The 288,358-nt window shown below is 41.4% G+C and overlaps 4 protein-coding genes, 1 long non-coding RNA gene and 1 other non-coding gene across 11 annotated transcripts; 3 read left to right on the top strand and 3 right to left on the bottom strand.

Annotated features, from left to right (window-relative positions):
- Window positions 1–2,929: 2,929 nt before the first annotated feature.
- LOC133965982 (uncharacterized) lies at window positions 2,930–36,377 on the top strand. The gene is made up of 3 exons (XR_009923908.1): window positions 2,930–3,069; window positions 4,763–4,813; window positions 35,954–36,377. It is a non-coding gene; the product is annotated as an uncharacterized LOC133965982 (long non-coding RNA).
- An 11,612-nt stretch (window positions 36,378–47,989) lies between these two features.
- eys (eyes shut homolog) lies at window positions 47,990–201,273 on the top strand. The gene is made up of 49 exons (XM_062400615.1): window positions 47,990–48,815; window positions 49,451–49,567; window positions 53,463–53,653; window positions 54,407–54,534; window positions 56,213–56,327; window positions 58,301–58,460; window positions 63,416–63,520; window positions 67,850–67,989; window positions 69,786–69,949; window positions 70,114–70,367; window positions 71,895–71,999; window positions 75,989–76,111; window positions 79,262–79,375; window positions 81,673–81,795; window positions 83,376–83,492; window positions 85,321–85,443; window positions 85,560–85,673; window positions 88,399–88,512; window positions 91,210–91,323; window positions 93,271–93,468; window positions 95,185–95,306; window positions 99,641–99,762; window positions 101,089–101,348; window positions 117,436–117,532; window positions 117,945–118,052; window positions 119,389–119,534; window positions 127,776–127,947; window positions 128,286–128,364; window positions 128,832–129,031; window positions 133,559–133,683; window positions 134,246–134,370; window positions 134,779–134,965; window positions 140,747–140,937; window positions 141,074–141,165; window positions 143,551–143,701; window positions 144,095–144,207; window positions 144,574–144,830; window positions 152,419–152,583; window positions 162,741–162,891; window positions 174,459–174,567; window positions 178,156–178,379; window positions 189,325–189,497; window positions 193,986–194,168; window positions 195,688–195,854; window positions 196,529–196,673; window positions 198,415–198,589; window positions 198,847–199,019; window positions 199,154–199,315; window positions 199,905–201,273. The coding sequence occupies exons 1-49, from the start codon at window positions 48,074–48,076 to the stop codon at window positions 201,095–201,097; spliced, it is 8,928 nt and encodes a 2,975-aa protein (XP_062256599.1). The 5' UTR covers window positions 47,990–48,073; the 3' UTR covers window positions 201,098–201,273.
- Window positions 201,274–201,412: 139 nt separating this feature from the next.
- phf3 (PHD finger protein 3) lies at window positions 201,413–212,276 on the bottom strand. 4 transcript variants are annotated; one of them, XM_062400616.1, is made up of 16 exons: window positions 212,171–212,276; window positions 210,782–211,032; window positions 210,310–210,426; window positions 208,879–210,208; window positions 208,362–208,644; window positions 208,211–208,262; window positions 206,482–206,641; window positions 206,241–206,397; window positions 206,014–206,130; window positions 205,666–205,788; window positions 205,413–205,557; window positions 205,147–205,333; window positions 204,913–205,060; window positions 204,733–204,822; window positions 203,808–204,003; window positions 201,413–203,721 (listed from the first exon to the last, which is right to left on the bottom strand). In XM_062400616.1, exons 2-16 carry the CDS (start codon window positions 211,014–211,016, stop codon window positions 201,968–201,970), a joined length of 5,094 nt encoding a protein of 1,697 aa, XP_062256600.1. In that variant the 5' UTR covers window positions 211,017–211,032; window positions 212,171–212,276; the 3' UTR covers window positions 201,413–201,967. The 4 variants fall into 4 exon arrangements, with proteins under 4 accessions (XP_062256600.1, XP_062256602.1, XP_062256601.1 ...); XM_062400618.1 differs by having other exon boundaries at window positions 206,482–206,596; XM_062400617.1 differs by having other exon boundaries at window positions 208,371–208,644.
- A 697-nt stretch (window positions 212,277–212,973) lies between these two features.
- On the bottom strand, window positions 212,974–218,271 carry si:dkey-103j14.5 (isoaspartyl peptidase/L-asparaginase). 2 transcript variants are annotated; one of them, XM_062401436.1, is made up of 7 exons: window positions 218,168–218,271; window positions 217,038–217,273; window positions 215,476–215,618; window positions 215,171–215,334; window positions 214,864–214,982; window positions 214,554–214,664; window positions 212,974–214,234 (listed from the first exon to the last, which is right to left on the bottom strand). In XM_062401436.1, exons 2-7 carry the CDS (start codon window positions 217,222–217,224, stop codon window positions 214,026–214,028), a joined length of 933 nt encoding a protein of 310 aa, XP_062257420.1. In that variant the 5' UTR covers window positions 217,225–217,273; window positions 218,168–218,271; the 3' UTR covers window positions 212,974–214,025. The 2 variants fall into 2 exon arrangements, with proteins under 2 accessions (XP_062257420.1, XP_062257419.1); XM_062401435.1 differs by having other exon boundaries at window positions 217,038–217,234.
- A 4,160-nt stretch (window positions 218,272–222,431) lies between these two features.
- On the top strand, window positions 222,432–287,959 carry khdrbs2 (KH domain containing, RNA binding, signal transduction associated 2). Of its 2 annotated transcripts, XM_062400490.1 has the most exons (13): window positions 222,432–222,772; window positions 235,872–235,999; window positions 249,580–249,696; window positions 254,438–254,584; window positions 262,977–263,104; window positions 265,977–266,190; window positions 278,858–278,940; window positions 279,762–279,820; window positions 280,834–280,917; window positions 283,391–283,443; window positions 283,658–283,721; window positions 286,867–286,959; window positions 287,891–287,959. In XM_062400490.1, the coding sequence occupies exons 1-10, from the start codon at window positions 222,682–222,684 to the stop codon at window positions 283,438–283,440; spliced, it is 1,101 nt and encodes a 366-aa protein (XP_062256474.1). In that variant the 5' UTR covers window positions 222,432–222,681; the 3' UTR covers window positions 283,441–283,443; window positions 283,658–283,721; window positions 286,867–286,959; window positions 287,891–287,959. The 2 variants fall into 2 exon arrangements, with proteins under 2 accessions (XP_062256474.1, XP_062256475.1); XM_062400491.1 differs by lacking the exons at window positions 283,391–283,443; window positions 283,658–283,721; window positions 286,867–286,959; window positions 287,891–287,959 and having other exon boundaries at window positions 280,834–282,324.
- Window positions 253,276–253,347, bottom strand: trnae-uuc (transfer RNA glutamic acid (anticodon UUC)). Its single transcript has one exon. It is a non-coding gene; the product is annotated as a tRNA-Glu (tRNA).
- Window positions 287,960–288,358: the final 399 nt, after the last annotated feature.

Below are 288,358 nucleotides of genomic sequence, written 5' to 3'. Positions count from 1 at the left end.
CTCAAATTTAAATCTCAGATAAAACTTCAATGTGGGTATACTTCTTCCGTTGGCTTGCCAATATTGCAGACCCTTTCCTGCCTCTATTGATGCCATTACCACAAAACATCCATTCCGGATCATTAGAACAGCACAATGTTAAGAATACAGCCTCTGCCATTAAGCAAACTTTTACTTCTTCTTTGCTGTTGTGGACAAACACTTTCCAGTCACACTGCAGCGAGATGAAATGAATTACGACTGTATACACAGTACCTGCTCTGTGTGCTGCTGACCCTGGAGTGAATCCCTCTCACCATCTGTTATGAGAGAGAGAGGGAAAAACAGGGAGAGAGAGCAAGAGGATGTAGCACTAGAGTATTAAACATGTTTTGAGTGTGTGTGTGAAGAGAAGTAAACAATATCAGCCATAAAGCAAGCGTGCAATTTTTGTCTTGCATACAAATTGCATGTAGCTAATGATTTTGTTTTGTCAGTTTGTTTTGGGTCATCACAATGCAACAGTGCCTGCACATCTGCTCACATCTTATTAGTTTTCACACTGCTTCAGTTCAGGTGAGTAACTTAATCTCCTGATAGTGCATCCTGTCTCATTTGGGGCCCCTGCTTGTTGAGCTGACTCTAAGTTAATTCTGTCGGTTGGAATGAGCATCTATCTGACATTTAAACCACAGGGCCCCGGCCATATTTTGGCAGCGAGAACACAGTACATGCACCATTAAAATATACGCAGAGACGCTGTACACGTAGCAGGAGAAGCAGCATAATCTGAAGATTGTCTCCGAAAAATCTACAGCTTCGAGAGCCAAGTGATCTTGCGAAGCAGAAGGCTGGCCGGCAACCGCAAAGTGACATATGTCTGATATGTTTGGCATGGATTAGCTAAAACCTTATTTCTGCACCTTCTCCGTCATTGGAGCTCAGACTCTTCAGACAATTCACCTGTTTCCAAATTTCTCCGCAGCCCGCGAAGCATTCAAGTGACAGAAAGGGAAGGTTGTCCAACTTGTGCATCTACCTCTATTGGAAAGAAAAGAAAAGGGCAGATCGCATTTCAAGGTCAAAGAGGGAATGAAAAAATGATTTGCAATGACGGGAGATATTTCTTGAAAATCTCTTTTCGCTAGTCATAAATAGTCGTGTAAAGATATGAAATCCACCTCTCAACGCTGACCAACTCATTCTCCTGTTTGTCTGTCGCTGATATTGATGAACGCAATTATATTTGAATAGTCTAATGGCCCTGTGGTGTCGGACAACAGCATAAATATTCATATCTGACCAATATATATATATTTTCACAACAATGCTTAAAGTGGGCTGATAAATCCCTCTCCACTAATGCAGAGTATAAAGCTCTATCCACCTCACATAATGTTCCATCCAGCATCGCCCACAGTGATGGCCAGTCAAATTGGATTAAGCTGAGGTGGCTCTGGGCTTCTCTGCAGCTGCTGCTGTTTGATATGGGGTTTAGGTGTGCTGCTGGTGTTAACTTGGCCAGACTTAAAAGACTCGCAGAGACACATTAATATTTTATATGAAACTACAGACCAGCATGCCAGTGAGTCGTTGGCCCCTTACAAAAACGGGAACACCATAATATGTTGTGATTATGTAGTCCTACATTGTCAGTCTGACAGTGAGGACATTTATTTTAATGCAGTGTGTGTTTTATGACTCATCTGTGCAGGTGTCAGCGCAGGAATTGTGTTTGCTGTGACAAAAATAAACAGGAACACAAACATTATCAGGCTAAATGAGAATTAATAATGTAGCTGCAGTCTTTCTCACCTTGCTTTAGGGTTTTACACTTTTCTTGATTTTCTTTCTATTGCTGCCTTTATGAATTCATGTTTAGAAACGTTTAGTGGTGAGAGTCGGACAGGGACAGAAATCAGCCATGGCGTATGCTTCATTGTGATGGGGGGGCATACGTTATACTTATACTGGATACCAACAGAAGGCAGCAAACCATGTGGCTACGACCATCGCCAGAACTTGATGTCATTGCCATCTGGAGTGCCATTTATGTCAGCCTAGGATATATAAATAAATGTGCAAATAACTGAATATGCCTATAAAAATAAACAGGACTCATGAATTACATCCTGTAATAATAAATGAGGCAATACATCTCTCTCTAAACTGTGTTTTTTTTTTACTGTTATTCCCCAATGTCTAATTCCTTTTTAACTTTCCAGCTCTCCTTATTTACAACTGGCTTCAAAACATAGCCGGCCCCTTAAAGTCAGTGCTGTTCTGACTGTAGTGAAGATAGACTTTATGTAAAGATGGACAGCATGATGGCTCCCCCCAAAAGTGAAGCCAAAGTGTCTTGATCGCCCCTTGGTGGCCGGCTGCAGTAAATTTGTGCTTTCTCTTAAATACGATTGAACTATCATTTTAAGTACTTCCTTTCACCCTGTTTGTTTAAGTGCTCAGGCTTGGTTCTAATCATTTCATCGTGCTCAGACTCCAAATGCGCAACATGGCGGCGTTCAAATCCAGGATATTTTGGATTCATATCTGAACAGTGGGAGGAAGTGAAGACGTGTCATCCATCTTAATGTCAATGACCTTCTTGACCTGTATATTTTATGCTTTAAGTACGGACCTTATCCTCAAACCTGTATATGTTACCAGCTTTGTGTGTGTATGTGCACAGGCGACACAGACCAAACGTGGTTTGATTCACTTAATGTGAGTCCTGTTGCGCTGTTTGAAGGGTGTGGGTCTTTAATGTCCCCCTCACTGACGGGACTTTAAAATTACTTTGTGTACTGTGAGAACCTCTGTTTGGACTCGCCCTTTGGATTTTGACTTCAAACTCGCCTACTGACTTACTTTTAAATTGAAATTTGTGTGTCTCCTTGTTTTACTTCCTGTCTTTAACTGGTTTCCTGCTTCTGTGATTGCCTGCCCCGCCCCCAACTGTGTTTCACCTGTGCCCTCTCATCCAAGCCTCCATTTTGTTTACAGTCTCCCTGCTGCCTTGGTCTTTCAACTTTCATTTGGAGTCTCGTGTATCTGAGTTCCTTCGTGCCGGCCAACCTGCACACAGAGACTGTAAGTGTCCATTTTGATTGACCTTTCTGCAATACCTGCCTCGTGTGCTGTTTACACCTGGAGCTACACACATTCAGCTAGAGGTCGACCATCATTAGCATGAGGCTACTGTACGACAACACCGGATAACTTGGGTAAAGAGGTAGAAACTGTGGTTTTGTTGGTGTCTTTCTTTTCTGACGCTGTCTTTTACCGTGCTGTATAATTAAAAGGGTTTGTCTACAGTGCAAACATTAAATATGTAAAGCAGCTTGCGCTTGAATTCTTCACATTAAGTCTGGTTGATTTGTGTTAATCAGTGACAAGGTGCACACTGAGGCCGCATTCTGTCAGAAACAACTTGTAGAAAATCATATAATTAATATTCATTTGGTGCACTTTTACCTCCTGACTGAATATCAGCCCTTTCAAAGGGCCTTATGAATGAACTTTCGGTTTGCTGATTCACATTCTAATGCTCAGTTGGAGGTGAGTCTTCTGAACATGAAGCGTGACTTCACTTGAAATCTAATAAAAGCACGCTGGAGTTGTCACAGTGAGGCTGGTAGCTCTGCTTCCAAAGACTCCTTGCATCATGCAAGATTCATCTCCGCTGTTTTGGTGCCATCACATGCGGCGGTTGTATAACAGTACAACTCCAATGAAAATGCCCTCGGGTAAGATTTAAATAATTTCACATGTATTACTATACGTGATAAAATGTTAAGAGACGGGAGTTCTTCTGATCTCAGAGCAGAGATGCTACTCCCTGATGCAGGTCAATTGGGTTAAAAATCACACACTGACATCCGCAGTTACATGCAGCTTGAAGCGTTAACTTTGTGATCACCCACTACTGTAAGGTTAAAATGTTTGATCACACAACAGGGGAAAGAATATGTATTTACATTTAAACACATGAATAATCCATTTTTTATATTATACACTAGAGAGGAACATTTTGAAAAGCAGAGAATTTGATTCATAATAAAGATTGTTTACAACACTTACCGCCCACATACTGATCAATGATACATTTAATGAATTGAGATCCTGATGTTAGAGGTGCTCTCTTTAATGCTAACTAAGCTCCATTAGGAGAGCACTGCATTTTCTGGAACATTAACATAGGTCAGCTTTATAGGGCTCTTTGTCTTGTTTACAGTAAACTAACTGAGTCAGGGGTAGCCCTCGTATATAGAACATCTTACCTTGAAGAAATGGGAACATTTCTTGTTTTGTGAGTTATTTCAAAACACATAGAAATCTTATATGAAACCTCTCTCTCCTGAATCAGTAATCATGTACATGCAGCAAGTGCCCCTATTAAGAAGTTTCAGAATTACTTATTCTTACATTGATTGAAGGTTGAGTTTTTCTCGACTCCCAAAATATTATTTCAGGATATTTACTGTGGTATTATCTGTGGGGTGGTGCTTTGAATTACTCATGAGGCAAAGGTGATGAAGAAAACAAGATGTTCCTAAACTCTTCTTATCATCCAATAAACTATATAACAAATGCTTGAATCTAAAACTAAATTGGATTATTGTAAATTAATTTCTCATTATTGCCCTTTGTGACTTTTAGGACCTCTGACTGGTTTTTTGCAACGCAAGTTTGTGTCATATTTTAATGAAATGACTTGTGATTGTTATCTAAATGTGAATCTTTTTTTGCCTAACTTTTAATGCACATACCTGTTTGGCCTTAGGACAGGTGAAACAGACGATTGTACGGTCAAGAAAACCTGCAAATAATACAGGTAAAGCTATCTATTAAATAAGAGTAGTGTACTACACAATGGACACACAATTGCCCACCTCATGAGTCAAAACCAGCAGCAGCCGTGAAACAGAAAACAGCTGTGCATTATTTTCTAGAAAAGGTATTTGAAGGGATTTAGAGGTTTGAGGCAGTCGTCTTTGTTACAGTAGCCGTGTTGTGGTTTTGAGTTTTCACAATACAAAAGTTGTGACGAGCTGCGATAACAACTCTGAGAAATTCACTCCACCAGGATATATTGAAGATGACTGAACATGAGGGTTGCCACAGGTTTTAATTGAACGGTTTGAGCCGAGTGCACTGGCCTTATAGGGGCTTTATTGACTTTCTATAAAGTCTCCTGTTAAGTCTGCTGACTGGTGTGCAAGCACTCAGTGCATTGGCCTTAATAAACCCATTCCTGCTCTGGTGCATATCACAGTTTATTTCACCACCGTAAATTTGTCAGGTAGTTAAAAGCACAATGTTTCTTTAGAAAATATTCAGATGTTTATATGTGCAATCTGCAGTCTGCAGTCAACTGCTGTCCATGCTGAAGGCAGTTAAATGCAGAGAAACTGGGATGTTGAGTTAACATCAATTTTACATATTATTATTTCCATGTTTTAATATGCTGTGATTCTGTGTTCCCGCTTTAAAGATTAGTTCCCTATCTTTTCGGGCAGTCATGCATTAAACTTCAGTGGAGACTATATAAGCATCACAGGGAAATCTCTGCATGTAACTGATAAGGCCTCACTGTGATATGGATCAGAGGCATTTGAGTCTGTTGGATCAATAACTGCGGATGTTCTGCCGGCACACAACCACCAATCTTTAAGACGGGGGGCTTACCCTGGCACCATTGACAAATTAGGTCTGTGGGGCCTAATGACTAAAAGATAAAGGGATAAAATATGAGCAGGGGCTAAGTTAATCTAGAGTTAGAACATGTATTATTCACTGTAAATTCCTCAATCAAAAATAAAAACAACATTCAATAAGATAAAGTTTTTTGGCGATTTAAAATGTCTGTATATCTGGGCAAATGTAGATGCTGTGGCCTTTTTAGCATGACTGATGAGTTTATCTTGAATTAAGCAATCATCAGTGTCAGACTCTGCCTTCCTATGACAGCAGCCATTCTGCAACTATCCTACGGATTAATGCAGATTGAAATCAGGGCAGAGGTCACTTCTAGACCAACAGTGGACAGAAGAACAAAATACAGCTTGGTTACTGGACAATGACAGGTTTATAACAGTCTGTACAGTTTACATGTGGGAATTAAATTGTATCTGATGCTAGTCAGAATTTACGAATAATTGAAAGTTATCTAAATTATAACCATTCAAAGCAATTATTATACACAAAGAACTATAACAATGCCCACGAGTTTAATCTCAAGAACGTTACATTAAATACATGTAGATCCAAGTAGAGAAAAAGCAGTGAAGGACAGTTCCTATGTTTTAATGGATTAATCGTTATTCTTTCATAAACATGTATTCTATACATCTATACTATACTATAAGACTCAAGGGATATACTGTAAATAAACATTCATCTGCATTGGATCAAATTAGGATCTGCACTTACCTATGATGTACCCTTTACAGTGCTACATAAATAATATAACATCATTTAAATAATTAAGATTAAATGGACAAGCTAACTGTGTAGTTCATATGCTCGTATAGGGGATTAGGTTTATAAAGGGAAGTTTTAGTTTGAATGTCTCTTTTCCAGCATTGGTCTGCTTTGTTTTCACCCAGTATATTTACATTCAGTATCTAGCCAGTTTCATGAGCCGCGGGGGGTCAGCTGTTTCGCTCAAAGGCACCTGTATTTTCCAGGTTCTCATTAGTGTTGCACTTACAAGCTATTAAAATGTGCACAAAGGTGGTTTTGAAAGGCAAAAGTCTCCATCTTAGCCATCTGGCACGAACAACAGCAGAGGAAACTGTGACCCATATGAACATTTTTTTTGCTGGAGAAGTGCTGAGTAGCATCTGCTCACTGTGAAAATGCCTTGGGTCTTTCACATGACATGACAAATTACACTGGGCAGTTTACATTTAATTATCCACCTCAGTGCTCATCCCAATGAAGCAGTACAGGAAACGGGGACAACTCTTTTACACATTTTAAACAAGTTTTTTCCCCCTCTCCATCTTAACCCTTTGCAAATTAACTGAATGTGATTAGAAGTTGTTTGGGCAGGAGCGCTCCCAGAGATCATAGGGAGTTTGTTTGTGTTGCCTTATGATGGAACACATGTTGACATCCTCATCGAAGGAAAAACGGGTCAAATGTCTTTATTGTCATGGCATGGTCATATTAAACCTTTTAACAAACTGCAACACATCTGCATCAAGCCTTTGTCGGTCAGAACATGATTATTCTCATTTCCAGAACAGAAAGGTAAACATTAGCATCAATAGATATGACACATACAAGGTTTTTCTTATGCCTCTTCACCAGCAGCCATGTTTGGAGGAATAATGTTTTCTGGGTTGTTCATCTGTCGCATTCTTGTTAAACTCAACAACACCTTGAGGAAATTCATTCAAATTTGCTGCAAAAATCCAGTTTGATTTAAGGATGAGTTCATTAGATTACGGTGGTCAAAGTTACAGGTTTCTGTGACCTCACAAACAAATTGTTTTGCCTTGTGAACACAGGACCTCCAGAGAACCCTTTTAAATCTAGTACACATTCTCACTTGGACTCTTGGATGAGATGATTTGAATTTTGGTGGTAAAAAGTCAAGTTCACTGTGACCTCAAGTTCTTGTGAATGTGATGTATCAGGAACACCAAGAGAATATTTCAATACATCTGGCACAAACCACTTTTTCTGCCTGCCTTTATAATCTTAAGAACGCATCAAGAGAATCCTTCCAAATTCTGCACAAATCTCCCTTTGACTGACAGATTAACTGATGAGATTTGGGAGGTCAAAGGTCAAGGTCACAGTGGCCTAAAAAAACAACATGTTTTTGTCTTCTTGACCATTTCTCGATATCTCAAGTCTTCCTTTGGGGAATTGGGTCTTAAAAGACATTTACCAATTGGCAGAGGCATACGTATGTGAGGCGGCTATTAAGAAAACCTTTGAACCTGTTTGATGGTGATAACTCATGAACATTGTCTGGTTAGTTTTCTGCCACATTGAGGATTACTGTACATTTCCTTTGAGTTGCAGCTTGCAGCGTTTGCAGAAAAGAACAGATTTACTCTGTTGTTGTTGGCCGCCATGACAGAGATCAGATGAATGAGGATCTTTTTTGTATAAAAAATGGCTGCTCACATTATCTAACTTCTAAAACACAGATAATGTTTTATTTTTCAGCAAGAAATGTGATTGTATCTCAGTATCACAGATGAGACACAGTTTAAGCAGCTATCAGGGATATCTCAATAGCTCCCTGGTCATTGTATCTTTTTGAAACATACATTTTAATGTGCTGCTGTCTATTTTCTTTAAAAAACAAAGCCAGGTTAGTTTCAAATTTCTATTACTAATCTCCATTTACATTGCAGCATGCTGAGAAACCAGGACAATGCAATCTAGAGCATTGGAGTTTATTAAAAGTATTACAGCAATATAAATAAAAATGTCATCTTTGTTACTAGTGACCCTCCATTCAGCAGCCAAGTGCGTCCTTCTCATTGCAAGTGGTTATTTTGAAGCAATTCATCAAGACCTTGTTAACCAACACCGATTAAAACTGAGGTCTGACGATGTTTAACTCCTTTTAATCAGTAGATCATCTTATTATAATTGTGGTGAGTCACAAGGTAAGCTAACCACAGATATTTTCACTTTTTGTTATCATCCAGGTGACATTCAGCTCTTTTGTTCGCATCTTACCACTGAAGTGCCTCAGCAGAATGTAAACTGACAACATTTACTCAAGTAGTTTACAGCTCTGTGGCACTGCTTTGGTTAATTCCACTTGATGCTGCTTATTATTTCTACTGCAGCACCATTCACAGAGAAACCTTTCAAATCTCTGCATTTATTAAATAGCAACAGTTGCTAGTATTTTGTTCCAGTTTAAATGCATATATATTCTGAGTGTATGATATATGTCATAAATTACAGTGCATTGCTTGATTTATTCAACAGTACATGGAGCATTTAAAATGAACTCTGTCTCTGCCAACTACAATGGTATCAATCGGCTTGCATTTGAAGCCGTTTAATATTTAGATCAAAATGCATGTGTGAAGTAGTATTACTAACTTATAAATATAACACATACTACACATATTCTGTACTATATTCAAATTAAATTGCTGCAAAGTTAGTAAATTTGAAATAGGGGTGATTTGTTTGAGCCTTATCACACTATGTACAGTATCTCATATCTTTCTTACACCTTGGGGAACAAAAAACTACCAAAGTTTTTGTAGGCACAGTGTCACTTCAAAAAGCCTCCATCAGCTATATTTGCAGACAGTCTGGGACAGTCTCTTCCCTCCATTTACTTTTGTGAAATCAGGCTTTTCTGAAGGTAAAACATACATCTGGGTCAGCACATACAGCTCATTACTTTTCATACTATAGCCACAATAGGCTGCACAAAAGGACTCAAAGACCATACACAATAGGTGGTGTCTGCTATACGCTGAGACAGAAGGTGAGTCACAGCAGGCGCTACCTCTGTTGCCCGGGATTTAGGTCAGCCGAGTATCTCCAGGTGGCGCGGGTCCTTCCCCGAGGGCGCGGCGCTACAAGTATCTGGACCAAGGTTAGCAACAATGGGTTAGTTTAATGTAAACTAACCCATCTATTGTTGTGGGCAGGAGGTGATGGTTGGTGAGCTTGACTCTACATGCAGTCGTGTAAACGTTGTAGCTGCCGGTTTAGTTTTTTTTGTGTTTTTATTCCTTGTTTGGAAGTCATTTGTGGAGATCTATTGGTAGTAAGGAGACAAACGCGATTAGCTTTTATCCATTGACAACTGAAGCTTGTTGAGCGGCTCAGCGGCTGCAGTGTTAAAGTAACAATATTTACCAGGTCCCAGGAGTGAGAGGCGGAAACAGATAATACCTGTTGAAGGGGGATAAAAAGAATATAGAGTCAGAATGGTGACAATACTGTGGATCACCAGCTTTCTTTAAATACTAAATAAAAATCCCTTTTTTATTGCTCTTTATCAACAGGCCAGTTGAATAAAGAGCAAATAAGTGAAGATAATTAAATAAGTTCACCAACAAGTCTAATCTATTAGTGCTATGCTGGAATTTTCCACTTAATTCATTTCACAGCTGCGACGAGTCAGCAAAGTCTTTCAAGCTGCCGTTTCTTTTTTTACCTCTACTAATGTGCTGACTTCCTGTCGAGGTGACTACAAGGGCCACATGTACCTGCTCAGAGCTTTTTCCTTTTGGAATTCAAAAGCGCACAACACTCACCAATGATTCGTAAAAAAAAATGTAAATCTCCATGCAAGTTTCAACGGAAACATAAGCTGACGAAAAAGCCCACAGTGGTGACAGACTTCCTTTTGAAGTAACTCATTTGTGATAGACACATTTCCAGCGCTTCCGCAAACGTTTATAAAGAACAGGATCTCGCAGCACAGGGTCTGGGGGGGGGGGGGGGGGGGGGGCTGCACCGATTTGTTTACATGGGTGAAAGAAGAAATGATATTTCTGTTTTATCATAACTTTTCCTTCACCTCACAAACCAGGAACTGAAAATGTGCAGAAATAGCTTTTTAGAAGTTAAAACTTCTCCTCGGAAATATAATCTGTACTTGCAGCGATGAAGCTGCCATTTACCCAAGTGAATCATATTGAACTGCAGTCAGTGGAAGCACAAGCACGATGGAGCAAACATGCTTATTGTCATATTCACTTCTTGTTCTACCTTTTGTGATAAAAGCATTTAAACATTTATCTCTGAATCACTAAAACGTAGAGAAACGGCTGACGACAGAATTATGGCGCAAGCAGAAAATAGAGATAGTAGCTGAGCTCAAGAAGTTAGAAAGACATAAACCAATTAGACCAAATATTGCTTACAAAAAAATAAAATAATGACGGATTATTTTTTACAATAAATTAGGCAGTAATAACTAAACTCTACAGCAAATTGATTCGATATCGTACTGGATTGAGGTTAATGGATATACATGAGTTGCTACATTGGTATAAACAAACACACAAAGAAGAGAATGCTCATCACAACGAATGATGTCGTAAAAATTTGTTGCAACAAAAATAAAGAAGACATTAAAACATTCTACAAGCGCTAAAACTGTTGGCCACTGAGATAAATATTCACTTGATGTGCCTCCCTCTGTTCTCAAATAAATGCTTTCAACATGTAGATTATCCTTATAATGCAATGCTTGACAACATCTGCCAAATCCATTGAATACTGCTTGGTCTGTGAATGTTTTCAACAACTGTGCAATTCATCTTATGCCATATTTGCTGCAAGGTTTCATTTGACTTCATATGGATCTGTCATTTGTCGGGAGATTATGTTGTTTCTTTGTCTTTAAGGAAACAGTGGTGATGTCCTCAGCTGCATTTCTGAGGATTAAATGTCTTTTTATTGTAGATAAAAAAAATTATGCTGATTTAGAGAATTTGGGACATTTTCTTGATCGGGGATGTTGTATCTGGACTCATGAATTCTGAAGTCCATATAACAGCCCAGGGAACTGTTATGACTAAATAATAATGAAATGCTGCACGTTGCAGGTGGTGCTTTGTGTGAGTGAAGTACAACGAGACAGCCCTATTGTAAAAATAGTCATGTGCTGCTAAAGTTGTTTATCATTCTGCACAAGATGCCAATTACTTCCAAATGTATTATGTGTATCACATTTCCATATCTTGATCATTCTGTGTAACTCTCGAGTAAATAGGCTGTGACCTAACTAAAACTCGGGCAGCTGTCTACAAACCAGACAGCGATGTTCATAAACTCCGCTTACATTAATGAAATTTGACGAGTTAAATTGACCCATATAGAAAAAAACCTATCTATATTAATGCGTTCAACTCCTTTTTCCAATATATATTAATGTCGGGTATAAATTTCTGTAGGTATGTGGGAGGGCATTTTCATCAGCATTCTTCTTACATTAAATGGAGCTCCCCTTAATTATTCATTAGCCTCTCAGCGACTGATATGCAACAGAAAATGCTGACTACATTTTTTTGTTTTGTTTTTCTCTTTATCTATTCTGGGCATGATTATTTTAAAGTATGAAGTAATACAAATATTCTGTAATCAGTTCACATATGACTGTTGAGGCTATTTTTTTCCCCATCACATGGTGCCTTAGGGATGGAGGCTGCATCTCCTGCAGCGCGCTGGTGCTCATGACTCTTCAGCGCTTCAGAGTAAACATGTCAGTCCAGGCTAGAGCCATGATTCCCCTGTACACATCTGCATGATCTGCATGATGACTTGATCCACTCACTGCTGTCACAAACTGAACGTTCAGATTTAGATTTTTTTTAGATTCAACTTAATTGTCATTGCACAGTACAAGTACTTATACAACGAAATGCAGTTTAGCGTCTAACCAGAAGTGCAAAAAAAAAGGAGTTAAAGTGCAGAGTATTGTGCGTATATGAAATGTAAATGGGGAGAGCATGGCCTAGGGGATAGAGCGGGTGTTCTGCAACAAGAAGGTTGCCGGTTCGAATCCCAGTCTTTCCCATCTGCATGCCTAAGTGTCCTTGGCAAGATACTGAACCCCTAAAATGGCCCCTCATAAATGCTGAGTGTTCTAAAAATGTAAGTTGCTTTGGACAAAAGCGTCAGCTAAATGACATGTAATGTAATGTAAATAAGATATGTACAGTAGCAAATATATATGGAATAATACAGTATTGACAGATATTGTATGATATAAGAACTATGAGCAGTAATAAAGGAAATAGTACAGTATTAACAGCTTTTGTATGATATAAGAACTATGAGCAGTAAGTAATATATCTGAAGTAGTACAGTATTAACAGGTATTGTATGATATAATAACTTTAAGCAAGATACATATATGAAAATATATAAAAAATATATAGATATGAATATACTATAGGCAGAATTATGCAGTATTAAAAAAAAATAAAGCGACAGTGTAGTGCAAGTGTTCAAATGTGTTCAAATTAGGACACCAAGCTCCACAGCAATGTGTTTTTTTTGTTTTTCCTCATCACCATTTGTGCGTTCCCTCTTAATGCAGGGTTCATTCCATAATTAATTTAATTATTTATAAGCACGAATTGCTTTAACTGAAAAGTTTATCTCCGATAAAGATATTAGATGAATTTTCCCCAAGTAAACCACCCTGGATCCAGCATTTGTCTCATTAAGGATTTGCGTTGATTGTCATCATCTCAAATGGATTTAGTTTTATTACACTTAAGACCAGACCCACTGCCAAGCGCTGGGCACAGTCTTACAAACCTTCCAGCTCGAAAGCCTAATTCAGCATTACTTGTGCTCATCTGTAATGCAGCAATTAGATTAGGGTCTTCAGATTTCACTCGGAACTTGGAATCAGCAATATTCAAATACATGTTAAGAAATTGGTAGTCTATATATATTTATTTATATCCAGAACCCTCTCGGGCTCACATCCTGCAGAATCCATTTTCACCATCCCACCAATGATAATAAAGTGACAGGATAATGTTTTTGGCATGATATTAAAATTGAGGCGATTAGAGTGGGAGACGGGAAGATTAGACAGTTGGTGAGATCATGGGAGTCGAATCATCATGGGACGTGTTAAACAGGTGAAACGCAAAGGTTCCACAAAACATTGCAGACAATTTTCAAGGTGCGATATTGACTTGACTTGACATCATGCAAATGGCTGCTGTGGGAGTTCTGGGGGAGCGGGTCCTGCATTTTAATTTGCCGCCTCTTATTTGACTGCCTTTCTCCTCTTAAGTAGAGAAGTTCTCGTGCCCTCATTCTCGCAGTAAATCTGCCAGCGATGCTTCAACTGGAGTCGAGTTTGAATAGAACCTTTATTATATGTGCAATTCCACAAATCCACATTCTCGCGGCAAAGTAATGAATTGAGGAAAGTCGGAACATTTTTTATTATTAATCTTGTTCTCTCTGTTACATCCAGTTTCTGGAAATAATGGCACAAAGTAGTACAACAGAATGTAGGTTAATTATGTATTTAAAATTCATTCATTCCTTTGTTCACTTTGAGAGGGAAGTTTTAGGATCCCCTTCTTTTCTTCTGCATCCTGAATGGGTGTTGAATGACTGCGGCAGGTTGCGCTCTATCATCTTCTTTGGATCTGCGGCGACACAGGAGGCGTGTCCTAGTGCAGGGCGTGGGCCGATATCGTCGCAGATTTCCACCACTAGCTCATTTCCAATGGGCGCTCCGGTAGCCCAGTTTGACCGGCAGCGAGGAAACCGAGCCAGGCCGGGGCCACGCGTTCTAACGCACACCGGCGTTAATGTCATTTACACAGCTGAAGATCAATCGGGACTCCGGCCAAACCTCTGCAGCTGCCTCTCCTCCAGCACCAAACACATTCATTGAACAGAGAGGTCAATATTAGATAATAGAAAGTCTCATTGCAGATTGTTTTTTTGGGGGGGGGGAATTGTACTGGCACCATTGGCACATATAAAACCTTTTAAAACGACCCATTAACTGGGATGTTCTGCACAATAATCAGAGAATTTTATATTTAATGCATCTCATAGCTCTGAAAATTATGTGAATACAATATGAATGGAATATTATACGATCACATTTCAACCATTACTTGCAGTTTGTGTTATTACATTACATCAAGTCCTACATTTGTGTAACAAAGTCATGGCTATAAAAAGTTAATGGAAAAGAAAACACTTAACCCAAACCTCTGAGCAGCAAGAAAATGTGACTCTTCTTTTGTCCCGTTTCTGAATCCAGCTGGAACTTCAGCCTGCAGAAATAAACGACTGGATTCCAAATGCAGCGACTGTCACAGGCTGTTTAATGTGATGCCGGTGGCCCTGTAATAGTATGGACGGCCAACTCATGAGAGACAATGGGTCCCATGATTGCAATGCATTCTGAGTAGCTACCAAGGAATATGAGGACCAGATGCATCCTATGGCGCAAACAGTCCTCCCTCATTATGTCCCAATATTGCCCTGTTCTAATACCTCCCAGCGCACTACTAAACCAACTCAATGCTTTCATAAACACTTGGATGGAGTCAAATACCTCTTAGGCCCTCAAATAATGTGAGCGTCATTAAATTTGTATGCGAGTGTGAAGGAGATTTATTTTCTTGATCAAAAAAAAAATAGAAATGTTCAGTCGCTGGGGTTTCTCTATTATCGGGACAGACACAGTTTTTACAACAGAGCCTGTAGTGACAGCAAAGATCTCCCACAGTCTTTCTTAGATACTTGAGATTCATACATTGTTGGGGATTTCAATTATTTTGTCTTCCCTCTGTGTCAGTCCGTGCCACGGTTAAAAATATTACTCCATCATCTCCTCCATAGTGAGTGTAGAAAACTCATACTAGATCAAAAGGACTGTGAAGAGTGGAGTTGAATATTTCTGAAATGTTATTATAAGAAATCAAGTTTCCGCTACTTGGAGATGTCGATGTGATAGTTCCACTGGAGATAGCCATTTTCAAACTTGAAGAGATACCGCACATCTATTAAGAAATCTAAATTTAAAAAGTGGGTCAATCATCGCTCATTGTGCCACCTAGTGTTTCAAACCATCTTGGATCTTGCAAACCACTAGTGACCGCTTGGGTATGAGTCTGGAAAGCTGTGCTCATTTTCTTGGTGCTGGCCAGCGGTTCAAACAGCGTCGGCCGACTTATCTAGTTGTTTTTATTTGTTGCAAGATTTTTATCGCAAAAGTGTGTTTGTGCTAACTACTAGAGTAGTTATCTTACAAAACCTAGACAACTTAATTGGTGAGTGTGTGTGACACTTTTGGAAAGTGAGAACGTTTGGCTTGTCCTCACTGTTTCATACGGTTGTTTGAGGGTTGACTTGAATTTAGGGCTAGACATTTAGTTGTGATGGTTAAGGTTAGGGTAAGGGGCTGGCAATGCATTATGCCTATGGGTGTTTTCATTAAGATGGGCAAGTGTGTGTTTGTGTGCACGTGCATGCGGGGGGTGGTCAGGGCTAAAAGCATTTGTTGTATTTCCAGGAAGAGACAACTCAGCCAAATCTACACTTACATTTCCTGAGCAATTCATATTCCTGTTCATTTAAGTGTTTGCATCACCATTAGAGCCCACTTGCATTATGTGTGTTTAGGGTTGCAGGTCATCTGATAATGGAACTTTGGAGGTAATAATTCTACTTTCTTCGTTCCTTTTCATGGCGTTCAGTGATAATGGCTCCCAACAGGTACAGGAATTATTGCGGCAAAAACAATTCCATCAGAACCGCAGCACAGCTCAATGAAGCCGAATGATCCCTCTCAAGCTCGGCTGGATAAAGTCAAACATCCTGGTCGCCAACATCAATCCTGTTTATGGCTGTTAGGCCGGAGGATGTTTTCTTGCTCTGCTGTTCAACACAGCCGCTCACAGCGAACGCTGGAAAAAGGACAGTGCATGGAGCAGTTATTCTTCTGCTCGGGGCAATACAGCTGTCTTCTGCAGCCATGTGCTCATCTATGATTGATATACACAATCTATCCAAGTTAATGTAACCCAGTGCATATAAAGGTTAAATATTCAGCGAAATGTGCAATGTCAAATATCTGTTCAGCAAAGTGGAAACAAACATGCATGCCACAAAATATCCTGGGATTAGGGAACGTTAGCCCTCTTTCTTCCGAAAATAAAACTGTAATGCAGGCACACATGTAACCTGGTGTCTCAAATGACTAACGCATTTGATGACATTGTCCATTTGCTGCTTGGACAACCAGAGAAAATGATGCATGTTCCTGCTTGTAAGCTGTTTTAACACGGGTCAGGAAGGAGGATGGCAATGTGCCCTGAATTGAACCCCTCTCTAGAGGTGTGGGCGGATTACTCCAGATGTGTACTGCCAGAGCTCGTCTTTGCACAGAATTGGCCACGGCGCTATCTCACAGGGAAGGCCAGGGTGATAAGCTCCATCAAACCAAATGAGCTCACGTCCCATTTCATGATCCGCACCGAGAGAATAAAAGCCGAGGTTTCTCCTTGTTGGAATCTGCATTAACAAGCTGCAGGAACGTGGGAGCCATGTGGGCAGAGAGCTCCACGTGCACCGCGAGGCTTGTGAGTGTCTTGTAAGAACTGCCGGTGCAATGAGAATGGCCATGTGAAGATTTGATTGACCAGTAATTTTACATTTTGTAGTCACATTTTCTCCTTGAGCTCCAGGATGCGCAGTGTCATGTACAAAGCACTGGAGGAAAATGGGCTCGTGAAAACTTTTTAACTGACCAAAACAAACTGCATTTAATTTGTGTACCGTCAGCACGGCTTGAAATTAACTTCTTGGCTCACTAGGTACTGGAGCAGGTGAATTTGAACTTCAGCACTGCTCAGAATTTGGTCTACCTGAAATTTCTATTTGCCTGCAGGTATAGAGTGCACACAGATAACTTGATTGGCTTTGAGCAGTTAAAGAAAATGTGTATGTTTATAGCCTGATGATACACATAATGGGAAAACGCTTGAATACTTATAAATGTGCACATCTTATTAGTGTGCACATTTATAGGGATAATAATACAATGTTGGCGCAGTAGGCGTATTTTCATATTCATAATTAAGATTTTGAGATGCATTGCCAGAACATCATCAGATCGCATAATGCATGTGTGGCAGTTTTTATTGCATAAAATTGTGGAAAAATATATTGAGCTATAGTCATCTGCACTTTCCTGCATCCAGTTGTCTCTCTTTTTAACTATTTTTATAATATAAAAACTAAATTGCTATTGTCACCTTTATGTATTCAATATTGGAAAACGATCATTACAATTAGAATATCTTTTGTAACCCCGACACTGATTTAACTGATATTTGAACAGTTTTGGTAACAAAATAGGATTTTTTTAGGACTCTTTTCCATCATCAGCTTTCATAGATATTTACATTATCCCTGTACCCTCTCCCAAAACTAAATAGCTACTCCTCAGGGCTTCCATTCCTGTCATTATTTTGGTTACAGTGAGTTCATTAAAGCAAGTCCCACCCCGAGGTTAGTAGTATTGAAGTGACAATATCCAATAACCCTTATCATACAAACAGCTCCTTATAGAGCAGGACTCAAGATGACCCCATCTTTATCTTCACCATAAAGTGCTCAAATAACCAGCAGGCAATTACCACCCAACTTAAACTCTGCCCTAAGGGTTCACGCAGTTTCATCAAGGTGCTATTTCCAGCTGTAGCACCAAAAAACTGCGGTCATGATTTTTACACTTCGTGATGATCTTAAGATGATCTTAACTCCAGGGAAGAGAGAAAAGAAAACAAGATAAAAGGGAAAATTATATATACCACAACAGGGCCAGTGAAAACTCTTTAATGGGTGTCATGGCTCCTGCTGCAAGAAAAGGCCCCACTGAGGTGGATGATTGGTCCTATGACAATGATAGATGGTGCTTCTAGCAGCTCTGCGGGGTCCTTCTGTGCTGCCAGTGACACTTGGGAGTCACACTAAATGCCTCTGCCCATGTCACAGACCTACATTGAAAGCCTGAGGGGAATGTAGGCGAGATAATCCAGTGACACACGACCCATCAAATATTTTACAGCACTGAACAGTGGAGAGTGACGACAGCTTGTGAGGGACGGCATGTTGAGATCATCTACTGTTTTCTAAGTCCTGCTCTACCAAAAAGGTCTCAGAGATAATATCAACCTACTTATTCCACAAATGTCTGTATGTGGAATGCAAATCTCATGAACCATTCATTTAATCGGCTTCTCAATTGTTCCTGCCCAGTTTGGTTTGATTTGGATGTATAGTACCTTTTAATATTAATGACATTCGAATAAACAGGGTAGCAGTCATTGGGGGCAGTTCAGTGTGTCTTCAGTCTGTAGACCAGGTTGGAGATGTCCTAAGATAAAGTCCACAGTAGTCAGCAATTAGCAGCCTGTGGCGTCTTGCCATGACAATCTCATTATTTTTATTACACCACATCAGACTGAAAAAGACATTCGCAGAAATCGTGGGTCCAATATTTTTAGTATCACTTTTGCTGCTGCAATCCTTTACATTGAGCTGAATTACAATGCTTTTATTTTGAGGTGTGAAGATTGAGTCAGTTCCTCTGAAATATGTGAAAAAAGTAACGACGGTTTACTAAATCATTCAAACCTATATATAAGCCACATATGTCAAAAGTAACAAAGCATATTCAGCTTATTTTTTATTAAAACATTGACTATAAAATCTTCATTGCACACAAACCAGGTAGGAAGAGTTTTCACTTCGCTCTACACCACAGACTGTTAATAAAAAGCTCTGCACACAAACAATAACAATGAAAAGTGACATTTCTAGTTTCCAGCATTTTTCATTTCAAGCCTTAGGTAAATTAATTTGAATGTAAATAAAGACAATTATCGGAAAGATAATTGTTTTATGTTTTCCTCAAGCTGCTGATTTGGGGATAAGTTTCCATTTCTTAATACTCATAATCTTAATATACTCCAATATGGCAATCAAGGTGCGTGTTTGTCCATCATCAATAAATTACTGAAAACTAAAAGTCATGTATCTTGGAATAACAGTAATTTTAACCTTTATAATAAACTGCAATAAAATTGTAATTGGTACTTATGTTCCAGGTTAGGTTTGTAATGAGTTTTAATAAAAGTTGCCTATCCTTGTCTAAACCTGTAAAGGGCACAATTAACGAAAAGGGTTTGCCAAAGGGGGATGTTCTAAACTCATTTAGATATCAGGGGGACCTTCAGCACTGGCAGATACAATAGAGCGCTGAGTAATACGAGCGTACAGAGGGAAAGATGGATCTCCCAAGAAGTGAAATCTTACAATAATTGGGCGAGATATCCCTGCTCTCCATTTCAACCAGGGGGCCAATCTTTGGATGGCATTTCATTATAGCGACAGGAATTGTCACCATAATGAATTCATCAATGTTACTATGATAAATGGCCCAACAAGAAATAGATAGGGCCATCTTCTCAGGTCTGATGTAGGAAATTGTCTTTCATCGTCTTATTAGGAAAGGGGACAGCTGTTTGGACGCCGAGACCATATGAACATCTTTTTCCATTTAGCGTATTTTGAAATATTAATGGCAACATGACTTGACCTATTCTGGCAACACGACCCAGTGCAATGATAGATTTTGTGCGCTCAGACAGATGCGACCATTGACCTCAATGTGGTCTCCATATGCTTACATGATAAACACAACTTGGAGTGAGTTTATTTTTCCTTCCCGTGTTTTCACCGTCTGTGAGTTATTATTGTGAAGCAATCTCATGTTGCTGAGAGCATTTCTCTTATCGAGTGGCAGCCAACTGTTGCAGAGTTCTGTTTTTTTTATGGAAAAGGAAAAGCTCAGAAGGGAAGGAAATGTACGCAGACTTTTTATCAAAAAATTTGACATATAAGCTCACCCACTCTAAATAGTTGCTTTTCTTACAGAAATCGAATTGGAATTAAAAAAAAAAGGTTTTCTTCCAGGGAGTCGGATAAAAAGATTCGCAACTATCGAGATTCAGTTTAGCACAAAGACTGGGAACAAGAGCAGAACCAGCAAGGTTGACTCTGTCCAAAATACATCTCATATCATCAGTGTCGTATTGATTTCCCAATCTTATCCCAGCAGTAAATGAATGGTAATTCTTGTATTTCTCCCAATTGTCAAAGTATTCCTTCAACAATCTGGAGATATTAGGCTTGTTTCTGCAAACTCTATCAATCCTGTTTGGGCTACCGTGATAAAGATTTTTTTAAAGTCTAGTTTACTTATTACAAAGACGGGTAGAGACTCATTTCAATGAAACAAAGAACAATGGAGTTGCTGTGGCTGAAAAGTCGATTGTCACGTTGCATAATATCCAAAAAAATGACTAATTCACTGTTTTCCTGTGTAAATGCAAGTTCCACTGAATCTACACAGTTTTACACTTTGCCAGATTTAAGTTTCCAAGTCCAGGGCGAGTTACGAGGGGTTTTACCGTGGCAGGGGAAAGGATGCTCAGAACAAAAATCTATTTTTGTGTCTGTGCACGGGGTTGAGTCGCATTCAAGTAGAACTATATGAAAGTGAAGGACAGAGTTATGAATTATGTAGGAGTAAAAGAAATCCTGCTGACAACAAAAAAACAGACTCCTCAAGCATAGCTATACTGCAGCAGCAGCCGCTTCACACTGGCCCCACAAACTCCTCAGGAGCAAAAGTATGCAGACAAAACTAGTGCTCTTATTTTTATCTTATAAATTTTAGATAGTGTGAATGTAGAGCATCTACGACAAGGTTCAAAATGCTCCTGCTGTTCTCTCTGCTGTGCAGATTTTACAAACAGAGGTGGATTTGAATTCAGCTATGATGCTCCTCCAAGCCTCTTTTCGATTATGAAAGCGTCTGATTGATTGCGATCGGTTTGCATGTGTTGCAGGTTGCAGCTGTGACAACTACTATTTAGGGGCTTGTTTTGTTGTCAGCTTCGTGTTGAGCTAACGCAGGTCTCCAGGATGCTGCAGTCATCTCGGTAATTACATTGTCATTTCCTGCACGTGTAGCGTGCTGCTTAACCTCTGCAGCACGCTCTGCGTCTAATCTGTTTGGAGACAATGACTCTGAATTGGGAAGGTGTCTCTGTATATACTGTACGTGCACACACAGCTATCGTGATCTTGTGCACGCCAAGACCCGGCTTTGAATCATTTGTTTTCCCTCCATCACATTACTGTTTAGGGACAAAGATACTCGCTTGTTATCGTTAATTGTTCTCCCAGTGGTATTCAGTTCAGCCAATTATACTGTCTTGTCAGAGACATTTATATTTGTAAAAGGTCACATTGTTCCAATTCTTGCACATATTTATCAACCAGTCACAGAGACAGTCCTCGTGATAATTAGGGGGTTAAGCTCCGCGCACACAATCTGAGGTAGGATTAAACATTTGACAATTAATATCAAAACATATCATTATAAAGTATAAAATCATGGAATAAATAGGTGTCTAATTTAAGCCATTCTAATGATGGAGATTGTTATTTAATTATTCAACAAACGCTCTTTGCCTGCCTGCTTAAACCATTCTGGTGTGTTTACTGAGAGTAAGTGTCGTTACAGGGGCAGGTCAAAGTCCTAACATAGCTAATCACAGTACATCTTGATTTTATGGTTCAACACCTTTTATTAGAGCGCTTGTTAAATAAAATTACTGGGTCTGGCCCTCTCCGTGTCCCCTGCCCTCTCTGTCTGCGCCATGCAATCGCATATACTTATTATTTAAAGTGAGCAACGCATTAGGCAGCTGTGGTTAAAAGTTTTTCTGAGTTTCTTTTGCAGTGCTGATACTTTTTGTGTTGACTTTGTGTCTTTCACTAGACACATCTTATGAAAAGGTAAATACCAGGGTAAAGGGAAAGTTCTTGTCATACACTCTGGGTTAGATAAAGATGGAGGACATGTCTCCACTTACTCCCAATGTCCGGAAATGAAATGAATGATCACTCATACAAAGACTTCAACCTTGAGCCGATGACATCATTAGGAGACTGCATAGTATATCAATGGGGGGTGAATGCCGAAAACACCCGCTCGACCAATTGCGAATCAGTCTAAGACATAATTTATGATGTTTGGCCCTGTTTTATGGTAAATACTGAGATTAACAGATGAACATACATCAGTGTGATTAAACTATAGTTTTACCTTCTTTGACTTTTTAGTTTGGGCCATGTCCAATCCACTAACATGGAGGAGGCAGAGTCTATTACATTAAGTCACAAGGGGGCAATACAAACACTTTGGCTTAAGCAGTCATGTGGCCCGTCCTTACTTACACTTTTGATTGGGGGTCACAAACAAGCAAAGATTCTATCTAATTTTACCATAATTGCATTTATTCTGTCACATTCTTTTTTTATTAGAAAAAACGTTATTTATTTATTTAATTTTACAAACTACAAAGTTGCAGCTAGGGCACAAGGGAGGTCAATAGTCAGGATCAAAGCATGGACACTGCAGTTACGTGTCATGCACTATGACAGTTCAGCCACCAGAGCACTTAAAGATAGATTACATTTTTGACTTGATTATGGAAATAGATGTAAATTCAGGGGATCACCAGAGTTAATATATTAATTCATTAGAGGGAACGAACCAACAAATCACAAGTGTATAAATCAAAGGGTTTATCATCTAGGAAACAGAAATCTCTCAGAATTTTCAGCCAAATAATGTTGGTGATGTAAAAGTCCTCGAGAAGATTAAAGTAAAAACTCTGGCAGCACTGGATGAAGTATAAGAGTAATATCGGGGATTGGGATTCATCCTCTGCACTCCATAGATGGCTCTTCTAAATATATTGCCAACCCCATATGGCTATTAAGGCAAGAAACTAAAAACCTTATGGTTGTGCTGCAGGTAAAGTCGGGGCATCACCATTCATATAGTGATATTTCTGATATTTCATGCTAGGTCAAATTGATGACCCGGTCGCATACACAGACATTCCTCGAGTCATGCCGTTAGTGTTGCTAAAGCTGTTAGCTAAAGCATGTGACAAACATACATTTGGCAGCAGAACACAAAGAATGTATTCCTGTACCAAGAGCTTCACTACATCACCAATCTGTCACAGGGTTTTGTTTTGAAGTAGCAGCAGCTTTACCATACATCCAGAGACAGGCTACACTTCCACTTCAGTTTACTCAGTGTCTGGACTCGGCCGCGGTGAAGAGAAGGTGAGATGAACCCTTGATTCCTCACGTTCACGCATCATTTAATTAACACTTCATTTAGCTTCTCTGGACTTCTTCCAGTCTTAATCCATTAACTCAGTTTAGTAAGTGATCGGTTCATTGAATCTGGTTCTGTTAATGGTACTCTAAATTAGCATAATGCAGCTGTTTTGGGGGCAGAGGAGTTTCACATCAGCTGGACTAAACTCAAACAAAGGCATCAGTCAGAAGAGTAAGAAAATGTATTATTCTGCTCCTTAAAGGCAAGCAAAGCTGTTTTTAGATGCTAAGTTACTGTCTTGTTGGGTGTAGTAGCCGGAAGGCCTGAGGCAGGACCCAGGCTCAGTGACTATTTGTTGTCCACTCTATGAGGCAAAGACAGCAGCCCAATGGGAGCAGTTCAAACTGGCAGCATGGAATAGGCGGGTATTTTCTGCAGAGCGAGTGGGAGTAGGCAGTCTGTGCATTTCATAAGATGGTGGCTGTGTCTGAGTGCTCATTCTGTCATCGGCGTGGAGGGTTCACATGCTTTCAAAACGCACCCTCATGGTTGAATCACTGTGATCTGACAGGAGTGAAGCAGCCATTAGAACTTGGCCCTGACAAAACGGAGGCGAGCTTCCTCTTTGCAATAAGTAATGTGCTCCGGTGTCCTGCATTTAGCTAAATAAGCAACATTGTTAAAGGTGATGTCAATAACATTTTCACTATAATCAATCATCTTAATCTTGGTGCCAATTTTACAGCCAGCAGCCTTTCTCTTGCACTCAGCTTGACCTTTAAAAGCTTAAATGTAAGGCAGCGGTTTGATTGGATGTAAAGGTTGGGCACCAGGTTGCAAAGGCTACAGTACCTGCATTTCAACCTTTGAAAGCTGGTAAAGGCTTAGTTGAGTGCACTTTTCCTAAAGCTAGCATATACTGAGGAGGACCCCCCCGCCCGCCAATCTGTCTTGTAAACAACAAAGTTCTTATTAACATGCAATTCCATGAACATTTCCCCATGCTGCTACTTCCAGATAACACTTGAACTTTTCGCACTAAAGGGGCTATAATTCAGGGTCAGACTTTAACAGCACGGTGGTTGATACACCACAGTGATTGCTGAGCATTTCTCCGGTTTCAGAGTTGTATAAATTACCTTACACGAAAACTGTGTATCCCATTGAGAACTTATCTCTGACAGTAGCTCCCCGACCTCCCACTCCACCTGCCGGAGTCCAACCAAGACAGATTGCACATAAAGTTAAACCTGAGTAGTCCGAGATGGGTACTTGGGATGCATGTCAAGGCGCCGGCGTTGTTGCTGCATCCGTAATTGACAAAGCCAGCTCACCAGTGAGTTTGAAAGTCTTCTGTTGGAGCTAAGCCAGCACACATGATGAGAAGTGTTTTTTTCGAGAAGGATTAAATGCGCAATCGCAGGACTTGCATTGAAAAGAAAAAATGTCAAATCAAAGGGTACATAAGAACGTTCACTGACGATAATTACTAAACAGAACAAGTTATATTAAACCCAAATCTCTGTGTTGGTCTTTTATTATTCAAGTGCTCTTTCATTTGATTAGATCTGTTGTGGACTAATTTGCTTTGATAACAATTATTATGTCTAGAATTCCTATGTAATTATATGTAAAAATAAAACATTTCTACTGATAGCATTCAAAATGAATTATTAAATAAATAATAATGCAGCCACAGGGTATTTCTCTATCTGTGATGTGTTTTGACACTTTGGTTATGGTTTTAGACAGAGCATGATGATTATTATTCAGCCTCTGAGTTATGAGGTTGTCAGGAAACTCTGCCCGCAGCTTGTGGAATGCTACTGTACATGATATCATTATTGCTGCAATCTGCAATTCAGTGGGAATAAAGAATTAATTAATTTTTCATGCATGTGTTACATGTTTCTGGTGGTGTGCTGGGGAGTAATCCGTGCCCTGGCAGTCTTTATGCAGTGGCTCTGTAAAGAGAAGTGTCATATTTGTAGATAATACAAATATTCAAACATTGATGCACAAATTAGGCATTTGTAATGTAAAACTGAATTAATTTGTCCTTCCCATTGAAAGATTTTTGACTCGATTCCAGTCAGCTCTAATGCCATACATTAATATTTCATAACAATTAATTCTGATTCTAATTCCTTTGTATCTCACATAGATGTATGTAGGATATTCTGGCATCATATAAAACAAAATGTAATTTTAATCATTCACAGTATAAATACCCATCCATTATTTTGCCAAGGGAACAGCCTCAAAGTAACGGCAATAGAAAACATATGATGGTAAACAAAACTGTGTAGGGGGGAGAACACAATCTGGACAAAACATGATTTTATTGCAGTTAATGAAAACACAAGCGCATCCGAAACACAGCCAGATTCAGAAAGTAACCTTCAACATGGGGAACATGGAAAAAGGATCCTGAGTAACACTCTTGCTTTTCCTGTACAAATAATTGCGTCTGTTTGGATTTCCATGCGAGGCACACCTTCCCGACGTTCACAATGCCAGGTCCGTGCACATCAAAGCGTAAAAGTCCTTGGAAAACCATGAGGATGGAGGTGTCTGTGGGCCTCGCTGGTGAGGCATGTCAGCCTGCTTTGCTAAGTATAGCGAGGCAGAGGGAAAGGAGTGATTATGCAATGAGAGGGATAAATCTCCCCCCAAGCACAGATGCAGAGAATGTGGCTGTCTGTGCAAATAAGGTCTGATGGGTAAATGGGTCAAAATGACGGCAGTTCGAAACATTAGAATGTCATAATGTGTTCTATCCCCACAGCTCTGGAATGATTACGGAGTGGGGTACGATATTGACATTGAGATGCATGGCTCTTGATTAACAGTATTAATCCCCAAGGGCATACAAACTAGTTGAACCATGTTATTGATATTACTATTGATAGCATTATGCATATTGTGCTGCATATGGAAATCACAACACGCATTGAATAATTCACTTTTCAGTTGCACAGTTGGCTCGTGCCTTTGATGATGTATGTCTTCTGGGAATTGCACTACCTTGCACATTAGAAATTACAGGCGTACAGGAGAAGGGTATACATTCTTTTTCTTTTATCATGCTTACCTTGGATGCTTATTTGGTATTTAAAGACAGAAACATTCCATGCACAGTGATGTATAGAAGACCCTGAACACCCCTAGTGCTGCACAAGGTTAAGACAAATTAGAAAGAACATTTAAAACTCATTATGCATACAAATAAAGATGTATCATCATAATCCCTGAACCACTGGCCTTTAATTTCATGCAACATTTTGCCGCATATTCTAAGTAAGCAAACCGTTCTTTTGCCGCACAGACAGCAACTTCATCTGAACAACATATTGTATGAAGTGCCAGGGGAAATATAACAAATAATCTGCAGCGCTCAGTATAGAAACAGGATATTACATCTAAGGCAGTGAGTCTGCTGACTAAGGGAACCTCCAAGGTGGACCCTCATCGTGCTGCACAAAGGCACAATTGATCCATTCCAAGCACCTGGTTGAATAACCAAAGGCTAGAAACCAGATAGAACCAGGGACTATGCAGTGCATCTCAGATACAGTTTTTCACAAGGTTATTTCTGTGAATGAACAACATAAACAAACTCTTTTATAGACAAAATACTAAATCTGAGTTACTGTACAGCTCAATTACAAGTAGGGTCATGTGGACCAATTTATAGCATAGTTGTACTCACAGTGGGTCCTTTTAAAACATGTTCATGAACGCAGAATACCTGACAACTGCCAGGAGCAGACTTTTCTGTGACTTGCTTGCTAACTTCAAGCCAGTCATCTTTTCATCAGGTCGGTCGTGTTTTATTAAAGTCCAGCAAGGGCCACAGACACCGCCCTATTTTTTTGTTGCTCCAGCTCTGTTAAAACGTAATAAAAGTTACACTTCAAGATTACTGATTACCAAAACAGCAGCCATTGTAGTCGATATGAAAAACAATGACTTTCTTTTCTAAATATCAGTAAATGTTTGACACCTCTCTCTTTCTCCCTGTTCCTCTTTAATTGTGAACACATTGTGGGAACAGGGTTTTTTTCCCGACCCAACAGTAGAGTGAGATTGCTGCACAGAAAATCTAAGCAGCTGTCATGACAGCATCACTGTAAAATGTAAGTGCTACGCTTGCCCGTCAAATAGAAACAACCATGCTTACGGACTCCAAGAGCGCCGACCTCTTAGGTGTCATCGGGTTCAAAGATACGCTCTGTCCAACTTGATTCATGAACCGGCCACTCTGAGTCATGGCTACGCCCTATCCAATTACCATCCCATAATATATCAAGGGAATTACAGCGAGACTGAGCGTAGTCTCAGAAGCGACTTGAAGACACCTGTGGGTAATGGACAGTGGTGGCGTTTGGTTCGGATCACACCACAGATGTAATGATTCAGTTGGAGGGAGGCCAGGTCCACTGATATCTAGGTCAAAAGGAGGATGTGCTTGATCCTTCTCCCCCGATCCTAGGGCTACAACTTGTCTTCAATAATTGTTTTTTCTCTCTCTCTCTTTTAATAGAAAGGCAGGAAAGAATTCTATTTCATCGCTACGAGAGAGAGAGAGAGAGAGAGAGAAAAAAAACCGTGTTCATCAACTCAAGGCTATCTGAAGCTCTACACTAATGGGTTACGTGAATTAATATTCATGAGGGAATCTGAACATGAATTGGTATATTAGATGTGCAGGTCAGGATAAATGTGTCAGGGATAGTTGCTTATGGGTGGCATTAAATATATATAACACTTCAAAGGTGGACTTCATTTAGTTTTGTTCAATACATCTGAGGAGAGATGTCATGGACAGGTTCAGTGCAGAAAGTGGGATTTCTGTGCAGGTCTGCGTTTCAAGACAAAGCAGCTAACATTGCAGATAATGCTTTTTTTCATGTACCATGGTCATATTTTCTGTATTCAGACTTTGAAAACAACTCAGGGGTGAAACGGTGAAGCTTGTAAATGAAAACCGTTGGATCTCTTGAAGCAAAGGTTTCATCCTATAATAACTATATAAAAACATTAATTGTTCTATTTGTGTTTTAAATCATTGACAGAGCCCAACAATTCTTCAAACACCAATCTGAAAACTATCTCAAGCTAATGTTTACAAGCCATACAGTCCAACGGCCTTTGCACACTTCAAAGTCTTGACCGAGGTCTACATCAATGTGGACGTCTTTGTTAATATTGTTTACATTTCATTTGGTTTTACATAGTAATATTGTCACAATTAGATGAAGGAGATGGACCCAGGAGCAGAGATATTTAACAAAAAGTGTATTTAATCTAAAAAGAGTCTTTAACTAAACAAAAGCACAAGGAAGCTTACACGGCGATCAGGAGCTAAGGACAGGACAGGGCAGGGCAGGAACGCAGAACAGAACAGCAACATGGAACATAACATAATCCACCAGAACGCAGGAAGCAAAACAGACAATCCGACAGAGGACAAGGGGAAGGACAGAGGCTTTAATACACACAGGGAAGGCAGGGGTAATTGGCCACAGGTGCAACACATGAGGAGTTAGAAAAACAATCACCAAGACAGAAAGTGAAGACAGAAACAACCCTCAAGGAACAGAGACTACATAATACAACAGGAAACAGAAACACAGAGTGCACACATGAAAACAACTCAAACACAAAACAGAGATCTAACAGTTTAACAGAAAACACTTTACAAAAAATAAACTGTCAGACCGTTACAAATAAAGGTAGCGCACTCAATAATCGATATGACAAGCATACATCCTGTCAACATCACCTACATGAGCCTCTTACTATGCTTGACATAGATTGTTTTTAAGTAGATTGGATTGGATTTTTCTGTTGGTTGGAGAAAATGAATGAAGTGGTTCATTTCATTGCCGCAGTTAATGTAGTTCCCACTGTAATATCAATATGTCACACCAATATGTTATACGTACCAGTATCACCAACTTCCGGTGCAGTTTTAAACGTATGTTTGAATGTGCAAAATGAAAATCCGTTCAGGCATTCTATCATTGCAGGAGAAGGCTGCAAGCATTCGTGCAAGCAATCTACAACTATTGTTTAATGCTCTCTCAACTTCCTCCATCAGTCGGAACAATCCCAAAAAGTGTTTTTTGGTTTGGACTGTGAAACCTAACCCTACACTTTCACCCCAAGGTCTTGACCAAACAAAGGTAGTTGTGAAGTGTGGTTTTCATATGATCATCAAACCATGAACGTGGAGATAACCGACCTCAGCTGCGTAAGCTGCGTAAGCACATGTTCTTCCTTACAAATCTCCAGCCCCATTCAAGTTCTCTTCAGATGGCCATGAAGTGGTCAGTTGGACATATCTGAACGACTCCACCGCTGAATAAATATCTTCAGAGCATCGCTTAATGCAAAATACTACTCAGTAAAGTTGAACAAACAGTGTTGGCATGACCAACAGCAAGAAAAAAAAAAAAAAAACATCCTATGATAACAATGTGCAGGTTTTGTATGACTACACATTTTGTTGCGTTTTGGCAGGCAAATCAATTCCGGGCTTGCTTGTATGAGTTAGAGTGCAATGCAGAGGGAAATGTGTCAGAGCAAGGGAGACAGAGGGAATGGCCCCTAAAGCAACGGAGGATAAAGCTACTGTTCCAATGTAAATTCAGTCCCAGAGCAGGTTCAGGGTTATGGGTGACTGCTGGCATGTCTCTTTCTGTTGCATTGAATTTCATTACAGAAATGTTTGAGCTGCAAAGCTAAAGCTGCTGCCAACATGGGGAAAAAGAAACCAAAATAAAGTTGTTTCCCTCGGATTTGTCATTGGAATTAAAAGTAGAAGAAGCTCATAAGCAATAAGGTATGTTTTTGTTTATTTTGTTCAATTATAAACCAGAAAATTACATAAAAGATTTAGAAATTTAATTTAATTGCAAAATGAGCAGCTAAAGGTGTCTCCAGATAACTTGAGTTCACAATGAATGGCAGTGGAGCAACGGGCTTATTTTCCATCCCACATTCATGATAAATTACTCTGCAGCCACTGCACATCTTTTTATTATTTATATTATTTTTGTCTTTTACTTATAGGCTTCTTCCTGCAGTATACTCTCATTCCTGGGTCGGTCTTGTCAGATTAGACAGTGTGTCAAGGAAACTAGGGTACAGTTGTGTGTGTGTGTGTGTGTGTGTGTGTGTGTGTGTGTGTGTGTGTGTGTGTGTGTGTGTGTGTGTGTGTGTGCGTGTGCGTGTGCGTGTGTGTGTCATGAAGCTTGGATCCAAACGACTGGGTGGATGAAGCCGTGGAGATTCTTTGAGGATGCTGCCAACCAACACACCAGTATAGACAGGTAGTGACATCTTTTACTTCACTGATTTCCTCAGCATGGACGGAGGCTTTCATCTGGGTGCAGAGCTCGGTAACTCGTACGTCTAGTGCTTTCTGTGATGATTTTTTATTTTGCCAGCTTAGAGGATTTCACACAGCTCTCTTAGGAGAAAACAAAGTTTGATACTTCTAATATGATGCCTCTGACGTCGTGGCTTCCCTTAAACTAGCGTAAAATCAGCCGGCTCGCTGAATAAAGTTTGTGAAAACAAGTTTTTGCTGAAGTGGTTAAGAACATTATATATCTTAGTCTATTTACAGTCAGAGCAGTGGAGTATCTAACTATATCTCCCCATATCCTTTTGTGGAACTAAAGATTTTTTTTCTTTTTAAAAACAGCTCCAGACTCAAAGCTGCTTTGCGGGTACATTTCTGGTCTCAAACACATAAAGAAACAACTTGGAGGAAACATTTCATTCTCCCGAGTGCAGCTGCGAGTTTTACAATATTGAGTGTCACTGTAAATATTCGTTATTCGGTATAAAGAAATATGTCAAATGTAAACGCTGATTGGATTCAATAAGCCCTGGTGTGTCATGTCAGTCTCTGCTGTAATGCAGGACGATGGCAGAAGCAGAATTTTTTTACAATGTTGTCCTGGAAACGGGCTGTTTATAAATAAGATGGTTTGAGCTCTTCCTGGTGGAAATGTACTTTGACGATGTGCCCAAAAAAATTGCAAGAGTTAAAGTGTGGAGGAAATGTGGCTTTTAAAGATGAAATGCTCGATGCTGTTCATCTGCAGCTTTTCTGACAGATTGATTCTCTCGAACTGTGCAGAATCCAGATTTGTGTAAATGCTGTAAACTTCCCCACAATGTGCAGCTACTGTGACCACGGTATTGGTTCTGTATTCCCAGAGCTCACTAGCATGTTTTGCTGGCTCTCAGTAGATTGACTGCAGAGCATTGATTCTATTGTCACCTTCTCTAGGCTCCTGTGGCGGAGCCGTGGTTAGTCAGAAACGTAATTTGTCTGTGTTTCAACATCTGCTGGATTTCCCTCCGTCAGATGAAAACCTTTTATAATCAAACAGAAGGCAGACAAATGCTTTTTTACAGACTTCAGTTGAAGGCCTTAATTACTCGGCAGAACTGTGTTGTTCATATTTCATGTTGGCTGACAAAAGGAGGTTTGGCATCAGTGCTAAGAAGGTGCTTTATTTATTTGTTGTTATACACACATTCCATGGCATGGAGCCTCTGGTGTATTAAGTATTGAGTCTATCATATTGCTGTATTGTCTTTATTGGCCTGTCTAAATGTATCACCACAATAAGAACAATTTAAAAGAAGCAAGGACTGACGGCACTAGAGATATCGAATAATGGGCCCCAACATATTTTTACTGCAGAAGGAAACAATAACAATAATCAGTACAATAACCCTAACCCTAGATATATTTACTTATTTATTGTGTAAGCACGTTACGAGAAATAACACATATTTGTCTTTTATGTGCCCAATAACAAGCTGATAGTCATGACTTTTATCGATAGAGTATAATCAAACCTTTTGTCCTGATCTTGACATAATCATTACATTTGTTCCATATCATCCAGCCCTACTGTAGCATTTCTTTAAGCAGCATGAAAGATACAATATTCCTTGTTGAATATTGTATTAATTTAATAACACTCAACTAAGACAAACTTCAACCTGTAACCAGTGATTATGTGACCGGAGAAACCCTCCCTCCTTGGAGATATGTTTTGTCCCTTAATTCACTCGTCTCATAAACATTTCAGCATCCGGAGCACCTGAAATGGGACTAATATGTGACACAGCAGGTACCGTTGAAACCGAATATCATTGCTTAAGGCAAGGTGACATGGATAATAATCTGCCATCCTTTATGTTTAATATTTAAATCCCGGGGGTAAAGAAAGAGAGATGGCAGTGTCCTTGTTTCGAGCGCCCTCCCTACTCTATCAACTCAGCCCGGAGTAATCAGTCAAGCAGCACAGCACAATCTGTGATCACTTTCATGTTTCCAAATACAACTGTGATGGATTACCATTAAAGGGATGTGGAAAATCGGAAATGCGCAAAGATTATTATACACGGGCAACCATTCTGACGCAATTGCCGTTTATTATGGATATCATCCAGTTATATAGGATGCAGTGCACAGAGGTTTTGTCCTATTTACTAACCCAAGTGTGGCGCTCAAGGCAACATTTCCCATCTCTGTGATTATGTGTTTGCTGTGCCATTAGAATTTTTTTGAACTGTGTAAACATAAACCCATTCCCCCCCTATTTGCAACAATTACTCATTTTCTACGTGTTTCCGTCCCCCAAACCTGATGGGAATAGACTCTTTGTAGGTCAGTTTGGGGGGGAACTGCAGGATAATATATTGCAGAAGCATTAAATGGGTGTACGCCACATGCAGTACTACAACATTTACCCCAGAGCACTGCTGCACGCAGCGGAATCAGTGCAGCAACGTCTAAATGTTAATCTTTACTTCTCTCCGGAAAATCGTATAAAATATATTATTTAATATATTACATCGCCTTAAACATGTAAGTTTTTATTTTTTTTTGACAATTAAAACATGGCATTTGGCCTCTGAATCAGTAATTAATTCATGGGTGTTTTCCTGTGACATTTTAGCAATGCCTGGCTGTATTCATTATTTTCACTTTTCCGGCCCTGTTTTCATATTTGACATTCAGAGTTGGAAGTTCTGAAAATGTCGACAGCCAGTGTATGTTTCTCCAGTCCCACCGCTTGTTAGAGTTAACGGCTGAAAACATCTCCGGAGAAAAATATCGTCTGACGCATGTAAATAAATTGAAGAACATTCCCAGCCACTTGCATAACAAACTAAAGGAATTCATGTGAGACCCCCAGATTGTCAGATATATGTTCTTTACACTCCAGCGCTGTTGTGGAGCCTGCACACTGAACATACACCTTGCGCCAGCGTTCATAGTTCTGCAGGCAAGATCCTGTGCAACAATCTAATTATATCTACTGTATATTCAACAGGGATGTGAGGATTTCTCAGCGGGCTCCGTGCAGCTGACTGTGTGTGCATAAGAGTGTGCTTGATTAACAAGTCGCTGAGTCAGCACAAACTGTAGTGAGGCGTTTCAGGCCTGCACACTCTCCAACCCACAGCGCGGCGTAAAACAGTACCAGAAATTACTGCTTATCAATTTTTGCAGGCTGTCGATCGATGCACTTAGGATTTCACTTAATTATAGTTAATAGTTTCCAACACTTTAAGTCAATCCATGTGAAATAAATTTAACCGCAGTCCCTCGGTTGTTTAGCACTGCATACAAACATTTTCTGGCTTAGCGATGAAACCTATTTTCTGGGTGCAGATGACAAAATATTTGAAAATGTTGAGCCTTTGTGTCACTTATTGTTACCCTTTCATTTCTACTTCCATTAGATTTTAAAGAGAGCGGTAATGGAGAGTGACTAATGCAGTCAAACTGTGCTCATGGCTTCACAATTCTCTCACATCTTTATCATTTACCCACTTCATTGGCTTCATATTCAAAGTAAACTGGAGATTGACCCCTTTAGTGACGCTTTCCATTAAATTTCAGTTATTCTCTCTATCTCAATTTAATACCTTAGACTGTGTAACATAATCATCCTTTTATACTTTTTTTATTTATCCAATTATTAATTAACTTTTTTTTATTTAATACCCACAATTTAATACAGGTTTTACTCCTCTTTAAGTTTATTTTTATTTTATCTTTATTTGTTCTCTGTCCTCTTTTTCCACTTCTTCTTTTATTATTTTATATCTTTTTTTATTATTCATTTATATATTTATTTATGAGAAAATGTATAGCATTACCTTATTTCCAGTTAATACTGCCTCGCTTTGTGCCTGGATGAAGTTGCGTTGCATTGCTTTTTACTGCTTACCTTTACTGCATTTATTGTTATATATTGTATATTTTCTATATTCATGTGGGAGTGCTGATACAAAGAGTGGGAATCAGAGGTAAAACAAACTCCTCACATAAGACCTCAAAGTTTACTACAAAATATACGGGCCATGGCCTTGGAACAGCGCAGGAGAGATATGGAATGATGGGGATAGTTTCGCAGAGCTATATAGATAAATGCTTGCTTTTCTCCGATATATATTCTCATAAAAAGCGCAGAAGGTCAATATTTCTACATCTAATGAAGATACCTAAAGCTGCAGAAAATATGGCCGACGCTACAAGCAAAAGGTCAGCTCGTTAATCTAGTCACAGTGGGGAAGCAAACCAAATTCGAGAGCTTAAATGTCTTTCACCGGGATAAGCATGGGAGATAGAATATGTCAAGTCTTAAGGTCAGGCAGGTGCTTCATTCTGATGTATTTTGATAAGCAGTCCTCTTAAAATTGATCCACAAATTACTTGAAACCGACTACGGTCAGGACCATTATTTGCGGAGCTTCTTGTAGACAGGGAGCTTATTCTGGGAAGACTCAGAATATAGAGCATAATCCACAGAGGAAAGTTGAGTGGTAAAATAAAAAGAAATATGTTGTGAATCCTACTGTGAACAAACAATCCCAAAAAAGGTGTAAGGTGTGACAGAAGCCGATGACCTTTATAAAAACATCTGTCATCTCGCTGTGTGTTTCTCAACTGGAGGGGCTTAAAAGTGGGTCAGAGAATCATGTCAGTGATTCAGACATGAGCCCATACAAATCTGTTTTGTTGTGGTGAAGGATGGAATAATGTTTAAAACAGAATTCAGGTGGGTTTCTAAACCCTGATTAATTGGTATTATTAATAAATCAACTAATGCTGCTTATGTGTGCTTATGAGTTTATTCTTTTTATCATAGAAATTTATGCAAGATGTGTTGTAATTGCCCTTTTTCCACTTCACATTTCCAGATTCCCTTCTCTGATTCGTCTTCATGGATGATGTCATTGAACCCTTGAAGCTACTGCAAATTAAGATGGAAGATGTTCCCCTGACTGACTTTGTCAAGGACACTGGTAGCGTTCCAGAACGGATGGTGGGAGCGGTCAAGCACCAGGCTTATGAATGCACCATCGTCAGGTTGGCTCACCAGCCGGCTGGAGAGAGTCTGGGCTGCGAATGTAAATGGCCAACCATGTCCTCTCCCTCTGCAACTGCTGCCGGATTGCTCTGGAGCAAGGCACTTGACCCCTTACTTAAACTGTGTCTCTGTAACCGCTGGTGCAGCCTGGAGGACTGATGGCAGTGGAGCTCCCTGGTGTGAATGAAGCTGTACAGTGGGTCACTGCAAAAACAATAAAACATTGTCCTGTAAAAATATTATAGATTGTATAAAGTGTGTGTGTGTTTGGAAAGAGGATGTTAAAAAAATAAATCCACTGTGAATTGGCGCCAAATTTGGTTCAGAGGGCAATTATAAAGTAAAAGTTCAACATTTTTGGAAATATGCCTTTCGGCTCTCTTGCCAATATTTGCATAGTTATTTTTGTTTGATTTTCCCAAAGATTATACAAGAGAGATGAACTGTAAAGTGCTTTACAAAGTGTCAGTAGGCAGATTCGGTTACTTTTGAACAGACTTGCTCTTTTCCTCCTGTCTCCAAATCTTTATCATGCCAAACCTACGCAAACCATCTGCTGACTGTGGTTTCGCCATCCAGGCCTTCGTTGTATATTTAGAGGAACAACCAGTCTCCGCTTCCTCCCACTATTCAAAAATGAAGCCAATATATCGCAGATGCGAGCCATCCTGCTAACTTGAACCCGGAGTGTGCTCGGTAGCGATCAAGGGATGTAGCCACAGTAGCAGGTCCCGCTGGTGAGCAAGCTCAAGCAATCACGATTCAGTGCCAGCTGTCTATCATGATGTTTGGCTTAGTGTTTTTATAGCATCAAATTATAAACAAACAAAACACTTGAACATACTGTAAGTCACTATTATGAAAACTACCAAAATTGTACCCATACTATTTTTAAAGGGATAGTTATAAATGATCTCATGATCTGCTCACCACTATGCCGATGGAGGGGTGGGTGAATTGTTTGAGTCCACAAAAAACTTCTGGAGTTTCAGGGGGTAGACAGGGTTTCAGCCAAATACAATACGTTTGAAGTAACTGGGTACCACTTCTTCAAAAGTAGAAAAACAACAGAAAAAAAACATTAAATGCCTCCATACTGCTCCTGTGGTGTCATCCAAGTGCTTATTCCGCCATGCACCCCACGCTTACCCTTGGGCAAGAGTTGGTGTGCGATGTTTCGGGTGTGTGCGTGTGACCTTGAACGTGGTTCCAGAGGATAACAGCGGATATTGAGGCTTAAAACACGGTTTAAACGACGCTGTTCAGAGTGGAATTCGAATTTTGGGGCTATCAGACACTTTGACTACAAAAGCAGTATGGAGGCATGTTGTGTGTTTCTCTGTAGTTTTTTTTTTACATTTGAAGAATCGATCCCCAGTTACTTCAATTGTATTGGATTCGGCTGCAACGCTGTTTACCCCTGAAAACTTAAGTTTAGTCGACTCAAACACTTAATCCCCCCCTCCATCGGTATAGTGGTGAGTAGTACCCATGTCCCATACATGACAATGGAGGTTGAGGGATTAATGATTTATACTGCAGCCAGCCAGCAGGTGGGGATTGAGGCACCTTGAATTCACTTTAGAGGAGCAGTCATGAAGCCCATCTTCACATCCAGCCGTGGTCAGACATGTGCCCCACATTAATCCCCTCATCTAATGTTCATCAATAAATCAAATGGAGGCAGCTTCTGAACATGTTGAACTTTCCTTTAATCCAGTGCAAGGCTCAAGTTTCAGAATGGCTGCATCAGTGATCAAAGTGTAATTCATTGAAACAGCTCATGCATGACAAAGTGTTACGTGCAGCAAGATCAGGTATTACAGTAATGTACATGTATTTGGTAGGCAATGCATCAAATAGCTTCCATTAACTGCTCAAATAGTTTAGGAGTCTTACTTTGAAATCATTTATTTCCCGCCCCCCCTCCCAATATCCGGATCTGCTATGGTCCAATTACGGTGATTAGACAGTCCAGTCAATTTAGTTTTTAATTCTCTTCAGCCCACAGGTAGCCTCCATAAAATCATTTTCATTTACGGAGAGAGAGCTCTAGTTGTTTACGCGGGATAATGACTCTGCTGGGCTAATGAATATTTAGTTAAGGCTAATTAAATAATCAATCAGGCAGGCACTATCCCCGCCCTGCCCTGCCCCACAGGGTCCTCTCCCTCTGCGGGCGGGCACGCCTCCAGCCCCCCTGATCACACTTCCTTATCAGCATGTCTCCTCCCGTGTGCGCGCAGAGGGCTCAGCTGTCACACTCCCCGGGCAGCGCGAGGGACGCATCTTCACTCCAAACGCGCCATTACGCGCCGCGGTGCTAGAGCGGATCACCTTTACAGCTTGATGGTGAGCATGCATCCGACCTGCACACACGCACGACGTGGGCTCGTCCTGACACTGTTGTAGCCGCGCTGTGCGCAGCAGATGGGCCATGTGTGCGCCCTCACTAGTCAGATTACGCGTCCATTAGTAAATCCGGGGCCTTGTGCGGCATAGGCGGATGAATGTAACGTTAAGCTGCTGGTTAATGCAGAGTGACCCCGTGGCTGCTCAGAGTGTGAGAGAGAGGTGTTCAGTCCACTGTGTCCCTGTCACTGAGGTTCACCTTCACTCAGGCCCAGAGCAGGTGGACTCCTGCACCATCACTGAACCTGCTCACACCTTTAGAGGCTGACAGAACAGACGTTTCACACACACACATTAGGTACAGCAGGCTTGCAATATAGCATACAATCTCCTATGAGTCACTATATAGACCCACAAGAAGATGGTTTGGAAGATGAACGGGCCTGAGTGGCCTCATTAACCACCCAGCATCTACACACATGAAATGACATCAATTGAAATGGAACTCAATACTCCCCTTCTCCGAGGCCCAACAGTCCCGTTCAATTCAACCCAATGTCACACACTCAATATGTCTGCTGTGGTTTTCTTCACGATCCATGAATTATTCCCTGAGAAAACTGGAAAAATGCCCAAGAGATCTGCACCTTCACTTTATGGATTTAATGGATTTCTTCCCTGACCCATATACAATATCTTTCCTCCAACTCTTGCGGTAATCCGTTTAGCATAGGTTTGCGTAATCTCGGCTACGAACCAAAAAACAGTCAAGGGTGAAAACAACCTCATCCTTGGCCGAGGAAATACATATTTGTGCCTCTATGTTTATATCTCATTTGGCTCGACAGAGAAACTACGTGTACAAACACATGAAACACATGAAAAAGAGACTTATTCATGTTCATGTAGGTTGAAGGATGTACTGTACTGTTCAACACACGGAGCAAATTACTTCCACAAGGTCACACAGTCCCCGCTTCTTTTGTGTTTTCACAGTTTTGAGAATAGGAAATGTGGCGCTATCGGCTGTGGGTCTGTGGAGACTAAAGCGATCGAGATCTTTATCCAACGATATAGCTAAGAATACCCGTGTCACTTTTTCTATGGAAGTAGAAGTGTTGCTGTAGAGGTGAAAATTGTTCAGAAATGCTCCATCTCTCTTGTGTTAGATTCTTCTCAAAGAAACTCTGGGATCTGGATCGAGGTTGGCTCTCAAAACTAATCACTTGTTCCTTGGCTGAGGGCCAAACCCTCCACCAAATGTAATTGAAATCTGATAACAGGTTTCTTTTTTTTTATATTAGATATCCTCTGAAATAACAGACGAACAGACACATGGGACTGGAAATCTAACCTCCTTGACAGAGGTAATCAGCGGAGACTGTTTTCTGTTTTACTCCACGACATGAACAAATGCCTGTGATGTACAATAACCGTTATAGGTGCGACATTTCCCATGTACTTTTGCGTCTGGTATGTGGGGGGGTCGGATTTTATATCTTTCAACATGACAGCCTTTTTGAAATACTTTTGGGGTGTAATCACGATTATGTTCCTCAATACCCGCGTCAAATTATCCGATTCAGAAGTTAAGTGCCTCTTTTTTCTCGGTGTCACGTGGTCTAACTGCGAAAATAACAAAGGATTGATTATTTTCAGAATAAGGGCACTAGAGCTTTCCAGGGGATGCTTTAGGAGATTTTGACAAGGTGTGTTTGCCTGATTGAAGTGAGCTGGACTTTTATTTAATCCGTCCACCTGCCTACACGGTGAGAAAATCATAGAGCAATTTTCTAGTGGCCTGCTGGATCGTGGTTATATGACCACGCCGCCCCTGAGACCTGCTGTGTCTCCTTTATGCAAGCTGAAAGAATACAGTGCATACACCCCAAGTCCCCTGAGGACAGCAGAAGTGCACCAAACGCAGACCCGCAGCCTTATTGAGCTCCTCCTCCACAGCTCCAGATAAACAGGAAACTCTATAGACTCTTTCTACATGGAGGCCAGTGACTGATGACGGTATTTCTTTAAACTCAAACTGAGAAGTCACGCTGGTGAAGCTGTGCCGCTGCCGGCTCTGACCCAACTCGACCCGTCCTCATATTTTCCAAGAGGTGTAATGGTCTCGGAGACGTCGTGCAGTTGCAATCTTTTTGCAAATGTTCCTTGGGGCTATAGAGGGCAAAGACGCAAAAACAAAAGTAAGAGGTTATAGGCATGTTATCTGCACTACTCTGGATATAATATATTAATAATTATAGTATAATTCCGAGGGATGTGATTTTCCTTTTCGTGATTTTCCAGTTCATTAATGTTCACAGTTCGAGGAAAAACAATCCTGAAATTTGAGAAAAAAATTGGTTTTGCCGTCGGCATCAATTAAGGCATTAGAGAAGGCAAATTGATGCGGGGGCTGGGTTTCAGGGGCTGTGCCGATCCCGGATGCTCATCAGTGTTATAACTGATTAGTGACGATCCAGATAGCCACCCAGGGAGCACAAACGATCTGCCTGACAGCGGCTGTGGTCGGCAGCCGGCTGGTGTTGGTTAATCAGTCCTCCAGTGGCTCTGCGGTGACATCAATGGTTCGGTGCTATTTCAGGGGCGCCCTGCTGCTGATAGAACAATGAAAAATGAGCAGAGTTTTATGGATTTGAAGCTAAGCCGCAGGACGTCAGAGTTATTATGTTTCACTCCTTCAAACCGCGATGACGTGCGAGAGGCAGCAGCACACAGTTGTGGAGCTGAAGTGGTTTCGGTTTTTAGTGTTATGTGCGATTAGAAGCAGGGTGATGATGCCATTTAACCTCTTTCTGCTCTAACCTGCTCAGAAATGGAGTTTTAACAGTGAGTGGAAAGAGAAATTAGTTCTGTGCCGGGTTGATTTATAGCTTCTTAGTTTACGATGAGACTTGGTGAAGTAACTTCAAAAAAGATTCTTATTCTTCACAGCGAAGGGTCGAGACTTTTAGAGTGAATTGGTCTGCTGCGTCAAATGATACTCTCGCTCTACAATCGCACCGAACTATTAAGAAAAATGAGCGAGGACTCTGTAATGTCGGTCATTAGGCCCGATTTACAACACTGCTCAAAGTGGTGCCAAAGTGCTAGACTCTTGTGACCACTTGTCATTTTCTTGTCCAGGGCCTATGCTGTTGAGCAGTAAATGCACTTGTTGCAAGCTCTTATCAGCTGCATATTGTTATCTCGAGGCTGTGGAAAGCGTTTCCTGTTTCGATCAACTGCAACCTTGTCTGAAGTCGGTGCAGCAGCCTGAAGAGGTCGCATCATTCCGCATAGGCGGGAGCACAATATGTGCGCACTCCGCCTGTTACACACACACACACACACACACCCACACACACACAGGTGGTCTGAACATTTGCAAAGTGCGGAAAAGCTCTTCCCACCAAATGCGGCCATATAATAGCGATCTGCCAAAGCGCAGGAGCACCTGGCTTTTAAAGGGAATGAGAGATGGCACTCTGATAGGTTTATTGCATGTTATGTCCGAGACACATCAATGATTAATTAAAAGACTAAGAGCAACCATTCCAAACCATGTGCCAGCAAAAAGTGGAACCCAAAAGGGGACGCACCCTAAATGCACCATTTTGATTTATGCGCTTAGGTTGTTTGTTTAAATCGAGCCCGAAAAGCTCGATCCACTTCATGAGTCACCATCTTTACTGAAAACTGGAGAGAAGATTTAGAATTTATGCTTTTGATTGAGTAATTCTAGCAGCTCCATCGATGGTGAAGGGATTCGTAAAGCCTCTTTTCTTTTGTTGGTGTTCCTGGAAAAAATATGAGACGACAACAAAAAAAAAGCATCAGATTCCATCAGTGTAGGAGGCTTACGATCTGAATCAATATTTTCATTCCACTTTATTTAACATTCAGCAAGACATGACCTTCCAAGAAGTCATCCTGCAGTTTCGAGACTAAAGTTACAGTGCACTGTGCAAAAGTACCCAGCAGCTTTCAGTCGCTGCAGCTGTCAGGCTCTGAGAAGTTCTGAATCGAGCAAATCCTAATGAGAAATTACCATACACAAGGAGGCAGGCGCTATTTGTCTCAACAATGTTTGCCTCAGAATTACACCTGTGCGTCCTCGCTCCTGCACGAGTGCCATTATACCGTAACTAGCAATTGCGCCTCACTCACTAGCCACACGTCCTCATCACGGTTTGTGACGGCTTAATGAGCCAAACTTTGCTACTTCCGCGGAGAAAGAGAAAGTGTGATGTCTCTGATTAGACGGCGAGTTGGTAAAAATGTTTTCAGATGTGGCCTAGTTTCTGTTCGAGCTGTACTCACTGTGCTGTTGTTATGTGGAAAAGCACGTCTAGGGCTTATTTTTAATTTAACGCCTGCCTATAGGGCTGAAAACAATGATTACTCCGGTGCCTTTATTATTGATTAGCCTGTTGCTGAAAATAGCCCTCACAGATTCCCAGGACACACATTGTATTTCAATCTCTTGTTTTGTCACCATAACAGAACTAGAGTGTGAATATGTGTAGCCTCCTATCACAGCAGACCAAGAGAGACAGCAGATATTCACACGAGAGATAATTAACAATTACATTTTGCTTAATAGAAAGAAAATTCTGGATCTTTTTGTGTCGATCAGCTACTTGATTCGTCAACCAAGCGTTTCAGCCACTGGTCCATGTTGTGTGGCAACGACAGACAACGTGTGGGCCCATTGGTTTGATGTGATAATTTGTTGTGTCCCCTCGGTGTCTCTCAGTCATCAGTCAAGCCAGGATTTACACAGTTTCCTTGATCCATTGGCCTCCACACACCTGCGTGACGGGCATTCTAAACTGTGGGTTGAGCTGAGCTGTAATGATAGCAGGAGGCCGAGGGAGACAAATGGTCGACCCCCCCCCCCCCCCCCGCCCCGTGTGCATGACTTTGCTCTTGACCCTGTGGCCCTTATTACTTGGACCGCTTCTCTTTGCCGCCCTCGCAGTTCAATCCCGACGGATCAATACCTTTAAGGTGTCTTAAAAAAACTGAGTAAAAGGTTTTCTGGGATATTAAGTCGAGGCCCAAGGTATAGATCTCCGTAATACTATGAATTAGTATTGAATGTGATTCAGATTAAAGGAAGAGCTTGAACTGCAGCACAATTAGGACGGATGAATGTGATTCGGGGGGTTTTAAATTGCGTTAATCATGCAGACTGTGCAGGGTCGAAACAGCCTCCAGATATCTCACATTGGATTGGACTCAAACAAATAAGCAGTGGTGCATTAGAGGTTATTGTGAAAACTTAGTAGTAGGATAAACTGTATTGACTAACTCATACAAACCAGGAGGCTTTGCACGCTCACACTGACGTTGCTGACTTTCTGTGGAAATTGTGAAAAAGACTTCCAGCTGCATTTCTTTTTTTGCTGCTACTCTGCCATGCTGCTGCCAGTTTGCTATTTTTTTTTTGCATTGTGATATAAGATGGTTTTCTCTTTGCTCAAATTTTTGGAGATACTAGATTGCTGTGCAGTGACCAAGGTCAATTTACGGTTGGTAGATGAGTTGAAAATTAGCACGTTGTAATATTATGCCCGTAATAGTGTCTCATTTCTCAACAAGGAGCATTGAGTCATGATCTCCTGCATTCATTTAATCCCTGGGAATGTCAATAAACACTGTTGCTCCCCATTACTGCAGGACTTGGGTGTAAGTCTCATGAATTTTGCATTGCTGTCATTTTATTTTTTTCATGCATTTTTTCATTGATTTGACTGCTTAAAAGTCGGCTTTTGGTGCCACTACAGGCAGTTTTATGGAAGTTAAAACTGCCTGAGGTTTTGTTTTTGCCCTTTTCCTTTTGTTTGTAAGCAGGATTAAGCAAAAACATTCTGCAAAGGATTCCCATGAGGTTTGGTGGGGAGGTCGGCACATGGGCAAAGAAACCATTGAGTTTTGGCAAGGATCAGTAGTCTTTATTTTTACTATATTCTTTTTTTTTTAACAATTCTAAGACGTGGCATTTTTTTAATGTTTTACTGATTTCCAAGGCAGTAATTCATGGATTTGTTGGGGGGGAGAAATCATGCACGTTTATGTGACTGATATCGAGCAGATTTAAATGTGGTTTCATAGGCTTTTGGCTTTTATCTGCCGAGGCACAGTAGTAAATTTGCTGCGAACCCAGACATATGGGGTGGATCTGGAATTTTCTTTTATCACTCAGAAAGGGCCCTTAGCAGAGGTTTGTGCTCTGCTGAGAGCCATTCTAGTCTTAATATGATTCACAGCAGTTTTATTTATGTGTTATGATATTGTCTCCGTGTCAGTTTGATGTCGTTAACCTGTCACTCGATATTATTGCCGTGTATCTAAATCCGGACACTGATTGATCATTATCCACAGAAAGCACTTTCTCTCTGTTGAATGTGTAAAGTAATTCATTGGAAACAAGTCACCATCACAGGACATATACCTGCATGTAATTGATCTGATAAACAAGTGACCACGTTGTTTGCTCACTCACACATTCAGCACACATGGAGCAACATTAGCATTCATTTGCAGGAGACCAGAAATATTGAATCTACTTGTAACTGTGTTTATGGTCTCCACCCACTCCTGGGGAACATATCTTGAGTTCTTGCTGCTAAATGCTGCACTACAGTGTCTGCACCAGGTAGTTGATTTGTCATTGTGTCTCAATGGATCACTGTGATCTGAAAAACACGGAACTACCACAACTACTACCGAGCGAATCTGCTAGCCTACATAATGTGTTATTGTATCACATCATATTATATTGTCTCTGAGTTAAAGCTGCTCGATTAATCGAAATGTAATCGTGATTACGTTTATGGGGTCAAACGCGAATGCGCAATTCAGTCCTTCCCCCAAAAGCATTCAGCGGCCCAGCTGACTGACACTCACTCTCAAGCAGCAGTAGCGTGAAGGAGGCGAGTTGTGTGTGTGGTGATCTAAAAGTTATTGTTGTTGCTGTAACGCTTTATTCCAGTCGAAATAACAGAGATTGAACATTAAGGGTTTGAATAACCGGGCACCGATATTCTGGTGTCACGGAGGAATAAGACACGCAGCCGTCGTCGACGTTTACCGGAACCGGAAGTGATTAAAAAAATAAAGCATAGACTTCAGAATAAGGGCACATATTAATAATCGTTTGAATAATCGTGATTTTGATATTGTCCAAAATAATCGTGATTATGATTTTTTTCCATAATCGAGCAGCCCTACTCTGAGTGTGATTGTGTTCGTTCAGAAGAAGAAAATTAGTCATCAAAATTACAAACTTGTTTTTGCAGTATTGGACAGATGTTTACAGAGCAGCTGGGTGGCAGATTAATAAAATTATTTAATTAAAATTAAATAATCTGAAGAAATTAACTATGAATTATGGAACTTAAATATAGACGTTTCAGCTCCTCCTACAGGGATTCCATTTTTTTATTTCAATGTACACTCAATAGTGGGCCTACCTCCTCCAAGGCCCAACAGAAACCACAGTTCAAATCACTAGATCCAGATTTTTAGGTGGACCTGCACAAAATATTCAAGAGGTGATAAAGCCACTTTTGGGCTTTTTCAGTTACATTTTCTGATGCATCTTTTTTTCACTGATTCAATTTGATTGACAAAACTGAGGAGAGTCAACAGAATAACTAAACAACGGGTCGATTAACAAACTGTTGCTTTTTCTAGTTGATACCAGGTTTCTCTAATTTTACACTGTAGTGCTTCAGAAAAGTAGCCGATGAGAATGTCTGCCATCTCCGTAAGTAGTATGACCTTGTATAAGCAGAGTCTGCCTGTTGTTTCTCTGGGAGAGAGCAGCTGGTGTACGTTGAGTTTTTCATTGAAAACCTCTGCCTGCAGAACATGACACTGATGAAAAAGCTGGCAGCAAACTAAACCAGTAAAGTTATGAAAACAGGAAGCATTAAAACGCTGTGCAGAGCTGAGGGGGATAATTCTCCTGCCAGGTTTGTCATTACGAAAGACATATTCCACATTAGACGTTGTCATCTAAGTCATTGTTAATATGAAAATATTGATTACAGCAGCCTTGAGTAAAACATTTAGAACTTATTAGGGCTGTTTATTCTTGCACTGCAGCAAACCCTGAATCCCCTGCCGAAAATATAAATATACAAACAATTACACTTTTTTATCTGGAATTTAATTCCATCATTTGACAGCTTCCGGATTTGTGCTGTGAAACACAATAGTCAACCTCTTCTCAGGGAAATGAGGTCTTTCGGGTGCGCACACAACCCCGGTGACAATACTCGCAAGCCCATTCACTTTATCACTCCCCCTTCTATTGTTATTGGTGTTCCATATTCAGCGTTTTATTACTTATCACCCTGCAGTTTTTTCATATCAGCCCTTGTGTGCTGATCAAGGAGCAGAGTTTTCCTTTCGCGTGGACGCTTCTCTACTTTGTTGTTTCTATCTCGGGCACACGTATGAAAAGGGCCTGAGGGAGGGAGGGAGGGAGGGAGGGAGGCAGGGAGGCAGGGGGAGAGGGAGAGGGAGAGAGGGAGAGGGAGAGAGGGAGAGAGGGAGAGGGAGAGAGGGAGAGAGAGAGAGTCAACACTGTCTGCTTCAACTCATCTCGCTGACTGACACTGAGGTATCAGGCAGGGGAGAGAGAGAATAGTTTATCTGACATTGTCACTCTCTGTAGGAACCTCCGGGAGGCCGTGACCCACTTGGTGGTCAGCAGCAGCACTGCACGTGGTTATGAAAGCTCTGCAAGACGCGCTGGGGCCACGAGTCTAGAGTGAAACCAAATCTGCCTTTAACAGCAGTGTGGGCTCTGTATCTGCCTTTTGATCACATTGTAAAAACGAGTGCAGCGGCCGTTCTAGAGATCGAGCTGTTTGGAGTGGGCTGTTTGCTTCGCCTGTGGTGATGCTGTTTGCAGATTTCTTTCATGAAACTGTGAAAGTGAGCCACGGTCGATGGGATTCAGTTTTTTTCGCACTGATTCAGGTGTGCGGTTTATGTTTGAGTTTGAATGATTTACTTATTTTTCAAACATTGCATGTCAGCTACTTCAGAGGTCTGTGAAGCAGTCGACACAATATTCAGACCCAGGTTAACAGCTTTTTCAAACTTCAATCTCTGTTATTTCGACTGGTATAAAGCGTTACAGCAACAACAATAACTTTTATATTCCAAAACATTTCCAAAAAATGTGATTCAATGCTTATTATTACAATTATGTAAATTATCTGGCGGGAGCACACAGCCCCTCCCCTACAACAGAACACTTATCACCAGTTTTATTTAAGATGTATTGATGTTCAATGTATCTCATTCAAATCGCTCCAAATCTGCACTTCTATGGATCACTAACAAATAAAAAGTGTAAAGTTGATAAGATGAACAGTTTGCTAGATCTTTGTGGAACTAGAATGTACATATTAGACTTAAACTTTTGTTTGCAAATCCCTAATCAAAGCGTTTGTTTTCCTCAGGTGTTGTTCCTGTTGGACTGTCGGGAAAAACGACATAATTCATCAGATGATCACAAGAGGCTTTGAAAGTTGTCGACTGGTTTGGATTCAATTACAAAGAGAAGAAAAAGAACATGGGGTCGTCACTGTTTGTCTTGGTTGCCGTCTTGGTCGCGGCCCGCGTTGTCCACTGCCGCCCAGTTTGCAGCCAAGCTTCACTTAAGTGGCACCTCAAGCAGCAAACAGTCCAGATGAACTGGACCCTCGTAGGAGACATCTGCAGAAACATGTCTGAGTGCTGGGACTCTCAGGGGAGAGACGACCCCAGGGGGCACCCGCTCAGCTTCCCGCAGATATGTCCACTCCAGCTGCAGCACGGGGACAAACTGCTGATGTCCGCCGATGAATCGCTCAAGTCGTACGGCATCAGGCTCCTCAACGTGTCGGAGCACGGCTTTGAAAGCTGCTCCGCCAGCGGCCTGAAGGAGGATCAGTTCCTCTTCCCCCGCAACCTAAATGAAAGTGTGCAGGCGGAGGCCAAGTGGCTTGTCCCCGGCCGCCATTTCTTCATCGCGCTGCACGAGGGAGACGCGCAGCTGTGCAGGCTCGGCTTGAGGCTCAACGTGTCCGTTAAAGCGCAGCTCTGTCAGGCCTCTCCTCTGCTGCGACTCTGTTCGGGGAACGGCATTTGTCAAACGGACCTCTGGGAAGGCGCCTACCACTGCCGCTGCCACCAACACTATTCCGGGAGGTTCTGTGAAAAGTTTGACGCGTGCCTGGATAACCCTTGTAGGAACAAAGGCGTCTGTTTGAGCAATGGCTCCGCGGATCCGAGCCACCGAACGTACAAATGTCTGTGTCCGCCACATTTTACAGGTAAGGACAGAAACCCCCTCACCTGCTTTATGGAGCCCTTATGACTTATTTCAATTAGAACCAAATCAAACACTATTACAACGGCCCATTGATTTTTAACTTTGTTGTGCTATCACTTTTAATTTGTAGTAATTTGATCGAGTGAGTTACATCTGCAACCCCTTCTCTCGGGAACCCATCATGTTTGTGTATTTTTTTTTTTAAACTTTGATTGATGATTCTCACAGTTTTACTCTCCTGGGTGTTGCAGGCGGGGGGTGGGGGGGAGGAGAGAGTTGAAAAGTTGTCTTTTTCCACTTTAAAAACTGAATCAAGCTGCCGTCTTAATCATATATTTATCGGACACTTAACGTTTAAGCTATTCAGCAAAAGCCCCGACACTCACACGCTGCACAAACACAATTAATATTAAAGCAGCTCACATTCCAAATGACTCCTTCCTTAATCTCTTTCCTGCCGACATGTACTCTCTCCGCAGCAGCATCATCCACAGCAATAATTTAATTTTCTTTTCTTCGATTAGGGAATTCAGATTAATAGCACCGGAGTTGTGCGCCTGCATAGAATCTCCAAATTCCCTTTTTCTCTCTGTGCCTGTGTGTCAACGGTCAAACTAACTCACCCGTTTGTTTCAGGCCTCAACTGCTCCGAAGTGGTCGGGAAGGAGAACTGCGACAGCATTTGTGAAAGTGGGAGATGCGTTCAGGTGTCGGCGACGTCCTTCAAATGCATCTGTGACTCGGGAGTTTCAGGTGAGTGGCTCTCACTCAGCAGGTTGAATGTAAAACAATGTCATTCGCCCTGGAGGGGGGGGGGGGGGGGGGGGGGCGGCGGTCTCCACGAAAGGTCTGAGATGAAAACTCCAAAAGCCATTTCTCCAGGAAGATCAGCCTTTTCCTCATGGGCTTTAAACCCTGGTTTCCGCTTGATGTTATATTGTCATCGTAATAAATGAAGCGGGCCCTTCAAATCAAAGACCACGTGTTACGAGCGGTGACATGTGGCCGTTAAAAGCCGGGGCCAAACTGCTGGCTAACTGAGCATGACACAGTTGATAAAAAAAAAAAAAAGGGTTTTACAGCAATCAATTAAAGTTAAATTTATTGTTTATTGTTTTTGCAGAGCTTATAAAATCAAGAACTTTGATACTGGACGACTTCCGTGAGCCTGGAAGCATGGCTCAAACATTAACCACACTTTCATTGTTTAATATGAGATGGAGCAGGCAAAAAAATCTGTTCATCTGATTTCTACTTTTTCTAATTTCTACAAATTTAAACCACTGCGTGTTAAGCTGATAGTTTCTATGGTTCGCTCAGGTAGCAACATCAGCCTTCAGGACATATTTTCCTTGGGCAGCCACTCTCTGTTCCCTGCTCTGTGCGTGAGACAAATTACTGAAGGCTCACGTACATGCACTGGCACTCGCGGTGAGCTTGTTAATGAGACATTATCGCTTCACCCAATATTTAGGTAATGAGTCTCCGCAACATACAGTTAGGTTAATGAGTATCACCCACAAATGGGTTACAGGACCTGGATACTCCTCGGGCTGCCCTGGATCTGAGCGGCTGCTGCGAAAACAAGCCTGCGAGGAACTTTTTCCTGGGAGTAAGAACTCCAGGTGGCTCCTCACACTGATTCATTGTGTTGTTTGGAGCACATTTTGTCCTGGCAGCATGCTTGAAGTGTCAAAGCTTTGCCTCTTCCGGTCCAGCCCGTGCTTTCAGCTTATTATTTTGGAAATGTGGTTTCAAGGTTACTTCCAGTGCTGTCTGGCATCCGTTCTTGTAAGAGCAGATTAAGGCCATGCAGGAGAAGAGCATCGGGAGTGAAGGGTATAGACACTTCACAGGACGTATTTACAATTTAAATGAGAAGATAAGAAGATAAATTATGATGCCGTAGAAAAGGAATAATATTGCTTTGCCTTTTATCTAGAACCAAACCAATATGGATTTTCTGGGGGGTGGCTGATCCTGATATTCATATAAGAGTATGATGATAATCAGAGTTCATGTGTGTTGATTTACATTGAATTACTGGCAAATATGTTTTTAAGAACTTGCATGTGAACTTGACATTTTTTTACTCTTTTAAATCGATCACTACACTTGTATGCTTCAAATTACATTTATCGTGCCTGAAAATGCCCAAAACATATGTGTTCGCTTTAGAATTGTATTGTTTATCCGATAAAACATACATAATGTTTCAATAAAATGATATGACCCTTAAGGCAAGTTGACCTATTAAATACCGTAAGTAATGACTGAACCACTAACATGACCTTTGGTGAAAAAACAAATGAAACAGTGGGCAATGTAAAACAAAATCTGCGCCTCTGAACTTTTGAGATGGATAACTCGTACGATTCACATCAAAACACAAATCGGTAAATTAAATGCAACCTGTGCCTCAGCGGCTTTTATCTAATTGGCTGTAATTGCTGCCGCTCTCCTAAGTAAGCGGACTGTGCAGGGTGCTTTCGCACAGTCATGGTGTCCTCCTGTCCCAACAGCTTCTTGGGAGTTCTGTGGAGCTTGTGCTTCCTCCACCTCCCTGCTGCAGTCGCCTCATTAATCAACTGGAAGTTAGTGGCTGCTCCAGCGCCGGCTGCCCTCATAGGCCAAAGTCCATGCGCAGAGAATAATGAGCCAAACTCATGGGACGTTTCAAATGAGATTTTCTTTTGATTTGACTCGCCTCTGCGGTACCTCTCGGGTGTTTGTTGCCAAGTATTACCATCTTTATGGGGCCATTTCCATTTGGTGTAAGGTGTTAATTGGTTTCGCAATCTTGATGGAGGTTATATCAATTTTTTAAGTTTAATTTGGACTCTGTATATTCAGCCATTACCATTGTTAAGCTATTTAATTATGTACTGACAAAATGTTGTGTCTCGATGTATATAAGATCGCTGCACTTCATAATCACTGCAATAATGTGGGTGTTGGAGCTGGAGATCTTGGGTAGAGATAAATACCTGCACAAATATGAATGATCATAAAAATTGAAATATCGAATACCTAAACCAAAATGATTACACACTAGGACATTTTCTCCTGAGTGCATAAAGTGCTACAGTCGTTATCTGTGTCATAAATACACACGGCAGATGGAGCTTTTCCCCTAAAACATATATTAGTTTGTGTAGATGCAACTTCTTGTGGACCAGTTATGAAAAGTCAATTTCTGTTGGAAAATGAGCTGAGGCAAAAGCAAGCCCTGCATTCGTACACCGTAAGATTGATGCCCACAGAGGAGGCTATGGGGGAGCCTCTGGGACATGAGCACTTGTATCAGCAGGGGGATTAAAGAAAATATGCAAAGAAAGACTCACCAGAAAGATAAATGTGTAGGCACCTTGTGAAGAACACAAAAAAAAGGAAAACCCTCACTAGGGAATAACATCAAATTTTATCCACCTTGAACCTGCAGTGAATTTGGTCTAATTTTATCCTTTGCATACAATGTCAGTGCAGCGATGGCCTGTCTCTGCTGGTGTTGAGCTACTGCAGGGTTTAGAAAACAACGAGCTACTGCTTAATTTAGAATTAGTTATTTTTGTAAAAATGTTTAGAGCACCGACTACTTTATAATCCTCCATGAAAACAATTTCTATCACATTATGATAATTTTCTATTTATTACTATACATGTTATTGCTTTAAAATACTCCTTCATTAATCAGTTAAAGTTACAAATAATCGAGATGTTGTTCTGAAGTCGTATCGCCCTGCCCTAGTTTGAACCGAATTTTACGACACGTGACAGTGGATGCAGTTTCACTTTTGTCCACAGAGGCGCCAAAATCAACAGAAAAGTCCCTTGTCGGAGCTTTAAAGACTTAACTTTTGGAGATGGGAGAAACTTCCAAGAGGACATCCATTAGTGCAATGCTCCCCTGATCTTGGATTAAAGGCAGAATCAAAAGTCTCTCCTCAATGGAAGTTTGCAAAAAAAAACATCTAGAGGACTCAGACTGTGAGAAACAAGATTCTCTGGTCTGATGAAACCAAATTTAAACAGTTTGGTTTCAATTCCAAGCATCATGCGAGGAGGGAACCAGACAGGAACCTCAAAGTAGGTTCTTCTGCTGGTTGTTTCTTCCATTGCCACACAGGATCTCGGGTCAGATAAGCAAGCTCCTGAATAATTAGCCATGTTAGTCTTTCCTGCGTCAATGTCAATGTTATTTCCATCAGATGAATCAAACTCTTCATATGTTAATTATTAAATGGTTCGGTTGTTGGCCGATGATGTGATGGAATCCAAAAGCCTCTGACAGTAATGACACTGCATGTACAGTTGCCTTTAGTGTGATGGACAAAGTATTTGCTTAAATTGTACACATGCATAATAAGTGGGGATGGCACACGCCTCTGTCCTGCGTAATTATGAATGCACCACGTCAATCACCCCGTCCTCCGCGGATTACAAGTCACGTCAGTCATTTCTTTTCAGCCTTTGAAGCTTTTTCATACATGTCCAACGTTACTTTCCATTCCAGCCACTTGTGTGTACATGATGGCTTTCAGCAGATTCCGTGACCATGTGATTGGCAGCTCCTGCTCATCATAGCTCCTGTAAGTAAAACCCATTTCCCCCAATCTGATGAAAAGTGTCACATTGTCCTGTCGTCCAGGCCCACCTTGCGAGACGAGGACCTGTCGTCCAAATCCATGCAGAAACGGTGGCCGGTGTGAGGAGACCCCCGATGGGATTGTGTGCCGTTGTCCAGAGGGATTCTCTGGCCTCTACTGCGACTCCGGGGCCGACTTGGATTGCACGTCATACGCATGTCAGGAGGAGCACATTTGCGCTGCAGGGGAGCGTGTGAGGACTCATTTTCCCTTATTTGTTTTTTATCTCGCGGGATATAAACACGAAATGGCACATGGAAATTTAATATAGTGTCTTAAATCGAGATCAATTTGCTTCATTCCGACGGCTGCGTTAGCAATTAATATTTCCCCCTGAAGATGAGCTCGGGGAAAGAGTGCTTGCCTCCTCTAGCATTTTTGATTGAATGTCCCAGCGCATATTTAAGTGCCAGTTTGAAACGGCTCTCATCAAAAGCATTTGTAATTGGATGCATTCTGCAATTTTCACCTTTCTCGGGGAACGTTATTGTTGTCATGCGGTCGGCAGAGGAGCGAGTAGGTCCCGACGTTCAAGAGGTTACACTGGAGAAAATGCAGTAATGGTCTAATTGCCTTGCCGTGACCTTTGTTTTGTTCATTACAGTTTGCCAAGTGCTACACATTTTCACAAGCCGCCAAAGAATAGAATCGAGCGCACTTAAAGGCACACTCATCAAAAATAATGCCTCATATCGCTGCTGCTTAACATAAATATCTATCTAGAAATTTAATTTGAAATGAAAACCCTTGTCTGACGTTGAATTACATGGAGATTAGCATTTATTAGCCTGGGTGTCTGACTCGTATATGTTAGTGTGGATATCACAACAAATAATGCTTATAGATAATATTCCTGCAGTTACTGAGGTAATTTGTGTGTGTGTAATCTGACCCCGTTTCCCCGGGGCTGACGGGCGACCTTGTTTGTTTCTGCCCGTGCATGCAGGCCTCTGGATGTGTGTGTGCAGATGGTAATGTGGACGCAGCGTGCAGGAGGCAGCGGAGGCCGTGCAGCCCGTCACCATGTCGCAACAATGCCACCTGCGTGTCCAGAGGAAGTCATTATGTCTGCAGGTGAAAAACACACAGAGGCCACTCCCACGCGTCCCTTTCTACATGATTGCGAGGTCTAGTGAATGCGTAGTCTACTGACAGTGAAAAGAGAGAGTTCTTCTTTGTCCATCTTTTCAATGTGATTAGGATATCAAAATGTTCTCAAAAGCACTAATACATACCTGTCAATCAAACCTCCAGCTGCATTGCTGGCTGGTAATACGCTATGTTTTTGTATTTATTGTAAACCCCTTCCAGGTAAAGGGCTCATACATTGATCGTATTTATGTATTGTGTGTGAATCATGGGCCTCATGTTACTTCGTCTCGGCCAAACACCTCCATAAACCATTATTATAAACCTCACTAAGCCATAGCACTGTTACACTGGGTGACTTGATACCCTGCACTGTTTTGACTTAAAGGTCCAGTGTGAAAGATGTCGGTGAAAGGCATCTAATGGCAGAGATTGAATATGTAATAATCCTAGGGATGTTTTTACTTATGTGTTTCCTCTCAATTATACAAATTGTTGTTTACTTTTATATTTTAATACTTTATATTTACATCAGGAGCGGTTCCTTACTATTTAGGCCGCTATGTATTTTTTTACAGTAGTCCAAAGTGAACAAACTAAACACCTTTTTAAGTTTTATTACAACTGAAGTCTGCCACAGGTTCTCTTTCATGTTTGGAAGGGGAGGGTGAGGTGAAGGGTATTCAGCTGCAACATGCAACTTCACCACTAGATGTCACTAAACTCCACACACTGAACCTTTAATCTGAATAAACAGAATTGCACACCGTATGTGTATTAATCCGTATAAGCGTAAAATAGTCCCCAACATCTATAGTAGTGGCTCCCGTTTTGGTAAGTTTTGCTAAAACTACACTGCCCCTGTCATAACTTCATCAAATTAAATTGTAGTTTCTGGTTTGTACGTGTGACTTGTTGGCAAGACCAAACTCCCTCTGGCTTCAAATAGCTAGTTTATGCTGAAGAAGAAAAGACTTGAAATGATGTGATAATTTAATTTTTAGACATTACTGTCTAACGGCTTTTTAACAGACCGGACATGAATGATATTGTTGAGTCACTCTTTGTTTTTTGTGAACAAAATCTGCTTTAAATTCAATGTCTTTTAAATCCCGTTATTAAACTGGACCAGATCAAAAGACTAATGAGTTTTATATCCGCACATAAATTCTGGTCAAGGCTCTCAGACTCAATAATATACAATACATCCTCAGCAGAAACTTGTTTTGGGGGCTTTTAAAAAAATATTGGTCAGAGAGTAACTGAATATTTATTTTTATCAATTTCTTTATTTCTCATTTTCGGCCCTTGTACAAACTTTTTAATGGTGAGAACTTTAGATAGAAGATAATTAGGTGAAGGGCTTATTATCTGAATTAGGCATCAGCGAACTAAAGAGTGATTTTTCACATTTGTAGGAAATTATAATCTATGGCTTGTAATGGGCCTTAATTTGTCCAGATATTCTATCTCGGCCCATTTGGCATTTGAAGCTCTAATTTGTACACCCTGCTTCTCCGAAGGTCCGTATCGCTAACAGGTCATGTAGAAAACTAAATTATAACCCATCGTGTATCTTGTAAAAGAAAAAGAAAATATGGCTTGTTAGCACCCACTGCTCCGGGGGGAATTGATTTTGATGACACCAACCTCCTCCCAACAGATGCCCGAGAGGATTCTCTGGGAAGAATTGTGAGGAAGTAATTGACTACTGCGGGCTGCTCAATATCAACTGCCAAAATGAGGGATTGTGCTTGAGTGTAATTGACGGATATCAGGTAAGTAATTCGATGTTTCAGTCTTAATTAAATACTCTGAAGCCTACAAAATATGACTCACAGGGCTCCTTAATGGGGGTCAGGGTATGAGCAGGAGGAGAACACGGTCAGAGGCAGAGCTATGATCCACACCGCACATACAATACATCTTTCGTTTGAGTAGAAACACTGTAAAAAGTGTTTTGCAAAAGCTAAAGGTTATAATTTGACTCATGATAACATAATTAAATATTAATGTCATTTGATTGTTTGCAATACAACAATTTGTGTATTTGTTTAATATTGTTTATCCTACTGTTTAAATTAAATGTTTTCCTTTTCCCTTAAGTAAATATTATGATCACATCATACATTTAATATTGTAATAATCTCTATTTTAATATTTAAAATATAAATCTTATCAATTGTATTCTATTTTCATCAACTCTTTTTATTTTATTGTTCAATATTCTGTGCTCGTGTCCTATTGTTTAATTATAATTGCTTGTTCATTGTAAAGCCATTTGTAACATAAATATATAGAAATGTGATACATTCATATGTTATATAATATATTTATGAAAAGTTTAATCTATATTAATGTGTTTTAAAAGTCAAATTGTGATAGTGAGCCTGTGGGCTACTTTGAACTTCCCATTAGAAACATTACAGTGTAAATAGATAAGGGGATCACCCCTGGGTTTTAATATACAATATGCTTTTGTATTTAACAGCATTAGCCCTTTAGTCTGTGACGCTCTATACATTGGGACAATTATCATTAACTTAAATATTTTTTTTCCCAATGAAGGAAAACACACACCAGTGTTAGACAATGTCAACACACAGCTGTAATCCAATTCTAACCCATTAATCATGGTGGGTATGTGGACGCTTTGCTCAGACGTACAGGTTCTGGTTTAATTTGCCTCTCTATTGCTCACTCGCCTCAAAAGTCTATTATTTTTTTAACAACACCTGAGACTGCTCCGTAATGCCCAATAGCTCCTAATTATTCTCCATCAATCTTATTCCATTAGTGTGTTATTAATCTCAAATCCACTTTCAGATGCTTCAAGTTGATGTGCCTCCTACCAGGGTCAGTCATCATCAGAGAGTGTTGCTCTTTTCCAATTGGCAGTTTCTGTTTTTCTTTTTCTTTGTAGTTGGATGTGACTTCACTTTGAGTGTGAAAACCATTGGGTTGTTCATGTAAGGACGGTCGGCCCTTTGTCACGAGGAGGAACAAAACTAAAGATCACATTAAGCTGATTTTATTGGTCGATACACAGAGCGTCCATTACATTGGATTTGATATTAAAAAAATGACTGAGGTTAATTAATCAGTTTAGCTTAAAAGGGTCAGTTCACCCATGCAGATACTCTAGGTCTGGATTTATGTTAGGTTTTTTATTATATCGAACCATGAGACTATTACCTTCACCGTAATATGATTTTATGTTTGATGATGTCAACATTTGGAAATTATTTCAATTTTTTGTATTTTTTTATAATGCATATCTAATGGAAAACCATTACTTGGTATCACCCACTGCTGAGTTTATGTTCAAAGATATAATGTGTAACATTTAAAATGTCTAAAAACGCCTAGATGTATATTTTGATACTTTACATATCTAAAAAGTTAATAATTTTCGTGGGTCTGTGTGGGTGTTGGAGAGAACGTGAGGAGATTCGTAGTGTGGGCGAACTGACCCTTTAATGTGAGGACTTTTGCAGCTAGATCAGATGAACAGTGTGCATATTGTTGCCATTTTTATCTTAGCTCCCCAGGCTAAAAAAGGATACGCTCCCTCTTCACTGTTTACACAAGTGTGGAGGAAATAACTACAATCACCCTGAAAACTGCATGTCAACAACTTAACCCTCACATTTGAAATCCAATGTGCAAGGTTAGATCTAGGACAATAATAACATGAAGGCTGCTGTAATACAGACTCACTATAAGACAATCTTGCTCTGTTTTCCTGCAGTGTGTTTGTGCCGCGGGATGGATCGGGGAGTTTTGTCAGTATGTGGGCGATGCCTGTCTGATACGACCGAACAGCTGTTTGAATGGAGCCACGTGCATCACAACAAGTCAGCCGTCATCTCCCCCAGAGTACACGTGCAAATGCCCCCCCGGCTTCACTGGTAAGATAACTTTTCTTTGTTTTTGACTACTTTCCATACATCTGTGTGTTTGTCTGTTGGCAGGGGGCGCCGATCAATTTGCACAAACCCTCGTGGGCAGGTTGCTGGAATGACTGATGAATGTTTGGGAAAAATCTGACATGCCACTGACATGGCTTGACAGTTAAATGATATTGGCAGAGCGGTCTCTTCTGTTTTGACATTTACAGACTCAGTTTTATGTTAACGTCGTGTAAATGCACTGTATGCACGATGAACTGCAGGGATGTGAAGCAGACAGGTAGTGAGAGCAGTCGTTCTCTGAATATTTTACTCGTGTAGGACAGTGACTGTGCACTCTGCATCCAAGACAGTTGACACACACACAGCTCTCATGCTGAGAGCATATCCATAAATTATAAATGCTTCTATTTTGCCTTTTGTTGGTGTGTTAGGGCAGATGGCATAAAATATTGCTTAAAATCCAGGAACAAGTCTTGAGAAGCTCATGTTTTCCATCAAACATGCATAATTCGTATCTGCTAGAATGAATACACATTTACTTTGGTCACCAAAAAACATGGGCTTCTGATTGGCTGGTAGGTGGGCATTAAAAATGTATGTTGTATAAAAAGATCAGCAAAGTAAATACGATCTGTACTGTGACCTTATTTAAGATACACCTTACTGAGGATATAGCCCACATACAACACAAACAGGTATTCTGATGCTTCAGATGATCTGTTAATTGACTGGTAGTTGAATCTGGTGTTTTTCTGCTGAAAACAAACATGTAGGCTGTGTAAAGCCATTTTGATAGTTAGGGGGCAGGAATACATCTTTGCTGTAGCTAAAATCAATATTACCTTCTGCACTGGCTTGGCATGTGTTGGATCCTGCATTGTTCTTTCAGCTGACGATATTTCATTTTTGACAAACGGCAAACTAAAGTGTGCAGCAGTTGATTTTCATCGGAATTGCTATGTCATGTATCCAGCTAGTTTATTTTTAAATTGAACTGCATGTTTATACCCAAACCTGAGTCATTTGATTTAATATTTAAATGCGATATTCATTCATGAGGCTTCAAAACTATTCACACATTCTACACCCGTACTGTATCATTTACAATTTAAAACAGGACAATTAAAAAAAGATCATGGACTCTGCGATATCCCTGTATAGACGAATATATAGTGACTACAAAATGTAAAGCATACAACATAAATGTTACCACTTGATGTATTGTGCTTACAATGTATTTTCATATTGATGTTTGTACTTAATATTTAATTTGCTGTGCAAGTTTTTGCTAATATCCACCTATCTGCTAGAAAACATGCCACGTTTAAGAGCGTGTGTGTTCGGGCTTCACACTAGTGCTCAGTCCCAGACGTCTGATGCTGTACCTGCAGTGCACATGGGTCAGCAGGTCGACGTCGTAAGAGGGGAGGCCGCTCTTTAATCGTCAGGTTTAGGATCAGGCTGTCATGTCTGCAAGCTTCTGCCTTGATTTATGTTCCCAAAGACTCGAATCACAGCTGACTCGAGGGCTCCTGTTCCACAACTGACCTGTGACCGCCCCTGAAGAGGTGGCAGTGGACAAGGGAATAACAGTTGTTAAGGCTGATGCTTGCTTCTGCGTTTTCACGGGCCCGTAAGCGCAAGAGCCCTTCCGGGTCCCCTAGTGCTTATGTTTCCCTTCTTACGTGCTTATGTGCGTCGCCCAATTTTTCTAAACTTTACGGCAAAGCTCCGCAAGCTCACTCAGCCCGCAAGGCTGTGATTGGTCTGCTAACTACATCCTTTCTGGAGCTGCATTTCCTGTTTCATGCCCGATAATACCGGCAGAAAAAATGGAAGATTTAGAAGAACGAATATGGACCAAATAGAAGAGCGTTTGGCAGAAGATATCCGAAAGTATGACCACCTGTATAACCCGTCACTGACTGGCGGATTTGTCCGCCAGAAAAAGGCTACGAGGAGCCGCAGTGGCTATGTAAATAAAGAATCGACGAAGAAGAAAGAAGGTCTAAGGTCATCTTCGACAAAAAACATTACTCCGCCTAGTGTTCTGGCGCGGAATTGCTTTGTAAGACGCGCAACGGTTGGGGAAGCATGAATGACAACGAGTCCTGCGCCACAGCGGCGTGAAAAGCCGCAGAAGCATGCACCAGCTTTAGGAGCAGCAGTGTTTGCAGTAGTTCCTAATGACTGCACACGCAGTCTCAAGAAAGTGTTTGATGCAGCCTACAGGCAAATTCCGTTTTGACGTCTGAACTCTAAAGAGAAAAACACAAAAAGTAGCATCTATAGTTTATTACGTAACTGGAAGTGTATGAAGTGACAATGACAATTACAGGCCAGATTTTAAGCAAAAGGCCAGTTCTCTGGATGTAGCAATCTTATTTGTTATCCTTGAAGCTTATATACCAGTAGGCTCGCCTGCTTGACATTTCGAAGGCCTGCTGTTGATTGCATTTAATTCAAGTGCTCTGGCAAACGGCTTCCTAATTAGCTGCCAGCTCAGGACATGGCCAGAAACGTGTTAAAGTATCAGTGACAACTGTTCTAAAGAAACAAGGAAACAAGGGAACAAAACAGAACCCCCAAACTAAGGGGCTTGTTATGTCTTATCAAATTTAAGAAGAAAAAAACACTTATGTGCCATGCCTGAAAAGGTTTTCATGTGTGTTTTTCTTAAATGTGTCATTGAGGAAACAAGGAAAGTTATATTTACAGTTAAATGTTCTGATTGTGTAGTCCTCACTGAAAATTCTGTGTATACAGTGTGTTTTTATAAGGCTCAGTGCTGTCTGGGACAGACCATATATGAGAGCGGGATGTTTTTATTCCATAAAAGAAAAACGTTTGAAGCCTTTCTTCTGTAAAATGTAAATTTAAAAAAGTTTTTCTTTTTATGATAATATTATAGTTGTATCATAACAAAATTATCAATAGGTCTGTATTTGCATGGTTAATGTTCTGTATTTATTAAGCACTTGTATTGTCTTCATGACCACTCAAACCACTTTACAGTCCATTTCTTTTGCTAATTACAATACAATCTAAAACTTTACATAATATAACAATCGATTATTGTAAAATTAGTTTTTCCTCCCCCAGTGCAGTCAGGCTTTGGCCTGTAGCGTATTTCCCCATCTCGCCTTAAGTCCTGACACACTCACCTGTCAGTCAGATAAGCCCTTACATAGCGCTACATGAACACAATTTTTTCCCTCTGTTCAAAGGTGAAATCTGTTGCCACTTCAGTAATGGAAAATTGTCTCTTGCACCATGGCAGGTCTTAGTGACTGATAGAATTCATCATATTCTGGCATCTTGTGATTTTTGCTTTGGAATTTTCGCGAGCAATGCAGCTTGCAAAGGCCAATTTAATTCCGAGCTTTGCCCGGAGACCTCACAGTGCTCTATCACAGATCATAAGTCAGGATACATTACCCAAGCACTGGCGTTTGGTGTTAGTTTTTGAAGGCTTTATTTTTCATGGAACAACAAACTCTTGGCAAACGTAACGCTGGTCTCATTTACACACATTCTCATTAGCTTTTAATTGGGTGCATAATATACCACGTGGGGGCTCTGTATACAGTACACTGATTAGTGGAGTAAAATGAATGGACTGTGCTAAATAGACAAATTGTATTAAACATTTAAAAATGCTCACCTGAAATGGAGAGAATAAGGTCTTTGCATGAATAACTTTATCTGGAAAATTAGCATCCCCGGGCCTAAAGGAACCTAGGGGTAAATAATGATTGTGCTCAAGAGCCAGAAGTGTGTTGCCCAAATAAAAAATCTTATATTCCTATTGACCTCAAGATATATAGTTATTTATTCTTTTAGACTTTCTAGACATTGCTACTCAAACATTTTGCAACTTAATTCACCATATTTGCATCATTAAAGATTTATAAAAAGAGGCTGCAGTGCTACATAATTGATTTTATCCACAGCCATAAAGAAGGGGCACAAGCATTTCTCAGATTTTAGCAGGATGAATTTGTATAATTTGCTGCTGCGCGGCGTGGCATGCTTTGCATATAATGACCTGTAGCAACTCCCGTGCAGATGATATCAATCACAGTGTTTGTGCTGTAGCATGAGGTTGCTGCTGCCAAGAAGGGACTTTCACTACGTGTCATTGCTGCTCTGTTATTGATGATGGGACATTTGAAATTAATAACCTGCGCTGGAAGACACCCACTCCCCCATCCACAGACCAGTCTCCCATCAAGCCCCCCCCCCATAGCTCATTATTAAGTGCCTGTATTTTTTTCAACAAGAATGTTCAACCAGGACTCTTGCTCTGGCTTTCCCAGGGGCTCACCTCCATTCAGCCTCTTAGTAAAGGACAGTTTATGCCTCATTTTGGTTACTGGGGAATAGGCAACTCTTCATGGACTGTTTTTGGAATGTTCTTAATCAAAGAATTTATAGAAGGATACCACTTATACTACACATACTACTTGTATGCTAAATGTTAGAATATATAGGATAGACAAGATAATATAATCCTTTAGTAGTCCCACGATGGGTATTCCATGTTATAGCAGCAAAGGGGATTGTAAAAAATTGTATAAAAATAATATATAGAATGTGAACAGAATCAATAAGAGGATATATAAATTTGTACGTCAATTAGTTCACTTTACAAATGTTGGACGACAGATTTCTATTCATCTTTTACACCTGAGCCGATCCCCTTGCCGTGTTTTCAGTCTGCACTCAAAGTTATCTATTTGACACATGAGCCGCGTGATGACATCTGACTCTCGACAAGAAAGAAAATAAGTGTATTTCCCCCAAAACAACTGTGGTTGCGTTTTAACAATGCAATGCACAGGTAATGAAATATGTAAAATGTTATGACTCATAAAGAGCTTTACTGTCTGAGGATTCTGATGCAACTCCAATGCAACTAATTGCAGCAGGTTGTTTTTTTCTCTCCTCAGGAACAATGTGTGAGACAGAGTTCAACGCGTGTGACTCCAGCCCCTGTCAGCACAACGGCACATGCTCCCACTTGCTGGGACACTACGAATGCCAATGTCCAACAGGTATGTTGGACTATGTTCAAAACCAGAGCTTTGTAATAACATCTAAGTGGTATCTGTTAAAGCAGGCGGCTGTGCTGACCTTTTAAACTTGTGTAAAGTGAATGTTTCCTCATATCCTCAGCCAGGGCTCCTCCAGCCATCACACTGTCCACTGAAAACCAACAGTGATTTAGATTTTACCACTAGAGTCCCTGGACTGTGACAAATCCTGCCTGCAGACAGTGGGCTAGAGAAGTCAGCTTGTTTTAAATGCAAAATATCTTGTAACTTTGTTGTCTCTTATTCAAAACAATAACAATGAGAACTAGTTTGATGACATATGAAGCAGCTTGGCATCGTGGGAATTGTTGTCGTCTCCAATATGGTGGATGAAAATCTACCTGACACAGCTCAGGTGCTCATCATGTTCGAGGATGACGTAATGTGTTCAAGTTTTATTCACATTACTCTTCAAACAACAATGACTAATCAAGATCAATTACAAGTGATCAATAAAAACAGTCAAAGGACAAACCCTGGCTTGCTAACTGGCTATAGTGGGATTTTCCTCGTTCATACATAATTTGCCCAAGAGGAAGAGACGGGGACAAAAGGGGATATGTCTGAATTAAAAGGAGATGATTCCCTGAATATTACAAATTGTGGCTATCTCTGGGTTTCAACATTGTTGGAAACATTTTGGCTAATTTAAGTACACAAGTCGGCAAAATAGGGAACATACAGTAGGTTGTCTAGTGATATCTTTAAATCATCACATGGATCATATTTTCTTGTACTCGATATCTTTTCCTTTCTCATTAAATTATTATATCTTAAACCATGTTTACTTCTTTCCCAAATGCTTAAGAAAAGCCCTAGAATGAAAAGCCTGCTTCCAAAAAAGCTCACAGTATCCACAGTATCAGCTTGCAGTGTTGGCCTGTGATTGACAGCCGAGAAAAAACACCAAGCTCTTTGCCAGGGCTCAATAATGGCACCCAAATTGTGCAAATATTACATTATGAAACTCCCATTATTATAATTTCCCCATAATTGCTCATTATGCCTCACCGGCTGAGTCTGAATTTAGATTCAGCGACTGTAAACTGATGGACCACTTGCAGGAGCACTCTGTTTTTTTAGGCACAGCTCGGTTAGTGAGTCTGGCAACTGCTCTTCCCACTTTACGGAACGGTTTCACAGCACATTCACACAACAGGCTCCATAGACTTAGCATCTCAGTTGCCAGGTGATGATTTTTTATTGTTCTCAGTAAATTATTTTGTCTCTTTAGGACAAATGCTATATTGATGGTAATGAAACATTGTGTATATGCACTTAATTCAATTTAACATGAAAGATACCGGGGTCAATGATACAGGTACTGCATCAGCCGCTGAAAGGAAGGCACAATAGAGTTACAATTGGGGGGGACATTCAGAGGTGGCATTGTACTTTCATCAAATCATGAATTTGGCACTTCTTAAAGTGTATAGAGGCTCATGTATGCTCAACATTGGATACGGAACAGAGCTCTCTGTTGCTTATTCTGTTCGCATTTGTGCAAGTCTTCTGAAAGCTTATGTTTATGGACGAAAAGGACTAAAAAAACAGAAGTACCATTTGACATCACAGGGGGCAGTGTAGCCATTAGTTCAATCAAGACAGCCATAGGACACGAGGAAGGAATGTCGACTGGCATTACGAGAGAATTTGCAAGTTGGAGATTTTTTACCCACCTGCCATTTACAAAGCGGACTCTTTTTACTGTTATTTTAGACGTACATTAACGCATTCTCCTCCACTGTTTGTTGTTCTACTCTGAGCTGCCCTCTAGTGGATGCTTTGATAAACATCATTCCAACGTAGAGAATGCCTGGAAGCATGTGGGCAATGATCGTTGCATCACTTGAAACGGATGTATCTCTTATTTTTCTAATGGTAAAGTCTGCATAAATGAGCCTTACAATTATTTTCAACTAGCCAACTCATCAACTAGCCGACCGACTAACCAACAAACAAACACACACCCACACATATCCTGTACAACTTGTTTTGTTCAGTGCTGTGCGAGGCTGGGTACTCCTCCAGCGTGCATTGGGTGAAACAAGGGGTCACTCCTTGGACAGGTTGCCAGTCCCTCTCATGGCTATAACACATTGACTGAAAAACAAAGTTATACCTTCAGGGAATTTCCAGTTTCCAGTTCACTTAACTGGCATTTCTTTGAAGTCAGGGAGGAAGCTGTAGAGAATCTTTGGAGACACACTGAGATCTTTTCAGGAAGGTTCAAACCCAGGATCTTTCTGAATAACAATTCATAATGAACTAATAAGAAATTCAATCCTTCTTTTTGAGAATAGAAAACATGTAATTGAGAGCATTGTATTGAGGTCAGTCCAAACTACTTTTTTATTTGAAGATGACCTTTGATACCACAGAAATGTCCTTTCCCCCCTTTTTTTTTCTTGAAATGTTTCTCCCTGATGTGATGTAACTGTCCCTTTGGCCTTTTGATTTGGTGGGCATTGTTGTGGAAATGAGGGAGTGGGCTGATGGCTGTGTTTATGGGGTTATCGAGGGGGAGCCTGGTATCGCAGATGTCAAGTTGAATTAGACCCACCACACCCCAGAAGCCTGTACAGTGACTGTGTGCCGCCCCCGTCACACCAGCTCAGAGCATGGGTCAGCACTGGACCCTCTTGCACTGGCTTGTGTGTGAGTTTAAGGTATGAAATGTAAAAATACTTATTAAAATGTCTAATAACTACTAAATCTTAGTTATATATTTTGTTAACTAGAGTACTTGCGCGATTCAAAATCTTTCCAGCAATGTTAAAACCCAGAGAAATCCGCAGTTTAATTCAAGGTAACTGGACGTTACATTTAGTTTGCATTTTAATCGGCTTTACCTGTGGCTTTTCTTTTCTTTGCCTTTTTAATATTTGTATTGGTCACTCGTAATGTATTACAATGATTCATTGCCGTTTGCTGCATATTGTGAACGAAACTTAAAGACATTACATCATCCGTGAACATGATTTGCGCCTTAGTCCCATCAGGGAGATTTTCATCAGCGATGGTGGTAGCTCCCATGATCCCACTCTGCTTTATGAGGTCATCACTCCAGGTCTTTTGTTATTGTTTTGACTGAGTGACCCTCGGTGGTGGAAGTTGCATATAAGAAAAATACATGTTTCACATATTTACTTGTGATGGGTAGAGTTTATTTCTGCTGTCACTGTTAATACCAAAGAGTAAGACTAAGTTGCACTTTGTGGACATGTGCTGGAAAGCTCTTATACATGTAAGAAGGTTACAAATAATGCTTTTTGACTGCTGGCTTGACACTAATATTTGCTGTATCTCCCATGTTAACACAAGATGGATATCCATACTCTGCACACAAGCTGGTTGACTCTTTCTTTTCAGCGAGGGCCATTGCTTGCTCTTTTCTCAGCTTCCTCTGAAACACCCTCTGCAGCCTGCCCTAATCCTTGATAGTGAATCCCTAACTCCCTGAGTAAACTGCTACTAGATGTGGCCAAAGATCCATGGTAACGAAATTCCACAGGGTGAGCACTGGCTTCTCAGGCTCGCTGCTAGATCTCATCCGTTATCTCAGTAAATCTGAGCCTCTTCCGCTCATATGCCTGATCGGCTGCATCCGTCTCATCGTGAAGTGATTTTGTGCAATATAGGAAAATAGTGTTTGACCACAGTTCTTGACAGGAATACTGAACACAGACTTATGACATGATTGATATACAAGCTGTTGGCTAAGCCCTACCTGACACTCAATATAATACAACAATAGAAGTGTCCTCATCAACAACACATATATAAAGCCATATGATGTTTCTTAACATCTGTAGAGCATTCAGGATTAAGTTATGTTAGTTTATGTTTCAGTTAGTCATACCAAATCATTTCTTTGAAAATAATATTAGACATTATCTCGAAAAAAAATGTAAAGCATTTTATTTTTGGGAGGAGACAAAGTTTCTACAACATGTGATAATTGTTACCGATTAATATTAAAACCAGAAGAGGGAGTAAGAAAGATTAGATGGAAAATCAGAGAAAAGTAGGAAGTACAACGCTTAATGTTTCCTTTTTAAACTAATGGTAAAATAAAAATGTTGACTCAAGTTAAATTAATTGCCACATTGATTATTCTTCAAAATGAGGCCAATCCTCTAGACAACCCGCACTTGGCCTTGTTTATTAAATATATAGAAGAGCCGGCCTGGTACAGGGACCTAAATTAGAGATGGGTTAGTGACACTGATCACAGATCTTCTTCGTGTTGCGGCAGTTATAATAACTCTCTGAAATCTCCTCCTGCAGGTTTCCTGGGAAAGAATTGTGACATTGACATTGATGCGTGTGCTCTGCCCGACCACACGTGTCCGCCAGCGACTCAGTGCATGGATCTGCCAGACGGTCTTGAATACACCTGCCGTGTACCCTGCCCTCAAAGCCTTCAAGTGGGTAAAAAAATCTTAATGGACTATTTGTCCACATCTGCTTTTGTGCGTCCACCATGCCCCTTATTAGTTGTGCACATGTTTAAAGACCTTGCGATCCTCGTTCTCTCTCCAAGCTACTCCTGTGTAATCTCTACAGCAGTGCAGCAACGTTCTGACAACATCAGGGAACCAAAGCAAGAGGATCGATGTGGGTTTTTATGTGTTTACTTATGTTGTTTAGAGGAGTTTCCACACTGGGGGACTTAAGGGGGCCAGCATTTGCAGAGAAGGGCCGAGATGTCCAACATCCATGCACAGCCCCTGATTCAGTAAAACATTTAGGTCACCCCTTGTCTACTGTTAGCTCTAAAGCTTCGAGCTCCCCCCCAACGCACTTCCCCTGGATCTAGACCTGAATGAAATGCATAAAATAAACATGTGACTCACATAGAACTCACCTGACACCTTATGAATTTATTTGAAAATCAGTCCATTCTTTGGTATAAGAAATAAATCAAACCGTGATTGAATACAAATACAGGAACCACAGTCTCGTAAGGGTTTAAACACTTTTATATGTTTTTTTTAAGTTGTGATTTATAATAACCAGTGAGAGAAGTGCACACAACAAACTTGGAGAACTTAAGTGTGAATGTATCCGGTGTAATTCAGTATCGTATTAATAAAATGTGGGATAATCCTTTGTTGTACATGGGGATAAACATACTCATAAATCCCACAGGAAGTTTGACAGCAAATGCGATAATCCATAAACGCTGCAATCAGCTGGTTCCCGAAGCCGCCCAGTTTACCTGTTCGTTTTTTTATTAAATTCTTGACTAACGAGAGAATTCACCGCTCCAGTGTCTGCTGCGTGAAACCTACACATTTAATCAAGTAGTGTATTCTGACCTTATACCTGACTCTAAATAATAAAGAAACATCTGGTCAGGGACTATATGGCTTAGGTGTACATGTTATTCACAATACACTCAATGCTGTGTATTTAAATCAAGCAAATGTTTATGATCTTTTCTTCTGCATGTGGGTGCACACCAGTCAGGCTTTAAAGCAGGTTTGGCAGAAAAGGGATATAAACAGGAGTTGCCAGTGTTTATCATGGGTTTAGCTTTTGAACAAGCCGCTGAAAAGGCCTCTGCCACCTGCTGAGCGCTGCAAAAGATTTGCAATGTCTGTATTTCCGTTCGCGCAGAAGCTCTTTGTATGTATGGAAGAATCGGCCCTCGCTGCATGTAAAGAAAACGGTTAAGACCAAAGACGAAGCTACTTCAGGAGACAGATGGAGATGATCACTCGCTGTGGAGCAAAGCTTGTGTTGGCCCCCGTACAGAAATGCCATGATGTCTGCATTATACACCTTCTCACAAGCCAGCCCTTCCTGTGGCCTTTGTTTCCCCTCTGCTATATATAAACACACACACACACACACACACACATACCAGCTACAGGGCTGTCTTTTTCTTACTGGGGGCTCCTGGGTGGTTTAGCCACTCAATGACCACTGATCTTTTGTTGTAAGATTTGATGCTACATGGAATCTAGATGCATGGAAAGTGACTCCAGCAGAAAGCATGAATTGGTATTCATGAACGTGTCAAGCGGCTGAAGTGACGCTCATTTTCAGGCAGCCGGGCAAAGAAATGCTTAAAAGGTCTCATTGTAAAATAACAGTCATGTGAAGGAGCAGAATGTGCTCGGTACAAATGTATGATATTACCCTTCGATATGAGTCAATTTGACTCCTGCACACGCAGCAGCACATCTCTTATAACAGCGCTGTCTTCTTTCAACAGCCCTGTGCCAACGGAGGACGCTGCGTCTTGAACGAAGCTGCAGGCTACACCTGTGTCTGTATGCCTGGTTGGTCCGGTCAGAGCTGCCATATAAATGTCAATGATTGTGCTCGGCATTGGTGTCAGAACGGAGCCACTTGTGTGGATGAGATTGATGGTTACAGGTGAGTGTTGAGATCTTGATTGTCTTCGGGGCCATTCTGGCACCGGAAATGTCAGCGATTGTAAAAGCGGTGACATTTACTGTTTCTGCTGCTTCAGGGTTGAGAGAAGTTCTCCCACTCGCTGCAGTATTCAGAAAAAATAATTCTCTCTTATTTGTTGCTAGGTGCGTTTGTCCCGGAGGATACACGGGCGTTTACTGCGAAGAGGACCTTGATTACTGCGTTGGCCATCGCTGCTCCGAACACGGCGTTTGCCTGGACCAGCGGCACAACTTCACCTGCCGCTGCACGCTCGGTTTTGAAGGGTCGCTCTGTGAACTGGAAACCAATGAGTGCAACAGCTTCCCCTGCGCGAGCGGTGCCACCTGTGTGGACCTAATCAGTGGTTATCAGTGCCACTGTCCCCCGGGGCTCCAGGGTATGAGACCATCTGATGCGAATGGGATCCTGTTTGCAGACTTCAGTGTGGCCGGTCACAGGGATATGAGCTTTTTGAGCAAGTGTTCACAGGTTATAATGTTAGAAACAGAAATATGAAGCTTTCACTCACTTGGAGGTTTAAACGCTTATGTTTGATAGCTGTGGTACAGTGGTCAGGGCTCAAGGGCAATGAAAGTATTTGGAAATCTGAATTACTATATATCTTTTGGAAAACAGTCATTTAATTGTGACAAAAGTAAAATGAAAGTTTTAATGAAAAAAATGAACTTGAAGATTAACAGCAATAACATTAGTGATGAAATGATCAATTTTTTTATGCTGCACCTTCTGTGCTTTATCCTTATCCTTTTAAATGAGTGATTGCACTTAAATCAGGAGGGAACTAGAAGGGGTACTCAGTTCAGCTCATCCTTCTCATACTTCTACCAAGGCCCAATTGTCCTCTTATGAAACAGCATTCTTTTGAATCCCGATCGATGAGCTCTATTCCAACATGACAACAAAATTGCCCTCTTGCAATGTGAAAGAAAGTGAAAAATTTAAAAAATAATTCCTGCATCCGCACCAAAGAGTTTATGGCTCTTTCCTAACCCATCCTGCTTAATCCTCTTAAAAAATAGTTACATTTAGTTACGTTATCAGCTTTTCTATGTCAATATTTAAATGTGTCTATTTCTTACACATTTAGATTTAAGGTATCTATCACTATCCATTTAATAGTAAATATTGATGTGAATACGTAAACAGATCGGTGGTGCAGTAATGTCTATGCAGGTACAAAAATCAATATTTGCTGGCAGGAGGAGCTGGCTCAGTATCATACCAGTCGTAGTTTGTAGTATTAAATATATCTTGTACAGTATATTTTCTTCTAGAGGTACCACTTTAATTATGCGAGTATCTTACAGTGCGTGATTAACAGAGTGCTTGCCAGTGTGTGGGGTCATTATGGCATAAGTACAATCCCCTTTGATGTAGACAGCATTGCAAATTGTTCACCAGTGCCCGAGGACGTCGGGCTGTTAGCTCTGTGTGAGCTCTCTGGCTCACGGAGAACTAAGAGGTCTGAAATCTGGCCAGAGGGCAGAGCAAGTGGGAGCTTTAAGTTTGTCAGTCAAATCTTAAATCAATTCCACTTGTTATTCCTGCCCAGAGAAGCCTAAAATTAAACGTGTGCCGTTTATGCACATGTACGAGCTGCAACATGCGGATCACGTAATCATTCCATCACATTTCAGCCAGCGGAATCAGAGGCTATCAGCTTTCTCGTGAAATTAAGCCTCGTCCCTGATAAACCAGATGCGGCTCAATGTTTAGAAAAATGAACAGAAATTTCTCCTGTGCGTGCTCTGAATGCTGCCGTGTTTTGTCAAGCTTCATTCTGAACTTAAGATCAGAATTAAACATCCTCAGTGACGGCTAAATTTATCAGCAGAAACGTATTTTAAGCTGCACTCCCGGTGACATTGAGTAGAGTTTATTTGTTTCTCTCTTTATCCTGCAGGAAGGGCCTGCTCGGAGAATGTAAATGATTGCTGGTCGCAGCCTTGTCTAAAAGGAGGCTTGTGTATGGATCTGATAAATGACTACATTTGTCATTGTCCCCTTGGTAAGCACCGACTACTTGTGTATTATTGAGCATGTTTACAAAAATACCTCGCCATTAATTCCTTGTCTTACTGTACCTGGGGAATGTGTGAAAAGTTTTATTTCTCATACATTTACATGCAAACCTAATTGTGCACTTGTGATCATTTTTCAGTTTTTATTTAAGATGCACTCGCTAAGACGGGAACGATCAGTTACACTCGTCTTTTTAAAAGTTTGAATGCAGGAGGGAAGCTGGTTACAACACAAAGGAGAGCAAATAGAAGCAGTACAACTGTAGTATGGGAAGGCGATTAATAATAAACTGATGGATTTTCACTTTTATTTATTTTGTGGCATCAAGGTTAACATCAACGTCAGTGGAAAATAACACTGTTTCCTGTCCTGCAAAGCACTGATGCATGGGCACCTCCCCAATTCAACTCAGATGTAGTTGTCAGCCTTGTCCGCTAATCAAGCGACAACCTGTTTTACACATTTGTATACGTTTGACATTTCATAACACATGTTCCTGGAAGGATCCATAATCAGTTGGAACACAGTCCTTAATAGAGGGAGGTCTTGTGCAGCTGAATTTTACGATGCCCTCCGGTATTAAAATACTTAATCACCGCTTGATTGCACAAGTCAGAAGGCTGCAGCCGGCCCTCCTGTCGCGCACGTCCGATGTCACATTTGGCAGTAAACAGCCACAGTGCCGAGAACAGGATTTAAAAGACAAATATTTGAAAGAATCAAATTCACCACACACAGAAGTGGACGGGACACAGAGTACACACTGGCACTGGGCGATGTTTGTGAAATGATTCTCTCCAGATAGTTCCCAGAAGCTGCAGATCTACACAGGTTATACTGGGTAATTGTGTTGTTTTCAAAGTCGACCCTCCTACCTAAGTTTGAGCGAAACAATACGACCAGTGTTTTGCTGTTGCGGTTGTGTTTTAGTCCTCTGTTGCTCTCCCTCAGCCGAATATGCCTCTGCACAGTAAATCACTAAATGTGGGTGTAGTCATTAAAACATATACCGCCCTGAGACCTGTGCAGCACCTGTCACATGGTGCGCTTTTATGACATTATGGACAAAGCAAATGCATCACGGTAAATAATCTGCCCGTGCTATTTTCCGGCCTTTTGCCCAAATTCAATTTGGGCAAAAAACAGAACACGGGTGTGTCCGTAAAACCTCCATTACTGTTGTAATTTCATTGACAGATTTATAGACAGGTGTTTGTGATCACTTTATCGTTTTGGAAATTCGATTACACAAATGGTCTGTCTGCTTTTCTTACTAAAAATCACACACACACACACACACACACACACTCACACACACAATAAGGGCACAAAAAGACTCGGACCAGACTCTGGCCAAGGTTTCACTTTTACAAATGTTTAATCTGCGTCTGGATTTGTGTAATGCATTGTGATTGGTCATTGTGAAATGTAATTGTGCCAATTACAGCCATGCAGTTTGGAGAATATGTGAATTTTTTATTTATATCCATGAAGCTCGTCATGATATTTTGATAATGTCTACAGGTCTAACACTAGGAAAAAGGTTGCATATATTTTTTTAACTCTCATCCAAATATTCTCGCATTACAAAAATAATGCAAAGACTAGAATGGCAGTCAGTAGAGCACACACCTCTGACAAGGAGAGAGAGTCACTAGTTGTCAGGTTCCTTAATAGATCCATGAATTATTTCCTGGGAAATCTCTTGAAATGTCCAAAAATCTCACAATGTCAAAGTAAGTGATAAAAAAATGTAACGTTCTCTCTTGGCCCATTTCCCATCTTTCCACCAAGTTTCATGGAAAATCCGGTTTAACAGTTCCCAAGTATTCCTGCTGACAAACAAACCGAATGAAGGGTGAAAACATAACCTGCTTGACAAAGGTAACGAGAGGAAATTAAAGAGAAACAGTTTCGAAAACGATATAGTTGATGAACAATCTGCTTCTGTGCAAATGAAATTTAACAAAAATCAATTTTCTTATTGCAGCTAACTAAAAGCTAGTGTTATTTGTGGCAGCGTTCTCAGGTAGAGCGGGTAGCCTACCAACCAGAGGGTCAATTGTTCGATCCCTGGCTCCTCCAGGCTGCTATCCAAAATGACCTTGGGCAAGACGCTGAACTCTGAATTACCACCCGATGACTGATCTGTGAGGGGGTAATGATGTGGGATATAAAAGCGCTGTATGAATAGGTGAATGTGGCTTGTAGTGTAATGTGTTTTGAGTGAGAGTAGTAAAATCTCTTTAAATACAGTCCATGTAACGTTTAGCCGTGGTGCTTCATCCACAGAAGCACGGCGGCTTTTTGTTCAGAACTAGAAACCACTCAGTCCTTTCTTGACTTCTTCACCCGAGCTTTTCACCAAATCTCTTTTTGGATTCAGAATTGCAGCATTCACCACACTCGCACCACAGAAGTGAGGACATGAAGGACACCCCTCTTTGTTAGTGGAGGTAATGAGCGACACAGGCTACACCCAGCCTTTGTAATCGTCACATAACCATAACTCTTATTTGATTTATTAAACGGACATGATTTTCACTTTTTCAGCTCAGTGGAGCAACCAGAACATTGTTGATGAGATTATTAAATATGCTGATGAGCAGCACTCTTCAGAGCCAAAGAGCAGTTATGACACATGGATGTCACCATCAACCACAGCACATGACAACATGGGCAAACGATGTTGTCACGCTGGGATGCTTCCAGCGCAGCATCCCAGCGTGTCTTGATACTCTGCATCTCAAGCCACGGTGGAAAAACAAAGGGTTCCTCGTCGTGCCTGTCTCCTCCTGCAGTGGTCGGCCTGAGCCAGTCGTGGCTGTCAGACAGAACAGGGAGTCCCATTCGGAGATGGTGACACTGTAAATGTGACATTCCTTCATGCAACATTAACCTCAGAGTGAACTGCATGCACAATTGGTTATTAAACACTTCTGAAACACTCTGTTGGAGGCAATAGCTGTCCATTAACTAGTCAAGGCAATATATAATATGATGGGGGTGGGGGGGGTGGGAAGGGTAGTCGGAAGGTCATCAAACATGGAGATGGATGTGTTGGTGGAAAGCGCGTTGCTGTCGATACAGATTACAACGTGAAAGACGACGGCAGCAACGGCTGACAGCTGAGCATGTTGTGTACTCTCTCATGCTGCTCTGTGCGTTTGTGTTCATGTCTTCATAAAAAGGAATTTGCATGAGGAAGCGATGTTTTGAAACACTTCACTCCTCTGCCAGGGAGCGAGAGACCTACTTTGCAGACGCTGACTGACTGCACCCAGATTATTGTGACACGGATATGGGCACATTCTCTCTGTTTAGACGCTTCTGGTTTAAAGAGGCTTTTTGGTTTGCCTGATTATGAAATTCAGAACTTTCAAATATTCTCACTGCATAAACCCAGTCTCTCTCTCTCTCTCTCTCTCTCTCTCTCTCTACCTCTCTACCTCCCCGTGCAAATGTACCAATTTAATCCAAAATGAAAACAGGCCCCATCACATTGGTCTTCATTATTTCGACCTACATTACCTAATGGCTGCACATGTGATCCACGCTCATCCATTTTTGGCCTCTCCCTTTCGGTCATCTTTATTTATACAAACGCATGTATCAGTCACACCATCTGTCTGCGCTTTATTTACAACAATAGATATTGACATGGGTATCTATCAGTGACATGCAGACGTGTATTTGGCGGGGCAGATAAATGTGATATGGATCGGCCTGGTCGGGTTGGTCTCTGTCAATGATTCAATCTATTAGCATACTGCATAGCAGCTAGGCTGCACAGGGGAGAGAAAAATCAATACGCCCATTAATCCGCTAAAGAAAAGGTGTCTTTACCTAATAAAACACACAGCTGCATAAGTATGGGTTGCACAGTGTGTGTTGCTGCGGTGCTGCTGTATGATTGCACTCCTTATTGCTTGGTTTACCCATGTTTTTATTCAATGCATGTTGTTTTGTTGTCAGGATTCAAGGGGAAGGATTGCTCTGTGGACATCGACCTTTGCTCGTTTGGAATCTGCGGCGAACACACATTGATATGCACCGAGACCAATGATGGACAGAATGTCTCCTGCACATGTGAAAGAGGTGAGCGGGGCCTTTAGCAGGTGATGTGTTTGTCATGCTGCGGCGATAACAGGTGGAGAATGGGCCCATTGCAAGAGTAAACAATGGGATACAAAGCGGCTCATTTTCTCCTGCTGATTCACTGTCTTACCCAGGAGTCGGGTTTATTGCAGTTCAGGGAATAAGTAGCCGTCTGTAAATCAAAGTGTTTTTTTTATGTCTCCATGCCAGCGACAGCCTGTGGCCCGAGGCATTGTGTTTTCAGGTTGTCCGTTCAGCATATTATTGCGAACATAATTTGGCACAAATGTTCAGTTGGACTCAAGAAGGAGCTGGTTAGCAAGTCTTTGCCCTGTGAAAGCAGTATTTCAAATATGCCCTGGAGGGCGGGGGGGGGGGGGGGATTTCTTCAAATTTGGTAGAAATTTTCATTTGGATTTAGAGATCAACCAAATTAAATTTGTCTGTCAAAGGTCCAGGTAGCTGTGACCTTACAAAACAAGTTTTTGATCTTGTGCACACAACATTACCGCAACACCTTGAGGAAACATTTCCAATCTCTGTACACCTGTTCAGTTGGATGGACTGATGAAACTCTGGTGGTTAAAGGTCAATGTCGCATCGACCTCGGGTTCTTGTGGACATGATATGATCTGGAACACCCACAGGGGATGTCATCACATCTGGCACAAAAAGTCCCTCGGACTGAAGGGTGATCTGATTAGAATTAGGAGATGACCCCACAAAACCTTTTTTGGACTTGCGAAAGTTATTTCTAGAGAATTATTTCAAACCTGGTTTAAATCTTCACTTCAACTGATGCATTACTGATTAAAGTTGAGTTGGGAGTGGCTTCAAATTTTGAACAGTTGTTTCTTGGACTCAAAGATGAACTGATTCTAATTAAGAGATGAACCAACAAAACCCTTTTTGGGCTGGTGAAAGTTATCTTTCGAGAATTCTTTCAAATTTGGCTCAAAAATAGATTTACATTCTTCTCACTTTATGACTGGACACTGGGATTAACTCCACGTTTGACTCAGTTATAAAAGTTCAACAGTTATCTTATATATTCTTACTGATGTTAAGAAACAAATGAATTCAAAATGATATAAATTAATTACACAACTAAAATGGCATAAAAGCAGTCAAATATGAAGGTCACCGTGACATTGATGGGTCTGGAAAAAATGTATGGAACTGGTTGGCAGAAGCAGACAACCTTAGGGTGGAATTATTAGTTCAGAGACACCTTGTGTTCTTCAATTTAGTAAATAAAGTCTACTAACTAACTCATGCATCAAAAATAGAGAATCATTCACAACCTCATTGCCGTTCAATAATCTCATGCAAATGTATGCAGATTATTTTGACAATTCTTTCCGAAAAGTCATATCTTGTGTGTCAGTCCAGTGATGGTGACTCGTCTCCACGAGGACGGCAGCGTCATCACGGCGGTAGCTGCCAGCGGTGACAGAGATAACACAGGAGTAAGTGGAGGAGACTTGACCTGTTAGATCCTCCGAGGCTTGTCAGCAGTAACCAGGCTTCAGAGCACTGCATCTCAAGTCTGTATGTGCAGTAAGTGACAGAGTGCCAGTGGAGGCCTGCGTGTACACGCACACAAGCTTATTCCTGGCTGCAGTTAAGGCCCTTGAAACAAAAAAATAAAAAAAACATTTGGCCTCCCAAACCAGTCATAATTCAGTCGGCACGACTCCACACCAGCTCGGCTATATGTTTTCAAATGAATGGCTATTACATAGAAGTTCATGTAACCCAATCAATAACCGTAACTTCATTACTGCTGTTGCACTTATGCTCGGCGGATGTCAAAGTGAAAGATTGTGTGTGATCTCTTATGTAAATGAAAGCAACCTGCGGCAAACGGCTCGCCGCAGATCACCTCTCAAGGGCAACCGGCGAGGATGCTGTCTTGTCGAGATGTTTCAGGTCAGCAGGCTGGGCGTCCGTATTATCTAATTCATCTAATGTGTTGCAAAACATGTAAGTCCCCCCTCCCCCCCCCCCCCTTCACCGTACTGCATATCCCCTGCAGCCAATCTATTGATCAAGTGTTTTGTACGAGCACTAAATCAAATCTTTACACCGTCAATGTTTGATTATAGAATTTAATTCATGATTTGACAATGATTTTATAAAAAATAAATCTCAGCACTGGTTTGTTCTGAAAGTTGCTGTTAAAATTTCTTCTAGATTTCTGAGTGATTAAACTCTCTTGAACAGTAGGTTTCATGAAGTGGTAATTGCTTTTGTTTTTTTTACGAGCCCCCCCCCCCCCCCCCCCAAAAAAAAAAAAACTTCTTTCTGACAGAAGTTTCTTTTGTGTTTTTTTCACATTAGCATTTATTTCAAAAGAAGCGGTTTTGCAGTGCAAGACTTATTTTTGCCGTAAAATGATTTGCGCTCCCGAAAGCTGTTGTTTCATCAAAAGCCCTCTCTTGGCATGAGAGACTTTTTGTCATCTTAGAAGGTTTTTGCGACACAGCACTTGTTTTTGTTTTGCTGCCTGCCTTGTTTTTGTAAAGCGCCACAGTTTTATTTTGGAGGGAATCCGGCTCGTTCCGCAGCAGCACGGCTTCCACAACTTTTGCTCTGTACGTTCATACAGTATTTCTTTCCATGTTGCTGTCGGTGAAGGGCGTCTAAGGACCGGCTCTCTGTTCACTCCTTGGCTGCCTGCGTTCTCACTTTACACACACAACAAATGGGTAGCTAGGTGTGAGGTTAACCCACTTACAGCCTGAGTAGCACCAGCAATAACGTGAACAGTGACATGTTCCACCTCTTAAATGGCCTGTGTGCGGTTGTGTGCGCACCGATGCATGTTATTTGTTTCATGTGGTTTCCCTTTGTACATAGATTGAGTTTGATGGTAAAATCACTACGTTTGGCTTGTTTAATGTAATAAATCAGAGGGGGAGCGACTGGCTCTTATTAAACATGATTAAATGAGTCAGTGAACTGAGTCTACATGTGCCCAGCAAGCCCCCTTTAAAATCAATATGAGCTTTGAACACCGGCTTTTGTTTGTGAACACAAGTCGTACTGATCCTAATTGGCCGGCGAATTCAAACCAGGCCAGAACAACAATGAAAAAAAGATTAAAATAACTTTTTTTTTTTTTATCTTCTTTTACTTGGCCTGCAGGGTTTGCAGGACCGTTTTGTGAAGTAAATCTCAATGACTGCGAGTCAAATCCGTGCCAGAATGGAGGCATTTGTGTGGACGGCGCAGACCTGTATCAGTGCTTCTGCTCAGAGGGTAAGTTGCAGTGCAGTTCCATCTCCCAGTAATAAGATGATAAGATTATCTGTTAAACTCAGGTCTTTGTTGTTTATAAAAAAAATGCGCAACCATCTGGGTTCAATCCTGGAGTTTTGACCTTGGTTTGAATGTGGAATAATGTTTTTTAAAAGACTCCCCATTCTGTTTGCTGTTGTTTCTTATTCCTGTGGATAAAGGGACAGAACCCACTCAACCAAACATATAAGTAAAACCCCATCACAGAATTACAAAAGGGCATAACTGGACAAGTCTTTGCTTTATCTAGAGCTTGGCACACAAATGAATGGAGAACAAAAATGCCGAACCCTTAAAATCGTAAATTGCACTTGTTGCTCAGTATTTAGAACAGCTCTGAACACTGAACAGCTCTTTTATTTAGCAGTTTTCCTTTTTTGTGTCTGTCAGTGAATGTCATGTGCAGTGTTTTTTGTCTTCCTTTACTTGCACTAAACCAGATTGCCTTCGGGATTAATACAGTTTTATGGTGTTGCAGAAAGAATCTTAAAAATGCAATGTATGTGCATCTAGAAGTCATCAATATTAAATATTACAATCACTGAGATATCGTGTTACATAAAGACTTCACCTGAAGTAAGTAGGTACATAAATACAGAATCTCACATTCTGGTTAATTGTGAACTAATTTCTGCTTTTTTGACGGCACCAATATTTACTGTAAAAACGATCAACATCTGTGTTAAACGGTTCAAGGAACAATATTGCTTGTTTGTCGATAATGAGATTGTTTCCATTGATTTTTAAATCACTTAAAATCAAAGAATATTATTTTAGCCCTCAGATTTGTATGTTCTCAATCATCTCAACAATTACAACAGAAATGTGATTTTCGTCAAAACCATTTTCTTCAATATTATCCACCATGGAACTCATTAATGCAGCAAATGGATTTTAAAAAACATAACTCCCAAGACTTCTCTCTTCTGCTACAAAAAAATGTAAATAACATCGGATGAGTTATTCAGAAACTATTATTCAAAACAACTCTAAATGAAGAGAGCCCTTCTTGTGCCTTACATTCTGTAGACTGGGTTTGGTTGAATCTGTCCTGAACAGTTAACAGTAATCCACATTAGTCCGTTGGACCATTGGGTCTCATGCCCTTTAGCTTTCTGCTAAATCTTCATCATTTTCGAGGCTTTTTTGTATGATGTGCCTCGGATGGTTTTGGGGTCTACACATATTGTTATTGCCCAGGGGCCCCTAACGTCTCTTGATGTATTCAACCACTACAGCTGGAGAAAATGATTTGGTTCTCATCTTCTTCTTCCTCATCCAACTCCGTGTCCTTGTTATGATGACAGCAAAAAGTCGATCCTAATATCTGTGCAGCCTTGAGGGTTGAGAGGTATCAGAATTCACCCCAACCAATCGTAGCAGGTGGTTTTGTCGCTGATGAGCCCAACTTGAGCTAAAGAGCTTGGAATCAATCAGTGAACTCACTCGCTCTAGTGTTTCTCTAAAAGAGAAACCGTCACGTTGATTGCCACCTTTTGTTCACGATGATCTTCAGTTAACACTTTTGCCTCTTGCTTCCCGGGTCTCAGTTCATTACCCGTTGGGTTAACAAGTGTATTTGTTTTACATTTACATGAAACCATCCCACCAGATACTGCCACGCGCGTCTTTAGTGCATGAGGGAATAAATCGGTGCTATTTTTCCAGCAATTTCCCGGTCCGGTTGACACCTTACCTGTCAGACTTACCTCTGATTAAACCTTGATTGCGGTAGAATCCTGCTATGCCTTTTTTAATGAAGTCAGAATAATTGTCAAATTTTATGACATGGAGAGAGGTGGAAATTGGTTCCATGGTCAGTTTGAGAAATGATGAGAATTTGACCTGCATCGATGGTGCTGATAGCCAAGAATTAGTCATGGGTCTCCTGGAGCCGCAGTGTGTGACAGTGCTAATGATACTCATTTTGCGGCGTGACCATGTGGTGGAATATATTTATGGGGGAACTAAAATGTCAGGAATTGGCAGGGCTCGCTTTTGCTTCATGACTTTAACCTTTTTATTTTTTGTAAATAGCAAATGTGCTGATGTAACAAAAAAAACGAATAAAGGCCGTGGCGCTCTCCTCTTTATGCAGTTGTTTGTGAAAAGTCACGTAAAATTTCATGAAAGCATCACATTGCTGTTGGGTGTCATTCCATACTAATCGGTCTTTTTCATGTTGGCTTATTACTGACATTCACACGCTGTCTCTGATGATGAGATCTTTCTCTTTTTTATGTTTTCCCTCACAACAGGCTTTGGGGGGTTGAACTGTGAAATCAACTATGATGAATGTGTCCACGGATATTGCGCCAATAATTCCACGTGTATCGACCTGATTGCGGACTACAAGTGCATCTGTCCTCCGGGCTTCGCTGGTGAGTTATCTGTGTCATCATTTTCATACTTTAGGCCTGGATGAATACAGTGCAGATTGATGACTCTTAAGCAGTGATAAACATCAAAGTGGTCCCATTGTCTCATGAAAGAGCTCATTCACCGAAGTATTTATCCCAATACAATGTTCTGCATTATCTGAGTGCCTGCTGCAATCTAAAGCATTTTGAACTGATCTTAACATGATGACAGTGATTTTGAATCCTTGTTTGCAAGATTGCACAAACTCTAGACGATCCAGTCTTGTTGCAGAATCACACACTCTGTGTTCAAACCATTTTCCTTCACTGTGAGACTCACGTAAATGGACTTGGTCTGTTGGTGTCATCATCTGTTTGTGGAACGCATTAATAAAGCATTCATACTGGTGCTCCAACTCCAGAAAGGCATATGTCCACCTGACACAGGAGACAAGTCATATTTTGCTTTCGGTTCTAAACACAAGTTCGCAAGATCCGGTTGGTGACGGTTCCCAGGCAGCTCGTTCTCATTAGCTTTTGCTTTTCCTTTAACACTACACGACTGAATCGGATTGTGTCTGTAAGCCCCAAACTACAGCATAATTTGTCCCGATACTCTATTGAGATCAGCTCTGTGACGGCCATGACTCCATGATTTACAGGAGAGGTGCTAAGGACCAAAAACAGCCTGATCATCCTCTTGTGTTTGAAATCTGAAGAAAGTGCTGTATATCTGTATGAGCCTATCAGCAATCATGTGACCATGGAAAAGCCTCTGGGGTCAACAGCCAGTATTTTGCGGCTTCCAAGATATCTGGGTCTTCCATTCGCTGTACACTCTTCACAATCTGACCAAATTAACGATTCTTCACACAAAACACAAACAGTGATACTTTTTGTATGTGTTTTTTGGTCCAGTTGACATTTTGGCCAACCTCTGATAACAGCTATCTTCAGATAAATAAAAAAAAAAGTTGATAGATGATGCACTTCGATCAATGTTCTCCGCCTCTTTTGCTCTCCTCAGGGACTGTTTAGCTGCAGGCAACCAAAGCCTGCTCAGTGTATCAGGTCAAACTGGAAACAGAAACCAGAAGACCTCCGTAATCAAAATCGTGTCCTTCGCCTGCAGAGTCAACATAGTGATGCGTTTACAGTTTAGAGTCAAGCTGACAAACTATAAAGCAATATATTACTCATACAGATCCATTTAGTCTCCGTTTTATGGTGTGAATTTAACTTTCATGTAACCTCATCACTGTTATTCATCTATTTTTTGTACTGGGACACTATAAGCAGATTGGAAACTAGTCCAAATGAAGTGATTGTCCCTTTGGCATTGTAAACAAAATGTGCTAAACTCTGAAGAACGTGCGGTTTTGTCCCAGTGTGACCCCGAGTGGCTCCATTACCGGACACACTCGCGCCACATCACGCTAGTTCATCACGTTAATGGCTGTTGTTCTCTGCGGTCAAACTCATTTGTGTGACAGATTATTGAGACGCGTCGTGATGTTGGTGTTGTGATCTCTTTTTCTTTCTTTGGCTTCGTCTTGATTAACACAGACAAGCTCAATTAACAAGCCTGATTTCTCTTTCAGGTAAGAATTGCTCCACGTCGGCGTCAGTATCGTGTGCATCAGATGTCCAGGTCTGCAAAAACGGAGGAGCCTGCCTCCTAAGCCCCACTGGAGAAATGCACTGTATTTGCCGTCCAGGTATTTAACATATTTCTACAGTAGCTTTAGAAAATATGAATTAATCTTGGCGCATTGGTTCCATCTATAATGTGCACGCAGAGTAGAACAGAGGCTATAAAGTCATTATAACCAAAGTGTGTCGTGTGCTCTTCCTGGTTTATTATACATCAAACCCTGTTGCAAATTCAACCCTTAATGCCTGTGGAAAACATATTAGAGTCGTTGATTACTGTGGTATCACCGAAGCACCAAGGCAGCTTTTACCTCAGAGTGAATTTCATCTGAAAGCACGCGCTCAAATCCACTCATTAGTTACAATCGGTGGAGAAACAGCACAGTTTTAAATTTTTTGTATTCTAGTTTGTATACTGATGCTGAAATCCCTCCTTTAGCTCCTTATGCTCTGCCTGGATAAAAATATGTAAATCAGCAGGGAGGCAAAACACTGGCAACAGCAGCATTATACTTGAAATCACAATCCGTGATGTCTGCCAGCCGTGGGAGGGCAGGAGGATACTGTACACAGCAGAGCACATCAATCACCTCTTTGATCCCCCCCCCCCCCTCAACTTACAGGATACCATGGCACTGACTGCTCCTCATCTGTGAACCAATGTGTGTCAAATCCTTGCGACCCCGAGGGGACTCTCCTGTGTGAAGAGCTGGCAGATACTTACAGATGTGTGTGTCAACACGGGTACACGGGGCCGCACTGCAGAACACTCACGAACCACTGCGTTGATGGCCTGTGTCAACATGGTTCAGCGTGTGTAGATCTGTCGAGAGGGTTCAAGTGTGATTGTTTGCCAGGTAGGTCCAGCCCTCCAGAAGGAGCTGGTTTTCAAATGGATTCAATTCTTCAAATGAAGCATGTGCATGTGCACCGACACGCTGACGGTTTGATGCCTTCAATCGTTCAGCTTCCCTCTCTGTGGGAGTCTAATCTCTTTGGCCCGAAGCAACAACACATAACAGTCTTATGAAATGTGTAAGTCAGGCCTCAGTTCATCAGTTTGTGCTCTGACTTCAAAAAGAAAGATCTTTTAAGGTCTCTTTGCCCACTAAGGAACCAGGAGTCCGGTTGACCTTTAAACAAGGAAATGGTTTATTACAAAACGATACACTGTTCATGTACAGAAGAGAGAATATTTCTGAGTTAATGATTCGTTTTTATCAGTTAATAAAGGAATTTTCTTTCAGAAATCATGCTCTTTCATTGCACCAATTCATAGATAATTACCAAGTACACAGGTAACTATAGATACAAATAAATAGAAGTCACCATTTTGGGATTATGCTGAGATTTTAAATACTTTTTTATACATCGTAAGTGCGTTTTACATTTTTTTTTAAAACCTTAGTTTACATTATAAGTTTTAAATTTGGATTTTATATTATTTGTCAAATTGACTTAGTAGCAACGTTATTTTCACAGCCCGTGTTAATTAGAAAATATATTGTCTTGTTATGCCTTGTTTTATTTAGACATACTAAAAGAGTCACCCATTTAGTCTATAGTGTTCCAAATAGTCAGAGGATCCAAAGAGGGCCTTTAATGACTTGAGTCATTACTTGAAGTACACTTTAAAAATCCTCTTGTACCACATTTGAGTAACGTTGCTCGAATACATCAATGGTTCAGCTGTTTAAAGCAACATTTAAGGATTTTAGTCGTTAATTCACAGTAATAGTACGTTCTAGCTTGTTCTTGAACGTGAAGAAGAGGAAAGACCAGCAGAAAATCCCTTGAATTATTTTTCTGTTGAACAGTCATTCTCAGGGCTCACTGTGATCAATACAACACAGGGGGTTCCTCGAAGCAGAGACGACTGTTTTCTCTCTGCAGGTTTAACCGGCCGGTTTTGTGAGGCAAACCCTGATGATTGTGAAGAACGGCCGTGTGGAGTCCTGAGTGTTTGCGAGGACGCTCTGGACGGCTACAATTGCTTCTGTGCACCCGGATTTATCGGTAAGTGAAAGCTATTTGAGGCGATTTGAAGTTGTTCTTTGTGAGTTAAGGCGACATTTTATTCAAAGAGGCAATGCAGCTTGTCAACATGTTGTGCGCCTTCCACACTTTCTCAGGAAGCAGGTGCGAGATTGAAGTGAATGAATGTCTCAGCCGGCCCTGCGCAAACGGAGGCTCCTGCGTTGATGAGCTCAACTCATTCGGCTGCCAGTGTCCTCTCGGAGTCACAGGTATTTTTATCTGCATCCCACCATGACGGCGTTTGTTTTGCGCAGCACCGCTCGAAGCTCTTCATAAATGAGTCATCTCAGTGATGAGCTTGAATATAGATCGAAACAGGATTGTTCTCGTCATCGCTTCATGATGACGACCTGAAAATACAAATCTTTAAGAAAATGTGAACGTCAATCTCAATATAGAAGATAGAATTCAGGCATTGATAAAGTAAATACCAACAATATTTGTCCAATGCAGTCTCATAAAAACTGACTACACACTTTACTGTAGTTCTGCCTCATTTCCCAAGTGATCCGCACTTTAGGGTTGCATGATATGTCCCAAAAATATATCAAGATAAAGAAAAATTATTTTCACAATAAAAGTCACTTTATTATTTCCTTTAAGTTTAAAGACAGTTTTAAACTTTTCTTTACGAGCAGAGAATGACTGCTCGTAAAGTAAAAACGGCAAAACATTTTACAAATCTAGACTTTTGTTACTGTGCTATTTTCTAAAATGTACTTTTACATTCAACGGCAGCAATTGTCTGAGAAACCTTTTCAAAAAATCTTCAATTGATTTTGAAAAGGACTCATAACTGTACATTCACAAATTGAACATTTGTTTATGATACTAGTCGTCTTAGATAAATAATTTTATAAACTAATGAGAGAAAGAAGAGACAAACAACATATAATGTAACACATATGGTTGCATTTTTTTGTATAATTATTTAATAAATAGCACACATTCTTTTGTCTAAATATATTCTCTCTAAGACCTTTGTGATCATAGTATGTATCCACGCAGGCGTTAATCCCTAAGGTCATATGATATATAGCAGATGAGAATCTTTTATTATCAAAGTATCGTCCTGTACTTAATGAAAACCTGGACATGTTGAGCCAAGCTGTGCTCAGCACGTACTGGCTCCAAATGCATCTTGCAAAGTCTGCTCGGCCAAATGTTGATCACTTTCTGTGTCCATGCCAACCAACTGTTATGCAGCGAGTATAGCATGTTGTGGATTGTGACACACCATAATACACACACGGCTTCAGCTAACTCTACAGGGATTATCGCTCTCTTTCAGATATAAAGGGACTGAAATTGGAGTGAAATGGTTCACATATAGCGACCGATCACTTTGGTTTTGTTCCAGGAAAGTTCAGCCATAATACAAACCAATAATAGAAACAGTAAGGAGCAGTTACAGCAGAGTAACAGAAATATCATAGGGACACTTTTTTTGGGGGTGTGTGGTAGTTGATGTTTAATTTTTAAGGCACATTAGATAAAACATAAGTGTTGTTCATCTTCCATAATTAGCTAAATACCACAATTTACACAAAATTATAAACTGTTACGTTAGAAATCTTGTAGTAAAAATGTCTTATGAAATTTATTGAGTGTCATTCATGAGAATTATTTTTTGCAGATAGCATTTTCTGATGCTTTTGTCAGTTTTAGAAAGATTTTGGCATTTTTACTTCCAGTTGACCCAGGTTGAGCTTAAAAGTTGTAAAATATATTCTCATCTTTGGGGTAGGAGCCGTGCAGGGCTTTCCCCCGTGGGAGCGGGAATATCTCCACCAGATTTCTTGGCAATTAAAAAGCACAGCACAAAGTCATAATAAGTAATCCTTGGAGGGACCTTAAATATCTGGTCCAGCCATTTAATCTTAACATATTGTGTGCAGAGTTGCCTTAACCAGCTTGAGCTTGAAACCAAAAGAAATTGTATGAAAAAATATTAGGGGGATAAAGAAGAACTGAAGGGACTTATTCTCTGGGTAGCCCAATAAACTCCAGGAAGATTCATGGTAGAGTGAGAAGGGAGGAAAATCATCTCTGCAGCAACCCAGTCCATCTTAGTGGAACTGTCAATCCCAGTCCATCCTAAATATCTAGGTCATCTGGCAAATGTATAACCATAATACACAATATATAGTAGAAGAAGTCATTCTTGAACTCTGGACCACCTGAGCCGCATGGGAGGTGAGAAGGTTGTAATACAAGGTCTATCCATTATAGTGTTGCAAGAGCAGAACAAAACACACTGTGTAATTACATGAAATGAAGCCATAGTTCAAAAACCTCCTCTCACTTGATATTTCACATTACATAACCGTCTCCTCCAAAGCTCACAGCGACTGCAAATGTCTGAAATAGCCTGAATAAATCCTGTCTTCTGACTGAGCTTGTGTGCATCCGTCTGCTTTGTGGTTTCAGAGACAACAAATAGGAACAGAAACACAAGAAGAACAAACTAAACACACAAACTAGGTTTAAATAGAATTTCTGAATATAGTTTGGAAAGAAAGACACCGATCCCATTATGTTCATTGTTTTCAGAGGAACATCTGTGCAGCCGTTAAATCGTCCGGATTTAAAGCCCCGTGTTTGTTGAATATTCAAAACCAAGTATCTTTGTCAAATTAATTTTGCCTCTGTCGTAAAATGCGCGCGTGGAATATGCGGCTGAGATAATTTTTGTGACAACTGTCTGAAATACTACAACCGAGGGATTCAAGGTGTCACGAGTGATAACGTTTCAAATTCCACACAACGACACTCTAAGTCAAACAGAACATATAGTTTACTAAGTCAGGGAGGAAAGTTATAAACTGAGCATGAGTCGCAAAATGTTATGAATCAAAGCTGCAGTGCGACATTATTATTTTCTTTTTTTTGGACCTTGATGAGCACGGACTCTTAAATGTCATGTCTTTGCAGGGGACTACTGTGAAGTCAACATAGATGAGTGCGTGTCCTCCCCCTGCCTGCACAATGCCACGTGTGTTGACCTTGTTAATGGCTACGGATGTGTGTGTCTGCCTGGATTTACCGGTAAGTGCGGGTGTATCTTTTCACATGAAAACTGCATATGTACCTTGCAATGAATAAGTGGAGGACGATGGGATTAGACTGGTTCAAACCAATTTGATCTCGTTAAGTGATGTGAAGTACAGTTTGTATTTATATATTGACCTTTGTAAACCTGTGGAATAAATCTGAAATTCAATTTCGTACATGTAGGAAAGATTTGTCCTCAGAGAAAATAAATGTCTATTTGTAGAGAAGATTTGAAATTGTACAATTAGGAGCAAAAGAACTCTGCACGGTCGTCTACAGTTGCAGTAACGACAGCTTTTTATTCAGAGGAAGGTTTAATTAAATATGTTCTGGATCAGGTTATTAGCAACTCTGCGGATAAAATCTATGCACAAATTATAGATGCCAAGATCACACGGAGAACTTCAGTGCCAACATGCAGAGCAGAAAACTTTGTAAAGCTCAAAGTTCCCACAGGGTGCGTGACACTGAAGTTATAAACTTTCATTTTGACCCTATTTTTTACAATCTGTTTAAACGAGGACAGTCCAATCACAAAGCAGCGTCCAATGAGAGGGCGTCGCCAGGCATTCATGTGATGTTGGAATAATGGAAAACATTTAGATCCAGACTGGGAAAAATCACTTGAACGTCATCTCGAGTCAAATCAAGAACTCGGAAAGTCGACCAAAGTTGTGTAGTTGCTAACATCATCACTTATAAACCAGTTCACCCTCACCTCGATTTTATGTTCTTCGTGTATTTTGGAATTTAAAAAGCCCCAAATACACCTGTTCTCCTCAGGGTTAATATGCAAATACATTTACAATCAGCTCTAAATAGTAGATTCTAATGTTTCACTTTTGTCAGGAGCAAAGTCTTTGTCCATCTTTTACAAGCGCCTATTTTTTGCCATTAGAGATGTTTTTAATGATTTGTCAAATTAAATTATTCATCCACCTGTCTTTGCTCTTCGTTGTCATGTCAATATTACAAAGAGGAGTCAAGATGTTTGTTTAAACGCTCTTAAAACATAAATACAAGACTTTATTTAAAGCAACCCTGTTTTCTTTCACATTCCCACTTCAGAGTGCCCGATGTGATAATACTCAGGATACTGGACCTTCTGAGGAGCCTGTACAGTTTATCTTAGAGACATGTCCTGCAATTTGTTGTAGAGCCGGACGTTGGCTCCGGCTCACACGCAGCCCTGGTGGGTTTAATTATGTTTGATGATGCTGTCGGTGAAAATGGCGGTAAATATTTAATGTGCCGCGTGTGTTGACAAACCCACCCGGGTCGCTGGGAAGAGCCTGTGCTGTTGTCGTAATTCCTTCTGTGTGACAAAGGTGAAGATAAACCCGCCTGCGTTCGCCGACCAATTAAAACAACATCATTCAGACGAATTGCGTCCTCACTCGCGTGCTAAGCCGGAACAACAGGTATGTATTCAAATAAAGTCAAATCATCGGCAGCTCATCGAAACAGCAGAGTGGTGCGACGCTCTCACTCTGAAGTCTCACGGCATAATTGTTTCCCCACATGCGGTGCGACGGCCCCGGCTGTTTAAAGCGAGAAAGATGAATAATGACTCGAGGTTAAACAAACCTGTAAAAGTCAAACATTGTAACAGCAGTTGAATTGTTTCCTAATAAGTTCTAATAATTCCCACAGAGCCTGAGTCGCAGAGCATTACAAACAGTATAACTGGCTGAAGCGTTGGTTTTTTTTTTAACCAAAGAGCTGGTTCATCGGCGGCACATCAAACGCTTTGCTTCTTTTAATGTGACTGTATCGGGCGTGAAGTTTTGACAAGCTGGTGTTGAGTAAAGAAAATCCAGGCTTCCATTCTGATAGAAGTTACCGCAGCACAGTGATGTGTTCGACGTCTAGAAGATAAATAATAAATATTACATGCATGTTCTTAGATGCATTCTGTCAACATTCATCGTGCACTAATTCTGTTCTTTAAAAAGTAAGAAACTACTAACAAGACCAACATGGAACTGATAACTGGTTGTCTCCTAACACTGGGTCAGAATATATCACAGCACACTCAGGTGGGCTGTGGGAACGACTGGTACTGTGTCTGCATGTAGTTTGGGAGATAACGTGGCATTTCTAAGCTTGTACCCTTCCGGGCTATTTCACCTTATCTTCAGCTATGGGGAGGTGTGAGTAATTCTGGGACTCCAATATTCCTTCATATCTGTCGTGCTCGACTGGTTCTTAAATTTCATTTATTATTGTCTCAAATAATCTTTAATTTAACTTGTTGAAACCTGCAGAAGCCCTGTAGGGACAGTTAAAATGAGAAGTGGAGATACAAGGAATAGCATTTGTATTGTAGGCTGTGTGTCATTTAAGAGGGGTATATATGAAGATCAGCCCCTTGCCTGTGTTTAAATGAAGAATATGGAGCAACTTGTTCAGTTATACTTCAGGTTTCACAAATAACAAAATACTTAATCGCTTGGCTCATCTCATCTTAGTTTCAATGATATTTGGATCTAGAACTGCAGTGTTTGCTGATTTGCTGATCATTTCCAAAATATTGTAACTTTTTTCTCATTAAATAACAACTTGAAAAAATGATGGCCCCAATAGTCTGTCATATTTGTGTTATTATTTTTTCAACTGCCAACCGTTTACGCCAGCGTCCTGTCGATATGAGGTCCTGTATTTATCTGTCTGTGTTCTCTTCTGCCGCAGGCACAAGGTGTGAGCTCGACATTGATGAGTGCGCTTCGTCTCCCTGCAAGAATGGAGCCTCCTGCATTGACCAGCCTGGTAATTACTTCTGCCAATGTGTGGCTCCATTTAAAGGTAATGAACGCTGAGGGAACAGGGGACGGAAGAAAGCAAAGCTAATTAACTTCACATAGTATTATTTTCACCTGTCTGAACTCACTTCACATGTCCCAACAAAACGAGCACATCTCCGTCTGCGATCTGCGGTGAAAGGAAAGAAAACCCGACTAATTAGAAAGATGGAAGACGTGATTGACACGTCTGATGCTCAAGTGACATCTGTCTTCAAGCCTGAGACGCTCTACTGCAATATCAGTGTTTATCAATATAAAGAAACAAACAGTGAAAAGCATTCACACACACATGTTCTGTAGTTTATTTACCACATGGTGGTAAAAGAAAATGAAGGATGTTACTCTCTGCTATCTGTTCTGACATTAGCACAGTTTCTTATTAATATTGTAATTAACTGTGAGATCTCCCAACGTAACACAAGCTGATTGACATGATGAGAGATCTACTGTTTTGACTATATCCAATTAGAGACTCTATGAGCAGGTAGCAGGTAATGGAATTTCGCAAGATCAAAAAAACTGTCCGTCTTTGATAAATATAAAAAAAAACAATTCATCCGGACAGACTCTTCCTCGGACCACGGTCAGAACCTGAGGAGCACTCTGACAGATCCAATGAGCTTGTTGGCTGTGAGACGTTCCTGGAAGAACAGCAGTGAGGGCAGTACTTCAAGAATCCAGGCTTAACAGCAGAGTGACCAGGAGGAAATTACCACTGAAAGAGCCGCACAGACTTTACACAAAAAAAGAGCACTTCAAAGGCCGAGAGCGATTCAGAGCGCTGATGAAAAATGAAAATACAACTCTTCAGCTGTAATACCAAGGACCGTAGGCAGTGCGGCAGAAATGAGGCCCAGCTGATTACCCCGTGAAATACCATTTCTATTGTAAAGGCATCGTAGTGGTCGCTCCATGATGTGGTTCCTCTACGTCGTCAAAGATGGAGGGGAAGTTGGAATGAATCGAAGTAAAATAAGAGAGGATCTTCTGAGGGATTTTCACTGCTGTGTCAAGGCTTCCTCTTATAAATGACTGTTATTAAACCCAATCAGCCCCTCATCCGTCTTCCTCAAGATCTGAAGCTATTATTAATTCATTGTCGTCTTCGATATAAAACACAAGCTTGTAAACTCTGGAAAAATGTCCCAGACCAATCATTTAAATCACTGGAACTGTCCATGATAGATCATAATGTTGTTCAGTGCCAAGCTTAGGACTGGAGGAAGCACTTTGAACGTCAGAGTAGAAGAGACCAAATGTCTATATTTCCTCCAAAAGTTCGATCTAATGCGCTGACACTGCCAGGGTGAAACTTCCTGACCTTGTCGGATTCTTAAGTATCTCACAGGTCTCAGGCCGCTGCAAATTAGTGGGGGACATAGTGAGAATGTCATGTTCCTTTTATTCTCAACATTTTCCCTCCTGTGACTAGGTTGGACATAAATTCTAAGAGGTAGGACACATGTTTGGGGCAACTTTGTGTTCGGTCATTTAACATGCTTTGCTTCTCTTGATCTGTGTCCTTCACTTGCTTTGTTGAGACAGTTTCTACGTATGTATGCTCTGTCTTTGTATCCCTGTTTGGGCATCATAACTTTCTTCTTTGTGCTTGAGAGGAGTGGGTTTTCTTAACAGATGTTGTCTTTTTTGGGTCACCGGAATATACTGCCACCAGTTTGTCTGTACAGTTTGCTAAAGCAGGAACACAAAAATCTTAACTGTACAAATGGTCATTTTCAATACCACACAGCACAGAGAATGCCTTTTTTAACGCCTTTGGTAATCTGTTCAGCCACTGAACAGGACAAATTGCACTTGTTACATCTAACAGGTCAAATTCCCCCTGAAAACGGTTCTATTCCTCTGTGGATCTGCTAGAAATTGAAGTGAAGATTATTTCTTAAATCTTTTTTTCTTTTCAAATGTGCGTTTCTTTGCCTCACTCCAGGACATCATTGTGAGTTCTTACCCTGTGAGGCCAGTAATCCCTGCGAGAACGGTGCGGTGTGTGTGGAGGAGTTGGATCAGGACCATTTCCCTTCTGGATTCCGCTGTCACTGTCGCCGGGGCTTCACTGGCCCCCGCTGTGAAATCAATGTGGATGAGTGCAGCTCGAGCCCCTGCTTTCACGGCTTCTGCTATGATGGTATGAAACGGCCGATCTCGCCACCGTGCTTAATGACAGACACTGGAGATGGAAGCAAAGTTCCATTCTCACGCACGCACACAAACACACACACAGACGCACGCACACATAAACACACACACACGGTGGATATGTCCGATTTTGTTTTGCTCACTTACAGCCTGACAGGCAGTTTTCAATTGGGTCACCACTGCAGCTAATAAGGTTGTTATGAGAGTGGAGTTATTCCATCTGATGCGAGGATCTAGGACATTACCTGCTGGTCCAGGCTTGATTAGTTTCCTAACACGACTGAAGAAAGGGAATCAATCATGCATTATTGTTGTGTTGTAATTTAAATAATGGAAGATAAATGGTAAATCAATATAATCGAGAATACATACAGTACATATACATTTTTGTAGATATCCAGCAAGATTTTTTAATTAAATTTAAAACTTCAACTTCAAAAAGATACTTTCAGAGTTCTTTATCTCTAGTTGGTCAATCTTTTTAATATATTAATATATAAATTATAAAGCATTAAATATGAAAGCCAAAAACTGGATGCTGCACAAATTCCACTGAGGTATTTTTTTATATTCTGAAGTAAATACTTCAGCAGTAGTCACTGTAGCTGGAGCAGTAACCTTCCAGCGTTTGTTTGCATTCCTGACATCTTTCCAGTGTCGCTTCGAAAGGCTCATGCCGGAACCCAAACAGAGATGGCAGTGGATCACTGTCTGGGAGCATCCTATCATTCGCCCTGCTACAGATGAGCTCGGCCAGCTGTCCCGACTAATCTCGAGTGCGGCCAGTTCGCCTTAGGTTAGCGAGGCATGCCCCGAGGACCTATTGGCCGGTGCTCGGCAGCAGCCAGCCAGCCACCGGGGAGAGCACTGCATAGCCACAGCGGCTGAGATGAGTAATGCTGCTGCCACACAGGACCTAAAGCATTTAATGAGAGTAATAGCAGCTACACGCACCAAGACAGAGTGACAGCATAGATTACGTGGTAAATCTTTGGGATAATGAAGAATCCTGGGACCCTGACTGGGGAAGTAATAAATTCACTCCTGTAAGAAGTGCAATTACCTCTGTCACTGGCTGCCTGTACACCAGTGTTGTGTTAGAGCAACAGAATGATGCCTCCCTCTTTAACGTCATTAATAATTAAACAGAGGAAGGAATGCATGATTAGATGTGGGAGATTCAAATTTCTGATGGAAGAAGAAATTGGCACATTTGTAACATCTGAATAAAGAATGGCCTTAAGTGGACTCTCTCCTCTGTTGTGCTCCTTTTTTTATTTTTTTTCTCCCCCGGCTCCCTGGCCCTGTGTGTTGAGAGCTGGAGAAAACAAATGACGAGGCTTTTGAGGCTTTCATTGAGAAAGAGTGCCACAGACGCCGGGGGGGGGGGGGGGGGGGGGGGGGACTCTGTGGCCGTCTGGCAGACAGGTTCATTTAAAGATGGTTAGTGTGTCCAGCTCTGTCAGAGTGATGGCAGGGAGGCGGTGCCCGTCACATAGATTTAGCGAGAGCAGGTTTGACTGATACAGCAGAAGACATTTCATTTAACGGCGTTATCCATTAAAAAAAGCGAATCACAGTGGGTGATTATCCTTTATGCTCGTAATCAGCATTTACCTGCGTTGAGATGTGGGGCCCACTGAGGGTTGAGTCCAATGGATTTATGATGCAAGGTGCTGTAACTGTCCCACTGATCTTCTTTCAGTCGTGGACGGCTTTTACTGCCTCTGCAGTCCTGGCTACGCCGGGCGGAGGTGTGAGCAAGACATCGACGACTGCGTGGACAGTTTGTGCAGCACCACGTCTGTTTGCAAGGACCTCCATCTGGTGAGTAGACACAGTTTTGGATTGGCAGCATAAAACCAGTGATATAATGGCCTTTTGAATGGCTTTAAAAATAACCCAGTTAGTAACTCATTGAAGAGTTTTTCATAAAATATTGACGGGGCCCGAATCACACCAGGTACCGCTGCCCATTACTTTTGATGACTGTCATGCAGTTAATGTTTAGAGCGTTCCTGCTGCAGTAAAGTACAAACAACTGCACAATAACACGGATACTGGTGCGCCATTAAAACGAATAAAATATGCCAATATCACTCTGGGGTGTACTGAGGGGAAACAACAAGCAGGTGTGTGTACAGGTGTGTATCTGGCTCATTTTAATGGTCTTATCTAGAGATCGGTCATAAGGAGACGCTGCTATGTTTCAAGTTTCAGATTTTTGTGTGCAATAAGGTAGTGCCCTTCATTATCCCCTAATTGACAAATTATTGCAATTATGATAATTACACCAATTATACCTTTTGGGCTTGAAATTTTAACGTGCAAAACAATTACCTAAAGTAAACTTGGAGAGAAAAACAAAGGAATTAACAATGTGCATATTAAATGTTAAATGCAAAATCTTAAATTGAACCCATCTTTTAAACAGAGTCTGCATATTACTAATTGCACATCTTAAGAAGGTTTTAGTCTGTCAGATTAACATGCACATAGAAGGGTACATATAACAGAAATGGCTCCTACCACTAAAAAGGCAGGGTCAGGAATCGCCTAGTACCCAAATCTATGTACCGATCCAATACCGCGTCCATAAAGTAAATTGGTTTCACCCAGGTAAACCTGCAGTTTTCTTTTCCTATGAATCACAGTTTCTACTCTACTTCAAAACACCCACAAGTAAAACGGAGTCGTGTACCATATGAAAGACTTCAGCTTCGAGGGGTGTTATGTAGTGCTACACTTCCTCTATCCTTTTTAGTTATGATTGTTAAATTAGATAATGAAAGATGTTCTGTTATTTTAAAAATAATGTAATAATAAGTTTTATTTATACAGCACCTTTCATTCATAAAATACAGCTCAAAGTGCTTTACACTAAAATCAAAGACATGAAATAAGAACACGTTGGCAATAAAACAAAGACTCAGGATTTAACAAAAAAACATAAAACTAGCAAAAGGTATAAAAATAAATAAAAAAATAATAGAATAAAGACAGTGCTGTTAAAAAAAGAAGATAGAGAAAAAGATTATTCTGTGTTATTCATTCCTTCTAGATATTTTTCAAAGGGTTTGACCTGAGGCAAGCATGATCATTTCCATACAGGGTTAGAAGCGTACAACTGTGAAAACACATGATTCACCAGATTCTTTTCTAAATACACAGGAATTCACAGAGTACTTATCGGTACTTGACAGATCCAGGTGTCAGAATCGGTCAGGGTAACATTTCTTCATTATTTTAGATTTGTGTGTAGGCATTAAGTGACATTACATTCTGTCAGCCCCTCTGCTGAATGTTTTCCATTTCTGGGGCCGTTCCCAGCGATGTGAAGCTTGTGTAGGCACAGACAGGGAATTTAGGAAGCCTCTGACGAACGGTGCAGAAATCGGCCACTCGTAGAACACGGTTTGTCTTCTTTAAAAAAAAATGCAGCACATTTACAGCACAGCTTATCAGCCACAGTTTCCGTCGTCCTCGCCAATGCAGCTCAGTTTGAATTGGATTTCATTGGTTGGATATTTAGAGCAACAGCGTTAGGTTAGGTTTTCTGTTTATACCGACACGCACACTTGGGCTTAAAAGAGTATTTTTTAGGGTTTTATTTTTTCAAGGCGCAGCTCTACCTCTTTAGTTATTCAAGTGTTTTTTAAGCCAATAACATTGCTCTGTTGCAGCTGCAAAGAAGCCCAAGGAGCTTCATGCGGCTCACAAACTGTGCAATGAGTACCAAGGGCCCTTTATTCCAACAGCTGCTTTTTGGCTAACAGATTGCAGCAGTGAAACAGATGTGTCATAGATAAAGTCTTTGGATTTTAAATTTTATTCCGACAAAGACAAATAACTGCTAGTTTGTAGTTCACACTCTAATGTTCAGGTATAAAACAAGTGGGTGCTCTGAGATGAGGGTGAGATCTATTTATTAATAAACCTTTGTGAGACCTGTAGGGGCCAAAGGATGAGAAGCTACAAAGATACATTTTATTCTCTCACATGTGCAACAGAACCTCTCATGAGTCATTTCTATAAATTTTTAAACTTTAAACATTCACAATTTGGGTTTGAGCTCTCATCTCGGGGCATGGGCCCTCCTCTATAGCAACAGCTTAAAGCTGATGTGTATTTTACCTAACATCTCAACTCTTGTCAAGAAAGATGTTTTGCACTTTCAGGTTTGCTAAATCATGCATTGGTGTTTCAACATGTTGTAATTAAATACAGTTTTCCTGAAAGTAAGTTTTCAGGTATGGCAACAACACACACTTTTGTCTGTCGATTGTAACTTTTGAGGCAACCAGAGGCAAACTAAGGAAGCTTTCCCACCTCCTTGTTTGGCCAAAACTTCCGTACATTTCAGTTTATACTTGTTATGATCCCTCAGACAACCGTCTGGACCAACGGACCAAAATGTAGTGTGACCAAAGGAGGTGATCTTGACCTGGAGCAAACTGAACCATGGTTCTGTTCAATAGAGGTAGAAGAAAGAAAGAAGAAGAAAAAGAAGTGGAATCAGCTCACAGGATGCTTGTTGTCTAATGTTTCGAGGGTCGTTCACTAGGCCCTAATACCGATAAAATATGACAGTGGCAACAAAAGTGACAATGAGAAGGTCTTCATTCATTTCATCCTTTCAAATGGAAAGACTGTTTATTTCTTTGGGTAAGTAAAGCAAAGAGAAAAATGTCAGACTTGTCATCTACAGACCAATCAATGACAAGCAGGCAGACACAGCCCACGTAGGTGAGTCTTTAGTTTGCATCATGAAACCATAAAATGGACTTTCAGGCGTGAAAACTTCCCGACATACTTTTTTGGTGATTATCAAGACACATTGATTTCAAGAATGTGCCCCCGAGCAATTTCAGAATAACTTTAGAAGAAAATTCTCTTTTTTGCTCCATATAATATGAAAGAAAGTCTTCAGTTCAGAACACCTCAACGTTTTGTCAAGGATAAACAAACCAAAGACAAAAGGATGCTGCATAAGAAAAGAATGGGGTGTGATCGGAGGCTACTGATGACATTTCAACCCATGTTTCTGTTTCTTGCACTTTTCTCACCTCATCAACCTCAGCTTTTAGTTTTATTCAAATTTGGCCAGTCTTTGGAAGCCCATTAACGCTACAGTCCTGTTTACAGTGCATCTATTCCTCTCTCTGAACACTGTGTCCCACCAAGCTTTACCTTATTCTGGAGGATCGTGGTCCCTGAAGGTGACTTAGCAGCAACCAAATGAGATTATGTTATATTGCCAGGGGTAAGGAATCTGGAGTCTCATGGAGGTATCTAATTTATCAAGAGATGACGGCGTTTCCCCCCCCGACCGCCACCATAGGGCCCCACTGTGTACAAATTATATCAGACAAAGTTTAGCGGCTCCCCGCCAGTGTAGGAAGTACAGATTAGCATGCGTTTAACCATCTGCAACCCAGGACCTTCTCGAAGGAATGCTAGCATTGAGGAATCCTGAAAAGCCCTTGACCATGCAACTGTCTTCATCCTGTATGCAAAGGGGAATCTGACTTAAACTGGTTCTTTGGAAAGTAATAGACAACAGACCATTTATCTCTCGTGTCGAGAGTAATTGGCATAACGCAGACTGCAGTGATGAAATAAAGGACGTGATCTGCGCAGTGTTCTTAAAGAGGAGCAAAGGCAGGAGCTACATATAAATACACATAAAACTTTCATAATGTATGTGAAATAAATATGCAGTGGTAATATTGCAGGATTGATTAGAAAGGCTTGTACCATGTTGGCATGCTATCCAGAGTGGGGATGGTAGGAGGAATACATCTGCATAGTAGTATTGCGGAAATTGAAGACAAACACGACTCCACAGTTTAAACAGATTTTCCACTGGAAAGATCTTTTTGTGTGTGGGTGGTTTTTTTCTGCAGATTTTCAGAGAATTTATGATAAATTTTTTCAAGAATATCAAGTGTTGCTCCATTTATTCTCTCAAAGGCAAAAGCTATAAATAAATAAACAGGTAAGAGGCAGAATGCTCCATAACAACTCAATTAGCATCTTCCATAGGCACAGTGTATAGACAGTGTGTTTTATTGCTTCTAAAAATACTAGACTTCCCCTAAAATGACTGTCCCTCTCTTTCAGTGTCAATCTCTGCTTCCCTACTTCTTATCATATTGCAGAGCTATGAGTGCATGTGCCATTCCGGCTGGGAGGGGCAGCACTGCCGACAGGAAATAGATGAATGTTTGTCACGGCCCTGCAAAAACAACGCCACCTGCACGGATCTCCTCAACGGCTACAGGTAGGTGCGCGAGCCGGGCTCCGGGGCACCGTCCTTCCGAGGTGCACTGGATAAATGCAGGTAAAAAAGAGAAGCTGTTTCGGAGAGAAGGCAATATGTCCTTCTACTGGCAGCGGAGATAATGAATTGCAGATGGCAGGTAAAACAAATGAGTCAATCAATTGCTCACAGCATGAAAAGGTTTCAGGGGATCCGTGACTCATTGGAGGGAAAAGCTGCTGTATCTGCTTCAGCAACGCCCCCCCCCCCATACCCACCCACCTACCCACCCGCTGGGGGGGACTTAAACCTGCTTCAGGTGGAAAAGTCCGGGCGGGGGGTGGATGGAGAGGAATGTGAGGTGGAGTGGTTGATAGTGCTCAGGCACTCACTGCCACCAAGTGGAATAGTCAATCTGCTTGAAGAGGAGATACTTAAGACTCACACTCTCTCACTATGTTCATACAGCAGACCTGCATCAGACCCCCCGCCCCACCTCCTGTGTGACCCAGATCTGATTGTGTAATGCCAGTGTGAACAGCACAAATCACACGGATTCAGATCTTTTCAAATCAGATTTGGGCCACTTCCACATGTCGTCCGAAATTCAGATACAGATCAGATTTTCTCTTTAAAACCCGACTTCAGTCTGAACAGCCGTGTGAAGCATATCGGAATTCAATGGGTCCTTTACGTTACTCCAGGTCGACATTCTTCTGGTTCATTTCCATATAGAGCGTGCTGTGTGTGACGTCACATCGGGGACATAACCAGTTCACATTTAAGTCTGGAACTTGCCACATTTGACAGGATAATGTGAACAGCTACACAAAAAAAATCGGATCTAGAACAAAATCTGAATTGAGCACTGAGGCTTGCAGGGTGAACTCAGTGTCTGTTCCTCTTCCTCTCTGTGTCTTTGTCTAGCTTGCATACATTTCCATTTAATCCCCACTCAACGCTCTAACCTAGCGTGTCCTACATTCAGCTGTCCAGAATTAGAAGCCGCTCTGACCACTGGTACAAATAACCTGTACATTCCCCCCCGCTCCCTCTCACACAAAGATCCTGGAGCTGCGTGTCGATTCCTGTATCCTATCGCAGTGTCCTTGCACTCGGACAAATGTAACGTGTGGATGGTTTGAATTCTGGTAGAATATCTGAAGTACCCCCTCCAGTGCTGCTGTTCTATCTATTTTTAGTGTCACGGTCTAAGAGAGAATGTGACACCCCCTAACCCTGAGAAAACCACTGAATAAGTTTGTTTATTTATTTAGGGATTAATTTCAAATTGTGCCCAAAAAGGACCTCTGCAGTGCCATATCTCCTCTCTGCTGTGTATCCAAGGTGTTTGTGCTCACCGGGCTGGACAGGTGTGGACTGTGCGGAGGATGTGAATGAGTGTGATTCCGGGCCCTGTCTAAATGGAGCTCAGTGTCAGGAGTCAGACCTACCTGGGGAGTTCTCCTGCACCTGTCCCCCCTTCTTCAGTGGCCCCTTGTGCAACGAGCCTTATGACCCCTGCGACCCCCTCCACAGTCCGTGCCGGCACGACTCCACCTGCCTGACACGCTCCAATGGAACAGCCTCCTGCAGATGCCCAGCTGGTGAGTGAACACACCGCCACTTCTTCGTGCTCCCGCTGCTTATATAGTGCTTTCTGTGTTAGCCCACTTTCAGGCGTATAACTGCACCGTTTTCCTCAATAGCTCGCTGTATATAGATGGCACTTAGAAAAAATTACAGAGAGAACACACAATTGAAAAATTGGAAGTTAAACATAAACATCGTAGATCAGGGTTTTTTCGCAAGATGAGAAATTTCCCTTTCACAGTTAAGTGTGCATCGTTTGTATCTCTTCTCTGAACCGATGAGGTTCTCCAAAAAGTAACTTTATCAACCGAGACGATGAATGGTGTTTTCTTGTGCATTAATCACGTGTTGAACTGTCCTCCTGACGCAGAATAAATGTTATACATATACTAGTAACAGGGTTTTTCCTGGACTCAAATTAGGCGGGGGTGGTACTTAACCATCAGAGGGTGGGGGCGGATGTGCCTCGCAATTCTCTATGCAGAATAAACCCTGCAGGGATGATTTCAATTGACTGATTCATACAACAAATGAGATCAGGGGTTCAATCATCCTGTCTCCGATCATTGGCTGGTCATGGGTTAAGGAGGGTGGGATGCATTCTTGAAACAGTGCCTTTGAAAATGTGCTGCTAGTGTGCAGATTACTGTACCATGTGCAGTCACTGTGTACTATACTTGTAATGCTTTTTTTTTATATATATATATAGAAACAGTGCCTTTGCAAAATCTAGCCTTCTAATAATTTAAAGATTCAGTATGTTAAATTAAGGTGAAAGGGATCTAGGGGTAGAATTAAAATATAAAAGAGTCCTATTGCTGTTTTCACTGGTGTGTTTCATCTTAATTGTGATTGTTGTTTTTTCACCCCGGAATGGGATCTTTATATTTACATTGTAAGCGGGTCCACTGTATGGAGGCCACCGTGTTTTGTTTGTCCAAAACCTTTTTGGTGTTTGGATTTTTTCTGTTCAAATATTGCTCATTGCATATTGCATGTTGATAAATATATTAGCAATCATCCCTCTCCACCTTTTCTTTCAACACTAAGCACACAGGTTACACCAATAACAGTTAATCATTGTTATATTTTGAGCATTTGAATTTGAGGCCATACCTGCCAACGGATTTCCTTACACACAGAACCTGATTTGAATGAACCTCTGTATTGTGTTTGAGTTCATTCCTGCTCTCTTGGGATGAACCATGTGCAAAATTTGCTATTGAAAGATTATAATATGATGCTTCATTGAGGTAAACTCAGTGTTAAGTCTCTGACAATGGATCAACAAGTTTTAACAGTGGAAGCGATTAGGAACCAATCAATGAAAATAAAAATACCTTTTTTTGCAAATTGGATTTCTTCTGTGTCTGTTCATATGCTCAGCCTGTGCATGAATATCCATATTTTACCAAATTTACCAAATTGTTTAATATAGCTAGGATTGTGGGTTTCTCTGGACTGACTAAATAAATCGGTCTCTTGTGACCAAAACTTCAGTTGGAATCCATAGTAGCATATGAACTCTACATTTGAAAGCAACAGTGGGTGGTAAAGTATTAAATCTAATTCCTGCAACTTTTAAATCCTTAAATGTTTCCCTCCTTTAGATATTTAGCACACATGCTCATAAATAACTCATGCACATCTGAAATTCATGTATCTGTTTCATGTTACGTTCACAAGCTCTGTCAGCTCATGAATAAAGCAACATGTTCATAATGGAGCAGGGAAATTGACCACTTACTTAGTTAAAATGACCTGTTGGGAAGTTTATCAGTGAGCTCAAGAGCAAATATGAGGGATAGAGTGTTTTAACATTCGTATTAGTGTTCAGGTCAAGATGCTATAGGCTGTAACTAATGGCTCTATCAGCACAGAGATGAAAAGATGTTGCCAGATATAAATAGAGCGGCTGAGTTAGTTTCAGAAGGCTTCCTTGGAGAGGAATAGGAAATTAGGTGCTGGCTGCATACATTACACCGAGAGCTTTGCGTGGGCTGGGTCGTTTTTTACACAATGATTTTGACTCTCTACTCTCTATTGTTATTCACCATAAATCCATCCTACATAGCTCGTACTCAACAAACACAGAGCTGTTATACAACCGATGGCTTCGTCCCAAGTTACAATTTTACAGACTTGTTATTTACCATTCACTGTAGGTTATTTGTCAAGGAAATTGTGTAGGCCTTACATTATTCCCAGACCTAATTAAATTAGAATTTGTCTGCCTGGGTCTGCCAGATTTACCGCCGTAAGCAAATCTCATCCCACACACTCAAGATGGACACAGCACAGTGAACACTACCAAGGTTGATTTGTTAGAAAGTCAACACCAAATACCCTTTTTCCATGTGACTTTCAGTTGTTTGTATTCTCTGGTTTGCAAGTTGTGTGGAAAACATGCAGGGTACCTAAATGAAACAAATTACGAAGAGGGAGCTTGAGAATTTATTTGACCTTAAATCGTGTCTCAGGGAAAGACCTGGATTGTGTGATTGCTGCAAAAAAAACAATATGTACTCAAAACAAGCTTGTGAGACCAATTTAACTACATTAGAATCCAGTATCTAAAATCCCAAATGTGGCATGATACACATTTCCACTGCAGCTAACTCAAAAACCGGGCCAGAATGTGCTCTTACAAATGCACTGAGTTGGACATTGTTACAGCTGCACCATTGTAAAAACATGCCTCAGGGTCGCTGGTGAAATTGAGGTGCAGTAGGAGCATGATGTTGGCACTCGCTCCTGTTTTTTTAGACATGTTGTTGGATCATTTAAACAATATAGATGTATGTTGAGTTAGCCATAGATTCTCAGTCATCAAGGATAAAGTTCTTCAAGCAGACTTGAATCTAGGGCGACACAGGGAAGCAGTGGCTGTTGAATCTCCCTTCTGTTTTTCTCTGATACTGCACACACTCCAAATATGAGATTGCTTCTATTATTCTTTTCCTCGCCCTCATTGTGTTCTTGCTCTAGACGGATCTTGTAGCTGTTTTTACAGAGGTTTCTGCAAAGGCAGCCACAAGCTTTAAGTACATCCTTCAGTTGTGTTTGCAACATTTCTTGGGGCATGGACACTTGTTGACAAACCATGCAGGGCTCTTATATCTCCCAGCTTATGTTCCAATTGTTGGTGGAATCAGAGTGAAGGTGCTGCTCCCCTGTGTGTTGGAACCTGTACACTCAAAAACAGAGGCTCCTGTCTTAGTCAGTGTGTAAAGATTAGTCCACGGAAGGCAAGCTATCGATCCTGATGTCCAGTTAATGTATTCCATGGAGGCCTCATCCCCATTTGTGAACCAGTGGCTCTCTGCTGTTCCTCTTTGGAGTTCAGGGCTCTGCTTTATACTTGTTTGATTGACCATAGAGTCACTGATGAGCTCATGGCTCAAGCAGGCTTATGTCTGTACATGCTTTACATGGACTCACCAGGATACAAGTGAGGTCATGGTTAAGGGTTTTCTTCCTATGTAGCTGTTGTTAACACTCAATGGGCATTTTCCTTGTAAACACTGATTGGTGGCATTGAGCAGTAGTATTCCATTGTGTTTGGAACCACTGTACATCTTCCTGTATTTAACGGTAGCAAGCTGAAGACTTTTGGCTCAGTGACATTGCCGCCTTCCTTCCTTGGATGGTGATTGATGAAGAAAAATAATTCTGCACGAATGTTTGATAGAAGATGGCTGAATGTCTGATTGTTTCCATAGTGGGGAATAAACTAATAACCTAAGAGCTTCTGGTGTTCTTACTTGAATATGAGTTTATTACAACAAAGATCTGTGGACGTAGAAGATTCTTCCTCTTAACACACATGCAAACAGACAAACCAACAGCTTGAAATACAAAAGAAGCAGTATGCAACAACCTGAGTGAACAGATGATCAGGATTGTTTATATCTTCTTGAGAATGTATACTGTCTCAAGGCACAACTTATCACAATGTATCACGATGCCAAAGACAGAATCGTAACTTGGCACAATACTTGAAATGTCTTCTTCTTCAAGCTTCCAGAGGCCTCGCCATCCAGAGCTCTCAACCTTGTTCAATATGAACAATGTGAAAAATGTATTTGTCACACATTCCCTGACATTAAAGGGTTGCTTTTGTGTTGGAAAAGGCAGACGATACCTTTAACCTGAGCTCTTCTGCCCTCCATTTCCATCAAGTACATTTTCATCATGGCTGATTCTGTTGCTCAGAAGTCAACAGTTGGTAAAAAGAAAGTAAAAGCAGAGTTTAATCGTTTGTCAAGGACATCTCTCTCTGGCCAGGTAGGTTCTTTACCTATCTGGGAATGATCTTTTCTTTGCCTCCAAAAAGGTTCTTCTGTGTTCTTGGTTTTGCTGGGTTTGGAATCTCTCTGTCTGAATGTCCTTGCTCTTCGTGCGCTGAGATAGTTGTGTGTTCTCAATGAAATCGGTGAACTTCCTCACGACTGTGCTAGGAAGATGAATATGTCTCTGTAGTAAACAGTCAATGTTTTCATTCAAATCTTCAGCAGCCTCCCTCTCTCTTTCAGGAGCTGGTTCTGTACCTTTTCTAAGATCAGTTCAGCTATAGCGGTCTTATGTAGTCTGCACTCTTCCTAGTTGTCCTGTCATACTCATGTACCATTCTGAGGCTGCCAACTCTAAAATGCAGTGTAAGATTTCTGAGACAAATTCTCACTCATCAAGATTAAGGTTATCCAAAGTGGAAGGTCATTAATACTGCCAAGCACTCACTGCAGGGGCTTATACATACTGATATTAAAATGTTTATATTAGAGCTTGAACAATCATCTGGGTCGACAGTTAAATGGAAAATGTCCCATCCAATTTTTCTTAAACACAAATTTAGGTGATATTTATAAAAATTATATCATGTATTGTATGTGAATGTAAAAGATTAGCAAAGGCCAATATAGTCATATACATTTTTTTTTACATACACAGCAACCAAGAAACAAACTGACACAGATAAAAGCATTTTCTAAAATGGTTATATGCTTATTAAAATAAACATAGTACAATACAGTCTTAGTTGTACCAATGAGGGAAATAATAATACCTCACTCAACTTACTATTATATGTCGATTGCTTAAATTGTTTTTTCGATATTTTATCATCTGTGTTTCTGGTCTTGTGCTGAGATTCTTCAGAGGAAATAGTATCTTGTGTGAAAATACCCTGGAGACAATAATAATAACTTAGAAAGTGGATGGCCACTGTCACATTTTTATGGGAAGTCTTAAGCCAATATCTATTTTTTTCTTTTATAAAAGATAAGCTCTTCAGCAGTGGGTTTAATGATCAGCTTTCTCTTTCAGTAGAGACTCAATAAATATACGGTCATCGGTTTCCCAAAAGAATACAACAGACTATAATATAGTGTCACAAAAAGGGTGATATGATCGTTTCAGTGTTCATAAGAGCTAAAAGACAGCTATTTGGGAGTTGCCCACTGGGAGTAAGCATGAAAGTGGTTTGTAAAACACAGGCACAATGGAAATGAGTTTTGTCTACAAAGGTGTACTGTGAGAACCTGGAGGCCTGAATAAAACCAGAACCAGATGAAAGCATCTTCTGAAAAGGAAAATAGAATGGAAGCGGTTATCTTCGGCTGATGGTAGCGGACTCCTGGAGGAAGTTTCTGTTCTTCCGAGCAGTGACTCGCCGCTGTTTCTGTGTCCAGGAGGCCCAGTCATCAGGCCTGAGCAGCACAGATGTTCCACTTTCCCCTTAATGAGGAGCCTCAGCAGGGAGTGCCAAGGCTGATAGAAGAGCAGCCTGAAAATGGAAGAGTCAGGGGCAGAGGTTGGGGCGAAGGTTACCGGCCGACAACCACAACAAATGAAACAAACATGCATTGCATCGCTCAACGCACATTATGGCAGAGTAATAGGTCATTCTGAGCTCTGCACACAATCTCTAGGCGGGGGTGTCCTTGCTCACTTTGCTGCAGTTTGCACAGACACCGGTTTGTAAACTGTAACGTTTATTTCAGCTAATACTCAAACCAAAAGTCTAAACACGTTGGTCAATCGAGAATTTTAATGCAATATAACAAAGCTGAGACTTTATCTATCTGTCCTCATATTTTTGGAAAGGATATAGCCTATACTCGTATTATCTGCACAATTCACCCTGTTTCATAAAGTAAGCGAAGTTGCAGTTAAGTTAAAGTTTAGTTTAGTTTAACACTAAATCCCTCATTTCCTACCCAGTGAACTGAGCTGTAGTTGTAACTAAGATAATAAGATCAGACTGTTTGTTTTGTCAGTATTGTTGATATCTTGCTATGCAGGTCTACCTAACAAAACATATGATTTATATATACTTCATTTACATTTTTAAAGTGCTGTTTCCCAGCTATAACATTGTGTGATGCGAGTTACTTCCTTGTCCTGTGCAAAACTACAGATTTACATATTGTTATAAATATCTTTACCACCTATTTTACTCTGTAGGATATAAATTGGTGCATTTTCTGCTGCTGATTTTATTTTAAGAGGATTAGTAGCAAGGCAACAAAGTGAAACAAAAAATAACATGGACCTGTAAATTCACAGTTATTTTAGTTGAAATTAGAAGATCAGGGGAAATTAATCTGATTAGAGTTAGTCCTGGGTTCAGGTTATTGCAGTTTTGCGGGAGTGCCACATTCATTCACAGTGTCACATGCAATGTTGAAGGAAAACAAAGTATTTCAAATACTTAACTCTAAGTAATCTTGTAATACTTACAAGAAATCTAATTAATTTAGGCATTTGGTACTACATCGTACTCATTTTCCCAGTCTGTTAAAAGTGAGTTATATGACAAGGGGATAACAATTATGCCTGAAGTCTATTACAAAGGAAGAAATATGATTCTCTATGTATGGTGACTTCCTTCAGAAGCATTGTGTGGTCCCTTCACATGCAAAACCCAATTGGTCTCCACGGCTCAGAACATCCCCAGAGGTGTTGCCGGCCAGATGGAGAACAAACCCCTTTGTTTGCATGGCATGCTGCACGAGCCTTCACCTTCCACAAGATTGAGATTGTGTCCTACCAAACAGTTGGTTAATGAGCTGCTGTGAAGCCGTGCCAACAAGAGAGCCGACACACACCTAATATGATATTGAAAAAGATGTGTTGAGGACGCTCGTTGCCAGAGATGTGTTGGGTGAGAGCCTGACCGCGTAAGTGATTATTCTCTTTTATGGAGGAGGGAGAAATATGAGTTTTCGTAGATGGAGCTCAATTTATAAAACCAGATGCCCTGGCAGATGTATGTGAATACCACTGACCTTTTTCCTTCTTTTAGTATAGTGATATATGCAATAATGGGCTGCAGCCTTTGGACCTACACCGATAAATACATACTCCCAGTCAAATGAACTTCTATCTATATACATATTTGTTCATGCGAAACCCACTCACTGCCTCGCTTCATAATGGTATATTATTATTCTACCATTTTAGTAACAGTAATTTATTTCAGAGTTGAGTGTCGGACTAAGATTAAAAAATAAGTCCTCCTGGCCGAAATACTGTGACAGAAGCATATAGAATATAGAGGTGACATTTACCAGACTTGTATTAATATGGTATATAACGTAATGTATTCTGATTAATTATTTGGGGGTTAATGTAACTCAGCTAATATACTGTGTCACTAAGTCTCTTTCATCACCATTTCTCCCCATAGTACAATTCCTGTGATCAAAGTAATCTCTCTCACAGAATAATGGTCCATGAAAGAGAGGTGGTCAATGACCACACTGTAAAAACGTTATCTTATATTCTTTGGCATAGATAGCCATTACAATGTGTTAGGCTTTAGGAACGTTAAATTTAAAGAATAATTGAAACTCTGCCAGCAATTCAACTTTGTCTTTTACTGCTAGTTAAGGGAGCTAGCGCTGAGGTCGTTGAATTTTAATATCAGTCATTACAAAGCCACTCAGTTATGCTAACTTCTCTACTTAACAGTTTCTACTTACTAATTGAGCTTTTATTTTATTAATATAAATATGCTGTTCCTTTTTCTAACTCACCAGATTAAGTTAATTAGAAACATATTTTATAGACAAATACTTCCCATTGTCCTGAAATCACTTTTTTTCTGATTTAAAAAAAATAATAATATATGCCTTGACTCTTCCAAACAGTTTACATCCATGTGTGTACAAACCGCAATATGTCATATAGACTATGGAGGAATTTAATAGGGTATTTTAGCAATAATAAGCATATGGATTATTGAGTTGTTGTCTGACTTCCATGTTTTTTAGGTCACTGTACCACCTTTAACCGTTGACCTCCACATTCTCATCAGTTCATCGCTGAATACAGGATGTGATGCCAAATGTAATAGCATCCCCTCCAGACTTTTCAAATATATTGAGTTTGTAAGTAGCGGGTTAGCGCTGACCTTGACCCTTGACCTTTGACCAACTACATCCACACAGTTCATCATATATTAACCATTGTGCCAAATCTAAAGCAACTCCTTCCAGCCGTTTTGGAATGGAATTCAAGCTCTATGAAAAGGGAACATTTCTTCTGGGCAGAGCTGGAGATCTGTGTAACTGAGAGTAAATGAATGCCGTCTTCCTGCAAACGCCTGACAGACAAACTGATCGTGCTTCCACTGAGGTCCTCCTTGTGCAGCTGGATGTTGGACTTGCTAACTAATGAGCCCAGTCTGCTAGAATCCACAACTTCTCCTCTTCCCCCCATCATTCTCAATGCCGGTTCCACACTGCTGACCTACAGCTACTCAGTCAAGTATTCGAGGAATCATTGTGACGCTCAGAGACGACGCAGCATTTGCAGCAATGTGTCCGTATGCCGGCAGGAGGCTGAATAACTGGAAAGAAAACAAGAAGACGATGATGGACCACTACCTCTCCCCTCCACATAGAGGGAGCTGCTGTTGAGATGCTGTCTCATTATGAATACATGGGGGTGCACATCTCTGATACCTTCACCTGGAGCATCAACAAACTCATTGTTTATTTTGAAGAACGCCCAGCAACGCCTCTTGTTCTTGAGCTGTGCGGCGCGTGGCACCTCAGTCATCATTTCCTAACAGGGCTGTGTGAGGTGGATCCTCACTCCTTGCGTGACCATGTCCTACGGTGACTGCTCTGCTGCAAATAGACGGGCACTGCAGCACACTGTGAGGACTGCACAGTGAATCACTGACAACATCAGTGACATTTACAACAGCAGGGGCAGTAAAAGGGCGTCCTGCGTCATGAGGGACTCTAGCCACCCTCGCTAGCGGACTGTGAGCTCTCCTCCCATCAGGCAGGAGGCTGCGCAGCATCAAGGCCAGAAGGACCAGGCTATGGAACAGCTTCTTCCCAGATGGTGTGAGACTGGAAAATTCTGCATCTTGCACTAAACTGCTGCTATTATTCTTACTACCACCCCCCCCCCCCCCCCCCCCCACACACACACACACACACATCAGGTCAGTGCTGCCGTGCTTGACACTGATACTTCTGCCTACTCACTTCACACTGTGCTGCTGTTGATGACGCTGGCACTGATTTTTGTGTCTTTTACATTTCATATTGTTGTACATTGCTCACTTTATACTTCATATAGATGTATTTATTCTCCTATTTTTATTTAATGCTGTTTTATTTTGTTTAATCATTATTATAACGTGAACTAGGACTTAATTTCATTCCCTTTCAGTACCTCCACCAAGGAGGTTGTTCTCAGCCCTGTCTGTTTGTTAGTTGGTTTGTAAGCAAGATTTCATAAGCTACTGGATAGATTACCATGATGTGATATGGGTTAGGGAAGATACTATTACATTTTACTGTGGCTCCAGATTAAGGAGCAAAGATTTATTTACCATTTTCCCAGTGAAATGGATCTTAACAAAAAAAAACAATCTAATTTGGTGCAGCTTGATTGAATTGAAGAGGTCTGTTGGACCTTGGCAGAGGTAGGCTCTCTGAGTGCCATTCTAGTGTCAAGTATGCTCGGGAATGACACTAATTGATCCTTGATCCTTTTTGACAGAAGTAAAAGTTCGTCCGTGATGATCTAAAATAATATTCTGGTTTAATTTAGCATAGGGCGAGAAAAACTTTTATTTTAAACGTAAGAAATTAACCAACCAAAGCTCTTTTAATGTGCAATGCAGCACTTCGAGCAAGTGCACACCATATAAATCACAGCTCTATTCAGAGAACCTGGGCTTTCATTTAATGATGTAAGTGCAAGGCCTAAAGTGCATGAAGCATGTGCATTTAGGGGAGTGTTCAGAGCAGGACAGAGCAGAATTGCATTCCGCTGCTTCAACATAGCAGGACGTCTGCGATGCTCCCGACCACACGTCATTTTAAGACTCCAACAGCCATGAGGGCAAATTTGTTCGCTATATATTAGCACCGTGGAAGCTGGGCAGACATTTGTTCTTCAAGCTGCTTTGGTGTAAAATATGGCCCCTCCTATCTAGGCTAACACATCAAAATGTAGACACAAGGAGGAAAAATACATAAAAATGTAGCAGGTGTTCAGTCTCAGTGTGAGAGTTTGGCCCTTCAGTGAGCAAAGATCTCAGCAGGCTGCTGACTTTCCTTTGTCGAGGGCGAAGGGAGTTTTTTTTTTTTTCACCTCCATTTTAGCTTTGAGACCTGTGGTTTAGCCCAAACAGCTGCATCTAAAAAGGAAGAGACATCAATTCTCCCTTCATAAAAATGCTCAGTCATTAGTAGCTTCCAACATATTGACGTTTAACCCCTGAACGCTTCACTGCCGATGACGTCACAGGTGACTTCACACGTGTGTTAGTGTAATGAGCTTGCTCCTGAAACAACATCAGTTTACAGGTTGACAGGTTGAGAGTTAGCTCACTGAGGATTCGCACAATGTTCTTCTGTGGTATTTGATGTGTAGTTAGAGGTAGACTTCATCGCCACCTATGGGCCCATCATGGTTGTTCTCATCTGGACGGAGATGTTTTGTAAAACTGGTAAATTGCAATCATCCACATTACCAATTTTCTTTAAATTAAGAGGAAAACAAATTAAACCCCAGAACCCCAAAACAAAGTACTGTTTTATTGTCAGATCCACATGATCAACTTGTTGTCAAACAAATGCTCATTGTCACTTAGATATCTGAATGTAAAAGAGCATCTTCTTTTCTTGTTCACCTGTAGAAGGCAAACCCGACGTTTACAAACTTTGTTCTGCCAGCTGCTGAAAATCATCTCGCAACACATGGAAGTCAAGGTGTTAAGTTGAAGACTCAAACATGATCAACCTGCCAATCAAAACAAGCAGAAATCTTTCTTTTTAAGATAATGGTCACAGCAGAGTCACATCAGTTCGTGCTGTGTAACACGTTCTAGTTGCACATGTTTTATCACTCCTGAACATTTAGCAGATGTCTCACTTCATGTTGTGTGTGACAAGTAGACAACCTGTGAATGTCTGTAGGTGTGTGTCAGGGAAATACCTAAAAGCAGGGAATGAAACAACGGCTGCAATTGCTTGGGGTTGTCACTCCTGACTGCTGACAAAGGAGGAACAGTTTGCCATTTCTAAGTTATCGAACAAAAGAGTTTAAGACGACTGAAACTGGAGAATAAAACTAAAAAACTACTAAAACTACTGCTTATTCAGGGAGTATCGTATGAGCCAGAGAGAAGCTGCGGTTAAGTTCTTCCACACCTCTGCAAGTGGCTTCATTTATACAAAGGGTTTAAAAATAGGCCCTCGCCCTGCAACAGCCGTACAGTAAACGCATTTTTAAGAAAGCCGGTGTTTAATCATTTCCTGGCTTCATTAGCATCACCGAAGAGGTGGTCCAGGTGTGTCACGCTGGGGCAAATTGGCTGCATGTGCTGGTGTTAACACGCATTTCTATTCTTAACCCACCTACTCCACAACACTGCTGTTTTTGGTCAGTGCATATAAAGGACTGATAAGCATGCTGAGCTCCTGATTGTGAGGAACACTGCTGTGATGACTGATATGGCCCCCCGGTGTGTTCTTTCATTGTCCGTCTATATTTGTTAGGAGTTGCTCAGAGTTGGTGATTTGTTGCTACTGGTGACGTCTCTGCTATTGGAGTCTGTGCTTCTTTTTTTTTGGGGGGGGGACTGACTGACAGCTATAATAACACAGTTCTGTATTTATTCAATAGAATCGTTCAAAATGCTTTGGTTTTCTTTGCCATTCATGTTGCTGGGTTTTGAATAGACACCTTGTGTGTTAGTTGTGTAATGAAGGCTCAAGAGCAAAAGAGGATGTACAGCAATGCTTCAATCAGATCTCTTCAGTGATGGATTAGTGTGTTCGGCCTTTTTTGCCTTCCATGCAAATGCAAGCTACCTCGGTGTTGGCACATGGCAAACTCATTGAGCGCTTCAATGTAAGTCTGGGTATCATGTGGAAGTTCTCGCTCAGCCAAAGACAGCAGCGTACATGTTTTTGCTGACATGCCAAACAAGCCCATTACAGATATAAAATCCCTCTTGGCTCCTGCGTTCATGGTTTATTTTCAACTGATGTAGATATTGCATTAACACATATTGTAGAGTTTTTATATCGGAGGGAAATAGGATATTGAGTAGGTTCAGTGTCAGGTCAACCGTCTTTGAGCTCAGGATTTCAAAGAAAAAAAGCAATATTCAAAGTTTCATGTGTATAGGACGAACAACATAGCCGCTAATGTGCCATGCTGGCTATAAACACACACACAGAAAACACAGAAGAAAATACAATCCACAAACAGATGGACATACACAGCTTTGTTTGTTTAAACTCCATTTGATTGGCAGGTGTCTTCCTTTCCACATGAAAAGTTTAGCAAGCAAACGGGATGCAATGCCATTCAAAGTCAATGAGGAAAGTTTCCCTTGATTCCCCTAAAACACGTGTGAGTCCTGTATAATTCTCTCAGTAACTTGGCTGTGCTTACTGAGGATCTCAAATTTCTGTACCATAATAATATCCTATTTACGGTGTTCGTCACTTGTCTTTGTCACTTCAAACACAGCATTCAATAATCAAGTTATGTAGTCATTACTTTGGTTAGGTCTTGAGGTTTAAAAGTATAAATGTCGACGGTCCAAGTTTAGTGACTCTTGGAAACACGTGGCTTTTGTTCACTGTGCTGAGTCACCTCAAACATTACGTTGATCGACCGTATAGAGGCTCAGCCATTTGAGTTCAACATGTAAACTTCAAAAATCCCAGTTGACCTGACAGAAAACTTGAAATGATGATGCATTTAGGTTTCAGCATTAAAAGTGAATGCACAGATTTAGCGATGCGTGATGTCTGACATTTCATGTGATGTATGACACCACACAGAAGACACACACACACACACAGCCAAAGACCATAATCCCTCTATATTGCACAAACAGCGGGCAATGTATTTTTAAACGACCCCTCTCTGGTAAACTGTTAACTTGAGACCGACAGCAACTTTGATAAGAAGACTATAGTCACATGTGTTACAGTCCAAACCAAATTCACACAGTTGAAATGAAGACGTCGCTCATGTTTCAATTGAAACGTCCATCAGAGTCCACGATCCACTGGGGATTACCCACACTTTCTTCTCCTCTGAGGCGTTCCCCGGCAGGAGCAGCGATCACACGCTGGAGCCGCAGCCAGATGATGGAACGGCTAGGTGAGCACGTGCCTTTGCTTTCCCTCTCTGTGCTCTGTCAAAGAGAAGCCTCCAGTCTCTGCTTAGTGGCAGAAGATGCATTATATTGCGGCGACTTTCGAAATAGGCCCTGAGGTGCCCCACCATTGCTTTGACTGACAGAGCAGCTTGCGAAACCTGCGCTGTCCCATAATTCACCAGATGCTCTGTGGTCCCCTGGATTCCCTCTCGTTGGTACGTCCCGAGGTGCACAGAGCTGCGTCAGTGTCGCTGAAGCATCACTTCAGTTGGAAATATGTCTGTCTTCCTTTTAAACGTGATGATTTACAGTTTATGGCATTCGGCTTGTTAACAAGGCACAATGAGAACTGCTCAGAGAGCCCCATCCAGTGGTCAAGCCATTTCCTAGAAACTTGGACTATGGGCAGAGAAGGTCTCTGGTTTGTCTCGGGTTCGACTCCACGGAGAGACAACAAAAGACGAACCTGGATTGATCTGTCCAAAAATCCAAGAGTCTCCCTACCCTGTCTAGTGCCCCTGAGCAAGGCACCTTACTCCCCCAACATCTGCTCCCCGAGCGCCGTACATGGTCGCTCACTGCTCTGTGTGTCCTGCACACAGATTGGTTAAATGCAGAGGTTAAATTTACCTACCATTGCATGAGTGTGTTGGGCATGTCTGTGCATGTGTTTGGTATAAATAAACCTATCTTAATCTTATCTTAATCTTAAATTCTAGAAAGCAAATTGCAAATACTTGCCCTCCTGGGCTGGGACCCATCTGATCACAGTGATATATGATTTCTGCAATTTTCTGCCAAAACGGTGTTTACTGTAGATTTTTCGAAAGAGCTGCAATGACAATTTTTTTTTTGCCATTACAGTGCATTATATGGTGTCGGCTGATATATGGTATCAGTACAAACGGTACAGCGAACCCACACAACACTTTGTGACCCTAAAAACAGACACACAACCAATCCAGCACAATATATTACTCACATAATGCTTTTATACATGAATGTTCCCATGTAATACTATGTTTTTGCCCCTTCTTTATAATATACCCATGTTTAACCCCTTCTTAAGGTTTCCCATTACCCTCCATTTATGTCTTTCAAAAGTAAATTGAAATTAACCTTGTCATTTCTTTCTTTTCTCAGCTCTGAATTATTTCTTACAAGACCCATTAGTTTACAAATGTAACTTTAACTTGAAGCAGCGGGAGAAGCATAATGGGACATGGAAACAATTACAGCACTAATACCTCGCAGACACTGGTTTTTATAACCCTTTGTTATATACTTCTATAGCTTATGATTGCACGTCTTTAAATGTGTTATTTAAAATAATAGATGACGAGAAAAGAGGAGCACTCAGACCGCAAATGCTCAATGAGATTTTTATTAGGTAAAGCTCTACAATCCATTCCAATACAGCAGCTCTGGGATAAAGTCTACTTTTTTCTGTTATGTTCAATTTCCATTGAATTTGTCCTGGGGTGATGATGAAATGTTAACACTGAGTCCTGGTGAGGGATGGCATCTTTGCTGAACTGCATTTTAATTATTTGTTAATATTCTTCCCCCACCATTTATGCAAAGGTAGGAACAAAACAATTAACATCTCTCAATAATAGTAAGAGTCCAGTACAACACCATCTTTTATGCATGACATCAATAATAATTTGATAGTAGATATTGAGTCAAAAATCAGAAGGATTCTCTTGTCCAGGTGGAATATTTTCCTCTTATAAATTCAGTAGTTAAAAATGATTTTAATATTTTGAAATTGTGACATTTAAGAAGAATTAACATTTCACAGTCGGGTTTTCAATCTCTTATTCTCTATTATTTGCTGCCATGTATAACGAGACATTAGGGCTCCCTTTGTTGAATTTCTTTAACCTCCTAAAACTATGCCGTGCAGTGTGATTGGCTGAGCTGAAAAACATCTTGTGGACCAGACCCGAGGGGGGGGGGGGGGGGGGGGTAACCTCCGGCAGGCTGAACATTTCAGGCTCCCAGGCTGTCTCCACAAGTACAACAAAACATCCATGCTGATCTGCTTAGCCATCGTGCCCCTCAACCCCCTAATGAACAAGAGCAAAAGAGCTCTTGGGCTTAGCCTCTCCCTCTTACCCTAACTTAACAAGATGTCCCTCTGCTCGCTCAGCTTCTCTCCCCGGCACACAGACACACACACATATGCACGGTGGCGCACACAGACGCACACCTCCCAAACCACTAACCCTCAGACCAATCTGTCTGCGGCTCTAAAGTATTATTAGACTTACACACTCTCAGAGGGGAAACAGTGAGTGCCGAGAGCTGGAAGATGAGATATGCTACAGGGGCTACTAGTTCCATTAAAATGGCATTCACTGGGGCCTTTGTTATCATCTGCCCCGACGTTTTCAGGGTGAAGTGGGGCTCGCTGATCCATGACCATCTCATCTATCTTTCAGGATTTGAAGGAAGTTGGTGTGAAATTGACACCAATGAGTGCGGCTCCAATCCATGCCAAAACCACGGCGCCTGTGTGGACCAGGTCAACGGTTATAGGTAAAGAGTGTTATCCATATCCAGCTTGCCGTTTCCGGGCAGACGGGCGAATGTCAGGGTAGCGATGGAGAGTCAATACAATAAACCTTGTACATGTCACAGGTCATTTACAGTGATTTTTTTCATAGTAGATTTCCCTGAGCTAATGTAATCGTTCTTATTATTTCGTAACATTTCAGCTTGAAAAATAAAAAAACCCGCCATCATTGCTCTTTTGAGTCTAGTCAAACTCTCAAAATCCAAATCCATGTCGCTGTGCTGCGTGCGCAATCACACAAATTATGATGTGTAATTAATATTATTAAACTCCCATTGATTATTCTCACTCTGTGCATGGGCCAGTGGGAAACAAATGGATCTTCCATTTTCCATCCGAGACAAAATATCAATATTAATGATTTTTCTGTTCCAGCTGTGAGTGTAAGATGGGATTTTCTGGCCGTCGCTGTGAAGAAGACGTCAATGAGTGCACCTCCAGCCCCTGCAGCAACGCCGGGATTTGTCAAGACCTCGTGAACAAGTGAGTGCACGTCGCTGCGACTTCGCGCCTCAACCCGTTGTTTGCTTTTGAAACGTTTTAAATACGTCAATAAAGGCCGGGCAGGATGCATTTCCCCCAGCTTTGTCTTGAAAGGCGGAAGCACAGTGTAACACAGGGCGTCGAGGGCGTTCCCCTTCAGAGTGCTCCAGTTTACAAAACAAGCCCGTCTTCATCCTTGACACAGATAGGCTGCTATTCTAAAGGAAACAGAGAGAGAACTCAGCAGGAACACATCATGTATCTAGATTGGGCTTTACTCCACTGGTGCCTCTCTCTGCTGTGCTTAATGGGAGCCCTGGGGCTTCCGGGCTTAGTCGGACAGATGGGGTAGAGGAGTCCCAGGGCCAATTTGAGTCCTAAATGTTTTGTCTCCAGTTTGTCTCCCGTCATGATTCCGCTCCCATGTGACCCGGCCCCGGCTCAGAGCGCTCCTCTGATTGTACAGTCCAGGGAGTTCACATCAGGTGTGCTTTAACCCCGCTGCCCACCACGAGCTCTACACACGCGCCCGCCGTCTCCCGTCTCCCCGACCCGACGAGCCGAGCGAGTCCATCTGTGCCGCGGCGGTGAATCAGACTGTGCAGTGTACTCAGCCAGCCCATGCTGTGTCTGGTGTTAACCCAGCCTTTGCATTAAGATGCAGTGGGTTGAGCTCTGCGAGGGTCAGTCTCTTTCCCCTCTATGTAAACACGACACAGGGCTTTTTATATAAGCTGCCTCCGTCCAACCTGACTGCAACAGACCTGCAATAATGAAAGAGTGTGCAGTGTGACAATATTAATTCGGTTCAGCCCGATTGCTAAAACCTGATCAAGTCTAACTGGTTTACCCGATCCTAAAAACTGTGCTTAAATAACAAAAGATTGAGTTTGTATTTCGCGCAGAGGTGTCTAATTGCGTGTCTTCCAATTATCTCATCTAGAAAATACAATAACCGCCTCACACCCCAGCACCTGAGGAGTGCGCTCGGAGATATTAGAGCCCCAGACGGCCGCGGAGAGGGATTTGAATTGAATATACCGCGCGGATTATAGGCTCCTTGCTTTAGTAACAAGTCATCAAACGTAATTCAAATGAAGTTACCCACTGGGAAAGTTAAGTGCTGTCATATTGTCATTTTCTACGAGAAAATTTGAGAATGAAAAATGAGTCTCAATTTGCACTGGGTTCTTTCTGCTGGAGTACGAGGAGCTTCTACAATAAAAAATGAATCTTATTTTGAAGTAAGGACTAGACACACATGCTACAATCAGCCTCAATTTTTTTCCTAAATAATTGATTTCTCATTGATCGCCTGTTATCACCTCCTCCTCAGATTCAGCTGCATTTGCCCTCCTGGTTATTTCGGCACGCTGTGTGACCTGGATGTGAACGAGTGTGAAGTTTCACCTTGCCTACACCAGGGCATCTGTATCAACACCCCCGGCGGCTTCAAGTGTGTCTGTCGCCCTGGATACTCAGGTAGCGCTTTTTTTATTTTTTTTTATTTCCTCCCCCAGGTGACGTGAAGATCAATACGAGACTCTGAAAAGCTTATCGTGACCGCTGCGGCCGGGCGCTATCTGGGCGACTCTGACACAGATCTGGCTTTGGTTGTAAAAAATAAAATACAATAAAGAATAAATAAACGGCTTCACAATGCTTAGCTTTAATTAGCCCACCTGCCGCCGCGAGATACAGACTCAAGCTAACAAGAGATAAATTTCACGTCTGATGAAAACTTCTCTGTGTCTGTTAGTCGCCTTTATTTCATTTCACCAGTCTCTTTAGTATCGCGGTGCTATTGTTGTTTCACTTCAATCCATTTGTCTTATTTTCCACCCAGAAGGATATTGAGGTATTTTACAGTTTCTGTGTGTGTGTGTATGTGTGTGTGTGTGTGTGTATGTGTGTGCAAGTGTGTGTGTGTCTGTGTGAGTGTGTGTAAAGCCGATTCCTGTCAGCTACCGGGAAGATTAATTTCATTTGTCTTCCCCACTGTATCATCAATTTATCCTTCCCCAGTTGAGAGAGGGAGGAAATCTCTGAGGTATTGCTTCTCTGGAGAGCAGATCCTGACACGCATGGCCCAATTCCCACAGAAGCAGCTTTTATTATTAGGCCTACGCGGCGGCATAGTACAAGTCATTACTTTTTCTGTTGCTCTAAGCTCATCTGAGGAAACAGGGCTCCCCGAGAGAGCGAGTGGCCAGAGGATACAGTCGGGATCGGCTCAAACCGAGTAGAACTCCTGCGAAATATGCGGTCCGGTAACTTGTGTAGCAGCGGCCCAACTTTTCACAAGAGCACAAGCGGCTTCGTGCTGCCGCTGTTACTTGTTTCTATTCCAGTCGTACAGTTAATTTGCCGTCCTGCCGTGATTCATCGCATCACGCGTGTGCTGCCTGATTGGAAATTGATTGAAATGTTCTTCAGCCTTATGCTCTAATGGGGCTCTTCTTCTCTCGCTGAAGTATCTTTAACTTGACGCTATTATGACATTATTTGCTCCAGCCATCAGGAATGTCGACGGGTGTTTTTTATTTTGTTGCGTATCTAATGCCAAACTTCATTGTGACTGTAACACTTAAAGCTGCCCACTAATAAATGAGTCTGGAGCTACTTCTACTCTGTGATTAGGCCGCGGTGACACTTCATTCCCACCTGCATCACTGCCCTTATTGAATTGTCTTAGTTTCTTTTTGTTGAATGAGTCACTGAGAGCATCTGTATTTTCTGCTCTTTTATTAGATCACCTGCTTTCAGCCGGTGCTCTTGTAGAAGTCGTCTAAAGCCTCTGACTATTACCACGTATCTCAGAACTGATGGAGAATGATTAAAGCCTTTTACACATGACGTGTTTGAGCTTTGAGAACTAATTGACGCATGCTTTAGTCAGATATCTGACACTTCCGACAGCTTTTATCGTTATTGTCTAACCCTCATGACGCACTATAAGAAAAAATGTGTTGGATTAATCATAGCTTATTTTATCGTGAAGTGTTTTTCACTTTTCTGGGATGTCAGGTGTCCATACGCTTTATTTGTTGAACTAGAATGGCTCTGATGAAATCTGATTAAAATGAACTATAAAGGATTTGAACCAAATTGCACACACTCATAGAAATCAGTCCCCTTATCGTGACTGTTTTATTTCTAGTGAAATCAATGAAAATGTTGACACCCTATCTGTGTGGATCCGCCTTAAACAAACAAACAGATAAACAGACATGGGTGAAAACAATAACCTCCCTGCTGGCCGAGGCAATAACAGTTTTATAGAAAGTGATAAAAGATTCCGGCATCCACCCCTTTGTTCAGATCTAGTTCTTTCTAGGCCTACGTCTTTTCCTTTTTGGTAATCCTCCTAACAAAACTAACAATTAAACCAACCAATCGTCAAACAGAGTAGAATAGCACTGAGTACACACCCTATGTCACAATGTAAAAGAAAGTGATACGAAATATTCCCTTATCCACCCCTTTGTCTGGCTCCATGCCATGGTGGCTTATTTATTGCCCTATGTCCTGTTCTTACACCAAATCATGTTGAAATCTGCTCAGTAGTTTGTTGCATAATCCTGCTTACAAACAAACAAACAAACAAACAAACAAACAAACATACCACCACCGAGACCCAACAGTCCTTTTTTAAATTCAATCAAGCTGAAGCAATTTACACAATTATAGATATCAATTCCCTTATTACGCCTCATTATTTCATTATTTATTTTTTATATCAGTTAACATTTACAAAAACGCCCTCTCTGATTATATTAAAGAAAGAGAGGGAGTGTGTGGACCAACCTTCTGATGCTGATCTGCACCAAATTTGAACGAGTTCGTCCCAGACCCACAACACACCCTCCCACCAAGTTAAATGTTTAACAAACAAACAAACAAATAAACAGACAGAGGTAAAAACAATACCCATTGAACAGTGTTAAGTTATGGCTCCAATTTAATCACGTGTTGTTATTATGCATTATTTTCCCATTCAGTTTCACTTTGTTCTCCACACGTCTCATTGAGTTGTACATAATTCAGTAAGACAGTCTTGGCAGCTGCTCAGATCTCGACCGTTTCATCATTATTTAAAGTTTAGAAGGCTCCGCAATCCCAATAATGTATTATTTAACTATACATACAGGCACCGTGCCCCACACTGAGGTCAGAAGTCATCACAGTGACATGATGAATGGCTCATCCTCTTCATATAAATCAGAGTTTAAGCACACTGTTCGTCACCTTGTGTTTTTTTCTCTTCCTCTTCACCCGTCATTAAGGAGCGTGTTCCCTTGAGTGATAGTACAGTGCAATCAGCACATTGTTGTGAGTCTCCTCAGTCAGCACATTGTTGGATGGAAACAATGATGATATTCTGGTCCCCACTGGCGTTTGGATGATCGGGTTTCAGTGAATTCAGGCTTTTTGCTGCGTGAACTTGATAAACACAATCGTTCTTATTTACAACGGAGACTCTGCAGAGATCTTTTGCTTTAGATCTATATATACATTTTTTCTTCAGTTAATGTGAAAAGAGTCATATGCTTCCTGTGCTAACATTTAATAAAACATTCAATGCATTAATCAAATCACCTACAACCTCACAAAGGACTATAAGGGCTGCATTAAAGAAAGACAATTTCAGGATTTCAAGATTTCAAGAATCAACTTGGAATTTGATGTCATTATGTTTCCACCTTATTTATATAATAAATAATACTGTCTAATTAGATGGAAGTTGTAATGCTACAAAAAGTCTGCCATAATTTGACAAGAAAAAAGTCTTTTTGTATTTTATAAGAATCTTGAACCAATCTCACAATTTCCTGAGAAAGTATAAAAGCTCTTTGAATACCACACAGATTTATCCAATGATAACCTCGCAGTCGACCTTATAGTTAAAGTGCCCCTTATATTTATATAACATAAAACTGAGACAGTCCTTATGGGACAGTTGCAGTACACGACTTATATGTGGGACAGTTGCAGTACACGACTTATATGTGAATTTTGGATTAAAAACAAGAAATTTGTCAGTATTTTCCCAGAAACAGAAGAATCAGTGTGTCAATTTGTTATTTTCAGTTTTTAATTAAGCAACAAGACACTCTGTAGTGTTTTATTTACTCTTAATTAAGACTAAATTAATTTTTAAGTCTTTATTATAGTAAATATCTGTATTTTTAGCTGGCCCTCATTCACAGTTTTGTATTTTGTTATATCAATGATCATCTTAAAAGTAATATATTCATAATTTAATAAAAAAATGTCTAATTAAACCAGTGCTCTTATTAAACATGAGCATATTGATAATGTGAAACACGTGTGTCAAAGTAACGTGTCTTAAATGACAGAAGAGATTTTTCTCTCACTGCTTTAAACTTCTCGTCTCATTTCACCATCACACTCTGCTACATTATTCATAGTTCAGTTTCTGCTGCAACCTTTTTGTTATTTTTGGGCTCAAACAAGGGTTTGTCACCTGTGCAGTCGCTTTCCGAGTTTTCCAGTCTCTTTCTCCTTTGACTAAATAAAACAAGTTATCGGTTTGGGACAAGAAAGGAATCGTTTTCAGTCTGTAATGAGAGAAGATGATAGATTCCCAGCGCACTAAAAGACACTTTATTTATTCTCTTTCATGATAAAACATGGGAGGCAATAAATAAATCCGGGCTCCCGTTGTCACAGTGCTTCCTTACATCTGCCTCAGCCCGCAGATAAAACGCTAACCAAATGATTAACGACGGGTCAGTCATAATTCTTCATCTCTTGGAAGTCTCAAACAGAGTTTCAGGAAATAATCTTTTTACCACCAAAAATGAAAAATAACACGGCAAACAAAAAAAATGCTTGCTTGTAGAAATAAGCCCGTCGCAGATTCATTTATTTTTAATTCCTCCGCAAACACAGGCACCGCTGTTGATCTCTCTGAAGCAATAACCTGCAACACAAACATTATCAGTGTGTTTTCCCAACTTGTGTTTAGATTTGTTGGCAGAACCAGTCTTATTCTGAGTTTGTGTTGTCTGGTGTTTCCCCTTCACAGCCTGAACTCTCCCTCCTCTTCGTTTCCTCTGTGATCTCATTGCTATTTTTTGTGAGGTCTGCATTAATAATGAGAAATCATCAGCTCTGGGAATAAAGCTGACCCACACTCTGTGACCCTTTTTTTCTTAAGTGTGTCCGATGGACAGTGAAGTTATATGCGAGTTGTTTTGAGGATAATTCATGTGTTCCAGTTGAGTCGGCACATTTTCCATGCACATTAAGAAGAAGTAGGATTGTGTCTACGTACTTCATTGACGTGGTCCTGTGTAGTCCCAGCTGTAAGGATGTACAGCTCTTACAGGGCATGACACACTTTTCAATGCGAGTTCAGTGCTGCACTTCACACGAGTCCTCTCAGAGTCCAGCTATGGTGCGGCGTGCTCAGTTTTTTCAAAGCCTTTTCTTCAGCCTGTTATTTATGACAAAGAATTATTTCAGGTAACTACATTGAAGTGTTGTTAATGAGGTGATTCATCCAGATTATAGTTTGTAAACTCAGTTTTAGTGTGGCATCGATAGCTTTGGTTTTTATTAAGATGTCCTTTTGTTTCCCTGGAGGTGAGTGGAATTTTTCATTGTGGTGCTCACAGCAGTAAAAACAAAATTGACGAGAATGTGTGCGTTTTGTGGAAAAAGAAAAATCCTCACAACCCATCATGGAGCTCTTCAGTTTAGGTATTAGTGGCTCAATATTTGAATACCTTTTTACTTTCAAATGATATAGAACAAGCATCAAAAGAAAGCACCAATTCAATTTGGTAGGGGTCAGGGGCTTACAGTTTTCCCACTTTAACATTGTGAGATAGAGCTTTTTTCATGAAATGTTTAGGGGACTGATATTTTCCAGTGTGTGCAATTTGGTGCACACCCAATTCATAATGTGAATTTAAATGTGGTTTTATAAGAGGATTGAAGGTATGCACGTGCAAGTTTCATTCTAGTGATTTTCTTTTCATTTAGTGTCTTGTGAGATGTGTGTATATTTATAAATAAATGTTCATAAGATGTATAACAAACTGTGCACAAATGATTAGTCCTGCTGTCATCACTTACATTCAAATAATCCCCCCGGGGTTTAAGGTTTAGGTTTTCAAATTTCTACATGTGGAAGCTGGAAATGAAAGTTAACGCAAGCAAGAAATGACTGTTTGTCTCTCACCCAAGAGATGTTTATATCAAACACAATTACCGGGTTAATTCCACTTTGAAATGTTTTTATCGTGTTAAACCATTTTCATTAAAAGTAGTCAAAGTTTGTCTTACAATGTCAGAGCAATAAGAAGTGAGCAGGAGGTGACTTGAGGTGAAAATATTGGAGCTGTCCTCAGGCCAGGACTCCTTGGATGCAATGTCAAGTTCATTGCACACAGCGCTCTCCTGTTTACCATCCCTGCCGGTCTGTGATCACTGTATGTCAAAGGTCACTAAAGAGACCAGAGAGGGACAACATGTCATGCTGGTGAGGCAGCTGGATGTGGACAGTTTGCTCACTGCTGCAGGGAGAGACACAGGTTTACTGTTGAAGTCACAGGTTGTTTTGCTCATTATTACTTTATAACTGTATTAGTTTCTAATCTACCCTGAGATGATACCCTCATTGAATTCCATGCTATGTATATGTATCGTTTTGAAATATGTATAGATTATAAAAATAACAACAACATTAAAGCTGAAACCCCAGCCAAGGCCCAGTCGTTCCCCGAAATCCAATCGAGTTGCACTAAATTGCACACACTCTTAGATATCAGTTCCCTTAATATTCCAAATTTTTTGTTCATCAACATTCATTAATTATTCTTTGAGAAATCAGGAGAAATTAAAAAAAAAAAGAACTAACATCATAAGCAAACTAACATCCAAACCTACAAACGGGTTGAAATCATTATCTCCTTGATAACCTCCAAGGCAGAGATATTAGGGAATTCACTATTTATCATCACTAGGCTAAAACTCCTGCACAGTACGTCCTTACATTTTAATTTGTTGGTTCCTAAAGAAAGAGACGTGTAGAGACCTGACACTAGCATTATTTTAAAGCATGCAACGACCAGTATGTATCGGCTCTAATGGATGGGATGGTGCAGTCTCTTCACTGTCTTTTAATTTTAAATAAAAATTGTGCCCTCGAACAGCTTCTGATTCTTTTTGAAAATACTACAACATTATGGTTTTATCTGCTTTACAGTAAACATGAATAAATGCATAATCACTGGTGTGAGTAAAATAACAAAAAACAGTAGTGCTGTAAGCATCCATTGAAAATAATAAATTATGCTGACTAAGCAGATGTTCAATGGAATATTTTGCAGATCATCATTACCTAGCTTGACAAGGATATAAACTGTAACCCATGGTCACCAGTCAAAAGATAAGACTCGTGTTGTTTGGTTCCTTTTATTACTTTTTATTCCACAAATCAAAGCGAAAGAAAACCCAACAACAAATTCATCCTGACGACTCTTTGTAGCTGCACGCTGATGCTCAGTAGATTAATTGTGTTGTCGACCTCCCCCGCATCCAAAAACTATTTAAAGCATTAAAGTGCTGGTGCATTTTGTCAGCACATTCCCTCATCGCTTTCAAAATACCCAGTGTAGTTTATTCCTCTAAGTTTGTCAAACAAAAAAATAAATAAACCTGTGTTTTGTTGAGAAAGTCTTGCAGGAACGTTTTGAGGTTACAAGATCAAATTGGACAGAGACGGAAAAATTTAACTCAGCGTTCAGTTGTCCATATTCTTGAGTGGTCCCATTACTGTATGCAGCCATTATGTGTACTAAGAAAATACCTCTCCACTTAAATAGTTTACATAATTTAACCAAAGTCAGATTTATTTATAGTACACATTAAAAACAACAGGAGTTGAGCCAAAGTGCTTCATAAAAGCAAAAAACACTGTAAAAGACACATAAATAAATACAAATAAATATTGATAGAAGTTAATGGAATTGTAAAACAAAAGTAGGCTGAACAAGCACGATTAAAAAAGGCAGGACTTTAAATTGGATTTTAAACTAGAAATGCCGCCCCGTGGTGGCCTGCGTCCGCCAACCAGTGCAGTTTCAATCTACATAATCTTTTCCAGATCATATGAGGTCATCGAGACCTTTGACCACTGAAATCGGTTCATGTTCGAGAGGCCAGCGTGACCTTGGACCGCCCAAAGCTAAAGTTAATTTGTGAGTCTAAAACATTTTCCTGAGGCGTTCTTAAAAAAGTAGTTTTGTGACCTCACCCTTTGACTTCCAAATTTGAATCAGGTCATCCTTGAGTCCAAGCAAATACTTTTTACCAAGTTTGCAGACATTATCCCCGAGGAGTTCTTGAGTTATCGTGTGCAACAGACCTGATGTGGAATGTGAGATTGCTGCCCTGTTCGGGGGCAGCAACAGACAAATCTGAATCTCCTTTAGTTTTAGGATGGGAAAGAGGGACTATGTGGATTTGTGTTGAAGATGACCTGTGTAGCCAATAGGTATAGAACAGAGAACCAGGAGATCTGTCATATGACAAGGGCCTACTAATTCTGTATTTAACTAGTAATGAATGAAGGTTTGCCAGGACGGACGTTATATATCTAGCTGTGTTTTAGAACTCAATTGCCTGTGTTTTGGTCCAACTGCAAAACGAGAGAGTTAAATATGTTTTATATATATGTTTATTTCCCAGGGGCGAGGTGTGATGTTAACATCGACGAGTGTGGATCCAACCCGTGCCAAAATAGTGGGAGATGTTTTGATGGAGCCAGTCGCTACCACTGCTTGTGTCCTGATGGTTTCACTGGGCTCCACTGTGAGACCAACGTGGATGAATGCGTGTCAGCACCTTGTCTTCACGGAAGGTACCGATTTTTCTTCCCGTCGTTTAAAAACAGAAACACAGCAAATCGTGCAGAAACGGCCCCGAAATCCTTTTTAATTACACTCGCTGGCAGCGCGGCGAGCTGAGACGTACTGTATGTCACACCCGCTAATGTGATGCACTCATAGGTTGTCTCAATTATAGTCATTAAATCCTTTGAAGGGGACACACTCAGTCAAAAGATTATATCTCTCTTCACTCTATACAGCAAAAAGAAAATACCGGCATATACCGTGGCTCTGTAGTTCATTTTAATCAGCCGTCCCCTGTAATGCTTGATGGATCAGTACTGACCCCATGTGTTTGGGCCTTTTTCAGCTGCGTGGATGGAATCAATTCGTTGTCCTGTGTGTGCGAGTCAGGATGGACTGGCAGCAGATGTGAAACAAACATCGACGTGAGTGGAGCCTGATTAATAGACCTGCTGTGTGTTCAAGAGCACTGTCAGAAGAATTTAGTCAACTTTGTGTGGGCTTTGGTTTCACCGACTCCATTGATTTTTTTTCCCCACAAGACCAGTCATTTGATCTACCAGCATCATGTAAGCATTGTACAAACACCTGATTAAAAGAAATTGCTTCGTCTAATGTCTAATTGATTTAAAACCATAGCTCGAGCTGCACTCCGGAGATAAAACACCGAGTTGCTTACGAGGTCTCTGTGTGCATTTAGCTGAATGGATAATCAGATCATCTGCTTTTTAACTGCCCCACAATCCATCTGAAACTGGAAGAATGTGTTTTCTTACGACACATTTTGTGGTTATATCTGTCAACATGTGTATTATTATTATTATTATTATTATTAATATTATTGGAACAGTGCCTCACTCTTTGTAAATGATTGATGTGTTTTCATTTCCAGGAGTGTGCTTCCAGGCCCTGTTGGAACGGAGGCTCGTGCGTGGATCTCACTGATAAGTACGCGTGCTTCTGTCAGGATGGTTACACGGGCAAGACCTGTGAGATCGATGTGGACGTCTGCAGAGAGGCTGCCGCTAATGTCTCCTTGTGTTTCAATGGAGCCACCTGCGTCGACGGCGAAGGATCAAACTTCACATGCAGGTGCGTCGGTCGGCAATTAGAAGTATTCGTTTTGATGAATTGTCACTGACATATTGTGACTGAATGACATGAACCGTAACTCGTAAATCACTGCTCGTCTGTCCTGGCGTGATGCATCAACATAGCCTTGATTTTATGGGTTTAAAGTGAAGCTTCAGTGTCATGTGAGCCAAGAAGAGGAGGGGAACAAGCTGCTATGACTCCAGATCGTTGAAAGATGAAACCAACGGACATCTCAGCTTTGACAACATGATTTAAATGTATTTGCTAATTGTCTTTTTATCCGCCTCCTACCATATAGGTAGAATATCAATAACATTTGTGTTGATGTCAAATCTGAGAAATTCAGTAAACCTCCCATATAGTCCACTGGTTTTCCGCAACATGCTGGTCTACTCACCTCTATGGGCGCTCGCTCGACCTAGTTTTGACACGAAGTCTGTCTTTTTCCGATCTAGTTATCTCGGGCACATCTGCCTGTCTTTTCACATCACTGCTCCCTCACTTATAAGGTTACAGTGTCTAGACGTTGTATTAGTCCCTCTGAAGACCTGCGCTACCGATCATATTGACTCAACTACCACTTATAAACTTGCTGAGCATCTTGAGCCTGCTGTAAACACCGCCGCAATAACAGCTTCACGGAAAATCGTAGTCTCTCCCCTTGCAATCGAGACTCAATTTCGAAAAACAAAAATGAAGGAAAATTTAACAAATGGAGAAAAAACAGGCAAAACCTTGTTGGCTGTTTAATAGCCTGAATGTAGCCATGCTATTCATGCTGCTAGAAACTCTGATTAGACACATACAACATTTTCCCTAATTTTCTCCCTGAAACCGTCATCAAACCCTCTTGAAAGTTGTACAATCTAATATAATAATGTATTAGTAATTGAGTTTCCACTGCACATTTGATACTCTTATATTATAGTCATTTTATTAATTCATCTCAACATGACTATGCAGTGAAAAGTCATTATAAATATAATATATTATTGTAATTTTCTTAATATAGCTTCAAATCTGCAAAAAGCGTTTTTCATTAGTAGTTCCAGTTATTTATATTAGCATAATTAATATACCAATGGTGATTAGATTGTAGTTTTATTGTAAAATAAAGTGGTAAATTGATCACTGTACAACAGCTACATTTGACCTTCACAGAAGTGATCACTACATGGGATTTAAGTAAGTCAGATAAAATAATATTTATTTGTTCATTCACTACTATAGTATGTTTGAATCATCATTTTTTTAATAGAAATACAAAATGTATTCAGTGATCATTTGCCACCTTGATCTTTGAAAACAGATGTGTGCAAAAGGCAACCCCTCATCGGAGCGGGGTCAGAGAAAAGTCAGTTCACATATTGTGTTGTTGCAGGATCACAACAGGTAAACACTTCAAGAAGTCCAAATGTTTACCTTTAATAGCTGAAAAAGGTTTCGCTGATCCAGGAATGTTTCAAGTCTTCAAGACTTATTGTTTAGCGACATCCGTGTAGGCCTTAATCTGTGAACTCTACAGTCACAGTCCTCTGGTGGCTGCCGGTGAATCATTGCTTTTTAAGTGTAGACATTTTCTCCCCTGAGTGATGAAGTGTGTCTGAAAACAAGGTGTATGTTTTAGGAGTGTGCAGGTCTGACACAGCAGCTCCCTGTTTGCCTTTAAGATAATTACATGTCAAGCCGTGATCTGCTGATGTATGCTCATTTAATGGATCCCAGTCTAAAACAACTCCAAACCAGATGCTCCTCTTTACACTGTTATATATTGTTGCACAGGAGTGACTCAGGTCAGCGTCTTTTAACGAGGCTCCCTTCCCTATAGCTGTACTTGTTTGTATACAGTATTACCTAGGATGCAATATATGTTGTGTGCTGTAGATAAATCTGCTCACCAAGGACAGAGTATTAAACATGCACTGTAGTACTGCTGATCTGCATTGTTTGATTATATCTCTCTAAATTAAGATAAAAATGTGTGTGCAGACTTAAATGTGTAGCACTGTTAACCGGTGTTTGGCCTCAGTGTTTATAGAGTGGGAATGGGAATTGCTGTGTCAGCACTTTTCAGATTATAAAGATTGGCTAATATATCCTGTATAGTGAGGGTTTTTGCAGACAATCGTATATGAGTGAATGCAAATATCAGACACGGTAAATATTCACCAATCGAAAATTGGGTAAACTTAAGCCAATGAGAGGGAGCTGATCGGGAATTATAACAAAAGGAATGTTGTGTATTTGTGTTTGGAACCATAAACCACAAACTTCAAGTTTCTGTGAGTTCCTAAGTCTCTCAAATCGCAACTTTCCACTATTTTCCTGCCCCTTGACCCAGGAGATTTAGTTTATCTTAAAGGGATTGTTTACAGACAAAGGGGAAAATTCACTCATTATCCACTCACCACTGTGCCGATGGAGGGGAAGGTAAAGTGTTTGAGTCCACACTTGTCTTCCAAGTATCCAAGTACCGGAAGTATCGATGCTATCGTGGGCGAGAGCTTGCGTGTGTGAATATGAACGAGGCTCCAGAGAACAAAAGACATTTAGGTTTAAATGACGCGGTCCGAGTCGAATTTGAATGTGTTGGCTTACCGACACTTAAATAACACCACAGGAGCAGTATGGAGGCATTTTATGCTTTTTTCTTTCTTTTTTTTTACGTTAGAAAAAATCAATCCCCAGTTACTTGTATTGTTTTGGATTGGATTCAGTTACAACACCGTTTACCCCTGAAACTCCAAAAGTGTTACGTGCACTCAAACACTTCACCCACCCCTCCATCGGCCAAGTCGTGAGTACATAATGAGTCAATTTTCATTTTTCTGTGAACTATTCCTTTAAGATTTGAACATCCACTAGTGTGCAGCCGACATACGAGACAAAACTTCTTTACATAATTGTTCCACTTGGAGGACACGGTCCAATTATCACATGGAGTAATGGGCTGAACAGTCATGTAATTGTTTCTTGTCCAAACTGCATACATTACATTCACTGTTGTATGATCAGCAGGTTGTGGGTGAAGTGGTGCATATTCAGTTTTCAGTACACCTGTACAGCAAAATGCCTCCAAAAGCACTCGATTATCTGGACCACGGTCGTCAGCTAAGAGGTTCACACGAGACCCTTGCCGTTGTTACACGGTTAAATCAACTGTGCATCACGGATCTCAGGTTGCAGCAGACATTTGTATTTTTGGCCTCATGAATATAACATCATTTTGTTGGTGTTTTCTTTTTCTTTTTCCTGTTTTCATCCTGTTTTTTTCTGCATGTGTCACCTTTTCTCTGAGCTGAGTTTGACATCTGCTGACTGTGAGTTGCATGTCCTCACCAGTCAGCAGGCCCTTGGGCTTCGTTGGCCTCGGGTAGCTGGGATGCGTGATCAGGCCCATTGTCCATCTGGAGAACGACTGCTCATCTTCAAAACAACAAAAGCCAGTGGGGATGACATCTGCATAATTGAGCGGTGCCTCTCTTTGCTCACGGTGTAGCTAATCCTGCACAACCTCCACAACAGAAAAGCCAATGCTCCACCTGAGCCTCTGCACTGTGTTTACCTGTGGGTTTTACGCATTAATCCATTCAGTTTTATCTTCCCCACAAATAAGGCTTCAAGTTTATTATCTTACTCACTTGGTCTGTCAACTTTTCATGTTGTATGGCACTCATTAGCAGTAGTGCCATTAACACACACAGGGCCACACTTACCCAGTTTAACTATAGATTCAATGATCAGGGTCCTTAGTTCGAGAGCAGTGTTTTCTCTGAACTTCATTCAGGTGCTGTGAACATGTTCCGTTAATGCCAGAACTCCAAAGCACTTCAGTGCGGATGGGTCGCTGTTGATTTGAGGATTTATTAGAATGTTTATCTGGAGAACAGATTAGCAGCTGACAAAGCCCGGATTATTATAAAAGTATGCAAATCAAACAGTTCTTAACATTTAGAGTTGACAGAAAATACACTGTCGCATACGGCAGAAAGTGGGTCACTGTATTTACTAAAGATAAATAAAGAATGGAATAAACTGGATATATAGCAACTAAAGTTAGTTGCTATAAATTCAAATCCAAGTCAGTAAGAAAGATCATGTTATAGTAGGGCTGTTGTTACATTTTACGGTCTTGATGATGTCATAGTAGTCACTAAACGGTACCAGACACCTTTAAGATGTCTTTTGAATATAATAATACTCACTTCTAACATGCTCTTTCTATGAATTTTCTTTTAAGCCACATTTTGGGACCACAAGTAAATATGAGCCAGTGTGTAGAATGCAGCTCATCACTTTAAATTGAGAGGAAGCTTCCACACCTTGCTGTTAGATCTGGACCCTCAGGTTTGAAAGGTACAATTCGCGGTGAGAAGAGCCAGCTGACAAAAAAAGTCTCGGTACTTTTTGATAAATAATGAAAACAAGCGGTTTTGGGATGCAGTGTGTGAGACCCACACAGAGGCATAGTGACAGCACTGTGACAGAAGCCCACAGGTGTAAAGCATGATGTGTTTTCTTCAGCTGTCCACCAGGTTTCATGGGAGACTTCTGTGAAGTGGATGCTAACGAATGTTGCTCGGCTCCCTGCCACAACGGTGCCATTTGCCAAGATCTTATTAATAGCTACGTGTGCCACTGCAGGTCAGGTGAGTGACGCAGACATCATGTGAGTTCCTTAATTCACTTTGAAATGAGGCAAGCGTTCACGAGACCTATTACATCAGCCCTTTGTTGCCCATGAATACGATCACTATAACATGGCCTAGATTGGAACGACACCATTTTTTGTGCTTCATCTTCTTACTGTGCCTCAGATGTGTCTCAGTACAGTTTACCATATCTTAAAACCCACAGAAATCCCATATTGAATTGAAAGGCGCCATATAAAATGTTGTATAAAGGTAAGCATAATGCCTACATAGCTACTGAGCCTCAAAGCCATTCAAAAGTCATCTACTTTTCTCTGGGGAGGAATTTCTGGTCATACAGTAGAAGAAAAAAAGCGATAAAAAGACGATACTGCCCGGGCTCATTAAAATGTATGTGGCATCTTACTCTTTAGTGAAAGCCTTTTCTTGTCCGTGTATGTGTGTGAACCGAAAAAGAAGCAAATCAATGTAGGAGAATCTGATTGATATTCACTTCAGAGGGTGGAAGTGGGAGAGCTTGGGCTCACCACGGCGCTCTGTGGGCTTTTGTTCCTGGCAGGTTGGACAGGCCTTCACTGTGAGGATGACATTAATGAGTGCCTTCCACAGCCCTGCAGCCAGGGGATATGCATTCAGAATGATCCAGGCTATGGCTACACCTGTTTCTGTCGTCCTGGATTTGTGGTGAGCCTTCCCACCTTATTCCCCATCTCCCATCTTTTTTTTTTTCTTTTTCTCTCTCTCTCTCTTTTCATTAACCTTTACCCTTTTGCACCCTACGCTCTTAAGTCCTCTTATGGCGATACATGTTGTGCACTGTTGAAGATACGTCATTCCCTGTTGCTAATACACTTATCATTGTGACATCTTTTCTAGGTAACATGTTGCTGCTGCTACTACTTTTCTTAATCATCTGCGTTTAAATCGGGAGCTATCAGAAGCCAATTTCCATCACACATTTGTTAGAAAAATGTCACGCCCCCTATGAAATGCTAACTTTATTATTCAACCTGCAGATGTTTCATTCCAACTAGCATCCCAGCGCTCTGTTACATGAAAAACGTCTGACGGCTGTTTATTTTACACACACAGGGGAAGAACTGTGAACACAACTATGATGATTGCCTGTCGAATCCGTGTCCGGACACGTTTGCCTGTGTAGATGGCATAAACAAGGTCAGCTGCCTGCGTCCTGTAGTCAAGAACATCACACGCAGCTCCGCTCCTAAAGTGCCTTTTCCGACACTTGGCCCGGCACCAGCAGCTGAGCGAAGCACAGGTAGGGACCACTCTGTGCACGCATATGTGTTAAAGTAATGGTAGCCAGTAACTAAGTACTCTCACTCGATACTTTTTGTGGTACTTGAGTGTATCAATTTTTTTCTACTTTACAAGTACTCTACTTTTTATTCTTGAACTTACAAATACTGGTCATGTTTCAGATTTATATTTCAAATCAGGAAACATAACAAGCATAAAATACAATGAATTAATATGAATCGGTTGGAAGCTTTTTGTCTCGTGAGGCCCCACGTTTCTAGTGTGTTTGAGTTGTTAGCAGTTCCACCAATGAGACTTTTAACTTCTCATGAAACAAATATTATTATGGTCAAAGAAGTGGCATTATCCATTATTCCACAAATATGAAATACATTTAAAAAAAAATTATAAATATTTCAATAGCAGAGAATCTTTGGATGGTCCTGATCCCCATGGCTGTGTATAGTTCACATGGCTGTGCACTATACACTTAATATATATAATGTAGATAAACTAGGTCCATCAACCAATGTCAACCTAAAAATGTTGTTTACACATTGTTACAGCTGTAATTAAAAATATAATAAACTTAAAGGTCCGTGGACTAAGGATAACGCCATATGTTGAAGAAAGGGAAGAGATAAAAATCCTGGATCTACTTCAAAATTCAATGAATTCTTTCGTATGTTATCAGCCCTCTGCAGAATTTCATAGAAATCAATTCTGTAGTTTTTTCCTGCAGACAGACGTAAGCATGATGAAAGCATGACCTCCATGGTGAAGGTAATAATGCCATAACACAGGGTACCGGTCATGTTCACCTTGGAGGGAGTTGTTATACTTTAAATGTTTGTAAGTGTTCTATTTTGTTTATAGTACTTTCAAGTATGATCATCAGTGCAGACATTTTATTTGTGATGTCTTTTTTTACTTTCTCCCCCGACTTCTCTACGCCGATGCTGCAGTATCTCAGATTCTCATTTAAACAGATTTAAAAGCAATTCGGCTTCTAAATGCTAAAGTTCATTTTGTGCGGCCTTTTAATTTGTAAATGTTTCTTTCACAAACTGCATTTGAATCTCCTTGAGGATATTTGAGCTTCACCTCACCTGTGCTCCAGTTTACGTCAATGTTGATTGACTTGCCTTTGTTTCCATACTGTGCATCAATGAAAACTTTATCGTGTCTGTAGTTAAGTGCACCGTTCTCCAGTACATGAGCAGTAATTATAATTACATAAATGCGAAGCAGTGACTCATGATTTCTGGAGAGGGACTCATTTTAATGGACAATTATTTTGCAAAGAAGAATAACACTGATAACCTCTCTGATAGATCTGCTCAAGTACAAGAGTGTGTCATGCTGAATTAATATTTCTCAATCGAGTCACAGCTCCCGCTAATGTGCTTCTACTTCCATTAACAATACGTGTGCAAGACAGTGACACTAAATTATTTAAACTTACGACCAATTAAACCAATCCATATTTTTATTCTTCAGACAGATTGCAAACCTACCCTTCCCTTCTCCTTCCTCGCAAACGTTTTTGTTTACCAGTGTCGATGGAGACGAGGCTCCCACTGAGCTGATTCTCCAGATGTGTGGTTTTTAACCCTTTGGAAAGTAGCGGGTGACGATATATCAGGTTTGATTGAGAGTTTGTCAGAGCTTGTGCAGCTGCGGCGAAACAAAACAAAACAAAACAAAAATAACAGCTAGATTAATATTGCGCACTAGACTGCAACAGTGATTTCAAGGAGTAATAAGTCCAATCATTATGTGGGGCTGTATCCATTAACACTCAAACAGCGGACACGGGATGGAATACGTTCCGAGTCGCTGGTATTGGAGTCATCTGTGTGTGAGGAGGAATTCGGAGCGCTGGGCACATTGTTACTCCCAGACAGATGAGGTCTACCTTTGAAACTGTTCACGGAGCTGTAAAACAGACCTATTGAACACGGACAAGCTTGAACCAATTCAGTGCGACACTCTGAAAAACGCTGTGGGCCAGACATAATGGAGTCCTCCCCCTCTGCCACCTGATCCAGCCCCTTGTCCGGCACGTATTGCATTGCTGCGGAGAAGGTTGAATTTACACACACACACACACACACATACACGCACACACACGGCACCGGCGAAAGAAAAACAAACGTCGGCAATGTAAGCATCTCTTTAAACTTACACACATGAGTGCATAATCAAAGTAAATAAGTTTTTAAAGGGGAGAGGACCCAGAAACTGGTGGGTTTATCTAACTAGGTCACCATCTAAACACATGCAGTGCCCTTGGTGCTGCTTGAAATAGACTCAGACAGTGCTCCTTTAAACCCAATACTGCTCTGCAACATTTGAAATACAGCAAGTCAATGGGAATTTAAACATTGGGGGGAGGTAGTTCATACACTGCGCTGACAGTAGAGGAAAACATTTGCAAAGAGAATCTATGAATATGGTCAGAAACTTGACCTTGTATATTAATTTCAAGTCATTTCAGCTCTGTTCCCTTCCGCGATGGTCTTCTGGGTTTCTTTCTTTTTTTCATCACTGTACATGCAATGCTGAGCTCCACAGTATTTTAGCTCGACAATATGAGAGCTGATGGGAATCTAGAGAGCACAGGGCTGGTGGAGGGAGGCTTACCGCAGCTAAGCCACGATTAGGTTGACTCTCCTTGGAGTGATCACTGCGGCGCAGGTGAGGCTGTTATCTTTCGCCGCCATGTGCAGTCGAAATGAAATTACTTAAGCGCCACAAAAAAAGAATCTGCTTGATGAGGGGGAAGTTAGCCCGGGGGGGGCACTACCTGTTTCAGGATCAATCACCTTGTGAACCTCCACATGCATGTGCTGTGTTTAGCGCTAGTTTACGTTGGCATGCTATTTTTATTTCTTTACACATATACAGTTTGTTTATAATTGAGTTGGCAGGGCCTCATTAGTGCGCCTGCAACAATTTTGATATATTCCGTGATACAACTTTGCCAGTGAGTCATAATGGAATTTGCATGATGTGCACGGTCATGCATATTCATGAGAGGGGGGGGCTGTGTAAGATGAAAAACGTTGGATCTAAATTTGTCACTTTCCGCCGCGGTTTTTACGCGGCCCGTGTGCTACAGTGCAGCGAGTGTCAGTCTGTTTGGAGTAAATTCAGTTATTTTTAAAACCAGACAACAAAGATATAATTAGAAGAAAGTCCTATTTAGGATTTGATTCCTCTGTGTGTCTCAGCAGCTTCATAATATCTCGCCAAGTCTTATTACGCTACACAACTCAGAGTATGAGACATTTCTCCGTCATTTTGGAAACACGGAATGACCTTTTGCCTCCTCTCCCCAACCCCCCCGGGGCTCTGACATCATAAGGGCCAAAAGAATGGTCCTCGGTAGTATTTATCTCTGTCCTGTGACAAGTTCAATCAGTCAGTCTATTACCTTACTCGATAAATCAGGCGCCAAACAGGACTTACAGGCTGGCTTCTTTTTAACAAATGGGACAGTAAGTCTATATCAATTAAATCCCACCATCCCAAAGTCCATCCTGATATTAATTGATCGCAAGTTCACGTTTCTCCAAATGTGTATTTTCCAGCGGGCGCTCTAACCTGCCTGACACCTCCACGCAGTCTGTGCAGCAACACCGCGCTCCACCTCGTGACGTTACATTAAATATGGCTCACATCAATTTCCTCAGCTCTTTTATGGACATGTATTAAAAGTAATTATATCTGATCTGAAAGATTTATATCAGGAAATATTTCCACTGAGACGACATTTTCTTTCTAATTGAACCCAGAACGGCTTTTTAACAGAGAACAGTAGTGACAAACTCCTTGCTCAGCGTTATGTTAAAAGTGAGAACTAGAGTGGGGTGCCTCTGCCAAGGCAGAACAGTCCCTTAATCAAGACACATTCAAATTCACTACATTTCTTTTGTCTTAGTTTGGATCTGCACCGGATTGCACACACTCAAAAATATCAGTCCCCTAAACATGTCGGAATGTTTTCATCAAGGATAATCAATTATTCTCTGAGAAATCTAGGAAAATGTGGAGAAAATTCTGCATCTGCACCTAAATGTCACTGGTCCTTCCTGACCTTTGCATCTTTCCACCAAGTTCCATTGTTATCCGTCCAGTAGTTTTTGTTTGATCCTGTCAACAAACAAACGCAGACGAGAGCACACCCTATTTGGCGTGGGGTAAAAAACACTGACTCCTTCAACAGATATGGAAAATACATGAAATAAAATAAAGACACTCTTTATATTTCACACATTTACAATGTAGATTCTGTCCAGCTCGTTACCGGAGAGGTGTGGGTGAGAGATGTGGCGTGAGAATATAAGGTATAGTGGTGAAAACAGGAGACCTTTGAAGGAGAGACTGAAGCTAACTGCTAATGAGGCATGATACTGCCTCCTGGCAGCAGCCGCAGACTGCATCAAAGACTACATCAGACTAAACAAGGCTTTAAAATTAATGAATAGCTTTGTCTCTGAGGGGTAATTTTCCATCATCAGCATTGGCAGACCCCATTGTCGGGAGCGAGGCGGAAGACAGCGCAGCATTGTTGCTGTGCGCATTTATCCTCATTAATTCACAGATCACAGTGGGGCTGCGGCTGATAATTCCTCCCTGCTTGTTTTTTCACTTGGGATTTTCCCCTGGGTATTGGTCGTACTGCTCTCCAGAGAATAGGAGGAAGGTATTTAGGTTAGCTTGTTTGCCAAATGCGCTGAGGGTCCCTCTGTCAGATCAGAGGGGGGGGTCTGGCCTATTAGGACTTGACGTGCAACAAATATTGATGAAGGTCTCAGCTCTCAGCTTCCCGATCAATCACGAGCAGCATCTCTAAAGGAGCTTTTGCTGATTTCTCTAGTGCAATAATGTGTTTTTTATCCTCTTCTTTCCCGGCTAAGAACAAACAGAGCATGAGACAGGTGCATCCAGGAATGCTTTTTCGTTTTAACAAGCTCCCCAGTTTGACTTCCCTGCACCAAATTGCACTACTTCCCTCAAATGAGAAATATATTGAGCATGAGCACCCCTAATGCTCGCCTTCAATTGCAGCCTGAGTCAGTCTTTTAAGTTTGTCTGCATCACCACCCCCAATAAGCTGGCGGGGCGGTGGAACTTTCTTACTGAAATACCACATAATTGCCCATTCTCATGGATGATCTAAGCCAAGTTATTCCACTATAAAATGAGGCATGTAACAAACTTCATTCCAGCCAAGACGCCTAATGTGGTGTCATTTGCATGCCTCGCAGGCTCCTGGCAAATATGACTATTTACACTACGGCCGTACAGTGAGCAACAGAGAAAACTGTGATGCACTTAAAGCCTCTCGAAATAATTATTATCTTCTCCATGCGTCCACTTCGCACAATAAATCTCTGGTCTCTTTAAGCTGCAGTCCACGTTTGTTGCCATGGTTATTTTACGGATGCAGGGTCACATTTCTGTTTCATCCAGGAGCAAACATTAGTGTGTGCAGCCCCGAGAGTTACACAGCCGGACCGTCCGAGCATCCGCCCTGCTCAGGTGTCCTTAACCCAACTCTAGATCTTTAGCAATTCGGAGGGTGCTGCCGTGTATCCCGCTCTGCGCACAGACCTCCCTGTGGAGGAAGTGAGAGAAAGGTTGAATTCCATCTTGCAGGGATCAATAAAGAATCTCAGCAGAATTTACAGTTAAGATACATAAACTGCAGACTCCCTTTTTGTTTACCTAACCCCCCCTGCCCCCCCCCCCCTTATTTCTGCTGTCTCTATATGTGTGTCTTCTCTCCCAGATTCGAGCTACGTTCAGTACTTTGGGAATTCGTATCTTGAGTTCGAGAGTGTCGACCTCAGCGGCCTCAACAACATCATTGTGCGGTTCCACACCCGGGCGGCCCAGGGAACCGTGTTCTACGTGGACCAGGGACCTGCTAATGGGGACTTCTTCTTCATGAAACTCTTCATCTCGGATGGAGTCCTGCAGGTAAAGTTCCGCCGGTGAAGTTATCACACACGATTGTTTGTGAGATTTCTTAGCGTCTACATTGATTAAAAATACTGTGTTTGCCCCTGACGTTCAGCTGCTGCGTGAGTTACAAACTTGGTCTGTTATGTTTCAGTACGCCTTCTGCTGCAATGAAGAGGAGGCGGTTACAGAGATCAGCACACTGGGACGTGTCGATGACGGCCTGGTTCACATTGTTAATATCAGGTTTGTTCATTTCACCTATTAATGTTCAGATTTATTTTGTGCAAAAAATATTTAGAATTATTATTATTTTATTTTTTTTGGTAAAAAATGTAATTTAAATGTTTAATCTTAAAAGTGTTTTAACATAGAAATCAATTACGATGCAGTGTTGAATATCTGCTTCTGGTGATAATACCTTTTCTATTAAGAAGAAAGACAAATGTTCACAGTGATGAATGTCTTACAGTACTTCTTAATGATATACATATTCTGTTCAAATACTGTTCACACCTCGGGTAATACTCATTCGATGCCCATGTTATCTCATTTCTGTCAAATTGTTCTCTATATTGAAGGCCTGTGACTAATAACAGGATAAAACACAGATAGTTGTCAGGAATCGGCAGAGTGCAATGTTTAGACCTTATAACAAATGGGCTTACATTCTAAAGAGCTAAAACAAATGGCAGAATTTGCCTGTTAAAATGCATTAGTGATCACCGACCATGTTTTATTGGCTGTTCCAAAGTCTTCATTTGCAGTTTTCCATTACAAAAAGATTAACAAGCAAGAGCCCGAGCACAAAATCAATGTTTAAATGATTTAAAGTGAGGCTGTGGCCCCCTTTAGTTATATTGTTCCTCGGGCCCGTGTGCAATCCCGCTGCCAGCCCTTTCCATTATACTCTGACATGAGAGGGATTGTGGTTTAGTTTTGAGACACAAAGTGTATTATGTATGAGCTGGAAGCTGGAACAAAGCGACTAATGTTCTGCTCATATCAAATCAGTATACTTTGCATTTATGGAGACGCTGCTGAGACTTTTTAGCCAGATGTACTACTGGGGCAAAGATAATGAATTGAGCTTGATGTTTCAGGACTAGTCTTTGAAGGCGGAGATAGAATAAAGAGACAAATTAGGGTTTTGTGAGGAGGACATTTTAAAACGGATTAAACGTAGATAAATGATAAAGCCGTGCCAAAGGTGAGCGAATTATTTCCTCTTGAAAGAAAGCTTACTGGGAAGGTTGCATGCTCCTTGGCAGAAAGCTGCGCTGCCCTAAATATGCAAGTGCCTCCAGAAAGGCCAATCACGTGGAAGGGCTACAAGGCTCCACCCCTGTTTTCTTTTTTCATTATTATTATATCCTGCAAGAAAAATACAGCAGCAGTATAAATCAATCATAATGTTCTGTACCAACCCCTTGGAGACATTGCAAGAAAGGGAGCTGTCATATCCAGAGGGTTGGGAGTGTGGAAAAATGGTTTCCAGTGTCACAAAGCAAATTCTTTGTAATTGTCTGATGGCCGAGTCCGTCCATCTTTGTCTGATTTGACCCAGAGCTACAACACCATGGCCATCCTCAACGTCACCGCCTAACTCATTATAGACTTTTAATATATCTTCCCGTCAAAGACGCTTTTCAATATGTTAAATAGAAACCCAGTGGGGCTGACTTCTCAAGGACAGTGAGCACAGTGCCCTCTGGCTGCCGGCCAGGCCGCTCTGGCAGGCTGCTTCTAAATTAACCGCTTCTCCACGGCCGGCTCTAGAGGAAGGACTTATGCAGCTCGGAGTTAGTGCCCCGAGTATTTAGCCGGCAAATGCAACAGCCTGCAAAGTACAGGCTTAACAAATCAGACTTGATTGCTTCACGGACTTCCAAACTTCCACTCTGGGAACAAGCGGTATCAGGAGACACTGGAGGAGGAGACCATGCATCTGTGGCCCAAGTGCCCTCCAGCTGCACATGGTTGGTCCAAAGTCTGCACTTGGGTAATTATCTGATCCCCTGTTGTTTCAAAGAGGAGAATTGGTTTTTTGAAACCCATGAATGGCTGTGGGGTGGGTCCAAAATAGTTGTGTCAAGGCTCATAAGACACATAACAAAATGGAGCAGCAGCACTGCAGAAATCGGATTGTGATTAATGGATGTATCAGCAGAGAAAATTAAACAATTATACTCATTTACCACTGATTTTAAATCTCAATGTCCGGGTATTCGCCCTGTTTCTCCGGCAGTTACGGCCAAATGTTTATTTATAATTACAGGGGTCTGTTTTCAAAGTCAATGCCCAACCAAATAAATAATGGTTTAGTATGATCTGCATAGGAAGTTTTTGTTATGCATTGTAGCTGTAATAGTTTTATTTTTTATATACTTCAGGCACTATACAGGCATAGAAAATATTGCATTTATTTGTTGGTGTCAAACAAGACAAAATGTCAGGAAAAACTTGGCATCAGGGTAAAACATTTATTTGCATCAAAACCACCAAGGTTCACTTGTATAAATACTTTTGTGTTATTTTTCTAGACCCTGTGAATGATAATGTAAAAAATGAAAATGATTGACGACTTATTGAAAACAGTGGAATTGAAGTAGTGTGTGTACCTTTTCCCAGACAACACCTGACCCCATGTGAAGCGGAGCTGACTCTTTGGGGCCACGAGAAAATCAAAAGTTCAGCAAGTAACTACTGGTCGGGAATCACGATCCAAAACACCAGCCACGTCTTTACAGGTGGTCTGCCACAGCACTATCCTGTCAATCAGGTACAACGCACAGCTACTGTTTGGTTTCTCTACTACCCGTTGAAATGACAGTGATCTGAAATAAATACCGTAAATTGACCTGGATGTTACATAATATAATATTGAAATTACATATAACAAGAGTCAATCAGGGGCCGACGAGGGGCTTTTTATTTAGAGGATTTTTATTTTCCAAGTTCACTTTCTTGAAGTTCACAATATGCATTAACAATCCAACAATATCCGATGTTGTGTGTCTTTTCTCAGTAAACAAGAGAAGTAACTGAGTCAGAATTGTTCGTGGATGTTAGACTATAACTGGCCTCTCCGTGTAAGTCGTGGACCCTGATTTTAAAAAATAAAACGAGATCCACCACGGAAATCAATTTTCTTTTCTTTTTTTTTTTCTTTTAGAAAGCAAAACCCTTCCATAACTACACTGGCTGCATCGAAATCATTGAAATGAATAACCTGACGAGCTTCTACACATCCGATGCCATCGCCAGCAGCAATGTGGGCCAATGCAGGTAAAGTGTTTAGATGCTCACAGGAATTGATTATTGACGATACTTTTGCATGTGATCTGTAGTTTTCTGTCAATAAAACACAGGGTGTGTTTGTGTGTGCGTAAATATTTTTGATGAATCATTTAGTATCTGTATCTCCAATAGTCACCGTTTGCTTTGTGTGATGCACTGGGGGTTAGCCGACCACTTATTGTGACAAATAACACTTGAGTTTTCCTCTTTTCTCCGATAAAAATCTGTCTTCCCACTAAATTACTGCACTTATTTTCACCTTAATGGCTGAAGCTGGCTGTGCGGGAGTCTATACCTGCACAGCGGTTTAGTTTTGACCAATAAACAACTCAAACATGTGTGTGATTGTTACAGATATACATTATATGCCACCGAGGACTCTGCAACAACTTCCTCAAATTTGACAACTAGATCAACCGTCGCTGACACAGTGAGCACAACAGCACCGACGGCTCCCACACAAGCAACAACACGTTCTCTGCACCAAACTCAAGTTTGCCGTGACGGTTTCTGCCGCAACGGAGGAACGTGTCACCAGCTGCAGCTTCCAGCCGGAGCCGTGCCTTCCTGTCACTGCCCGCTTCACTACACTGGAACTTTTTGCGAGAAAGGTAGGCTTGTAAAAAAGATTTCAGCTGACTGTGCTTCCCTGTTCGTTATACATAAAATATAAAAAGCACGCAGACACACAAGCATTAAAAAAGCTTAAAAACCTACTGTACTGTGACCTCCACAATGGTATCTTCAAGAGCCAGCCAACAAATTATGTTGGTTAATATATGCTGAGCCTCTTCGGCTAATAGGTTTCACTTTGCGGGAGAATAGACTCAACTGCATTAGGAATTTGGAGTGATGTGAATTATTCAGGATATGATTAATGAAATGAAAGATCCATATAAGCAGCTTGAACCGCCGCCTTGTGTCCATGTTCACCTCCGGCGCGCGCCGAGAATGAGAATATGACCTTGCAGCACTCGCTCAACATTCAGCTGCAGCCCTCATCCCTTGTCCCCCCACCAAAAATATTTATTTCGTACCAACCACTCCCAACACTCGACAGCGGCACCAGACCCACATTCTAAGGAGTTCTTCCTTTTTCAGACTTCTTCTCAGCACACTTGCGATGTAGCTGCGGAGGTTTCGTTCTACCTCGCTCTCCAAACGTGATGTGCTCTGACAGTCAAGGAAACCGTGTCCCGTGTTCTGCTTCTGTTTTTTATTGTCTGAACGATCACTGTCGCAACATTAGAGTTGTGAAGTAAGAGTGTGAGGCGATCAATCCCAGCAATCAATCCATGATTAGATGATTCATCTTAATCATCTCAATCCAAGCTTCCGATGCTGTGATGTCACGTCACTTTATTCTAGCCACAGCATCTAGTTAATCCTCCACCACAGATTAGAAAAAGGCACTGACATAAATGAAATATGTCATTCGTGAATTGCATGTGTTAAATCTATGTAAGTGTGTCTTTTCTATGTGGGAGGATTTCAGCGCATTACCGCTGGTGGGCATATTACTTCAAACAAGCTGTTTGCTTAACCCCTCCTCCAAGCACTGACTCTAAAAACATGGCTTCACTTCATATTTAGACAAACTGCGGGTGTGTTGAACTTTGTGTGTCTCCATGCACAATGAAAAAGTTTGATTCCGGAGTGGTTATCGTTGTGACAGCCAGTGGGCGGACGCAATGTGTTCTCAGATTGTTTGTTTGTGCTAGGTTGGCCTCGAGGATGCACTGATGAGATGTTGGGGGTCACAGTTCAAGGTCACTGCGACCGTGAACACTGCGAGATGATTTCAAATGTGGCACAAATGTCCACTCACTGATCAACAGATAAGATTTGAATGGTCGAAGGTCACAGGTCCCATTGATCTCTCAAAATGTGTTGACATGAACATATCTCTGTCTTAATTCTGCCTTGAGGGGATTTCTTCAATGTTGACTAGTTGTCACTTGGACTCAAAGATTAAATGAATAGATTTCAGGGATTAAAAGATCAGAGTGACCTCACATGAGTCTGAACAAATATCTAAAGTAGAACTTTGCTGGTTAGCAGAGGCACACAACCACAGGGCACTACTTCTATTTTAAACCTCGGATCTTTTCCTAAACTGTAGTTGTGCTGCCTAAACCAAACTGAAAGCTAAAACCAGCAAGCCTTTCTGCCAGTTAGGTTGTTGGTTCAAATCTTAGACTGTATATAATGATGGACGACATGACAGCTCCTCAAAGGTAAAGTCAAAGCTTCTCAATCAGCCCCTGGTGGTTGGCTGCAGTGGCATACAGGTCGTAAGCTCCGCCTCCTCCATGTTAGTTGTTGGATGTCAAAAATGCACATCACAAATATATAGTTCTCTCAAAAATAGTTTTGGTCTTTTCAGGTTGTCCTTATCATATAACTGAATGTTGAAATGCAAATACTGTTTTAATTTAAAACAATGCAATTGATTAATTTAAAATGAGTTGGTTATGCTGCTGATTATTTATTAACTTAATTGAGTAAATTAAGTAAATTGTATTTTTAGTTTTAAATTAATTCAACGGAATTTGGCCAATTTCATGGGGTAACTAATTCACTCACTACAATTAATAAATAATTCAATATTATCACTTAAATTTAATCTACTGAATAGTTCCTTTTTAGTTAGTTATTTGTTTTTTATACAAAAAATAATCAAACGTCATAATTGTCAGCTGAGACTGACTTTCTACGAGCAGCCTCTCTCTCCAAATGCGGCAAGAAGGCAGCGTTTAATTTAGAATCCTGGATATTTTGGCTTTTTATCTGGATCCCCAGAGGAAGAGGAGACACATCTCCCATCTATATATAGAGTCTATGTTCCGGCAGCCCACGTACCATCGCTGTCACTACACTGTGAGTCACATGCAACTATGTAAAGCTTGATTTAAGAACACTGACTAAATGGGGCGAGTCATTTTCCTGTGATATTAAAAAATGTTCTGCAGGGAGAAAACAAATTAGAGTAACATCCTCGCTCATTAGAAGAAGTTCCCCCAGGTATCACAGTTGTGAGGGACTCCTGCAGGTATCGCCTAGGACAATGTAGGACTTTTCCTTCCAGCTCATCAACAATGGTGAGGCTTTCTCCCTTTTCTTCCTCACTTGCTCTCTTGTGTTAAGCGCTCTCCTGTTCCCCTGCTACTCATATAGCACTCACAATTATTCCACTCACGGGTATTGAATAACGAGCCTTGAATAACAGTGCCCACCGAATGCCATATGTGCCGTACATTTCCAGCCTGGGGAATATTTCAAGCGATGGAAATTCTTATTAGCATCACAAAAAGGTTCCAATAATGGAAGCTGGATTGATTTCCCCCATTCACAGCCCTCGTACATGATTTAGCCTGATTGCATAATCCTGCAGCCTGTTTACAGACTACATGGAAATCTGACAGTAGGCCGCTCAAAGCTAATGTTAACAATCATTAACATGGCTCGAGCAGCCCGTGTGCACCTGACACCTCGTATTTGACACCTCCGCCGCCACGCTCCAAAAATGCTAATTTACAGGTGTTTAAGTAATCTACTGAAATGTTATTTGTCTCTCCGGGCACTGTAACAAAAATGGTGCTATTTTCAAGAGCTCAGTCTCGTTTGTTTTTCCCGTGGGAGACGAGCTACGTCGAGGTAAGCGATGATGCCACCCCCCCCCTCTTACATGACAGAGGCGCTGCTTGGCTGAAGTAAAGATGATTTGGCCGACTGCTAAAGTCCTTTATCGATTTGGTGATTTCTAAGCATCGGAGAGCGCTCAGGTTCAGAGGAGGGCATTTACTAGTGTGCCACAAAATATCATCCCGTGTGACGGAGGCCCATTAGTCAGTCATGTGAGCATATTGTCTGGGTGACGATGGGTTTACTTTAATAATTGAAAAGGAACCCTTATAACCCAATGATGCCATAACCCAATGATGTCACTAAGGCATAATTGGGTTATAAGGGTTCCTTTTGTATGATGTGATTTTGTGATGTGATTTTGCTTGCATTTCGTCAATTATATGTAAAATTTATCTGATGCTATGTTTGATTTTGATAACATTCTAACAAATTTATAATTTAATTTTTATGTTCTGCTCCTAATCGGTCATACTAAACACATTTTAAGGAGTTTTGCCCTCAGCTGTTTCCTTCCCTGACCATGAAGTTAGTTCCTGCTCATCCCTTTGCTCTCTCATAAATGTTCCCCCCAAATACCAGCAGTGGCCTTTTAGACTCGTTTCTGCTGAGTTTGAGGAATTCGCTCCTCCTCAAAAGCATTTCGGTCTCTCAGGTTTTAACGGAGTGCAATCTCGCACCAGCACTCATCCAGTCGGGTGCTTTCTGACTCCGGTGTAGCCCACGGACAGAGGAGACCAGAGGCTGTTTACATGCTGAGAAGAGACGGTGCATCGCTGTACGGAAACTCCTCTGGGTTCCACTCCTGTCCTCACATCTTGTTGAGTCTAGTAAAAATTAAGTCAGTCACCCCTGCTCTTAGGTAATTATAGACACATCACCCTATCAAGTGACTTATGATGTGGACTTGTTTGTGTCCTAGATGAAATGCTGACATGACATAAGAGCATCTGAGACTCCAGTGTGAGCGTGCTTCGGTCTCTTCACCCTCTTACATTATTGTAGTAGGTCATTTGATACTGACATAATTCACATTAGTTAATCCATGTTACGATGTAATTTATTATTCCTTAATTTGACTCGATATATAATGGAAACCTATACCCTGAAATCCAAGATTAGCATATTATATTTATTAATTTGTTTACCCAGTCAACACATGGTTAGGGTTTTACGTACAGGTCCAAACAAGAAAGAGCAATTAAACAGTTTCCGAAGTTGAGGCCAATTAGCCCTGGCGGTATGCGCTCTCCGAGTCTCCCCCTAGCAAAAGTGCATTAGATTACAAAAGGTGAATGTTCTTATGCTTCAGTATTTCTATGTAATGCTTCTTTATGCTTCAACTCAGCTACATATCAAAGACAAATATGGATTTTCATACAAAGCATTCAATGATTATTATAAAATATAATGAACTAGCATAGCTAAATCTACTTCTCTATACAGTACATAAAGATACGAGTACTCTCTTCACATTCCTCACAACATGTAGATGAGCGGAACCTGTACTTTATTCCCAGTAAAGCTTCAAACTGCACTAAAGAGCTAACAGGTCAGGGATCAGACTGTCAGATGTAATACGAGGAAAGACCGTCACACCTCTCTCAGGGAGTATCGCCCTCAGACCATCTGGATACCTCTCATACTTCACAACATCAACTGACTTTTTTGTTTTAGCTCATGAAAGCTGTCACTCCAAAACTTTCAGCAGATTTCTCATAGGTGCAGAAGTTGTTAAATAAGTGTGAGCTGGGAGTTGTGCCTTTTTCCTTCGGTTCTTTGGGACGCACAAAGGTGTACTGTAATCCAGCTCTGTGCGTGTGTGTGTGCGTGCGTGCGTGTGTGTGTGCAGTGTTTGATACCAAGAAGCCAACCATAAGAGGGGTTATGTCGAGATAAAGCCAGTTCATCTGAGCATGTAAGAGTTTTAAGCTATGATAAATTGTCTGTTCAAAGACGGCGCGGTAGGTCGCGGACCTTGCCGAACACATTCTGTCAAGTTTGTAAGCATTCAATCGAAAGCTAAGTGATCACACAAAAAATTAGTTATGGAGTAAAGGGCCGCATGGCGACGAAGAAGGCATAAAAGAGGAAAAGCGGTGAGGCAGGAAATGAGTCAGACTTGGTCTGTATTGATCATGACCTCCGTCTCTGGCTCATTACCTCATGTCCTTACTTCTCGTTTTTATCTGAAGCTGTGATGTAGGATGTTGGAATAATAAAATGAAGGCTGAGAGCAAAGTTTTGACTACTTTGTCTTTTCACCAACTTTTACCAGATCACAACTATTAATACAAATAAGATGAAATTCTCTTTATTTTCTCATTTAATTCTGTGTAACTTTTTCCAATATTAGGCTCTAACAAAAATCGTTCACACATAATTATCATCCAATCTAATCAAGCCCTATGGCTCATATCCTTCTTAGTCTCTCTCTCTCTCTCTCTCTCTCTCTCTCTCTCTCTCTCTCTCTCTCTCTCTCTCTCTCTCTCTCTCTCTCTCTCTCTCTCTCTCTCTCTCTCTCTCTCTCTCTCTCTCTCTCTCCCTCTCTCTCTCTCTCTCTCTCTATATATATATATATATATATATATGTGTGTTTTATTTATTTAGAACAATATTCAGATGGTAACAGGGGGAACTTGATTGACTGTAACTAAATTTATAATTTTTTACAAAAATTATATTGTGAATTATACATTGCAGGTGATATTTATATAGATGAGGACCAGAGATAATCTTCTTTCTTCATATTGGGAGTATAAATAAGTAATTATCTTTTAAAAGAGCAAAGAAAGATGTTGCAGGGTTGTTAGCCCCTCTGCTTTTGTTTGACATGAATGGGACCTGATGAGAGCTTGTCAGCTTCTTGCTTTGCCAGCACACTGGCTAGATGCTGCCAGCTCTCTTTGTGGGCATCCAGTGTGTGCTTGCTGTAATTAATCTGCCCCACTCACAAATTGCCAGCCAACATTACAGGATTGATTCATCATTTTCCTTCCAAAGAAACCTCTTCTTCCACAAAACAAGAAAACACAGTTTCTATTTTCTCTTTGTAATTTGAATTATTGGCTGTCATGTCTGATCCATATAATTATCTGCGCAACTCAAGAGGAGACGGCTGCCTCCCATTGGTTGGGGGACTGAAGCAGAGATATTACAGAGCAGGCATACAGGCGAAGTAAACAGGATTGTGACTTTTTGAGAAATGGTTTGACTGGAGACTTGCTCTCATTTGTTGGTCTGGTGACTGATAATGAAACCCCACAGTGTCAGAATCCTACAAGCATCCAGATCGTGAGACGTCCTCACTGTCAAATGAACAGATCCACCTTGATGATATTACCACTTAGTACTAGACTCTGCTTGTGTCCGTACTCAGGGTTAATATCATTGTTTCTGAATAACCAATAGCCATGAGTTGTGTTGTTCCTAATGCAGCAAATAAACCCGACATGTGGGAATCAAACCTCATTCAGGCCAACAGAAAAATTCAAATTTCAAGCCATAATACTTTGGACTTGAGATGAATCAATAAATGTGTGCATTGGTGCATGATAGTGTAATCATTTGGGTTTGTACAAAGGTCAAACAGAAGTAGAAGGCTTCAGAATATCTGCATAGCCAATTTTCACATTTGAAGAATGCTTACCTCTGCCAAAGCCCGACACTCTCGACACCACATTTATATTCACTAGATCAAGATTTGTATTTGGATCAGCACCAAATTGCCCACACTCATAAATATCAGTCTCCCTCGGATTCCTTCATTTATTTTTTTCCATCAAGATTCATTAATTATTCTCTAAAGGTCAACAAAAATGTTGACAACCGTATTACATCCTTAGTGGAGTTTAATGAGATCCATGATATTTGTTCTAAAATTATCCCAAACCAGTTAAGAAACTCGGTTCTTTACGTTGTTCTTCTTTTACTTTCCAGTCTCTTTTAAAAGTGAGCAGAGTTACTTGAAGATATTCACATTTCTCTTCCGATAAAACGACAAACCCTACACACTCTGTATATTATGAATTTGTCCACTAAGAACCAACTGCACTTTTTCCAGAGAGATGGACTCAAAGCATCGAATCCCTTGAGCTGAGGCCGCCGTGGCCCATTTTAAATCGCCTGTCATGTACCCGAGCAGCACGCTGTCCGCCAGGTGCACAGTGTCCTCTGTGTAAAAGCCAACAGATCATAGCTGGCTTGTGCAGTTGATGACCTGAGTGGGTCCCTCCCCCACCTCTGCTTACAGTCATATACCCCTCTGTCATCCAGTGGGAAATAACACACCAGCTCATAGTCCCTGACAGGGGCTCTGCTGACTCTGCTCACAGGCCTGTTATCAGTGCTGCAGAGGCACACACACCAGCCAAATCTTACTGTTGTGTTAACTAACAAAAGCCCTGTGTAGGACTCATTTAGATGTTAGTGTGAGTGGATTTTATTTGCAAGTACAAGCGTGTATGCATTTTCTTTGCCTTCTGTATATTTTGTTCTCATTCTCACCCTCCCTTTAAGTAATCTCATCCCTTTCAACTTCTCTTTTGTTTCCAGATGTCACAGTGTATATCCCCTCATTCGATGGCACATCTTATTTGGAGCTGCAGCCTCTTCCGTCCCTTCTCCAGCCTTATTCTATGCCTGCTACTGTCAAGGACGCGGCTGTTATTCTCCATCTGACAGTGAAAGCAGGATCTGCACAGGGCACCATCCTCTACTGTGAGTGCAATCGGGTTTTTATTGCAAATGTTTGAAAGCACTGCAACACTGTGAAGGCAAGTAGAGATAAAAGCTGGAACTGTAGCCCTTGCATATCTACTCTTATATGACCATTATGTTTTCAGATGGCTTTTTTCCTGTGTATGTGCTTGCACTTGCACTCGGGTTTTGTTGGCACAGAGTGCAGGCTATCATTTTCTTCTGCCTTGAATAATGATGTTTTTTCGTGGCTAACATGTTGCTGCTCCAGTGTCAAGAGGCATCACATTGTCTTTTATCAGATCTTAGTAAAGAAGAATAGTTAATTTGGAGTAATTTTCATTTTCACTTTCTTGCGCTGGACAGTTCTTTGGCCTTGGCTCAGTTCAGAGGAGAGGAAGATGTTTCCAGCCTTTCTGCTTAGCTAAGTTAACCCACTGCCAGCTGTAGCTTCACACTCACATCCACAGACGTGAAAATGTTGAAGAAGCACATTTCCCATTTCTGTTATATATATACATATTTCAAACTGACCCTTCAACAAATGTATCTTTATATGATTTACAAATCAGATTCATATGATAGAGATATTTCCACTGCAGCTACTTATGAATTGACTTGCAGAAAATAAAAGTTTGCTCTCAAGCATTGTGATGTAACCGCCCTCACAAGAGAGGGGGCCAATCTATACTGTGTAATGATGTCTAGACATGTTATGACTAGGGTACATTTGCCTAACATAAGAAATTACATTCTTGTTACTGATCTGCTTGCTGCTTTCCGCCTCCTCTATCTTTGGCTCACTAATCACGCAGACATTATGCATCAGCCATGGCTTCTGTTTGAGCGGCTAAAAAATGTCACACTGTTTGTAAAAAGGCTACTTCTTTCCCTTTCCACAGGGCTCTATTTCCCTATACCATCACTGTTTTGTGTGATATTTTATTAATATACCATTTAATATATTTCCAACAGTTTGAGGATTTCTTAAATAGTTGAATAACTAAGCTGTTAATAAGTTTATTAGCTTTTAAAATGGTCAGCCCACTCTCTGTAGCCACTCTTCCATCAGTTAAAAAACCCCACACACATCTGTATTTTGTCTGGCATGGGAATAGATACAATTGGCCTTCACTCATATGACACACAATGTTTTTTCTTTATTTTGACACTGAATCTGCACCTTTCCACATTATGATGTGCACTGTGATGCATGTAAATAGCACTGAAACTACACGTGTACTTGTTAATATCTTGTGCACGAGAAGCAAAGGTAATTATCCCTTCATATTGTGAAAGATGCATACATTTCCAGAGGGGAAGGTTTCCAAATAAGAAACTCAGAAATAAATATAATATATCCCAGATATGAGATTCGCCATCTTGTGCATTTGGAGCCAGAGTTGGAGCTTCGTTATAAACCTGCAGTAAAAATAATAACTTGGAGAAACATCAGTGGGATAAGAATTACCGAAATTAAGGAAACTGCAAACAACCACCAGGGGGCGAATCAGACACTTTGGCTCCACTTTTAGGGAGCTGTGATGTCGACCATCTTTGTTGACAGTCTATGGTCTGGGTCGCTGAGTGTTTCTGAGTGCTAGAAAACAAGGATGTTTGGCCACAGTAATGGTGCCGTAGAATTAGACCAATCTGCAAGATCATTTTCAGATAGAGAGAGTTGGGCCAAAGAAAAAGCATTTATCTAAAACGGGTTGTGTTTGTTACACTGGCTGATAGGGGAAGGCCCAATGGGAGCGCAGCAGAAGGTGTTTCATTAAAAACTAAGTTAGCTGCCGTTGATTTGGGAATGTCAGTATTAAACAAATTAAGGAATTATGAACTTTCACAACACTTCATGAAATCTGAAGTTATTCAGGTACAGTAGAGTTGGCAACCAAACAAGACATTGAAATGTATTTCTAATGGAAAATGAATTGCAACCTTTCCAGGTGCCCACCGGCTCACCTTGTTCCATGGGTGCCCTGTAGAAGGAGGCTGGGGTCCTCTTCCTTCCCTTTGCTGGGTGTGTAACCCATCATCTCCTCTTCTTTACCCCCTCCGTGCAGTCAATATAAAATAAGATTACAAAAATATCTTCATGAAATAATCATAACTAATATTAATATAAAGACTCAATATTAATTAATAAATATTGTGTCTTATTAAGACACAGCAACAGGAGCTGTAACCTGTACGTCAGCTTCCTGTCAGCTCCTTTGTTCCCACACCTGTACCCACGCACACGCACGTGCACGCACACTCACACACACATTCAGACACACACAGAGATGCACGCTCCCCATTGTTGCAGGAGGTGATTTGAATAGGTAGGCCAAACAGCCGCTGAGTAGACCCTTATAACAATGGAGCATTGTATTGTGAGGAAAGGAGTCAGTAGCTTTCTGGTATTTCTTCAGGGTCTGAGAATACCTAGCCATGAGACATTTTTTCTGTGTATCGAGCTTTTTGTTTATTATATATCCGTTCAAAGTATGTATGCAAATAGTAAGAACCAGCAAACGACTGCGTGCCTCTGTGGACTGCAATTGTAGCGCCTGGCTTAAAAAAAAAGGAGCCCGCCATGATCTTGTGAAGCTGCCGGTGTCCCCGGGTGACTTCCCAGCGAGTCAGTCTCAGGAAAAACCGAACTGGCATTGTGTGGTGATCACAGGTGATTTGCTCTGCACCAACTGGTCGGAAAAATCACAACCTTCATCTTTGTAGTGTAACCTAGACCAATCTTCTGTCTGTGCTATTGTATAGAGTAGGGCTTGGCGAGGGTTATTTTCATATCAGTCCATATCAATATATATCATGATATAAATCACATCGCTATTTCTGTCATTTCTCCTTTTAGATGGCTAAAAGATCAGAGTTGTTACTTGTCTTTGTGGGAACATGCTTACCACACAATTTGCAGTGTACAGTACACTGTGCAAGAATTACCTAAAATTACGGAAACTACAGTTTTATGACCTTAACTGCAGTCAGCCACCAGGGGGCGAATAGGACACTTTGGCTTCACTGCTTGGGAGCTGTCCCGTTTAGTTTATGGTCTTTGGTCTTGGTTGCTGAATCACTGCTTCTTTAACACTACACCACAGGCACATCCCCAAATCAGAAACGCCCTCTACGTTTGTTGAGAGGGGAGAATGGAAACTGAAAACGTTACAAATATCCTCTTGTGTGGGGCGACCTTGGTGGACCATTCTTTGCTGAGGCAATGTTAGTTAAACTGTGTTAAGCAACTCTAATTGGTTATTTGTTATTAAATGAGAAAAAAAAATCTCTGAAAGATGATGCAAGTGCTGTCTCCAGTGCATCTGGGAACTAATGACCAAGAACAGTGAATTTCATCTTTTATATTTCATTATGTGGAAAAATACTTTCAAAGTTTCTGTTGGGTTGACGATATGAAACTTTGAGTCTTGTTTTCCTTAGAGTAATAGCGGCTTGCTAATAGATTCTCTGAGCAGACATTTGCCTCCCAGAATGGCTGGTGTTCCAACAAAGACTTAAACATTTCCTCTTAAGGAGCTATTAATTAGTCCGCTCTTAGAAACTAATAGGACTCTAAATTGGTGCTTTTTATAAGGTTGTCACACTTGAAAGGTCAATGAGCGGAGGTTTAAATATATATAGGTAATGATAGAATCACTTTGAAGATAAATGTGTGGTTCCTGACATGCAGGTGCCCAATTAGAGTGGTCAGAACTCCTAAGTGTTATTTATTACGGTCTATTTGCCCTTGGAATGTAACTCATTTTCTGAGTTATTGAATTTCTGGCCATCATTATTGGAGAACTATTTAAAACTATCAAATCATAGGTTTGAGAAGAGCGGTGCAGGATGATTGCTGAATAAATTGTTTTTTTGTTGGATACAGCTATTGTTTTTTTTTTTTCAGTTCTTCACCATTAAAACATGACCAGCAGGTTTTGGATTCCTTGGATACCTTTGCCGTTGCCAAAAGCCATGATCTTTGTAGACTATATCTATGAGTACGCCAAAAGAAATTATGCTCAAATAATGTTCCCATAGAATTCTTATTAGTAATTCTCATTGCCTTTAGGGAGCTGTGGACATGAAACAGACAACAGCAAGGCATGTTTGTTTTTCCGAGTTGCAGAGCCACAGATACATTTTCAGTGTATCTTGTGCTAAAATGCATTCTGCACTATTATTGCTAGATTTATTTTGAATACAGAAAATAACAAATTGTGTGAAAAGAAATTGTCTGTATTAAAAAATACTTCTCCATCTGAGTGGAGCTGGAGGAAGATTGAGAAAATACCTAAAGTTAGTCATCAGATGTGATGCGGCAAGTGTGTTAGAATGCGCCCGACGTGAAACTAGCGAAATCATTTCACCTCCACCCTGTCATTAAGTTTCCTCGTATATATCCGATGCCATCGTTTATCTGCCTGTGTTGCTCTTAAGTCACTGCCTGTGTCTGCTTGCACAGATTTACTCTGTAGATTAGTTTGAGAAATAATGTCTGCTGTGTCCAATGGATGCAAACGCTAATGCAAAAAAACAAAACATACGGTTTGCTTTAAAGTTGGTTAGCTTAATTAATTTTGGCTTCCATCCTATCCTTTATTCGCGGCTATACACTATTTCCCCGCCTCAGCGTATGTAAGCCAGAGAGCGGCGTGCGAGCCTTGTCAGGAGGAAAGATGAATGTTCAGAAAGCATACATAGAGAGGGCACAGAGCCTTTTATCTCGTATTGCATCCTGGCTCGTGGTGCGCCGTCTCTTTCACATCAGAGGACAGGAACTGAAACGAAAACTCCAGAGATCAAACGGACAAAGTTAATCAGAAGACGACCAAAAGAGATGCATTGAGATGCGGAGAATCTCCTCACCAGACCTTCTCCCCATTCGCTGCATCCCTCTCTCACACCTCTCCCCGAAGCAAACATGCGAGTCTCCCCCTGGACTTCAATTGTCAGCTTCGAGAAAAGAAATACAAGGAGGTGGAGGGGGAGGAGGGGAAGAAATAGAGAGAGAGAGAGAGAGAGAGAAAGAGAGAGCAGGTGACAGGCTCTGACAAAAGGACGAACGCTCTGTTAGGCTCGGTGCGGCGTAACAGGGCCGTGGGGACAGAGGGGGGAACAATATAGGGGAAAAATAGAGGAAGAACAGGAAGGGGCCACATTGTCATGTATAGTAAATAATTTTTGTCAACATGTGAGTTATGGCACTAAGTGGAAACAACTGGTTTGAAAAGGAGACAAAAGCTCATTGAAATTGAGTCTCTGTGGTTTTTGTTGCCTCTGCCGCTGCATTTATTAACTGCAGGGAGGTCTCCACTCAATCTGTGGTTTGGCAATATTGTAGGTGATTATGTGCCGAGCATGATTATGTTTTTATTTGTCGTTTATCCACTCTAACATGCCTTGCATTTATTCTTCCAGATTTCTGGAAAACATGGTTGAAAAGTAGAATTCAATCCATAACCTTCTTATAAATGTGTGTCAGTGAAGAATTGCACAGATACAATATATGAACAGTATGTTTACTGTATTTTTGGCCATAGTGGCCTCACAGCCTCCGGCTCACACATTGCAGTCTCTCCTACTGTTCAAGGTGACTTCATTTGCTGCCAATCTGTGAAAATCACTAAACGACTTGCAGAGACTCGCTGCCTGCGTCAGAGTCCTAATCCTTCTTCTCTGGAAATAAGCATCAAACGAAAGTATTAAAGATGGCATCTTTGTTTGTAACCTGAAGTTACATTTTACATTCAGACAACAAAAGACGAACCTGGATTGATCTGTCCAAAAATCCAAGAGTCTCACTACCCTGTCTAGTGCCCCTGAGCAAGGCACCTTACTCCCCCAACATCTGCTCCCAGAGCGCCGTACATGGTCGCTCACTGCTCTGTGTGTCCTGAACCAGATGGGTCAAAAGCAGAGATAAAATGTCCCTACCTGCATGAGTATGCCTTTGCATGTCTGTGCATGTGTTTGGGACTAATAAATGCATCTTAATCTTAATCTTAATCACATCTGGAAGGTGTTTTTAAATGTTCCTCACCACATAATGAACAGAGAATTATAGTAATTGTCAGAGACGTTGAAGTTAAGTTTTGGATTAAAAGCATCGTTTCTTTGAATAAGCAGATGAACTCATTTCAAGCCACAAACTGCCGACTTGACAAACATGAGAAATCATCAGTAAACCCACCTCTTACCATCACAAGGCACAGTGTGTTCCAGCCAAAAACATTATTAAACTATAATATCACTCATTCAACCACGTATCTCTGCCAAGGCCTAACGGCCCCCTTAAATTCAATCAAGCCTTAAGCCAACAAAACAAAGCAAATAAGATCCATTGCTGAAAAATGATAGGTTGATAAAAAGATATATAAAGGCCAAATTAAGCCCCCCCCTCCCCCAACAATAAAGCCACATTTTAAACCACATTTAAAACCTCCAAAAGACAACATGCCCTCTCTTTCCATTTTATATAAAGTGATGAAATAAATTCCTGGCTCTAAACAAACAAACAAATGACAAGGAGCGGAAACATAACCTTCTCAGTTAAGACAAAAAGTATGTACTGTTTAAAGGTTCAGTGTGTAGAATATAGTGACATCTAGTGGTGAAGTAACATGTTGCAGCTGAAAACCCCTCACCCCTTTTAGCTTAATATCAGAGAACCTGGGTCCTGTTGGCCACATGCATGCCAGTGATGTACTGAAGAACTAAACCAGTCAGAATGTTACAGCCAAATAGTTAAATTTCAAACTGATAATCAGTTAGAAAAGTAATAGGAAATCAATGTATAGTCTCTAACCTTCGTGAAATGTAATCAGATTTTCTTTTCCTACTTAAAACAGCATTTAAATAACCTATTTTATGATAAATCAGTTTAAAGCATTGCTGTAAATATGACTCAGCAATTGCAATTGCACCAATGTTTCCGACCTGTGTGGCACTGAAAGTGAAACTGAGGTTACATGAGGGCTCCTGCCACTCATGTTTTGCACCATTAACAAGAATCTTGTAGTTGAGCTGCAGGGACATGTTGGACATCCACTTTTGTGTCTCTAAGGGACAGGGCTGTGTACAAATAAGTACTGATGGGATGAGTATGATAGCTAACGTTGAGTCTCTGGGTGATGTGGCCGACTGGCAGGGGACCAAGAATTGATCTCTAGAGAACCTCACACACAAAGTCAACCTTCCTAGGCATTAAATTACTCACTGACACAGGAAAATGCTGTCACTTTAAGTAGGATGCAATGCATATATACTGTATATTTTCATTCCAGCGAATAATGCTCTGGCACCCTAATTTGTCCCTACTACTGTTTTGCTCAGCGTGTAGGAATCATACTTGTCTGCAGAACAGGGATGATGAAATGCTGGATTATCTGAGCAAGATATTCCTCCTGTGCTCCATTCGGCAGCAGTGGTTAGTAAGATGGCGCTGTTAAGTGCATCCTTGTCCAGTCTTACGACAGGAAAGACCTCCAAGTCAGCTTAGAAGATGCATTATCAGTGTGCAGCATATTAAGCAAAGAGTAGCGTCTATCTGACAAAGAGATGGGGTACTTCCTGGATGCCTGTCTTAACCCTGCAGGAATTGTTCAGAGCTTTCATATCAGTTGCTGTGCAGCCGTGAAACAGCAAACTGAGGCTTTTTGCTCCAGTCTCTTCTGGTGTCTAAATCCTGCTCCCATGCACTTCAGAGGAGATGGCCCACATGCTAAGCCTCTGGACGACACAAGACGGTCAGAGACACCTCTGTCCTCACCCAGTGAGTCCCCAACTGTCCCGGTTCAGTTATCATTGTCACAGTGGGATCCAAGAGGTTGGCTCTGTTTATGTTTCTTTGTGCCCCCGCCCCTCTCACAGTCTTTAATTCAGTTGAAATGTGCCATGTTGAAAACCGAAACATTAAAGGCCTCTCTTAACAGTGCACCACTCCTGTGTCCTTTGCCCTTCAACCATGTCTTCCCTGACAGTGGCAAAAGCCTGGTAGCCCCCCCCCCCCCCCCCCCCACACACACACACACATCTCTTTCTTCCTCAAAGAGCTGCATTCTTATGTTGTCGGCCCTCTGCTCATGTCGTCTTTGACAGCGGTGTGGGACTGATGTGCTCTCTCTCTCTCTCTCTCTCTCTCTCCACCTCCCTCCTGAAGACCCCAGTAGCCTGTGTGGGAGGATTAATGCTGCCGCTGTCTGTTGCTCCTTAAAATACACTGTTTTGCTTGCAGGAGACTCTGTGCTAGCCCCTGCAGAAAACCCCCATTCTTATATGATGTGCACATTGCATATGCCAGGATTGGAAGTGGCATATTTAATAACTCCCCCACAGAAAACACTGCTCCTAATATATTGTTGGGGGATTACGCCTTTATTAATTTTACAGTTTGCGTGAAATGGTGAAACAGAGCAGGGGAAACATCCAGTAAAGGGCTATAGGCTTTACTTGCTCAACCATCAACCATCGTTCTGCGGGGAGGCCCACGCTACCAGGTGAGCTACAGGGTGCCCTGTGATCCACATTTGCATAATGCACGTCTAGAGGCTAGTCGGGCATGACCCCTTACAAAGACAGTTAAAGCGAGAGCAGAGGCCAACATTTCCTACATGTGCACAAAGCTGTTGGCAAATCAAACCAGAGTGGGCCAGCTCACCAATCAGAGCAGACGGGGCTTTATCAGCCTTTATGTTACTGGAGTTTCAGACAGAGGCTGAAAAGAGGAGCTGCAGCGATGGACATTATGAGGAATTTCCTAACGTTTGGGCATGTAAAGCTTTTCAATTAATGACTCAAATTATAATTATGAACCTGAATATGCCTCACATAATGTCTCCTTTAATTGTCGGGCCTGAGGTCATTGCACTGAATTTTATACTGTGAAGGTGGAAACAAGATTTAGGGCTCCGTCACCATTCCTGTCTTCTGTTTGTAACTGCTCATGTTTAAGAAGGAAAATCATGTACCCTCCTGGAGGCAGAAAGTGTCTCAAAGGGAACCCGAGCTGTGTTTGGACCAGCAGCACCACTCTGTGACCTTGCTCTTTTTGCTCTGTGTGTTTAATAGCGTGTTATGTGGAGCACAGCGAGGTGACCCGAGGTCCTTTCAAAATTCAAAAGAGTGGCACACTGGCTGTGCATTGACATCTGTTGGCAGGCTGGAATCATCCCTGCAAATTGTCGTCGGTTGATTATTGATTTCCACAGACTTTCATTTAGTTTTTCGTCTTTAATCTCCAAGTAAAATACATTTTAGATTTGTCTTTTTTTTTTTATTAGATTTGAGTCACATTTTAATCTAGTTTATTAAATTAAATCTCATTTTAATCATACATTTTTAATCATGTCCCCTTAGCTACAACTGGCGGCAAATATGGTGGCCTAGGGTTACCATGGTAACAGATGTCTCACGCAAGGTGTCCATGTCACTTTCCTCCTCAGTCGTTCAGTCTGACTCGCCTCAGTAAATCCAGTTAGCATTTCAAAACTCTCTAATAAAATCTTGCACAGTTGTTCCTGCTGTGTGGCATTACAGCAGGTGACGGCAGATAACACAACTGCTGCACACATAACTTCATCCAGTGCTTTTTAATGAATAATAGTGCAACAAGTCAAGCAGCTTAATCACCAGCTAAACAGTGGAGGGAACTAATCATAAGCTACAGCGTGCAATCCCACAGATGCAGGTTCCACAGGATTGTTTTTGTTTTGTTTTCTGTTGAAAATGTTTCATCAAAACAGTTTGTCAAAGTTCACATTTTCAAAGGTTACTCATTATTTATTTTGTTTATCAATTAATGCTTTTCATCGTGTTTTGGCACATTTACCACTTATCACAGCAAGTACGACCTTGGCATTTATCAGGCTGTATTTGCTGGACGTGTTCTCGCTCCTGTTGGTACAATGCGCATCAACATCTCTGTTTGTTCCATTTAAAGATGGATTAGCCTTTAAAATACAAATATAATCTCCATAAAGTCTCCATCATCCTTTTGTAGAAATATTTTGAGGTCATTGTAAGTGTGTTTTAAAAAACCTGAAACACAACACATCTGTGCTCTCTATTCTAAGAGTTAGGCCTAAAATAATGTCATAAATATGTCAGCTTGTATTGTATTGATTTTAATCATACAAAAAAGAGAGCCACTACTCATCTTTTTCTTCCAATCGCAGCTCAGGAGCAGAACTTTGGGGATCAGTTCCTTCACGTGTTCCTTCAAGATGGAAACCCTGTCGCTGAACTCGGGTGCGGTGGCGGTCACGTTCTGAATGTCGCTGCAGTGCAGAACATCCACAATAACAGATGGGTGCCAATCACAATCCGGTAAGATATGCATCATCTCCTTCTTGTCTTTAGTCCCCAATACTCTATTGCCAAATTCATTATAATTGTTGTAATGAGCATTACATGAGATATTGTACTGTCTTTATATTGTTTTTAACTGGATATTTGTGTTTTTGTTCCTACCTTTTGCTTTTGGCCTTTGTTTGTGTTAGTGCATGAACCTCTGTGTATTACACATTCCTATTTATTCTTTATTTTAATTTTAACATCAACCTGCCAGCGACTGCAGCTGCCTGTATGGCTAAATCTAGCCCATGCACATGTTGGACTCTAGTTTGCATTAATGTGCATTGTCCTTTTAAAAGTGTAATCAGGCCACTAATGGTAGAGGTGATCCCTCCATCATGACAATATTCAATATCACAATATCATATATTTTCATAATTCACGTTATTCAAAGAAAACAAACAAATGCACCAGTATCACCACTTTGATTTCATCAATCTAATAATGAAATGGCACAATTATTAATAATTTGATGTATTTATATTGTTTTAAATTGTATGATACGTTTTTTCCCAAAATGGACATAATATAAAAACATCCATTATAAAAGCAAATATTACTATCTACTTATCTCAAGGCTTCAGATCACGCAGTGAGCCATGTTCCCTTCTTTTCTTTTGTTCAATGGGATTTTTCCACAAGGTCACATGTCACTGCCTCTGTGGTAAAACCCTGTGAAATCTTCCTCTCCAGTATCAGTCCACATCAGTGCTGATCAGAGAACTGGTGCCATGGTAATACAGCCTTACACTGAGAGCACACACCATCAGACAGATCTGAACTGTGATACCCTGGATGGATCTCTGTGCACCTCAGCAACTGTGCAGTGCCCGACATGCTTTAAAAAGTCCCACAGACAAAGAGAACTGGCGCAGTCTCGGGTTTTGTCGTGGTGAGTTCTAACAGCCAGCTGTCTCCTTCAGACACACACACACACACACTGCGATCATGTATTCACTTTGTCTGGGACGTACTTCAATAAATCATGGTCTCAGAAAATGAGGTACAAATTGTTACTTGTATCTCATTGTATGTATTTGAGTTTGAACGGCAGAACTTAGATTGCCATCCAGGAATAAAGTGAATTATCTCCTGTCTTATTTAGGTTTGCATAAGTAAGCAGCTATATTAAGCAACAACTTTAGTTTACTCCACAGTTAATATAACAGCTTATACACTGTCTACCTGTTGATACACTTTTTTTTAATCAACTCTACAGAATGTTTTCCTCTCACAGTGTTGGTTAAATTAATCTGATATAGTTCAGCAGTGATGTTAATTTCAAGATAAGGGTTCTTGTACTCATGATGAGGCCTTGCAGAGTAATCTTAGCTCAGTGATCTGTCAGCGTATTGAGCAGTGCAATTTTATTCAATTGTCATTTCATATAGCTATGTTCCATTAAAACATTTATATTCAACTCTGTACAAAATGTACAGACAGTAATATTTACTAATAAATTATGTTATGTAATATTTCTCAAACATTTCCTGCAAGTCTGAAGTGTGTAAGTGGTGAGTTTATAATAATGAGTCCATTTATTGGTAAAGGCTGATAACTTCAGAAAAAAACTCATGTATGTTTATGCTTTACAATGATCAATGGAAGCCATGAGAGGCAAGCTCTAGTTCTTCTTCTTGCCAGCATACTTTTTCTAAATGTTTTTTTTCACTTGAGAAAACAGGTAAGTGGGCCATTTGGACACTTGTTATGCAGAGAGATGAAGTCCAGCACATATAATGATAACAGAACAAAACAGAAAAAGACGATTTAATTTTGCCAATTAAAAATGATATAGAAGTGCTGGTGGGCAACCAAATCAGGGGGGTGGACATGCAAATTATCCACAAAGAGTTAACTGTCCCTTCAGTTGCTACAGCTTTCTTGCCATTTGGTGTGTGCATGACAACGTGCTGCTCCTGTTCACATGGCAGAAGTTTTCCTTCGAGGCTTTCTGACTGAACGATTTCAAATAAAAGTTAAAATAACCCTAACCCTATTAAAATCAATAAGCCTCAGATCCGGGCCTCCCAGGTTTATAGTCCTTTGCTTGACCCATTCATCCAGCACAAGTAAAGTTGCTAACCCACAATATAAGTATCTTGTGTGGAGGGGGCGTGGAGAAATACAAAATTACCAGAAAGAAAATATGAATGATTTTTATGATGAATCTCAGCCTCTTGTTGTTGATAATGAAATCAGTATTGCAAAAACAAAGCAGACAAAAAAGCCTAACTCGCAAGTTTGGACAGAAGGTGAAGAAGCTTTAAAAAAAATCCAGTGCCACATAATACAACTCGTAAAAGAAATAAGCGAGTAAGTAAAAGCGTTTCTGTTGAGCCCGAGGAACACAGTGAACAGCTCATGAACTGCACAGCGGTGACTAATCTGGAGTCAGATGATAGTAGCTTTGTTAGATAACAATGTAATAATTAAAAGCAATTACTCCCGCCAACTTGTCATGCTTGTCTCTTGATTTAGCTATTTAATTTTTAAGGCTCCTCCCCGGATCAAATTGTTCCCGAAAAGCCACGAGCGACGAACGCAGCTCCTCTTTCGGATTATCCGAGGAACACATTCCACTCCGAAGTATTTGGCAAAAGATTCTGTGCCGAAACTTGAACCTGATCCACACACATTTCCATTTTCGCTACTTCCTTGTCTCATCCAAATAGGTGTGAGCCAGTGCTTCCCCGTGCACAGCTGATCCCCTGTCTCCTCTGTGCATGCACAGGCTCACACCGTGGGGCAGAGTGAGCCAGGTCCTGCCTCTATTTATTCCTGATCGCTTCAGCAATTTTATTCACATGCAAATGAGCGCATGACATCATCTAGTCACGTCTGAGCGGTGAATACCTACTTTCCCCGGATGAGAGTTGGCAGCTCTGGATATAGCTGCTGCAACTTGCTGTTGTCAGCATCTGCACGCTGCGGGGCAGCGCTTGTATTTAACTGTAAATAATCCAAGCTTCAGTGACCAAACAGGATAGAATCCAAATTGCCTGATGTCACTGTAGCACAGACTCCAGACTTTGGTGCTCACACGCTCTTATTTTCAAACCCACCAATCTTATTGTCAACAGTGGAGCCCTGTCCTGCTGACACTTAGCAGGTCAGGTCTGTTATTTGCTTTCATACAAATACAGTTGCGCCGCTTTGACTCGCTCATGTAGTACACGTAGCCGGGCTACCATTTTTTCACTGATGCAGCATTGTTGACAGGGAGAGGATGATGTGACAAATTGCGTTCTAACTTACAGTACCACACTGTGAGAAAACGCGGCACTTCACTTCCTTGATGGGTATCCATGCTGGGCCTTTATGTGCCGTGGTTGAGATAATGACATAATTGCTGCAACGAGTAGTTATGAGAACGAGCGCCAAACAACGTGGAGCGTTTATTTAAATGACATTAAAAGCCCTGCAGTGGGTGGTCACACAGCTGTTGTCGCTTCTCAAATGCAGAAGCTCTATTCCCCACAGTGGGAACAGAATGTCGGTGATAAATCTCAATAAATTCAAACTTCGGCATTAACACCCAGTGAAGGTTTGATTTTAGTGACCCGCCCGTATTCGCAGCCACCGAGGACCTTTGTTCTCTGCGTCTTACAACCGCTCCATCATGCTAATCATGCCCAACAAAGGGATGAAAAACACTGTGAATATTCAATCAAGAATTTAGCCTGTTCTGATGGTAAACATAATTGAGTGGATCACATTGTCCTGCTGCAGAAAGTCTTTCTGTAGAGCACGATTGCACCGAAACGATGGGATCAATCAGAACAGGCTGGCAGAGACATGAAACACACAGGACAGACCTTTTCTTTAGAATGAGCATGAAAGAGTTGGCATCTGATCTACTGTCAGTTTGCAGTCTGTGTTATGCACACCACAGGTCTGCGACGAGGAAAGAACATTAGATGGTATTTAAGTTACTTTCAGGCATGAATTGAAGTCTAGACATTTTACTGAGATTTTTCCTGAGGGGCTTTACGTGAGAACGCAAATGTCTCCACACATTTTCCCGAACATGTCCTGACAGCCCTCAAGTAAAATGCCCGGGAAATACCGAATGAACCCATGTGAGAATGAATATGCAAAAAGAAAATGAAGAAATATTCACAGCGAGCAGGCGGGTGGGAAACTGGAAGAATACACAGGGCGAAAATGAATTCAACCTCGAAAGATGAAAAGATTCGAGAGCTTTTGTCAATCGGGGTCACCACCATCATTCCCCCAATGCTGTGAATGCGTCTGACCTGGAAAATCTCCTGCTGCATATGTGAAAGATTTCATGATTTTTTTTTTTCCCCCAGAGACTTAACATTACTGAATTAATAATCCTGATGATGTCATCGGGGGAACGTCAAGGCTACATCCACAACCCGATAATGTAAACTCAGGCTCAGTGTCAGTAGCTATGCAGATGTGTTTGAGTGTAATGATGGCATGGAGCATCATGTGTTTTTCACTGACAGACAAGCTGATTGATTGACTGTCAAGGCGAGACAGTTATGAAATCACAATAATGCAACAACTTTAAAGCAGGTTTTCTGCTTCATTTAAAAGTTAACTGCATGTTTCTGAATTGAAACGCATGAAGCTTTTATAGCACTCAGACGTACAAAAGACTAAAGTTGGAGAAACAAAAGGCCAGTTCTGAAATGACTCCTTCTGCCGTATAATTGCACAGAGGGGGGGGGGGGGGGGGTGTGCAGGGAGGGCACCTGTATAATTTTTCATTTGGGTCCAGGGCCTGCTTGTTGTTGACTCGTTTTTTTTGATGTCGGAAAACTTTCTCCTTTGGGGGAATGTTCTGGGGGCAATACCGCTACGATGAAAGTTTGAGAGTGGCAGACTTCAAATGCTCCCCGGGTCATTTGTGAGGCTGTGCGCATTATTGGCTGAATCCCGTTGTGCACCCAGGATTCACTGCTGGAGTAATTTTCATTCACACACACACACACACACACACACACACACAGTCAAAGATCAACAAGGATGACACGAGGCATTCTGCGGCATCGCATTTCCATCCTTGTCACCGGTGAACTCGCAGTCCCTGGCTGATGTGATTATTCAAATTTATGCCACTTTCTTCGAGGCAAATTTTTTTTCTCTCGTCAGTCAAAGGAATGGGAGTAGTGTCTCAAGTCTATATTATTCTGTCTTACTGGAAATATTAATTTTTTTGAGGCAGATGTTTTTGTGTCGAACACCTTGTGGGTTTTCATGTTGAGGCTTTTTATAGGCGTATTATTATCGGTTTGATATGCACAAGATATTCAGTTTCACTCTGTGCCCGGCATGAATGTTTGGCCATCGCACCAATTTTCCCACAGTTTTCACACCTGCATTTGTCGGGTGCTGTGAAAATGTCAATGTAATGCCCAATCAGAGAAAGTGGAACACCCAGAATAGCTCGTCTGTTTGCTTGTTGGATAATGGGCTGTAGGGCTGTCGCACGCTCTGTGTAATTCTGACTTGATTTGCTTTCTCGCTTTATTCAAAAAAGGCTGTCACTCCGACCAAATACACTTGACCCACCAAATATTTCCAATTGGATTTATATTGAATTCATTTCGTAGACGTTTTGGCACAAAGCAACAGAATGTCTTGTCTCTATACATTCGTAGGGACGAGTGCACAAAGCCGTGTGAAGCTTTGAAAGCTTTTTCCTTTTTGTGCTGAAAAGAAGATCCAAAGCTTCATAGGCTGTCAACACACACACACAGACACACACACACACATCTGGAGGTCTGCAGAAAATATATCAGGCATTCATGTGCAGAGAGAATGCACACAATGCTTTTGAGTTTTCATTTTGAATACAATATGTGCACCAAACACTCTACATAAGATTGTGGTGAGTTCATTTCACTTATTCAAGTTTTTGCAATTTACATGACACTATCTCTCTCCACTGGCTCATGTAGATACACACTCCTGTAATTGGTAAGTAGCTCATTGTTTGGTCGCTTGTAGTTTTTATTTGTTTGGGTTAAGAGGGTTTAGGCTAAATGTGCTGATGTAACATATTTTGTGGTTGTAGGCCAATCTCTTGCCTCCATATGGAATACTTGACTGGTTCTGGTCTTGTAGCTGTTGGGATGGCAACCAAATGGAATCAGTCAAACCCTTTTCCAGTATTTGAGGGTTGTGCGGCGCTTTGGACATCATCAATCACACAGGAAGCGCAATTTGAGACGCACTGTTTCGAACCAGTCTGCAAATGTGAAATGATCTTTGGTGCCTCTGCATTAAACGTCCCATTAGTGGCAACTTTGGTCGTCATCGTTTTGCCAAAAGTCACTTCAGCATATGGACCGGGTGAGCCAGGGAACAATCAAGCAAACCCATGACTAATGGATGATGGATGAAGCAGACTTTTATTCCTTAAAAAAGCAGGTTAGAAATTAACTGCATTTCCTTTCAGTCATGACGTTGTTAGACCCTTTCTGTCTGATAAACGTTAATTTCCTTAAACAGTGTGTAACAGTGTGTCTGTCTGCTGAGAGCCTGCAGCCCATGCAGTCTATTTTCACTCTAATTTAATAAAACACATTGTGTACATGTTGGTGAATATTTATTGAGCTAACTCCGGCCTGTGGGATCGTTAGTTATTTCATGATGCTTACGAAACACAAAATGTAATACTCATATGCTCTGACCGTTGAATATAGTTTGATGTAAAAACATACACACGGGTGGGTGTGAAATGTTGCCTAGCAACAGCTGCTGTAAAAGGAAGAAAACAGACGAGGGCTGTGAGAGGAGGAGAATTTCAAAATAATTGCAAATTGGTCTGAGGGGTTCTTTGAATCAGCATCACGAAGGTGAGAAGCTCAAGCTCTAGTTTTGTCGGGTTAAGAAACAGCTGTGCAACTCCGTCAACAATATGATTGCTTACGAAGATGGTAGTCCGCACGTAGCAATGTGCATTTTAGTACACACATGTATATTTGTACCTGTAAGTTTATGTGTATGGAAATAGGTAGCTTAAAATTAAAATGATCACAAATGTAATTTGTGCTCAACTGAGCAATGTGTAAAGTAATCCCTGTGCAATTTGGAGAGGTAATTAGCAAACACTCATTGATTACTTATTCCGAAATACAGTGGACAGAACCCATCATTAGCACTTTCCCACTGGGTTTTAATTGCGGCAAGATTAATGTGGAAACGACATTTATTTGGGGGGAGAGCCGTGCCACATGTGCAGCAGGGTGAACTGTGAGGTCTCAATATTGATAGTTGTGTTTTTGCAGCCACGTCCTCTCAGGACAATGCCCAATCTGAGGCCACATATGTTTATCAGTGACTGTGCATTCAGCGTGGCATTGACAAGCGCTGCCATAAAAGATTCATGGATGAAGCAACCAGCCGCCCCTGCCTGCTCACTTTGAATTGCTTTTGTGAACCCCCACAATGCCAAGAGGCTTGCTGGGTGCTGTCTAATTGTGTTGGTGCAGATATAATGATAGGACACAAGCTACCAAAATTAATTGAGCCTTGCCAGTCAGAGCACAAATCATGCGGCGGGTGCTGCAGTGCTCCCTGCGAGTGAGAGTCGCTGCACCAGAGCCCGAGCAGGCATTACTGTCACTGCAAGTGTAGATCCTGGTGTGATAGGGGGCTTGTTGCGTTACAGGGAAAAAACAACAGGCAGATCCGTCCTGACTCCTGACGTCAGGTGGGAATCGGTGCTCAGGACGACGTGTGATTCAGTATCGCAAATTATTGTTTGTTCTCTCTCTCTCTCCTGGGTCACAGATTGTGTTTAACTTCACAGCCTGTTGTGATAAAACGAATTTCACACAGGCTCCTTCATATGTAACATGTGTGACCCATTTACATTTAATCTGCCCGCGGACGTGAGCCTCTGCCGAGCGTGTTCTCCAGCGGCCGGACTAATAGATTCTTGACACTGAATCACCGGATGACTTGAAAATGATAAACCCGCCACTGCCGCCGCGCTCCACATTATCATTTGCTTTTTGTATGAATCTGAAATATGATTGGAATTAAAAAGCCATAAAAAGAGGGACAACTTGCCCATCAGCCGGTGGAGACTGTCAGAAGGGCACCCGTGCAGTGTGTGATGTTTTACTGCCATCTGTTGCCAATACTTTCAGATGTTTTATGCAATAGTAATATTTTAATCATGATCCTCCCTCATTATTAATTTTCTGCAGGGGACTGTGATGAAGTTCAAATAGGACAATGTTGTCTCATAAAAATGGTCGTAAGATATCGTACTAAAAGTTATGTCAACATTTTCGTAAAGAATCATACGAATTTTTAGCGCTACATTTTCGGACCTCCGCAGCGTTCTGATAAAGCAAGATGGTGGAGATTTCTGTATTACTGTTGGAAAACACTATTTTAGCAATTTTTCTTAATAAAAATCTGCTTGATATCTATCTATGTGGAGATATGTGTATGTCAGTTTCAATATTTTCATTCATGGTTTTAAAAAAAAACGCTAATATGTTTTCTAAACCCAATTTTCACAACCCTAATCTCAACCAGGAAGAACCATAAAGAGAACTACAAATTGAATGGCATTTCTGTATGTGTGTGTGTGTGTGTGTTGTCCCCATCTTTTGTAGTTCTAATGAGTTTTCACTATTATGTGAGATTGCGACTGTGAACCTTGCATGCTTCTCTAAGGTTTTTTGGTGTGAGAAAAACACCTAGTCAGATTTAGTTTTGACCCTATTTGTATCTAATGGCCAGATATGGTCAAAATATGTATGTTTGCTTTATACACAACCATGGGTTTCACTTTGGACCAAGTTAGAGACATCTTTGTTCATTAATAACCCAATTTCTCACAACCCAGTCTTAGACTGTTTGTCCTCCTCTCCTCTGGGAGGCGCTACAGGGTCCTCCGTTCCCAGACCAGCAGGTTCAGAAACAGCTTATTCCTGTGGCTGTCACTCTGCTGAATCACTGGTGCAGACTTCATATGCATTTTTCATATTAGGGTAAGGGTTAGATGAATTTCCGCCATGTTTTTTGTTTTCACGAAGAGAGAGAAGCCCATAGGTCACTTGTCCCCAGCCTCCTGAATCACAATTTAGTGGAATTCATACAAATTGTAATGTATTACTTTTAGTAGCATTTCCTACGAAATTGTGATTAGACCAGCCTGCATAGGATTGTAAAGACAAACACCTAGCATCAGGTTTAACAAATCACAAATCATTGTGTAAAGGTGCTGGTGCTGAAAGTATTGTAGGGTCCCTTAACATTGCAGGTAATATATCAGTGTTGATCCACGGGAAAGTTGCAGTAATGAACTTCCACTGAATTTGTCTTTCTCTCTCTCACACACTCACACACACATTCTAAATGGGGACGTTAAAGATGACAAATCACGTATGATTAGAGCATTAGCCAGATGAACAAATGCATAAATGATGAGTGAGTGAGTCAAAATGATCACAGCCATATTGTGACTTTTGTGTGTTCAGAGAGAAAATGAAATATTCATATGTTTATGTTTGTTTGCCTCAAGTGGGGAATTAGCTGAGAGACCGAGCGGTGAACGGTGCACGGGGAGCCCAGGAAGACATTGCAGCGGCGCTTCATCTGTGCGTTAGGCAAACCGCAGCCTCTTTTTATCTTCTGATTCACTCATATGTTTGTGTAATAGACTCCATTGTGGTTTTGTGTTTATGTGTCTGTGAGGTGGTGGTGGTGGTGGTGGTGTGGGGCTGCCGGGCATATTCCGAGCCGTCTAACTAACAGACCAAGTAGAGTAGTCATCCAATAGACCTCTTTATAAATAAACATCTCTGCCTCAAAGCGAGACCAATGTAAATCAGTCTTGTGGAGCATTCAACATGCACACGAGAGTTTATCAAGCAACATCATCCTGTTTGCATAGCGAGGATGCTCTCCATGTCTCCGAGGGACCGTCTCCTCAGCATTAGCCAGGCAAATAAAAAGCGACGCTACCGAGCACCAGAATGTGCCTCCAGCGCCTCCGGGCAACAAGCTTCCGTTGCAATATTGTGATGCTTTATAACCCGCCATTGGTCTGTTTTTTGCTGTATAAATACATAATTTCCAATATTGTATCAGCTCAGTCTTTTCATTAGAACCCTGTTATATTATTGTGACTTGAAAATAAACATTACATGTCATTCAAACAATAGGGGGGGATGTCGTTTTCTGAGATCGCTCACTATTCACTCTCTGCTAATGTCAGGAGACTGACCTCCCAGACACAAGGGGGCAGGATGGTGATGGATGTCTTCCCTGGACATTAGGGTTGCATTTCACATTTGTACTCTTAAATGTGCCTTCATTTATCACCGTGCGCGTGTGTGTGTACACAACAGCTCTGGCGATTTTCCATACCTGTAATTAGTCTTACCTGAAGCTGAATGTGCGCGTGTGTGATGGCCTCAGGGAGACATCCTGGAAGGCTGTTTCAAATTAGCAGGAGGGCAGTTGCCCTGATTGTTTCCATCTGGCCATTAAAAGAGACATTCGAGGGCTTTTGCTCATCAACAGAGGTGCGATCACACAGAGCCGATGAATTAATTTTCCACAATCTGATTTGCAGATTAGGAACATATTAGCTGGGATACGTGTTAAGAGGCAGACGATGACTAAAAAGTGCTTGGTGTGGATATATATTTGTTTTGTGGTGCAACCTTTTGCACAATGTGCTGCCCTGTACAGAAACAGCTTTTCTACCGTGCGTATTCCAGCGTGAAGCCAGTGATGAATTGGAGAGAGGGAATCACTTGACTTTGGCAAAGCTGCAATATGACACAAGTAGACCAGCTACTTAACATTATGGCTGCAACATTAATGACTAGTACGATTGTGTATTTCCCCAGAGATGCGTAGAGGGTCAAATGATAAAATTGTCTTCCTTCTCATTAGGTCTGATACTGTATATCCAGTTTGTGCCCTCGTTTTTATCATTAATTAATCCTGGATGACATAATGAGCACTTATAACCATCATGTTTTTTTTTTTGACACACTTGTTTCCTCATTATTATTGTCGTTATGTGAAATAACAATGCACATAATGCGTTGGAGCCTGATGATGTAAATGAAACGGGATTTCTCACTCTTTAGTTTTGTTGCGGATGTACAGGCAGCGCCGTGTGAGCTGCGTTTCTGCTGAGGAACACAACAACTTCAAGAATATGTCACGGCGGCACCGAGCAGAAACCCATTTCTCTGTCTTATAATTTAAAATCCAGCTGTGCACGGCGTTCTCTATTTTTCACGTTGTCTCTCTTGGGTTTGAACCGCAGCTTTGGAACCGAACGCACCATCGCTCCCGACCAAATTTACCGATGCATAAAGTTCCTCATAAAAACTGTGTGCAGCGTATACGTTGTCATACATAGTCAGTTATATTAAAGTCTCTGTGGTCACATTAGCGGCTCCATTACTGTGGCTGCTCTGTCTGTCTCTCCATCAGAATATGTTTCATGCTTTGCTGGATTTATTGTGTTTATCAGATACCGACGCTAACCCCGGCCTCTCTCTGTTCTCCCTCAACAGATACAATCTGCCTGTTGGCAAACAAGGAGGGTCATGTATGATTGAAATAGCTGCAGATAATGGCACAGCTCAGCGTCTGGAGGAGTACGTGTCTCATCCCGAGTCAGAGGTAACCCGACCTGCCCACAGTCAGATCAACCCTTTCTACAGCCATTATCTCCAATGAGCATTTCTAATCCATGAGTAGAAAAGCACTTAGTAGAGTTCATACTTCCACCAGTGCCTCAACAGTCTCCTAATGAAACCACATTTAATTTCACTAGATCTGTGTTTTTACTTGGATCTTCACCAAACTGCACAAGCTCACTTATTATTTCCAATGATTTTTATTTTTCTCACAATATTAATGAATTCTTTTCTGAGAAATCAAGGACAATATTGAAAAATCTCACAATGCTAAACAAAATCTGGATCTGCATCAATTTTATACAGAGTGCAGCAATCTAACCACAACTAGTACCAACAAACAACAATAAAGCCTTGTTGGCATCAAGTATCTTGATCATTGATCTGACCACTACTGATTTAAAACCTTATTTTGCCCTTTTTAAAAACTGCCACAGCAGCAACAACTGCCTTTAATGAAAGGAAACTGAAATATCCTGTTGAAATAAACATAATGTTTTCATATTGGTTCTGAATATCCAGTACATCAGAGATGCATCAAATGATACTGTAAATAGTGTTGGTAGGTTTATATGACCTAAAAGCTCCAAGCAGATTTTTCCGTATTAATTATTGCCTTTAATCAAATATAACACTTGTGACTGCAGCATCACGAGTAGTTTAATCATTTCTTATTAAAGCCACAGCACGGCACAGCGCTTTATTAAACCATAACAGCAGTTGCTAAATGAATGAAGAACAGGAGCTCCCATTAAAACCATGCACCTGTTACTTTGTTTGCCGAGCTGACACTGTGCAAGCATGTAAGTAGGACTAAGCTAGTTCTCACTTGTTAATCACTGGCTGGTCTTTTCACTCTGGCTCATTAATTTGATTAACAACACCTATATTTGTTAATAAATTAATAATTTTTATTTTTCACCATCAAAGACGCAGAGAAGGGGCTCAACCTTCCCACAGGCTCAACATGCCTCCCCCGCCTTCACTGTGATTTATGGTCTTCTAATTTCAGATGCCAAGATTTTTTTCTCCTGTTTTTTTTTTCCTGCTTGCTATATTTATATCTCACACCGGCTCAGCTTTACCAGCTTTTATATAAGACAAATGTATAACCACGATATGTATGAATGGGATTCTGTTTACAGAAGTGTGCAGCGTCAGTTAAATCGAAGTAAAGTGGAGCTGGCATGCAACAGTTGGGATTTGACTTAATTTCATTAAGATAATATGCAGTAGGAGAAGCTCACACATGTTTGAATGGAGCAACAAAAGGAGCGGGAACAGCTTGTGAAGCCCTCTGAGGCACATGCGTGATTTTCAACCAAGTGAACGGACTGAGACGAGTCCCGCTAATAAATCCTGAAATCTGTGTCACTGTCCGAAGATTCTCTCGACAACCGCTCATCTAATCGACCTCGAACGTGGTGGGTGGAAGTGCAGTGTCCACTGAAGTGTTTTGGGAGAGCTGTTGTAGATAGCTGTACCCCCGACCCTCAGCCTCCATTTATTTCAAACTGCTACAGTTTTCCATCGAAAGTTTATATAATACAGCCATTTCCCTCGTCTGGCAGAATTTATTTTGTTGACCTTCTCCCATGAGGTTGTGTTTTCTCCTGTTTGTTTGGTTTATTTGTCATCAGCATTAAGCAAAGATTACTGAGCTGATATCCACAAAACTCGGAGGAAGGCTGCGATGTTGGCCATCAAAGAAGCCATTCAATTTTGGCGTTGATCCGGACAAAAGGGGAAGTGATGGAATCGTTTTTTCCTTAAACACTGGGTGTGATAGTGACGGCCTCCCCGACGATATGCGCTCAACTTACTGTCATTCTGGTGTTTTTGTCACAATGCCGTACACCAACGACACATGTACTTGTATATAACGACTGACTGCATGGTCACGAAAACAAGTCAAAACCAGTATTATACTTGGTAATTTTACCAATAGAGAAGTTTAAGCCTTTTGGATTCCGTATCTAGATGGAGCAATGTCTCTGTGGAGAGCGAAAGGGGCGGAACACATCGACCACAATAAATCGTTTATCGGCTTTCTCATTTATGTACATTCATATGCAGATAGCCGTAAACAGAGATTAGACAAAATGTCGTCTCGGCCTAACACAACAGCAAAAAGTATAACTGATAAAAAAAACTTGTTGGACTGTAATCTGTGTACCAGAATATAAACTGTAGCCCCGCAGAGGCTAATTTATCATCGGACAATAGCCGGCAGGCTTCGAGATTGAATATGATTTCATCTTCTCTAATGATACAAGAGAAGATTATACAGACATGCAACAACTGAGTGAAGAAAACAGCATCTGGCTCTTGTGAACTCTTCACTTACGAAACTCATGAATATTACATGAGTGGCTCTTTCTCACGGATCCTTCTCGTAAACATGGTAAACGCACCTGAAGCCATCATCCAGTCGTTCTCTGTCAGTCCATTGTCATCATGCAGCTCAAGTGGCTCACCGGTGGCTCCATCACATAACATACATAACATAGCTCAGCTCATTGAAAAGACGTCTCCAGCCACAGCTACTTATCATATGTTGAAGCTTCAGCTTTGCATGTATGATAAAGGTGCTTTTAGGGCTCTTAACTTTGCGGTGACACTACATGCGTGCGTTCCCGTCAACCGTGTCTTTTTATAGGCTCTCAAATATGCAGTGATGTCATTTCAAGATCGCATTCTGCCGGCATCTTAAATGATCATGTGGTCTGACACCTCGCTGTCCCGCCACCGAACACCTCCACTGCAGCTGTCTCACACCTTTTCCTCCAGCGCCGGCGTGATGAATGTTACATTGGAAGGATATCGGAGTCGCATAAATTCCCATGTGATTTCATAATGTCTGGTATGAAATGGAAAATGTCGAGATTGAGTGAAATTTGATGTGTTCGCAATGTCGTTACATACAGCATCCACATTATTATGAATTAAAGCAGGTTTAAGTCTTAAAATGGAATAAAGTGATTTCTGGAGAGCAATTTGAAAAATATTTGCAATGTAGGATAAACTGCAAAATCTAATGGGACGGCTACAAGCGATTAAGTATTTATGCTTCAAACTGAAAATACAGAAAATCCCTGGGGTGGTTTTGGTTTGAAATCCACCGTCACCTTGTTACGTTATTTTATTTTCTTTGGTCACACACACAATTATGCCTCACTTGTTAAATTGACCGTTATGGTCAGATAGGCTGCAAGTTCACAGACTTTATCTTTATTAATTCTACCCAATTACCTTTCACATCACAGAAACCTTGCTGCAGTTTTTAGATATTTCACCCTTTTCTCTTTGTATCAGGATGGGTATTATAATGTGAATCAAGAGGAAAAATGTCTGGGCTAGGCTTAAACCATAGTAACTGATAGTGTTAATCTTCCTTGTTCATCTTAATATACAGTATGATAATGTAATAATAATGTTAATATACTCACACACCCTGATATCCTTCTTTCATTGAAGGGGGATTCAATGTGATTTAGTAAACGATAACACTGATCGGCGTCTTCCTAGTGTTTTTTTTGTTTTATGTTTGTGCTTTTTTTTTTTTTTTCAGGGAACCTTTGGACCTTTATATCTCGGGGATGTCTCGTCCCACTGGGAGCTGCATGACAGGAGTGTGAAAGGAGCAAGGAGATTCATCGGCTGCATCAGGGAACTTCAGGTCAACACAAAGGAGATTTACCTGGTGGGCGAGGCGGTGAGAGGGAGAAACATCAAGAACTGCGACCCGCCTGTCTGCCAACATCTTCCCTGTCGTAATGGAGGAACTTGTGTCAGGTATGGGGTCACCTTTTACTCTAATTACACATTACTTAACTCCCATTGAAATCGAAACCCACCAAGAATATAAAATAGTGCTTCTGATATAAATAGCCAGTGGCCAGAAGCATTATATTTCCGGGTTGTCCATTCTTCCATCTCGTTCTTTTGAATATGATATCACACGAACGCCTTGAGTCTAGTTCATAAAATTTCGTGCGAATGTTCAGTTGTAATCACGTTGGCCTGTTAACATATTGGTGGTCAAAAGCCAATGGTCAAGGTCAAAGTATCTTCACAAAGTACATTGTTTGCTTTGTGAACACGATATCTCAAGAACAACTCAAGGGAATTTCACTTAATTTGGCGCAAACGTTAATTGGGACTCAAGGATGAACTGATTATATTTTGGTGGTGAAAGGTCAAGGTTACTGTTTCTCCCTTGTGGGCTTGTTGTCTTAAGAATGCCACAAGAAAATCCTTTAAAGTTTGGCAAAAATGTTCACCTAGAATCATGGATTTACTGATAAGCACTATGTGGTTATCAGTTTTGGCCTCTTGAACAGCTCATGTCTGCCTTTTGATAATTTCTTAAAAGTTTGACCAGTTGGCGCTTGGAAACAACTTTCAGGGGTCAAAGGTCTTGATGACCTCATGGGCCTGGGAAAGAATTTATTTTGACTGAAACTGTCAATGACGGAGGCATCAAACCACACTGTGGTATTTCTAGTTTCATTCTGTACCAACAGTACATAGCACACAATTCTTGACCCTTTAAATAAGGTGAACTGCAGCCAAGATGAACTAGTGTTATGGATTAGTCAATTCAAAGAAAGGAGAGTTTACTGTATGCATAGATCTAGGTTGGACCAGCTGTTTCCTTATGCCACCGTGACTCAGTATGAAGCAAGGACATCAGAGTTACACAGTATCCACTGTAGAAATATATATTCCAATTCAAATTGTCTCCCAATCTCTAAAAAACTGAATTGAGCTGTTGTTGTACCCTGGGAACTTTGAACACTCACTATCCCAGTCAGCCAGCTAGTGAAATGGCAGTTTTGGCAACAGCTTCTCCTCCTGGCACCAACCATCTCCAACTGTAGAGCTATTCAAGCTTATCTTATCTCCATTGGACTAATTTGAGTGTGGGCTAACTGTGAAATACCGGATTGGACCAGATATCAGCAGAAAATTAATATCATTTTAACGTTTTTAAAAAGTGGAACTTTTTTCTCTCTATTCTATTTTTTGTTTTGTCTTATTGGCCTGATGATGTTCTGTGTTATGCATAATTCAAGTGTTGGTGGCGAAGTCTGGAACATGACACATGCTGTTCCAAAGGCTGCAGCTTTGCAAGTTGATTAATTTGTCAGTGTTGTTCAAAGTTTACGGTCTCCGACAGTTTGTGACACTGCACCAATGAAATGTGGCACACAAAATAAACATCCAATGCGAAAAGGAAACTGTGGGCTTCAGTGTGATGGTGCCGTCTCTCTCTCAGTGCGGCAATATGGCAGTGAGGGGGCAACAGAAGAGTGTCCAGTTAGTTTTTTTTAAACATCCTCTTCCTCAATTCGACATTTGACCAAAATGGTTATTTATCCGGCCAAATAAACTTGCTGTAAAACAGAAATCCAACCTAATTGCCAAATCAAATACAAGAGGAATTTAAGTTAATTATTAAAGCTGCAATGATCTGTTATTTTTGATGAATGATGTGACTACGTATTTATAAAGGTATTTGCCATACGAAGCCAAAATATCTTGGATAGGAACACTGCCGTCTTTCGCCAAGGACATCAATAGCCACAGTCTCAGTATGTTTCGCCCAATTTCTATAGCATCAAATAACTCGCCTCAATCAAAGCCAAACTTAACGGACAAATTTACACTTGAACATCCATCAGTGTGATAAGAACTACCTGAGGATAGAAATCCCCTTTGAGAGAAAAGATTATTTCATAAGGCGACTATCAGGCATTGGCCCAGGTACGACAGAGGTACTACTAAAAAAGAAAGAGGCGGACTATTGACATATGGCTTGAGTATCTATACTTAAATGCTAAACGGGTAATAAAGTCATGTCCTGCTCCTTCCCACCTCTTACTATAGATCGGCCACACATCGATCGCACAGTGAAGCGAATCCCTGGACCAAAGTTAGTCCCTTGCGCTCGGCCAAATAGGTGAAGATCCCTCCGTCCTTCATCTCTACTTGGTGCAGCTCATCACTCTGTGATCACAGCCCACTTACCGGCAACGGTGGCTTTCTTTTTTCAAGGATGCATTAGCTCCATGTGCTGCTATTTCACCTTAGGTCATCCAGAAAATAGAAGCCCCAAATGTCTTCTTCATTGTGTAACGACACTATCAATTAACAGTTACATTTATTAAACAGGAAATGAAAAAGGGCACCGTGAATATTGGAATATGAACGGCTCTGAGAATACCAATTTAGAGCGAGTGGCCTTGTGGTCACATTGACTTGTCATGTGTGAACGAGTGGGCCTTGCAATTATCAGTGTGATGAATACGCGCTAATGTGGTATCCTCTTGAACTGCACAGCACGCCGGGGTCACCGGGAGTTCACGGAGCTCTGCTCATTCGGCTCGTCTCCCTGAATTGCGCTGCCACAATATAATGTGATGAATAAAGCTTTTGATTGTGAGTTCGGTTGGGGTGATTTGGGCGCTGTCCCCGTTTTCATGTGGGTTTCCGTTCACTTGGGCATGTAGAAATGACTTTTTTAGACCAGAGCCGGTTGTGGCTGGTGAATGATACAGACAGTACATATTAGTTATTCAAGCGACATGAATATGAAAAGCCAGGCAATCATCAGGGAAAGGGGGTCGTGGCCGTTTTGTTCCTCGGTGCCAGCTCTGTGACGCCTGATATCGCTTTCTGCTATGAACCTCAGCTGCAGGTTGCACAGACCATGTCATTAGAGGGATTGTAAATTTGGCCGATGGAAATGTTAAAGCAGAAATTGTTTCCAAGAGGGGCACAGAGATTCAATAATACTCTGCAGTCGCCCTGGACCAAATAAGACCACAACGGGGGGGGGGAGAGAGGAATACTTCATCAGAGGAAAAATTTGACAACCTGCATTCATACACTCAGAGAGTCCCTGTAGTTGGGAAATGCAAAATTTAACCATGTCCTGATTAGACAATAAGGTAAATACATAACTATTAGGGCTGAACGATTAATTGCATTTGCGATAAAATCGCGATTTGATAAAACGCGATTTTCTAATCGCAGCGTGCGCGATTAAAACGTGCGAAAGAGAGTAAGGCTCTGGGCTGCTGTCCTCACCCGCAGCAAGAGTGCCGCGGCACCATAAAACTCCTCTGATCCAGAAGATAGCGAAGCAAGCCTGCATCACCTACAGGGTTCTAAAGTCTTCGGCCGACGTGGCGGACTCACAGAGCGAGCTCATGCCGCTGCTGACCAGGGTGCGGGCGGCGGACCTGAAAATCACTCCCCGGAAAAGCAAGCCGTGCTCCTGGGCGGCGGGGCTCCAGAGCCCCCCGGTCACCTACATGCACATCTGCAAGACGGTGGTGTTCAGCATGGGGGTGTTCCTGCTGAGGCCCGGCGCCTCCATACCGCTGCACGACCACCCGGACATGAACGGGAAACTACGGAGCTGCTGATCCGAGTTAAACTGCTGCTGATCCACTGACTATAACAACGCCGCATTCCAATGTGGAAGTTATCCAAGTATTCAGAATACGTTACTCAAATTGGTTGGGCATGTATCCTGTAACGGAATACGTTTTGAAAGTATCCTTCCCAACACTGGAAATGTTACTGACTTGGGAGCAGTAAGACACCTACAATTAAAAAAAAAAAAAAATTCTCAAGATGGTAAATTTTGCACACAGGTTATAAAAAGTGCAATCCTTTTGTTTATACTTACAATGACTTTGATTAAATTACCTAAATGCACACTGATTTGTTTTTCTCGCTGCTGTAATGAGCAGTTAAATAAAAATGTGGGAAAGAATATTGTACAGTTAATGTATCTAATATTGTGTTGGTCATATTTAAATCATTCATTTTGAGTTTTGTTGGGGGGGAAAAATCACATATTAAATCGCAATCGCAGTATTTGGGGAAAAAAATCGCAATTAGATTATTTCCCCACATCCTTCAGCCCTAATAACTATGCAGTCCCTCTCATGTAAGGCACGTACAGCAGCACAGATGTACTTTGGGCCAGTTGTAGTGGGGGGTGCAGAATGAAGACTGTTATACCTGGATCGCTGGTCCGTGAATCTCCTGCCGGTGCTGATGGTGTCCCTTAACACGTCCCCCATGTCTGGCACTGGTGCTTTTGTGAGACCAGATGGCAGCGTCCTGTTCAGGGCTCTGATTTTAGTCCATATGTATGTTTCTTTGTCTGTTATATTATATTTCTGGAAGCATTAAACATCTCAGACATGCTTTCGTGTTTTAGGGATCATACAAGCAACAAGACAAGGAGAAGTTTAATATGCTGAATGTGTATTTTAGTAACATTTTCAATAAGAAAGAACTTTGTTTTTGTTATCTTTGCATGCTTTATGTAATTTGAATCTTATCACTACACCGATAGGCTAGTCAACACACAACCTCCAGTAAAACTACTAAAGTGTTGTTTTTACTGTTATTTTTGTACATATTATACTAACATAATGTGAAGTGGTAATTAGTGAATTTTGGAAGTGCTGGTAGGTGGATACTTTACACCTTGTTGTTTTTAGAAGAGGAAGCGTCTGTTCCAATGATAAAGAACAAAAAGACTGAACTGAAAGACACACAAACGCTGAGCTTTACTGCAGAGTATGATAGTAATCGTCATTAAAACATTTCATTCAGAAGTATGTTTCAATATTCAAGGTTGTAATAATTGTCCATGCCAAGGTTCACATCGGTGCACAGCATATAAAGATGAACAGCGCATCCCCGCTTTACCCCACTATCCAGAAATGAAGCCAAAGTGTCCTCGATCAAAAAGCCACCATCTTGTGCACTGGTCGCCAGAGTCTGCACAGTATCCATCAGGGGATGGCGATAGCAATGTCCTGCCACTACACCCCCTGGACCAATCCCAAGTCAGTCTCAGCTGTCAATCATGATGCTTCACCCTGTTCTATCACATTAAAAAACTGGTCCACTCCCCTGACATGGAGGAGGCAGGATTTATGGCCTATACTGCAGTTAGCCACCAGGTGGTGATCAAGACATTTTGGCTCCACTTTATTGGAACTGTCATGTTGTCGATCTTTATTTACAGTCTTTAAGACAACGTTCATCGGTTCAAAACACTATTCAGACATAGAGTGAACAGGGAAAAGAAGTTCATGCTTATGCCTTATTATATAAATACATTAAAATGCTTATAGCTGCTTTAATGTTTATTGTGCATCACAATGTGACCTCAATTAAAACAGATTGACACACAGATCACATAAAATGATCCACATTGGTACCAAGAGGAGGACTGACCTATGTTCAAAGACACTTACAAACGCACATACTCACACACACAGAGCAGAACTCGTACAGACGGAATTACTTCTTACTAATTGGCTGCAGCAGAGTCGACTTCTCGCTTCTTCTGCGGTGGTCCGGCTCCGGTGCCACACAAAAACTCCACTTAACAATAAATTATCTCGAAGCTCCGTTTCACTGCCTGCAACTTGTGAAACCAATCTCGTCTCCATCAGGGTTTCGAGCTCTGCTTGTTTCAAAGTCCCTATAAAATAACTCAAGGTCCAACATACAATTATTTGAATTCACCTCGAGAAAACAAACACTGCTACCATTCGATTGTGTGCGATTTTGGTCCCTAAAGAACATTTCAAGAGAAAAATTGCTCATTAGACTTCATTGTACTCGTGTCTTTAGATTTTGGAGGACGTGTGGATTCAAAACAACAGTGCATGGTAGTTTTTTCTAAATTAGGGGGTTTTGAATGTATTTTTTACATGTACAGAATACATTTAATTTTTCAGTGTAACCTCGACATACTTAAAACTCACAATAGTAGTTACACAATTATTGTAATAACTTGGGGACAAGTGGCAGATAACACAGAGCAGAGTGAAAGTGAGTGGAAAGTGAGCAAGAAGAAGATTTCTATTGTATCATAAGGCATTTTGATTTGTCGTCATAAACATTCTACACTGTCTCACATGCATACTTTATATAGTAATAAGAAAAATGTCAGTGTACTGGATTTGTAAGGTTTCGAACAGCTGGATTAGACGCAAGTGCAGAATAATCATTCCGTCATCACAGGGAGACAAAGAATCAAAGTAATTACACCAGACTCTAGCTGTGTCTCAAAGGTTGGAGAAAATTTAATAAATGTGAAGTGTGTGAAACAATGTGATCTCCAGTTGAAGGTCTCTGTTCTCCACAGTGAGGTGTCGACCAGTCTCCATGAAAACATCCTATTATCTCCTTCCTGATTCTCTTCATCCAGCAGGAGCCAGTTCTCTGTGCGTCTGTTTCCTTCTGTCAGACTCCTTTTCTCCATCTCTCATCCCTTTATCATGTCAGATATAGATAGAGCTGGGTAGAAGAAGTTTTTTTTTTTTGTCTCCATTGTATTTTTCTACGCTATTTCAGTTTTAGTGAGAAGAAAAACCCAGCTCAACATTTTGTCATGTTTTTCCTTTGCGAATTCTGCTTCATTTTGCGCGATGACAATCTTTGTTGACACGAAGATGCTGCTCCACTACTTGATCTGCAGGCGGTGATGTAGCAGAGACCCTGCTCATCTCATGGAGTGTTGCTGAATTGTCAGGAAGCGAGACAAACACGGATACTGCTGCGTCACCGCATGTGGACTAAGTGGGGAAGCAGTTGTTTTGTGGTTGTAAGAAAAAATAGAAAATGTTACCTTTCATAGAGGCTGACTTGAGCAATTCAATTATTTTTTTTTCTATGAACTCATCAAGAGGAGAAATTTTGAATCAGGGTTACACAACTTTATTTCTCAGACATAATGAGGTATTTGTCTCTGCTTCCGCCAGTGTCAGGAGAAAACCTGGATACTTATAAGTACAGTTTGAACATGTACATATACTTTAAAGTGCTTCAGAAAAGCAAAGCTTGCTGCAGAGTGCAGTGTGTTCCAGGTTGGACCGTAGAAGTATTATCGGATCCCTTGAGAAAACATCCCTCAAGGATTTTATTTCAAGTGTCATCTTAAGTATGCTTTTTTTTTTATGACGGCCCGTTTCAAAAGACCGTGTGAAGGAGACTTAACAGACACAGCCCTTCCTCTGCGAACAGGGGAACAGGTTTGCGAGGGCGGCAGCAAGAGGTCAGGAGAAATATCGAGCAGCTGTCAGCTCAAACAGGTGCTCGGGTCGGCCAGGTAAATTCCACTTCATCCCTTTGATCATATTAAAATTCAGATGACAAATAATTGAGTTGAGGAAAAAGTCGTCTCACGGAATGTCTCTCCCCCCCACATCCACCCCACCGACCAAGAATCTCATTATCAAATCGTGTCCAATTGGCTCCTTACAATGCTGGAAAGCAAATGGTGTTTCTGTACCAAGGCAGATCCTCTCTATAAATAATATCTCTTAAACCCATTGGTCCTTTTTTTTTTTTTTTTTTTTTTTTAACAAAGGATGAAGTGCACTAAATTCTCTCAGAGAACTGAGGACTGACTGCCATGGCAACCGAGCCTCATCAGTGCCTTTCCGTTCAAGTGTATTTGCATACCAACAAGCACTTGAATTAAAATGTCCTGCAAATAACTTGCAAGGGAGTGAAATTCGAGCAATGCATGTGGTCACACAGCTCATTGTTCCGGCTGACAGGGGTATCATAAGCTAACCGATCAATTATTCATGATATGTCTGGTACTCATTAGATTAAAAATGTAGTTCCCCTCAATAATTCATCCGGCGCGTGATGGGCTGTACTAGCACCGCAGCCATTGAATGGAGTGAGATGTGGCGAGTATCGACTTTATGCATTAGCAATTAACATATTCCGATTAATCTGCAAACATTACTACAATTAAGTAATCAAAGAGATTGCCTCTGGAAAACGAAAAGCACCTCTTGTCACCCCACACATCAGGTTTTTGATTAAGCCAATTAAAACCTGTTTTCCACTGTGCCTTTTCCCCTCGTCTGTTCACGTTCACCTTTTTATTGAGTCAGAAATATCAGCTACCTGTTTGAAGTTGGTCATTTTTTACTCATTTGTCTGCACTATAATTACTCCAATTAGTTCACTTCCCTGGCAACACTATTTAAGTCAGCCCATTCACAAGATTAACAGTAATGTAAGGAGATATAACTGTTTATTGATTAATGTACTTGTTTCCAACTAAAGTGGAGGCTAGTATATGAACTGATAGTGAATGACTTACCGTGACAATACTGTGTGTTAATGTATTGATAATAAGAAACACTCAAACATTATGTTTTTGTTGTGTTTGTTTGTTAGTAATAAGGATTAAGCAAAAGCTACTGGACAGATTAACAAAACGTTTAGCTAAAAGATGCAATTTGGGGTCAGGAGAGCATCCAGTGAATTTTGGTGCAGATCTGCACATAAATTGCGGGACCCAGACATTTGGTTTCACTTTCTCTGCAGCGTTTCTCACAGGATTGATTCAATCTATGGCGGTAGAGGGGGTGCACATGCACACACATGAACGTTGCACTCAACTGAAACTATGAGGTCTTGGATGGTGAAAACGTTCTGGATGGAAGCGAGCAGGTGTCAGATGGCGCTGCAAATGTTTTTTGTGTCCCATCCTTCCACCAAGTTTCGTAGAATTTATTTGTGTAGTTTTAGCATAATTCTTAATAGAAACAAACTGAGATAAGCTACCATGTCCTTGGTGGAAGCAATGAGGCATGAAGTGGAATTAAACTTCCATTTAAAAGACAATAAAACTCACTTAAATATGACCATTAACTTTATGACTGAGGAAAAAAAAGATTGTTCTACAATGATGCCCTTACCTTTCTTTGTATCACTTGAAATTGCAAACACATTTCGGGTGAACCCTCACACCATACTGATCCCTGTGTGTGTGGTTATTTTCAGCTACTTCCAACACATCTGGAGAGAATTGTTGTTTACCCTGTGCAGGAAGTGAATAGCTTCAGGGTCAAGACTGTTTCACTGTTTTGTGTGTGATCCTTTGAATAATTAACTTTTAGTTATGTCTCTGTTCGGCAGGAATGGATAAATCCTCACCGAACTACAACAGGCAGATTTGTAGCAGTGTTCATTTCGTTGACGAAAACTTTGACGAAATATATTCGTTAACGACCCTTTTCCCATGACTAAGACGAGATGAAGACGTAACGAAAACGAATCTTTGAAAACAAAAACTATGACTAAATCTATTTTAACCTTCGTTGACGAGAGGAGACGAAAATTCTGGTGGTTGACTAAGTCACAATCATTTTTAAAACATTGTCGTATCAAAACTAGACTAAAACTAAGAAGGATAAAAATGACTCAATGGGACTAAAACTAATATGCATTTTCGTCAAAAGACTAAGACTAAATCCCAAATAGCTGCCAAAATTAACACTGATTTGTAGACATGTAAGAAGTTATACTCATATTTAAAATCATTTCAAGGAGTTTACTGCTGCTCCAGGAAATATATGTTGTGTATCCTTCCATCTTTTTATCAATTTTCCATTCCCTCTTATCCTGTGCAGGAACACGGAGCGGTGCAGCCACGGACACCTAGAAAGCGGATGACAACCAAGACACATTCACACTCACATCGACAGATTTATTCACACTTACATTCGCATGAATATGCAATTCAAGGTGTCCACTTCATCTAACCTGCATTTTTTATGACTGTGGCAGAAAAGCAGAGCAAGAATCCAAAATGTACTGTATGTGTCCCCCCCACATTTATAAACCAAACACTAATCAAAAAAATTAGGAGCATTGCAAACACAGAAACAAGGAAACTCCACCAGGAGTCGCTCCGTTAAATATTTGATCCTTCCTCCTCTGAGTTGTCAAAGATCATACGATTGACATCTGTTCTGCTCGGAGCATGAACAATGATCATCCATGACTGTTATTCTGAAAAACGATGGTCGCAGTCGGCGGTATCAGTGTGTGGCGTAAAACATTGACATAAGCATTAGCAGCCTGTTAATAGTTGTGCAATTGACATTTTCTCCTGCATCACTCAGAATGCTTTTTTAACCCCAATACCTCCATGTCTAACAATGTTCAGCTCTCGTGACAGAATGTAAATATATCATTCCAAGAAGGCAGTTTTTCAAGGAGCAAAATAACATCCTGCAGTGCTGCTGCTCAAAACACATTATTCATTTATGGATTTGAAACCCCCCCGCCAATGCATCCTCTATCTGATATTATACCTTTCAGAGCTACGCACATCATGGAGCGTTTGATAAAGTCCCGGTCTCGGATAATTCTTTGCATGGTAGATCACCCTCCTCTTCTTGCCAGGAGAGCAGCCACATGCTTCTGAATAGAGGGAAAGAGGCAGAGAAAATCCTGTTCTATTCCTGGTTATAAGTTTTCTGCCTGCGTTACTAATCATCTGCTTTCTTTTTTCTTTTCTTTTTCAGGGTGCCTGTGTTTACCTCTAGCAAAAAAGACATGAAGCCTCTGCTGCAGCGACTAAGATGAATAATAACCAGATTCTTATTTTTCTCCACAACTTACTGTACGTTCATTCAAATGCCCGGGTTTCAGCAGATCTCGCATATCACAGGTTTTCCATCAGGTCGGACACGTTAACCCGTAACCTGTTTCCAGCTCTCGTGCATTGGGAGTAGGGAGGGTAGAATAACCCGCCCTGCTCTCTGTGTGTTCAGCAGGCCGCTGTGTGAGCTTGTAAAGCATCTGGACATGTTGATCTAATGTCATGGTCCATTTTCACCCCTGGCCCTAATTATGCCTCCCTCCATGTGTGTGCGTTTAGCGATGCCGAGGACTGGTTCTGCGAGTGCCCGCCTCTCTTCACTGGCCGGCTGTGCCAGTTCGATGCCTGCGAGCGCGACCCCTGCGGTCACGGAGCCACATGCATCCCAAAGTCACCGTTGGAGGTCGTGTGTCTCTGCCCCTACGGAAGACAGGGTCTACTGTGTGATGAATGTAAGTGTTGCGAAGTACAGCTCCTGCACAGACGATTGCAGCGCAGATTTAGCAGCTTAAGAGGGGGGGGGATCTACAAACTGTTCGTGAACGAGCGCCTCGAGCAGTTGGTAGAGCGAGAGTCTGCTGTCAGGTAAAAGGATTAATGAAACTAAATTCTGCTGAAAAGGCAGAAACATCTTCCTCCAGCAACAGTTTTAATAATCAAAGTAAAACTCATGGCTCCAGCGCTGATTATTCCAAAAGACTCTTTTCAACTCATGAGCTCTGATTTGCAAACACCTGTAATTTTAGCATTGTGTCGCACATTTTTTTAGTTGTTTTCTGAAAATAGCTTCTGCTGTCCCTAAGCAGGAAGTTAATGTGTTCTCACATTAAATGTATACGTTAATACACCAAAGCTATTTAGCTTTATAAGAACAAACATGACCTTTCTCTATCTATCATACAACTCCACAGCTATAACCAAAGATTTGATCAAGGGTTAGGAAATACTGACTGATCCCCAGGAGATGAGCAAGATGACATTACCTCTGGCTTTGTCTAATTCTACCAATACTTTTGTCTATGACCTATTTCGTTGCTTTGTCTTAAGTTAATAACTAATTAAAACCAAACTTACAGTACAAAGATGGACAAAAATAAGTCTGATAAGAACTATTTAATGTGAACTCTGACTTTCTAACTGGTCCATGTCCCATCCGCTAACGTGGAGGAAGCAAGGTTTTTTTCAGATCTATACTGCAGCCAGCCACCAGGGGGCAATCAAGACGTTTTGGCTTCAAAGCAGTCATGTCATCCACGTTTCATATACAGTCTGTGGCCTATCATCACAAAGCTTCTAACATAACTGTCGTGGAAAGGTCCCAAAGGGCTAACAAATGACCATACCAATAAAAATGATTTTTGGAATACTCTGAATAATTATAGCTCCCCAGCAGAGAGCTGATTATACGTTGGGGCTTCACATGCTGCTGTTCTCAGAACCAAAGTGTCTTGCTCGACTCTACTGACTGGAAGAGCAGCAGGGTGCTTGGCATATAAGTCACTCAGCCATGCCACAGCCCCTATCAGACTCTCAGCACCCGAACACCACACAGAGTAATCCAACCTTCCGGTGTCACACCAAGTTTACGGGGCTGGTGTTTGAATTTGTATCCTGATATCATCAGATGAGATCAGAGGGAAAAGTGACAACTCCTAAAGTCTCTTTGCCGCTCTGTTTTTTTTTTTTTTTACTTTTCCTCACGTGTTGGCCTCAGCTCAATACTCAGACAGTATATTTGTTCTCTCCGAGACAACATGAAACAGGGATATTTCTTTCTAAATACAATATTTGTAGTTCTGGGTTACCATGTGCATTTTAATAGATAAGGTTTAACAGTGAACAAGCAGAAAAAGGAAGAGGAGGAAGTGGAATTGATGCCTCAAGAGTTCAGGACATGAAACATTTAATGGATATTTAAGTTAACTTCACTCAGAATTAGTAATGGTCTACCTCTGTAAACAAGGCACCCATACTCCCTCCTACAGATTTATGTATACAGCTGAAAACAATGTACTGCGTATGAAATATACAGTTGTACTGGCACAACAGCACTACCTCTTGCAAATGTGATTATCATTTGAATTCCCAACGATGCCAGGTCTGAGAGCACAGAGCCAGAAGAAATAATGCAAGCCGCATGATAAACACACAGGCAGCTCAGTGTACAGTTATGTAACGCGATCTCGTTTAGTACATTATTTTTCCAGATATCTTGTGCAGACTCCATTCAGAGGGTTTTATAATACGCATGCTTAAACACTGCGCAGCACTTTTCTGCGTCAGCATATCAGTTTAGCATTGATTAAGTGGAATTTCTTTTAACCTTGTTCCCAGACAGGGAAAGAGAATAGAGTAGCACACGTACACTACGCTGTGAAGCATCTCTAATGCAGGAGAGGTGATGTTTCCCCCAGCTGCTCCGTGGCAGCTAAGATGAGGCACACTGTATACATGCAGTTTTTTGGCAGAATGCGTTTCGCTATCTGGTGCCACACGTCACTCTGTTTCCCCCCCCCAGCCGCTCCGATTACTTCACAGCATATTACACAAATGCCCAGCAGAGTAGAAATACTGTGAAGTATTATTTCACAGAGTAAGTTCTAATCCGTGGATGCATTTCACAGAGGCCGTATTTCAAATGGTTGCACATGAGATGCTAGCGGGAACAAGTGCAGAGTACGAGAACATGCACGTGTTGTGGAGGAATGTTGGACCGACCTCACACATTACATCTGTGCACCATAGTAATAAACAATAGAGCTCGTCTCGTTCCACAGATGATCCCTTCTCTACTCGCTGGGCCCATGGTCAGATTATAGTGCAGCTAAACAACAGCACATTGTTGTGTCTACACTCGTGGACTTTCATTTCTAATTCAGATGCCCCAGGCTCCAACTCTTTTGCGTTTTTCACCAGAGGACGAAATGTGATTTAGGAATGCATTATTTAGGCTTGACCGTCCAACAGGATGCGAACACCTACATGTAACACAGAGAGTGACAGCAGTCCTAGCCATTCATGGATGTGCTGCTGCAATGGGTGACGCAAGTAGAGGGAGATATACTGGCATGCTGTGGGTTACATCGTCAGACTTTGGGGGGGGGGGGGGGGGGGTATTTGCTCATGTTACTCTGTTGGCGTTAGTACGTTGTTCCACGTCTGATCTCCATGATGCATCAAGTCTACATGAACATATTCTGAATAGGACATCAGCTGCTGCCTGAGTTCTCCTTTCACCAGCTTCCAGAAAACTTCCCTCACATGTATACCTATGATTTCTGCTGATGCCATATGCACAAGGCTGCCGAAGCCACTATATTTACCTTGTGTCATACCTTGTATCCAATCTCCTCATACGTGCTGTGAGTTATTGATTGTTAAATCAACTTGGCTCAAGGTTTCAGGCTGTCTGCACGATCATTTACGAAAATATGGAGCTTTAAGGTTTTTAGTATTCATATGTCGTTCCCTGTGTTACTGTCCCATATACTACAGCAAGGTGAGAAAACTTTACAAAATAAAGCTACTGACTATAGCATCCTTACAAACTGTGGCCTCAAACATGTAAAGACATTGCACAACATGTCCTCTCAAAGGTAGGGATTACAACAGAGCAATAGACATGATAGATAGACCTATTCCATCATGTGAAGTAAGACAGATAATAAATATTATTAAAATGATCATTAGATAACATATGAGGGCCAAAATAAAAATGTTGATGTCATACAATATCGTTAAGTATTGGTATAAATGTCATTCTAAGTTTTTCAGAGAACCACAAACACTTGATAAACAGAAAAATATTTCGCAAATCCGAGGTAGATCAATATTCTGTTATTGCTCCCCACTGTGTTTGTACATTGTACAGTATAAACAATATACTTATATATCGAACCTTTGTTATATTACTGTTGATAAAAATTATAATGCGATAATTATTTATATTGCTTTTTATCATATATGTAAAATGGTTTTATGAATTCATCTGAAATCCGTTTGTCAGCTCAGATAATGAGTTTGTACATTAGGCTCAGTGTTAGAGTAAATATCCCATCATGAACACATTCAAGGTCATTTCATTTTCTAATGACGGCTCACGTTTTCATATCTGGTCTGAGCAGGTGGGAGAAGCAGATATTACAGGGGCTGAAGGGTCATCGTGGATGTGATCACTTCACACACAGCACAGCTTCTCAAATAATCTCATCTCATCCATTGAAACAATAGACAAATACAGCTCTGCCAGACTCGAAAGGACAACAGGAGCATTTCCAAGCTTTATTAATAATTTAGCAGCCAAACAGAGCTGAGGGCAGTCGCAGAGGGGGGGCTGAGCCCCTCTTAGACACCGCCCTGGGGCTGCCGCAGAGTATGCGAGGTGTCTTTGCAGTGAAGACGAGCGGTTGTGTGTTTCAATCTTTACTCACACAAAAAACACACACACACGCCGACACAGAGGAATGTAATGTTGAATGAATTCAAAATTGCCTCGTGCAGATTGAATGAATGAATGAATTTACATTGAGTCCCCAGTGTAAAATCAAGAGGATGGGGTTTGCCTGGATGGAATACATGAGAGAGAATTATTGAATCACCCATGCGTTCTGAATAAGTAAACTTGAGTGCAAATGAGTCGCAGGGATTATGGTTCTACCCGTGTGATCACTGGGTCTGAAGCAGCGCCCGCTCGCCAGAACCCTTCCTAAACAGCGACTAATGAAAATAGAAAAGGACTGAAGAGGTGATAGTATTTGAAAACAGGTCATCATCTAACAGCATTCAGAGGGAGAAAAAAAAAAGTCACTTGTAAGTGTTGTGTAGCAATAGTGCCATCTTTTGGTAACATGTGAAATGAATGATGAATCAGAGCTGCTTCTTCACTTTCTAACACAAATGTTTTTTCTTTTCCTGGACTGTGTTGAAAATCCTGTTCACAGCCATCAACGTGACTCGAGCCCGGTTCAGCGGAAGCGACGAGTTTGGCTACACCTCCTTCGTGGCCTATTCCTCCGTCCCGAGCCTCAGCTTCTTCTACGAGTTCAAGCTGAAGTTCACGCTCGCCAACAACTCATCTGCCGTGAAAGACAATCTGATCCTGTTCGCTGGGCATAAAGGACAAGGTCAGCTCAGCCCCGTGCACCTGCGCTGCAATTTAGAATAATTCTTACGGTCAGATGAAAAGACGGGGGGGGGGGGGGGGCGGGAAACAACTTTGGAACATCTCCTTAGTTGGATTTCAGGTGTCAAACTCCATTAAGGGTTTTGAAAAGAAATGCAATCGCCGCTTTGAGAGGTGCTCACCTGCTGTGGATGGTAATGTGCTACCTAATAGATTTGCACCCTCCTCGGAGATCCTCTAATCAAGAGGGTTCCCCGAGGATCTGGAGAAATGAATAGTGAGTTTTTCTGCAATTAAAACATTTCTTGTTCTTGACTTTCAAAAGAGGCCTGTGTTGCCTTCGCACAGATAAAATAAACATGCGAGCGCGAGGCGTCTCCAAAGTGTGAGAGCTAATTGCCTTAAACAGACTTTGAGGTGCCGGTGCGCTGTGATGCTGTCAGCAGCCATCCCTTTAAATTAGGATCTCCTCTTTCTGCAGGGCCAGATGTGGTAGCAGGTAACCGCCGTGTCATTGTTATCGGCGTATTTCATCAAAAGGAGGAGCAGGGAAAGAAGAAAAAAAAGAACAATCTTGTGGATCCTCCTGCATTTGTTCTCCCGGGAGAGTACAATTCATCATGGCGGAGGCAAAAACAAAACAAGAGCAATATGAATAATGAAACGCTTGTCAGGAGAGGGAGCAGCGCGGTTTGGTAATGGTGCGAAATTCAAAGGAACAATATAGAATAGATGGAATACGAACGCGAGCGTGGTAATTGGTTTAATGAAGTTGCATCTTTGATCGCCGACAACATGGAAGGAAGCCGAGTTCATTTATTGAAGGCAATGTACACCAACTTAAACAAGGGAGGCAAAATATATAATAAATCATATGGAAATGTGAATTACACATTTTGCTGTGGTTTGGATTCAAATGTTATTTGCATTTTGTAGGATGTGATTTTTTTTTTCTGAAGGCAGAAAATGTTCTGATTGAGTTTGTTTTTCACGGTGTTCAGCTGTAAATCTGATCTTTAAAATACAAAGCTAGGTTGAGATCCTGCAGTTTTTTCTATGCTATGTTTCTAGTTTCTTTTATAGTCCATCTCTTATGTTCCGCTCGAGGTTTGTGTGGATGCTGCTGTCCACACTACAACTTGCCCATCGGGTACAATAAAGAGATCCTGGATCCTTGATACAAAACTCTTTTTCGAGATCCATTACCGCTCTACGTTGCTTCGGGGTCGTCTTTCTTTTCAAGTCTCAAAACAACCTGTGTAGCTTTTTTATTAACTTGTTCTTTAAATCATTTTCTGTTGACCAGTAGCTGAGGCCTGGGTGTGTAGGTGGCTGAGGGTGTGTGAGCTACCTGTATTTGTGTATTTTTTGTATATGTAACATTGCTGTCAATGTATTTTACATTTTCTATTAATGTTTATGAGATATCCTTTTCCTTTCAAATACAGAATCTATAAATGGTATTGATAGGGTGTTTCTAGCCTGCTGTACTGATGGCGAACCTCTCATGTGTTCTGCAGGAGATGATGGTGACGACTTCTTTGTGCTGGGACTACGAAGCGGACGAGTTGTGCACCGATTCAACCTGGGATCAGGTGTAGCCACGATAGTCAGTGATCGACTGAACCAGCGGGTGAACATTCACACAGTCATATTTGGGAGGTCCAAGAAAACAGGATGGCTGAAGGTGATTGGATGATTGGAAAAAGTTTAATTTGTATCGGGGAAACAATTTAAATAACTACGCTTATAACAGATTCATTAGAATTCAAAGAAAAACAAATATTACGGTTCAACTACCTCTACATGCCTTTTGGAATATTTCAAATTAAACAATCTGAGAAGGAAAATTAACTCATATCTGTAGTGTACAGGATATGAAAGAATACAGCATCTGCATACTGCATACACACAGAGAAGCTATGTATCCTCTCTCCTGCTGTTGGTTGGTATATGCTCCTATATTGAGTCAATGTTTCCTGGGACCACCTCAGGTTTCATTGTACCAACACATCGTTTTGTTCCAGTGGTCAGTTACAGCAGGAAGTTCGCTTAATGTAAGTTTGGAGAGAAATCCGCAGGAGCGGTGAGATGCTGCCGAGTTCCCCCGCCGGGCCGAGATCCCCGGGGAACCTGCGCCTCAAAGTGTTGAGTCTGTCCAGAGGCGAGAGCGTGGAACTAAACTGTCATAGCTACTGAGGCTGATAGGTGTGCACTGACTGAATAACTCGGCCATCCAAGGTCATACATTATGTCAAGATTGATTGGCAGAATTAAAAAAATGAAAAATTGTGCTCCCACACTGACTCCTTCAGATGCAAGGCTCCAGCTTCAGTGCTGACGTTTTTCTGTCTCTCTCAGGTTAATGGTCAAAGGAACAGGACGGCGGCGTCTCCAGGACCCCTGGTGGGCCTCAATGTTTTCAACCAGCTCTTTGTAGGTGGATATAATGAGTACACCCCTGAACTGCTGCCACTTGGCTCCAGGTTCCGACACAGCTTTCAGGGTAAGACTGACTACGGCTTCATGACGGCCCCGGTGCCGCGGAGCCCTCGGGCTCGGAGCTTCTCTCAGGATCTCTGTCTCTTTTGTGAGCAGAGGGGAAGGTGTGTAATGAAAAGGAAGTTACAGGCTCGAACTGTGTATGAGGCCAGAGCAGAGCTCCGAGGTTGATTGTATCTGCACCCTTTAATGGATTCACACCCGGCACAGGTGTGTGTCGGCTGCAAATCCGCTCCCAACTTGCTGATAAGTTGCTTGAACCGCGGCGCCACACAAATAATCGTTGTCATCAGCAGCATCGTTTGTGCTCTCTCTCAGGTGTAGGGATGTGTTCTGGAGAGCATTCATTGTGCCTCGCTAATGTGCCGAGCTGTGGAGCAAAATTGCCGTAACCGTAATGATGACAACAGCTATGAATATCATCATAACCATATTCAGCAGCCTCTGCACTGTAGCAATGAAGCTTGTTATAATAAATGTCGTGGCAGATCCATTTGAGGTGAACAAGAGATTTTAAGGTTTTGGACACCGGAGGGATTTTTCCCTCCGCCGCATCACGTATCCACAGTCTGCTGTCTTTTGTAAGCACTACCTGAGCCCGGGCAACACCGGAGGAACCATAACCTTTCTGCTCGGGGTGTAATGAGAACTCATGAGCGTCTAATCAGATCTGTGTGACCTTCCTCAAGCCCTAATCATGATGGCTGCCAGTGAACACACTGATAATGCACTTCACTCCCAGTTATCAACAGATCCACTCTCCCCTGTGGAAAGGTGGCAGATGAGGAGCTGTGGCTGCTGGAGGAAGAAAAAAAAGAAGCAGTGATTCTATTGAGCCTGTTGATCAAATAGCAAGACGTCAGCAAGTTTGCATTTGTTTGACTTGACTATTTAAAGTATTTGTCGTAGGAAATCATCAGAAACTATTATTCTGACTGAAACTTCTTGAAAGTTTTGCAAGAAAATATTTCTGCAAAAACATTTATGCCGCATTTTGCTTATAATGTGGTTTCCTTGGTTTGGTTTGTGCAGCTAAAACAAAAATAAACCCGCTTTTGCAAATCGTTCTTATAAATCTGCTTTGCTTTTCCAACGGTCTAAGTTTCTCGCAGCAGCGCGAAGCGTCACTTGAGTCTGCCAAGTAGACAGCATCGCCTCATGAATATTCATGAGTGAGCATGACATTTCCCCTGCATCCTGTTTATGCCAATGACTAATGCAGCGGAGAGAAGGGAGTCTGCATGTGCAGATGACTGTGAGGCTTGTGCTCGTATTTATAGAAGGCCCCGGTGCTCCTCCGCAGGTACAGGCCAAAGCAAATATTGTCTTGATAAAATTGAATTATGAAAGAAAAATAAAAAGCAAATAAGAAGAGGGAGATGCATGATGACGGGGGGGGGGGGGGGACTCAGATGTAAAACCCTCTGAAACCTCGGCTGTGAACTGAGACTTTATTCCATCAAATTCAAGATTTCACATCTAATAAAGATGTTGAGACTTATTCGATAAATTGTGTATTTATAATCCTTGATACAAAACCATGTGTGGGCCCATGAACAACACTCTGATCCGTTTCAAACATTGCACGCATCATGAGAAGTGTTTCCCTCTGTGCTGGTCGTATTTGATCTGGAATCAGAAAACAGAATCTAATCACATTTTTCCTGTGTGCTGTTTCTCTGATAATCCTCTGTCTATTGGCCGTCAGTGTGTGCATGTGTGTTTGTGTGTCTCTTTTTTCGCAGGCTGCATTTTTGATGTGCTGTTTCGCACAAGAGCAGACAGAAACTTCCAGGCACTGGGACAGCCTGCGGGACGTCCAGCCTTCGGGCGCAGTGTGGGACAGTGTGGAGTCACGCCATGTGTTCACATTCACTGCAGGAACGGGGGGACATGTGTGGACTCGGGCTCGTCTGTGTAGTAAGTTGGAAGAAAACAAAACATGGTTCTTTTTTCTGATTTTTTTTTTTTTTTATCACAATTCCTGTCCTAAATAAACACACGAGGGCCTTGTTGCCGAGTGGGGTGCACTGAACAAGTCTACATTGTGTGTATGTGTCGGTGTTGTGACTAGACTTCAATAACCCTCCGATGGGCAGGTACACAGTGCATGTAAAGCAGAAGGACACAACAGTGTTTACAAGTCCTTCACAGCGTCTGCCTGTGTGCGTCTGCAGTTGCCAGTGCCCATTTGGATGGAAGGGAGCGCTCTGTTCTGAGACCGTGTCTGTGTGCGATGCGGAGCACAGCCCCCCCCCTCTGTGCGCCCGCGGCTCCACCTGCATCCCTCTCCCGAACGGATACACCTGCCAGTGCCCCCTGGGGACAGCGGGGCTCTACTGCGAGAAAGGTTTCCAGTCGCCGAACCTCCCCCCACCCCCTCCCTCACTGTATCATTATGCTGCATATGTTATTTATTTATGTAAATATGACAAGAGCCTCGCCGCTCAATTATTTAACCGCCGCAATGTTCTGCCCCTTCAGCCGTGACCATCAGCGATCCATTCTTCAGCGGCAACCTGTCCTCGTGGATGTCATTCCCCCCCGTGGGCGTCAGACACAGGACGGCTCTGCAGCTGCAGTTCCAGCCTTTGTCACCGGATGGCATCCTTGTGTATACTGCACAGCACCTCAGTGCCAGAGCTGGTGAGGACGTATTCATTCGTTATTCAACTTTACAGCATTAAACCAAATTCTTTTCGGACTATTTGAGGACCAGGATTTTCACGATTCATATTTTATGAGCAAATCTTTCTTCAGCAATATAACAAAAGAAATAGGCAGAGATTAAAAATTTCCTCCCTTAAGTAGGTGATGAAATATACATTTTGAGCACCCTCCATAATACTTATGGAGTAATAACAATAGCCTTAAACTGTCTCAGTTTCAGACTACAAAGTTCCTGAAAAGAGGTGTTTGGGCATATTGGTATAATCTTAGTACTACCAGTAGGTTATTACCAGTATGTAAGGGTAGACACTAGTATTTCAAAACGTAATAAATACCTGAACCATCGCTGTTATTTAAAATGTGTATATCAAATTGAGGTATCAGTTCTAGGCTTTGAGTTGTACCTTCCGTGCAGTTGTTCCCAACCTGGACATCCCAGGATGAATCTGGTCTTGAAGTGATTCATACAGGAAACAAAGAAAATAAATTCTGCTTCTCATATTAAGAAATTATTTTGAATCCGACTTTTCTTCTGACCTATTTCTTGTGTATTTTCTTCCTCCAGGAGACTTCTTCTGCCTCTCCTTGAAATCCGGCTTCGTCCAGCTGAGATACAATCTGGGGGACGGCCCCCGCGTCCTGCAGTCGGTCAACAAAGTGGACTGGAGCGGCCGGACCTGGCACAGGGTGACAGCAGGCCGAGTCGGCCACCGCGGCTTCCTCAGTCTGGACGATAAGGAGGTGAGAGAGAACGCGACCGAGGGGATGACCACCCTCGACGTTGCTACAGACATCTTCGTCGGTGGAGTGTCCACCTTGAGTTTCGTCTCCACTGATGCAACTGAAGGGGAACCGACAGGTTTCACCGGCGGCATGAGAGAACTCCTACTCAACGATGCAGAGCTGGAGCTGACCGAGATGGGAGCAGTGAGCGGGGCAAACGTTGGAGACTGGGATGGGACCGCGTGTGGGTACAAGGTCTGCCAGAATGAAGGTCACTGCAGGGTGACAGGAGGTCACTCGTTCACATGCGTGTGCCCACCGTCATGGACCGGCTCTGTGTGCAACCAGTCTGTGAGCTGTGCAAACAACACCTGCAGACACGGCTCCTCGTGCGCTCCCTCTAATGGGACCGCGTACCACTGCATGTGCCCCTTAGGCCGGGGAGGAGAGCACTGTGACGCAGAGGTATCCACCGACGTGCTCAACTTCGTGGGAAACTCCTACGTGAAACACTCTGACCCGAGATACAAGACGAGAAATTTGAAAAACACACGGGTGTCTTTCAGCTTCCGCGCGAGCTCCAGCGCCGGTTTGGTCATGTGGATGGGGGGGGCCGAGCACGAAGACGACGACTACCTGGCAGTCGGACTCGAGAGCGGCCACCTCAAAATCGCGGTCAACCTCGGGGAGAGACTCTCCCTCCCGGTAACGCTCGGGAATCAAACCCTCTGTTGCGACAGATGGCACAACCTCTCCCTGTCTTTGAACAGCACCGTGCTTCAGGTGTTCCTGAACAGTGGGAGACTCCTGTTTGAAGATGTGGACCCGTTTGAGCGATACGTGGCCTTAAACTACGCTGGTCAGATTTACCTCGGGGGGTTTGAGTTACACAGAAACGTCTCGATCGTCACCTCAGGGCTGTTTTCAAAAGGATTTGAAGGAAATCTTAGAAATGTTTATTTATTTGAAGACACCAGGCCAGTGCTGTTCCTTAAAAACAGTGAAGGTTTGAATGTTTATAAGGAAAATGAATAGTAGAGAAAATGTAGCTCATAGTATGTATTTAATAATACCCAAAGGGAAACTTAGATGGGTTCCAGTTTTTCAAAGTAAAGTTCATACTTCACTATATTTAACTACTTGTTTTCTTTCTTCTTTTTAGTACAGTTGTTAACTGATTTTTTTGTATAATAGTGCTTTTAATGGAATGTATGTAAACTGTCTAAATCAAAGCAACTTCTTCTGTTCGGTTTATTTGCATTACCTCCATCTACTGGATCTTCTTCTCACTGCTCCAATCTCACAAAATGTTTTTTTACCTTTGTTTCAAAGACGTACGTTTTTATAATCAACAATAAAAAAGGGATTAGCTTTATTACGAACTGTACATAAACACACGGTGCAAAGGCACACTTCATCTCTAATTTATACAAGCCAAAATGTACATACTTTTTTCGATAGAAAGTAAGTATATAAAATATTTAAGCAATTTCAAATAAATGAGGTTGAAAAAAAAGCAAAGCTGCTGTTTAGAGCCAATCCTTAGTGAAATGTTTTCTGTTACATTCATTCAATAAGCTCAACTTAAACTTCTCACCAAATGGTCCACATACACACACACACGTGTTGTATGTGACCACGACCATGACAACATGAACCGGTCGCCTGTAGTCAGTACAGCAGCTTATTGTGACTAATACATGAACAGTAAAAGGTTAAAAATTTGAAAAAATGTTCCGTTGAGTTCTTCTTGGTCTGAAGACTAAATGATTGGTCATTTTGGCTGTATAATGCAAAATGGAACTTCTATGAAGAAAGTGGCTTATAAGCCGCAGGCCGGTGGATAAAACAAACAAGCTGTGACAGTCTTTCTAGCTCTGTGCTGCTCTAAAATAAAAATAATAATTACGAGTAACTGTCTTTTGAACTTCTCCGTCCGTTCTCATAATCAGAGTCCCGTCTGTGTCTGTGTCTGTCCTTGTGGCGGCTGCTGTAGTCGTCGCTGTGGTGCCTCTCTTTCCTCTTCTCAGCGTAGCGGTCCTCTGAGTGGCCGTGGTGCCGGCTCCTCTCCCTGTACTTGTCGTCCGAGCTGCGATCTGACTTTTTCTCCCGATCCCGGTCTTGGTGTCGGCTCTTTTTCCCGTGATGGGCGTCCCTGTGGTGGCTGTGCCGCCCGTGGTGGTCTCTGTCCTCTGTGGTCCGCGGCCTCGCCCAAGGGTCACTGTATCGCTCCTCTGGACGCTTGTTGTCTTTGGCCAGGGATGGAGGTTGCTCAGATAGCTGAGAGGAGCTCTCAGTGTACTGTGACTGAGGTCCAGGATCATGTGAGGTGCTGTCCTGATCGCATGTCGTACTGTGATTCTGATCCAGGGTGTTTGGTGCCGAGAGCGTGTTATCAGGAGGGCCACTCGGGTAGGCGTAGCTGCCAGGTACCTGAGGCTGTTGAAGTGGGAGAGGTGCTGGTGCTGCTGGTGGTCCCTGTGCTGCAGGGGATCCCTGTACTCTAGGTGGTCCCTGTACTGAAGGAGGGTATACTGTTGGTGTTACAGCAGCACCACTCTGGGACATGGCAGGATCTTCCTTTTTAAGGGAGCATGATTGAACCGCAGATTGCTTTTGTTCCTCAGGCTTGCTCTTGGCCTGTGAAAGCTGTAAATACCCTTGGTGAAATGTTGTGAGTGGATCCCTCTTAGCGCTGCTCGGCACAGGAACAGGTTTAGGACTTGCAGTCGCTGGCTGGCTGACTTTATCCTTTTGTAGCACCGTTGTTTTATCTTCAGTTACACTGGAATAAGCTGAGGACTTCTTCAATATTCCACTTAAAGGAGGCTTTGAGCTATTTGAGTGATCGGTTGCAGTTTGGGATTTCGATTGCAAGAAAGAATTCCCCTCAGTCGCCCCTTTTACGGTTTCAGACAAAAGGCCGGCATCGCCTTTGTTTGCCGAGGCAGCGCTGCTAGTTTCAGTCCCGCTTGGAGCCGATGATAGGCTTGCCAGGAACGCTTCTGTCGGTACATCTGTAGGCTTCTCTTTCAGAGAGATAGGCGCAGCGTGGGTCACCACTGCAGCATCTCTTCCTGACGAGTTGTTAGCAGTAGATGTATCGGTCGGGCTGGAGAGCTCTGGCTCAGCTTTAGCAGCTTTAGGTTCTTTCTTCTTGATGACAAAGCGCTCTCGTTGGGCAGCGACTGTTGGACTTTTGGAGTTCCCGGCCGACGCCTCTGTTTTTGAAGGTGCTTGGCTCTTAGGGGTGTCGTCTGCTGCCGGTTCAGGTTTTCCTCCAAAATCTGGCAGCGGTGGCAATTCCCCGCCCCAGCCCAGCAGCACACCTGGAAGAAAGCGCAGGGGTCTTTGTGGCTCCTGATTGTTGGGCTCCTCTGATGCCGATGGTTCTTCAAGAGCCTCTTTAACAGGCTCATCAACAGCCTCGGTGGTGCTAAGTGGTTTGTCCATCTCCTTTTTATGCACTGCCGTCAATGAAGAGAGAAACAATTTCTCATCCTCCACTATTGTCCTGGTTTCTTGAGCGGAAACGGTGACGGGTTTGATTTCAGGCATACTCCTCCCGGTTTCATTCACGTCCACGGGAAGAAAGTCCCTTTTTGATCTCTGGCGAATTATGAGTCCGAGAAGAAGGTTGGGCCGGTTGTTTTCTAAACCTGTCAAATCAAAAGATTGATTCAGTTTAAAAGGTAGTAAGATGAATGAATCATCCATTTAAAACTTGGTCAAGCGATCAGCTTACCTGGCCCATCAAACGGAACAAGCTGATGTGGAACTTTCTCAGCGGCACCCAAGGGAATGATGTACATGTCCTTCACTTGTTTCCGGTTGTTAGACACCACCCCGAAACGCCTCCGACTGCTGAAGTAGGCAAACAAGAGAGTGTAGGAGATCTCATCTTCATCCGACTCGGGGGAGAAGCGAATCAGGCACACCTCCTTTAATGAGATAAAAAAGGCATGTGTTAGTAAAATCTTCCACCCGTGTACAAGAACTCTGATTTAATCAAACAGCTCTTAAATGCATCAAATGGAATTGAACACTGGAATTTTAAATGTCGGAATGTAAACCTCAGCTCTTGATCACAATGAACCACATGCATTAGAGGATGATCGCATTTAAAGACAGACTGCAGGATTTTCCTGTTTAGTAGAGGCCTGTATTTTGTGTGTGGGATGTTTCTGGGCTGCTGCCTTGGGACAGTGGGTGTATATCCCTCAGTCAATAACAACATGCAGAGTGTGAAGGTAGGACAATACGTAAAATGTTGTGTGTGTCAGAAGTGTTACCTAATCAGAAACATGTGCACAAATCCAAACGTATTAAAAAGGTGCACACAATAGATTGTAACGTTCTCTACAAATGTGCCGGCTGTTGATTTGGGTTTACATCAATTGAAGGTGTTAGAAGCAGCTGTTCCAAACAGATACAACAGAGACTGTAACATCAAGCGTATATTTTAATATTTACCACGTATTTAAACCCATGTCATCTACCACCCAGGTTTATTTCACAAGTGAGGTGTTTATTTGTGCTTTTGATCCTAACCACTGCATAACAATCAGAAAACAACTGATTCACTGCTCACCGGCAAATCCTGTGTCATATACCTTTAATGACTGAGATGTACTATATTCATTTTCAAAAGGAAAGCTGTCAAAACTCACTTTTGTTCCACTTGCCCGAATCTTGTCCAAATAGTCCCACACCATCTGTGGACTTATCCTCCCGCCAACTTGGATGCTGTCTGGCAGGTCCTGTTGGGAGGTGGAGTCGAATGTATTAACTGACAGCCCTTTAAAACACCTATCAAAAACTATAAACATGCTCAGCTGTGTCCACATTACCTCGGTCGCATTATCCAGATTCCCCGAGACAGGGAAAGCTTTGGTCACGAGCTTTGCCACAGAGTGCATGTGAATGAATCCTCGCCACAGGGACTGCAGGCTGGAGAGGAACAGGGTCTCTTCATCTCTTCCAGCTATATGATCCGACCTGTGGCAAACAGAACAGCGATGGAGCACTCTTGCAAAAAAAAACGAGTAACACATAAGAGCCACGCAGAGAGTCAGAAATAATACCTGGGTTCATAGCCTGGCCGAGTGCTTCTGAAGCTCTCCTCTAAAGCTGTGAGGTGCAGGTCGTCTTCGAGGCCAGGTCCTGCTGGGCTTTTTGTCTCCTCTGATTTGCTGGACTGCCTCCTGACAACGGTGGTGGCGACCTTGACCACTTTGGTAGGGGCCTCATCCACAGGGGGGGCCATGCGACCTTACAGAGGGGAAAAGGGACAAATGAGAAAGAGCTCCATGGCTGAGATCAGATCTTTTACTGACGTCAGGCGTTTTACCTGTACAGATTTTGCAGTGTAGGTCAAACAAATGAGACTTGTGTTGGCCTGTAGTGTCTTTATCAGTCTTGATGTTCTCCGCCTTGTCCTCAGGTGGTTTTGGGGGGTCTGTCGAGACTTCAGTTGATTTGGGGGAAGACTCCATCTGAGAAGAGTGAGGGAAACAAAGACATTCAGGCAAACATGTCGCCCTATTTTACTTGTGTATATATATATAAAAAAATGCAGAGTAATAATTGACATGTTGCTTTACCTCTTCAGGCTCAGGCGTTTTTTGCGGTTCTTGACTTTCGATTTCAATTTCGCCCTTGTGTGTGATCTTGGTGATGGGTCGTCTCTCTGCCTCTCTTTGATCTTTTTCAATCATCTCAATTGTCTGTAAAAGGAGGAATTCATTATCATTCGATTATTAGATGGCTACTTAAAGTCAGAATTTTCAAATTGCAACCATCTATAATGGAAACAATAATAAAAGCACCAAATCTACTAATGTTAATCGTACTTGCAGAGCTTAGCTTCTGTGACATAATTATCGTGAACTGTCCTGGTGAATTTATGCGATGAATGGAGAAACATAGACTAAGCTTCTGGTATTACTTACATGTCGGTTCTCCCTTTGTCGCCAAGCAGCCAATTCTTTCGAGGCCAGTTCCTCGGGACTCATTCGAATTAGGTTACTGGGTGAAATTTCCCCTTTGAGGACTCTCTTAAAGAGGACCTAAAGAAAACCATTCAAACAAAATGGAAATGCATTGATGTTAAAACTGTAACACAACACCAAGAAAACTCTTCATGTGTGTGTCGTGCCTGATTTGAAGTCGCACTTACATTGTTTTTAGTATCTTTGAGGTTAAACATTAAGCTTCTGTACTTGTTCTTGTATTTGTTGTCAGTATCTTTATTCAAGTGAAAAAGCTCTCTCTCTGTCTTCTTGGCGACTTCAACAGCCCGCTCCACTGAGATGCTCAGATCGGACTCCTTCAACCTAAAAATGCAGAGAGTCACAGTTTCTGAGGTATTGGAAGGCAATTTCAGCTTTTACTCTTACTTAAGCTTCTGAAATACTTGCCTCTGAGTAAGGATTTCTTTCAGAGAATCACGCACACTCCGCCTGATGGCCTCCACGGACACGGGTTTCTTTGAAGCCGAAGTTTTGCTCCTTGCCTCTTGTTTCAGCGAAACGCCTGTGACGACAGAATAAAAAGATGTGGGGAGCAGGTGAGGGGAATCTGCGACCACCAGGAACAGAGTTAGGAGAGAAAAATGTGACATTCAAAAACAGCTGATGTGAAAAACGTTATCGTCTCTTAGATATTAGATAACAGCTAATGAGATTTTCACCCTTTTCTTTTGTAATGAACAAAAAATGCACAGTTGGCACTTTTAGATGTAGCTGTGGATGACCCTCACACAACCTGAACACAACAGCAGGTAGCCAGACTTTATTAGAAAGCAACAAGACGGTGGTATTGGGTTACCAATATGGAAACAACACAACTATTAAAAGATTCCCTTACACATACAATTTTTTTATTTTATTTTGCCTTCCCGATTCCCAAAATGACTTCCACACTCACTAGTTTTAAACTCACTGTAAACTTTGCTGAGTTTTTGAAGTAAAAAAACATTGAGCTGTGAGACGATTTCTAATGGATTTGGGAGAAATATGTGCCGGCATTGTTTCAAAAATACAATATATGCGCTGCTTTTCATGGGTATTTTAACACTGGCACTATATTTGGCCCCAGAAGACACAACAAATATATTTGATATCAATATTGTCTGGTTGTGTTGATATATTGTGATATATAAATATATATACACACATGCATAAGCGGTAAAACCTTCAATGACACCCCCAGTTTTATTAAAATGTAAGCAGCTCCAGTCCAACTGAAAATCTGTCTGTATGTAGCAGGTTTATTGTAGATGCCAATAAACCTCCCCCTCTCTCTACCAACAGTACCTGCAGACTATGAATCATGGAAGAGGGAGGAGGACAGAGGACAGACTGATGCTGACTGATGTCTAAACTCTTCTTGCTCACTAAGCTTCACAAAGTATTTAGATGTCAGGAAAGTTATGGATTTTACTGACATTTCAGATTGGCTCCCAGTGAGATAGTGAGCGTACACGGTGACTTTGCTGCAGCAAACTTTACGGTTGTTACTGTTACATATTTAGTTACATTAATATCCTCAAAAGAAATTGTTCAAGAATCTGCATGTACCACGATGCATCAGTCTTGTAATCGCATCATAGCCCTCTGAATGAGAATCAATGAAAAACATTAAACCAAAAATTACCTTTGATTAATTTAAAATCCCTACAAGAACCCAGAGATTGCCTAAGGCCTGTGAAACCTTTAAAAAGAACACAAGAACATTCATCGCCTTAATGAATGTAGACGATGTAGAGATTCACTCGAACCACTAGGCGGTGTGGCCTAGTGGTGGCTCTCCAACAAGAAGGTTGCCGGTTCAAACCCCACTCTCTCCCATCTGCATGCCGAAGTGTCCTTGGCAAGATACTGAACCCCTAAATGGCCCCTCGTAAAAAAATGTTGAGTGTACTAATTGTAAGTCGCTTTGGACAAAAGCGTCTGACATGTAAATTCAATGATTCTACGTTCCTTAAACCCCCAGTTAGATTGCTTAATGCCTTAATTTCAGAAACACAGATTCACTGAGGGAAATAAATGTTCTTAACAGTTGTAACAAGTGTCTTCAAAAACTTTTGGCCAAAGTATGATTCAATTACCTTAATTTAATCTTATATATAATTCTGTAATAACTTACCTGTTTTATAAGCTCCATCTCTGGCATCTGCAGACGGCCTTCTGTCAGAATCCTGTTTTGAGAGAAGTGAAAAAAGTCCATTAGTCATATAACAATTTTTGGTTATATGTGAAAGATTTACATTTTCCTTGTCAGAGCTGTCGGTGCTCACCTTTCTTACCGGTCTGACTCCCCCTGATGTGAGGCTCTGGGAGGATCCTGGTTCTGGTTTTGGTTTGGGAGGCAGCTTCTGGACCTGGGCCTCGGCCTTTGCTGGAACTTCTGGTTTGGGTGCGCTCAGGGGCTCAGGCTCCACCTTCCTGCTCTCTTCGTCACAGCACTTCAGGCAAACATACATCTCGTCCTCCTCCTCCATTTCACGTACTTTTGTCAGGTCGAGACCGACGCAGTCACCGTGGAACCAGTCCTCGCAGCGGCCGCAGCCCACCATGAACCTAGGCAAAGTACAGCTGTTGTGTGTTTTCCAATTTCTCTATGTATTTGTCTAATATTGCATGCTCTGCTTATTAAAAGTCAACAATCCAGTGTTGATGGTTGATAGTTCTGCAACAAACAACGTTAACCCTTTTGAGTTAACTCTACAACATACACTAATTAAATCTGAGTCAAAATCATTAATATGGCTATTGTGCAATAATTCTCTATATTTAGGTAAGAGCTGCACTTACGTGTTATTGTGGTGTGTTTTACACAGGCCACAGCAGTTGTTTCCATCCCACACGGTGTCACTGTTCGCAGGCTGCTCCTCGGCCGCTTCCTTCTTCGCGACAGGAGCGTTATCTGGGATGAAGAGCTGCGGCTCCTCCACAGACGTGCTTCTTGAACTTTTACTTTTCTGTCTCTGAAGGATCTTTTCTGGCTTTTTCAGTTTGGGCTTTTCCTGTCCTCCCTCTTCAGGCATTTTTAACATCTGGCCTGGACGACTGTGCACTGGCTGAGCAGCCTCAACTTTAGACTTAGTCGGAGCGGGCATTTGTTTGCTCGGTGGCTGCTGATCAACAGCACGGTTGCCAGACGATGGACTCTTCTTTAATGCTGAGCTAGAGGGAATTGGTAGTTTTGGCTTCACTTTAGTGTCTCCTGTGCTTTGTGTCTTTTGAACTTTAGAAGCCTGCTCACTTTGGGCGTTTTCTGCAGGCCTTTTCAAAGGCGCAACTTCTTTCTTGTCTTTCAGAGGTTTATTTTTGTGCAGGTCACCTCGTGGGATGATCTTCGATGGCAATGGATTTTGTGATACTTTATGCTCTGTTATCACGGTTTTTGGTTTACATGAAACCAAGTCCTTATTCTTGGTAGGAGTCGGTCCTTCTTTAGATTTAAGTGGATTTTTCACCACATCCAGTTCCTTTTCTTTAACATCAGTCTTACTAACAGTAGTTATGTCGTTCTCGTTGCACTGTGGCTCATTAATATCTTCTTTTTCATTACTCAATGGCTTTTGCTCTTCAGGAATACTCTGATTGTCAAGCTTTGTCTCTGGCGCGGACGGGTTCCCTTTTATTGTCCCATTGGAGGTCTGCACATCATTGGGATTCACATAGGGGCCCAGCCCGTGGACTACATCATCAGCAGTGCTCTTCTCACTCACATCCACCTCTGCCACACCCTCAGCTGTGGGATTCTGTACATTGACGGCATCAACCGGCAACACGGTCAAACCTTTGTCCACAACGGGCAACATATCCCCCTCAAGGCAAACAGCCTGGCTTGTATCAACGTCTTGTGTATAAGAGGGTCCTGGGAGCAACTCAATCTTGAATCCTCCAATTGTGACTGTCAACCGTCTCAGTACAACCGTTGGATTCAGCCATCGTCTTCCTTCAAGACTATTTACGTCGATGCGTCCTCCTTCAGTCAATTCTTTCTTTAGTTCTGTGCCTTTAATTTGTTTCTCAATGAGACACGGCTTTTCTAGCCTGTTGGCTGGTTTCCTTTCAGGTCGTCCTCGGGTGATGATGTTGCTGGATGTGTTAGCGGGTTGTGGGCCATCACTATTTTCTGTTTCAACAAGAACCAAAACATGGAAAATGATGACTCACCACATCTCTAGTTTAAGGATTTCATATGGTATAAATCTAAATGTACGAGCACCAACTTACCTTGAACTGAATGATGTGGACGTTTCTTCGGCCTGCCAACAGGACGCTTCACTGGTGTGGTCTCTTCAACTGTCATTTCACTGCTGAGACCTGTGGGTGCTGAACCATCATCAGGACCTGCCAACAACAAGTAGAACAAATAATTGTAGATTATCATCTGGTGTATCAATATGAGGGACATTTATGACGATAGTGTGCATTTGTCTAAATAGCGAGTAATAAAAGTCTAAAAATAAGAAAAGCACCATTGCAGCACAAGTTAATTTTCCTCAAGTGTTCTGCAGCACCTAACAATATGCATTTAATACATAAAAGAGCAAGCTTTTGACTTCTTTCACCAGGTTATCCAGTTATTTCTGAATTGCTTTTATTGTGAAGTAGCCATGTAAAGTAATGGTAGTAGCATATATTAGTAGGCATATAATCAAACACTGGAGTCAGTAAAATAAAATAGAATTGTCTGTTGACGTACCTGTGGAAGTGGCAGCCGGAAAAGCAGACTCCTCGTTGTCCAGCAGATTGAACTGGGAGCTGGCACATCCGAACATGGGATCCTTGTCACTGAGCATGTTCTTCAGTGAATCGTCCAGCTGGAGTCCAGACCCTAACTCATTACTGGCCTCACACTCCGAGTTCTGACCCACAGCCAGGGAGTCGTCCAACTGGTCACTGGGTATTAGATGGTTTAAGGTCTCCACAATATCCATGAATGCTGCTGCCCTCCTGCAAAACGACAAAAATGGTATTGATAATGCTTGAATGAAGCTCTATCTTGCATGTGCAACATCCTAGTTGCACGTAATATATCAGACTAGGCTCAAGCGGCAAGCCAGGGAGGTTGTAAACAATTATCCACAGGGTTAAAAAAATTAGAAGTAAACTTCTACATTTAAATGCTGGTAATCAGAGTGCTATCAAAGTTACAAATGGCTGTGGACTGTCAGTTAGATTAAGGGCTTTGCTAAACATTGAATTAATGTCAAAGTCGTTGCACAAAGAGCGACAGATGATCGAGGTTTCCTCCAGCAGCTGTTTTGTTTTGTAGCCTACACGTTTACTCGCCTGCACAGTTGACCCCTCGTCTCCAGCTTCGACTTGTTTTGACCACTTCTCTGATCCACTCGGGTTTACACAGCCCGGTGCGTTCTACTTCTGATCAGCTTTACGTGTCTTGAATTTAAAAACAGGAAAGTGTTCACATCCTCGACGTGGAGTGTTTTCAGACTGAAGCTACTGATAAATTATCTGCAAGTTATCAGAGATGTTTAAAAAAAAAAGCAACAACAAGCACGACTGGAACAGGCCAGAAAAATCTGCTGTGCTCAAACCAGTAGCATTAGCTCCTTAAATCTCAATCACACTGGTGCGAAACTTTCTTCAGGTAGATTTAATCTCACTTAATAAATCTCGATATCCACATAAAACACGGACAAGGTGTGGTCAAGCTTTGCCAATGAGCTGTTTGCTAGCTAGCATGCTAACGTAAGGATGCTAACAACAAGCCGCTGGAGAACGCGTCAGGGAGGCTATCTTAGCATGCTAACAGTAACTTGTGGGAGAAGTCTGCACAGGGCAGCTCACTGGTTTAAATTATCGCACCGGTAATAGAAGCTGTGTTTCCGCAGTTAGATGCGTGTGCAGGGGAAGTCAACGTATGCTGGATAAAACATGTGGGTATTGAGTTACACAGCTCGATGCTAACTCTGTCATTCAGGCTAGCTAGGTCGCGTTAGCATAGGCCCTAGATACCAAGTTTGTTTGTAGCCTTGGAGCTGCTACGCGAGCACGCCCACACGCATCCCCTCCAACGCCTGTGTCTGGGATATTTCGACATGTCTGCGTAAACATTATAAACTCTTACTTCTCTCCCGCGTCTCTGCCGTCCGACTCGCGTTAGGTTACATAGTAGCGCCGCTGCTCCCAGTAACTTCCTCTAACTCCGCCGTGAATCGCCCCAGTGCTGCAAAGCCCCTGACAGGCAGCGTCACGTGGCTTGTGTTTACAGGCAGCATGGCAGCGACCACAGACCCAGTGAGGTCCGCTACTGACCCACTGCTGACCCACCACAGACTGCTGATCACAGGGATCACGCCGCTCCAGCAACAGACGGGTATGATGTGGATGATCTGGCTCCGTAGCTCTAAGATCTGGCTCCGTAGCTCCAAGATCCAGGTCAAAAGTTTGAAACATGTTTAATGTAGTTTCAATGACAATAATAATATTTGGATATGCAACTGAAAAATAAGGCCTCATATATGACATTTTCAACGAAAGGGAGAAATAATTAAACATAAATCAATTTATTTAATTTATTTTAGAATTTGAAATTTAAAAAATCTACAACACTATTTAGTTTTTAAAACCTCAACTTCCAGTTTTAAAGTCTAGTTTTTCGATTCTGTGCTGCAATCTTATTAAAAAACATAGAAGTAACTTCAGTATGTTAGTTCATGCCATTTAATTCTGTCTGAATGAGGTTCTTATTCAGTTTCTCTGAGCAACGATTGTTTGAAAGTCTGAAACTGCAAAAAGCTGTTGGTCAAAGAGCAGATTCATGAATGAATGATGCAGTTGTTACTGTTTAGAGGTTCTCGAAAAGCATTTAAAACCAGACAAGTTGGCTGTAACTAGTCAGACTGGGTATAAAATAAACAAACAACACAATTGTTCCTTTTTAAATCCTAAATAATGTAGGTGTTTATTTGCATAAAGAGCAGGTGAGTGAGGTCCCATCCCGGGATGGACCTGTCCACTCACCCCTCGCACAATAATGCCGATAGGTGTCAAGAGGTGAAACAAAACTCTGACATATTTCACAGACATTCAGGACTTGTATCAACTCACAATCAATAAAATGCACCTTTTAATAGCGTTTCAAAATTAAAACACTTCTTCAGATCTGGAGAGGCGGTGGACTAGTGGCAGAAAGTTGGACAATGGGCAGAGAATCCAACGGTGGTCATTGGTCCGACTCCAAGGAGTAACAACAAAAAAACATAACTGGATGGACAACACCTGGATCGGTTCCCCACTGTCTAAGTGTCAGCTGTTTTTATATATATTTATATATATATATACTTTATTTTCTATTTTAAATGTTGATATTCTATTTTATACTATTTCTATTATATTTTGGGTTGTAATTACTTGAGCATTGCTAGAAGAGAGCCTGTGACTCAAGCATTTCACTGCCAGCGACTGCTTAATGTTATTGTTGTGCAGGACTCTTTTGATATTTTTTTATTTGATATTTTTATTGTTTTTTTTATAGCTTACAAATTTGTCTGCCGGTGTGTGCATCTGTTTACACTCCAAGAGTTATTGGGTAGGAGTGTTGAAGTTACGAACAAGAAGTGTGTCGTGTTCGCTGGACTTTAATAAAGTTACACATAAAGAGAGAAGTTTCCTGTCGTCTAAGGACGCTACATTATAAACGTGTTCACCGTTCAAATTCATTATTTGTCATTGAGCTGCGTTCAGTTCATCGTTCTCATAAAAGTGAACGTGTTCAATAAACGCGCTCTTTTGCGTCCGTTCATGCACAACACTGTATGTAGAGTATGAAGATCTGACAAGAAAATACTGTGTATTACTTATGGCTACAGACAACCGTAGAGAACGGTTCAGCATGGCAGATTAGTAAAACACATAATTAAAATACTGTTCTCTTTTGTTTTTCCTCAATACAACTAATGAGGACAAAGAACCTAACATTGTTATTTGGACAAATGCTCTTTTAATCTTTGATCTGGGTCTAATCCAAACCACAGAACATCCTCTTCCACTGCCGCCCAAGCCATTCGCTCTGTGGTGAACGTGGCTGCCCACTGCCCTGATGGAGAAACTGCAATCGCACCCCCTGCACCTCGAACCCGCTCGCCCATGTACCTCAGAGACAACTGTGAGGCGTCTGCCACTGATTTACCTGTTGTTGTGGGGGAGAGCATAAAATATGAAATAAGTATACTGTTCTTGCTGCCATTGTTAATGACAAAACGTCCTGAAAACGTACAAACTCAGGTCGAGTCATTGAAAGACAGAATGTTAAAACATCAAACTCCTCACACCATCAAATCCAAATAATGCTACAATGAAAGACTGTAGTTCTAAACTGGGAATTATATATATATATAAGACATTTGCACTGTTTCAATCTTATTGAAAAACTGTGTGATGCTTTATAGCCAAATACACAAAGTGTGACATCAACAAATAAAGTCTCGTTAAAAAACCTGATATTTTACCTTGTTCTATATGTGAAAGAATGAGTCTGGCCAATGTGACTTTAAGAATGGACTCTCCATGACCGGTACAAGACACTGCACCACTGCAGTTGTCTGCGTATCCTCCAGAGCCTTATATACAAGAGAGAGCAGGAAAAAAAAGTGGAATCATTTATAAAATGTGTATTAAATGCAACTCAATTTCATGCATTGATGTGCTTATATAAATTATACTCCCAAGTTGTGGGGAAAAATGTAATTAAAATCAGATTTTTACTGCAGCTGACAATATAATGTGCTGTTTGAGAGAGTTAAGTCAATTAATTATTACCAATAATTGGAGAGTCTCCTACTCTGCCAACCATTTTATTCCTGATCCCTCCAGTTGATGTTGCACATGCGACATTACCAGCACCGTCCACAGCAACGGCTCCCACTGTGTCATGGGCCCTGGAATGAGACAAAAAACACTTGATTCAAGTGTAAACCGCATGTTTGGTAAAGTACACAAGAGCTTTGTTAGAAGCCTAGTTATTCGATTATATTTTGGGTTATTGTCAGGCTATTCAGATTAATGGACATTTAAAGCCAAGATAAGAAAGTGTTTAAAAATAAAGTCAGATGCTGCAGAGACAAACCACTGAGAGTTAAATTCCTCCATCACTCCAGTGGCATAATTCTTCTGTTTCTCCCACTCCCTCCTCTCGTTCTCCGTCACCAGAGTCTCGGTGGGGACTGTGGCCACGCCGATGCTCTCTGCAAACATGTTCGCTCCTCTGCCTGTCAACATGACGTGGGCGGTCTGACATTTCCCATCGCAACAAACATGTAGGAAAATTACAAAGTATAATTTGTAACAACCAATTAAAAACAATCCTGAAAACATATATCAGTATCTCCTGCTACGTCTGTTCCGTAAGGCCAAAAGTATTTCAGATGACACCTTCTCCATCACCGCTCGTGCCAGGGACACCGGGTTGGCAATGTTTTTCACACAAGACACAGCACCACAGGCCAGTGTCTTTCCATCCATGATGATGGCATCCAGCTCCACTTCTCCATCAGTGTTTAGCACGGCTCCGTGTCCTAGAATTAAATGTTACAGTCAGTAAAAACTTAAACGGCATCTCAGAGAAAGTTTTGATGGACGATTTAATAGTGTTGGTGCTGAGCAGCTAAACAGACAGACATGCTGACAGAACTTTGTGTGAAGAGGTTAAAATCTACAGCTGTTTATCAATGGACGGCACGGTGGTGCAGTGGAGAGCACTGTCACGTCACAGAAAGAAGGATCTGGGTTTCGGACCTGACGACCAGATGGGGCGTGTAGGTTTTCACCAGGGTCACCGGCTTCCTTCTTCGGTTACATTGCCGGTTTCCACTTAGGTTAATTGGACATTCTACATCGCCTGAAGATGTGAATGTGAGCAGGGATTGGCTGCAGCACACCCGCAAAGAATTAGCTGAATAGATCATGTATGTAAAATAGTGATTATTATAATAATCATCAATTTCAATTATATACAAATAAAACTGATTACAAAGTGTTTCACGGACATAAACATAGAAATAACAATAACAGTACAAGTGCACTTACAAGTTTAAACACCTTAGTGCAGGAAACACAAGATGAAAAAAATGCAAGAGTTTAAAAAGAGGAAACTGAGGTAGCTTATCTAACAGACAAAGGGCTAGCATATCCAATTGTTCAAGGAGGGGCATTAGGGAAGAGGAGGGCAGCTATAAGTAAGACAAGGCTATTCAAGTGATTAAAACAGGGAATTCAATTTAAGAATCAATTCCCAAAACCACGATAAACATGTGCAATGAGGCCAGGGTGGGTGTGATGTGTCGGGGAGCCCAGCGAATAATGAGCTGCGGTAAATTGCAGGATGTTAGGAGGTTGTCTGCCACATCCTCACATGTCCGCAGGGCGCTGACAGTAAGAGCAGAAGGACTTATGAGCAAGGCATTGACTGACTGTCTTGCTACACTGACAGAAAACCATATGTATGTAAACTGATTCATGTGGGTTATTTTGTTAGCGAAGCAAATATTATAAATGTTTATCAGACAAAAACCAACATGTTGATTTTTTTTTCTCCACGGACTCCATCTGGCTCTAATGCTGGATTATGGAGATGAGCCCCATAATCTGAGGCCGACACGACCTGTGTCCACCACCATCCCCCAGACTCCTCATGGAGCCAAGATGTACGTTGGCATCACCACCAGCAGATGGAGACAGTTCACACCAGACAGAGCTGGCTGAATTGGGTGAAGAAGAGGGTGACTGGTGATTGGATCCTGTGTGGAGGTGGAGTTGTTGTTGTTTTTTAAACAAAGTAGTAAAGCGGGAAATCTACTTGTCCTGCTTTTATTGAGATTCATTGTGATCTACATTTCAGTGCAGATCTGATTGGAACAAACGCCCTAATATGTTGATGAGCCCACGATGAGTGTAAACATACTACGTTTCATCAGTGTTTAAATGTATCTGTGTACCTGCATCGAACGCAGTGTTGTCTTCCAGCGCCCTCACAGCTGCCTCCACAGCCTCCACTGCACTTCCTCCACCTTTCAGCAGAGTAAACCCTTCACATGCTGCAGCCTTGACTCCATCCACAGAGGCCTCGGCCAGGTGGTCTGGAATGGCCCACGCCCCGCCGTGCACGACCATGACCGCTGACATCTCTGACTTCCTGCAGGGCAAAGAGGCGTGGAAGCCCAGGCATGTTTCACTGAAGTTGTAGCCGAAGAATTATTGGATTACTAACATTGACAGTCTCTTCTCTCTGTGTTTAGTTACAGATTTCCAAGACGTAGTATCAGCTCACTATCAGTTGGTTTTATCAACTGCAGTTTTCAAGGTCAGTGAACTTTAAAACTTGACTGAATCTGTCTTCTACAATAAACCTTCAACATTTTCTCAGCAGAGCAACTTTCAGCACAACCTAATTCCTTATGCATACACATTTATTTTTGTTTTAATAATATTCTTTTCCGCTCCCTATTTTAAATGAAAAGCCTCATAATTTTCCATGTACTATGTATATGGGTTGATTTGCAATCATGCGAAATACATTTTAAGTAAATCAATTTCAGGAAGTATTACAAAGATATTGAAGATAGAAAGACAGTAGAAAAAGCTAAAGGTAAATAATATATAATTCTCGCATTTTCACACTTTAAAGAGATATACCTTCAGTCTTATTACTTTTTTACAACAAAACCAAAGTCATTATTACCCGAATTAAATTATAAATTATTGTTATTATTATTATTTATACTTTGAAATTAATACTAGCATTCTCGCTGTAAATATTAATACTATTATTAGTTTTACATAATATATAGATTTTAAATTATAAGTAAACAACAAAGGAGAAGTCAGTCTAACATTGACAGTATTTACATCACGTTAGGTAATTCATTTAGCTGCGATCACACTGACTTCTCTTTCTTCCTGTGTGTGTCTGACTCCTCTACACCGCACTGATGCTGGGCACGTGTCTAACACCACCAGGGTAAAGTCTGTGAACCAACAGTCACTCAACAGTCGTTCACAGTTTGTCTACAACATCCTCCAGGTGTTCGAGTCAACGTGCAGGTCGAACATCTGGATCTTTCCTTACCTTCCCAGATCTTCACACTTGAACCTCTCCGCCGTTCTCACGTGGTATTTTTGAGACGTTAGTGATTTTGTTCGACCTCATCGCCTCTTACTTGACTCATGTCAAGTCTGATTCGATAAAAGATAAGAGTTCCGGTCAAACGTTTCAAATTAAAAGCCGTCTTGACGAAATGGGTAAAAAAATTTGGGGATAAATATTTTTGAATAAAAGTTCAGCAGATGGAGGAAATAATTATGTGTCGTCCAGATGGTCTTTGGATGATAAATGTCGCAATAATGAATATAAGAGCAACTATTGTACTGCTCTTTTAAACAACTTTTAAACAATGCATCAACACATATATGATCCAGTGTGACCACGGGGGACTAAGATGGTCAGAGTGAACATCATGTCTCTGCCCTGTTCAGACTTGAACAGTACTTCAAAAACATACAAATAAAAACCATGAATGAGGCCTCATAGTGGTAAATTCTAGTTCATAGGCCAGTTCTGATACACATGCAGTACTCTAGACTGATCAGAATTAACATTAGTAGTGTTTATAGCTGTTTTACTTTTTTATTTGAAAACAACAGATTGCTAGATTCCTCTGTCCAGCTTGACAGAGGCAGGTTGTAATTGGGGCCAAAAGGAGGACAGAGTTTATCAGTCGGTTAAGCAATAACAAAGGCCATAGAAACCGCTTCACATAGTTACCACCACCGTGAAGTTACAGAGATATATCTCTGGTGTCTGTGTCCCAAATCAAAAGATTGTTGAACATGTAAATTTGATCCAACACTCGAGCTTCACTAAGGAAATGTGACAGAAGTGAAGAATCAAAGTTCCACAGAGCGAACGTGGTGATCACATGGACACAGTGAGATCAGCAGTCGTCAGTGATACACAAAGTAACAAACATAAGGTTAGGTTAGGTTTCTTTATTAGTACCCGAGGGTAAACTTGTTGTGCAGACAGGGTACAGCACTCCATATGGAAACAAAACAAAAAGAGTTGAAGTTGAAACTAAACTGAAACAAAGACACAAAAATAGAAGGGATACACAAAATTAAAGGTTTGAAAGACTTCTCTGCATCACTGTGGTTGTGGAATTTGTAATGTTGCTGTTTGACCACTAGAGAGCTGTAAGAATCCATAAAATCTTATTTGGAAACTAAATGGTGTCAGTACTGATAGAGAGACTAAGTCAAAAGAGAAGTGTTGACAACTCCTTTACCAGAAGTAGCATTCAGCAGTCTGATAAACATCTTCTCTCAGCACTGATATCAGTTTTCATTTTTTTTTATATTCGTCAAAGAACAGGTCTGTTTTCATCCAAAGATACAACCATACTTTGAGATTACAAGATGGAACCATATATATACAGTCACACTCAATAGTAACCAGCAAGCACCAACAGCAGCCAGATTATTAATCATTTCACTCAATGAAATTACACAAGTCAAGGTCCAGCGAGTGTGAAACACAAAGGCAGTACAGCCGACATGGACGTAGTGGTTTTGTCCAGCAGAAAAACATTGTGTCTCTACTCAACAGTGATTGAGTGATTGAGTGATCAATAATTCATGTTAAAGAAAAGAGGACGTGCAAATGTCATAATATAATCAATAAATTCTAACTAACTATAAAGATGTTAAGTAAAAAGTTGGTTAATAAGATACCATGTCTTTTTTTATAGCATTTTAAACAAACCCAAATGGTTGTTTGAACTCCTGAAACCGACACACAACATATTTCCATCTCCAAAACAAACCTTCTATTGAAAGTGAATGATTAATACTCATGACACTAAAGGTGAACTGAGAGAGATCATTTAAAGTAGAGAAATGATTAACGCCAACATTTACCCACATTTTCTACAATTAGATATTAAATAATAAAATTCCTGTTCTTACTGACTTTAAGATTATACCGTTTGTTTCATTGCTATTGAAGTGTGAAGATTTGTGGATCACCTCTAAAAGAAGAATATGAGATTTCACAGACAAGTATTGTGGTGTGTGCTGTCTCCTCGCAGTTCTATGACAAGATTATGAATTTTTAACATAACTAATTTAACCAACTCTATATATGTGTCTATTTAAAGGGATAAGAGGCAGCCATAAGTGAGTGTTGTCCCACAATGCTCTTTGTTATTCCGATCAGAGCAGTCACAATCATCTCTAAAGGTCAAGTAGAGCTGGAGTTTGCATCCACCAGCTTCCTCTGCTCAAAAACTAATTTGTGAGTAAGTACAGCAGCCAGCATCCTGCGCTGCAGATGACTTTGAGATTCAGATCAATATCACGGCTGAAGGGGACAAGAGAGGCATTGATACCAGATGCAAACATTCGTGCTTTACATCGCTGACACCAGTGCTGCACCGTGACAAGCGAATAAAGAATCACAGTGATAAAGATTCTTTGAGGTGGTTTCATGTCTTTTCCTCTTCACAAACAGAAACAAGCTCTCCTTTCCTCTTTGAGTCACTCTTCAACAGAGGAAATGAACATTGTTATACTGGGATTGCCGCTTTGCTCTCCTACAAGCTAACAAATATAAACTGCAAAACCTCTTCTCTTGAGTGTCTTGTTGTAGTTATCAACATCATCGCATATTTATTTTAATCAACTTCATTTTACATTATTGTATATCCCTTTGGTTTTAAATGTGCTATATAAATAAACCCGACTTGACTTATTGCATTAAATGCTATCGTATTGATACAGTTTGTCACATTTAAAACGATGACTGTGAATTTAGTTTTTTTTTACTCAGATATAAACAGAATGGCTGCGTTTTAGGATGTGATTACAACTATATTAAAAAACAGTTTCAGAAATCAAGAACAAACTGTTGTTGTCGCATGATTAGACATGAGAGAAATTCAAACAGGAAACAAGAAACAAGACCATTGATATAAATCTAAACAGGTATAGTTTTGCAGAGCTTTTCAGAAAGATGCCAAACAGTGATTAAACCATAACAAGACATCCACTTTCTTTCAGACTTAATTAACAAAGACGTTGGAGTAGGTCAGAGGCTGTGAGGACAGACTGATGGGAGCCCAGTTGAACAAACGTATTACTCAATGCCGTTTATTCTATTATGCGATGGAAAAACCATAGCTTGAAAAAAAACCTGCCTGGTCCCCACATCAGGAAAAATGTGAGTCATGCAGGTGGTGTCCAGCACCATGGGCAGCGACACAGAGGCCATAACTGTGTTTTCCTCCCTGAGGCGAAACAGCCACCGGTCACACAGAGCATTTGTTCAGTGTGACAAAAAAAAAAAAACAAGCGGCTCTGGAAACTAATAGAAACTCAGTCAAGAACGTAATTGGATCAGATATGTTTCCCGTTGATACGGTATCATCTCTCGGTAGTATGCCATCACGGATTCAGCCATAATTGATCTTTGCCATTTCAAAGATAGTCATAATTGAACCTGAGAGGACAATTAACCTGACTCAAAATAAAGTAAATGTTATAATATGTTCTCATAAGGACTCGTTGGGTGGCCTGTACTCAAAGCCGGCCCTCCCCATCAGCCAAATAAGCGGCTGCCTTCTGCCCCAATGCCACCAGGGGTCCCTTTAAAGTGACTGTAGCTATTGTAATGCTTTGCACAGACAGTCTCGTACAATGGGGCGACAAGCGAGGATCAAACCGTTTGCTTGATCCAAAATTGGCAAAAAAGACGTCGCAAAAACTTGCAGGTTGGACGGTGAAAATGCCTAAAAGAACATATCCAAAGGTTGTTACTTAAAATAAACTATTTGTTTATAAAAAGGCACTTCAATAGTTGGTAATTGTTTATTTCTTTCTCTACATTTTATTGTCCCCTAGGACAGAAGTATAAAACAAAACTGGTCTATCCCCCAGAAACGTAGGGCCCCCAAAATGTACAGGACCGGCTCTGCTGGTACTGAATAATGGTTGAACTAAAACGTCTGAAGACACTCAGCGTCTGCAGAGTTGTTTCTAAGTTGCTTCTTTTGGGCACTATTTTCAGCATCAACTTTTCAACAAAGCAACTGAATCTATTATTGAAGTGAGATTATTGCAAGGACCGTGTGTGAGCCCCGACTAAATGCAACCTCAACTTTTTTTCGCCTTTTTTTCATTCATTCCAGCACAGCACAATTCTTCTGCGCTCAGCGGGGACCGTCTTTGTTTACCCAGCGGCGCCACGGTGCCAGAATGTGGCCAATACTGTGTGCGAGGGGCGGGGAGGAGGAGCGGCAGCGGCGCGGTGTGCAGACCCACTGAGGGCGGCGGGGTGCTGAGGAGAGGACGGAGAGGCAGCAGCAGCAGCAGAGATGGACTCACACCTCTGAAGCACAACTCACCCTCCAGCCCACCATCACGGACTAGTCTTCTCTCCCTTGGTATTTCTTTTTTGGCGCTCGGTGCCCCGGTGGAGTGGAGCCGCTATCAACGGAAGGGTTTTTAGTTGCATTCCGACGCTCGTCCTGTCCGGTCCCGCACAGCCTCTCACCTGCACGGCCGGCGAGGAGCTCAGCTGGCACAGCCATGAATTCAAATAAGTGCTTACCTGAGCTGGTGGCGGAGAAAAACACCCTGGACCCCTCTTTTGTGCACGCGCTCCGCTTGCTTGCAGAAGGTAAGTCAGGTATTTTCCAAAATATTGTTCATCTGTGGCATTCACCATCGCTGCAGCTGAAAACACCTATTTGTATTTGTTTCAATGCTTTGACAGTGGATTGACACTGTAGTTGTGCGTCTTGATTTTGGCACTGCCCTTTGGCTCCTTGTGCACAACTTTTTTTTTAAATCTTTTTCCAAAAGTGGAAGAATGCAATGCGCACAGAAAGTAAAGTGTACAGTCATCACCTTTTATTGAAACCCTCCAAGGTCGAGCACCAACACAAAACAGCCCCAAAATCATAACTGCAGAGTTTCCACAGAGCAGGTCTCTCTACAGCTGGAGGGTGAAGTCACCGATCACCTCCATTACCTGGACGTTTGACTCATTTTAAAGGCTGTTGTACAGTGAACCAGAGTTTGATTATTCGGCATAGTCAGACTAAAAGTAGCTGCACCATCCTGCTTAAGTTTTCTTGCAATAAAGACATTAAACAAACTAAGCAAATATCATTATTAGTCAGAACTCTCCCTGCGCATTCATATTTTAGGTTGTTCAGTCTATGGGTGGAAGTCCAAGTTTTTCTTTGCTAAATTTTTTTATTTGTGAAAGTAAAAGCAGTTCAGTATTGTTTGCTAATCCAGCCATCATATTGTGTTCTCTTCAATCAATCAATCAACTGTTATTTATACAGTTCGTATTCACAGATCACAATTTGACTTGTAGGGCTTAACAAGGTGAGACATCCAATGCCCTTAACCCTCAACAAGAGTCTGGAGAAGCTACCAAAAATAGAATACTACAAATAACACCACAGATATGCAGAAACATCACAGAGAGTCTCAAGTGAGCTCTCCCTCTACCAGGATGATCAGGAAAAGATGTCACATGTTACAGAGCATCAACAAATTAACATTCAAGAGAAAAGTGTGTAGCAGGAAACCCAGTGGTTCTGTGACAGAGAGACTGTATAGTGCACACTGAAATCTAATCGGCAGTATCATCGATTCTAAATGGAATGGAATAATTCCTGAAAACTGCTTCACAAACATTTCAGGTGAATGGGGTGTAGCGTGACTCATCTTCTCTCAACACCAACGCTGTCATCAAGGTCACAGGAGGGACTCGCTGGTGCCGCTGAGACAGATGTTCCACCGTCTCCCCTCTGACTTCATGTCACACTTCGTCCAACAGGGCCGTATAATCAAGCTCAGCCTGCAGCATGCAAAGTACCTCTCTCCACGCCGCAGGTGCATCCGTGGTTTCATTCACATATCGAGACTGTGTGACTTTTGATAGGCGGGAAAACTTATCACGGCGGAGCCAACACAAGGACTCGGAGCCCGAAGCGGAATTTGAATCAGAGTCAGATTTATTGGCACGAGTGTGTTCTTGCTCACGGGGAGAATTTGGTTTCCCGCAGTTGGTGAGTCTCTTACAATGTGCAAAACTAAGTACCTCCCATTTACAGACAATATAAAAGCAAGGTACAGATCATATAAAAGGCAAACTGTATGCTGCATATCAAGGGCAAGTGTGTGGTCGTGCAAACAAGAGTTGTGTGCACCATGCAACGAGAGTATATCTATGGTGGTAGTCGATGACACTGGTCTGCTGTTGATGAGCGTGATGGGGTAGCTCTGGTGAACACGGTTCAGTGGCGCCTGCAGGAATCGCATTTCTCAGCTGTTTCCTTGTTCCTGGAGAGAACAAACCCCGGAGGGCGGGCAGAGGGGGCGGAACCAATGATCCCCCCCCCCCCCCCCCCCCCCCCCTGCTTTCCTCACTGTTCGCAGCAGTCTTGCTCCTACCCTGTTCTGTGGTTGCTCCCAACCAGGCCGTGATGGATGTGCCCAGCACGCGTTCTCAACAGCTCCCGTGAGCAGACACTACTTCCTCAGTTGCGGCGGAGAGAACATCCTCTGCAGTGCACTTTAGGTGATGGAGGGGATGCCGGTTGGTCTCCCACCTCAGGTCTTGGGGAAAATGGTATTTCCCAGAAGCTCGAGGGTTGAAACAGTGCGGTTGGATGTTGCGAGGGGGAGCAGTGTCTCCAATGAGTCTGCTGTCGTTTCCACTTGTTTGACTGCACCTCAGCACCAGAACTACAACTTTCTGCCGATACGCTGGCCTGTCACCCCTGTATGAGTCCGATGGGCAGTGGTGTGGTCTTCAAACTGTAGAAGTTTGACAGCTGGGTCTTTGGAGGTGCAGTCTTTGCTGTATAGTTAGAAGGGCAGGTGGGAGACGACAACGAAACAATACGATACGTGATACACGGCAGACAACAGTAATATCAAAATACAGTGATTCTCCGATAATTGATATGTTGCAGTACAATCATATAAATCACATCATTGTATCTGTTTAACTGAAGAAGATTACAAAATATCGGAAAAATGTAAATTGCAGAATTTGTGTGTTTATTCCCTGCAATTTATTGTCGGTTTCACAGATGAGACATGTATAAAAAAGTGTATAAAAGTATAAAACTAAAAGAGTAAATATCAATCTTTGGTGCCAGCATCAATAATCGTACATCATGAGTCGGAATGAGGAGGAGAAGCTTGATGGAGGGGGGGGGCCTCCTGTAGTTTGTGACGTCTTGCAGGCTCCTCGGCTGGAGTCTGGAGCAGGTGCAGTGTCGTAACAGTTCCTTTTCTCCGTTGTAAATGTACATGTGCTCCCTCAAGGTAGACAGGAGTGCAATCCTAAAAATTAACTAGTAAAGCTTTTGAGTGATGTGCTGTGGAATGAATATTTTCTACTCTGCTTACATGAGAAAAACTACAGTAAAGCAAGCTAAACGCGTGGCCCTATATTCCTCTGGGAACACGTACTGCAGTGTATCAGGTGTCAAATGAAAGTCAAGCTTTACTGTCGTCCACATTCATCCGTATTGCTCTGTGATGTTAAGATTCCTAACACACATCTGTTCGGACGTGTTTGTGGTCAGAGGTGTAGAGTCCAGCTCCACGTCGGATTCGTACGCTGTGATTGGACGGCGCCCTGGTGCCCGTGCTCCTTGAGCTCCCCTGTTGAAATGTGCCGATGGGACACGTGACGGCGGCGCCCACAGTGCACTGGTCCAGCTTTAAACAAGGCTGAGTCACACAGCCATGACACTAAGGAAAATCAATGTCTTTATTGCATTTGCACAGTGAACGGGATTAGCATGTAATATGGTATTATCTAGAAAGTGATTTCATTCAGGTGAAGCCGTTTTTTGCCATTAACAAATATACTCAATACGGTGGAGTGTTCAATTCTTCAAGTGAGTACAACACAATGAACACAAATACTACACGCTGTAATCCATTTCTAAGGAACAGAGAGCATTTCAATGAGAGGAATCCTGCCTGTGAGGTCAACAAAGAAAAATAAATGCATCATTCACAATAGTGAACGATTACTCTGATAAACTGTCAGCCCGGTCCGACTCTGACAGTGTTCAACATCATCAGCTGTGGGCAGCATCGGAAATAATGGTCATAATTCCAACCACTTTCACACAGTTTCTATCATCTCATGTCAGTCCAGATTCATCAGTGGACGGCAAGATAAACTGCTCCCACAGATTTATAGATCCACAGCTATTAGTCACTGAATAGCGGAGCATGAAATCCTGCATTATTCAAGTCATGCACGTTTACCAGCGGGACATGGATTTACCACGGCCTCAGTTAGCGGCTCCGTATTTATGGAATGAATTTGTTATTTGCTTAAGTTAGTGTCGCATTTAAATTTGTCTTTCTTTCTTCGAGCGGAGTGAAGCTCTTCCAGTGGGTGGGACAGGAAGATGATATCTCGGTTTGGAGTCTGGGCTACTGGCTTGCTTCGAGTGAAGTAATGTATTTAAACACATTCCCCTCGAGACCATTCCTTAAAATCACTTAAACTCGCGTATCACAGCTCATTTCAGCTTATAAGTGGGCAATGATTACTCGGATTGACACATGAAGGTCAATGTTTCCATGCGTTGAGCTTTATTAATCTGCGGCCGACTAAAGAGCAGCACCGTTGTTTTTAAAGTGGGTTGAAGTTAGAGACAAGAAAGGGAAGCCTTTAATAGATCCCAGCGGTTTTCTTTGAAACACCTGCCTACATGCCACGTAGCTCCGTCCTGTCATGAAAACCGATGGGATTCCTAATGAGCAAAGCAGAACGCCGAGCAGGCAGACGCACAGAGGAGGGTGTGCGCTGAGATGTCTGATGGACGGGTAGAGGAACATTGGTTGATGAGAAAAACAAAGGAAAGTGTGTGCATCTGCATGTTTCCACTTTTAGATTAAAGGTGACAATTCTGTTCATCACTTTCTTCTTTTTTTTTTTATTTTACAATGACAAGATCTATTTTATATTGTTGCTAAGCATTGCTAATCTCGCATGCCGTCACAAGTGCTGCCGGGCGAAGCGGCAGCACAAACAAATCTTCATGAGATCTGAAGGGCGCAGGCTTCTCAGGAATAAAGATGAGCATGTACTGTTTATGGAGGAGGCCCATGACTCACGTAAAGTAAAACATAAGAGGGAAGAACATCAGAAACCCCTCACGTCTGTCGAGTTTACCTGTGTTCCCACTCTCAATGAGGTTGTCAGTTTAATGTCTTTAGGCGTCAGTGGGCATAAGATATTTGAACTGAAGCTTAGAAACTGCCTTGTGATGTGAAACACAGCAGTGAGTGAGCCCATGCCTCCTTTAATCCTTTATCATATCTGGGATTTATCTGGTTTGCGTTTAGCCTTTCTCCAAACAGTCAGAGCTCAAATTCTCTCTTCAGCACCCGGCTGCACTTTGCTGTCGTTCTCTCAACGACTCTCGAGCAAAAAGAGAAACTGTTCTTAAAAAAATTGTTGAATATCAAGTGGTTAATCACAGTGTAAATCGGTTTCTGTTCGAGTAGATGGTAAATGCTCTGTATTTATGTGGCACTGTTCTATACTTGACGACCACTCGAAGCACTTCACGGCACAGTTCTGCCATTCACACACACATTCATACAGTGCGTCTGTTCTCTCACATCACACATCACTCGCACACACGGAATCTGGGAGACTGGGATCGAACCACTGACCCTCTGGTTAGTGGTTATCCCGCTCCAACCCCAGAGTCATAGCCGCCCAGTTGATTAGTAAGGGCTGAAACCAAATTCATGCTTCTGTGTGGAAGCTTCGCCAAAACGCTAGTGGCGGTAGAGATTCTATGCTGGAGTTGAGTTTCTTCCGGTGTGTGGTCGGCTTATTTACAAATATTCTGTTGCCTGTTTATTTCAGACAAACGGTGAATGTTTCTTAAGTGTTGGAGTTGAAGCTGATGGAAGTGGAAGAGAAATTCCTTTTTCTCAAAGAACTGCAACCAAGAAAAGAAAGACGTTGTCAGTGCTCGTTCATTCAAGTCGATTCAAAAATGGCGGTGAGTCTGCTTGAAATGCTACCAAGGGGACCAATCACAGGTCTTGTGGCCAGCGTTGCCTCGAAGCGTAGTTAGATTAGAGATCCATCCATCTGTCCATCCATCCGTCATTCCATCCATCCATCCATCCATCCATCCATCCATCTCTCCGTCCACCTATCCCTCTATCCATCCATCTATCTATCTGTCCATCCATCCGTCATTCCATCCATCCTTGCATCTACCCCATCCGTCTATCCGTCCACCCATCCCTCTATCCATCCATCCATCTATCTCTCCATCCATTCGTCCACCCATCCAATGCGTCCATCCATCCACTCTTCTTTGACTTTATTAAAACTAAATCAGACATTGCAGGAACCCTCTTAGCTTAAGTCAACTAATGACGTATAGGGCAGTAATTAGAAACTGAGAGAGTAAGCTGTACTGACTGTTAAATAGATGTATCACAGTCTGTAGGTAAAGTTTAGAGTCAACAAACACTCATATAACTTGAGCAGACACGTCTTACATTCTTACAATTGATTGGGATGATGCCCCACCACAGAGAGCAGTTCAGTCTGGCAACTCTAATTGACTTTCACTTAATCTCTCTCCCTCTCTTGTTTGTCACATTTTCAGCATCCCCCCCCCCCCCATGTGGTGCGTCCTATCAAAAGGACAAAAACAAAAAAAGATTACATTGCATTTCAGGAAAGTGAGACATTGCATTGCATTTTCGCCGTTTAGCCGACACTCTTATCGAAAGTGACTCACAACGTGTGCCCGGGTTGAATAAGATTAAATTCCAAGGTCATGAGCGTTTTCAAGCAACAGAAATGAGTGGATGAGCCAAAGCCGCAGCACTCGGAAAATAGATATTACAGATCAGATTATGTTTCTTTGCCTCTTGAATGTCCCACATATAACCGGAAAGTTGTAAATACAACAAATAAGGGACAGAAAGCAATATATATATGTTGCTGTCCATCCTTTTATTTCTTTATTTGCAACTTTTATATAAAACAAAATGAAGGTGATACATACATGAATAATAGTGTCTTTTGTATATGTTATCTAGGAGATAAAGACCATGTTGTCACCAATGATATATGTGAGGCATACTTTCTGTCCTTTCTGGCCTCTATGTTGTGTATAATCTGTTTATTTTATTCAAAATATGTAATTTGTATGAATAGTAATTACTCTTTCACTTTGCGTGGCATATTCAGCGGAGAACTTGGGGACGGCATTATAATTAGATTTAAGATTTAATACGTTATCTCTGTGTCAAGGGCCGAATGCAATTTGCCTCAGTGCGGCTCTGTTAAAAACACATCAACAGCACGGGGCCGAGCGGGGGTGCGCATTTCAAACCCGTCGCACATAAATTCATCAGTCCAGAGTGAAAAGGGCCAAATCTAATTACACGTCTTGTCGTCCATCCACCCCCTCACCAGGTCCACTCTGCCACTCGGTGTACCATTACTTCAATTTGCTGTGTTTGGTGGTAACCCGCGTTTAGTTATAGGAGAGTAATTCAGCCCGGTGTCAACAAATGACTTCTGAGTAACACTCAATGCATGTTTTGGTTTTCGTGTGTCATTTCACACCAGGCTGTTTCTCTACTGAAAACATTTATATAACTTGTTTATCTTTGCTTATGTTCTTTATTTTTTTTTTTTTACATATGCATGATTTCATATCCTAATGAACACCAGTGGTATCAGACTGTTTACACTTACCTCGTGTGTTTCCTCCACTGGTCAATTTCTGCAACCCTGCACCTGCCCCCCAGCAACAAAGCTCCATTCTGGACCGGGCTTGTTACCCTCTATTATCTCCAAGTCAAATCTGGACCCGCCGATACATGTTAACATATAACCAGCCCCTTGTGATAACATGCTACACACACTGTCCCTCACATGGCCACGTTGTCCTCCTCTTATGATGGTGGAGTTGTGTTCTCAGAAAATGTTTTCTCAATTCTTGCAGCACTAATGCATCACCTGCCAAACTAGTGGCGGTCAACAGCTGATATCTTTTCACAAACAGTAAAAGCCACTGAGGACGTATTCACCAGTGGCTCTCTCTGTCTTTATGTGACCCGTTTTGTACTAGTCAGTTAATTGTCTGTAGTGACGGTTAGTTAGTAAAACAAATCTTTGGCTGACTAGGCTTCATGTAAGCTGATTAAGATGTAATCATTTCGATGTCCGATTTCTCAAAAAAACACATTTTAATTCTCAGACGCTGCCCGGCCATGTTTTCTCAACGCCTATTAATGATCCCAAATATATATATAACATTTTTGCAGGATATCCAGATATCCAGTGTATTTAGATATGACAATATCCGGACCTAGCCCTTATCCCAAACCCATTCATATTGAATTTAAGTCCATTAAATAGTTTTCTGTTTTTAAATTCTACATCCCGACCCCTGTCCACCTTCCCTGACTCTAACACCAGGGGTCTCTACGTAACAGAGGGTCAGACATAGATCTGTGCCTGCGTCTACTCATCACCTGTGGGTGCATGAATGTCCCCGGGCCAAAATGCTTCTGTGCAGCGTTAAAGTACATGCAGGAAAATCTGACATGACAGAAAGTTGTGTGCTATTTGAACAGTAATAATTCATTTTTGATTGAATTGTGAAATCATTATTGTAGATGTACTTTTCAGCAAGTAGAAGCAATCAGGGAATAATTGATTGCGGTCGAAAGCCTTTGTTTTTCCGGCCTCTTTATGCAGTTGGTTTATCAGGTTTTTTAATTAAACATATAGAACGATAATCACTCAATTCCAGTATTGACTTGTTCAACACTTTTTGAATCTAATCATTTTTGTATGAGTATTTTAACCTCATTCAACAATACATTTCCACAGCTACCAGGATCTTCACCCAGCAGAAGTGGGGAGTTTACTCGTGTATTTTTCGACTATTCTGCAGCTTTCCCCTGTGCGCCTCATCAATCAATCAGCAGGTTATTCAAGGTTTCAAGTCTTTCAGCCAGCTTTGCAAAATATATGGTGAGAGTGGAAAACACAGGCTGCTTACTGTGTGTTATTTGTCTACACGGAGCGCACGTCAGATTCTAGGACATCCTGAGTTGGCGCCCTTGTTGGGTTTGATGAGGTTCCTGGCATGACAGTGCAGGGGGGCAGATATTTATCAAACCTATGTAGGAAGATATTCATTTAGATATTTATTCATTATGGTGAATTGTTTCATCATAGTTTAGCCGTATACAAAAAAAGACACGTCCCTCCACAGCAGAGGAGGAGACAAGCACATACACTTTTAAAGCAGCTTCTATTCAGTATTAGAAAAAACGGCATCCTCTAGACTGTGTGGCAAATAAAGCCTTAAATCCAATAAAGCTACAATGTGAAGATAAACAGCTGAGTAGTAAACATATAATCTCAAATAATGCACCTCCCACCCCTCTGTTTGTGTTTTTGAACAGGATACATTCTTCTTTATACTAAAAACAAGCTCAAATATTGTAAGATATTAATTACTTCTGCCAAGGAGGTTGTGTTTCCATCAGATTAAGTTTGTTTGTTAGCAGGATTATGCAAAAGCTACGGTACGGAATTTAGTGGGTGGAAGTGTCAGGGAAGAACTCAAACATTTTTGGGGCAGGTCTGTATCAGGGGGTGGACTCAGGATTTTATTTGTTCCACTTTCTTTAATTTTCCAACATTTTCCTGTACCTGCCAGGGAGTGAATTATGTGTGAATCTGGACAAAACAATCCAGTTTTATCAAGGGGGCTGGGAGGCAGCGATGAGTGTGTTTCTGGTCTGGATCCAAATTGAAATCTGGATCTGGTAAATTGAAATGTGGTCTCATAGGGGCTTTGCTTTTTTCAGCCACTGTACGGTTACAAACAGGGGCAGAAACCTGTGTGTGGCTGAGTAAACTGAATTAAAAAATGCCACCCAATATAATCGGGGAATTCCCAATAGAAGCTAGGATCTAATTTACTGTAATGATGAATAATTGCTGTGTGTTGATTTTTAAAGGTGGGTTTGGTAAGTTGTTTCTGGAACACTTTGTTATCTCATTTGTTGAAATCCACGTCACGTCCCGATAGCCATCATAAATACAGCTGCTGGTGTCTGCAGCCCTGGAAGGAGTGTAATAAGCAGGACCTAATGAAACGATTGGCTGGCGTACCTGTCTGTCACTAGCCAACCTGCCTGTCTGTCACTAAATAACCTGCCTGTCTGCGTTCTCCCTTCCTCTGCTCTCACTGCACATGACTGGAGTCTTCAGTCCGGGAGACATGCACCCCTGAAGCAGAGACGACAGAAGAAGTTAGCAAGCAAAAAGTTTTCTTCCAGCTGTGGTCAGTGCGCATTCATGTGTTTTTGGGGGTGTAACTTTAATAAAAGAGCTGGGCTGTATCGTTTGCATATTCTATTTCATATGCATATTAAGTTTCCAGGATGAATAGACTGAACACTTTTCCTCAGTCTGTGTTGCTGCAAACTGACCAAAGCAGACGTGTTAAACTTTTTAATGCAAGGCAAACCGGCTGAGCACATTTTCTCTTTTTCAACAAAACCTTGTCGCGGAACTCGTGCGTTCACACAGTTCATTCGGAAGCCGCCCAGTTAAACCAGAGTTTTTTTCTGGTTTCATTCTTGGTGACTGAGCAGCTCTGCTGAAGCAGTTTGGACAGCGCGACAGAGGGGATCAAGAGCACAAGAATAGTCCCTCATTCAGTTTCCCCGCTGACTCTCTTTTTCATCCCGTGTGAGGGCTGAAACCAGGAACCTTCAAAGCACATTCTCGCGTCTCTGATCTTCAGGCTCCCGCCACTTCCCACCACATATTTGACAACGATGATACCAGTGTGAACGTTTCTCCGGATTTATACAGTGTAAGCTCATTTTCCACCGCTTCTCTCCCTTCCCCATCTTTTACTCTCACGCATGCGTTCGCACACAATCTGCGAGTTCACAAGCAGGCTGCACTTTAGAATAAAGGTGTTTCTCATTATGCACTGTTACAGAGGACACAAATCGTCACGGGCTATAAAAACAGCGTTACTTCATTCAAATGATGTGAACATTATGCCCATTTGAAAGTTAAATACTCACTTTCATAATGGAAATTCATCCCCAAAGAAATGTCCCTCCATATCCAGAGGTCCATAACTAATGTATGAGGATATAGAGAATCCTTGATCAAACCTGGAAATGGGACTGAGCACAGAAAGCACATGAGCTTCTTTGATGGTATTGAGTTTTACAAATCTAAATGAGTGGATGTTTTGCATTTGCACATTTGCATTAAGTATTCTGGCAGAGCATCTAACTCTCCAATGATCAAAACCTTAACAGGAGTCTACAGGAACAAGTCCTTGAAAGTATAAAAGACTGTGTGGCTTGTCTATACCCTCCAGAGTCACACATGCTGTTTAAGAATTTATTAACAGGATGATACAATTTCTTCCAAATTCATCAAAGGTCTAATTTTCAAAATTAAAACTGTTTATGACCAGGCAACGCTACAATTAAAGTTTGGTTTAGTTTCATGCTTAAAGAAACTGTGGCTTTGTCATGAGGATTACGAAGGTCAGGGAAAGATGTTGAAAAGAAACCAACGTTGACCGTCTTTACACTGTGTTGAGGTCAATCCGTCCACCCAGGTCTCTTCTGTGTATGGACTTTGTGGATATATTGTTTCACCATACTTCCATCTCCATCTCTAACCTGCGGTGTCTAGCATTGTGTGGATTGTGATGTGCTCGATATTCTTTGGCCTGACCATGAACCTCTATGGAGACGATCTTTGAAAATCCAGTAATCAATTGGCTACATTTATCACAAATCCAAAAACAGAAATGTGTAAGCATACTACACAATTACATTAATGTAATAACTTGTAATTTGACAAACCTCTAGTATAAAGTCCCATAGAAGTGAATGTTGTCTTGACAGTTTTCATTGTATAATGTTTTATTGTATAATTGGTAATGTTACAGAAATGCTCAGAAATATCGTTAGTTACTTTGTCACTTGAACTTGTATATTTGTACCTTGTCCCTATGCAGCTCCTCATGTACTGTAAATAAAGAAGAGCCTGTTCAACATCTGCTTGCACACCTCAGGTTGTGTTGGATATATGTCCTCAGGCATAATATTAAAAGGCATATTCTGTAAGCTCTTGTTATCCTGGGACATCTGCCTCACGTAAAGTGTCACATAAGGAACAAGGAAGTGTGAATCAGCAGCGTTGATGTGATAAGAAGGTTGAATGCTAGGATTTCAAACTGTCAACCTGCATAAATGTTTTGATAAAGAATCCAGACAGCAGTCCTGAGAGGTAATGAGCAAAACCTTTTCCTTCAGCAAACATCTCTGTTAAGGCTGTCCCTTCTGGCAATGACTCTAAGTAACCTGAAAAGACATTTTCGCTTTCATTCATTTGTATTCTTCCATTTTGAATGACCTCTCCCAGCTTTTGACAGTTTAGCAGCGCAGACAGCATCTTCCAATTTAAATGATGCTCCTCGGACAATCAGTCACAATCAGAGAGAGACTGTTTCACGCTGGAAGAAATCACTGCATTTCATGGATTTTGTGCATTTCATGCAACTCCTGGAGTAAAACTGACACCACGGAACATTTTTTCCAACTATTATCCACACAAACGGATAATTTGTCAGACTGTGAGACAGTTGACACAGATTATATATTGCATTCTGACTCTAATCAGGATGTCTTACAGTCTATAATCAACTCTCTTCCTTAGTGAACATTTCAGCCTTTTATCTGCCCAAGCTGGAGCTGTCCGTTAACGTCACAGCTTTGTCTGCCGGCTGTCGGCAGCTCAGATAAGGGCGCAGTGCTCCAGCCTCAGTGAACTCTTTGAGTTTCAATATAGCAGCTCAGGTGTGTTCGCCGACTTGTTCTGGGTCTTGTTCAGGAACATCTTTTATTGCCCCGCGTCACAGACCTGAAATTGTAATTCTGTTGAGTAGAAGGCAGCGATCAAGGAGGAAACCGAAGAGGTTTTCATTCCTAGAGGATCATGTCTTGTGAGTCCTTAGTTCAGGGTGTTCCTGTGGAGCCGAACCAGACGGTTAATATCCACCTCTCATCTCCTTCCTGTTTGCAATCAGGCCGTGGAGACACAAGAGGACCATCGGGCCGATTTGCACATCCTGTAAAGTGCTGCAGCTTGATTGGAACCAACGATCTGCAAATATGATCTTAATGTGAGAGTTCATCTTTACGCCAAACGACTCTGATATCAAACGTTTTGTATATTTAATCTGACAGCTGTTTAAGTCCTTCGCTGTGCGGGGATGAGGGAACGCTCGCAGCTCACAGGAGCTCAGTTAGCAGTGAAGTGAGGCACAGTAAGCCGACTGCGACTTTGGCCTCTGTTGTTATTTTGACTGGATCACGAGATTACAGGATTTGATGTAAAGGACGTAGCGGTAGTCAGCGGGATAATCTCACATCATTAAGTTTGCACTGTGAGAATATTTACAACTGAGACACAATAATAATCAGCTAAAATGATTCACTGTGTGCGATGCAATGCAAAGTATAATTTCCTCTGATGCGCCCCAAGCCTAACATTACACTGTGTGGTTGTCATGCTGCAGTGAACTCCAGAGCCATGTGGACTGATGCTGTGTTTTCAGTTACATAACAAAACTAATTATCTTCTAATCTGTTATTTTATTTTGTGTTTGCAGAGATTGAAAAGTATGAAGGCGACGATTTGAGAAAAGATGGCGACATAAAGAAATACCTAGATATCATCAGCAATAAAAATATCAAGCTCTCCGAAAGAGTTCTCATTCCAGTGCAACAGTATCCAAAGGTAAGAGACACAACAACAACGTCTTATCCCACAAAACACATGGTGGCATTTTAGTGTCCTATGCTTTATTGTCTGTAGGAGGAAACTGAAGGGTAATGAAAATTTGCAGTATTTCAAAATTTACTTTTTTGTCCTCCCTATGCCTTTTAGTCTTTTGTGAAAAGATGAAATTGATAAACAAGAATAGAAGATCTGGAATTGTGATTTGACAAACCTAAGACACCAATCATGTCATCTTGTGGGTGGAGCTCAGTAACTGGACAAGGCTCCTCAAGTGCAAGTGGTGGAGAGCAGGGGCGGGGCCCTGCTCTCAACCACTTAGATCCAAGTCTGAAAATTTGCAATTTTGGCCATTTAAAGGTCACAAAGGGAAATTTTCATTCCAAACATTTTGAACGTATCATTTTTAAGAGCAAATATTTTTTTTAGGAGTTTGTAATAAAATGTTGGCATGGGACTTTCAGATTTCTAATCTGAGGTTGCGGTGCCGCTTCTAAAAATGTTGGTTTGGAATGGGCTGGTTGCTTTGCCCTGGCCATGCTGGTTACAGCTTAACCTTCTGAAACTACAAAGTGACGTGCAGTAATTAAGCCGCCACAAAATACCTTCGAACTTGTAACTAGCTAGTCAGTGAGTGATGCCTCTTAGTCTGGAAACTAGACACATGCTGCACCCTTTGCATAAATACTTCGGGCAACGACAATCCCGATCGAAAGTTATTGGTTAATTAGTTTATTTCCGGTTAATTATCGAATAACTTCGTTTTTACAGCCCTGAAGCGGCAAAGAGTAGATTGAAGAACAACCACCATAAATCACTGTGTGACACAGTACACGGTATTCTGATTAATGCAATATCACGACTGACAAATGAAATGTGGCCTAATGAGGCTTCTCCATTGGGCGTCTGAGCAACAACACACAGCTGCTGGTGTTGAACCTGAAGGCTTTACTGCCACTGTGATCAAAGGAGGCCGCTTCGCTGACTCTGCGTTTACACCGTCATGCAACAAGCAGCTAAGAATGATTGCGGCAGTTTAACAACACCGATCGCAACAAAACCTATCTTGATATAGTTTATTGATTATATGTCCTGTCGACAAATACATAATAAACTGCATACAGTGTGTTACAGTAGGTAGAAGAAACAGATCGATGTTCCAGTTCCAGGTCATTAGCAAGAATATTTCTTTTTAATATTTTAAAAGTATTAATGGTCTTTACTCTAAAATATGATATATACATATATATATTTATAACGTTTTTTTACAGTAAAATCTTTAAAAATCTTGTTTGACTAAACAGATTCTGCAGATCAGTTAACTGAACCGTGTCATGTCTCAACTGCTTTTCATTTCATGCTTGTAAAAATAAGGATATAAGAGGATATGGTATACTTGGCATCAGAGAGTTGCTATAGACTATTCATTTTAAGGTGCCATAAAATGAAAACTGCCCAGTGTTATGTTTCACCATCTATGACAAAAACCTTTTTTAATGTTTATAGAGAGCAAGTCAGGAAACACGTCTTCTTCTGGTTGCCAGTGTGTGTTTATCAGTTTTGGGTCGTATGGGAGGGGGTGGGATGTATCGGTTGCACTTTTCCAAACTCTTGCTATCTTTTCTAGGATTACCAACCTTAGCTTTAAATTATTTGTTCGGAGTATATTGTTTTGGGGGAAGCAAACTCAAATCTGATGATTGGTTTTGGTGGGTTTTCAGTTCCTCCCATCATATAAAACTTGCACCCTCTTCTTTAGACAAACACTTGGTGTGCACCTCACTGTCTGTGTGCAACAATAAAGCTAATGTCATCATCGCTCTGCTCCTCTCGTCTTCATCACTCTGCTCCTCTAGTGGCTCCACTCTCTGCTTCCACACACTCTCAGACACATTTTGTATCCAGGTGCTGATTTGAATTGTTTCACGTCTGGTCTGGTCACGAGCTCTGCCCCAACATTTCACAGCTATTTCTTGGAACCGTACGGCACAGCTGATGCAGCGGCCTCAACACAGCAACACCTCACAGTCACGGGATGTCTTTTGCTGATTGGATTCCTCATGAATTCGATTTTTCTTTTTTAAGTTGTTGAACACTGGCCTTGGCGGTGGTCTGCGTTTTCAAAGTGGCCTTCTAGTTTGAGATGTTTGCTGATTCCGTGCAGCCATATTTTTACTGTAGCTGTGCCTCAGGAACTTTTGTCCAGTGAGCCCCTCTGGACACTCCACAGAAATCAATTAGCTGTTTCCTACTTAGGAAAAGTGTTGAGAAAGTAATTAAACAGTGTCCAGGAAGTCCTCACTCTATCAAATTGATTTCAGATCTGTTAAAAAATGCCAATGGAGTCCGTTTCCTGTGAACAGACGATTCACAATGACTCTCATTCAGGGGAACTTGCCGTCCATCCATTACAGCATGTTTCAATGAAGGACCCCTGAAATGGGAACACTTCATTTTCCCACTGTCTGCAAAAACTCAAAAACCAATATGTTAACTCGTCCAGAGACTTTTGCAGTGTTTGAAAAGAAGAGTTCATGCTTTTATCTCGAACATAAAGTTACCTATTCATTTTGTAGAGATCATTATTATTTGGCTGCAGAACTATTGTTTGTAGGTGTTTGAGGTGTTCAAAAAACGAATAAATTGTCACCTACTTCAGATCCTTTGTTCTGTGGTGATTGAGCTCTTGAGTGGCCAGCGGGCGCTGAACCACCACTTAACTCAGGGTGATGTCAGGATAAAATTGCTTAAATTTTCATGAATTAATTGGTGTCATTATTTCATCATTTTTGACACGTGTTTAGAATTTTGTACAGGAGGTCTGACAGTTTCGATTTTGTGCATTCATTTTCATTTCATGCACATTTTATGAGACCTTGAAGAAACTTTGCAAACATGCTCAAATAAGTAAGGATTTAAGGATCACAATTACTATTTTTTCGAGGGGTCCTTGAAATATTGCATCAGAAACTTGATATTTGATATCAGGAAGACGTGTATAATATTTAGATCCACAAAAATACCCCATACATTACCCACACAGGACGTGGGCCATTTTGAATAAAATGTATAGTTTTTAGTTATTTTTACTAATATTTATTTTTTACAGACATTGTATTTAAACAGACCTGGGTGAGATCAATGAGGTCAATGCAAGCTTAAGTCCTTTCTGGTACTAAATTGGAAAGCTTTTTAATATCCGTTGAATGGCCTTTTTGTAGCAGCACAGAACATTTTTCCATGAAACATGAAGTTATAACATTGTGCAGTCTGCCCAAGACGTCACAGGCTGAAAAGAGTCAAGGCCTGAGGACATCTATATACCGTTTAGTATTTATACATTAATCTTATAATTGCGTTTGGCGTCCGGGGTGTGATTCCCCTGATTAGATGAAAACCAGTGTCGTAAAATGTATCGTAAAGCAACACATACTTATGGGTATATACATGGTTCAGTACACGGGCTGAATCTCTCCTGGTTCTGTGTATCGAGCACAATAGTTCCAGCTCTGCCAAGTCAGCAGAGCAGTGCAGGCTGGAAGGAGCAGTTGTCCAACAACAGCTTCTGTGACCTAACTGCACAGTCAGCACCCTGCAAGACTGCAGTGTCACTATCTTAAACATCTTGGTAACACTGCACTTTCAGTTAATGGTGATTAGCTACATTAAGAGACTATTAGCTCAACAGCACACCCTGCAATGAGGACCAGAAAAACCAAAACGTCATGGGGAGATCGGAAAGATCACCGGACACTCTAATACCACACAAGGTAACAGTCATCTATAGCAAAAGGTTTTCAAGACTGAACTAGACATGTTGTGTGTTGAGCAAAAACGATCCAGCAATTGCATACACAATACATTAGACAGAGATAAACATGTTCATCAATGTGTAACACGTATACATAGTTTTATTAACTGGTAGTTGGTAACTTAAATTTTGCAGAAGACCTTCAAATATACAGGGGACATTAATTGTTCTATATTCTAAAAGGACATCGTGATATTATGGTATTATGATATATTTTTGTTGGTTACAGATTGTAAGCAAACCCCATGGGGGAAAGAATGAAATCAAATACAGAAAATTATATAAAAAAAGTATTTATTTATTGTGATATTTTTAATAATGCCGGTTAAGAATACATATATATTATAACACTTGCCATAACTATTTGCATCACCTGCACGACAGATGAGAGAACACTGATTAATTGTAACATTAATATCGCACCAACCGCAGTGAAAAATGTTTGCACAATGTGGCTTCACAGATATGAATCCCTGGCTGCTTTCACCGATCGATATATTTGATTTTATTACTCCGACAACATCTGGCTCCGCAGAGAGGCACAAACTAATCAATTTGACCTCTCTTCACTTTACAACCCCACTTTGTGTCACAGCCATTTTCCACCGGTGTCCAGTCGACTCTTCAATAACGTCCAGTCTTACCCGGTGTCACCGGTATCATACATCTGCTCCCTCGCGTTTCTGCAGTGTGACAGTGCTCAGTCGAGCCTACACCTGTAATTAAATGCTGAGTCATTACGTGAATGTGTGGGAGAACCGATCCGCATGGCTATGGATTCCATGATATGACACGCGAAAGACTGATGTCACCTTACTGCCAATCAATCACTCTTTACGGTACATTTACACATACTAAAGTGTTTTAAATGACACTGATGACAGAGCTGTGGTTTTGTGCATGGCGGCTGAACCGACACACCTCAGTGCTTCTGCTATGACAAGATAAATGTCTGCTGGGCCTGTTTAGTCCTGTTATTGGATTTTATTAGATCATATAGTTTCAGGCACATTCATAGGCTCTGTCATTGTTCAGATCCCATTAGACAGGGCCGCTGCTGGACATTTGGCTGCTTTAAGTATAGTTGCTTTGTGGTGCCTCCACCCTACACACAGAGAAGTGCAATTTTATCTTTATCTTTTAATCATAGGCATTTATTTTCATTGGCAACGTTATGAATAATAGATCCAGCTCTAAACAATAACAGAGTATTTAACACTGTAGAGCTGTATCGTGTAAACCTGCACTGCTGGTTGTTTGTCATGGCTGGATACTGGTTTTGTGTTTGTGTGATAGTGGTGGTTCATGGCCAGTGCCTTCCTTGATGTCCCAGATTTACCCACACATTAATTTTTGCATTAATGATGCATTCATTCAGAAATATAAGGGCAACGAATTAGAATATAAAGTGCAGAGATAAATAAGCTTTCTAGACACTCATCGCTATGGAATTAAAATTGTGCATTAAAGAGAAAATATCCATTAAATGTTTAAAAGCAAAATATAAGCAATATGAGTATAACTACATTAATCAAACAATTATGTACGGTTCTTATTATTGTATTATTATTCAAGCCTGATATAAACATAAATGCAGGATACCTGATTCATAGGCTACAACCTTAAATTCCTTTATGTAAGAATTGTACTTAATTCGAAAACTTATAGTTACTTACTTTCCAACACTGTAATTATGTATGGGTACTTAAAAGAAGCCTAACTGCTTAATTTAAATGAAACTTGACAGAAATATGTGCAAGACACAGGAATTTGTCTTTTTAAATGTGCAGCTGCTGCACCAGAGACCTATTTGAATAAAACCTGGATGGATGATGCATCTTGTTTCCGGCTGGCCCCCGGCTCTATGCATCATTCACAGGGGGGCACTTGTGTGTTTTGTGCACTACTCCCTGTAAAATCTACTTCGGATTTGTTGTCATTTTGCAGCCTGTCAAGATAAAGCAATCCAGCCCTGAAGTGTTCCTCCGGTGACTTCACCATCACTTTCTGTCTTTAATCTCCCCTGAAAGAGAAATGAAACCTTGAGAACCTGGGTCGATCTCGGTCAACGGGAGAAGAAGAGGCACATTGCTTCATGTCCTGTTTTGACGCGTAAACAAATGGCACTCTCGCAGCGCACACACGGAGATCACTATTTACTGAAGCGAAAAAATATGATATTGAGATAATCAGAATGGCCATTTTCATTACCGCTTAACTAAAATTTATCCTCTGCTCCTTAATGAGACAGCTTGATTAGCATCTCATAACCTTGGGGCATGAAATGGATTTTACAATGGCCGATACCATCTACGAGTTGGAGTCCAGTTCTCGGTCTATTCTGCATGTTAAAAAAAATATTTATGCTCTTGTAATTAGAAATTGAATTTGGTTTTGTAAAATGAGATAAATAATTATGTATATTTCTGCACCTGTCACTTAAAAAAAAAGAAGGTATTTTACGTCTGTCGGGTATTGACCTGAATATCTATTCTGCAGGAACAACCACAGACCACAACACATTACATTGTATTTTGTCCTTGTGGGGTGCCAGAATGTGGGAGCTTATCAGTCTTGGGTTATTGTAACCTTTAAGCAGTACAACAGCTGTGCTCTGCCCGTAGAGAAATTCCATTTTTGTCTTCCCAGAGATGTCAGAGTCCCAAAGAAAAGCCTATCATGTGAAAAGGTGTTTTGTTTAGATAAGTGGCGAAACAGTAGAGGGAGCGCAGAGTGTGAATTAAAATCAAGCACTTGTGTGATAGCATCGGAGCTGTACTTTGGGATCCCACTAATTCAGTGTTTGTGTGATGGCTCTGTCTGCCACAATGCTGCTCAGGGGGATATAATAAAGATAGAATACCTCTCTGTGAGAAAAAAAATAACAACCCTCAAGAATACACAGCGTCCTAGCTTTGAGTGAGATTCAAACAGGGTTTCCAGTAAATTGAGTCGCACTAATTTGACAAAATCAATAAAATGTCAACACACTGCATAGATTCAATAAATTGTTCGGTGCGCTGTTGATTGACAATATAGTCGTGAATTTAAGAGCATAAAAGAGAGCAACTGATTTCTGCTGGAGAAAAGCAAAACAGAAGTGAAAGAGTGACAAGAAGTTTAGAAAAAACACTTTTCCTTAACTTTATTTAGTTCTTTGTCAAGACACAGTGCAATAACTGCTTAACGAGGCTGGAGATTATTGTGGGTCGGGCAACACACATTTCCTGGTGGACCACTTACAAAGCACAGTGTGAGAAGCTGTGAAAATGGGCCTCAGTGACCTTAAATCACTGATCTTAAGATGATGTGCATTTGAGTTTATGCTATAAAAAATGAAAGCAGGCTCATATAGTGGTTAAATCTGAGTTAAGGTAACCTTAACCTTAACTTAACCCCTGGATAAGCCCCTTGTGCAGGCTTTTTGTGACACAAACATCCAGGAGTTAATTATTTCATGCAAAATTAGATGTGTTACCCTCTACAATGTTAATTACGTAGCCTACACAGGGAGCAGAGCATTCATAGTTGGGCGAAGGTGTGTGTGTGAGTCGCATTGAAATTACACCGCCGAATACAAAGTGGCGGTTGAGTTTCTGGGGTTGAGTGTTCTACGGTTTCAGTTCTGCTTATTTACTAATTCTCTGGCATCTCTGTTTCCTTCAGACCAACGGAGAGTGTTACTAATCGGATCATGTTGGAGTTTGAGCTGATAGAGGTTGAATAGCAATTACAGTTTCAACTCAATTTAAATATGACGCTGAGGCTGCCGGAGATGTGATACTACCAAGCGGACCAATCACAGCTCTGGCAGTCAGCATCGCCTTGTTGCGGCATTACACTTTTGGCGAGGTGCACTTCAGGGTACAGTGTAGGGCTTGGCTTAGGGTACACATCTAAATATAGGCTACAGCGTAGCTTCGAGGCAGAAACATGACTTGGGCTTTAGGGTTAGGCATTAAGTTCTGATGGTTGAGGTGAGGGTAAGGGCCTAGGGAGTGCAGTGTCCTCACTAAGAAGATCTACAAACATGTGTGTGTAAGTGAGTGTGTGTGGGCCATCTGGGCGACATGTTTACATATTAATGTGTATTGGGTCATCTCTGTTAGCACATCCTGTTCCTGTTTGTCATGATAAAGACACCAAGATCTATGTTATTTTGTCACCAAATGCAAATTGGCACACATTTTATGTTTTGTATATTATCTTATTTCATTGTGCTCCTCTGTTAATATTTCAATACACATATGGTGCGTCCCAATCCAGAGATTACTGCTTGCATATATCTGATGTTTTCTTGATTTTTTTGTACATGTTTTAATTCATACCTTAATAATGGATACCAGTGATTTACATTAACACTGACAAACAGCCTCTCCCTAAACTCTCAGTTGATTTGGTTTTTCTTTCTGAAAAGCTCGGCAGATGAACAGTAAATCTCCACCGCTTGTCAGACAAGAACCAAACAACCACTCATCCGCTTTCTTTAACGTCTGCCGAGTCCATAGGACACACTCCCCCGACAGACTCTCAGCCCAGTCATCCCTAGTTGTCATCAAAGTATAAACCTCTACCTGAGGCTTTAATCCTCCTATCAGACAGGACCTGGACTTTCCCAATAGCACAGCTCGCTAACCCGGCAGAAAGTGCCTCAGGACATGTGCAAATCTCGACTGGCCTCAGTGCACTCCCTTAAAGGTCGGCCACACTGCACATTTAACATACTGAGAGCTAGAAACATATAGAATCATTGCGAGTTTGCCTCAGTTTTTATTTACGTGAGTGCATCCTTTCATCTTTGCCGTTTATTTGCCCTTGTCTCTGGAAAAAGCATCCTGCACTTCCATTTCTATCACTTATTTGCTTTAAGTGAAGCTAGTATGTTAATCCTTGAGCACAGCCAGGGCTTTCTGATAGCGAGTCACTGTTGTTGATATCTGGCATAAACATGCATCTTGGATGGTCAGAAGAGGACGGATCCCCAGATGTGAATGCAGCGAAGACACATGGAGGATGCATTGAGATTTGATCACGAATGTGGTCTGGGCCCGGGGGTTTCCAAACTTTTTCCGCCCAAGGCAAAGCGCAGGGCAGGGCAGGCCAGAATCTCAGGGCACACCTGTATTCTTATTCATGCAAAACCCTTGTTATCATCCATTCCTACCTACGTTTCTCTCTATCTTTTGAGTCGCTCTCCTTCACACTTGCTGTCAATCAAGGTCTTTGATGTGTCACTCAGCACATAGTTTAGTCGGCTCAAAATTTTTCACTATGCCTTTTGGCACTGCAGTAATACACCTGTTATACATTTTCTTGACAGTACACATATGCATTGGTCATTTTTTGCCTAGGGCTGAGTTTGATTCCATTTGATTTGTTCGAACATCAATCTGGTTAAGGATATTTCAGTGTACAATCATTTTGCTGGGATATGAAAGAAATTCTCAGAGAAGGCACCATCTAACTTGGTGCCTTCTCAAAAAACATTGAGGTAGGCCCTTCACAATAATCAATGTTGTGTGTGTGTGTGTGTTTGTGTGTCCGCTTGTCACATGTCTTTAATGATGTGTCTCATAAACTCGGAAGCAAATCAATCAAACAAAGTAAATGTCAGTGCTGTTCAGCTCCTAATAACTTGTGACGAGTGTCGGTGTTTAAAATAAATACCTCTGAAATAAGCAATGTTTAGATTTTTTCTCCTCTTTTAATTCAGGTATGGTAAATGTGTTGCAAAATTCATATAGAGAACCAGCCACAAGCAGGGCCTGTCTGTAGTGGCTGTGACAGAGCTCAGCGTACTGCATCTTAAAAGTACTCTACACTGTTTCAGCATTGCACTCAAAAGACCCTGGTGGACAAATCAAATCAACGCAGCATAACCAAAGATATTGCCTTTTTATTCCACAGAGTCCTCCTACATTACCCACAATGCATCGCAGTCAGTAATTGAGGTGTTAGTTAGCTGCTCGCCGAAATGAGCAGCCAGCAGAGGTCCTGGTAAACTTGTTTCTTTCTAAACCCACACCACCAGATTCTTGATGTTGATCCAACCAGCATTGACTCAAGTGACATCACTGGAGGCCATTTATCATATAACACACAGCTCCCTGTGAGGCCACAAAAGGCTTTTATACAACCTGTTATTCATATATGCAGGGCTACGCTACACCCCGAGACCCGTAAACAGACTTTGATGCATGGAGGAATGGATTTTCCCTCACAAGAAAATGGAAAAGCAAATACATACAAATAGACAAATCAAAAAAAGATTGAGGAGCACATTCACCAGTTTGACGGCACATTTGCAACACAATGAAACATGCTGCAAATACATAAAAATGCTGTTGTTCCAAACAAAACAGAAAAGTTTCAAAGGAAGGATATAAAGGGAAAGCTTTTTGCTTCTTTTCTGTATTTCCTGAAAATATCTGTATTTTGTACTGCCTCAGGATTTGTGTTGTCAAATTGGGGAAAGTGCCCCAAAAAATCCTTCAAAAACATTCTTTCATAAATCCCTGTGAAGAATCAGGCTCTTCAGGTCAGTTTTCATACATATTCTTCTTATGTGTGTGGGTCAACGTCTGAAAAGGAAGACATTTTCTTTATTACGAAAATGTGCATCATATCATATACCTACACCATCAATATTACTAAGCCAACATGATGGAAAATCATACAAACCACTTATACAATGACAACTTTACAAATGAGAGTTGAAAACAACTCGAAGTGAACTTGAACAAATTTGGAGGCAATATCATCGCTGAAGGACATATTTCATATAAAGAGAATTCTCACCTCAGTTGTACATAAAGTTGAAAATATGAAAAAATGAATAACTGAAACTTCAAACTCTGTACCAGTGAGAAAAAATATTCATGTATCCATTGTACCTCTCACTGACTCTTGGCTAGTGTTTGATACAGTAAATCCATCAAATGAAGAATTGACAGAGACCTGTCGGCCAATAAGAAGTGAGCAGTCCCACATACTTAATTGGTCAGGTCTACGTTCTGATGAAATAAATCAAAAAATGGAATAAAACATTTGATTAGCTGAAAATAATAAATTACGACACTCACTGACCTTCAGCTAAGTTGTGCCTCACCACTCAAAATGGAGAACTGTTTAGGATAATATAGTACCAATTGTCTAGACCGGGCGACCCCTGTGCTCAAAGGCCTCAAGCATACGTATCGGTTGTGAGGTCTTCATAAACCTGGTGTTTAACTATGAATATGCAGATGAATATGTTTGATTTTAATCTGCACAAAAGCGCTTGATTAATTGTTTGTCCTTCACACGTTGTGGAATCAAAAATAAGAGGATCAGTTCACGCACTGAATATTTGTTCAGCGTCTTAAATGTGTTGTGCATAATTGTTGCATTCACAACACCCCTTCCTTCCAATATCTGCATACTTATCAGCGTTGAGGCTACGGGGGGGGGGGGGGGGGGGGGGGGGGGCACATAACATCATTTCAGACCTCATTTAACATCGTATCGTGCCCCTTTCCGGAGCCCAAATTGCTCACCATGGAGCAGTAGAGTGGCTCCAGACATTCATTAGCTAAATGAAAACAGGCCACTCTTCTTCTACCGCCCACCGAGTGTGTTCTCGACACCATCATCTCCTCCGCTCCCTGCTGCCGGCTATAGGAGAGTCCTGTCAACGCAAGTGACGTGACGGAAGGTGTCCACAAAAGGTGCCTTAATCGTTCAGATCAGAGGACAGAGAGAGGACGGTTGGGAAGCATGGTTGTTTTTGTTTTTCTGTTGGACGGTGTCATCTTGGTGCCCTTGGCGCCGCCCTCACCTCAAGATTGAACATTCGCTCCTGATTTTAATCATGTTCACGAAATAAGCTGAGTGTGCGTTTGTCGCCGTGAGTTGCAGCAGACACACAGCTGGCAGAGGAGTTATTAGCTGCTTAGCCACAGTGGGAGAGGCTGCTTTGTGGAAAGGTTAATATCATTTTAGGGTTGGCCAGAGTGTGTTGTGGTGGATGGGTGACCACCTGTTCAGCACTGGAGGTGGTCCCCCATCATCTCGTCCAACACTTGAAGGTCAAACCCTCTATTACAATAAAACAAGCACTGAAACGGCGTGAGATGTCCTTTATGCATGGCCTTTATGAGTTTGTTTCTTCTAGGGAAAGTTTAAGGACTTTATTTGAAGGATAGTGCAAGTTTAATGGTGTAAAAAAAGGTTGCAGCATCGTTATGGTTCAGAGGGGTTGTACTTAGTTTCTTAATGAATCAGGAGTTTTTGGGGTAAAACATGCATCTAACCAATCTCCACTCTTCACATCTCTCAATCCCCTTAAAAGCCGCCTGCGTGTGTAAGAAGCAGAGAGTGTCTGTGTTGTGTATTTGCCTATGTACGTGCACATTTTTCTGTTTTGAATATTCACCCTTAAACATAATACACCCACTGGTTTGTGTTGGTTGATTGCACAAAAGCTTTCTGCTGCCTCAAGATAGTAATGCACCAAAATGAACAGTTAAGGCCACCACACACATGGGAACACAGACAGCCACAAGTGCTTTTGCTATTTTAATTTGAATGGCACTTAGTACAGTACATACCGTAGCCAGGGCCCAACAGTTCCCTTAAATTAAATCAAACCAAAACCAAACTCATAGATATAAGCCCTTTTAATATGCCAAAAAAAATATTTCATTGAGACGTATTAATTATTCCCTGTGAAAATGTCAAAAAATACCCAATTATGCAATGCTGTAGAAAGTGAAAAAAATTGTCCTCCATCCGCTCCTTTGTTCAGATCTGTACCAAAAAATAAATGTGTTCATTGTCGGCTCCTGTCACATCCTTCCACAAAGTTTCATAGAAATCCTTTCAGTGGTTTTGTGTTATCTTTTGTGTTAACAAAAAGGACGCTGAAAAATGACAACAGTGTCGGTCTGAAACCAGGTGAGACTGTTACATTGTTCTTTGCATTTGTCTTAATGGCCCTAAGTCCGTTTTGCTCATCTTCTGGGTGATCTCCTGCTCATTTTCTGGAAAAAGGCTCCATTTGACTACAGTTGCGTTATGACTTTCACCTCCCAGATTCATCTGCACTAATCTCAGCAGCGTTGCGCCTGAAACAACCTGGAGCTACTGATCTCAATATGAACACTAGCCTGTGCACAGTGAGAGGGAAATGATAGTCAGAGCCCCGAGGCTTGAATCTGATAGTTTGTCATTTGGATAGTATTACTTAATTTCCCACTGGGAAGAAACTCATTATTTCTGACTTTATCTCAGCACTGACCTCTTAAACAGTTGCAGGAATGTTATTGGTTTGAGCCCATATCCCCTCCTTTTTCCTTTTTACTTGGTAGGACATGCATAACCCTAAACGCTGATAAGAGACATGACTAGCGAGGGCACAGTTCATGCAGGAGGATGGATGTATGGGTTTTTGCCAGACCACCACTGAGAGTCCCATTTACTTCCAATGTGCACATACATATAGAGCACAGTTATATTGATTTATTACAGTCCGCATTACAGCTTTTTCTCCCATGATGAATGGTGAATGGAATGTGAGATTATATTGATAATAGATGACTAATGGGCAGCACAGCATGTCTTATGTTTAACCTTTATATTTATATCCAAGGCATTAAGAGAAAGGCTGCTTCAGGAATACTTGCCTGGACTAATAAATCAGCCTTTTCATTATTTGTCCTCCCTCCTCTTACAAACTGCATTCTGAAAGCATTGATAAGGACTCTTTCTTCCTTTCTATCCTTTGTCACAGTTTAATTTTGTTGGGAAGCTGCTGGGACCACGGGGAAATTCCATGAAGCGATTGCAGGAGGAGACTGGGGTGAAGATGTCCATCCTCGGCAAAGGATCCATGAGGGATAAAGGCAAGGTAAGGCAGATATTGATTTATGCTGATGTATAGTTGTTTGGCTGGTCGAAGATTTAGATCAAATATAAAATGTTTACAGAAACAGAGCGGTTGAAATTCCACCAAAGCGCAGAGGAGTGTTCCAACAGACAACATCTGAGGGTAACTGAGATGAATGGCACCCGGATTAAAATGAATAGCTTTCAGTTGACAAACATATGTTTGAGATCAATTTGAATACATTTTCCCTGTGTTGTTTAATAGGATATTGTGTAATAGTCAGTTATAAATGCAAAGTACTGCATGTCTTTGTGAAAGTCATTTATCCTGCTGACTTGTGGTCCCCTGGAGCCAAACCTATCCGAGCATGTTCGCAGACAGCCGGCTGGATATGGTATTCATGCTCATAACTGGTCTCAATGTGCCCTCATAGAGTTACATTGCTATTATTACTGTACCCTCCTATTCAGACATCAAGACATGATAAAAGACTTGCAGTGTTGTCACCACTTTGGTGAAACTGAAGCTGCATTTCAATACGTTAGAAACCGCGTTGAGGGGATAATACTGCGGAAGCTGTTACAGCCACTTTAAACATATCAATGCGGTTTTGGTCGTCACCTGTGTATGTTAACTGACACGGCACATGGTGTCAGTTGTAAGAAGACTCTCACCCCAATATGTATATATAAATAACCATGCCTACACTACATATATATACTGTATGAATGCAAGCTTGTATGTTGTCTTTACCATTTTTTACAACATCCAATAATATTCAATTTTAAAAGGCATAGCCAACTAAGTCATACAAAATTGAAAAAACACACTCACACACACGTATATCTTACATATGTACATACCTACATGCATGTATATATATGCAAAATATACAGTCAACTTAATGAAGCTATTATTTAATGATAATTGTTTGACATAGTAATAGGTAAAAACAACAATAACCTTTCACATGGATTTCCATTAAATGCAAAGCTGAAATTATTCATCATGAAAGTGATTGAAAGCCCTGAACCACTTCTTTACCATCAACATGTTCCTTAGTCATGAGCAAGAGTTAATATAACAATCTGGCTTACTGCCCCTAAGACTATTCAGTTTTGTCATGTGCTGCATTTGTCTTCAGTTTTTAAAATGAAAGAATAGAGAGGTTGAATAATGTTCATACGAGCCGAGCTGTCAGAAACACGTCAGTATTTTACCTGCATGCAGTGCTTAGTCTGCTATTCTGCACCGCACAGCATGCATGATGACAGCATGTCAGTTTCAGTCTGACAGAGACACATGCTGTGTGCAGCACTGAGGAAAAATAATGGACCCTTAGCGGTTGTCTCTCCCCAAAGGGTGGCTGTGTAACGATTGGATTAGGCTCAGTGTTTTCAGCCTGTGATATTGATTTTGCGTACAGTCTGACTCTGAACTGGTCTGAAAGACCGACAAGCCCGAGACTGAACGTTGTGAATGAAAGGCTGGCTGCCATTCAGAGCGGCCGGTCACACGGCCGTGTGGCACAGAGATAACTCAAGTCCCATTACACGTGAAAGCACATTGACATCACACATTTCTGCCACACAAGACATCCCGTGTCACAGAGGGGTGCATCAGACCTGCAGCTGGAGGTAGAACCAACTCACAATAGACCATATGGTGAATAGCACACCTTGAGCCCAGGTTTTATCCTGTTTAACACTGTGCTGAGTCACGGTGCTAAAACAAAGTCCTCATTTCACCTCTCTGATGCTAGACTTTGAACAAGTCAAAGCCAGCACTCCACGGTTGGAGAGAATGTATATTTCTGAGTTCCTGTCGTCCTTACAGCAGTGCTCTGCAAACTTATAGTATTGATTGACTGAAAACCAGGCACACTGTAGCCATTGTGACTGATGTATGTCTATCTCTTTCCGAGGTAAAACAATCTCTCACTTCAATGACAAAGTATTGAAACAACTGAGAGACACATTTGGATCTGATCCGTAATGACCCATGCTCTCTGACAGAGACTGTGAAACCTGCTGAAATTTTCTGGCAATTTTTAATTAAAGCGGACTTTTCCCAGAGGGCAGAGAACAGCCCTGTGATGCAAGGACAGACGGTTGAGTCCCCAGCTTGGCTGAGTGCATGACTGTCTGAATCAAGGCGTTCTTAAAGCAAGACGCTCATCGCCCAACTTCTTAACAGCAGCTGCGTGTGTGGCTGGGACCACTAGAGGGAACATCTCCACTCCAAGTTTGACATCACCTCGGATTACTTGGTAGTGGAGAATGGATATTGTGATTTGACTGGTTCCTTTGAAAACACAGTGAAAACTGCCCCTCATACTAATCACCCAAACAGAGCAGTCATTTTTTTGGATTGTGGAAAGTGATATTCAGCCAAGGAATTAATAATCTAATAGTAAGGATGTGTTATTTTCCAAGAAGAACACTCTATAACCACGCCAACACTGCTCATTAGTACACCAATGCTTTGTTTAGCAGGTATTCAGTAAGTGAAACATGTGAAAATCAGGATGCTTAAAGTTTCAACGTTTTGAGAAAAGCCACCAGCACAAACCCACCAGCAAACATCCTCTGGGTATCAGGAACCCCCATACGATACTTCCTCCAGATAGTTCCGTCTCGATCAAAGTGGTGTCCCAGCTTTCTACTGGTTCTCATAGTCTTCATCAGTGGAGTGAGTCTGCAACACGCATGTGTGTAGCAGTATTAATGATGGTCTGTTCTGTTGTCTACTCAACTGTCCCTGTGAGGACCTGAATGGAGTGTTGGCATCGGTAGGCTTCTGTGCACCTGGGCTTATCCTATTACAACAATTGGAAATGTCTGCTGTGAAAAAGATGTTACATCACTACAATTAATTTGCACCATTAAGGGTTATTAAGTTATTATAGTAGTTACAAGTAATGTGAGTAGCGACGCCTCCCTCTTCTCCTGTCCCAACTAACCTGTCATAACACTTTATTACATTTCTTAACGTATCATAATCTCTTTAACATAACATTTCGAAATAGATTTGTCACCTGTCACAACCTTATTAACCTGTCAAAACTCGCCATAACATCAATAACCTGTGAAAACTTCTCTAAGACTGTAATAATATGATCAACTTGTCAAAACCTTTCATAATCTGTCATAACCATATGTGCCAGAATATTTCACAAACTTTCATATCCTTACTCACCTATTTAAACTCATAATCTCTCATTAGATTTTAGATTTAGATTCAACTTTACTGTCATTGCACAGTAAGATTAAGATGCATTTATTCATCCCAAACACATGCACAGACATGCAAAGGCACATTCATGCAGGTAGGGAAATTAAACCTCTGATTTTGACCCATCTGGTGCAGGACACACAGAGCAGTGATCGACCATGTACAGCGCTCGGGGAGCAGATGTTTAGGGAGTAAGGTGCCTTGCTCAGGGGTAGGGAGAATCCTCTTGGATTTTTGGACAGATCCTGGTTCGTCTTTTGTTGTCTCTCCTTGGAGTCGAACCAGAGACCTTCTCTGCCCATAGTCCAAGTTTTCTGCCGTTAGACCACCACCCAGTACTTATACAATGAAATGCAATAAATATAGTTCCCATACCGGGAGTCGAACCCGGGCCGCCTGGGTGAAAACCAGGAATCCTAACCGCTAGACCATATGGGACCAGTAACCACATGCATTTAGCACATGTTCTTAAATGACTTATAAATGTGATGTCTGTAAATTGAAACATGTCCGGGAACTGTTTTAATGCGATGCCAACAGAGCATTCTCTACAAATTCACAAGATCTCATATCACAAAATGCATTTTCTATAAGAAAGACATTCAACAGTATCCCTAGTGCCAGACCGACTGGGCTCTCTATAGAGTCGTTTTTTTATGTGAGTTGGTTTCTGCGGTTGTTGGATGAGCTGTAATTATTCTGCTGAAGTTAACTTATTACTTCACTTAAGTGAGTCTTCCCATCGCTCACAATTTTTTTTTGAATGTGTCTCCCTGCTGATGAACGTAGCGATTGCTCAAGTGTCTTTTTGTCTTAAAGCTGAATCATAAATATTAGCGAGGGTTGTGCCCGGCATGTCAAATACTGGGCTTGTGATGACAGGAGGGAAAAAAAAGATGGAGTTGTGTGTCAGTGACATCAAAACCTCTTCAATCTCACAAAATAACTTCGGAGCAGAGTTAGTTCATCCGCCGAGATAAATCACACCAGCAGCATGGCTGCAGGGCGTCAGTCAGTCTACCACTTTGGTCCAGACTCAAAGAGTGGATGGATTGCAATGGAATTTTGTGCAGGTATTCTTGGTCCATATGGGGTGAATCCTATACTGTGTTTTGTGATCCCTGACTTTTTTCTCATCTAGCTGTAGAGTGCATCTCTCTGCCAAGGTCCAACAATCCTCTTATGAAACCACATTTTAATTCTCTAGATGTGGATTTTTATTCGAGTTTTTCGTGATCCAAGAATATTTCTTTAAAATGGAATGGCTTCTTCCCTGACTCCTGCAGCATCCTCCCATCAAGATGTGTGCTAATCTGTTTAGCGGTTTTTGCACAATACAGCTAAATGACAGACAAACAAAATGAAAACATTACCTCCTTGGCAGAGGATCTACCATTACAGAACATTGTCTTTACTTTGTCTTCAGGGATCAATAGCGAACAATACATCAGTCTGTATGGATGCTTTTCATGTGAACTCTGGATTCTCTTACAATTCCTTCCCTTGCTCTCTCTTTTTTTTTTCACAGGAAGAAGAACTGAGGAAAGGCGGGGAGGCCAAATACGCCCACTTGAGTAATGATCTGCACGTTTTAATTGAAGTCTTCGCTCCACCTGGAGAGGCCTATTCCCGCATGAGTCACGCCTTGGAGGAGATCAAAAAATTCTTAGTCCCAGTAAGTTTATGACTCCGCCTTGTTCATTCCTCCTAATTTTGAATTCCCATGTCACATTATGAACATCAGTCATCACCGCTGGCGTGATCATTCCTCCATCCGCCTTGTTAACACAAAGCAAAGAAGCATCTGGGCTTTCCGGTGCTCTCAGGAGTATCCAGGGTTTGTTTACGTGGACCTAAGATATAGGAGGGACGTTTTTAACCGCATTACAACTGCTGCTCTACACTCACTGCCCGTACTTACAAATGAAAACTAATGTATTCAGCAATTAAAGTGCAGTATGGAACAAGTTGCGAGACTCCAGCAACTTACAGCCTGGAGAACTTAGCAATAATTAATGTGCATGTTGTGTGCTCTCGCTGAGTCAAAGCCGTAAATATTAATCAAGCTTTGCAAATACGACAAGCCTAATCGAGGAATTGTGCTGCTCGAGTCTACTTTATGGACTTCATGCATCTTCCTATCCCGCGCTGATGTTCTTACAAGCATATCTGCTCACTGGGCCAGGAGGATGGCGATACCGCGTCTGCGGTTAGTATCCCCATCAAAATACAAATTAGCTCGCACTGTCTGCCAAAAAACAAGTAAAGCAGTTGTTAGCTTTCAGATTCCCCTCCCTTTTTACAGGCGCTGAGCTAGTTTAAATTTACTACGACATTAGGAAAGGGAAAACAACAATGAGAGAGACAGTGTTGGCACTGACATTAACCTGTGAGTCATGACCTGTTGGTGCAGTAATTTGCATGAAAAATGGAGTCATGGCCCCTGCTGTACCACTTTGCATCCAACCAGAGCACATATTGGATCTTTTAAGAGGCTTTTTTACCTTTTAGCTGTAAATGTGCACCGGATGTGCATATTCTCAGGAATCAGCGTCCCAGCTCCCACTGTGTGATCCACACCAATCACACGTGTCAGCGGGCTCTCTTGTTCTTTCCACATCAGCAGGGCTTTTATGTGCTGCATTTGATCCTTATTTTGACTGGAAATGTGCCATCTCACAAATGTGAGTCTCAGCTCTCGCTTCAGCTGCAGCGTCTTGATTAACATTATAGAACTGAAGCCTCATATTGTCTGATCATTGGACACAGCAGCGATTGGCTGTAATACCTTCCTTTACTTATAGGTACGCACATTCAATATGCACAGACAATTTAGGCCAGGCATAACTTTGAGTCTATTTAATTTATTTATTTTGAAAATCTGCAAGTGGCACTAATGATGCAGGGCAACAAGGAAGACACTGATTCAGTCATATTTCACTGAGTGTCAAAAGGGCTGGAAATCATTACTGTGGATGGTGAGACTCATCAGTTTATCATGTTTGGAGACGTCCGAAAGTGGCAAGCGGAAGGGAACAATAATAAACTAAAACACTGTTTTACATTATTATAAATAATAATGCTAATATTGAGAGGAAATATCCTATAAAAAACTAGACAGGCAGTATAACACATTTCTCTACCAAGGTCCAGCAGTCCCTCCACTGCTAAGGAGGAAATGTTTTTGTCAGTTGGTTTTATTTTCTGTTAGTTTGTCTGCAGGATACACAACAACTTTTGGATAAATCCCCACCAAACTTGGTGAATGTGTGTGGTATGGGTCAGAGGAGAAGCTTTTTTTTGCAGATCTGGATCAGGGGACAGATCCAGTATTTTCTTTGCTTTTTTTATCACAACGAGATGGGGCAGTCAATATTCACTGATTTCCCAGGGATTCTTGGATCTTGATGAAATATAAAAAGGCACATTTGGGGTAGTGAATTCAAATGTGGTTTCATGAGGGGACTGTTGGGCCTTGGCAGAGGTATGCGCTCTCTAGAACTGTGAGAGATCAACGAAAAAGGTCAAAAACACCTTGTAATGTTACAGAAAGTGGAAAACTAAATCCTGGATCTGTCTCCTGATTGCGATCTGCACCAATGTAGTGGATTCTTCCCTTACCTACATCACCTCATTCCAAGGGTTTCCTGGTAATCTGTGGAGCAGTTTCTGTGTAATGCTGCCTACCAACAGGCAAACAAAGAAACTCAGTCTCAGATGTCCCCTCTTTTGCGGAAGTAATTAAAAACCATCTCAACAACATTATTTATATCTTGCTTCTTAATCAGACTCTATACATTCCCTGCCATACATTGTCTCTTCGTGGTGAAGTGTGAACAATGTGAGTCAGAGGAGGGGGGAAAACATCCTTCCTCCAGCTTAGTCTATGTGTCAATAAAAACATGTGAATAGAAATATCCCATGCCGTGCTTCAGCTCTCGCTCACTGCCTCAGGGATCCAACGGGTTTGCAAATAACCTGCACGTAATGTAACACAACAGGCATCTGTCAGTATCTTTAGTAACAGATGTGTCCTGCCTCTGGTGGAGAGAACCAAGGGCTTCCTGCTGTCTACCTTTTTTTTTATCGCTGCACTGTGCTTTAGGAGCCACTTCATGTGAAACAACAATCAGTGGCGGTCACGGCGATTTGATTTAGTTGAAAGTAAGCAACATGGATTTAAGAGCGTGTTAATATTGTGGACATGAATTTCTGATATTTGCAAAAGGTCGAGTGAGGGAAATGTATTCATGAGGTTGTAATTAAAGAGGAAATCTGCACATCAAAGTGAGTTCACAGGTCTTGGGATGAATTGCTGCTTGTGTTGGCTGAAGTGCGGGACTGGCGCGGCACCCTTTTCTTCCCTGTTCCTCTTTCTTCCAGTCTAACTTTGAACTATAACTCAAATTGATTCCATCTCCTCTACTGAAGTAAAAATAAAAATCATTTAATGTGGCGTCACCCCCCTGATGTCTGAAAATAAATGTCTTACCTCTATTATATAACAAAACCTGTTTCCCACTGAGCTCCCCCAGCTCACATCTACAAACCAGGAGAAAAAGATACCCAGTCTTTTCATTTGATATGGAAACGTGTCTCATGTGGCGTGTGGACAAGTCCTCCGTTATAAATCTCACGCTGTGCGACTAATGTTATTTCCAATTCGAATTTTAGATGCATAATTGGATCATTAGAGTGTATTTATTATTGTGTTATTCGTTTAGTCCGGAGCGGATTCAGAACACAGGGGCCAACAGCAGGATGAGTTTATTTCGTCAGTCAACGGAGCCACCGAGAAAACAAACTTTACTAACGAGAGCCCTCAGATCTACCGTGAAGGGGAAAATCAGACTCCAAAAATGCCTGTTAGTTCAGAGACCCAGAATGCACCAGAGAACAGGAGGAAACTCAAACATGAATTAGCAGTGGTCGGCTGTACAGGCGACTGGAGAAGGACGGGCGATCCTGCTCCCAGCTGGACGAGAGAGAGAGAGTGGCCTTGATCTGCCGGCCGAACCGAGCCTTTTGGCAGATACAGGGGGAAACAGATGCCCGAACAAGATATGTGTTATTAATTCTTTTTTTTTTAGCATAAAGTCAAACAAATTATGAGTGTTATTAAAACTGACACACGTCGGCTTGTTTTGAATGTTAATGTGGGTTGTGTGAGCCATATGCTCCAGATGAAGAAGCCCGAGCGGCGACACTAAAGGTCGGTGTGTGTTTTGTACAGATGCGTTTCATTATCTGCTTTGTCCTCCACCGCACAGACCCGCACTGTGCAGGTGCTCGGAACAATGCAGTAAAGTGTTTTGTGCTGTGGAAATGAAGGAGGTGTTGAGTTAACTTAGAAAGCGGCAGATTTAGATCTGTAATAGACAGCGATAAATCAAAATATGCAACTTCCAACTGTGGGGAGAAGTATCACGCTGTGGTTTGTTTACGCTTAAATGCAACTGGACACCGATAGCGACACCGTTTCTCCTTTAATTTAAAGTGATAGCGGCCACTTAAATGTGCAGCTATAAACTTTATTATATGACTGTTCTTTGATGAAAGGCATAATGCTGTTTTCGTCTAAATCATATTTATTCCTTTAAAATGATTAATTCTTTAAAGTCACCCGTCCTCTCCTGTCTCTCGGCTGTCTCTCTTTCTCACAAATACAAAGACACACCAGCTGGCTCAGGACCAGCGCTCTCTTCAGACACGTTGCAGCCCGTGCTGTCTCGGCAACGGAGATTAGAAACTCATGCTGGAAACTGTACATGCACACAGTAACACAACTTTACAATATTCGCATCAAGCTCCTCTACAGCTGCTGCTTCTGTGGCGCCGAGTCCACTGGCCTGTGTGCTCGGGAAGGATGAGAGCATCTCTCACTGGGCTGTTATACAAGACATCACATACATGTGTATGGAGATTTCTCAGACTGTCTTAAGCTGAATAATTGGAAATGGACGTCTTCCTGGTGTCCTTCTTGTGCTGCGAGCGACCACGAAGCATGTCTGCTTTGCTCTGTAGAGATTCCCGTTGTCTGCAATAGGTGTGAAGAGGTGAAGCTAAAAAAGGAGAAAGATGACAAAGGAAACTCAATTCACTGAGACCTGTGGCATTTGTGTGTGTTTGGGTTGCATTTGTAAAGATTCAAAACTCATTTATTGCGCGTGGTTTTACATTTCCGCAGTGGAACCATAAGTTCCTGCATGTTGCATGTCGACGTGACACAACCTGAACTGTGTGAGAGCACGTTTCTAAAGAGGCTGGTGAGGTCACTCAAGCAGACGGTGGGGGTACGACTCCCTTACATTTCAACACACAGTTCATTCATCATCACCATGTGACCCCCCATCAGCTTTTTATACAGTGTATTATATAGTGGGTCCTGAGCTCTGTCTTCTATACAGGCATGTGTGTCTCTGGATATTTCAGAGGACACATGTGATAATAGTGATCTCATCATAGCAATAACAACAGCATGGATCTGCTCCCATCATCGAAAGGCACCATTTGGAAGACAACCATTTTAGACCTTACTAGTAATCAAACGAAAAGCCAAAATATACTTTAATTGTGGCATCGATATGATTGGTTGCTCTCGGTTGTGTGCTGCACCAAGTGAAGGCGTGTCAGTCTATCTTAGTCTTGTTCAAGAGTGAGGGGAAGATGGAGACAACTTCAGCAGTAAGTGGAAGTTGAACCATTGTGACCGATGTGAAGAGAGAAGTCCAAACCTTCATATGGTCACAAGTTCTGGGTGGTGACCAAAAGTGGACAGTTTGGAGGTTTACTGAGCTCACCCAACTGGGAGGAGACCACCTTGGTGGACCCAGAACTTGATGGAGGGACGCATCAGGAGCACCCAGGAGAAGCTGGAATGTGTTTGGCTCAGGAGAGGAGCCCAACTTGGCCCTCTACCTCTGAGTCCTGAGCCTGGGAAGACAGTGATGGATGGATCTTTTGTGTTGCTTCTGTTGTAGAGAGAGTATTTTTGCAGTAAAATCACATCACTTGATGCCTCAAGGTTTTAGGGGGTGGTGGGGGCTGTGGGGGGGGACTGGCTCAACAGCATCTCTCCTGATCAAAGATCAAATCCTCTGAAATTGATCATCCAGACACTGAATTAATTGACGTCTGTATTCTTTTTCCAGAAAAATGTCTGTGGATGTAGAAACAGTTCTTTCATACAGTGAGATATAAGATGCGCAAGGCGTGAAAATCAACATAGCCTGTAATAGAAAACCTGTCTGAGAATGACCCGACCACAAGATTGATATGGAATCAATGTATAGCTAGTGTTCATGTGTTGACCCTTTAAAAGTCGAGCTTTGGCTATTTGAAGGACGTCTTGTGTGCACAAAGGTCACGCGTGGTCAGAATTAATCTCAGTCCGCAAACAGTCAGGCCCGAGAATCCTCAGCAGGGGGTTTATCTCTGTGTGCTCACGTTAGGGCCTCTGTCCACACTCCACTTTTACAAGCATTGGCACATTTGTTGTGCTTCAGATAAGCTGCCAGCTCTCCAATGAACAGCTCTGCCGGTCTCCTTCAAACCAACACAGCTCTGCATGCCTTATTATTCCATTAGCAAGAGGAGCAGTTTGTCAGATGTCAGGAAAATCCAACGTGCAAGTCTTTTTTCTTCTTCGGTGACATGTAGGTGGGAAAAAATGTCAGTTTCAAAATCTGTGCATCATCTGGTTCATGACAGGATCCTCTGACTGTAAATGAAGAGCTGTGACAAAGTGACTCCTTTCCAATTTGTTAGCAAATTCAGGCATGTAATATATTACATATAAAAAAAAGATTATGTATAAATAGACATGTGAAACATATAAATACCTAATAAAAATAAATGTAAGAATTCATATAAAAAACATATAAATATACATTTTACTATATGCATCTGCTTGGGATATTTTTGGGCTGGTTTCCTTAAAAAACAAAGAAAGAAAGAAAATGGTTTTCTCTCCATCTCCTCCCTCACTGATGCAATGTTTTAGGTGCCCTGTGGAGCTGTCTTGTTTGCATTTGTTGTTACTCACCGAGACGCGCTGTGTGCATACTCAAGGTTTAACGAGGCTGTTGGACGAATGCCTCCCTTCATTAAACATCAGCAGAGACGATTCCTCCTAAAAGATGGAAACCTGCTTGGTTTCATGTAGCCTGGCATACTGCTGCTTGGCTGTTTCAGGGATCATCCAAAGAATGGAGCCAACCACACCAAGCATAACTGTGTTTGTTCTTATCACACTCATGATAAGTGTTTGGGTTTTCCATAAGTTGGGTTTTGTTGAAACGTCATGATTGACAACTGAATAGGACCTAGTGTGTTGATCGGCGCGACTACTGCACAGACTCTGGCCCCAAATATGTCTTTAGCCCAAGATGGCAACATGCTTATGAAGGTTTATTTTGGCTTCATGGATATCGGCAGGAAGTGGAGACGGGTCATCATCTTGACATGCAGTCTTCATGTATTCATTCACATTTGAGAGAACCACTGGCAAACTTTGCTCCTCCAGCAGAGACTTAAAGTGTCAAAGTCTGCACATACATCATTCTGCACAGTGAAGCGCAAACAACCAAGTGTAGAGCGAAATGATTAGAAACAACAGAGCGGGGGGAAGCTGACAAACGGTCCTGCAGGAGAAAGATGAATTATCCCACAAGGAGATTGGTTTCCAGATTTGGTTGCTAAATTTGAGTCTGACAATAATAGAGGAGTTACTTGTCAGAGAAATTAGCTTCACAGTTTTGACTCTTTGTATGTTTTTTAGATTTTTCTCTAATAAAAAGAGTTTGATTACTTAAGATGTCAGAACTAGTCGCAGAGGAGAACTGTGATATAGTAAAGAGGGTGTAGTGAGTGGGTTCGAACAATGAGAAGGAGGGGCGTAAAAAAAGAGAAAGAAAAGGTGACACTAATTCTCCAGAATATTATATGAGCGGTACTTTTACTTGCCCAGCCATTAATGTTATCTAGTCCTTCACTTATCAGTGCACTCTGGACAGAGTCGTATCTCATGCATCAATGTGCAGTTAATATATTGGCTGGATTAATGCTCACACAAAGACGTCATTGACTCCGTGGCTGTAAAGACTAAAGGGAGAGCGATGATTAATGTGGACCAGGGGAAATTATTTTCGACTTTTATTTCACATTTATGGAATACTGTCTGTCCAAGGAAAAAGTGCTAAAGAGATTAAAAAATGTTCCGGGTGAGTTAAGTCGTTTTGAGTCGTGCCATCTAAAATCGAAGAAGACGTTAGAAAACATGGCCGTCAGAACTATTGACAAGCAAAGGAATTATTTTCCAGCCTCCATCGCTTTGTTGTCAAATAAAATCATCACATAAAACCAGTTTGTCCGGTGGAGTGAATCTCGTGGGTTCGGTTTGAAGGTGTCTGATAAATAAGCCTGTTTAGTTGTCAGCAATGACAAGATAATGAATACTGCTTTTCCCACAGCCTTATCTGCTGTGTAATGATCCAGCATTTGATAACGGGTTGAGAAAAATGCTTCAGAATCACAAGATAACGATATTCCTCACAACGTTGTTCAAGCTGTCAATTACAGGCAGCGTGTGCCTTCAAAGTCAAGGCTATTTTTGTGCTGCTTTAAAGGGAGAAGAAAGGCTTTTTGATTTTATTTCCAAATTTTTTTGTGTCTCCCTGACAAAAAGAGAATTTTTTTTTCAAAATCTTGTCCCTGTTATATTGAACATCCGGACGATAATTACTGAATTTAATCTTGATCTGTAGAAAAGAAACAGAAGCTCAAACTTGCTGTGAGCAGTGTATCTGTAGCCCGTCTAGTGGTTATTGTCTTTTTCCCAAATTACTAATCACAGTGTTCTGTGTCCAAACAGAACCAAAGAAACCGTCTTCATTGAGCATTCAGCGCTCAGAGACGCCATGTGTTGCCTCCGCGTGTCACGACAATTTGAATTCGATGACATTTGCTGCTGTTGCGAGCATCTGTTGCAGTCAGAAGACAAATGTCCTAGTCTTCCTTTATTATGACACATGTTTTTTTTTTGTGTGTGTGTGTGTGTGTTCCCGCAGGACTATAACGACGAGATCAGACAGGAGCAGCTGAGAGAGCTGTCCCTGCTGAATGGCTCCGAAGAGTCGAGCAGGGGGAGGAGTGCACCGGGAAGGGGCGCGCGGCCGGCAGCCGCAATATCCACAAGGTAAAGTACCAGTTCCAGCTGCGTGAAGAGCTGCGCTGAGAGGAGCTGAGTGTTCCCGTGGAAAACAATGACGAGGGCCTCTTGAAATTCTGAAGGTTACTATTGTTATAAAAGATCTGAGCGAGACAAAGGGACGCCCGTTCCTGCAAAGTTTTAGGATTTTTCAAAGCTGAATTTTTCCTTGTTAGTCAAAGAAATGGTTTTGTTCATCTTGAAGCATTACACCGTAACAATTTCTGTTGCACATAATATGAAATCAATATGAATTTACAGGTTCTAGCCTTTCTCCAGATATTGAGCTCCATCCACAGGTTGACAGGATAGTTTTTTTTTATCGTTTAAAAGGCCCAAGCGAAATATGGTAACATTTCAGCTTATATCAAAAATAATAATCCACTGAATATGTTTTGCTGTAATATTGATGCCCAGTATTTATCCCAGATAGCAACAAAAAAATACAAAGATTGTTAGAGAAAGAGACCATGTTGCCAAATCTCCTTTTTGACACATTGAAGTGCAGTGCTATATGACTGGAGCGGCAAGCCTCGCGCCCAATGTCACCATTGATTGATTAGATTAGTTTTGTAAATGTCCCTGAGCGCAGCATGAGTCATGACACATTTAATATTGTTTTACAGGAAGACAAACATTTATGTAGAGGGTATGATCTGTATATAGCATTTTTCTAATCTTGATGACAACTTTACAGTACAATTCATTCACCTATTCACACACACATTGATACAGTGCATCTGTGTGAACAGGGTTAGGTTTGACATGTGGAATGAGGAGGAACCGCCGAGCCTCTGGCTAGCAGGCGGCCCGCACTACCCCCTGAGCCACAGACGCCCAATGAACAAACAGTTAGTTCTGGAAAACAGGACTGAAGTGAAGACTCTCCCGTAAGCGGACGACTAGTGGAATAGCCCTTTAATTCAGCTACACAGTCACACTCAATGAGTCAGCAGCTATGACTAACACAGATTTGTCCTTTTTTTAAAGATGATGTGTCATTTCATACATTTATAGATAAAGTGATACTTAGTTTAAAGTGTTGTGAAGGACGAGTACACATTTGAATTATTGAAACATGGAAGGACAAACCTTGATGGTGGATTTTCAGAACAATTTCACAGATTTTTTTAAGGTAGCACGACCAAGATGGTAACATGCACAGTGTGCGTTCACCCAGATGATCACTTTGCAAACACAAGCAGGTTTTTCTCTCCCCATTGAATCCACCGTTATTTCTTAAGGCCATATTAAAGAAAAGTGAATCTTTCCAAGAATAATGTTGTAATATTGCAAGTATACAAAAAAATTCATGTAATCATGAAACTAAAGCTCTAATTTAATGAGAAAAAAGTCTTGTTATTGCAAAAATTAAGAAGTTGTTTAGGACTAACCAGCGAGGATCACCAAGCTCTCCGGAGTTCCCCTTCTCGAACAAAAACCTTGATTACCAATCTTATTTCTTAATAATCGGGATTCCTCCTCGACAAAAACAGCAATTGCCTCCAAGTCTGTGGTTATTTCCTCGGAAGAGACACAGTTTCCTGCAAAGGTCCTGATACTTATAAAGATGTGATGCTGATGAGCCAAAAGATGACCTATTTCATTATTTATGAAAACTATACTTAAGTGTAGCTTCACTTTTTCTCGTAAAATGTTGTTATTCTGGTAAAATGTCAACATCATCCTTTAAAAAAAGGTTGTAGCAAACTCCCCTGGCTTTCAAACTGAATGGAAGATGGTTCCATGACCAATTAGGAGACAACAAAGAGTTCTACCTTTTAGAAGCATGTGTCTGACACTGTCATACAAGTAAAAGTCAATATGGACACGGCGTTTGCTCCAGGTGCTCAGCCTGTTACCACAGAGCTCTGAGTGCTACAGAGCATTTGATTGGCTCGGCCGTGCATGAAGCTGTGCGCGTGGAACACCTGCCTCCTCCAGTCGCCTCCTCCATAGCTCGTAGAGTAGAGTAAATTGTCCGTAATCTACCTGCAGTCGTGGCCCATCCCTCAGGAGCGAGCAGGTACAGTTTGCCACGGGCAGCCTAATTCAGGCAGCGCAGGCGGGATGCTTTTAATCCACCGGTAACATTGGATGCTCCCATTTTAAAAGTCACCACCACCACCACTCCCCTACCCAGATTTCACTCCTTATGGCGTGCCGATAAGCGATTATTGTAAATCTCCATGAAAAATATGCAGCAGTAATTCCCCTTTGAGTGTCTGTATTTTTGGATCACAATGAGCTGCTACCTAGTGAGGGATGTGCCAAGGGAAGAAAAGGGGGGGATCCGAGCCCACCTACATCAGGCAGCTGTTAGAACGTAACTTAGCAGACAATGGACGGCTTTGGCCAAATCCGCCCCGCCATCCCCGCGCTGCTCATGTGGTCCTGCCGCTGGACAGTCGCACTTCCACAGAACTAACGAACCACCTTAAAATCCCGCACTCCTGCCCGAAGCCCCCTTGGGCCATTCATTTCTCTTCTGGTGGACAATATTAAATAAACTCTATATACTGCAATGGAACTGTGTGACTGCCACCCGAGCTTATTCCAGTTAATTGAGGCAGATGGTGACACAAACTCAGGCATGGCACTGCTCCATGGCTTTATTGAAACTGGAGCCCCAGTCGCACAGCAGAGAGAGAGAGAGAGACACAAAGTGACACTCTGATCATGACTAGATCCACCTGAGCACCAGCAGTTACCACCAGGTCGGTGGCAGCGATATGAGAGAATCGATTGATTTCTTATTGTTTTTTTGTCTCTCTCTTTACAACCCCCCCCCCGTGGCTTATTTAGACATGTTGTGAAGTAAAAACCAATGCCCTGTTTGTGTGCTTGTCTGCTTCACCAGGGGCCACAGAGGGACGGGGAGAAGGGCGGCAGCGGCGGTGGCGGCGGCGGCAGCGGCACCCCGGGGGGCAGCGGCAGCGGCAGCGGCACACAGCAAACTTCCCACGACCGGTTTAACGAGGGAGGGACAAGCGCCGAGAGCCAGGGGGGTGGCGGGGAGCGCTGCATACAGGGTCCCGCTGTTAGCAGTCACACATGAGTCCTATGATGACTACGTGAGTCCAATCCTCTTTGCACACACTGAAAAGTATGGCTGATGGTAATTTCCCTTGAACTGTGTCGGAATCAGAGTCGCTCTAATTCCCTTTCATGTGGTCCGGAGGAGGCTGGCATTCATGGTGAGGCATTCAGGGACAAGTTTGGGAAAAGGTTGGCAGCAACAGTAACTATATACATTTATTTGATACAATCAACTTTTTTTACAATTTTAAAATGCCACTGTTCATTTTGTTATAATCTCGGACCGTCTTGTGCAGCCCTTTGGTTGCCATTAACATCAGCACGAGTGAGATAAGGAAATTAAAAGCAGGATAAGTGATGGCTCACAGTGAACATTAACGTCGCCTTCATCTTTTTCATCACTATTTCACAGCTCTCAAATCTGCATCATATTCCACACACATAGAAATGATGCGTCAAATAACACATCACGCTTCAGATGACAAAACCCCTGACCAGTAATGTTTTTATAAATTACCTAATACCTTTTATACCTACCTACTTAATCTTTATCTCTTTGCATGGTTATAATAAATACAGTTTTCTTTTATAAACTTATATTCAACCTTCTCATGTCAAACATTCACACCAGCTTCCTTGTACAACAACACCTAAAGGAAAATGGCATTTTTACGCCAGAAAGGCAACAAATAATCTCTGTAATATGCTGATGTAAGGCTAAATCAATGTTTCCTCATTTTGGGCTTTAAGGCCATTAGTCTGCGCTGTGAGCCATTAGGAAGAGCACATGGGGGTTAAATGCCTTGCTTCAGGGCAGCTCAGCAGGGGTATCATTAATGTTGACCTTGGAGACAGCAGCCGCCAACCTTGGGTTCAGGGTTGGCAAGGAAACACAGCCCTGGACTTATCCAGTGAAGGCACTGGGACTTGGTTGTGACAGAGTCGAGTCCGGCAACACGGACGCAGCACGCTGTCATGCACACCCTGATTGTCAGTGAGCACTGGTCTGTAGAGGGACTGACAGGGCAGGTTAATGTATGGAATATTGAATGGACCACCATCCTAGAGTGTGCCTTCACTATAGCCCTGTATCACATATATGCTCACTTCACTTAAAACAATTTAAAAAAAAAAGGAAATCAAGGCCCTGATTAAAATACGCTCGTCCTCTGAAATTTCCCAAGGTCATTTTGAAAAAGGCGACACAAGGTGAGCGCTAAAGTTTCATCCCAATGAAAAAAGGGAACACTTTTACCAGTCTATTTCCTCAGAGCCTTTCTGCTAAGCAAAGCCCCCATGTGTGCTGGCAATTGAAGATTGGGCTGTCTGCATGGGGAAATGCACAAGCGCAGTCTCATTACCAAACCAAATTGAGTTCTGATGTAGAGCCTGTGTATTTCTGAGGAGTGAGAAAGCGAGGCATTTCTTCTCTTTGTAATTGGAGGTTGGGAAGGAGGGGTGGGGAGCACGGAGACCAGGGGATTATGGAAAGATGAATTTGTCCTGAACATTTTCTCTCCTCATATCTCACTTTGCTATTTCTTTTCTTTTTCTGCCGCATTACACAATTTTCTGCGAGCGTGTTTGCAGAATGTATCGAGACCTCTTTATGGACCCGGTTTGTTTGTTTGGGTTCTTTTCTTTTTTTTTTCATTTTCAGCAGATGTTGTTGTGAAGGCTGTTGTTCCACTACAAGATTCCTACAGTGTTAAAGCACAATAAGAGATCAGCAGCAGTGTGTGTGAGTCTCTGCTGTTACTTCCTGTATTTGTCTTCGAGTGGAAGCAGCATGGGTGTGCGGGTATCTCGCAGATTTCTCCAGAGAGGCGGTTTGATTGATGGACTCTGTCAAACTGTCAGTCCGTCTCATAAAAGTGATACTGGGAGAATGTCCATAATTGCACCTATTTGAGGGTGGTATTGATTTAAAACCTCAATGGGAAGCACGAGAAAGCTGGTAGTTATCATGTATCATTGTTTGCTTTATAATTTATGAACGCAGCGGCTCCCTATTTATCTTCCTCCCACAAATCTCACCTTGCCGCATCCTTTGCTTGCTCACTCCCTCGCAGAGAGGAGCCTCAGCGTTCAACGACTCAACTCAGCTTTTTGAACTTTCAGGTGCAGAGGAAAAAGAGCCTCGTCAGGAGCTGAAAAAACAATTTGCACTCGTAAGAGTTGAGGGACTATGAGGCCAAGTTTATTAAGGATGTTAAAGGATGAGGCTGTAGGAAGCTTTACAATGTTCCAACACGTTCCAAAATCAACCAACAAGTACTATCTGTGTATCTGAATCCACATGTAGCTTATTCCTTAATTTTTGTTCGTATTAAAAACATTCGGCTGCACTGTTGCACTCTGCGACTTTTTTATTTATTAGCATGAGCTGTAGTATATACAACTCAGTGCAGCTGCCTCTGGGAATTAATACTAGTTCGCAGAGTGTGTATTCATCCACAGCTGAAGATACAGTCCCTCACCTTACACTCAGCCTCGGCTGATTCAGTGAATTATCCAGCTTTTTGTTTACGTTGTTGTTTATTAGGGCCCGAGCACAGACAGGGGGAGGCCCTATTAAAATTGTAATGATTATTAGTATTAATATTATTATTATTATTATGATGTTGATTATTATTATTATTATTATTCAGGCAAATTAATTGGCTTTTTAAGGGCTTTAACATGCTCAAATTCTTACCAAAATTTGCAAAAAATAACCCTAACCCTATTATTATTCAATAACCTTTATATTTGATTGCTACTTCTTCGTTCCTTTGAGGACACAGCAACCTACTGTGTTGGATTGTGTAGCAGAACCTCTATCTAACGCGGGTCCACTGTCAGTGAAGCAAAGAGTTCTCAAGGTAGATTTTGCTGTGATTTCTATTTTTGTCCTTACAGACAGTTTGACTCACACATATACCCACACACTGTTCCTCTGCTGGGCTGTTCTCCGGACGTCTTTGGAACAGCCACTTTATGAACTCTCCTCAGCCACCTGTGAAAAAACAAACTCAAACCATATCCCCAATCTCTGCCTGCTTTAGCCGACACTGACCCCACCCCACTACCACAGAGTCCAGAGTCACTGGGACCCACCTGCCAAATCATTTACATCTTCAACATGTCTTCAAAAATGTCTTCCAATACAACATCAACATCAGAAGGCTCAAGCTCACACTTAAAATCAATTGATATTGCCACAAATGATATTATATACAACAACACCTCGGGCTATGTGGTCATGGACATACATGGTACGGGAACTTTCGGCGAAGTTGCCAAGTGTTTCAGTTTAGACCATGCCGAGATGGTGGCAATCAAATTTCTAAATGCGGATGACGAAAACATCTCTCAGGAAGTGGAGATGTTAAAAGCGATCAGTGTCTTTGACTCAGACAAAAAGAACCTTGTGAAATTTATTGACAGTTTCAAGTACAATCACCTCTTCTGTGTGGTCTTTGAAATGCTAGACGAGAGCATTTTTGACCTGATGCATAAGAGGACATGGTTGCCCCTCAGTCTCAACAAAATTCGCCCTGTGCTTCACCAGCTACAGGTCAGTCTTGAAGCTCTCAAAAGTATTGGCATCATACATGGAGACTTGAAAGTGGACAACCTGATGCTTGTCAATCGCAAGGATCATCCATTCAAGCTCCGGCTGATTGACTTTGGTCTGGCCATTCCAGCAAGTGACGCAGAAATTGGACAGCTGGTGCAGAATCCTCTATTCAGGGCTCCGGAAGTCATGTTGGGACTCCCCTTGACTGAAGCTGTTGATATCTGGTCACTGGGTTGCATCATGCTGCTACTCTTTTTGGGTGACAGTCCCTTCCCTTTTGAATGCAGTTATGGCTGGATGGAAAATTTGGTGGACCTGCTGGGTCAGCCAGAAGACCATATACTGGCTGCTGGAGAATATAGCGAGGAGTTATTCATTTTGGATAAATCAGGATGGAGATTGATGACACGTGAAGAGTTCAGGAAGAAGTATAAGGAAGAGCCAGAAACGGACAAGTCTAGTTATATTTCTTTTAAGGAGAAACTTAACAAAAAAAGAATCTCAACAGGATGAAAACATTTTCAAGGATCGAAAACTGCTTCTGCAGAGTCGCAAATTAAGTGGTTCGCCCGTTCAAATTCTGCATGACCAAGTGGAAAGACCCTGAACCCCAAATGGCCTCTCACAGATAGTGAGGATTTATGAATATTAGGGCTGTCAAAGTTAACGAGTTAATGCGATAAAAATGTTAACGCAACTTTGTTTAATTCCGGTGTGCGGAACAAAATTCAGCTCCTCGAGCAAGCTGCCAGCGTCGCCCTTGATGGTGACCACTGGACGTCAGTCAGCAATGACAGTTACCTGGGTGTCACAGCTCATTTTATTGACAATGTATGGAAATTGAGACAATTTGCATCGGTGGTAAAAAAAAACAGAGGCGCGATATACAGCAGAGAACTGTGCAGAGGAATTCGTTGACTCACTTCAAACAGAGCCCGTCAAATGATAAGTCCCATCTGAATGAGAGAATTCTATCTTGGAGGTGATCAAAAGGATCCAGCGAAACAAGGGTCCGCTTGCTGCCACAGCACAGGACCAACATCTCGATGTTGATTGCACCGGAGCTGCCTAAACTGAAGAAGTTTGAGAAGCTACTTGGACCATGCATGGGGGACTGTCCACTAAATTGATGGACAGGAAGGCAGCACACCCATGAGAAGCTTGCAGGAATAGCAAAGAAACACCTGTCAACCCCAGCTACCACAGTGCCCTCTGAGCGGCTATTCACACTCTCAGGTCATATTGTCCAGAAGAGGAGAGCAGCATTGGCTCCAGAAAATGTGAACACGCTTGTTGTAGGCCTGAGCCTCTTTGAAAACAAAGCTCTGTGTGTAGTTTTATGTTAAAAAAAAATTCTATTAAACAACAGTGTCTAAAATACATGCTGTCTGAAGTAATTACTCGTTAATTTTTAAGATTTAGTCTTTAGAAGAAAAACAAACTTTTAATCGCGATTAATCTAGAATAATGAATTTCAAAAAGTGAGATAATTTATTAAATCTATTAACAGCCCTAATATAAATACATGTGTATGTATGAATGTGTGTGTGAATGGAATAACAAGACTGTAAAGCGCTTTGAGTGGTATATAAAAAGGATGCGTGTCTGAAAGGGATTTAACAGTTAATTACCAGTAATTATTAGTACATTAGTTCGGGTGTATATCTTGATTTGAATAAAACTACATAAATTCAACTTTGATATTTATATAGAAACTGATTGATGTAAATATCAATCTGAGGGAATAATTCTGTATTGATTTTTAGACTTTTACTGGAAGGATTGTTACCATTTTACTGTTAAGGTAATGGTCTAGTTTGTGTAGTTCCGTGAACTAATAGACACATCAATGCTGAAAACATAACATCGTTGGCTGACGCACAAAAATTATGAATATATATTAAATTAAATATAAAGTCAAGTAGATCCTGGATGTAGCTGCTGCTTTGATTTCTGTAGCGCATCGATTTTCTTTCATTGTCCATGGTGTGTTTATACACAGTCAATTCAATAGTTAGTATTAACTTCGCTGCACAATACATACATGTGTACTTATACATGCAGGCTGTAGTCTGCCATCATTGTATAATGAACGAACGGACGACAGTCCATTGTTTACTGCTCAGACTCTGTGAAGTTGCCATAAATATTAGCTGAGTCTCAGCCCTGGAGCAGGACGTCATGTAACCGGGGTTCCTCCGGAGCCTGTAATGATCAATGAGCTCTGTCATGCTGTCAGTGTCTTGAAGTAATACAGTGACAGTGGCCATTATTGGGCCTCTTATAGGATAGCAAGGAGTGGAGTTGATCATGACCGTGGAGGGAATGTGTGTGGTGGGGTTCACCTCTGAGGAATGTGCTTTGAGTTTTATTTTGTTATTTTCATCATTCCGGGCTGTTACAGCTTTCTATTAGGTTCTCCACGCTTTGGCAAATGAAATCTGCCAAATCTAAAGATCGCTGAATGTCAGGCGCTTGAATCTGAGCTTAACATTCTGCAACAGAGGTTTGCTAGATGTCCCTATCTGCTACTGAAGAGCCCGAGTGTGCTTTGATCATGGTTTGAGATAAATTGATGATCTCTTCAGGGATGCAGTTATCCATAATCTGATCTGATTAGGTTTGATTTAGTCGGTCTGGTCATTTAGTGGAAGTGCTCCTTGTTTTTATGAAGAAAATTTGATCATAATAACATTCAAAGAACATCATAAAATGATGTGGGTTGGAATAATCTGAGGGCTCTTTCTTGCTTTCTGGTTCTTTAGCCCAAGGTTATATACCACATGGCTCGGCTTTCGGGACATTTTGAGTTATTGAAACATATTTTGAAGCAAACATGATTTGAAATTACAATACAAATTCGTTTTTTTTTCTTAAGTATTTGACAATTATTTGACGTATTCTTTTCATCAAAAAAACATATTGCATGCCCTCATAAATATTGGTCCCTTAAAATGCCTCCTGATATGTGAATTTGTTTCTGAGAAATCCAGGAAAAAAGTCCTATCTCACAATGGTAAATATAGTGGAATAAAGTTTTCCTGGATCTGCTGTGTAATCTATATGTGCACCGAAATGTAACGAGTTCTTTCCTGACCCATACCGCATCCTTCCACCAAGGCTCATGGGATTTGGTGGAGTAGTTTTTCATTCTAACAAACAATCAAACCCTGATGTACACAGAGGTAAAATGTCTTTCCAGATGTGGCACTATTTGTCAGAGTGTATTTTCGAAGCGTTTATGAAAAGCGTATTGTTTCTGCATGAGGCACAGTTGAAATAGGTACGGTGCTTTAAGTTGTTTTGACTTTTCAACCGGGCGATAATGAATGAATGTCACTTATTCCCGAGAAAGAGCGGCAGTGAGACATTTCTCTCTGCGATCAGTCAGAGTTCTTCCATGTGAAAAGTGCAGAGGGAGATTAGAGATGTGATTGATGGCATTCTGTATGGACTGGAACCATGGCCTCGGTTTAATGTTAAAGATCAAATCCCATCTGGATCAAATCTTATCTTTTAATGTCAGGCCTGATGACAGAGGAGAGGAGAACCGGAGAGTGATATGGGATTCTGTCGCTCACAGCAACCATGAATTGTACAAATTGCTGTTAAAAAACTGAAACACATTGCCTGGGTTTTTAGACCTGAGCCCTGCAACCATACCGAGGCTGTGCGGCAAATGCCGTAATGTGATTAAACCCAGAGCTTTGCAGGCTTTGAAGAGGAGAAAAAAGTCCAAATCTGCTGTGAAAAAAAAGGCAAAAGGGACGCCTTTTTGAAATGGTGGGGGTGGGGGGGAGGGGGGGGGGTCTCTTCCCATATAATCTATTTCATGAACATGAAAAGATAGGCGAGATTGGTTGAGTGTTTCCTGAAGGGGAGCAGTTTCCCGGGCCACCTTTAAGGACGGCAGGAACATCTGCTGTAATTGCTTTATCACAATAGCTTCAGATACACTGCTGAGTTCACAGTTGTTTGATTAATTATGGAAATTCTCCATGCAGAACCCTCCTGTTTATTAAAACAGATGTAAGACACACACTTCCGCTCGATTATTTAAAAGACGAGGAGCTCAGGTAGACTGCACAATGGCCTCGGCGGTCCCGTCGGAGCGCGGCGCCGCCGGCGAGGGAAGGACGCTGTTACGTCTAAAGCTAAACGCTGTGAGTAATATAATTTGAATAGGGAGAAAAGGCCCTGTCTGATTTGTTTATTCATGTTTTCCCAATGACAAACACCATATTGTTCAATGTCGCCAAAGTAATTGAGAGTCAATCTTCGCAATTTTTCCCCTACATATTGTATAACTGTGACACAATTGGAGAAAATGCATTGTAAAGCAAACTCCTGCTCCAAGTGCACAACAGACGACAGAAGGTGCCCTGCTGATTGAATTTGAGCAGGTAGAAAGCGGCGAAGAGCAGGCGTCGATTCACTGAGACAAAAGGTCTTTGAATCTCATTGTCCTCCCCATTCTGCCACGTGGAGAGGCATTCACAGGCTGCTCCCGCTGCAGATCCGTCACTGTCGGGGGACGTACAGGTTGTCAATTGATAATGAAGCCCAGCGCTAAGGGCCTTTAGGTTCTTTCTGTCCTAATCACAGCGGCCGAGGACTCTCCACCCTTGTATTAACATTTGATTTATTTCCTCTGCCTTGTTAAAAGGGACCGGTGTTAATTGTCTTTACAGATAAGTGTCAACCTAAAGCAATGGAGCCTCATTAATTAAAGGCCGTGTCTGTTTACACAGAGTGTCCTGTCCGATCTGAGTGCAGCATGTGTTGTAGGTCAAACCGACAGTCACGTCAGCAGAGGGATAAGTTACGCTGATGAACACCGCGTAAGGTTTTGTATGAGCCGACACTTGAGTAATGTTACGACTTTATCGGAATCACATAGCTTCTCCCTAACAATGTCCATCTGTCTTGTCTGCGTTAGATAATAAATGATATTCATGGCATTTATATTTGAATCCATATACATGTGAGTATAGTTTAGCAACGAGAAACAACTCAAGGTCAGCGAGATTTTTCCAGAGCTTTAGAACGCATCTCGGTGTCTCTCTCTGCAGATGAGAATTAATTGTGCTCGGCTGTCATGGAGATCCTATCCCAGCACGTCATCACTGTGATTTGTTGTCATGTGTAAACGATAACATAAACATGGGATGGAGCCGGGGTCGTGATACTGGTATGAATAAACTAGATGACGTTAAAGGAAACTGTTGGACCACCAGAATATCGGAGCCACAATAATCAAATGTATAGGCTACCATCAGGTGTTGTCAAATCGCTGCTCAGGAGCGGGGGTTCAGCATTTTTATCAGCAACGTTTTTTTATTTTTATCACTTTCCCCCGAGTGTAGAACAGCAACAATGGTTTTACAGCAATTCCCAGGGGAAATAATCAATTAATTAATCAAATTGTATTTGTATAGCCCATATTCATAAATCACAATTTGTCTCATAGGGCTTTAACAAGGTGAGACATCCTCTGTCCTTAACCCTTAGCAAGATTAAGGAAAAACGACTAAAAACTCTTTTTAACAGGTTAAAAATATGTAGAAACCTCAGAGAGAGCCACATGTGAGGGATCCCTCTCCCAGGATGTACACAGACGTGCAATAGATGTCAAATGTAGGAAAACATCATCAAGATAAAGTTTTTAGCAGCATTGATGAGGGTACAAACTTTGAAGAATAAATTCAATACTATATGTCAAGCAGTCCTGCTGCAATCATAGTCTATGGTCAGCAGCCAGCAAGATCATGATCCGCCATCTAGATCGGATCCACTATAGTCCACAGTCATTGTCCACTGCCGCCAGTGAGGATCCAATAAGGCCCATAACACCGAACCAGCATTAACACAGTGTAGTTTCATTACAAAAATCCAGTCTCTTGTCAGTTTGCTTGGATGAACCAACCTAAATAAAAGGCACATTTTCAAAAAAGCAAGAACCACACAAATGCAGTGTAAATGAAAAGGTAAACAGGAGCTTGACTCAGGGATGGCAAACATCATAAGTATACACATAGCTTTAAAGTAAACAAACAGCTAAACAGTATGCAGGGCCATGATGTGTTCAAATGAATTCAGCGTCTCCATCATTTATTTTGTATAGCTGAAAAACAACACTGATATTTTATATTCTGTGTGAGTAAAGGCTGCACAAATGCTATTTTCCTTCTGTAAAAATATGTCCCTCTTAATCAAAATACTGTAGAAGAAACTCTTCGGGAAAAAAAAAACGATTTCACATTCCTGTAGTTTAACTTTAGGTTTATTTTTATAATGAGTGAAATGAATCCACTGATTACTTTGCAGTTATGGTCCAGCGTGGAGCAATTTGTCATATGGGATTGGTAATAAAATGGTCAATTACTGAGATATGCAGGTCTCTGACTCTGCCTTTGTGGGGAAAGACTCATGCAAGAAAAGGAGAAGTATTGGATCCCCTGAACAACTTAATCCCTGACATAATCCCTAACTTTAATTTGGTCAAATTCGTGTTCACACAAATAAAGCCACACAGGAACCGGAGAGGTTTGGATCGGCGTTACCCGACAGGAGAAGCAGAGTCTGTGCATACATGCCATAAATCCATTATTTTTTAACATTGCTGCCCTGGATGTCCTTCACACTCACTGTGTCAGCTTTTGCAAGATGATATTACTCTGCTGTTACTGGCAGACGGGGAGAAACGACTTCGGCCGTGATTCAATGTCTGGAATAAGCCAGCTTCAGTGGAGCTTTCGGTGCCGATTTAAAATGTGTTCGATCTCGACAAAGAACTAAACACGTGCATGTATGGTGGAGCGTGATTTGAAACAGCGGGCTTGGGGAGGATTAGAAGAGATTAGATCATGGTAAAAAGAAACATAAGCACTTTAAACTCCACTAAATCTCCATAAATAATCGAGATCCAGCAATTACAAGAGCAGACAATAGGGAAGTTTACTGCTCGGCGCCAACTTTGGCCTTTCTCCAGTTGGTGGTGTTATTCAGGTTAAGCTGTTTACGTGAACCTTGGGTCTGCTGAGATTGGTTACCCCTGCTCTCATGAATAAACCATTAAACAGAGTAGTGCCTACAGTCTTCTCTTAGGTTGCATTCATCTCCGGCTACCTCCTCAAAGAAGATAGGGCAGCCTGGGTGTTGCCTAAGAGGCATAAAGTCCATCAAGAACTCACCTCAGCTCATAAAACTTAATTTCTGAGTTCAGAGTCGTATTCGAAAGCAGCTCTGAGGAGGAAGATTTCCCACTGGATCCTCTCTTCAATGTTGTTGGAGGAGTAAACCACTGACAATGTAAAAATCAATGGACGAAAAAACTTTATTTTGAAGGAGAGCGTGACGTGTCCACCCTGACCCCAGTGGACATTACACACTTGAGAAGTAAATAAATAAAAAAAGAGCCTAAAACACATTTTAAAGAGCTGTGATCATTGTTTGCTTTATGGGCGGCATGGTGGTGCAGTGGTTTGCGCCGTTGTCTCACAGCAATAAGGTTTGAACCTGACGTCTTTCTATGTGGAGTCTCTATATGTTCTGTGATACGCTGGCAAGGTGGAGCCCGCCTCCTGCCCAATGTCAGCTGGGATTGGCTCCGGCTCCCCCGCAACCCTCAAAGGCCAAGTGGTGTGGATAATGGATGGATGGACGGACGGATGGATGGATGGAGGGATGGATGAATGGATACTTCATGCAGATGCCAGAATGACATAAAAGGAGTGAGATGTTGATATGCCACTGCAGCAATATATTGTTGTAGTATTTGCTATTAGTATGGTTTCTTCTGCTACCTGAGGTGTAATTTTTCCTTCAACTGTTCATAACACAGACTGTGCATAAAAATGGAGTCTAGGTCCTGGAGATTAAATCCAATGCACAGCTGTCTGATCCACAAACCTGAACACATCGTAAGTGTTGTAGCCTGGAGTTATCAGGTGTTCTGGGTTTTACCCTCTTCTGCTCTTGTGCCTCTTCAATCCTCTTCATCCAGGGCAGCGTAGGCTTATCAAGTGCAAGCTGCCTTGTCACCTCGGAATGCAAAACTATATCATGGTCTCAATAAGGACTGGGTGATGTGGGATGGTAATTTCTATAGAAGCCAATGACAAACTACTACTACTTCTTTCGTGATATATAACGCTATTAAACATTTAAATATGGAGTTTACGTCATCGATCGCTAGTTTCCAGTCTTTTTCAATACAGTATGATGTTGGTTAGGTCAAACATGCTCCCATTTAGAGTCAAATAGACGTTACACATTGGGGTGTGGTTACCGTGTGATTGATGGTTATGTTTATGGTTACTTTTGGTTTCAAGAAACAAATATGGCGCAGGACGAAATGCAAAAATCAAGGCTTTAAACAGTAGTATGCAAACCAATGGGTGAGATTATGCTGGGTAATCAAACCAGGGTGGAGTTCTCTTTAAAAGACTCAAAAACTGGATTTACAGACTGGATAAGCCGTTAGCGTTAAGAGTTTCCTTTATACTACAAACACGTTTACCTGATGATTATTTTTTTTCATCATAGAGATCTTTCCTTTGAGTTTGAGGAATCAATGAGTTTGTTTTTCCTCATGAGAAACAGACAAACTCAAGTAATATGTGTTTTACAACTGCACAGCTAGGGTCCTATATTATTATAGTTGTTTCCAGAACTTCCAAGTGGCCGGGGAGAGACATTCGGCAAAATATCGACTAGCTCCTTATAAATCTATCCTAGAATGTGTGCGTCATGCCGTTTAGCCACTTTCAGTGTTATCGAACATGACTGCAGTCACTAGCCGTCTTTTTGTGCTTGTTTCCCCCGAGTCGCTACGTATCAATAGAAGAGATCCATATTGCTGTTAAGCCTCAAAAGGTGTCTATTAGGCTCCCGCAAACCTTAATCAATAATCCCTGCTGGACGTGGACGCTTTTTCCCCCTGCTTCCTCTCCCTGTTATAGACACAAAGTAATGGACTTTGCCTGTGGAACTAAGTATTGATTGTTTTTATGCTCATGTCTAACCAGTTAGACTGGATGGAGATGAGGCGCAGGTCGATTCGAATGGTTATGCTGTGTGTTTGTGTGTTTGTGTGTGTGTGTGTGTGTGTTTGTGTGTGTGTGTGTCTTTGCTCACAGGGCTACGATGATGGATACGGAGGAGAATATGACGACGAGAGTTACGAGCCCTACGAGGATAACTACAGCAACCAGTCGAAGAGGTGCAGTTTTCATTTTGAAGTCAATCAACACGTTTCTCAATTGCCATCTGTCTACTGTTATTTGCAAAGCAGCATGTGACACGTGTTCTGTGAGCAGCTGCTCCATTATCTTGTTTCTGCGCGTCACAATTCTTTTCGTTTCCTCTTAAATGACTTTGTTCACACCCAGTATTCAGCCTGACCATGAATTGGCACCGTTTTTCTCGGCTCAAAAGACACGTTTGCTGACATTTTCAAATATTTTTAGAACTGTCAGAAAACTACAACAACAGCATTGAATAGAACCAACTAACTTGTCTGGTGTTGCAAAAACCCCTGACGTAGCTCATTCCCCCTGTGCCGGAGCTCAACTGTCACACAGAAACTATTAAAAACACATCAGTAACCAGCATGGCACCATGGGCACCCGAGTTAATCCCACATACACCATTCTGCTGCTGTAAATACTCACCGGGGGATTGGATGTGTTGAATCTGCGGCTGAATATTATCCCCAGCAACTATTTACTTCGGTTTGAGTAACACTCAGCTGCCCAGCTGTTAATTTACTCAATAAAAACATTCAATTGTCACACATTACTTATATTTACAAGTTTAAAAGTAAAAACATTCAATTGTCACACAGTACTTATATTTACAAGTTTAAAAGTAAACAAAAGACACTAGAACATCTTGTTGTACTCATTTTGTATTAGGACAAATTGATTATGAGTACAACCTAGAAAATATTAATTTCAGTAACTATCCTCAATCAAAGCAAACAAAATATGAACACATGTTTCTTTATTTTGACTGTGATGTTCTCCCTCTTTCTGATTTTAGCATTTCAGATTACTACGAATACGGACCTGCGACCAGTGATGAATCCTACAACAACTATGGTAAGAAGAGCTTATTATGTGCTGATCTAAACATGGGTCACAAACCTTGCTTCTTATTGAATTCATTCCTGATGTATTATAACAAAATGGAAAAACACAACCCCGGCTTCTGATATTTAAAAGATGTTGGACAGAAGAGAAACAAAGAGAAAAAGCCTTGTGTGATTCCAGACCACTTCTAATCATCCTCACCCAGGGAGCCGCTTCCAGCACGCTTCACCCACTTCCTTCTTTTCTGCATTTGACTAGAACCGTAAATGTGCCAGTGTGAGCTCAGGGGGCCGACCAGTGGCCGCTGTAAAGGTTGAGTGTTTTGCATCTTGGATGTGTGCCTTCGTAGGCTTATTCCAGTAAGGCTGCCACCTCGGCTGCACCACTGTGCATACAATAACCTATCCTGTATCTCCATCCAACACACCAACTGCTTGGAAATTCACATCAAATGTCGTAGAATTTCCTCAAACCTGTATATATATATAAATATTTAAACTCAACATAAGCAAAAAGTGGAGTTCTAAGGGTTCTCACATGACAGCAGCGAAATTGGCCGGCTGCCGCAGCGGGTTCGCAGGCTCATTCATTTTCAGCACAATGAATTGTGCACTGGGGTGTTGAGGTCAGACCAAACCAAAACCAAGGGGGCAATGATTTGATTTTCTGCTCCATAAACACTTTCTTATTTGGAAGCGGTGCAATGTGCCATGCAGCAGAGGTGGCCATCTTTATGTAATTTGGCTCTCAGGGAGGAGCTGCTGACTGTCGGATCGCAGCGCCGGTCCAGCAGAGGGCACAGAGCTTATGAAATTAATTTTCTGTGGCGAGGGGGCCTCTGCAGTAGCCGGGATAGAATTTGCACGCTTGAATTTCCCTTGTCTTTGGTTAAACGGATTGTGAGAGGGTATGCGGCGGACGCTACCTGAGCTCCCACTCTGACTCTGTGACATGAGCTCCCTCACAGCACAGTCACTGCAGCAGCTTTTCCACAACGTCTCTTGAACTGTTTTTTTCCACAGAGGAGGAGTGGCCGACCGCCCGTCCCAGTCTCAAAGCCCCGGCCTTGCGGCTGACGAGAGGGGGCTACAGGAAACATCCCTACGGTAGATACTGACGGTGCTCCGGAAATGTGACCTTCAAACGTTTTTTCAAAAGAACAAACTGTTTTATAATTTTTTTTTTTATTCCTCGTGAAAAGTTGTGACTTTTTTCGTCCGTCTCCTTGAGAAATTTAAGTAAAAAAAAGTAACCCCGTGTAGCACATAAATTCTCAAACTCTAACATTATGCAGTACTCTGGGTTTTATTACTCATGAAGGGAAGAGTTATTTTATGAAAAACACAGAAATTCCATCAATGCACAGGAAGGTTGCTCTTTAAACACCTTTCATTCCACCTCCAAGGAAATACAGTTATTTCAGATTTTTGACCTTATACGGCATAAATGTCCAATATCTTAGGTTTCAGATTTTGACAAAGTGCTTTACATCAACTGCCTTTAATGGACAGATTATCAGAGTCTAAGATAATACATGTTAGTCAGATTAGGCAAAACAAATTAAGTCAATTTTTATCCTAACAGTCTAAAGTATGACAAGCCGCTTTAAAGACATTTGGTTACCTAATCATTCTTCATGTACATTTAAATTTAAAAACATGACATTTAAAAAAAAACTTACTGTACAAGAAAACCGCACACAAACTCTCTCTAGCTCACGTTTGGTCAAACCAAAATTCATTTATAGGCAGGATGAGTCTACAATCAGATGTGGAGCCAACATGACGCTCACATTAAATTTGAAATAATCTAATTTCATCTCCCTCACCTCTCTCTCCACAGTTCCCTGATTGGTCGGGCTGTGGGGCTCAATTTGGTGTATGTGGATCTTTCCCAGACTTGTGAGATTCAGCATGGCTTTTTTGGACAAATTAGTTTTCCCAACAACTCTAATTGTCATATGGCTTCATTAACATGAATCTTAATTTGTTTCTTTCTAATTTGTTTTAGCTTTTTAGCTGCAGATCAGTGTGTGTATGCAGACGCCTCACTTCCTGTTTGATTTCAACTGTGGCCTGATGCTTATAACAGTAAAGGACAGAGAGCCACACACTGATCTGGACACAAATGACCTCATAAACTCCATTAAAGGCAACAGATGACAAATTGAACCTTAAAGATCTGAACTCAACGTAACTTAAGTGACTCAATGTCCCAAACATTTGTTTAAAACATGTTTAATGTTCAGAAAAGGTTTCCCCGTAACTGCTACTACCTGTGTGGAACTCTGATTGTAAAAAAACGGATGCGTCAGACTTAAGTTAGTGACATTGTGATTTGAAAAAAAAAAAGAAGATGTGAGATCGTAAATGTGCAAAACCCCTTTTTTTTGGTGGGGGAGGGGGTTGAAAGCGATCAGCAATATTCAGTGTGTGATTTATAAAACGTGCTTTGTTCTGTGTGTAATCTGTATTTGTACATAAAGCATTTAATAAAAACAACATAAACCTCAACAGTGTGTAAGACTCTCTAAATAGGTGGCTCTACGGAGCTTAAACCTGCCATTTGTTAACCCCACGTGTGCTTTCAGGTGACGGCTAACTCGTCTCATAAAGAACGCCCACCGACCTGTCCCAAATGAATCACTTGTTAAACGTTCCTGTCGCTCAGTCGTCCTTGAACCTCTCATCACTCTTTTTTTTTATCATTTAGAAACTAATACATTTCTTCTCCTAATTCATCCTCTGAAGTTCTACTTCACTAATCAGACACACTGATTGACTCTGAGAAAGATTTGGAGTTAAAGGAGGTAAGAAGTCCTCGTATTCTGTCACAATAATGTCTTTAATGCGCTCAGCAGCCGCACAGGATGGAGATATTGGTTTGAGTGTGTCTGCTGAGCGGGATAGAACGGCAACCCTCAGTCTGTCGTGTCTTTATCGATGTCTCTGCTAACCTCTCTCTGCATTTCTGTCATCTAACCTTACGAAGCTGCACAGTACACGTCACACTGAAACCCTCCGTGCTCCAAACGTCAAAGCTGAAGTCCACTTAGCCGTTTGAATTCCCTCTTGTGATTAGTACGCCCGAGGCCCCGGCTCTCATTAGCTGACTGAAAAGGAAGACTAAACCCTAAGCAGGTAACACTAGTAACAATAATGCTAATTTTAACTGCTAACTTCCACTTAAAAAAAAGTAAACCTGCCCTGTTTAAGCCCAACTAAATGCATTTAAAATCCCTGTCTGTCTTCTAACTAGATAAGGAAGCCAACTAAACTGTGATAAAAAGAAATAAAACATTTTCAGTAAAAGATAATAAAGGAAAATAATGTGCGGCAAACTAAACATCACATCAGTGATATAAATAAATTTGCTCGAAACGCCTCATAAAACAATAAATGATAAATGAATTTATAACACATTGAATTGGTTTACTTTTTTCACAGTGATGGAATATGAGTGTTTTGTGCTGCATGTGTACGGCTCTGCATGCAGTCTGTCAGTCTGCTCCTGTTCATCATTGGTGATATGCAGGACTGACATATTCTTTATCATGTATTTTTTTTTTCTCCCGTGTAGATGAAGAGAGATGCTGTAGCGTGATCTGGTCACAGAAGAGAAGAATATAACAGGTGAGTGGATGAGGAGTGGAGCTTCTATTGTTGTTGGTCACTAATCATAGTTATTCTTCCATTACTGACAATAGCTCCTCAATTCATTAGTCATTAATGCTCCCTTCATCTCTATTAGAAATACTTTGAAAACATTGACACACTTCTCCATTATGTTACAAACTGTTTCTTCTAATCAATGCTGTAAATACTTTTGTTTTGTGGATGTGTTCAGTTTCACTCGGCATCTCTTGCTCTCCTGTTCGTCCTGGGATCCCTCACATGTGGCTCTCTCTGAGGTTTGTACGTTGTTTGTCTCCTGTTAATCTTTTTTTTTTGGGGGGGGGGGGGGTAGTTTCCTTGCTCTTGTCGAGCCCTGTGAGACAAATTGTGATTTCTGAGTATGGGCTAAACCAATTAAATTTGACTGATTGATTAATTTTAAAGGAGACATATTATGCTCATATTCAGGTTCTTAATTTGAATTTGGGTTATCACTTGATAGGTTTACATGCTGTAATGTTCAGAAAACACATCCTTCTCCTCAGACTGTCCAGTACTGCAGCTCCTCTTTCAGCCTCTGACTGAAACGCTTGGTTTAAGCTCCTGTCTCTTTAAGCCCCCCCCCTCTGATAAGAGCCTTTCTGTTCTGATTGGTCAGCCGCCTCCAGCACGTGTAGGAAATTACAACCTCCACTCTCTCTTTACCTGGCTTTGTTGGGAGCAAGATTAGCTGCTGGGTGTGCATTTTGAAAAACGAGTAATGAGTATCGACTGGACTACTGAGGAGGCGTTTCAGCACTGTGCAGAACTTTAACAGCAACAAAAAAAAACTATAAAACACATTAAGGCAAGAAACAATTTGAAAAAAAGCACAATATGTCTCCTTTGATATTCAAGTGAGACAAAATTAACAGAAAAACCGCAGGTTTGGCTAATTTTGATTTAATTCATTTTCCAAAGACGAGGCTTTAAACTTTAAAAATTTGAAATGAGTGTGTCTTCCATTTATAATGTGTGATCGTGTCATAAACAAGGCTCCCTGCAGCCACACTGCTCCTACAAAGGATTGAACTATAATTCCTTTGTCTCTAGAATGCATTAAAGCTCATTTACATCAGCTACTGTACAAGTGTTACAGGGCGCTCTGACAGCTCGTTAAAAACACCAGGGGACAAAAGCACTGACACGCAATTAAAGTAGTATAGAAAGAAACGAGCTGGAAAAAGGAAACAGAAGTTTACTAAAGCTGCAGAGTGTTTAGAAATAATTATCTTCAGGAAAACCGCAGAGTAATGACCAGTTTATTTTAACAGTGGGCAGAAAGTGAAGAACTCTGCACATGCACTATAGAAATCTGAATTATATTTACTGCTACCGACCAATTATCACTTATTATTACATAGACCGTCTTTTTCTGTTTAACACATTTGTTATTCCTTCTTCGCTGATCATTTGCATGTTTTTCTCTCTGGGATTATTCTTCTTGCATCTATTTTTATTCTGTGTTTTATGGCTGTGCAAACATAATCCCTATGGATAGAAGCTGTACCTGCAACCCTATTCATAATTCATGCCTTATACTGATGTTTAATCCAAAGGTGCATTTCTTTTCTTTTTTAAAGGTAATTGCACACTGGCACTGATAATGCACGACAAGATTTATGAACAAACCCAATCAGAAATTCAAGGCACTGCATCAGAGGTTGTTGCTTTTCTCCTGTAAGTTATTTTCTATTTGTAAAGCACACAAAGATAAAATTATACATTTTTTGCTGCGATATACTGAAACCAAGTCTTTCACCTCAAAACCAGTAAGTTGTCATCACTTTATTGGTCCAGATGTCAGTTACAGGTAGATCCAGACCTTTTTTGGTCTCGACACACCATAATGGCTCGGGAAACTCACAGAGGAATTTCATGTGATGTAAATCATCACACGTGACACCACTCAACCAATCAAATCTGTGAATTCAGATTACCACACTGGCATACACATTGGGGAGGTGTAGAGTAGATGGTGCACTATAAAGTGAGTTGGCCATTGTGTAGTGGTGGCCGAATGTTTGGTGAAGTTGTGTATATCCGTTCGTTGTTTCCCACAATGCATCATGAATAATAGTGTACAACCGATGGTCACTAATCGAGCAATATATACCATCATGCATTGCGCTCGTGGCGGAGAGACGAGAGGTGCGAGGGCAGCAGGAGCAGCCCAACCTGCGGTAGAGATGTAAATAGAAGCAGGGCATCATCCTGTGACATAAGAGTAGCGTCCGAATGAGTGATTTGTGCAAGTGAAGTTATTCAGTTCCTGTTAAGAGGATAATAAGATAAGGTGATTGACATTTATTTTTTTTTCTCTAAAGTCAAGCACTTCATTATCTCATTAAAAGAGCATTTATTGTGTATCAGGGTTCTCTGAACCTCCAGTTCAATTTGGAAACTGACAAACAGTGTTAAGCTATGACGGCATTAAACCACTGTTTTATTTGAAAGTCAGTTGTTGACACACAGATGTTAATAAATCAAATAATTTATATTGCACTGACTCATAACGATAGATGGACATTATGATGTTCCAGAACTTTTCATTGATGAAATGTTAAATAGCTGGATCTCTGACTATAAAGCACAGTAACAGGATTTAGTTGAAGGAATTTCTTCTTTATTTTCATCAGTTTTCATCAAAATGAAATTTGTGAAAAGCATGAATATTTATGGAGACAAATGAATAGCTTGTTTCATTTGTCACATGAGGCTCTGCTTAAGTTTCTGTGAACAGAAAGATTTAATCATGAACAAAGAGTGGGTCAATAATGACTCACCAACGTTTAACATTGTACACTGTTAGTGTCACAGTTTGCTTTGTAGTTCCTCTGAGCCTGTGAAACAAAGGAGATCTTTCTGCAAAGAGAAACATTTTGATTAATGAACACGTTCTGGAGGAACAATCTGTTTTTTGGGCTGAAACAGCGCAACTGCAGACGTAATGAAAGTTCTTTTATCTAAACTTGGGAGAACTGCAGCCGAGACATTGGATAAAAAACAAGACAGTTTCCATTATTCTCCATGTGTCTCTCTCATATATTATCACGTAATGATTATCCAGTTGCTTGAACAACATATGAAACATTTCTAGAAAACAAAAAAAGAGGGAGAGAAGCTTTTGGCTTCTGCTTTACCTCCCATATGGTGGAGAGAAATAATAGCTATAGATAATGGGCTGAGCTGATTCAATAGCGATGCACAGGAAACATTGGCGCTGCAGTCACACTGTGCTGAAGTACGGTTCGGTTGAATTGTACAATTATGACACATTCTCCCTGCAACATATTCTCATTCGGCAGTAATGTGACATGAATCACATCATGCTCCCGTTGCGTATTCCTTCTTTTTTTCCCGCACAATACGATTTCCTCCTTGTGCTTCCTTGCAGAGCAGAAGGCACAGACACCACGCGGCTCCCCGGGGACTGAAGATTGTACTCAGCCATCAGACACATTCAGGTCCTTCATCAGTCAGGAAAGTAGCTTGGTATGTATTTCAAATTGTTCCCCATAAAGCACTCGGCTATAAAGCTGTCTGCGTCGCAGAGAGATTAATTGTCGAGGCTAAAGGAAGAACGACTGTGTCGACTTAAAGCGAAATTAACAAGATGTTTCGGGTTTGCACTCGCTGTAGATCACGTTGGTCTACAGTGTGTGTTTCAAGGCTTTTTTCCTGCAGGATGACACTATTGTAAATCAGTAGTGAGCTGCAGCTATGAACTTTTATTAATACATGTGTTAATAAAATGTTCATCGAATTCATGATGATTTTCTTTCCGTCGTGGAGCAGTTTGGAAAATGAAATGGCTCTGATTGAATAATTGTAAATGCTGCAGATATGATTTTCCCATTTTGTCGTTTTCCTCAAACTTTGCTTCACGTTAATTCACACGTACGGGTTGGAGAAGATCAGTGTCTCTGGAAACGCTGCGTGTGCCAGTGACGTTCATGCAGCCGCTGCCAGAATCCGCTCCCACATCCACTCTCACAACAAGCTCTCTGCCAGCGTCAATCCGGCCAAGAGCCCGAGTCCCAAAGCCCAATATTCCGATGTTGGTGCGTTTCTTTTAAAAGTCAATGCCAGTGATGAAACTCCGATCCCGCTCGGATTACAAAAAGGATTTGTAATAAAGACTCATTAATCGTGGTGCATCCTCCTTGTTCTGCACAAAGAAGTGGAGTCAGTGATGTGTTTAAAGACTTTGTCCTCGCGTGGATCTACAGTGATTCTTGTCCTGGGGCTCGATGAAAAAAGGTTCCGACTGTTTCGTTGGTTTTTCAAGTTCATCACCATCTGCAACACTTCTAATAGAATAGAAATTAGTCTAATCAGTGAAAACTTTCTGTTTGTGCATCTGCTCCTATGAAAAAGTATACATACATTGTGTTTTATATTCATTTCTGTTTATTATACCCAGAGATACATTCAGACTTTGGCCTGAAGCGACAGCATGAGGATGGAAAAGGCTGACTCATGACTCGCAGGTAAGGGGGTGATGGCATCTGCAAAGCTTTTACCTTTTAATTATCAGAATAACCTTTTGTACCAAACAGTCTCTCAGAAAAGAAAATCAGACAGTCTAGACTTGTTTATTCAATTGGATTCCGAACAACAGACCCTGTCCCTTTTCCTTTCAGTTTTCTATTACGAGAGCGAGACAGACGTCTAGTTCAGATCAATGCTGAAAACTAAATTACGTGTCTTCTTGTCTATTGAGAACTTTTCTGTCACCCAGTCATGTCGGGCCACATAAATAAAAGACTTTAAAAACTTCAGTTGAGAAAATCTCCCTCTGCTTTGTTCTGGACCCTCTGAATGCCTCATTAGTTCCACTGACTGCTCTCATTTTACATCCGACTGTATACAAAGCTGTGTCACACAGAAT

This window comes from Platichthys flesus, chromosome 12 (genome assembly GCF_949316205.1).
Source record: "Platichthys flesus chromosome 12, fPlaFle2.1, whole genome shotgun sequence".
Lineage (NCBI taxonomy): Eukaryota > Metazoa > Chordata > Actinopteri > Pleuronectiformes > Pleuronectidae > Platichthys > Platichthys flesus.
This window is presented reverse-complemented; position numbering and strand designations above follow the sequence as displayed.

What these genes read in the sequence shown, in the direction of transcription:
- eys (XM_062400615.1), top strand. Translation starts at nt 48,074, where the DNA reads ATGGGGTCGTCACTGTTTGTCTTGGTTGCCGTCTTGGTCGCGGCCCGC. An exon ending in CTGTCCCCCGGGGCTCCAGG is followed by an intron (nt 70,368 to 71,894) that starts GTATGAGACCAT and finishes TTTATCCTGCAG; the next exon opens with GAAGGGCCTGCTCGGAGAAT. An exon ending in CATTTGTCATTGTCCCCTTG is followed by an intron (nt 72,000 to 75,988) that starts GTAAGCACCGAC and finishes TTTTGTTGTCAG; the next exon opens with GATTCAAGGGGAAGGATTGC.
- phf3 (XM_062400616.1), bottom strand. Translation starts at nt 211,016, where the DNA reads ATGGATATTGTGGAGACCTTAAACCATCTAATACCCAGTGACCAGTTG. An exon ending in GAGTCAGACCGGTAAGAAAG is followed by an intron (nt 208,263 to 208,361) that starts GTGAGCACCGAC and finishes CTCTCAAAACAG; the next exon opens with GATTCTGACAGAAGGCCGTC. An exon ending in ACACTGCAAAATCTGTACAG is followed by an intron (nt 205,334 to 205,412) that starts GTAAAACGCCTG and finishes CCCCTCTGTAAG; the next exon opens with GTCGCATGGCCCCCCCTGTG.
- si:dkey-103j14.5 (XM_062401436.1), bottom strand. Translation starts at nt 217,224, where the DNA reads ATGTCAGCGGTCATGGTCGTGCACGGCGGGGCGTGGGCCATTCCAGAC. An exon ending in CAACACTGCGTTCGATGCAG is followed by an intron (nt 215,619 to 217,037) that starts GTACACAGATAC and finishes ATTTAATTCTAG; the next exon opens with GACACGGAGCCGTGCTAAAC. An exon ending in TCTTTCACATATAGAACAAG is followed by an intron (nt 214,235 to 214,553) that starts GTAAAATATCAG and finishes CCACAACAACAG; the next exon opens with GTAAATCAGTGGCAGACGCC.
- khdrbs2 (XM_062400490.1), top strand. Translation starts at nt 222,682, where the DNA reads ATGAATTCAAATAAGTGCTTACCTGAGCTGGTGGCGGAGAAAAACACC. An exon ending in TACAGCAACCAGTCGAAGAG is followed by an intron (nt 278,941 to 279,761) that starts GTGCAGTTTTCA and finishes TTCTGATTTTAG; the next exon opens with CATTTCAGATTACTACGAAT. An exon ending in TGAATCCTACAACAACTATG is followed by an intron (nt 279,821 to 280,833) that starts GTAAGAAGAGCT and finishes TTTTTTCCACAG; the next exon opens with AGGAGGAGTGGCCGACCGCC.